The 243793-nt window shown below is 30.8% G+C and overlaps 9 protein-coding genes and 1 long non-coding RNA gene across 22 annotated transcripts in view; 4 read left to right on the top strand and 6 right to left on the bottom strand.

The window, feature by feature from the left end:
• Positions 1-524: 524 nt before the first annotated feature.
• LOC130450922 (chromatin-remodeling ATPase INO80) lies at positions 525-44707 on the bottom strand. The gene is made up of 20 exons (XM_056789641.1): positions 44539-44707; positions 44296-44484; positions 44078-44247; positions 43783-43947; positions 43114-43467; positions 42098-42429; positions 41168-41466; positions 40516-41010; positions 39515-39777; positions 37077-37348; positions 36213-36534; positions 33744-33854; positions 32321-32671; positions 31293-31460; positions 8689-8847; positions 8534-8636; positions 8409-8479; positions 5692-5854; positions 4060-4224; positions 525-988 (listed from the first exon to the last, which is right to left on the bottom strand). Exons 1-20 carry the CDS (start codon positions 44576-44578, stop codon positions 672-674), a joined length of 4509 nt encoding a protein of 1502 aa, XP_056645619.1. The 5' UTR covers positions 44579-44707; the 3' UTR covers positions 525-671.
• Positions 44708-45148: 441 nt separating this feature from the next.
• LOC130450611 (ubiquitin-like modifier-activating enzyme 5) lies at positions 45149-56993 on the top strand. The gene is made up of 4 exons (XM_056789094.1): positions 45149-45730; positions 45781-46113; positions 49128-49314; positions 49423-56993. The coding sequence occupies exons 1-4, from the start codon at positions 45603-45605 to the stop codon at positions 49927-49929; spliced, it is 1155 nt and encodes a 384-aa protein (XP_056645072.1). The 5' UTR covers positions 45149-45602; the 3' UTR covers positions 49930-56993.
• Positions 46949-49120, top strand: LOC130450610 (uncharacterized). The gene has a single exon (XM_056789093.1). It carries the CDS (start codon positions 47080-47082, stop codon positions 48697-48699), a length of 1620 nt encoding a protein of 539 aa, XP_056645071.1. The 5' UTR covers positions 46949-47079; the 3' UTR covers positions 48700-49120.
• A 4131-nt stretch (positions 56994-61124) lies between the features above and the next one.
• On the top strand, positions 61125-91348 carry LOC130450806 (dual oxidase 2-like). The gene is made up of 21 exons (XM_056789443.1): positions 61125-61229; positions 63382-63648; positions 66894-67055; positions 67165-67346; positions 70565-70808; positions 71477-72174; positions 72550-72725; positions 73598-73902; positions 73969-74103; positions 74917-75119; positions 76285-76790; positions 79000-79239; positions 80668-80915; positions 81446-81676; positions 83221-83314; positions 84556-84766; positions 86774-86894; positions 87232-87461; positions 88341-88496; positions 88691-88975; positions 91136-91348. Exons 1-21 carry the CDS (start codon positions 61178-61180, stop codon positions 91256-91258), a joined length of 4869 nt encoding a protein of 1622 aa, XP_056645421.1. The 5' UTR covers positions 61125-61177; the 3' UTR covers positions 91259-91348.
• Positions 91349-91866: 518 nt separating this feature from the next.
• LOC130450833 (voltage-dependent calcium channel subunit alpha-2/delta-4) lies at positions 91867-114585 on the bottom strand. Its single transcript, XM_056789484.1, has 20 exons — positions 114516-114585; positions 114216-114345; positions 114068-114149; positions 113900-114010; positions 112174-112414; positions 111670-111801; positions 111483-111614; positions 108442-108689; positions 105737-105953; positions 104996-105132; positions 104179-104358; positions 103188-103262; positions 102274-102656; positions 99567-99926; positions 98313-98571; positions 97416-97658; positions 95987-96119; positions 94390-94531; positions 93099-93327; positions 91867-91991 (listed from the first exon to the last, which is right to left on the bottom strand). The coding sequence occupies exons 2-20, from the start codon at positions 114302-114304 to the stop codon at positions 91902-91904; spliced, it is 3483 nt and encodes a 1160-aa protein (XP_056645462.1). The 5' UTR covers positions 114305-114345; positions 114516-114585; the 3' UTR covers positions 91867-91901.
• A 6505-nt stretch (positions 114586-121090) lies between these two features.
• Positions 121091-128126, bottom strand: LOC130451841 (ATP-dependent Clp protease proteolytic subunit, mitochondrial-like). Its single transcript, XM_056791152.1, has 4 exons — positions 127820-128126; positions 125449-125762; positions 124532-124649; positions 121091-121390 (listed from the first exon to the last, which is right to left on the bottom strand). The coding sequence occupies exons 1-4, from the start codon at positions 127844-127846 to the stop codon at positions 121163-121165; spliced, it is 687 nt and encodes a 228-aa protein (XP_056647130.1). The 5' UTR covers positions 127847-128126; the 3' UTR covers positions 121091-121162.
• Positions 128127-129262: 1136 nt separating this feature from the next.
• On the top strand, positions 129263-140263 carry LOC130451840 (14-3-3 protein zeta). 6 transcript variants are annotated; one of them, XM_056791145.1, is made up of 6 exons: positions 129263-129465; positions 131688-132009; positions 133572-133695; positions 136725-136888; positions 138364-138480; positions 139505-140263. In XM_056791145.1, exons 2-6 carry the CDS (start codon positions 131707-131709, stop codon positions 139541-139543), a joined length of 747 nt encoding a protein of 248 aa, XP_056647123.1. In that variant the 5' UTR covers positions 129263-129465; positions 131688-131706; the 3' UTR covers positions 139544-140263. The 6 variants fall into 6 exon arrangements, with proteins under 6 accessions (XP_056647123.1, XP_056647125.1, XP_056647127.1 ...); XM_056791147.1 differs by lacking the exon at positions 136725-136888 and adding an exon at positions 137010-137173 and having other exon boundaries at positions 129309-129465; XM_056791149.1 differs by lacking the exon at positions 136725-136888 and adding an exon at positions 137010-137173 and having other exon boundaries at positions 129449-129717.
• A 5667-nt stretch (positions 140264-145930) lies between these two features.
• Positions 145931-149316, bottom strand: LOC130451182 (uncharacterized). The gene is made up of 2 exons (XR_008910688.1): positions 146886-149316; positions 145931-146398 (listed from the first exon to the last, which is right to left on the bottom strand). It is a non-coding gene; the product is annotated as an uncharacterized LOC130451182 (long non-coding RNA).
• Positions 149317-156323: 7007 nt separating this feature from the next.
• Positions 156324-173421, bottom strand: LOC130451181 (CLK4-associating serine/arginine rich protein). 6 transcript variants are annotated; one of them, XM_056790023.1, is made up of 4 exons: positions 173170-173384; positions 172089-172173; positions 169730-171757; positions 156324-156973 (listed from the first exon to the last, which is right to left on the bottom strand). In XM_056790023.1, exons 3-4 carry the CDS (start codon positions 171744-171746, stop codon positions 156951-156953), a joined length of 2040 nt encoding a protein of 679 aa, XP_056646001.1. In that variant the 5' UTR covers positions 171747-171757; positions 172089-172173; positions 173170-173384; the 3' UTR covers positions 156324-156950. The 6 variants fall into 6 exon arrangements, with proteins under 6 accessions (XP_056646001.1, XP_056645997.1, XP_056645996.1 ...); XM_056790019.1 differs by lacking the exon at positions 156324-156973 and adding an exon at positions 160863-163507 and having other exon boundaries at positions 173170-173416; XM_056790018.1 differs by lacking the exons at positions 156324-156973; positions 172089-172173 and adding an exon at positions 160863-163507 and having other exon boundaries at positions 173170-173421.
• Positions 173422-196741: 23320 nt separating this feature from the next.
• The window catches only part of LOC130450679 (protein grainyhead-like), a 225445-nt gene continuing 178393 nt past the window's right edge, over positions 196742-243793 (bottom strand). The window contains exons 4-14 of one of the 3 annotated variants that reach the window (XM_056789202.1): positions 233076-233385; positions 231985-232674; positions 231594-231769; positions 230211-230373; positions 211186-211297; positions 203890-203984; positions 203673-203828; positions 202757-202936; positions 201697-202077; positions 199437-199501; positions 196742-197399 (exon numbers count right to left, since the gene is read on the bottom strand). In XM_056789202.1, the coding sequence (XP_056645180.1) occupies positions 197273-197399; positions 199437-199501; positions 201697-202077; positions 202757-202936; positions 203673-203828; positions 203890-203984; positions 211186-211297; positions 230211-230373; positions 231594-231769; positions 231985-232674; positions 233076-233385 (2455 nt within the window). In that variant the 3' untranslated portion in view covers positions 196742-197272. The remainder of the gene's footprint in view (positions 197400-199436; positions 199502-201696; positions 202078-202756; positions 202937-203672; positions 203829-203889; positions 203985-211185; positions 211298-230210; positions 230374-231593; positions 231770-231984; positions 232675-233075; positions 233386-243793) is intronic. The other 2 variants (XM_056789203.1, XM_056789206.1) reach the window with 2 other exon arrangements.

Raw genomic sequence — 243793 nt, 5'->3', positions numbered from 1 at the left:
AGGTTACAAGAGGGAGCCAAAAAAAACTTCATCATTCTATCTATTGATTTTTTCGAGAATTTTAAGAATCGTTAAACATGTTATAATATAAAAATCTTATAATTAGATCGTCCTATCATTGCACTTTGCAAAATTTTATGGAAGTTAAGAGACTAAGAATTGTAGCAACAAAAAACAAAACATTTTGAAATTTCTTTGCAAATCTAAATTTCATATGAAGTTTAAATCAAGTTGGTTTTGGTCCCAAAAACAGTTAATTTGTTTGACCTACCTTTTTGAAACTCCCTGCAATTTACTTGAAGTAACCATCAAATTTCTAGACAGACCTTTATAAGGGACCTCAATTTTTAACCAAAGTTACAGAAAATATTTTAATCAATTATAAAAATACGATATAGAGCGATTCTTTTTTCACGTAGACCAAATTTGTTGGATAAATTTCTTATACTAGATACTTGAAGCAGTCATTTGATAATATTGAATAAGTTGAATGACATTTATGAATAATATTTTATGTATAATTATTACTACTTCAATATTTAGCATCACACTTGCTTAGTGAAATCACTAAAATTACATCACATCACATCACATAATTTCTAAAGCTCTAGATGATGTAATAGATGCGGCTTGTAAAAGATGGAATTCAAAAAACAAGTAGGATAAATAACTTAATCATCAGGAAAATCATAAAAAGAATAACTGGAATACTGTGCATTACTATTTTCTTTTGAGTTTAAATTAGTACCATCTGAAGGTAAAGGTACTGGTAGAGGTCTTGCAGGTTTTCTGGGTCTATATGTACCCCTTGAACCAGCATTTGATGGACCACCCGGTTTTAGTCTGGGTCTGCCAGGACCTCTTCGGGTTGTTGTTGTTTGAGGACTCGAGTTAGGTCCACTAGAATTGACAGTAACGTCCACAAATGCACTGGACGGCGATGACTGTGATGAAGATATCGACGATGCTGAATCTGTTAGTATATTCTCTAGAAAAGATGGTAAATGTGCACATGGACGTCGACATTACGGTATCTACTCTTAAATTATTTTCATATTATAAATTAAATTTATTAAGTATTTGCATATAAAGTTTGTTTAGGACCCCAATAGGACACGGACCTTGGGCCAGCTTTTGCCGCAAATTTAAATATTTCAGAGATTTCTCTAATTTGATATCCGGAGTAAATAAGATAAATTGCCAAATGGGAAATTGGACGGAATTTCTCATAGATATTATTAGTATGTTGGTAGTAAAAACAACTCTTGGAAATTCTGTGAGGTATCCAATGGCCAATTTTCTATGTTATTATAGCTACTAGACCAATATATACTTATAAAGTTTCCTTTGACGTGAGTTAATTATCTATTTATTGTTTGGAAATACTTTAACAATACGGTACTTTTATAAAGAGTATTTATTTTTTTGTTTATTTCAGTTTTGATATGAGAGAATGTCATCAAAGTGAAATATTTAATTCAAAGTGAAAAAATAATATCTAAATATTTGATTGAAAATAGTAAAGAATTCAAATTTTGAACTACATAAGAAAACTATTCTCATTGGTTTTCAGTTGCGACGTCATAGGTTTAATAAAAGCATTGAACAGTTGCCTGCTTGATGATCACGAGGTTATCGTTGCCGGCAAGGTAGCGTGTGCTGTTATAATTGAAACGTTTTTCTATATATAAGAATAAAGTGAGTAAACCTTTTATAGGTTAAGTTCTTACATTATTACATAATCACGTTAAAAATTAAAAGCATAATAAACTTTTCAAATATTAAGTTAAATTTGAATCTCACTTACATTAAAATGATCCTGACAACAGAAATGATTACATCTCGCAGGATCGTCAAAGCAATCAACGCTTTTCAAACAATTTTTGTAGTATATTCGAATTTCTTGGCATCATAAAAAAACTTTATCAGGTGTTTTAGTCGTGGTATTTTTACATCTTGGCACAAAACACGATTTATATAACATTTTTCGGATTAATCAAAGTTTAGTAATAACGGTTATTTTAGAATAAACGAGGGAATAGCTGCCGTATTTACTTTGTATCATATGTTCAGTGTTTATTTTATAACTATGACGTCACGCTATATGTTATGGCCTTACTGAAATGTTTAAACTACTTACAAAATTTTTGAATTGAAACAAATTATAATAAAAGTTGTATATAAACTATTTTTTTCTCAAACCATGCAAGTACCCTATATAACATGTTATTAAAATATTTACATTTTACTATATTTAATTTTAAAAATTCAAGTTTAATCTCACGTAGTCAGTTGATTATATTTTTGCGGTTCTACTTAATTTTTTGATAATTAGACTAAGGCAACGGACAATAGATTTGAAAAATTAAATTTGAAAAGAGATGCGTATATACCTTTCAAAAGAAAAAATTAATTGGTTACCTAAATAGATAGGCAACGCTGTAAAGTAAATCCGGACGGGAGACCTCAAAACTCTACAAATAAACAAACTAGTTTGAAGCTCGAATAAAAAATGTTCATCGCCGGGTGTTACAGACATCGGATGATTTTTTTAAGATAATCTGATGACCAAATCCCCATTAACGGGGAGTCTTTAGCATGTTGTCTAATACAATGATATAATTTTGTTATTACGTCTCAATTTTGATGAGTTTTTTATTTATAAATATTTATTTACTCATTTTATTTGTTTTCTATGCTTTATCGTCTTTTTTGGAGTAAATTTAAAACAAACAAGATAAAAAATTTTGTTTTACGAATACTTTATTTTTAGGTAAATTTTACAATTTTAATAATTTCGAAAAGACGTGACATTCCTTCTTTTTAAAAATAGAAATTTGTATTCAAATCACTCACGGATTCAATGGAGTGAGAAAGTCGCACAAAACATAGGTTAGTTAGTCTATGTTTTGAATTAATCATTCTCCGTTGGACTATAATGGAATATTTCACTGCGGGATTTCCCAAAAAATAAAATTTTTAAAGACTTAATATACCACGTGAGTTTTAAGTATGAAATACCTGTCATCTCGGAAACGGTTTGAACAATTTTTATAAATTTTGATTTAAAAAAGTTTTGTAATATATATAAACACTGTTGTCAGATCTTTCATTTCTTTGAAAATTAAGCAACTTGTTATTTTAAATGGATTAGTCTGTCTTTTAGTTTTTAAATCCTTTAAAAATCCCTATATTCAAGTGCAACAATTTTAATAAGTAATAACTCTATCGACGTTCAAATAATATATTAAAATAGCTAAACTATTGACGTTAGTCGTTATGGAAGGTTACAATGATTCTATAAAAAATATTGTAATGATGTCATGAGGTGTGTAGAAGTCAACAAGGAACGACTAATACCATTAATATATTATATTCTAACCAAAATCCTATAAAAAGGTCTATTATAAGTACAATCTTGAAAGACAGGATGACCACAGAGAGGAAAAGAAGTAGTAAAGCAGTAAAGTATGTCACGAAATATAAACTTTTAAAAATCTAACAGCTTGTTGCATTGAAGTCAACTGCACATCTGCAGTACTCTCCTTTACTGTGTGTTATTTTAGTTCCTAATTTGCTTACAACCCGAATAATATCAAATATTTTTTTAGCATCACATAAACAATTAAAGGTTTATCTTCGGGTATTGCACTAGGTTCTGTTATGTGATTTCTGCTTAGATATAGATTAATCAAATTAAAAAATTAGACTATATAGTATATATCCAGTATTTCTCAAGTTTTTTTCCAAAAAAGCAGAATGATTTATTTTGAATACGAAATTTCATTACACAAAATTCGTGTAAGTTGTTCCCAAGATAATTTCGGAATTCCATACTTTTGAAAAGTTTTAAAAATTATTCCTTCACTTTATAATAATTGTATTAGCTTTATCATCATAACGCTATTTATTATGTTGACCCACAAATTGCAGTTCACTCCGCAGATTCGCTGATTAATACATAGTTCATGTGGAACAAAATGTATTTTTGTCAATTATTAAATGATATAAACATAAATTTATATGTTACGGCAATAACAGATAGAGAGTATAATTTACCTGATGAATACACTCCACTGGTCGAACCACCATTACTATTGGAAGTATGTCTATTAAGACCTATCGTACGACTTCTAGATCCTCTAGGCCGTCCTCTTCTAGATGAGCCGCGTCCAGGAGTCCTTGGTTTCACCGCTGATCCATAAACGTTATATACAGTGTATTCTGAAATAGAAACCATCTTTTCGACTCTATAATCTACTAGGTTCAACTATAAAAACGCGATACTGTTGATGGAAATTGAAAAACTATGTTTATGTACCTAGTGCGGTCCATGAATACTTGGCCTCGTATAGTAAATAAAGTGCGTTCGCAAAAATCTTTTTGCACGCGTCAATGACAAGTCTCAACCAGCTTTACACAAAATTTCAACTTGATGCTTCGATTAATTTTATTTGAGTAGAGCTCGAACGACCACTCAGTCAAGTTGTTATGAAATTGTCTCAAATTGAGTTTCGCACTTTCATAAAATTTTTGACTGAAAAAGGATTAATACCAACACAAATCAAATACACAATGAAGGCTGTTTAAGGTGACTTGTGTCCATCATTTTCGACAATTAAAAATTGGTCTAAGTTGTTTCGCTGGGAATCATTAGAACATGACCCATGTGCGGAAGGATCTGTGATGGTGATTACAACAGAAAACATTAAATTAGTGGAAAAAATTATTTTAAGTGACCGGCGCCTAAAAACAAAAGAAATTGCACCACAGACCAGCATTTCCAAATAAGTGTTCTGAAGATGCTTAGTGCAAGTTAGGTGCCTCGAATTCTCAGCGCAGTGTAAAAGCTGCGTCGAATAGAATGTTGTGAGTGATTTTTGGAGCTTTGCCGAGAGGACCAAGAATCTGATTTACTGATTCTGATAATATGATTAGACATCCAAAAGAGATTCCATGGAGTGGTATCGGAAAGGAAACCCGTTCTCAAAAAAAAGGTCACAAAAAGAACCAGAAAAATAATGACTATATTTTGGAACTGCGAGGGTATCCTTTTTATTGACTTTGAGGAATTAAATACAACCGTAAGTGTGGCATATTACTCTGAGTTACCAAGTCAGTTGCGTTAGAAAATTATGGAAAAAAGATGTGAGAAAATCAGCCGAGGTATGCGCTTAATTTATGACAATGCTCCAGTCCACACTACTTCGCTTTCCAAGGTTATTATATACGGCTGAGGCTTCACAGAGAATGAATACCCACCATATAGCCCCGATTTGGACACTTCCGACAGTTTTATGTTCGCAAACCTGAAGGTCTAGTTAAGGGGTAAAATATTTAACAGCGACCGTGATATTAAACATGCCATGAAATTTTGAAGCTCAAGTCTGACGTTCTTAAAAGTGTTTGGAAATAAAATGAGAATATATTGAAAACTAATCAGTTTTTTTCTTAATGGTCTTTCTTTCTGTGTTCGGCGAAGAAGCTAAGAGCTCATAGACCTAACTACGTACATTATATTTGAAAAAAATGGAAAGGTAATATAAGATTAATAATAAGAAAAAAAATAATTTTCCCACAATTTTCTAGCTTGTTTTACTCAAAAAACGTGTATTTGTTAAATTTCTAATTACAAATTTAAATTTAAATGACATAACAAAGTTAACTCGCAATTTAGAAAAATACTCATACTGTTCGTAACCGGCAAGTCGGCGTCATCATTATAAATGTCCACAGCATCATCTGCCAAAATGTCATTAGAATGGACACTTCGAGGGCTGTTAGGGGCACTTTCGATTTCCTCGACAGATGATTCTACCTTAATTCTTTTAACTTCCAAACCACTTGGTATTGTCTGAAAACGAAAATTTACCTGTTATGTTTATTTTACCCTAATTTGTAAGGTGCTAAAGAGGTTATTCCTAATAACAGGTTTGTAAGAATAAATGAGAGTCATTAATAATAGTAGTTAACCGTGAAACATTTTCTTAAAACCAAGAAAAGTCAACAAATCAGCGTTTCTTGGAATTTTTCAAACTGAATCATCAATAGAACTTGGTTGCAAGAGAACATGGATTTCTATAATGTTGTACAATTCAACAAAATTGTGAGTGAGGACAGTTCGTTGATCGATTTCTATAATAAAAACCATAGTCCTTTGTGCAGATAAATAAACCATAAGACGAGAGACTTTTCGAAGAAAACCAATTTATACAGTAAAACAACAAAATCTTTCCACTATACAGCAGAAATTAGCAAGTGAAAATAAAAGAAAAAATATTGAATAAAATAGGTAATCAAATAAGTAAATTCGATAGACATAGAAAATTTAATTATACAGAGAGTATTTTAGAGGTAATCTAGAACAATATTTTAGAACATCTTGATATTCTTTGAAGAGAATCACCAAACTAAAAAGCAATGATAGAAAAAAAGTAACAAAAAAAAACAATAAAAAATAGAAGCTTTTTTCGAAAACTGAATTGGGCATTGAAGCAAGGTTTAAGAAGAGATAAACAAAAGGAGTATGAATGTAATGAAAAATTGAAAATGAACGATTGGGAAACGCCCAACTGTCTGAACGGGACGATAGCCAGAGATTACCGGCAACTTGGAAACACCTTCTTTCTCCACTTGGCTCAAATTCCACTCTGGTCATAACATTTCCTCTAAAGCCAACCGAGAAGCCGATCTCCATACATTTATTTCCGTTCACGCTAATAATATACTTCCCACGAGCGCCAAATCCGCCAATAGATCCCCTATAATAACCAGGTCCAGGCGACTAGCACTGCATTTAGCTCAGTACCATTAGTGAGTGTGTCAGTGTCAACAGTGTTTTTGATGGTACTTTTTTAATCATTTTATATTTTTTTCAGCTTTTTATTTCCTGGGTGAAATTCCAAGGAGTAGTCAGATTGAGCCTTGGAATTAATCAAGAAAAGGGGTGATTCGTTGCGTGGAGTAGGCAGAGTGAACCCACGGAATCGGATCACTTCTTACCAATGAACGACTAACCACCCTATCCCTACCCCCACCCTTCTCTTGATAATGACTCCAAAGTGGAGCTGAAACGTCGAGAATATTCGACATTCCAGCGCGGTTCAACCCGTGAACCTAGTTTTGTTCATAATCCTGACCGCGGACCTTTTCGAACATCAGGACAAAACATCGAACAAAAGAACTAGGTTCACGGATTCAACCGAGTTGGAATTTTAAGAATTATTCTGCATTGACTTTTCCTATAAGTCATGTTTTAAATGTCAACAACAATAAATAAGAATTATGGAAACCATTTTCGAAGAATCAAGATACAATTGAAAAAAAATCTAAAATCGATTAAGGAGAAAATAAACTACAAACTCGTCCGTTCCCTTAATGTCGGTATTGCATATATTACGAAAGATTAAAATGTGAGTCATTATTAAATTTTTCTTGCGTACATATGTGTCATATCTAGTTCAAATATTAAATCAAACACTATGAAGCTTTGTTAAAAAAAGGTCGTTGTGGAAAGAATAATCGGATAAGGAAAAGTAGAATTCTATCATAAACATTTATTCCAATTATATTGCACACACTGTTTCCACCAATTTATTGTCTTCAGAAGCTGAAGAATAACTTGACTTACCTGTTTTATACTAAAGTTTCCCACCAATAAACCTTCTCCCGCGAAAATAAATTCCAGCAGGATAATCTCCTTGCGGAAATCTGCACGGTTATTTCTTGACTACTAAACTATAGAGTGGGCTGTAAGGAATTGGCTCTTTGTCCCTAAATGTAAGAGTATCTTAAATAGGAAGGTTTATTGGTGGGAAAATTTAATATGAAACAGGTAAGTCAAGTTATTAAGTTTTTTGTCTACCTTCAGTCTCTGAAGACGATAACTTGGTTATCGAAACGCGCGTCAGACAGTGTAATTGTGACTTTTGGTGTAGTGGTGGTATAAACAGTGTGTTCAGTATGAATATCACCAATTGTTCCAGAAATTCCAACTTAGTTAATCTATTCAAATTGTTGATTTGAATTTTAAAAAAATATTACGATCATGCGTGATGAAAAATGAATATTGTAGTTTACGAAAAAAAATAGTTCCACATGTTGTGGTTGAGTTTCATGATATGTACAATTTCCTCAATAGTTGCTTCTGAATTATACTGTACTTATCGATCACCCTGTAAGTATGCTAAGCCAATTACAAGACATCTGCTGAGCATTACTACAAAAATTATCGAATCAGCTTTCAAAAATCGGGTAACAAAAAAAACTAATCAAATGAATTAAGTTCTGATGAACGAGTAGAAAATTTGCATATATTGGGGATCATATGGATGCAACAACTTTGTTCTTTGGAGACAAGCCTAAGTGCAACTCCTTCGAAAAGGATATGAAATAAATGAGGTACTCACCTTATATTGAAGTTTTCGTTTTCGTTCTGCTTCCCGGCTTTCCTCTGAGGGGTTCTCAATTTTCAAATGATCTGAAATTACAAAATTGTAATAAAGAAAAAAAATAGAGGATTGAAATAGTATACATTTTTGGACTAATTCGTCATCATCAAGCAACAAAGATACGACTTCCTTCGGTTTGAGAGTATCTGGTTTAAAGTTCCCACCACTAATAACCAATTTTTGAATCTGAAAGAAAACTCAAGGGAATAATTCATTAATTTATCTTCCGAACACGTACCTCGCTTTTTTCTCTGGCCCTTTGTAATATACGTTCTTCAATAGAGCCTTTACAAATTAATCTGTAGACTGTCACCTGCTTTGTTTGACCCAATCGGTGGGCCCTGTCCATCGCCTGTTGGTCCACAGTTGGGTTCCAATCACTGTCATAAAATATTACCTGAAACAAAAGATAATTAATTAAAAACATTCATAGGACCCAAAATCATTTTCCATTCTAAATAATTAGTGATATTATATTATATAATATATATATTATATTATAAGAAAATATTCACATTCGCAAGTTTACTATGAACTCAATTTCGACCATAGTTTGTTATTGTTGCAACGTTTGACAGGGCATCACAATGGAAAATTTTTTGCAAATATAATAAAAAACCATATTGGAAAACAAATCTGAAGATATTGAATTTATTTATTTATTAGAATTTAATCATATTGGTTTTTTAAATTGTTTAAGCATTAAAGGATATTTTATTTGAAAAAAATAATCGGATTTACTGTTTTGCACACAAAGACTAGAATTAAAAATATGTGAATAAAAAATATGTATATTTTTCAGATCGTAATTCCATGAATTCTATGGAATCTGAATACACATCAGTTTCCAAATATGATAATCTGATTATCGAAACACACCACAAACAATATAAATATAGTAGTAAATGTAGTAAGTAGTGTGTAACATTTGAATATCAACAACGGTTCAAGAAATTGCAGTTTATAAAAACAACAATAAATGAAATATGCGAAGAAAAATATATTATGACAATATCTATCATAAATAATAAACTATGACATGAAATAAATTTTTAGGTTTTTATTTCTTAGACCCTATTATATGTATTGGGTTTTATAACAAGTAAAAAAGATAAATGATTATAAGTTTGCTGATAGAGCTATTTAACTATCAGATCCCGAATTTAGATGTTTAGCTATCCAAAAAGAAAAAAACTGCATTAAAAGAAAATAATTATCCTGAAAAAATGATAAATAACATATTCAAGAAAACAAAAATCAAACATCAAAACATAAAACATTACTTACCATATGTACAAGGACTTAAACTGCATTAAAAAAGCATGAAATATGAAAAAACAAATTATTTGAAATATAACATTTAAGGAACAAATTATTGATATATTGATTAATATAATGATGCAAGTTGTCAATGTCAAGTGTCTTATTTTGAGAAAGACCGAGATACGTCAATTGTTATGTTATAAAACCTAATTTCTATTCAAAAGTGACCTAAAATCAAAATCAATTTAGCAATAAACAAATTTTCTTCCAAATACTCATAAATATATTGAAATATGTTAAATGGTTATTTGTGTAACTCTGGACATACATAAGTTTAGCATCTATGATGGTATAATCTATACATACAAAATGGATATTAGCTACAATCAAATCATCCTGTGTTTTAACCGCAGGACTTATTTGAACAACGTTTTGGAACTTTTGATATTAAAACACTCTGGCTTTCAATTAAATTTCTACAGCAAAGCAGATACTATTTTAATATTTCCAGCAATTGCATTGTGAATAATAATGATATAATTTCTAAGTAGAACCTATATACAATGAAAACCGAATCGAATTTGTGGATTTCAGCAAATAATAAGCTTTCTAAAGTGATTGCACATTTGGTCACACGAACTCGTAACTTTTTGAATTGTTCTACACTCTAATTCAAATTACATAACTTTGTTGTCTGATTTTGTTTTGCTTTCGTTTAATCAAGATTCAGTGGTTCAAGCCATTCCCATGTTTTTAAATGTCAATTTTGTTTAAAAAGTACAACAATTGAACGAAGAATATTGAAAGATTATGGGCGTATATTAATTTAAAATTATTCAAAATTTGTGACACAAAGAACAGGAATTACTTGCAGGTTATTTACATACATTTTATAAAAATATGTAGGTCAATTACATTTCAAAATTTAATTTTCAATCTAGTTTACGCGAAACAATAATTTATTGTTTTTTTCGCCTACCTAAGGGGAACAAGGAGCATACAAATAATGTAAAAATTGATGATAATGATGAAGGTTTTGTCATTTTGACAACAATAAAAAAGATTATTTTTTTTATTAACCAACTTTAGCACCTGTTCCTAATAACCAAACAACGTTACTTTAATGTCCGCCCTAACGGACGATCTTCGGTCTCTCAATGTTACCATGTTAGTTTTTGTCGCAAATTTATCTGATAAAAAAACTCGGGACTGATGAAATTATAGTTAAAGTATAATATATAATCACTTAATTAATTGAAAACTGTGGTGTCTTGGAATTTGTTTTCTATTTTTAAAAATATTAAATTCATAGACACTAAAAATCAATATTTAAACTGACGCTTGACGTGAATATTAAGATAAATTAAGATTCTGTTTGCAATTCAAATCATTGTGAATTTTTATTGGTTAGATTATGAATGATATTAAATTTTTATATATAACAAAGTACACTTTTTGATAAAAAATAACTGGGAATTTTTTTTTATTCGAAACAATACGTGCCTCTACACGATCTAAGTTGATTTTTCGATATAATAATCTATTTTGGAAATTTTTATGAAAAAATACAATTTTATTCGAAATATAAAAAATTATAGAGCTCAAATCAATAAAAATAATTGATCGAAATAAAAATAAACAAACATCTAAATTCCAAAATTTTCCCAGTTGATCTAACCTATTGAATAAAAAAATGGAAGATACTCATATTGATATTTTCATTTCAAAATAATATTGGTACAAATGTTGACTTAATATTTAGATTTCTTCATTCAAAGCCTCAATTAAGCGTTCTTCCGTATTCTTAATGCCTTCTCTTCTATAATCATCTAAGATTTTAATGAAGAATTGTTTCTATCCTTCATCTTTTGTAAACAAATCATTAGTTTAACGCCTCGCTCTGCACCATCGTTCACTACTGACAAGTTTTTAACAGCAGCCAAAGAGTCTTGATAATTAGAATCTTCTAACCAGTTCTCACAATTTTCATACAACCAGCTTGTATATAGTTTATAAAAAAATTGATGGAAGTTACATTAAATTGTTCTAACGCCTTCTCAAATATTTTTGGAATATCTCGTCATAACCTAACCTAACCAGCGCATGCGAAATAGGAAATTTTTTAAGGAATTTTCATGATAATAACTATAACGTAACTGCTTATAGACGTATATAAAAAGCTCAAAAGATTAAAATTCATAATTTAAAATAATAACACTGAATGTGTTTCATTGTTAACTATATTCAATTCTTAAAAAAATAATTATTTCAGATTTAATAAGATACTTTCAGAGAAAAAATGATTATATCCAAAAATTAACTTGAATAGTGTAGAGGCACGTGTTGTTTTGAATAAAAAAAATTCCCAGTGTTTTTTCATCAAAAAGAAGCTTTTTAGGGGACGTCGAAAAAAATTTAATTTTTAACAACCACCCTATAATTATTAAACAAAATTCAATTTTGAAACAGAAGAGACCTAAAATCACATGTAGAAACATAAAAATATCAAAAGGTATAAGAAATAAGAAATTTAACTACATGGACGTGTTGATGAACAATAAAGAAGACATAAAACGAAGAAAAAGAAAAAATAATGGCACCAAAAGCAAAATATTCACTGAACAAAAAAAAATAAACATATACAGAGCAATTATAAGGCATATAAGAATGTACGCATTAGATATGGTCGGTATAACTAGAATGGAAGAGAAGTAAGGATAATAAAAATAATTGTTCAATAAAAATCGGCATCAAGAAATATTGGGTAGAATATAGTGCAAAAATAAAAGCTCAAAGAAGTCTGGCACATGTATGGAGACAATGACCAGAAATAATAACAAAGACAACCGAAAGGAAATAAGTATGAACGGCCCAGATAAAAAAATAGTAGTGGTAGGGAATGACTTAGGCATTGCAGGAGTTGTAAGATGGAAGACGAAAACAAGAGTTCGAAAGAAGTGGAGACAAATCAACAAGCACGAACAATGATGGGATTGATCCATCCCGTTAAATGAACCCAGAAAAAAATGTGCCACAATCAGCGTTAAGCCATATATGATTATTGTCTCCATTCGTATACTGAGTCTGTCCCTTTATCTTTCCCTCTATTTTAATGAACTTGATTGGTTGAGACCCAATTAAATAATATGAACAATAGCAAATCTATCTCTACATTGTAAAGCTGGCCTTCTGTTTCTTCATCACTTCGTACTACTTTGATTTTACAGTTGACGGATACTTTAGCATAAATTCTGGCTTCTTCAAGAATCACCAATTGAAAAACAAGTATGAAAAATTCATTAACGATAGCATTATTTCCAGATACGCAATTTTTTATGTAATTATTCGAAATAATAACTTTTAGTTTTAAATCAATTCAAATTTTATTAATTAATTCAATTTATGAGAAGTTAAGGTATTTAACCGGTTTTTGGTCGGTTCCGAATCACTTTGCAAATTTGCATTTTTGTATGTACTTTATGCAGGGTCTACTGAAGTGAAATACAACGTAGGATTTTGTTGAACAATTTGAGTCAGGCGATGAAATTTTTCGTCTCCTGGGCTAGACTAAGTCACATTTCTGAAATTTTTTTATAAATCTCGCTTTTGTTTTACTAACCGCTTTTTAATTTATATTTATTCGTTTTCGGTACGACAACATCTCGAAATTCTTCAACAGGTAGAGATGTTTGTTCAGTATGGCTGATACTCGTATACCTCTACTCAAATGTTTTCTTCTGAAAAGCCACATAATTATTGTCTGGATCCAAATCAATACGTTAAGATTATTAACAAATTAAATCATTTCTACTTTCAACATCTGGAAATTTATATATCTATTATACAATTAATTACAATCACTGATTTGAATTCATTCACTTATACAGAGTAAAAAATTTCTTCTGTAGTGATGTACAAATTGATTCAGTGAAAACTCCGAGAAGCAGACTAATACAAGGACGAGTTGACGGAAAATAAACTTCTCTGTAAAAGGGATTTATTTTTTAAATTCATTTCAACACATTTAGTGTAACGTGTTCCCAATGTTTTCAATTCATACAAAAAAATAATGTTTCGAATGTTTTTTTCTACCATCATCTCTTTATTTGTCTAAAATCGCTTTCCAATTTTTTGAGTTTGGGATCATAAAGTAAACGAAGGGAGCCAGATTAATTAAATATGGCGGATAAGGTAATGAAGTAAGGTAATTTGGCTTATTTTTTGCCACAATAAAAGATGAGTGGACAGGTGCATTGCCGTGGTGTAAAAAAACTGTTTTATTCAACAAATGTTAATTTCGATATACTACCAAGTTTACACAAGCTCTGTATGGCTTGTAATAAAAGCCCAAGGTTAAAGCAGAATCCAGTAAGATTCTTTTTAACGGGTGAAAATTGGGAATTCTATTTTTAGATATCGCTAGACGCCCTTAATTTTTTTCTCTACTCGCTTTAAAGGTAAAACAAAAAATTACATAAGGAACTATTAGAGCCTATCACAATAGATACATTTTGTGGTAGGGTTAGTGGTTGAAGACTGTGGGGCAATTTAGAGTATCCTTGACGTTATGCTTCAGAACAAATTGTTGGTATATGGTTGAGAGTATTGTATTTAGTGAGTTATAGCAGCATAACTATGATAAAAAGCAGAATGGCTTTCTGGAGACATAACTGTTTGGGGTCATTTGAAAAGTCTACTTCTAGGGATTGCCGGAATTTTTCTTGTTGCTAACATGTTGGTAAACGATAAACGTGACGCGTTCAGAACGAGAGCTAGGTCATATTTTCTCTCACAATATCCAGTATTTGGCAAAAAAATGAATTCTTAGCCTACTATAGAACCAAACAAAATTTCAATGTCAAAATATTTTATTACTCAACATATTCTACTCTCAATTGGATACATTTATTACAGCGAACCTGCAACGTCTCCAGACCTTTCAATAAAAGGTTTCTTCTTGCTCTGCAAACAAGTCCTCCATAGCTTTTATTACCTCCTCGTTGGAAGAAAATTTACGACACTTTAAACTTTTTTTCAGTTGAGGAAAGAGATGATAGTCGGACGGAGCCAAATCTGGTGAATAAGTGGGTTATTCTAGTAATTCAAATCCTAAATCACGAATTTTTTGCACGGCAACATGAGATTTGTGTGCAAATACAAAACACCTTTGGATAGCTTTCCGCGTATTTTCTCTTTAATTTTTTACCGTAGAGTGGTCAGTAATATCGAATAGCAATCTTCAGTTATTGTTCTACCCTAATCCAAAAAATCAATCATGATTACTCCATGGCAATCCCAAAAAACTGAAGCAAGAACTTTTCCAACAGATTTCAGTGCTTTTCAGTGCTTCAGATATCCGTTTTAGCCCAATTCGACTATCTCATAAATTCAAGTGAATTTTCAGATTCCACTGTTCCAGAGGAAATTAATAGTTTTGTTAAAAAAAAACGGGTTTCTGACTATAGCTGGAAGTAGTAAGAACAATCTAACACCTAGGGAAATGGTTATGTATCAAATTTATCTGAATACAATAGCGAAAATATCCAAATTGAAAAACAGTTTCAAGAATAACAAAGAGGAGTTGAAGACATTGAAGAAGATGTATGAAATTGGAACATGGAGAGTATAGAAGAATTCATTTATTCACAATTAAGAAATATACATAGACAAGGTACAGCAAAACCATGGACTATATAGTATAAAACTTTTGCTCTTTCTATATACAAAAGAAGTCTCTGCAACCTTTTATTTCAACTATGGTACATTGATATAAATTAGTAATTTTACTACTGAGTGCTGTGATATTTTATATATTCACTTGTATTCATAGCAATTTTTTTGTTAAACCCCAAAATGATCTATATCATTATAATGATGTGCAATCTGTTCAACTAAATTGCTATTTTGTTTCTGGTTAGTATTTATTTATACATTATACTTTTCACTTTGTTAGAAAAATCTGTGTTTTGTCAGTTTTCATTTTAAACGTGATTTTGTAATCATATCTACTAATTTTCCTTGGTTTAGTTGAAAATGTATGTAAATATTATTTTCTTAATTATCGTGTCCCAGTTCTAACAATTTTTTTATTGTGAGTGAACTCAAGAAACTACGAAATCAGAACTGGGTGGAAATGAATAATATAGAATACAGTAGATATTCCGTGTTGTAAGTTTAAATGAACCGCGAAAATAGATTAGTTCTGCCACGTACTGTATTGAGGGCACTGGCATAGAAAACCCGCCATGTTGGTTTGCATTTCTTCAGTCAGTATATGGCACATGATATGCTTAGGAGTATTGCTTTTCACTAACAGTTTAATACTCAATTTTTTACATTTTTTGAAATCTTAACAACAAATCGCATACGCAAAGTGTGGACATTATTAGGTTGAAGTCGGAAACTTTTCAGACAACTCTCGTAAAACATAAAACGTAACTGATGACGATTTTAAAAAGAATGTATGTTAGCTAATTAAGTATTATTTTTGGGTCTCTTACTATATTCAAGTTTTTTTCATCTTCTATATTTGATATACTTTAAAATAAGAAACTTCATTGCCTTAAAATATTTTTTGTTCTGATTCATATCTGTACTCTGTTATTGTTTATTTCCTAATATTTTTTCAAATAAGATAATCTTACCCCTTGAAATTTACCCTACTGAATAGTGTATACTCACCTAGAACGATAACCTCTTTACACAAAATGCATCCTATATCTCGTTTATAAAGCTAATATCTTCCGGTGGGTGGCTTTTGTGGGTTTATTTTAGACCAATCATTGAATAATCAAAATTAAATTTCGAAAACAAAAGAAAAACAAGTTTTTTGAAGAATTTAAGCAACATATTATATCATTATAATTACCATATGAAACAAAATATGATGCATTGAACAAGAAACAAATTAATAATGTTTTTCATATTGTCCCTAATTTCATAAAATATGACATGCATATCACTCGGTTGGCTCTAAATAAATATGATAGAAATACGTATGTGCCCCCATAAGGTTACTAGTATATATTATAGTTACTATAATACTACTTCAGTATTAAAAATATTTAATTGTGAAACTGACATAATTTTCAATTTCTGAGGTTTCACTTGGCCTAACTCGGAGTGTGGGAGAAATACTCAAATTTCTATAATTCAGAAGGGTTCGAGGTGCTTGAATAAGCTACTATGCTATGCTACTTCAGATTTTTGATACGTGCCCTCACACGTGCGCAAGGCAGGAAATGGCATAAAAGTACTTACGCTTTCCGGTGTATTATTTGAAGAACAATTTCGCTTTTCTTTTGAGAGACGGCTAGCAAAGCGGTTTCTGTTGTGTCACATGACACCACAGTACGGAACTGAATATATACTAAAGATGCATTATTTCGAAGTGTCGGTTTTGAGTTTATGAGATCATAAATTTTCTAAGGAATTTTAAAATTAGAAATGGTTATAATATCGGTTGGATAACTAGGTATTGACACCATGGGTATAACAGTAGAAAACTACGGGGGTATAAAAATAAAGGTTTAAATTTTCGCATGATATACGAGGTAGGATTAAAAAATAGGGTGAATCATTTTATTGCAAACAAAATAAAAATGTAGCATGAGATATGAATTGAATACTGCCATTATCTAACAATGCACTTATGCCAACGTTGAATCCACTATTGGAAGCAGCTAGCAGCTCTTGAATACTTCATTCGAAGTGACTTTTACCTATTCTATCCTCGTGGAACGTTTCCTTCTAATACAAGTTTTAAAATGGTGAAGAGCCAGGTGAGTAAGGGAAACTTAAACCATCAAAAACCTTCTTTAACTACCACAGATTACTTTTAAACCGTTCACACCGCTTTTAAAATTTCAAAGAAATGTTTCAAAAGCTTTATTCAATTATCTTTATTTTGTGGAAAATAGAGTGGGTGGCCAGATATTTTGCGTTTGAAGATTGGTTCCTAACCAATCCAAATGTGCACATTAGACATCTGAGTTTGTCCAGGTTTTAGCACTTAAAATGATTAATTCCGCCTATATTCCACCAAACACAAAGAAGCACCTTTTTGGAAAGTAAACCCAGCTTCGAAGTACTCGGTGATGATTCATTTGGGGAGAACCACTACCTTTTACGTATTTAATAATCATATAGGACCCGCTTTTAGTCTCCAGTGATCCAGTGACCAAAAATCGGTTCTGTTGAAGCAATACATTGCATGTCATAGATCGGTGTTTTAGTTCTCTTCGGATAGATTATGTGGAATATAAACATTTGCTATACTTATTTTTCCAATCTACTGCAAATGTTTTGGATGATCGACCAAGGTTGGTTCAGATTGTTAGAAATTGCCTTACATAAATTTGATTACACTTCTGTTCAATACACGTCGTTGTCTAATTTTGTTGGTTTTCTTGATCGATAGGAGTCAGAGAGATCAAAATTATTCAGATTATCAAAAGTATGTGGCAGCACATTTCACCACAAACGGTAAAAAAATTATTTAGGACTGATTCAGTCGCAATAACATTAAAATGTTGACACAACTTCGAAATGAGCTGACAAATCAAACATAGAAATGGGCAGAAACGACATTACTTTCCGGTCCCTGATCTTCGATCATGTAACTTTAGTTTTTGCAGCATTCTCTGTATCTAAGTTTATACATAGTTAATTTTTTAATATTTATTGTGAGCCATAATAATGATCTAAACGACTGTCGTTAATGTAAAATTTTATCAACTGCCATAAGATTGGATCCCCTATATATAACGCGGAAATGATGGCAGTTAGGCTTATAAATAAAATATTCACCATTTTGTAAAAATTTTAAAATTTACAAGGGGGTTGATTTGAAATAACAATTTCTAGAACGAGCTACAATATAAATATGACCATATTACAAAACCTTTTAGATTGCTATTGATAGTAATCTTGCAAACCGTTTCAGAGATTATGGGGGAATTCTTTAAAGCTCAGGTTGTATGTAGAGTTAAAAAGAGTTGTAGCTAAATGAATATGATTCTCGTGAATAGTTGTTTCATCGTGTTAATGTACCGACCCGCAATGAACTGGAACGATGTAAAAAATCAAGGATTTCCATCTCCTGGCGGGATCATAATGCACTTCAATATATTTGCAGGTCCCAACATGATGTTTCAAACAGAGATATTTAGATCTAATTATTAAATATTAAATCTCAAGCATTTGTTATCCAAAATACAAATAACTTAATAATAAAGATACTAATAGTTTAGTTTTTTTAAATTCACTTAATGAAAAATGTAATGCCTCTACGTTTTATTTTAAGGTAATACTATTCTTGGATAAAATCAATAAAATTGAAAATAGAAATCAAGAAGTATTTTTCAATGGAATCAAAACAAAGAAATTACAAATTAATCAACGCCGAATAATAAAAAATGTGACTAGTGACAACTCACGAAATACCAATGTTCGGATTAAGTTATTTATAGTACCAAAGATTTCACACAATGGTTATTTTCAACAATCAACAAAGTATCAATGAAACATCAAATATGATAGAAGACGGTCGAATCGTTTCCTTGATCAAACTAAAAAATTTTACCTGTTAATAGCAAGGCAGATAAACAATCTTGAGGATTGACTGAAAAAATAATAAGCTCATTATAGAGGTGACATACCAACAAGACTAGTGTTAAAACGTTACAAATATTTTCAATCGTCTTCTCAAGCTAATTTTGTAACAACAAGTCTACTGTCGGAAATTATTTTCAAAAGAACGCGTGTACTTTCCTTAAAGTCTTTCTTTTAAATGTTTTTTATTGGAAATTTTAGTTTTCCTGCGCCGATTCCACTAATTTCCTAAACACAATTTCAAAATTTTATTGGCAAATACGTACTTATAGATGTTACGATACAGCTATGTATGTATATACATAGTCCAAACCCTTTTCTTTACAGCTTATGGTCATAAAAGACCAATAAAAGGTAGAAAAATCAGGTACATTTATGAAAAATTTAGGAAATATTTAGATTATTCTGTTATAATATTTAAAATAACCATACTAAATTTTGGATTATTAAGTAGGCTTTATTACTCCCTTGTACTTAAATATAGACGTTTCAAATAATAAAATTTCCCATATAAAAAAAATCCTCTTATTATAAGTTTACAGATATAGAACGGAAACTATTGAGCAAATCTACATTATATTGAAGAGAAAGATTTTATGGAATAAAGTTGTTTATCCACGACTGTTGTTTAATGTACTCATTATAAGTCTGCTTGCTCGACCTTAATAATACCCATTAATCACGGCAGTGAGTAAAACTCTACTAGATATTTTCAATTTAAAAAATTTAAAGATGTAAGCTGGTGGTGGAGGACAATCCCACAGAACAAGTTATGCACTTCAGATATCTAGGCATAGACATATCAAGTACCCACGACCCAGTTAAAGACCTAAGAAACCAGATTAACAAAGCATCTGCACTATCAGGATGCCTACGAGATATAGTCTGGTCCAATCCGTACATGTGCAAAGATAGCAAAATTAGAATCTACAAGACTTGTATCAGACCCATCATGACGTACGACACGGAAGTCCGCGAGGACACCAACAAGACGAAACAAATGCTGAGTTTGGCCGAGATAAAAACACTGAGAACAATAGTGGGGAAAACAAGAACAGACAGAGTAAGAAATACAGATGTCAAAGAGCAATGCGGGATACAAGACCTTGTGAGATGGGGAAGACAACGTTAGAGGCAGTGGTACAACCAAGTAAGACGGATGGACGAGAACAGACTTCCGAGGATAGTCCTAGAAAACCACCCGTACGGCTCAAGGCCTCCCGGAGGACCACCTAAAAGGTGGAGAAATAGTTGGCAATCCACCTCTCAGGAAAAGATGCAGAGGCGGCTTCAGAATTAACAGATCGACAGATCTCCAAAAAGTAGAAGAAGAAGAAGAAAAAATTTACTTCTTAAATTTTCTTATACAAGACTCGAACCTGTGACCTGCAATGTAATGCACAGAGCATTAACACTGAGCAATTAGAGACATTGAATGTGTTTATCGTATATGTACTTTTTAACGTACGATGGTTTTTGAAACAATGTATAAATTGAAGTTCCCATTGAAACAATATAAATTTAACTGAAACCTGTCAACATTATTGTGTGTTCAGATTTCAGACAATGAAAGTGACTTTTCTTTAACACCACCAGAAATTAGAAGCTGCTGAAGTTGCCTCATTAAATTTTTTGCCGGAAAAGTCAACTAAAGTATATAATATGGCATATGAATTTTGAACTGACAAAGGGGATTATTAATAACTATAAATAAAAACCATCCTCTTGTAACATTAGATACCCAATATTTGTGAAATTAATACATAGATGTTTGTGTTGATATTATAAAGATATTATACGATTATTATAATGTTCCATATATATTTACTATGATTAAATGAACAATAATATATTGTATGAAATATTTCTTAGAATAAAATGATACTGTTTCTAACAATGTAACAAAATTTTCTAACAAAAAAATTAAATACTCGCGTATAATGCGTTATTATTGACTCGGTGATTTATGCCACTCGCTAGCACTAGTGACAGTGCTCTCCACCTCCTGAATAATAATATTCATTATACACTCGTGAATAATATACTGTTATACTCTTATTTTAGATAATTGTAAAATATCTGGAATCCGTCAACTTATAGGTTGAATTGGTTAGATGATAATTCTGTTAATAATATATTATATAAAACAGTTTGTGTCGGACGATAAGGGTCATGGAGACATCCGTTTGAAATTTAAATTTGTGTGAAGATTTAATTAAAATTAAGCAATCGCGGCATCCACCTTGGCAATAGCGTTTTCTTGTGTTATCTTCTATAATACACTAAATGATGCACAAAGTGGATTTTGCAAAGGTAGAAATGTACAAGATCGTAATATATTTACAATCAAAAAAATTATACATAAAGCTATCAGCCGAAATACAGATGCATTATTTGGATTTATTGATATGAGTGAAGCTCTAGACAGAGTACGTTTAGAAAGAATAAAAATATATGTTGCCTCACGAAATGCAATCATGGCTTATATAAAAAAAATGTGAACCATGTTATAAGTACAAAACTTTTCAAACCACAGAATGAGTAAGACAAGGTGGGGGATTGAGTCCATTACGATTCAACATATTTCTAGGTGATATAATAAACATCTGCTTATCCAATTCAAAGAAAATGTGCGTTGGATACAAAAACCCGCAAATATGATGATGACATAGTCCTTATTGCAGACAACAACCAAGATTCACCGAAGCACTTTGACATTTGGAACAACACACTGAAGCAGTTTGGTATGAGAATAAATGTAGAAAATACTGCGCAGTAATGGCACTCAAACAAAAATCGATAAACATAGAAATGATGGACAAAACATTTAAATATCTTGGAATGGAAATAGAAAACACAGGCAATGAAGACGCATATCACAGCATAAACAACTGCCTAATAAATAAAAAATAAGTCTGAAGAAATACAAAAATAAATGTTTATAAAGCAATTTACTGACCAATATTAATCTACGAAACATGGATTTTCATTAATAGAGAAAAAATTGCATTACAAGCAGCAGATATGAAATATTTAAGGTGTGTGAGAGGTGTAACGAAAATGTTAGGTTAACAAATGAACAAATACGAAAAGATCTGGAAATTGAGCAAAGACAGTTGAGCTGGTTGGATCATTTACAAAGAATGGAAAAGTCAAGACCAATGAAGGGAGCAATAGGTAATATACTATATACTAGGTAATATACTTGAAAAAAAAGGCGCAACATGGAGAGAAGCGAAAATAACAGCACTTAACAAAAAAGAATGTTTTTGTTTTTCGTATTTATATATCGATAGATCACCTTCGTCATGAATATCATAATAAGAATAATATTAAAATAGATCTTTGTTCTAATAAAAAATCAATTTTTTATTAGTCTTCACATCTCAAATATGTAGCAGTGGTCAATTAAATCAATTAAATTATTTGTAGTTTTGTTAGAATTCACAAAATGGAGCTATAAATTGAGCCGAACTGACTTCCCCATTTTATTGCTCTATACCTTTGTGAAATAGACTATAATTAATATTTGCGGCGGATTTAAATTTTTTTAAGTTTCAAAATCCAATAATAAAAATGACATTTGATAGGAATATTTCTATCGATAAATACAAATTATATATATATATATATATATATATATATATATATATATATATATATATATAAAATCCACAGAAAACATAAAAAATAAGGAAGAAACTAACCGTAGCTTAAGTGTTATCAACTTTCGAAAAGTGACTCTTCCTTCAAATCGCCCTCGTATAATATTGACGTAAATTGAAACTACTTTTTTAAAAATGGGTTATTTCCGTACATAAAGTAAACTTCTATAGCCGAAATCATGCTGAAGTTCTTATAACATATATTTCACCTTCAAATAATCCAAAATAAGAGGATATTGGCCAGGTACGTTGATAATAGCAATTTGTGAACATCCGTCGATACTGACCACAATTTATTCAATACCTACCATAATTACACGATGATTCTCCGAATGTATTGAATTATAATGAAATGCGTGAGCAACTATGTAGAATCCGTGTGAAAAATTTTACCTTCAGTAATAATTAGTGAATTAGTACGTACTGTACCGATACGTCAATGACTTACCGTTTACAATTTACATATTCGTCACTTTGACACGTCATATATAATAAGAAATTTTTCGAAGGTTTAATAAATGATGTATAAATTTTATATAGTGTTACGTTGTCATTATGTAAGATACCAACCCCTTATTTACCTCTATCAAAATTTCCCCGTATCCTATGAAGTCAGTTTTTTAAGCATATCGCATTCTACACTTATCATATTTCGATTATATTAATTATATTTATATTAATAACGGAAACATACAATAGTAAATGAAGCAAGAAACTTGAACGTTATTTTCGATTCATTTCTCTCTTTCGGTGTCATATAAAACATAAGCTAAAAATAGCTTATGCGCGATTAATAAGCATACATAATATTAAAAACAATTCAAAAACCAAGTATTTTTTTGTAACACTCGTTTTTCTACTTCTTGGTTACGAAGATATAGTTTACTATGAATCTATAACTGTTGCCGTTTCTAGCTCCAATCAAATATTGCAAAGCATTTGCATGCATTTTTCGTTTAATCTACCTTAACGAGAGCACATGGCCTCCACTAAATCACGAAGAATTGCAGGGAGCCACACATGTATGGTTAATTAGTTGTTTAATTTATTCTATACTCTCAACCGTCATCACAATACCAGAAGGATTAACCTTTATAGAGTACCTCAACATCGCAAGGCTAGCTTTCAAAAGTCGATTTTGTATATCTCGATTTTCAGATGTGGAATAGGTTAACTCTAACTTTAGACCTTTAACAACAGTAAGCAATTCTTTGTTGGGCCTTTTTTACGATCGCTGACAGACTTAAGTGCTAAAATTTGAGCTTTGTTACTACTACTATTTGGTACCTTAAGGAGTTACCGCGAGTGCTAGAATGCCTTCTATATAACGATTCCTGATTGTGGTGGAATGTTAGGTAAAAGCTGTTCATTAAACCACTTTTCAAATAATTCTGCTTCTGCATTAGGCACGAAACCGTCTTTGCTTCCAGTGTGTACTATTATAAGGCGTTTCCCTTTAGAACATGGCCCATTCAAACACCAATTTTTACTATTGTCAACCCAAAAGAAATTTACTACATCGTGACTCTCAAACCATCTTTCATCTAGATAAATTATCTGTCTATTAAAACTTCGGTAGTCTTTTATCGGACGCAAATAATCTTGTTGCCATCGAACGATCCTTGACGATTGAGCAACTTTGTCAACTGATTCGTGACTACTCGATAAATAGAAAATTTTTTTACTCTAGTTAATTCTTTATTTAAAGAAATTTATTAATTAAGCGACATTAATGTCTAACGAGAATATTTCGAAGAAATTATGTAAATACAGCTTCGGCCTATGGAAATGCATTTGTGTTTACGATTCGATGTTTTGATTGGTAAACGGTGGAGATGAGAGTCCACGTGGACTCCAGGTTTTTTTAGATATTACTGAATTTTATACGGAGAGTAAACATTATTTTTCATTTCTTATATTTGGTATGAGTGCCGTGCGTTTTTATAAAATATTGATTGATCCTCGCATAACTGTCTACTGCAATTGATATTGGAAGGTTATCCTACAGGAAAAATTAAGTCTGCTGGTTTTGCTCCCTTCACACATAAGAATTCTAGTTTTATTTGCTGTCTCTCTAACACTTTCCTCGCTTGTTGCTCTGGTGTTCTTATTGTATAGGTAAAACAGGTATCATCTCTGGGCTTTGCTGCAATTTTCTCACTTTCACCGCACATTTTTTCCCATAATCATTTTTATTTTTTAGCATATACACTCTTTCTAGCGATGTTCAAAATGTTTGAACCCTTCCAAATAATAGTTGCCGTCTTGCTTCTCAAAATAATGCATTATGTTAAACAAAAACGTGCAAGATTCATCATATACAATATTCTTGCACGAAACTATAAACAATTTATAACATGCTATCAATTGTCAATTGGCCTTCGATAAAATGGAACTGGAAGTTACAAATTAAATTATGGGTGCATGTAAATATTATTCCAGGAAGCACTAAAATAAAACTTATTGTGTCTTCACCTAATTGTTAACAGTAACATAGTCCCCTATAACATCCGTCTTTGTTTAAAGTTTGAGTAAGATATTCCGTCTTTAGGTTGCTATACTTTTTTTTGAAGTATGCAGGAATTTTGTTATTTATTTAACAGTATTTAGTTCAACTAAAAGCGTAATCTAGAATTGTCATTACTCCTCAACAGATGTAGGCCAATGAATTGTGTCACTTAAGATACTTGCCTCAACGTTAATCTTTTAAGGATACTGAGATGGATACTCATGCATTCAATGAAGATTTATAGTTTATCTGACAAAGATCAAAATAGTGATTGAAGTGATCGATTTTGATTCTATAAATTATGTTTTGTAAAATTTCTAGTTTAATTGCATATTTGCATCTTAAGTATGCTTACAAATTTATTCATTGGTATAACGTCGTGGAACAACACTGATGGCGCTGCCATTGTCATTTCCACGTTTATAAAATACCAATTTTCAAAAGACTACGTGTGAAATTTCATGACATTTCGATTAGTCAAAAAGAAGTGACAGGTATTCAATTGAAGCTACTTTTGTTATTCTCAAAACAATTTCGTGTGTTAATTTAGCATTACTTCTTGATGAAAAAATACTGTACAAGCTCAGAAATGGCTTCAAAAGTTTTATCCGGACTCTGCTACATCGAAAAGAACCATTTGTTATTGGTTTATTGAATTTAAAGATGGTCGTACAGACACCGATTATGGTGAACGATCATCATCTGAATGGACTGCAGCCGGTGAATCACGTCCGAAGCGTCAAAGGCACCACAGTCAACTCGGAAGGTTATGGCTTCAGTATTTTAGGAGGCGCATGGAATATATTGTTCATCGGCCATCTCCAAAAGGGAGGTACAATTAATAGAGAATACTACTAGAGTTGTTGAATCGTTTGACTACAAAAATCAAGGAAAAACGGCCTCATATTTCGAAGAAAAGAACACTGTTTCACTAAGACAAAGCACCGATTCTCAAATCGATGGCAACGAATGTTAGATAAAACGAACTACACTTTCAATGTCTTCCTCACCCACCTTATAATCTAGATCTGGTCCCTCTAGTGACTACTTGCTATTCGCTGATCCCAAAAAATTGCTCGCGGTTTAGAAATTCAGGTCAAATGAAATAGAAATTACTGAAACTGAAGCCTATTTTGAAACAAAAGAAAAATCCTTCTACAAGCACGGCATCGACAAGCGTTGGAATGATCGTATTGCTCTTGAACGAGATTACATTGATGAATAAAATCGATTTTGGGCAAAAAATGTGTTTTACCTAGTTAGTCACACTACTTATTGAGAGGTGAATTACACGAAGAAAAAATAATTAATTTAACCGGTAACAGAATGACAAAAACAAATTGTTTCAAAAAATGTATAAGTATGTTTATTATAATCATTCGTTTATATGAAGTCCTATATTTTTTATCCCCTCGTATAAGAAAGAAGTTAAATTAAAGTAAATTTATCTTCAATGATAATTCAAATCAGAGTATTTAAAAGAAATCATTAAATCATTCACGTTTTCTTCTCACATAATGGGTGAATGTATTCACAAGCCCAAAAATTATTTTCTGTATCGTGGGCGCTACTATCAAATTCATACACCGTTCCATTAAACTTTCCATTGTTAGCTCACTTTATATTCAGAATGCAATCTTAAGCACTATGTAATGCTATTATACATTTCTCTTATTATTATTACACGTAAATAATGAGAAAATGTCATCCGTGGTCACATTTTCACACGATATATTTGCTATGGTCATTATTTTATGCGGAAGCAAAAATTTTATACGGCTATTACGTTAAAAAAATTGCTCATCTCACTCGATTTCAAAATACGAGGTGAGGTGTAACCAACAATCAATTCAAACCCTAAATCACGAATTTTTTGAATGGCAACATGAGATTTGTGTGCAGGGACGATGTCCTGCAAAAACAAAACACTTTTGGATAGCTTTCCGCGTCTTTTCTCTTTATTTTTTTTCCCGTAGACTGGTCAGTAATGTCGAATAGTAATCTGCAGTTATTGTTCTACCCTTACCCAAAAAATCAAACATGATTACTCCATGGCAATTCCAAAAAACTGAAGCAAGAACTTTACCAGCAGATTTTTGGACACGAAACTTCCTAAGTCTAACCTAACCAAAGTGTCGCCATTCCATCGATTGTTGCTTTGTTTCTGGATCGTAGAAATATATCCAAGTCTCATCCATAGCAACAATTCGGTTTAAGAAGTCTACATCGTTTTCAAATCGAGCACAAATCGAACGCGATGCATCTACCCATGAAAGCTTTTGGTCAACATTCAAACATTTGGGGATCCATTTTGCAGAAATTTTTCTCATGTCCTAATTGACGTGAACTATATGATGAACGCGTTCGTATGAAATATTCAGTGCTTCAGATATCCGTTTTAGCCCAATTTGACGGTCTGATAAAATCATGTCATGAACTGCATCGATATTTTCGGGGACTGACACAGAAACTGGCCTTCCCGATCGGTCATCATCTTCAAAGGAAAATTCACCTCTTTTGAAGCTTGCAGTCCAATTTTTTACGGTCGCATACGAAGGACATTGATCACCAAGGGTATTAAGCATATCTTCGTAAATCTGTTTACCTCTTAACCATTTTAAATACATGTACTTGATGATGGCTAGATATTCCAATTTTTAGATTTTCACAAACATTTTGTTTCTTTTAATTAATTGCGTAACTCTGGTTTACTTTTTTGACGTAAAACTTTACACTGACTATTCTAATAAGTTATTGTTCGTTGCTATGGTAACGCAATATTTTGTTTATGCACGGAACTAGATATCAATACATCCTCGTTTATATATATACATATACAGGGCTATGTATTCTATTCGGAATTTTAGCCGCAAAAATTGAGCTCTTTTGGCCCTGTGGTCGTCCCAGATTTTATCCCTATCTAATTACAGCTTATCACATATTTTTGAAGCATCGACTATTGTTCTTCACTTCTTTCTGTCCTGCATCTGTTTGTTCCAGTCACGTACTCTCAGATTTTCCATATCTTGCACAATCTGATCTTTGCATCTATTTTTTGGTCTACCAGGCAACTTTTCTCGTTCGGTCTCCATTATGTAATTTCCCTGCCGTTTTTCCATTCTTTTAATGTGTCTGTATCCATTGTATTATTTTTACTGTAATTACTATATCCTTATTTTCTAATATTTTCTTAATTTCATAGTTCATAAGCCCTCTGTACTCATTATTTCCAACTTTCAATGGTCCATGAATTTTCCTAATTATTTTCCTCTCATAAATCCTTAGTTGTTCTTTGTCTATATTTGTTAGTCCCATAGTTTCAGCGGCGTATGTAACTGCTAGTTTTATCGCAGTCTTATAGATTACTAATTTGGTTGCTCGGCTTATTCTCTTGCTCTGAATTATAATTTTGGACTTTATTATATACCCTATTTCCCGCAAGAATTATTTGTCTTGTCCCATTTTTTGTGTCATCAGCATATGCTATTACTTGTATTGATTTATTAATGATACTTACATTCCCTTATTATGCCTTCAACTGCAATGTTAAACAATACGCCTTACCCCAGCGTTTATTTCAAATTTCTCAGATGGTCCGTTTTTGGTTATTACCCATGCCCTAGAATTTAGCGTGGTCATTTTCACCAATCTTATCACCTTTAGGAGTATTGGTACTTTTTCCATGTCCTTTATATTGTCCTCCTTTTTAGACTGTCGAATGTTTGTTTGAAGTCGGTGAAAAGCATTTGCATATTGTTATACTCATAGCTTTTTTGATCACTTGTTGTATAGTATGTATCTATCTATCTGTTGATTTTCCGTGCTGAATTATTGGTAATTAACAATTGTTGCTGTAGAAGAAACTAACTTGAAAAGTAACAAAAACAGGTCAGTTATACATGTAGAACACATGTTTCGCACAAAAATGTTAGGGAAGAATCATTGTTGTAAATCATAATAAAAAGGGGACCCAGTGGCAGTCAATCGATTAATTTATAATAGTATCTATGTTTCAAGAGAAGGTTCAGTTTTATTAATGAAATAATATATAATTAAAATAATACCTTGAAGAATAGAAGAAGAAAAATTTCTTAATGCTTTTAGTAATTTAACCAAACAAATTTGTTTTATTTAAAATGAATATACTTGGCCGACCCGATGGTTTTGGAGATTCCACGAAAATAAGCAAAATATTCAATTAATATTAATAATTGTTAATAAGTCTTATAGACACATTCAAGATTTACTCTTTTCAATTAACTGAAAAGTTAATATGAATTAATGGAAACTATACTTCTTTCAATTTTTTTATATGTATCAGAAACAAATAGTATTTGGCCACGATGCTTCTCGCAGCAATAGAAATATACCTAATTACTTTTACACAATACTACTAAGCATTATAATTAAGCATTTTGGCATGATACATTTAAATGTTTGTCAACAAACTTCAAAAAGTTCTATAAAATTCAACAATATCTTCATAATTGATCTGTACATTTTAATAAGGAATTTTAATAAAAATTTCCTATATTAGAATAGAGTGTTTTATACTTGTTGCATGCGTACATATTTGATAAGAGCATTAAAAAGTATAGAACGGGGAAACATGGTTAGCATTGATAAATTTTCCTCTTTGTTATGAACAGAGCTATAAACAGGGAATACATTAAGTTATACAGGTATGTACTCAGTGCATACAGTATTTTTTTCTACAAGCTTAAACATTTTCTGAAAAAGATTTTGCCTTTTTATAATGTTGCCATTCCATTTATAATCATATATTTTCTATGCTGTTTATAGTAGAAGATTACTCGCTGTCTCATTTATTTTTTTTAAGAGCTGGTAGATTTACTGCATTCCCATATCATTTTCACTGACATAAGTAATAGCCTTTGATTCATTTCAAAATTATTATCTGAAATTGACATCTAAATAAAGTATTGAATATTGGATAGTTACGTTAGTTTATGCTATTGGTTTTGTTCAGGAGTGACGACAACTTTGCAACTATGCCGCTTTTGTGAAATTTACTTGATTTTGGTTAGATGACATGGTTATCATTACAAAAATCACCCGGTGAGCCACTAACACGGTCTACGAGACTAAGGATGTGTGCTACGGGTATTACTTATCCCATGGGAAATTTGAGATAAACAGTATCAAATTTAACATCCATAAATTAGACAAGTTTAGTTAGGGACTAGTTTACTAAATATGGTATTACAACAGTCATTACAGAACGATATCGCAAATGGCGGTGTGGTTGGCTGCCTTAGTATTCTAAAAAACTTTTAAAAGGGACACATAAATAAAGATGAACAAGCTAGAGATGTAAAGGTGAGACAAAAAAAACAACATTAGATCCCAGTGAAATAATATGCATTAGCTTTAAAAAAGCTTAAAGGATTAAAAGCACTCCAGATTTTTGCAAAAGAGAAAAAACGGATTGAATCTAATATTAAATTTTATTTTCATATTAAAGGTTAAATACGTTTGGGTTAGATTTTAATTTGATAACAGTACAAATAAACCTGGGGACATATTCTATGTATAACTATTCGGTGTTAGTGTAGTAGTAAACAGTATGTTTGTTCAGTATATCAATAACTGTTCCAGAAATTAAAACTTCTACAACAATGGTTGTGAAAAACATATCCAAGTATACATCCATACAATTAAAACATGAATGAGAAAATAAATATGTACTACTATTAGTAAAACAATTTGAAATTTATTTTTGTTGATATATAAAAAAACAGTTTTAAACTTGCAATGTACGACAACGCTTACCGTATCTGCTGCTGTTAGATTGATACCAAGACCACCAGCTCTTGTAGACAACAAGAAAACGAAAATATCTGTTCTAGCTTGAAAATCGGCCACCATATCCCTCCGTTCGGAAATTTTCGAAGATCCATCTAAGCGCATATATTTGTGATGTCGATGCCACATATATTCCTAAAACAGTTATATGGCAGTTATTACCAAAAATTAATATAAAATACTTGATGTAGACAATAACCAAGTTTTATTAAAAACTCAATGGTACATTTTTGAAGAGAAATAATGATTTTCGATAATTACTGCTGAATTATAGGTATTCAATTACAAATAATAATTGTCTTTATCTTATTTCTTTTATAGAAGCTTCACCATTTACGTTTCTATACTTGTATTTGAAATATCTTTATTAATAATCTTTTTTACAATATGGTTCTATATTTCTAGAAAATATAATCTACACAGATCTCTTTAAAAAATTACTTTGTGCTGTACACAAGTATATTACCTTAAAGTTCCAAAAACAAGATATGTATAGTGGTATGACAATTTAAAGAAGTTTTGGGCGAATATATGCAGCAAAATATTTAAGGAACTTTTCAAAATATATATCAGTTTTATGTATGAAGAGAACTTTAATGTTTCTGACTACAACAAAATGAGTTGGAAATCACAAAGCTTCTTCAAATTACAAAATAGTTGCAGTTCACGAGTTTTTTTAGACAATAGAATTAAATATACGAAATAAACAAAATATATTGTTCAAACTATACAGGGTGTCCAGAAATACCCATACCAAACGTAAACTTCAGATATTAGATAGGCTGTGATTAGCAGGAAAGTTTTTGTAAGCACTTTATAATACAAACAAATAGCTTAAATTAAGAACTTACTTATTTTTAAATGTGTTTTTGTTATATGAATGTTTTAATAAAGGATTTAATTGCAATTTTAAATAGAACGATTCAAATTAACCTGTTTTGTAGTTAAACTATCGTAATAACTCATAGTAAGTTCCAGTTGAAATGTGTACTTACTTCTAAGAGATCGATCATTTTGGTCATTTGAGAATAAATTAAAACCCTATGTCCTTCTTCTTTAAGTCTTCGCAGTAGCCCATCAAGTACTGATAATTTTCCAGAATCAGTCACTAAACTCTCTTTATCTGGAATAACTATATTTGACCAGCCATTGGTTGGCCTAATAATATCTACACAACTAAATGGTTGCGGATATAAACTTTCAGCTGATTTATAGTTAAATTTATTATTTGTTGCTCTAGACCAATAATAATTTAAGGAATTAAAACTATAATCTGCTACATGACGCTTATAATCCCACGCTGCTCTACGAGAATAACAATATAGACTAATGGATGCCGAGGCTACCTAAAATAAAACATGATTAATAATAAAAATATTTCAAAATTAGTTTTTTAAATATAATTCAATAGATAAAAATTGACGTTTATATATATATATATATATATATATATATATATATATATATATATATATATATATATATATATATATATATATATATATATATATATATATATATATATATATATATATATCTGTATTCATAGAAGCAGACTCATGCTAATGGTATAAGGAGCACAGTTTCAGTGAAACAGTTATACTATTTTCAACTGTTTAGGAATCCTCACATTTTTAAATGGAACACCTAATTTTTATAGCATGCTCAGAATCAAAGATGAATTCCAAAATCACGGGATTTCAGGCATCATATAGCTAAAGGGTTCATATTTTTATTATTTCCTATTTTTTTTTTAATTTTGACAGATATTTCACACACAAAAATTTGAAACAAAGAGCGAAACTACAGAATTTTAATAAAACGTGAAATTTTCTTTGGAAATTTTTCAAAAACATTATATTAGGTGCTCAGAAGCTGACTTCGAATTAAAATAACCAGAAAAGTTGGTATCAACTTCCAGTATACCTGTAGACAACTGAACATGCTTTGACTGAAGACTGCTCTTACCATAATTCCTATATAATTTTCCAAATATGACGAGTAGTTTCCACTATACATATAGTCTCAGCTCAATTGGTATACCTTAACGAATATCAAAAAGGCATTCAATTATAAAAACGAAACGAAATCAAGAACAGAAGAATTTTTAGAAATGGTTCACATACATAGGAACGAGTAGGATCTTATTTCAAACGTAAAATTGTATTCTGCGTTTATAAGACTTATAGCTCTACTCAATTACAGCTAACTATACAATGGTGGAAAATAATTGTGAAAAGACCCAAGTTTGCAAAGATCGGTTAAGCAGAATTAGTCTACCTAAACGGAATTCAATCTCTCTCAAGTCTTCTTTGAGGAAATATGTTTGTGAAATCGATTATACACAGAATTTGTAGTTTATTGTTAATGGCATCTGATGAGAATAATTGTTTACTGAAAAATAATATCGATACTTACTCTGGGCATATTGTAGAACAAAAAGGCGGGAATTTCAGTCTTTGTACATTCAAAAATTTGTGTTTCTCTTTTTATATAAGGAAAATCTGTAGAGGAACTTTGTATTGGTTTCTGAAAGAACATATAATATAAATAATTACATTACAAATAGTGAAAGCTGTAAATTGCCAGAATATCAAAACATCTCTCATTCTATCGTTAATGAGCACATTTTATTACTACTACTAATATAAATTCTGTAAGCAACAGTTTTTTACAGATAGTTTTCGTTTTGAAAAAGTTTTAAAAATTAATGCACATAGTTTTGGATTGTCTTTATATATTTTTTATTACAATAGAGTTAGAAGATAAATTGAAAAGTTAAGAATGCAATGACAAAAATCATTTCATCAACTCATTATCTAGAAACAGCAAATAGTCCAAGATTTGGTACACGACGTTTGAATTCGTTAACCGCTAGATAAAAGTTAGTTCATCACCAAACGGTATTTCTGTCTAATCTTTCTGGTCGCAAATGAAAATTTTAGCAAAAAGTTCTATGTCATCTACTTCTGGAGTATATCACAGTCATTTGTTATCGTTAGACGCCCTATTAATTATTGCTGAAGGTATTGAGAGTAGGTGCAATGAAAAAAAAGCAAAACTGATATGGAAAATGAAGATTTGATTCAACAAACTAATGATATCAGTACTGTGTCTATTTATACTTTATACTTTAAAAGTGTCACAAAATTAACATGTGAAAATAAATTCAAACACATTTCTTATACTGAGTTATATATAATATTAACAAATAAAACATGTAGAAATAATATGATCAACTACCCGTGAAGAAGCCGTGTCAGATCGATGATTAGTTTTTCTCTTCGTAACAATATAATCATAGAGAAATATACCGGAAAAATTGATAAGGTACACGCATAAAAGTTTTTTTATACTACTGTAGGAGCCTCAACTTAGCCCGGTGCCTCAGTGACAGAAATGTATCTGGTTGGAAAACCCCAGCCCCCAACCGACAAGGTACACACGTAGAACTTTTTTCATATTTTTTGGGTACCTTAACTAAGAACGGTGCAGTACTGCCAGAAATCGGTCTGTTCAAAAAATCCTCGCCAGAAGCGATTGAAGGTTCGGAAAATTCATACTAAAAAAATTAATATGGAACGCTCTTGAACATTTTTTTATACGCTTTTAGGGACCTCAACTAAGAGCGGCGAAATAGTGCCAGAAATGTAGCAGGTCGAAAAATCTTTAAACAATGTCGATGTCAAATCAAAAGTATTCGAAATCTTCACATTCGAAAGCTTTTTTCCATGACTCCGTTCGAAATATCTCTTTTTGCTACCCCAAATTAAAAAAATCACCTTGATAATATGAAAAAATTCTGAGTATTTTCATTTTTGTACAGCGCGCCCGATTTCAAGCCGCATTCTCAGTTTTTAATTTTTAATTTCTGTTGGAGCAAGTGTATAAGTTATCGATTAAAATAATGCTATATAATAAACTATCATTATTACCTGCAATTTTCAGAAACATATTTTTCCTTTTTTTCAAACGACAACGTTGTAATTTCAATAGAGAAAGTCCGTTCTTGAATTCAAAAGGATAGCCAGTGCCTCTAATAAATTTTTTGTGAATTTTTGCTCTTTCCCAGGTAATGAATGACCTGTGATATAGGACTCATCCTACAAATTCCTATCTGAGCAGGTAACATTTTTCGGGATAGGCCTTATAATATAACCTTGGAAGGATGCGGATGCTGCTTCGCTCTGTCGGTCAGTAACTAACTGTCGTAGTAGAGGTATGTATATTTCATAGTTTTGTTATACTTCTAGCGCCATGTTTAATAGTAATTCCCCAAAGAAATTGAAGTGTTTTTTACTGAATGATTGAGAAATGAAAAACGTGAGAGACAAGAAACTTACATTATAAAATTTACAGTGTCTTTAGAAAAATGTTGTAAAGCACTACACGTTAGGAACGTGATACGCTAAAAATATGTAAGTTTAAATTTGACGTCGGCTCAAATGGAAACTTACAGTTACCACAGTGTATGCTGAAAAATGTGAAAAAGTGAAGCCATATCGCTAAGCGTATAAAAAAATTTTCACGCGTGTACCATATCATTTTTTTCGTATGAACTTTCAATCGCTTCTTACGAGGGTTTTCCCACCAACCCGATTTCTGGCATTACTGCACCGTTCTTAGTTAAGGTCCCCCAAAAAAATATAAAAAAAGTTTTACGCCTATACATTGTCGGTTTTTCGGTACAGATTTTCCGGAACTTTGAGTCGCTTCTGGCGGGGGTTTTCTAGGGATTTCTACAGTAGTATGAAAAAACTTTCAAACGTGTACCTTATCAGTTTTTCCAGTATATTTCTCGTCGTAAAAACAGGCTACCATTTTCATTTGCGGCCAGAACGAACAGCCAGAAATACCAATCCGTCTAAAAGGAAATTATTTACTTACGGGTCCATCTTCATTAACGACATCAATAATAGAATTATCTTCTGAATATATTACTTTAGTTTTTAAACGAATATTCTTGTGCTCTACAGTTTCAGGCATGGAATGATACAAATGATTGGTATGACTGTAAAAAACTCTATTTCCCCTATTATGTCTTGTAAAAATTAAATCGTAGAGAACAATGCTACTTTGTATATGCCACTTGTTAAGTCGCAAACAATGTCGTAGGCTCAACATAGGCATCTGACTAAATTTAGAATTCCATGAATATTTATGAAACAAAATTTCATCGGATCGTTCCAACTCAAAATGATTTCGCCACCTAAAAGAGGAAATTGTAAAATACAATTAGAAAGTCGGAAATACAAATTTGAATTGTTGAAAGAAATCTATAACTAGTAGACAAAATAGCCAGTATAAAACAAAAAACACTTCTTATTTCATAATGTTGATACTATGCAGTGGAAAAAACCACAATGAAGAAGAAAAAGCAGCTGATTTTAAATCACATTTCCACAAATCTCCACTATATGAAAAGCGTTTTTACCATACAACTGTGGGAACATTTTATTCTTATAAAAATTGGTGCATTTCAGAAGACAAGTATTTGAGTTGCCATAAGTAAAAATTTTCTAAGATGCACAAGAAAAGCAAATAAAAATTTTTTAATAAAATAGTTCAAAATTTCTACTTTCTGTTCTATCCTATCGACCATTTGAAAATTTAGAATCTTGAGAGCTTAATGCTAATTTCCTGCAAAGTGAAGTGGACATTTTAAAACTCAGTATATATTCAAATAAAGAGGTTCAAAGTTACTTTTAATATTAATCTTGCTCAATATTTACTGAAAAATTATTGTATTACCTGTCCAAAACATCTCCTTGAAAAATTTTATAAATATCTATAAAAGATAATTTTAAGCCCAAACAGAAATTGAAAATTGTGTTGCAAAAATCGTTTCCAATGGCTTTGGATATATATTCAGGCGTAAAAACAAAATATTTGTTAAGTTTCCACATTAAAACCTCTCTAACATTATAGTCGTATAAGAGATAAGGAATGTTGTACTGTAAAGAAGATATTCGTATAGGTGATTTTGCATCCCTTCTCTCAAAAAGTTCAGGGTGATTACAAACCTAAAAAAAAACAGAATTTATCAAATACAATAACTGGTATTGTTGGATAGCCAGATTCAGATCGTCTCGTGATATCTACTGTTTATTTCCAAAAATCTGCGGTTCTAACACTTGCCTTACTATATTGAATATAAACATTGATTACAGAAGGATAGTAAACCTTTACACCAAATATTAACATTATGTTCATTAGTTAATGTTTCCAGTGAAGATCAGACGGTAAGTGACTAGTAATGAAACTATTACTCCATTTTCTGTACTTAATTTGTGAGATGTGTTTTTTCTTCGTCTCCTATACATTAATTTTACACAAAATTGTGACTATCGCAATAATAAATTATTGTTTCGTTTTATTCTCAACATATTGTATAAATGATAACTATAAAAAAGGAAATAATATACATAAATGAATTAAAAAATATTATATGGAAATGTTTATACAAGGTGCCACACTACCAACGCTATAGAGGAAATTCCTTGGGTCAAATTCTGCCTATCAGGATAGGGAACTTATGTCTGCAAACGCATCCTTCTCAAGATACAGGGTGTTAAAATAAAATGATTTTTTTGTCGATAAATTTCAAATGGTGTGATCGATTGTTATTCAAAATTTTTGACAATTATTAGGTTGATAAACTACTTTTTCTAACATTAATAGATGATTTCTAGTTTTTTTCCAGAGGCGTGCAGCGGAGGACAAGAACCCTTTTTCCACTTTTTCCACTCCACCAATTGATAAAATATTATTTTTATTTCATTTTCGTATTCTACCATCATTCCTTAAATAAATAAATAGCATTTGACTACGTTACAATTAACCATTTTCGAAAAAAACATTTTGTGACCGCCCAAAAACAGTTTCTTCCGAATCAACTCACATCGATAGGTTAATGGTATCCTACAAAATAATATTTGCTCGTTAAACTACACGTTTTCTTTGAAAAAGTGTTTTCTCCTACTAGGCTAAAACGGTTTTCCAAAAATGCTTAATTAAAACTAATACCATTCAGATGATAATTTTACAAATAAATCAAGCAGAATATAAATGTAATATTTAATTGATACATCTTAAACACAAAATAGGTGAAACGCAATAAATTGAAGCAACTGTTCAAATTGTCTATCTCCTTCGTTTATACAAGCCCTGACTCTTCGCAGCATTGATAAACGCACATTTCAGGAAACATTACGTGTATTAGAAATTTCTTCTATTGCTGCTTCTATACGACCAACAAGATCTTCCTCATTTTCTACCGGACTCTGATCGACGAGAGACTTAAAATCGTTTTATTTTTAAAACTTCAATACCCTGTATGTAGGAAAGGATGTGTTTGCAGACATAAGTTCCCTATCCTGATAGGCATAATTTGACCCAAGGAATTTCCCCTAAAGCCTTAGCAGTCGAATTTAGGGACATTTCTATATCATGTTTTTTAATTTATTTTTAATGCCAGAATAACTACATGAGTTATAAGCAGTAAAAAGAAAATTGTAACGAAACGTGGATTGAACAGATCCAAATAGACAGTATTATAATATTAAAAATTATTATAGAGAGAGTTTACATTTTAAAAATCTTACTTTAACCGGATTAGATGTTATTATTGTCTTAATGTCAACACCAGTTATCATTGAGGGTTTTTTCATCAGAAAACAATAAATGTAGAGTAATTCTAGATTAGTATCTATTTTAGTTATAATGTTGTATAGTTCTACAGCTCCGTTCTTCCATCTTGCTCAAATAGAGTAATTGATTTGAGATTTATATCTATCTATAGGTTCCAACTTGCTCATAAAAATTCTATCATCTAATTTTGATATTTAAAAATTATGGATAGATTTGCGACGACAAATAAAAAATTTGTTGCAGAAAACTGTACATACTTTTAGAATTTGTTAAATTGCAAATGCTTTGCCTGTGTCTAAGCTACATTATTTTCAAATTTTGTAGTTGTAAGTCTTGTCCTCAATTCACATGGTTGCAGCTACTCCAGAATTTAACTTAGAAGTTAACATCAAAAGGTCACCTGAAATATCCCAGTTTCTCATGGATTTCACAATATAGCAAGCCCATACCGTGCCGACCACTAATTCAAAAAAACAGTTTTGCTCATTTGAAAAAGCTTCCTTAATGTCGATTTTGTAACAATATTAAAAACTACTTACTTTTCTAAATTGCATTACAAGATTCATTAAATTAGATGTAAAATTTTTATCCACTGTGTGGGAATCCCCACCCCCAACTGTATAGTGCAACAAATCTTCAATTTTAATTTTTTGTTTTAATGCCAAATATAATAAATTTTGTCTTGTTGTAAGTGGACAGTATACCATCACTTCAATTTTATCAGAGAGCTCATTTTCCACATCTTTCTTTATTCTTCGTAACATAAATGGTTTTAGTATCATATGTAATCTTGACAAATGTTCTGAAAAAAATCAATTTTTTGAAACTACTAATCTAATTAATAGTTTTGATTAATTTTGTCACTATTATTATTGTTTTTTTAAAAACTAGAAACTCCATTACTTCAATCACACTTGTACAGCTATATAGTAAATGAATATATCCTAAATTAAACTAACTCATGATGGGATATTTATCTTTTATAAATGGACAAAAAAGTCGGGGACGGCATATATTTATTTTTTAAGGTTAACTTACTAGAACCATCTTCAAAAAATGGTCACATACAATGCAGTAATTAGAAAGCTATTTAGATGGTTTATAATATTTTACACTAATGATAGGTCCTATTAATAAAAAACATGTAGGTATAATATGTACTGCTACCAGTGTGAAACCTGAGTGGGTTGCTACTAATGTTTAAATTGAATATTACATTTTTTATTCGCATTTAACACTGGATATAATCTTGTAATGCACAAAATATTTTAAATCAAGGTAATTTGTTTCAAGATACTTACTTCATAAAAACTAGGCAGTATGCTTTATGGCTAGTTTTTTATATATAAATAATTATTTATTTTGAATATCCTTTTTGAAACTTATTAAATTACAAGACAAAATGTTAAATATAGTTTCATTCATTTAGTAATAATATAAATAAAAAAGAATTAAAAATTTATTGTTTCATGAAATATTATTTCAACTACAATTTGTGTAAATAGAAATATTGGAAAGTATAAATGAAAATACTGCTCACTTTCATCTATTCCTGTTTTATTTTCTGCGTGGCTTTCAATGTCCTTTGAAAACCACTCATTAAATTCTTCATGCGAATCAAATAGTGTAGGCATAATAAAGTGTAGTAAAGCCCACAATTCTGCCATACTATTTTGTATCGGTGTTCCACTCAACAAAAGCCTATTTCTACAACTAAAACCTAAAAGAGTTTTCCATCTCATAGAGCTTGTACTTTTAATAGCTTGAGCTTCATCTAATATCATATACTGCCATTTAATTCTATTAAAGTATTTGATATCAGTTATTACAATTTGGTATGAAGTTACTACAATATGGAAGCTTGCATCTTTAGTATACATATCTTTTTGATCCCAAAACTGTCTTAGGATTTTTCTTTCATTTGGGTTACCCCAATAAGGAACTACTTTAAAATCGGGCACAAATTTGGCTAATTCTTGCTGCCAATTGTGAAGAGTTGAAGCAGGCGATATAATCAAGAAAGGACCCCAGACAGCTAAAACCAAATAACAAGTAATGTAGACATTGATGAGTTTAGACAAATTATTTCTAAACATTTTGTTCAAATGTTTGTTGATTTTATTAAAGGTTTCAGCAGGTAATTAAAGTGTAGCAGTTTTCACAAGTGAATTGTATAATTGCTGCATACTTACAATATTTCTCAGCTATATGGCACAAAAAAGCAATACTTTGTACAGTTTTTCCCAAGCCCATCTCATCCGCCAAGATCCCACTAATACCTTGAGAATATAAATTTGCCAGCCAATTCATTCCTCTTAATTGATAACCTTTTAATTTCCCTCTAAACATTTCAGGCTGTGGATGCTCCCCTTCAATATTGTCAAATTCACTTAGACATGAATTTGCTTGATCATCAAAGTGTCTTGTTCTTGCTTTTTCACTTTGGAAAGCATCCATTGCATTCTTCTTGGCCAATTCTTTCATTCCTTCACTAAAAACATAACAGTATGGTGAAGAAAATAGAAACAGACTAATTTTTAAAATATGAAACTGTGGCCACAATAGTTGTCATCAGACTTTTTGACATAACTACCCTTATCTCCTAATATATAAATGGGAATTTTTGAGAACTAACATGATATATTAGGATTAACTTAAAAAACATAGGAGATCAGATGTTGCTGGGTAAAAACAGGGGGCTGATACTCTTCTGTCTTATGTCCATACAGTTAACAGACATGTCACTGTATAATTAATTTAACCTGTTTTACTCCTAAATTCTTGAATGGTCTATTGTCTTAATGTTCTTGTTCAAAAAGCACATAGAAGGTTTGAAATCAGTCACCACCAGATAGGGGGATCAGTAGTGGTCATGAGGTTTTTTCTGTGATATGGTGATATACGAGATTATCCATATGTTTTTGGGAAAACTCAGCTACCCGTCATAGTTCAAACTTCTACATATGTGTAGAGATGGGATTTCAATTATACCTATCTCTACATGTTTCTATATAATCTCATCTCCTTTTAACCAACAGAATACTAATGGAATAAGATATACTTTTCAGTTTCATGTTGTAAAGAAATGCTCAGCTTTGCATTCAAGACAAAAAACTACACACCTATCATAGTTATCACAACTTAATTTTGTTGTACTTTCTTCATCTAATTGACTTAATATTCTCAATTGTTCTTCTGGAGATACTTGACCTAATTTTTTAGACATAAAATGAGCATACAATTCAGTTTGTGTAATGAGAAAATTAAGTTTTCTTTGTTGGCGTTTAGCTTCAACTAGTTCATGATCAATCTTTCTTTGTTCCTCAGCTTCTTTTTCTAATCTTTTTTTAACCTCTCTATCAAATCTCCTTGAGCGCTTCCAATATGCTATGTTTTCTCTCGCTAATCTTTTCATTCTCCATTGTTGTTCTTTTACTATTCTTGCACTTTGAAGCTGAAAAATAGAATATAAATCAAATTGAATATAATACAAATTACTCTGACAGAAACTTAATAAATGGTTTAGTTCTATTTAAAAAGCTCAAATCTGTCAAAATCATGTCCAGATACTCTCATTCTAACCAATGTTTAATGTTAGTATTATACACCAGAGGTGCTCAACTTAATGCCCATGGGCCATATATTTTTTATAAATTGTCCAAAGCAATGAATCACATTGATATTTCAAATAAAAAAATCATACATTTTTTATGTACATGGTGCACCATCTATGGTTAGTCAGCATATTGGGTTAGTAGCCAGATTAATGCAAAAAGTGCTGCAATCAAATGGATCACCACCATTGAATATACATTGCATCATTCATGTCATGTTGAATCTGGCCCGCAGACAAAAAAAGATTGGGCGCCACTGGTATACATGATTTCATTTGTTCCAAAAAATATTATGCTATGGAAATTAATTTTAAGATCCTATCCCAATGGACTAATTTAAAAAGTAGAGTAAGAAATTTCAAAATAATTGTAAATTAACATACATTATCTTTACAGTTAAATGGATATATATAAACCCAAATTTCACTAGAATTTCAGTTATAGACGAATTAACAAATTAAAATTGATATAAACCCAAATTAGGTGTGGGTAAGAATTTTAATTTTGTGAATTTAAATACATACTGCTTTCTGTCGTGCATATTTTACACAATGCGAAGCAACTCGTTTACATTGCAGCAACATTTCTTTATGTTTGTTAATTTTTGATCTGTGTTGCTTCCCAATTTCTTTTTTAACAATATTGGTAAAAAGCTTTTTTCTTTTAATAGTCATCATATCTTCCCATTTCCTTCGAGACTCTTCATCTCTAAACTTCTTTGCTTTTTTCTTTGGCATATTCATGTTCATTGGCACTACAGGTACTGACTGACTGGCAATATTAAGTCCATAATCAGTCGGTATATATTTATCTTCAATTTCTTCCATTGCTTGAAATTCCATGCCATTCTGAAGATTCAAATCTAAACACGGCTCATCCTAAAATACCAATATTTACAATTGTAGCTATTCATATACCATTAAATATACATGTGCAAAAGATTGAAGATATTACCAATACACTTATCAGCAGTTGAGCTAAAATCAACATTTCTAATGAAAGACTTTATTCAATAATGATACTTTAGTAATGAACTAAAACTTTACTTTGTCAAGAATTGAGGTCTTGTAGCTTTTAATAACTCTTATATTTTATTTTTTATTTAGAAGTATATACAACATTGAACATTATTGAGAATGTTATTTGTAGCAGATGTGGAATTATACATAGCTGGCCATGAAAAAGCTACTTACAGATATTTCATCTAAAATTTCAGGATGGTATAAAGGTGACTTAGAAGTTTCATCGGTTTTTATTTTGTGTTTTTTCATAGAAACAGGAAGATTCTTTTCTATTTCCGGGTATTGATCTACTGCACTTATTAACCCAGCCCCATAGTATCTATAGTTATCACAGTTCTAAAAAATGAGGCATGATCAATTAAACTGATGATGACATATATTCCACTGTTACTTAAAATCTTTGCTGTGTCATTGAAAAATATCAACTTAATTTGAATTTACTTTAATATAAGCTTTTAGGACATACATCTTTAGTTTTTCTCAAAAATTTCTGGTAAGAGTGCATCCCCATTACATATTTATATTGGACATCATCAGGGGTACTGTCATTGTTTTCAAGTAAAATATCAGCAAGCCATTTTCTTCTAGATGAAACACTTTTCAAATTGTAATATTCTTTAGAATTTGGTTCGGTATCTAAAAATATATGTTTCAACTATTACATAAAAGATAGTGTTAATATACCTCTTAGAATATTCTCTATATTAATGTCACTCATACTTCCTCCATCTTCATCAGAGTCATCAGAATCACTACTTATTTGTAATTGATCATTAACATTTTGAAAGAACATGTTTAAGTCTAACGCTTGTTCGATTCTTCGGATATGGATTGGTTTTGCTGTGAATGGCCTATTGTTGTATTTTGATTTATCTAGAATATAAATATTGATTATACACTACTGGTAATTTATAGGGATAAACTAACTGGGTAATATTTTATATGTTTTTTCGCCACTATTCCGCATACTGAACTATAGAATATTCCTGTAATGTTAACGTTAAAGCTCTAAAATTGTTAAGAATACATTATCATCCTATTTTTCAATTTGTTATACATAACCTGACAGAAAATTTTCAATTTGACATAAGAATTCAGACAAATGACAAGTGCGCTATGCATAGACTTGAATTATCCCATATTTTCAGAGAATAAGGGTACATTTCTATGCAATTCGCAAACAGAGTGGAAACACAACACACTTGCTTGGTATACGAGAAACAATGTTAGCATTTCTAATACAATTCAAAGTTAAAAACCTTGCTAAGACTATATATGTAATTATTACCTATATGGCTGATAGGGTCCCCAGAAGTTTCCAGCCATATATCTAATATTTCTATATGGAGAGTTTTAACGGGAAGGAATGTCCCACTATTAAGGTGCCGACAATATATTATTTTCTCTCTCTTTCGAGATACCTCGTACATGTTGCACATTCTTGAGAATGCGCAGAACTCAGCTGGAGCCTCGGAAGATAGCGAAATCATTATCATTCTGTCTTCCTTAGTCGGAACAGCTTCCATTTATAGAAACTTTATATTATATATATGCTGCAAGTTCCAAGTTGTGTATTTCGTAGCATGCATGACACATGCGCATTATGTGGATTGTCATATTTTGCATTTTGATTTCAAATAATTTGTATTGTTTTTCGAGAAGAAATTCATCGCAAAGTCGTTGGCAAAGTTCATTAGAAATGAGTCAGTTTTACATCGAAATCGTGCAACTTCGCTCACGAATTGCATTAGAAATGTACATTATAACTTTATATTTTTTATCGTGAGTATTTTTTAAGTATTATGTGTGTTACTCAGTTGCCATAGATAAACATTATCAGGTTTGTTTATTGTTGTCTCCAAATGATGTACCAGTGACGTTGACATTTCTAGAAGTAATAACAATATTTGTCTACTATTTGCTAGAATACCTGAGCATATGGTGTATATTATATTAGCATATGTTATTAGTAGTTTTCGCGAAAAATTAAAATGTCAACCGTAGAAGAATTACAAGCGAAAATCAAACAATTAGAAGCAAAGTTATCAGCTTCTCAAAAAAATGTACGAGAAAAAATTAAAGAAATGTCTTCAGAGGTAACAGATTCTAATCCATACAGGTAAAAACTCCTATTTTATAAAACATTGTCACAATAAAATTCTGTTCTAGTCGTTTAATGGCACTTAAACGTATGGGTATAGTGAACAATTATGAAAAAATCCGAGATTTTACAGTGGCAGTAGTAGGAGTCGGAGGTGTTGGAAGTGTAACTGCTGAAATGCTTACAAGATGTGGTATTGGAAGATTAATATTATTCGATTACGATAAAGTAGAACTTGCTAATATGAATAGATTATTTTTCCAACCTCATCAATCTGGGTTAAGTAAAGTAGAAGCTGCAGCTGAAACTCTCAGAAACATAAACCCCGATGTTGATATTCGAACTTATAACTATAATATTACTACTGTAGATAATTTTGATAACTTCACAGAAGTTTTAAGGTAATCATGATTTAATAAAGTCGACTTTCTATATTAAAAATTGAAACTGTAGATATCAAAATAACAAGCATTAATTAATTATAAGAGAAATATTAAAAACCCATTTATTTAGAATTACAGAAAAAAGTACACCATATGGGGTATAATTTTTCCATTATATTAAATTGACCAATTCATGTGTTTTGTAGATTATCTGCTTTCCCCATTAAACCATTTCCATAGTCCATATAAAATTGTACATGTGAGGAGTCCAGTTGCAAAAGTCGCTAATTTACTTTTTTTTAAATTTTGAGCTGGCAATGTCAATCGCCAGCCAATTCTACCTTCTATCGTTCTGTCTACTATATACGGCGCCAAAACCCGCTTATTTCCTACAAAATCAATCACAAAAGTGAAATTGGTTGCAAAAGTCATTAATTTATCACGGCGTTTGACTCCATAACTCATTTATTTTCCGAAAGAGGTTAGTTGTCAAAACTCGTTACTTTTCATATAAAATTTCATGTACCGTTGCATACGTCATTCATTTCTCATTTTTGAATCTGACAATATCATGTTTGACGTTTTACTGTATCAGTGATCGTCAACAATTCAGTCTTCGGCGTTTGTGCGGTTAGAGTGCCGGCTTTGTGAAAAGGTAAATATGAGTGCGTGAAAAATGTAATAATCGTATAGTTTTGTTAATCTAGCTGTGGTTTACAGAGATGGGTCGATGTGTCGGAGATTACGATCGTGGGAAAGGAAGAAAGAGAATTGCAAACAAAAGGGAATGGAAAAGGGAGAAGGCCAAAAGGATTCGGTATAAACTTTGTAATATTATTTACTATTCTTTTTATTCAATTATCTCTTTTTATACACAGGTATAGTGCTCATGCGCCTCCACAACTCCCTTCTTGTAACCACAAGGACACATCGTCATTTAAGTGTGCGAAACTCACGCAGCTTGACATTGAAAATTTCCACAAAATGTTGTATGCAAACAAATCAAAACAATCACAAGATTGTCTGTTGCTCAAGTACACCAATCAATCGCTGCCGAAAAAGCGAAGTGAAACTGTTGATGGCAAACGAAAAGTTGCTGTAACTACAACATACTTTGTCCCGAGAAAAACGGGAAACGTTAAGGTCTGTCAGAAAACATTTCTGAATGCTTTGCGGGTATCAAAGGACAGAGTGCGAATTTTGTGCCAACGCCACTTCCTCAAAGGAGAAACGTCAAAGGAGCGACGTGGCGGATATCGAGTTAACCAGGCATTCGCTGAAAAAAGACAAACCGTAAAAAATTTCATCGACCAGTTGCAGCCTATTGAATCGCATTACGGGAGAGATAAATCAACGCGTCTGTATTTACAATGTGATCTCAATATCAGGAAGCTTTGGAGGCTGTACAACAGTGCACAAGGAAGTTCCTGTTCACAAGTGAAATATGAGTTTTTTCGTGGTATTTTTACCAAAGATTACAATATAAGCTTTAAAACTCCAGCAACTGATGCCTGTTCAACATGTATAGAACTTCGGCTCAGTATTCAAAATTCAAATGGTGCCGAAAAAATTCATAACATGGCTATGTTACGAGTTCACCGCCTAAAAGCAAAGGCATTTTATGATGAGCTGCGGACTGAGAAAAGCGACACCTTGATGTTAGCGTTTGATTGCCAAAAGAACTTAGTATTGCCAAAAGTGCCAGATCAGTCCGCATATTTTAGTCGGCAACTGTACTTGTTTAATTTTACTGTATGTGCAGGCTCATCTAAAAGTGAACAAAATAAGGAAACTGTCACTATTTATCCTTGGTTGGAAAATGAGTATTATCGCAATGCAAATCAAATTGCTTCCGCAGTTTTTTACCAATTAAATACCACTGCTTTTGAGACAAACATTACAAATGTCCAACTTTTTGCTGACGGTTGCCCTGGGCAAAACAAAAATATGGTTCTAATGGGAATGCTAATGTACTGGCTGCAAATGAAGGCACCTAAACATGTTAAAATCATTGAAGTGGTATTTCCGGTAGTTGGACATTCATTTTTGCCGCCAGATCGTGTTTTCGGAAGAATTGAACGGAGCATTAAAAAAAGAGAATCTATTGTCAATCCCAATGAATATATTGAAATTTTTGAGGAATCCGGCACCGTCAGACAGTTCGGCAATAACAACTTATTGGTATACAACTGGAAATCAGCCCTTGGCAAAATTCTTAAACCCACAGCGCAGTGGCATTTTAAAATATCACTGTGTAAAAGAATTAAAATATTAACATCGTCACGTCAAGGAACGACGGTCGTTAAAGGCGAAATTTCCTATAAGAACGAAGTCTCATGTTTTCGTTCTCTTCTGAAAAGGGGTTGCAAACTCAGTGATTTAGATAAGCACCTAGAGATCGTTCCTCCTGGAGTACCATTAAAAAGTGCCAAAGTGAATGATATACATAAGTTACTAGAGAAGCACTTTGGTAAAGATTGGGCTGGTGACGACCATTTGGCTCTGTATAAGTCACTAGTTAATGATAATGCAGAAAGTGAGGCTCAAGAAGAGGTTGAAATGTATGAAATACAAGCAGAAGTTGGTGATATAATGCAAATTTAGAAAACTAAGTATTGACAATATGAATAGTATGATATTATTTACTTTTGTTTTGAATTTTTATTTTTTATTTCTTACGAACTCGATGTTATCTGATGTTTATTAAATTCAATAAACGATGTCCATTTGTTGACAAAACTCAGTTATTTTAATTCATTCCCGTAGCAAAATTCATTCATTTTTGTGCACAGTAGCAAAACTCAAAAACTCACTGATTTTTGATCAAAGGACACATAAATAACACATACACGACACTATTGTTTAACAACAATAAATATTTGCAAAAGTATTAGTAACAAAAGTTAAACGTTTTTCCTGATTTATGAAAAATAACAAAAAAGTATATTAGCGACTTTTGCAACTGGACGCCTCATGTATAGATGTTAATCATCTGGATCTTAATAATTTTTAATGGATTATATCATTTCTAGGACTAGTAATTTGAATGGAGGTCCAGTAGATTTAGTATTAAGTTGTGTAGATAACTTTGAAGCTAGATTTGCAATAAATACAGCTTGTAATGAATTCAATTTATCTTGGTTTGAATCTGGAGTGTCTGAAAATGCAGTATCAGGACACATCCAGTTCATTGTACCAGGAGAAACTGCATGTTTTGCTGTAAGTAAATATTGAATTTTATTGTAATTTTTATTTTATACTTATAAAGTGAATACTCGTCAATTTTATGTACAAATCTTGTGATTTTAATGTTTAAGCTTTTTTTAGTGTGCTCCTCCCTTGATTGTGGCATCAAACATTGATGAGAAGACTTTAAAGAGAGATGGGGTCTGTGCAGCTAGTCTTCCAACAACTATGGGTATAGTTGCAGGATTTTTGGTCCAAAATAGTTTGAAACATCTTCTTCAATTTGGGATTGTTAGTAATTATTTAGGATATAGTGCTTTGACTGATTTTTTCCCAACTATGACTCTAAAACCAAATCCAAATTGTGAAGATTCCAACTGTAGGTTGAGACAAAAAGAGTTTGCTTTAAAACCTAAACCAGAAATTGCAGTTGAAGCAAAAGAAGAAAAATCTGTCCATGAAGATAATGAATGGGGCATAAGTTTGATAGATGAAAGTGTAAATGTTACTGAACAAGTTACTGTAGCTGAAGGGATACAATTGGCATATACTTTACCAAACAATGACATTGTTGAAGAATGTGAAGAGGCTACTGCAGATAATGATATTAGTTTAGACGACTTGAGAGCTCAGCTAAATGATATGTAATTCCAAATAATATTGAAATCTTGAGATGTAATCATTAATCGAATTGAGGACTCCGCAGCAAGAATGACGCAGCTCCATAAAAGTCGATTTTGAGAAAATAAAAAAAAAAAATTTTAAATGCCATAGTTTATTAGATACCACTTTTACGTTTTAAACTGCCAAAAGCACGTACCTTAACAATTACAAATACCAAAAATCTTCTAAAAATATAATACACTGGATATCGTTTATAACGACCTTCAATGGACCAGGCACATTTGGTCGCTATAGCCGATCGTCGTTATAACCGATCATGACATCTACATTAAGCAAATGTGAAATAGGAATTTTGTTAAATCAATTACACATTGTCAACATAATAATAATAGAATTTTTTATTGATAATGATATAAAACTTAATTTTTTAAAATAATTAACATAAATAAAAGGAAAATCAATTTCGAGCTGAAAAGTAATCGGTAATAACTTTTTGTTTTTTACATTTTTTTAGATAAAACTCGCGCGAAATTTTTTTTTTCGATTTCATCAAGTCCAGATTTTATATTCTGAGTACAAAATTGATTGTCACACATCACAAATTTCTTCAAAAGTTGTGCCGCCCTCAATGCGTCGGTTAACGGTGGGATGTCAAGTTGTTCTTCTTCATCCTCTTCTCCATTGTCGGTTTCAATATCGGCGTCAAGTTCATTGATAAGGTCCTCATCACTAATATCGGAATTACGGAGTTTCTTTTTTTTTAATGAATCCCCTTTTTGAACAATGTCTTTTATCTCATCTCTTTTTTTTCCAAATGATATTGTAGAGTGACTCACCTCTAATTCTTTTGCTAGGCTGACGTTCGTTTCTCCATTCTCTAGATGGCAGCAAATGAGGTATTTCTCCTCCAACGTAAAAGTTTTTCTTTTAAACATGATGTTCACAAGTTAACACACAGAGTTGCACCTTTGAATGTTAAAGTTAAACTACATAAGCAAAGAGTGGTCAGAAAAGTCCCCACCACTTCAAAACCCGATCGAAAAAGGTTTCCTGGAAAAATTAGGGATTTTTGTACGCAATTTTCTCCTTATGAATTACTGGTAAACACCCAGAAAAGTCCTCACCAGTTTAAAACCTGATTTTCTATCAAAAGGGGTTTCCTAGAAAAATAAAGGCTTTTGTAGACAATGTCTCCTTATGAATTACAGGAACGGCGTCGCTAAAACCGATCTTTTAATTTGGTGGGTCTTACCAAAAAGAGTTATTATAACCGAGGTCGTTATTTCCGATCAAAAATGCGTTGCTAAGGCTTGTAGAATCACGGGTCCGGAAAATATGGTCACTATAACCGATACGTCGTTATAACCGAGGTTGTTATAAACGATATCCAGTGTATTTTAAAGCAAATAAAAAGTTGTTTTTTAATGGATCTACGTCATTCTTGCACCAAAACTTCAAAAAGTGTGCGTGTCTGCAATAATGAAAGAGCTAAAATTACATTTGAACGCAAAATTTGTATATATTTATTACATAAACTTTATTCAATGCTACTCATTAAACAAAAACAATAATAACAAGTCATAGAATCTAATACTATTCAATAGTTTCTTCGTCGTTGGTCATTTCGACGTCACTACATGTGTTCCCCTGAGCAAAAGTTAATTTTTCATAGTAAGATAGGTATTGATTTGCCAGCACCATCATGTTGTCATATTTTACTTTTTTCAATGGCAACGTTGAATATTGAATGTACTATAGATAGATTCCACTGTTTGCTTCATATAAAATCAGTTTGTATTTGCTTATCGCAAATTTCTGTCTAAGCTGGTTGATGACTGTTTTCTTAAAATGTGGCTTTAAATAATTTACAAAGTCAAAAATCATGTTTTGTTCTAGTGGGACCACTTCAAAGTTTCTGCTGCATTTGCCATAATGTGTCATATATTCTTGAGGAGTAAATATTCGTTCGATTTTTCTTAATGCTTTTTCTACAACCCCAAATGACCTGTCACATGGCAAGAAGGAGTGGCCAGGTTCAGGATATCGATGAAGAATCGACTGAAACTGTTTTGTTTGGGCCAAAGTGAATAGATGTTGTACTAGGCTTCCGTTCTTATTTTGAGCAGCGCAGTTGTCTGAGAAGATATATAATGTTTTCACATCCTTGGACATTATATTTTTGAAATAATGATCTAGGAAGCTAATGGTTTCATTGGGTGTCTTTTTGCCAGTGGTTTCATCATACATGTAAAAATGCGAAATTCCTGTTTTGGCTGAATAAATGCAGAAATTAAAAACCCATAACTGCCTAAGATAAAATGCATCTCCTGAGGGGACTTTAGGTAAAGGTGCATTCTGTTGATCAAAGCAGAGTACCTCTACCTCGGGATTATTTTTAACTTCTTCTGTTTTTTCTTTGAGTGCATCAAAGAATACTTGAGCACTGCTTACATGGAGCTGTTTAGAAGTTTTAATTTGGTTTAATTCTTCATCGGGTAAAGGTAGCTTAAGTTTATTCTCATATTCGTCGCAAGACTTGCAAGTGTCGGACCGTGGGCTGCCAAACGAAATATTAAAATTAGCCTTGAAATATCTAAAGTAGAAGTCGTAAGTCACTTTCGGACGGAAAAGATGTTTTTTATCTTTTAGGCCATATATATCAAACATATCTTTTTCATATTTTTCTAGATATAATTCATACAGCTTCTTGACATTTAATTCCGGTGAAAGATACATTTTATTATTATTTTGTTGTCGACTGTAATGAGACGATCTCTTGGGAAAACTGCGAATATGGCTATCTACTTGCTCAACGATTTCTGGGGGGATCATGTTGGGTCTAGTGTGATGCTTTCTGTTGTAATATTCGTTTCTTCTATAATATAAATAAAAGAAATTTATACAGGTTCTTCTATACTTTTATTATATTAGAAGTAAAACTACACAAAATGACTTGAATCTGAAAGTAACCATTTTTTTTTTGACATAATAATCATCCTTGCCAACTTAATTGCTGGGTTACGTTCAGGAATTTTTTACAACACTACCCCTTAAACCAGCAATTAATTTAGACCAATATTTTTAGTACAAAAAATATGCTTGGGATTATGCAGCCCTTTTGTTAAAAGATCTGCTACCATTTTTTCAGTAGGCATGTATTTAATTTCAACCAAATTTTTTTCAATTACTTCCCTTACAAAATGGTACTTAGTGTCTATATGTTTAGTTCTGTTATGGTAAACAGGGTTTTTTAACAATTTTTGTGCACTTTGGCTGTCATTGAAAAGAATTACGGGCTTAGTCTCACAAAACTCATTTAAAAAACCACTAACAAATATGGCTTCTTTACATGCTTCAGTAATGGCGATATACTCGGACTCAGTACTAGAAAGTGCAACACAAGATTGTTTCTTGGATTCCCAAGAGATTGGAGCATTACTCATTTTTAGAACGAATCCTGAATATGATTTCCTGTCATTTATATCATTTGAGAAATCTGCATCTACATAACCATACAAATTTTTGTCTGATTTACAAAAAATTAGGCTTTTGTCCAAGGTCCCTTTTAAGTATTTTAATACCCGTTTTGCATGTTTCCAGTGCTCAATACTGAAACTTGAATTAAATTGACTCAAATAACTAATACTAAATGATATATCTGGTCTTGTATGGACTGCCAAGTACATTAATGAACCAATTAAATTCTGATACGGTACATTTGGTTTTTCATTAGTGGTTGACTTCAATAGGAGTCAAAACAGTTTTAGCATCACCTAACTTGAAACGCTCTAATAATTGTAAAATATAGTCCCTCTGATTAACTTTAATCATATTGTTTTGTTTGTCAAAATCAATATTTAAACCTACAAAATATTTGATTGGCCCCAAGTCTTTAATTTTAAATTGTTTTGACAATTCCTGTTTGAGGTTGGTTTTAAAAACTGAGGAATTTGAACAAATTAAAAAATCAACATAAAGGGCCAATAGAATTATAAATTTGTCCTTGTTTTGGAAAAATATACATGGTTCAAAACTTGATTGCTGAAAACCTAAGTCTTTTAAGACATTTTTTACTTATTTATTATTATTTATTCCAAATTCTGGAGGATTGTTTTAACCCATATATAGCCTTTTTTAATAAACATACTTTATTTTCATTATTTTTTAGAATAAATCCCTCAGGTTGCACCATGTAAATTTCTTCATCCAAGTTTCCGTTTAAAAATGCAGTTCCTACGTCTAAGTGGTCAATATCTAAACTTAATTCTACAGATAAAGCAAACAATATTCTTATTGTAGAGTATCTAACTACAGGTGAAAAAGTTTCAAAATAATCTATACCAAAGGTTTGTGTGAAACCCTTTGCAACTAGCCGTGCCTTATATCGTATTTCATTATTTGAATTCCTTTTTAAACAAAACACCCACTTATTTTGCACAACATTTTTGTTTGATGGACGGTCTACTAAAATCCATGCCTCATTTTTCATTAATGATTCGTACTCTTGTTCCATTGCTTTTGCCCAATTTCTTCGGTCACTTCTTGACATCGCTTCATCTACGGTCTTTGGATCTTGCATTTCATTATAAGTTTCCTTATTCATCACATTGTATGAAATGTAACCTTCATAATATCTTTTCTTTGACACCCTTCCTGATCTGGTTACAATTTCTTGATCATTAATTTCCTCAAAGTTTTCACCTCCAGTTTCTTCTGGAATTTCATTTTCTTCTTCATTGATATTATTATTTGATCCTCCACCTTCTTCATTTATGTCACTATCATCCACTCCATGTTTAGTTTTTGTTTGTAGGTCAACAGTAATTGCTGAATCAGGATCTGAGTTGCTAGTTTCAGCCTTACAATTTATATTTTTAAAAGGTTGATTCAGAAATTCATTAAATTTTACATTACGACTTATAATAATTTTATCTGTATCTAGAATTCTATAAGCTTTACTATTTTCACTGTATCCCACCATAATACCTGTTTTTGCTCTTTTCTCTAGTTTAGATCTTTTTTCTTTTGGAATGTAAACAAAAGCCTGAGAACCAAATGTAATGAAATATGATAAATCAGGTTTCTTTCCGACCCATAACTCATAAGGTGTCTTTTCTTTACTTTTAGTATGTAGTCTATTAGAAATGTAGTTAGCAGTTGTTACTGCTTCCCCCCAATATTTATGGGGTAAATTAGCATCTAATAACATACACCTTTCCGATTCCATCAATGTTGTATTTTTCCTCTCCAACACACCATTTTGCTCTGGACAATATGGTGCAGTCGACTGAAAGCTTATACCAAAACTTTTGAGTAGCTTCTGCACAGCTACCCCTGTATATTCCCCTCCATTATCACTTCTAAATGTTTTTGGATAGACCCCAAAAATATTTTTGACTTCTAGAATGAATTCCTTTAGTTTAATATATACTTCATCTTTAGATTCTAATAAATAAAGTGTGGTATATCTTGAAAGTCAGTTAAAGTCAAAAAATATTTCTTTTTACCAACAGTAGGGGTTCTCATAGGTCCACATATATCACTATGGATTAAATCAAGAACTTTAAACGTCTTATTTTCTGATTTTTTAGGAAAAGATTTCCTCATTAATTTACCTTCAATACAAGTGAAACATTGTTTTTTCTGACCACAATCATTTATTTTTATGCCAATAGCTAAATCTTTACTTACTATCATTTTTATATCATCAGGGCTTCTGTGACCTAAACGTCTATGCCATGTATGTATACAATTATTCATTTCCTCACACGTTTTTACAATATTTACTTTTTCTTTGACTTGCATTTCCTGTCCATTTGCAACTATAATTTTATTTAACTTTGAATAGTCCAATTTAATAAATAATTCTGGATTATTTGACATGTGACTTGTAGCCCCTGAATCAATATACCATTCTAGATTATTTTTACTGTTACCGGAAACATTGAAACAAAAAACTGAGTCAGACAACTCATCACCTTCAACAGTTACTTTGGCATGTTGCTTTCCCTTATTTCTGTCTTTCTTCATGAAAAAACAATCTTTTTTATAGTGACCTTTTCTATGACAATAATAACATTCTATTTTTTCTTTCATCTCCTTCGAAAACTTTTTATTTGTGTTTAATGCCGTCTCTGTTGAACTGGTATCTTCTTTTCTTTTATACTCATCCATTAGTTTTCCCTTTACATATTCAAGAGTCAATTCATCATCTGGACTAGCATCTAATGTGGAATAACTTTCTGGCAATCCACCTAACAATAATGCAGCTACATGGAAATCCTTAATAGTCTCACCAATTCCTCGTAGTCTTTCAACTAATTCTAGTATTTCTTTAATGTATTCATGCATTGGTTTATTTTCAAGTCTAGACTGATACAGCTTCCTCAATAAATACAACTTGTTACTTAAATTATTTCTTTCATGTACCTTTTGCAGTTCATTCCACATTTCTTTCGCATTCTTGCATTTATAAATGTGTGCTATCTGATTGTCTTCGATACTTAATGAAATTGTAGCTTGTGCTTTTTCATCTCTACGTTTCCATTCAACAGATGGTTCATTTGGTATTGCCTCTTCTACAACAGACCAATTTCCTTCTCGTGTAAGCAACATTTTAATTCTAAATTTCCAATTTTGATAATTGTTGTTGTTTAATCTGGCGAAAGTAAACTTTACACTTTCAGATTCCATTTCTGCTTTTAATTTGCTTTACAAGCCAAGCCGGCACGCCTTATTTTTTAGGTTAGCTTTTATACTTTACTTTGAAATTCACTGAAGCTTATTAAATCTGGCCTGGGCCCATAACCTGTTGTAATATTCGTTTCTTCTATAATATAAATAAAAGAAATTTATACAGGTTCTTCTATACTTTTATTATATTAGAAGTAAAACTACACAAAATGACTTGAATTTAAAAGTAACCATTTTTTTTTGACATAATAATCATCCTTGCCAACTTAATTGCTGGGTTACGTTCAGGAATTTTTTACAACACTTTCCATGACCATCCTTAGGAGATGTGATAGCGTCGTTAGATTTTAAGAAAGCTGTCAAGCGATTAATTCTTTTAGATGATATACCATGAACCGCACTAAATGCCTTTTTGCATACTCGGTGGGATTTTGAACCAATACCAATCTGGAATTTAAAAAAATGGATTATTTCAGAAAATAAATTGAAAGGTGAGTAAGTACTTACCATGTATTTATGAGAAACGTTTCGTTGCCGACCATTTCCTGTCTTAGGACGTTTTCTGGTTACTTCTGACGTACTTATTAGGCCTACAAGGTAAGTATCCTGCATTACTTTCTCGCCAATTTAATTAAATTTATTTAAGATCTGCGTTCTCTCCTGTTCATTAAAGTTTTCGAAACATTTAAATTTGCATTTACAGTCTTCGCCAACCACTCTAGAACCGACCATTTTGTTCACACTATTAAGATGTCTTGCTCCAGTAGCCAAAAGTTTCTTTTTCTTATTTCGAACCCACTGCGATTCATTTACAGACTTCCTGTTTGTTTTTCTAACCTCCAAACTATCACTATCACTACTTGATGTGCTACTGTCGGCTGTATCTGCCACATATTCATCACTGGAACCACCACTAAAAGGTTCAGGTTCACTGTCCAATTCCTCTAACATATTACACTTGTTATAAACTCAAAAATAACAACTAAGAATATTATAGCAAAGGTAGAAAACTAACGCAAACAGTTAAACTACTAAAATATCTAATAAACGTCAAAACAAAATGCGATGCGCGTTTGGGGCAAGAGCGACGTAGCTCCGAAGCTACGTTTTTCTTGCTCCAAACACAGTATGACGGATCTCCATTATTACATGCTTTAGCATACCCAATCACCATAGCTGCGTCGATCTTGCACCAAACGATAGCTAATATTTTGATCATTGTAAACAGCGCATAACCCCGATTTTCGTTAAAACTGGAGCTGCGTCGTTCTTGCTGCAAAGTCCTCAATTGAAGACATTTATGAATATTTATATACAACAGCTTGAATTTTCATTACAGAAATAATGGTTGCATTGAGCAGATGTAGTGCATAATGCTACTGCTACATATTGGTAACAGTAATGATAAATGTGGTAAATGTGGAGGTCTAGTTCCTTTTCATATAATTATGGGGTATATTCATCACTCACCCACTTTTGTATGTATATAAAAATTGTCATTATAATTCAAAACAAAATTATAAAGAATAATCATCTACAAATAGACAATATGATTTGGGCACGTGTCATTCCTGTTTCTTCTTTAACCTAAAAAAAACTTTCTCTTGGTCGACGTTTACTGATGGAGCAAGAGATAGTTAAAGTAATTCAACAATTATTCGGGCATTGATTATTTTGAACATGAATAAAATCATTTTCCTAATGGACTTACTTTTCTTGTATCTCAGATCACCTTTCTAATTAGATGAAATGGCTTCAATAATGTATCCAAATATACAAAGTTATACATATTTCATGCTTTTTTGCTTCTTCAGTTATAGATAGAATTTCAACTGGTAATCCAAATAAACAGATTAATTAATATGACTATCTTTTCTTCCGAATTTGGATGTGTTTGTATTTTTTATCGATATCGTTTAAAACTGGTTATATGTTATATATCAAATAGAATTTTTCGTATTATAAGTAAAAAAACTAGATTATTTGACAATATAAAAAAACAGATTTTATACTTTGGGCCACTCAAAAGTAGTATTGGATCAAAATTCACAAAATATAGGAATTTTATTTGAACCAACTGTTTAGTGCATTTCCACTCCACTATATGAGTACCCCAGTTCCAATTCATTTCTCTTATTTTCATAAACGAATTCAATCATTTTTCTTTTATGAAAGGTTACAACCATAGACGTAGTTAACGTTTCATCACAGAACCCAGTCGATGTAACAAATTTCATTCCGCTACCTAGCACAAATTAAAAGCGCCCCGAAATATGGCGTCCGCTCTAGAACGTGTTGTTTGTAGCGTATGTGTCATTGAAGGATTACGCTAACTTTGTACAACAGCTACACAATGGTTTCATCCAATGAATGCGACCATTGTGTTATTTTATTTTAAAATTTGAAACATTTCTGCCTGTCAAAAACAAAATAGAAAACAATTTATTTGTCCTTAAAAATATTGAAAAAGATATTTAATTTTTTGCAGCTGTCAACATATTAATGTTTATTGTCCTAAGTTAATCCTTTGCATTTATTAATTGTATATTTGATTATTTATTAATTACAAAAATATGGCATGTGATTTCAATAAATTTTTATTTTATTAAAGTAATTATTTCTATCCTGTCCTAAATATCTTATTTCCTGGATGTGGCAAATGTGCCCTGCTAGCCTGTGACAGTTGTTGAACCAAAAGGGCGTTAAAAACTAATAAGGTTAATTGTAAGCCACAATAAATCAAACCCATCTAATTCGAGTCAATTAAAAGACACGTCCCGTTAGAAACGCGACGCTAATGTATAAAAAATCTTGTAACTATAACATTTGATTAAGTATTGTCAAAGTACATCATATTTTGCATATATATCTGAATCAGCCTAATGTGTGGACAGACAGTTGTTATTGTTAAGTATACGTGTACTACGGTCACCGTCATGCTGAGCCACAAAGCCTGCAAATATACTTAAGTTCATTCGAACTCTGTAACTAAAAGACAAGTTGTAAATAGGGACAAGAATAGATCTGATAAGGGGTACAATAGACCTTAAGGCTGAAGTGTAATGTCAATCCCAATTATATATCTAAGAAAACTGATATCTTGTACGTTAAAATACTGACGTTTAGATAACTATTTAAAGAATCGCTTTGACTAGTGCAGTCATGAAAGAGAAACATTTCTATATATTATTCATCGAATTCGAATTGAATATGCAATGCCTATTTTGTTTTATTTTGCACATCCAACTGCTTTCTGACAAAATTTTTGGCCAGTAATTAAATATTGTAATAAATCAACAACAATAGGGGGCAGGAGAAATATATAATATACTATTTTTCCTGAAAAATGTTCTGAACTATTGGCTTCAATATAAAAACGCTACAACTTCTCGTCGGTGTTACAGATTTTCTGCGGTTTCCGTGAAACTTGAAGAATTTGTTCACCAGCCATATGGCCGACGATAGGTAACATTGCAACTGCAATTAGATCTGACCTTCTGTGTACTCACCACATAGCTCATTCTCATAAAAATCGATCGATCGATCAATACGAAACTATACCGATGAAACCCACAAGCGAAACCACCCCATAAAAAACTTCTGGAACTCCGCAGAGGAATATATGCTTATCTGGGCCATCCCAAAAAAACATAATTTCACATATTCTTTATCTGCCAAAAAGCAGTTGTAGTCGCGGTGAGAACGTCACTCATGACGTAATGACTAACGTTCAAGACGACTCTTGCCAAGAGGTGGGTCGAAATCAGCATCGAAAGAATTAACGGAATTTTCAAAACTCAAGCAAAGCAGATTACAAACCTGAAAATTTATCTCATTATTTGATGCAGTTTGGGACATTATAAGTACTTTTGAAGCGTTCTTGTGACGCACCACCAAATATATTACTATCATTGCAAAAGATATTTTGATCCCACTTTAGTGTAAATCAGTTAAGCACTCCACTAAAAAATTCGATGAGTTACAAATTATAAAATAACCTCTTGGAGCTCAAAATGCCTCGAAGTACATTTTACTTGGGTTTAAGATTACGTCCGTGAACGTGATTGTCGGGAATGCTTAGTGGAATGCACTATAAGCAGTCAGTACAGTGGGAGGCATTGTATTTTTAAAATAAATATTGTAAGATTATTAATTGAGATTAAGACAATTAGTAATGAGCTAGGGTTGTTCTTTTTAAGAAGCTATGAGATTTAAAATTAAGTATTTTATTTAAATATTGAAATTATAAATACTTGTATGTAATTTTATTGATGAAACGTGTTCTTCTAAAACTTTTCTCTATTCATATTATTGAACGGTAAGAAAAATTGAGTAATCTGTCCGCTTTTAAAAGCAGTTGTTTGTGAAACAGTATAAGAATATTTTGTATAAATTATTAAATTAGTATATTAAAACGAAATTTAACGGGAATTCCCTCTTTATTCGCCGAGGTAGATAAATATTTATCTAATGATGTGGCTTCCTCTTTGTAATTTTAAGTATTCTGCCCAGTTTTATCACTTATCAGTTGGTTAAATTCAGTGGTGATGAGTTCTTCAACATATGAAATATTCCAATAATGATGTTATTAATATATTTATTGGGAATCTGCTGGATTTTATATCAACGAGGTTTGTTTTGAAATATTCAAATTAAATAATAAATAACATTTGTTGAAAATCTATTTTATATATCATTGAAACGTACCTATATTAGAATTTTGGAAAATTGGTAAATATATTCTATTCTCATTAACTTTAACCAAAAGTTTACAATATCCCCTTATAGGACTTAATTTGTCGAGGTCAGTTTCATTACTTATGTATAAAGTTCAGGGACACACTTCAATTTTCTTTCAAAAATTTGAGCCCGCCATTTGTCGACTCGATCGTACAAATAAACTATCAATGTTCAACTTCTCTAAATGTGGGTGTAAACTCATGTTGACGCTCGACGTTGGCTGAGAGCGTCGAATGAGCTTACGTGGTATAATTTCGATGGACCGTCATCTTAAATTAAAGCAACATCAAATATAAGAGCGTCAAGCTTCCAAATGATTAAAAATCACTAAAATATACCATTTCTATTAATAGATAATCTATTGAATAATTGCTTCATTAAATTTTCAGCTTAAATAGGTGAATTATTTTGAACGATGAATATTATATTCTTAAAGTTATTAAAATACTATAAAATATTTACCTCGTAGCTCATTGCATTTTTCAGAATACTAGTTAATAACTGACGATATAGGTTACTGTTTTTTGAAATAATGCCCGATTTAAAAGGCTAAATAATGTTTAGTTTGAGCTGAATAGTTTAAGGTAACGCTTCAGTCAAAATTGTACCACGTGACCTCAATTGACGCTCTAAGTCATCGTCGAGTATCAATATGAAATTGTACCTTGATTGTTTACATTTTGATCTAAGCACTCCCGAAAATCATGTTTTTGTTGAATGTCGACGCTCAAAGCTGGATACGAGCGTCAAATACGGCCACGTGGTACCAATAAGACTAGAGCATCAATTAAAATATACGTTTATCGTTGTCGCTATCGATTATTCAAAATGATTTACGTTGATGAATCCGGTGGTAACACGATATTTATTTTTGGTTCTAAATGCTATTTACTTTTAGCGCATTTATTTTACATGGTGCTCTAGACTATTTTTAAACGTGACTGCATTTTACGTTCGAATCGAGCGGTGGAATTTCTCTTTCAAGGTTTGTGAGGCCATTCTTCATAAATACAACTCTACTTCAGTTTTTTCTTCCTCTCCCACCTGCATCAATTCTACCATCATTTATATCCCAGCTTCTGGTTCAGCTCTCTTACTGGTCTCAACCATATTACTCTTGCTTTCTTATTATCTTTACCACATTGTCTTCCTCCAGAAGTTCTTCTATTTATTTATTTGTTATTCTCTGTATACGCTATTTGTTTTTCAGATCCCATAGTAGTACACATAATCTTTCTTTTTCTCAGCATCATTTGTCATACTCATTGCCTCTGTAGCAATTTTCCCACTTTTCCATTCAGTTTTCTTCTTTCGTTCCCAGTTTTCTTCTTTGTTCTTTATATTTTCTTTAAATTCCTTCATATCTACTCTTAGTTTTACAATATTCTCTTCTAAATTATTTGTTGTGTTTCTTCAGTTCGCTTCGTACAACTTATCTATTATTCAGTTCACAAGTTCCTCCATGTTCATCCACATCTCTCCTTCGTTCTCTTCTTTTTCTGACATTCTCTGAATTATTTCACTTCTTCTAAAAGCTCGTTGCATTTTTTCAAAGCTTTTAGCCTCAACTTTTCTGTTATCTCTGTCACTGCTCATTAGTTAAAACTATTTTCATCTGATGAGTTTATTAGTGACTAGCGACAGAAAAATTGAGGTTAACTCTACTATGCTTTCAATTTCTTTGTACTTTTCAAGCCTGTTTTTATCACTACACGTCTTTTATTATATTAAACTTTGCTTTTGATAGTTATTAATATTTGTTAACTAATTTTTATCATGTTGCGGCTTTCTTTCTGTACTCACGCTCCTTTGCTTTTTGTTCTGAAATCATATAGATACCGTTGTCAATCCTTATCAACCTCATCACGTTAAGAACTGATCAATTAACCAACTTTATCAGCATCAAATTTTAATACAATAATTTGATTTTATATAGTTTTATTCTTTAGCTTTAAATGTAATTTTTCGTACGGTATTATTGGTTGTAACTATGCTTTTCTTTATTATATATTTTTTTAAGCTGAAAAAACTTGTATTTTTAAGTTAATTCACAAACTCATGTTCCTGCTTTGAACATTCCTTCTATTATTCCAAAAACTCCACGATTTATAAACTATGCTGTAAAACCTATGGAAAATTGGCCCTCAAACTTCAATAATGGAACGAATAACAGACACATTTTTGCTGATTGGCTACTAAACGGTAATTGGAGTGAAAATGGGCGTCCGCAAAACTCCGATAAAAATACTGAATATCCTGGATATGATGGTTGGTACAATAACTTAGCTAGAGCCGATTCTGGTGCTATAGGTAAGTCAATAGATTAATATATTTTTACAACACACTTTTTACTGCTTTTCTGCGTAAAGCGTCCATTCCATTCCGAATGCTTCTTTTTTCTTGTAATATCTAGTTTTATTATTGTTTAACAAGACGTTTTTGAAATTAAATAAACAAAATAGTACCAATGACGTCGACAGAGGTCCGGCTCTAACAACTGTAACGCTAACAGTGAAAGTGTCAGTTTCTATAAAAACAACTCTTATTCGATAGTTATCACAGTTCTAAAAATCTATAAAACTATAGATAGAAACTTTGGGAAGTATTCTAAACTCAGCGACATATTAGTGTTGAAGTAGAATTTCATACATTCATACCAAAACAGTGAATTTGTTATAAACAGTTTTGCACCGGTTTGGGAGAAGAATTTGTAAAAACACCAGCTCTTATCAACTTGTCCGTATTCTCGGATCAAAGCGGAAATATTTCTAAAATTAATAATGTCAATTACAAATGTTGGGACTTCTGACTACAGAAGCTCTCATAATACAAACTCTACAAAAACATACTCATCTGCACTTAGTCAACCATAATTTCCTACAAAACATCAAGCAATCGTTTGTCCAGCTGTTGATAACCTGATATCACTTGGAGAACTAATCGGTCCAAAAAATATACTATTCACATCGATACTGTCAAACAATAGAATATGCATGTACCTCGCAAATGAAGATATTGTAGAACGCTACATGACATATCATGAAGAGCTGATAATTATTAACAGCACTCCGATCCAATCCTGTAAGTTTATAGCTCCTTCCGAATGAATAATTTTCTGAAATGTATGCCCCACCATACCACACTCAGCTTTAAATGATGAACTTAACAAAATAGGTCTCAATACACACTCACTGTCGTTCCTCAAAATTAACTTCACAATTCCGGATTATAACATCTACAGCTTCAGAAGACAAATCTCCATTTCACCATCCACAATCCAAATACCTGATTGTCTAATGGTCACACACGAGAACACCAGCTACAGAATTTATCTATCCCAAGACCGTCTACTATGTTTTACATTCAAAAAACCAGATCATAGAGCAGCAAACTGTAAGAACTCTCAATTACAAACTTATGGCGAACCCCAAATAACAGAACTACCACAAAACCCTACCCAACCTTCTCGGCAACCCCAAAATACCGAAGCCTAAGCTCCCTAACTCACTAAGCATATACCCATCAGAAACCCCTATAACATCTCACTCCCAGAATTTATCCCCCATAAACATAAAAGAAATTCCGCAAAACAGCACCAAACGCAACTACGAGCAAATAATTACGCCTACTCCTCAACCAGAAGGAAACGAACTAGAAAACCCTAAGAAACCTTCTTTCCCCAAAGACATTTCTGAACAGAATCCTCCTTTCATATTGGACCACAACCAGATATCTGACCTCTTTGAAAATGTCTACGGTTCATCTGAGCCAATAAGTATTATAAAGAACTACAAAATGATTTTACTGCTTTAATAGACATGCTAACAAAAATTTACCTTTTCTTTGAGTACAGATCTATCAAAAACAGATGCACTAAACTCATCTACAATTAAACATATTAGAAACAGACCTCTCAGAAACAGAAAGTGAATCATCTCAAACAAACATTAACTAAGTGAACCAATAATTTACTTTGACATTTGTTTTCTTTCTTCTATTTTGCTCCGCATTCTCATGGACCTTACATCTATTTTACAAAAGAATATCAATGGTTTTTATAACAACTTACCAATGTTGCAAACTATCCTATCCGAACAGAAATGCAAAGTTATTTGTCTTCAAAAAACCAATTTCAAATACAATAACAACGAACCGCTCAGGCAATTTAACATCTTCTACGAGAACCGAATAAATACTGAAATAGCTAGCGGAGGAGTAGCAATATTTGTGGAAGAATCTCAATTATTTTCAATATTATATGTACTTTTATTCGTTGAATGGCAGATGAACGGATGAAATTCTAGAAGTATTAAAAAAACAAGACTTCTCAAAGTGAACTTTAGGTGGAGCCCAATCAACTCTCCCTGTAACCTCAATTCATATATTTTTGAAATCGATTTTTTTTGGAAATTTTAAAAGCAAGTATTGAAAAATAGGAGACTTCTTTGAATGTTCATACATATATTGTCAGGTATTTTAGATTCTTAGGGTTTCTTTGACGCTGCCTACCTAGAACATAAAAATTGGAGAGTCTCACTTGTTTGTGTCTCAAAAAATATTTGATTAAGATATAAATAATTATAATTTTTATGGTATATTTGCAAGATATCCACCTGCTCTGCATTGGAAACATTTGTCAAATGTAGTTATCTTAACTTGAGAAAATTAAATTGAATCTCATACTGCAATTATCATTATAGTGATTCCTTTGAGCCCAACACAAGTTATTAAGCATTAATTTGAAGTAAATTGCATAAAATAATTGAAAGTTCCTTAATTCGAACGAGTACGCCTATACTATTCAGTTACTTTACCAAGCTTTGAATTTAAACATAAGATAATTGAGCAATTTCTTAATACCAAACAATTTTTAAGTTGAAAACTGATCTAAACGAACACTTGATCAAGATAATACTTCAGGCTTCTCTCTACAGTTCAAGTTCTTGTTCACTCCTTTCATACTTCCATGGTGTCAAACGACAATATTCCAGATTGCAGATGGCGATATCAACAGATGATTACAATTCATATTGCTAACTCTTAGTAAGATAATTCATTTTTGAATATTCGTTAAGATGATACAACTTGGTATTGTTAATACCTTCGAAAAAAAGATGTCCCTTGTTGAAACGACGTCATCCATTTAGATAATTTCATATGGTACCATCGTTTTCCAATTTTCATTTATGCATGGTTTGGGAACGAGGTTTGAGAGGCTTCATACAATCATGGTATAATTATAACTTCCAGAGAGATATTTACAGATTGTGGTTGAAGACATACGAGTATTTTGATAGGGCTTTTATAGAGTGAGCTCAACACATTTAAAAATTAACAAACTTTTTTGAAACGAATATTTTTCTCTGTTTTTTATTGTGAAAGAAAACTATCATATTCTGATTTAACAAGCAGATATTTTCTATCCAGATATTTATATTATTATAATTTCTCACAATTTATAGTAATCAGTAACTATTTAAACCTTCTCATGAGGATGTAGTTATTACGATAAAATAAAAAATAATCAAAGTTTCACACTTTTTTGTAAAAATTAGACACACCCTTATTGAGACGATGGCCAGCGGCTTACCAGGATGGTACTTATCTTCCGTCTGGTTATGATAGACCAAATCCATTGGACTTGAGTGAGCAGTTACTTAGTGGAGATATTGGACAAATTTCAAAGTATGGGACAAATGCTTTACTTGTATTTTTTGGTAAGGTTTTATCATTTTAAATACAGTAAGCAACAGGGTTATTAATTTATAATAAAATAATTTACCTCGCTGGTTATCAGTGATTATCTGGGTTTGCTCTATGTTGTAGGTCAGCAAGTGGTAGAGGAAATTTTAGATGCGCAAAGACCCGCGTGTCCACCTGAATATTTTAATATACCAATACCTGAGGGGCACAAATTTAGAACACATCCAAATCATTCCATGCTTCCCCTACTGAGAACCCGTTTTGATATGAATAGTGGTTATAACCCTAATAATCCACGTCAACAAGTAAGTGTTCCTATCTGGTTGAAAATTTGTCCTTGTACAGATTCGCACTTCAGCAAAGATGGTGATAATAACAGTTATTTTTTTCAAAATAAATTCTCCTTAATAAGATTTCATAAGTCGTCCAAACCAAAAAAAGTGCATGACAATCAACAAACCTTTTCAGTTATGGATTTCCTGTATAGGGTTATGAATTTTTCAGCATAGAATTTTTTTTTTCACCTAAGAGTCGTCTATAGATGGCGACATAAAATTAATTCTATTTCTCTTCCATTGCTTCGGCTTATTGTACGCTATAGATCAACGTCAAAACCCTATATCAATATATAGATATGGAAATAGCGTTTTATTTTTCAATAATTTGTAACATAAACTACCAATGGCAAAAAAATAACATCAACATTTAATAAAAGAACTGAAAAATTACATTAGCTTTAAACAAACGGAACGGTATTAACAACTAATCAAATTGATAACAACAATACACTTTATTTTAGACTTGGACGAATAAATAAAAAGAATGAAGGACATAGCATGTTTGAATATAATTGAAGCCAACTTAGATTTGACCTCAGTTTTGTCAAATTTCACAGTTAATATTCATTATCTGAATGCATTGTACGTTTCACAAATAATTATTTATACATCTTAATTTTATTAAAAATCATTTGGTGATTAAAATTAAATTATTATTAAATTAAAATTAATATAAAAAAGTTTGGTCAATGGGAAATATTTTCCACAATTGATCTTGACAAAATCACGGAATTAAATTGATTAAAGCTTATCTTAAAAAAGTACTTCAAAGTGAGAATTCATCACGAAACGAATAAGAAACTAGAAAAACTTCCACGAATTCGTCAACACCCAAACAAAACCAGTAACGTTTGCTTTTTAACTTTGTATTTCAATTTTGTTCATAGTTATTCCATATTACAATGGCCTACAAATATTTGTTACTTTTAATTTTAAATTAAACTATTGTCAGACATCCAATATTATCCATTTGTCATGAGAAAATAGATATTGTTAGTTTTATACACTTCTAGTTCAATCCTTTTGTCATTGCGTTAACGTTTGTTTGTAATTACATTCCTAAGTTATTGAGAGGTAATTTCTACATATGCCTTTCGAATTCTTATACAAAGTTCTTTTGTTTATTACCAAACAGACGTTACTATCTGTCTACTAGCGATAATTTTGTAACGATACTAGGTACTTCATTTGGAATGAACGGGACATCACAAATTTTAGATAATTTTTGTTTAAATAATCCCCGTGAGTTTATAAAAATTATTCCAAACCTTGTAATTTTCTCACAATATGTGTCTTCTTAAAACGTTTTTGTTTGCTTTGAGACATCGACAAATAGTTTTTCGATGAAGGTTCAAAGATATTCGGTTATTCATTACACTGGCATTAAGAATATTTCTAGAACAATTTTTAATATGTTGTTCACTTCTGTTTCATCGAATCTTTTCTACACTTTGTGCACCGGTCTACATGTCTTATAATAATAAAATATTCCAGTAGCCTGTCTGATACTTCTATCATTATATCAGGCACTGCCAATAAGTAATTTTTTTTTTTATAAATAAATCGCTATTTTCGTCTAATTATGAAATTCTGCTCAAAAATGAAAATAAACAATTAAATTAATTTTTTATTTGCCATCAAAAATTGGTTAAGATCGGTAAATAATTATAATTTTTAATTTAAATGAGTTACATCAGATATTGAGTTAATAAATTTAAACCAGTAACGCGTAAGTATCGGCAAAGAGTCCGAAATAATGAAGCGGCTTAGAATGTATCAAAAACGGTTGTTCACAACTTATTGACTGAATATTAAAAGTACCTAACAAAGCTTTAAGTTGAGGATTATCCATCCCGCATTGCTTTTGCGGATACATTACTCAACACTTTAATCAGAATCTTATTCATCTAGCTACTGTTCCTCTAAAATTCCTCAAGAATCACACCAAAGACCATTGCATTCTTCTAAAGTCACGATATAGACTTCAGTGAGCACCTCTGGGCCTTATTTTTTCTAAAATGATAACGGTATTGCGTTTAAATGATCAAAATACGAATTTTAATCGAATCAACAAGTTCGGAAACGTGAAAACGAAATAAAGGTACTAAAATTACGTAGTACGGTCCATGAGTAACATAGAAAGATCATAATTTAAAAAAGTAACTTGATTAGTTCTCAATATATTCCCTTATTTCCACATATTTATCGGAACGTTCGATCTAAGCTTCTATGCCACTATAAAAATATGATGCATCTTTACAGTCAAAATGTTCGTACATCGCCCGTTTCATTTCAACGTCGCTACCCCTTAACTCGGCCTCGGATGGAGCCAGATCAGGGCTGTATGGTGGATATTTAATCTTTGTACGTGTACAGTAGCCTTGGCAAGTAAAGCAGTCTGGACTGGACCATTGCTATGAAGCAAGAGTACATTTCAGCAAATTTTTCGTCGCGCGTTTGTCGCTTTCACGGTTGTATTTGATTCTATACTAAAATGGATGAAAGCAAATATATTAAAAACAAATTGAAAATGAGTTAGTTCTTAATTGAATATCACCAATAAAAGTATATATTTTAAAAAAGATTAAATTTCTCTATATGTTTATAACAATTTTTGAAACAAATGCTCTCAAAAAATATGTAACTAGTGTTAATTTATGCCATTGTTAAATGTGAAAACGGTAATGCCATGCTATTGATTCATAAATTCCATTTTTCAGTTGTTATAGAAAATCGTAATAAACAAAATGATAAATAATAGTCAATTTCTATCTCTTATTGATATCTCTTATTAAAAAAATTGTTTTATTCGATACACCTTCAATCTAAGATTATATACTCAATATACCCTCAATATCGTGGTCGCGGCCATGCGAACAGCCATGCGGAGCCCTATTTTTAGCTCTAAATTAAAATTATAAATAATTCAGATAGAGTTCCGGGAGTTGGGACTTTTTAAAGGAAATTTTCTCTTCTTTAAGGAATTTTTATTCTTGAATATTAATATTCTTGAGTTATCAACGAAAAACTGTTATTTTTTGTTTTTGTTATTAACAATTAAAACTTTTATCTACACTAAAATCCTCAAACTTAAACTTGCTCATAACTTTAGGACCTTTGTCTCTTACGTTTCTGAACTTGTTGACTATACTATTCTTTACTCAGTTAAATAATTTCCTTTTTAGTTAAATGAAATTACACCTTATATAGACGGGGGATTGTTCTATGGAATTTCTAAGCAGTGGTCTGATCAACTGAGAACATATTCCAATGGGACGAAGGATCCGAACGGACTGCTTGCATCTTCTCACGACGGTTTATTTCCAGAATATAATACAGACAGACTACCTATGGCTAATCCTCCTCCACCATTTTATCACGGGCACTATGTTAAAAATCACGAAACAGCAAAAGTTAGCAGATTTTTCAGTACGTACAAGTTTTAATAAACTAATTGGATATTATTTCATATAGATCAACAAACAGACTTGTAACTAAAAGAAAATGGTATCGCTATATAAACCATAGACGAATAATAAAAGATTTTTTATTTATTCGTCCAAGATATAACCCGTTACATAGTAGATACTTTCTCACCTCCAATGTCATTTGATTAACGAACTTTTGTCACGTTATCCATTGAAATGAAATTCCTTAAAAAGCAAATCATATTACCGAGGATCTCATAAAATTCCAGACATATTTGACATTCAATAGTATTATATCCGTTTATGAAAATTAATGTAAATCAGTGTAGTATTTTATCAATGGAAATTACTGACAGTCAACAATGCTAACGCATTCATTCCGTTAATACCAATTATAATGTTTTTATTTGAGAGAAAAAATTATAGATTTAATGTACTAGCTTGCATTTCACTTACAGATTACATCTAATTCTATGAAAAAAAATGTTCAATTAATAAAGTATCAATATAATTGATATTATTTGCACAATTTTTTTTCAACTCTTAGTCTCTCAGTCTCTTATTGCAGTACTTATTTTTTCAATTTTTGATTATTCGCCTGATAATTAAACTATTTTCCTTTTCAAATATTTTTATCAATATTGAATAATTTAATTTTTTAATTTCTAGAATTAGGCAATCCTCGTGGCAATGAAAATGCATTTCTTCTTACTTTTGGAGTGATGTGGTTCCGTTGGCACAACTATTTAGCCAAAAGAATACGTTTTCATCATCCAAATTGGTCATCTGACAAAATTTTTAACGAAGCGAGGAAATGGGTTATAGCAACACAACAGCGAATATATGTTTACGAATGGCTGCCTGTTTTTTTAAACAATAATATACTGTCTGAATATAAAGGATATGATATCAGCGTAAACCCACAAATAGATCAGTTTTTCCAGTCAGCTGCCTTCAGATTTGGACATACTTTAGTGGTTCCTGGGGTATATCTAAGAGATTATGTAAGAAATGGATGCAAAACAAAATTTAATAACTGGAAACAAAATGCAATTAGAACTTGTAATATATATTGGAGACCACAAGAACCCATACTTACTAAAGCTGACGATAATGAAACATTGATAGATATAGATAGAATTCTAATGGGTATGTCAGTACAGTTATCGGAACGAGACGATCATACAATTGTTGAAGATTTAAGAGGTAATGTTTTCGGACCTCTAGAATTCCCTAGAAGAGATTTGATGGCTATCAATATTCAAAGAGGACGGGATCATGGACTACCTGATTTTAATTCTGCTAGAAAAGCTTATGGATTGCGTCCTTACAAATCGTTTTCTGATTTCGCATTTATATCTGTAGATGTAAGTAGTATTTGAATTATAACTTCTTCATAAATACATAACTGTATTTTCAAAAAAATATTAAATAGTTTGGTTCTCACTTTCTCTAAATATTCATTATTCATAATTTACTGCAACTTTTGTTTATGTAATTGATTAGTTTCTAGTGTCCTTTAATTGGTTTCACCAATATGGCAACCAGAATTCAGGAACTATAAATAGCACTACTACCTTTTTGACTATATTATATAGATTTTGCTTACTTTTTAGGGTTCGACTAAAGTTGGTGGCATCTGTCAAGTTATTGTTATGATAACTAAATTCCAATACACATTTTCATGAAAAAATGTTCGTTATATTTAATTTTGACGGCCTTTATCTTTTTATATTTTTCAGACTAGGAATAAACTCAAAAAGCTATACAATAATGATATAAATAAAATAGATGTATGGATTGGGGGTATCTTAGAAACAGATATAGGACCAGGTCAACTATTCAAAACTATAATAAAGGATCAATTTGAAAGAATCAGAAATGGTGATAGATTTTGGTTTGAAAATAAAGAGAATGGGTAAAATATTTTTTATTAAAATTATATTATTAAAATTATCGAGGTATTAGTTTGCTTAATACCATATACAAAATACTAACAACATTAATAAATGATAGACTTGAAAACTACAAGTACCGCAAAAGTTGATACGATTGGTAATAATGACTATGCTAAATTGTAGGGCAAGGGTAATAACAAAAAATGGACCAGCCGAGGAATTTGAAATAAATACTGGGGTAAGGCAGGGTGACGGACTCTCAGCAGTATTGTTTTAATACAAGTATATACAATATATAATACAAATCTCAATTAATTATTTCCCAGACGATGAATACATAATTATTCGAAAGCTCGGAAAATATATTGAAGTTAGTCCACTTTGGTGTTTCCTTGCCACGTTTCCAATATAAAACTACTCATAATATAGCTGGCAAAGACGTATATATATACAGTGTGTCCACGAAAGTTGGCGGCATATGGGAATATTGAATTACATCTCCTCTGAAGAGCGTTATGTCAATGGACCTTTTTGTCGATATTAATATCTCCAATGGCTCGCAATTGCAAAGAGAGTTTTGTAACCACTGACTAGGTCTCATCAGAGTGGTATAACTAACTCTCATTCGGTAGAAATCTAGCATAGTGGCCGATAATATAATACCTTTTTTCCTATTAATATTTGTACATGAAAAAGTAAAAATTTCCATGTGTCGTAATATAACGCAGGGAATTAAATTTACAAGTTGTGTGTCTATATTTTTTCCAACTGATTTTTTGTATTTTATGTAGAATATTTTGAGCATTCTTGATATTTTGTGTGATATATTCAAACAAGACTCCCACAAAATTGTCTACTTTTTATGTTATATTTATCCCGAATGAATTTTTAGCTTATTTGCTGAAAATGAAATAGCAAGGATACGTAATGTGTCATTATATGATATAATTATGGCCGTTACAAAAATGGATGAACATGACATCCCGAAGCACCCGTTTAGAGCAGCAACGATGTCAGATGAAAAATTACGTAAAGGATGCCGTTTAAATTCTACGAATGAAAAATATTGGCATTTGTCTCCACTAAATGCTAAAGATTTAAATGAAAATTGCACACAACCCGATTCTTATGATTATTTTTTTAATAGTGAACTCAGTTATATTCTTAGTTTTGTGGGTATTTCAACGTTAATTGTTGGTAAGTTCAGATTACTTTTATTGTATTCTAAATTTAATATCTAGTATATGGAACTCAACATTTCAGGAATTGCTGGCTTTGCATATCTTCTGATTGTACTTGCTGAAAAAGAAAGGATGAGGACTACTGCTAAAGAGAATGAAAACAAAAGGAAAACTATTAAAAGTGACCAGTCCCAAGTAAACTGGCCATTATTTATAGGTACTTTTGTGATTATAATTATTTTAATTAATTAGAAAACTAGATCAAATCGTTAAATTTCTACATCAACCCTATGTCTATTGTTCAAAAAATAAACGTGGAACTTCTGGTCAGCTGAAAAAAAAGTTCATGGTAGCTTAACCTATGAATTATTTAAATAAATATGAAATTAGAATAAGTTACAAAGGGAGACATTATTGAAATATTACGACTGTCTAAAATCTGAAGCAGCAAAAAAACATACATTTATTTAATTATGAAATTTCAAAAATTGAAATAAAAAAGAGAATATCTAGATATGGTTTCATTATTACTAAGCAAGAAAAAATCTACCTGCTCTGTGTAACCGTCTCAAAACTGAGCCGTTTCATTATTTTCAATTTTGCATTCATAAATGTCGCAAAACATTTTTTAGAATTCCCTGTTACCCTTAAAAGGTAACTTTGGCCAGAATTGATTTGTGCCCATATAGGTAGCAAATTATCTCACCTACCCCACATTTTCGTATGTCCATCGATCCGTATATAGAACTAGGAAATTTATGAATCAGAAAAAATACCAATTAATATTTTCATTTTATAAATTTCAATTAAACTGTAAATAATTTGAATTGATAGTTACTACTTTTTCTCATAAAAGTTGTCACTGTCACAGACCGAAATTAATGAAAACGTCAAAAATCCTTTATATAAAATAACATGTTTTTTTATTGAATCAAACCATTTATTTAAAAATATATATAAAAAGGTCTAAAATATATTTTTAAACATAAATTCAAAATTCTGCGGGTGTATCAAGATTTTCAATTTTTAGTTACTGAATGGGTTGGACCTAAGCAACCACAGCGAGAAATAATCTTGTCTTTCAAAGTAAGTTTGAAAAAAATTTGTGTCACTTGCTTCAATGGAACAACGCTACGAGCTATAGATTTCTCAGATGGTGTGACAAATGTTGTAATTTATTATATTACTGACAAATATACTGTAGTTCTGAATACTAAACACAATTATGATTTGGTAAGTACGAAATTATATTACGTATTTAAATATTGTTATTCCTACACTAGAATAACTCAACTTATAAACTTATTTCAATAATTTGTAGAATAATAATTCCTCAATATACACATGAAAAACTTCTACAGCTGACGGTGCTTTCCCCTATTCCACCATATTGCTATTGTCCATTACCTCTCACTCTGATCACCCCATCAGCTACTTTTCCAAAAATTCTATCGAAATTTCCTTTTTTTGTACCTATGAAAATTATTTTAACTTTTCAGACCACTTCCATACCATATTCTAATAAAACTGAAGTATTTTTACGTCCATTCTTTCAATTATTTACCACAAAGATAGTATAATCTAAAGATAGCAAAAATGAATTTTTAAATCGATTTTTTAACAATAAAGTACTCTTTGCTTAAGTTTATAAAATTTACGGTTTAGATCGTTGTACATGCCAATGAAAATGGCCGCCATAAAGAGACATTCTGAAGAAAATTATTATAAATTGTAATTATTTATTGAAAATACTTACAGGGGGTATTAAAACACAATCAAACATTTCTAACTGAACTGCATTTTGTCGAACATCGTGTTACTCATATAAAGAAAAAATTGAAATATGGGAAAATTTATTTATCAGATAAGAACAAAAAAAAAATAATAAATATGGGTCAGCATGAACTGAAATCTAAAATTCTACATATCTCCTAAACAATGTATTTTATCCAATTAAACAAAAAGTAACTTTTTGTTAAACAATCGATTAACAAATTCATTCATTTTTGATATCTTTAGATGGTACAGGTTATTCCTTCGTAAAAGTTACGAATTGTTAACCATTGGGCATGAGCCGCCCTGGCCTTCAAACAGTAGTGTAAAATTATTTATTCCGTCAACACACTACATTGACATACGGAATCATCTATTCAAAATTCATAATGTTCGAATGTATAATTTGGAAAATATACTTAAATATAGGCTCGCAACTTTAAAAGCCTATAATTCAGAAACGAGGGGTCGTATGCGAAAATTTTTTGATGTCACAAACTTATTTTCACTTCATCTACTCACTCTCGAATTTTTTGCCTCAAATCCCGGAAAACTCTGAATAATTATTTTTCTTCTATATAATTCTTCATCAATTAAGCAGTCTAAATAAATAATTACATTGCAGGTCATAACTTTCGAATCAGGTTTTCTTAGGAACAATTTTCTGACAGAGTTTGATAACCATTTCGTACGAACTCAAATTGTGAAAAAAGAGATGGTGGAGTTAAGTTGGAATGCTGCATTAAAAGTTATCATAACTAAAAATAATCGTCAAGTCAGACTGGAAATGTTCTTCCGAGTAGTGTTTGCGCAAGCTTTCCATATAAATCATTCCCATGCTGAAATACTCAAAGTAGATGCTGATGTGGCGAAAGAAGTTGTAGATACTGAACTTACTATTACTGAATTTGCAGATTCTTTAAGTATGGTACCTACTAACGAATTTATTAGAAGAATGTTCACACTCATAGATAAAGATAAAAATGGTTTCATTTCCTTCAGAGAATTTGTTGATTTGTTAATAATTTTTGCAAATGGAACAGAGGAACAAAAAGCTAAATTACTTTTTGACATGTATGACATTAACGGTCTTGGGTATTTAAAGAAAAATGATTTCATTGCGATGATAAAGTGAGTATATATGTGTCTCATATAATCACATACAAAATTTAAAAAAACCAAGAAGATTCTTTAATAAGTAGAAAAACATACATTTTAGTAAAAACGGCAATCAAAGAAATCAGAAGTTTTGTAAAGTATTCAGATCAGATCATGCTAAATAAAGAAAATTGTCAATGATGTGGTTGATTACGAAGAATAAAAATTGAAAAGCGTGAAAGGTAGAATATTATGATTCATATAAGGAAATAATCTGAAAAGCGTGATTATTGGCCCACCTGATTTTTTAAAAATATTCAGCGTAATTAAAATTACAACTGTCATTATAAATAATCACAGCCTTGTGACAGTCAAATAAAAAAATATCTCGTGTAAATTGTCTTTTTTATTCACAAAAAAGGTCCAGTTCAGCCTAGAAAAAAATTATCTCAAACAGGCGATCATCATCTTGTTTGATAGCCACAGCAATTAGAACTCTAAGGTCCAATGTCATGAAATCTATCTGGTTTGGGAATGCCTGAACAAGCTAAATGAGCTAGGCAAGAGGAATAAAGATACCCTCCAATGGATTTCGGGAGACTCTGAAGTGGAGGGAAACGAAACAGATTCGATGTAATAGGGGTGTATGAACTCTTCATTGGAACTGAACTCTTTTATAGTATCATCGACAGAACAATAGAGAAAAAAACTGGAAAAAAGAGTAGATAGGGGTGAAACTAGTTACTGGAACAATCTATTGAATGTATCAACCTAGGTACGAGCAATGTACAGATTCTCTTACGTAGATAACAAAACCTCTAACCACATTCTCTCGAAGTGTGAGAGATTTCGGAATCCCAGAGCATTACACGTGGGAGCGTATGAAATAAAAGACGGAGATCTCTAAGAGGTGAAGCCATTCCACGTTCTGAACTTTCTAAGAGGAGTTGAAAAAATAGATCATATGTTAACACCGAGGATCGCAAGTACCACAGCAAGAAAAGGGGACACAATAACTACATACATTTATGTACTTACGTATAGCTACATAAAGGTAAAATTACAGTTTTTCACTCGTTGAAAAATTGCCCCAAGAAAAGATATATTGAATTATTAATAAATCCTGTTCAAAATTAAACAAGAACAAAGTTCAAATTTGATTTTATTCTTATTTTGATATTCATGATGTAGGTGATCTATTGATCAATATAAATACGCATATTGTCAGTGTCAATATCATATATCAATAAAGACTCAAAGAAAACTCGAAACGTCAAATTTTATCTTCCAAAAATTATTATAAACTAATTTCAAAGTATATATATATATATATATATATATATATACATATATATACATTGTAAAGAAGTATCTTTGCCAGTTATATTATTATTCCCTTATTGGGAACGTGGCAATGAAACACTAAAGTAGATTAACTTCAATATATTTTCCGAGCTTTCGAAAACTTATGGATTCATCGTCTGGGAAATAATTAATTAAGATTTTCGGTGGTTTTGAATTCTTGTAAAAAATTTTAAAATTCATAGGTTTCAAAATTCAATATTCAAATTGACGTTGATAGAATTATTCATTCTTGTTTTGTTCTGTCCTTTGCTTTTATTCTGATTTTTTTCTGTATTTCCCGGTCTTTGAGTGACACGTCATTCTACGTAAGTACACTTCTTCCTTTTTAAATCTCAGTTTTTGTTTCTTCATCATCACTTGTTTTTTATCCTCTTGATTGACTAATCTGTCTAGGCACGTATTGTCTCCTAACTTCACGAGCTTTCTACTGCGATCTCCACGTGTAGTTTCTTCCTAGGAAATTTGCCATTCTAATTGTTAGTTCTTCTGAGTTATCTGTTTATTTTCTTACTTCTTGGACGACAATATTATTCTTTCTTTCCTGATATTCCAAGTGATCCATTTTGAAAGAATTTCATGTATCCTAAAATTTTTAGATTTGTGTGAGGAATAATCTTTAGACACAGACTGACAATTACAATTTATATAATACCTGAAAATCAATATTCTATCTTCCATTGTTATAGAGCTATTATAAAAGCTATTGTCAAAAAAACGTTGATTTGCTCTACTGAATATTTAACATTTTGGACCTAACTCTTGGTATAAAAAATTATTATTTCTCCATACATTGAGTAATTAAAGTTTTATTATAACTTTTACCCAGTTTGATAATTGCATTTTATTGATATTCTAAATCATTTATATATGATTTTAGATCATTCCTGGAAACCTGTGGAGGGTCGATAGAAGATAAAGATTTACAAAAAACTGTTTCATCTATGCTGAAGAACGCTGGAGTAGAGAGTAAAAAAAAATTAAGCTTTGAGGATTTCAAGAGAATTATTGGAGACGACATTAAAAATTTGAATACAGCAAAATTGGGTTTCAAAGGCATTGAAAATTCTAAGCCAACATACTTATCAAGAGCCAAAAACACAATTGAAAGTATTTACGGGTAATCCCACGAGTTTATTATATACAAGGATATATTGAAAAATTTTTAGATAATTCTTGGATATATTTATTACAGCGAATCTGCAACGACTCTAGACCTTTAAAAAAAAATGTTTCTTCTTGCTCTGCAAACCAGACCTCCACACAAAATTTTCGACCTTTTAAGCTTTTTTTCAGTTGAGGAAAGAGATGATAGTCGGACGGAGCCAAATCTGATGGATAAGGGGGGTGTTCTAGTAATTCAAACCCCAAATCACGAATTTTTTGCATGGCAACATGAGATTTGTGTGCAGGGGCGTTGTCCTGCAAAAACAAAACACCCTTGGATAGCTTTCCGCGTCTTTTCTCTTTATTTTTTTCCCGTAGACTGGTCAGTAATGTCGAATAGTAATCTCCAGTTATTGTTCTACCCTTATCCAAAAAATCAATCATGATTACTATATGGCAAACCTAAAAAACTGAAGCAAGAACTTTTCCAGCAGATTGTTGCTTTGTTTCTGGATCGTAGAAATGTACCCAAGTCTCATCCATAGTAACAATTCGGCTTAAGAAGTCTACATCGTTTTAAAATCCAGCACAGATCGAACGCGATGCTTCTACTTTTGCACGCTTTTGGTCAACATTCAAACATGCTGCAACAATTTTTCTCATGTCTGAATTGACGTGAACTATATAGTGAACGCGTTTGTATGAAATATTCAGTGCTTCAGATATCCGTTTTAGCCCAATTCGACGATCTCATAAAATCATGTCATGAACTGCATGGGTATTTTCGGGGACTAACACAGAAACTGGCCTTCCTGATAAGTCATCATCTTCAATGGAAAATTTAGCTCTTTTGAAGCTTGCAGTCCAATTTTTCACGGACGCATACCAAGGACATTGATCACCAAGGGTATTAAGCATATCTTCGTAAATCTGCTTACCCCTTTTAAATACTTGATGATGGCTCGATACTCCAATTTTTCGATTTTCACAATTTCAGTGGACATCTTTTTTCTTTTAATTTATCGCGTAACTCTGATTTACTTTATTGACGTCCAACTTTACACTGACACTTCTAATAAGTTATTGTTCGTTGCTATGGTAACGCAATATTTTGTTTATGCATGGAACTAGTCTAGGCTAACTAGATATCAATACATCCTCGTAATTCGACAAATAACTAACCATTTACAGTTGTCACTATAATTTTCTCCCTTGCAATAATTAAATAGTTATTTAACTTTTCTAAATAATATTGATTTTATTAGAAAATTAACATGTTAGGACACAAAAAAGTCACAATTTCGTGAATCATAAGAAGTCTGCTCGTTTTCTCATAATAATTTCTTCACGAAACAATAAAGGTTCCGTGTCAATGTCTTCCACGTTTACGCCGGTCGTTTTATTTTATTGAAGGAATGTTATATATTATGGATCATTTCAGGAGTCCGCAAGAAATTGAAACAAGATTCAAAGGCCAACATATGAGAAATGAGCCAGAAACAAGAAATGATGCTAAAATAATAGACGAAAATCAGGCAGAAATAATTAGAGCACATCCAAAGGCAACACCTGTAATAAGTAATAAGTTATCAATTGCATTGAAATTTATGGAATTAAAATCTAAAGAAATTTTTTGGATGACACTGTACACGTTAGTTCTATTAGCTATATTCGCAGAAAGAGCTTATTGTAAGTAAAACACTTAAATTTAGTTTTTTACTTGATGGGGGTGTAACTAATGAATCAAATTTGAGTTTAGAGAATTATCAGCAGAACGTACTGCAAGTGCTAGGGAGACCTAAGCGATAACTTTATAGATAGTAAAACCACGAAAAAGTTACCTATATACTTACGAGTATATTTCTACCTTCAAGATAAGAATAAGTAATTTATATTCAACCTTTCTTTTATATATTAAAATTATACCCTACTACCCGTAAATTCGAAAAACATATTGGGTACAAATGCAGATTAAGTGTTCTTGATTTTATTTTATTGGTAACAAATGCGTCCAAGGTAGAATCAATTCACGTGTTTCAGCATTACTGATTGACAAGTAATTTTATTCCAGACGCGCTGTATAATATTGCTTTTTTCTGTTTGAAAAATTTTTTGATGTTTTTTATGAAATCTTATTTTTAAAAGAAAATTCTGTACGCTTACACTAAATAGAGCAATGTAATTGTTGAAAGTACTAATAAATTCAGTTATTTTCACAGACTATTCAGTAGAACGAGAACATAGTGGTTTGAGGCAAATAGCAGGTTATGGTGTAACAATTACAAGAGGAGCAGCATCTGCCATGATGTTTGCGTATTCATCTTTATTGGTAACCATGTGCAGGAACACTATCACCTATTTGAGAGACACTGTTGCTAGCAAATATTTTCCTTTCGATGCTTCACTAGATTTTCATAAATATATTGCATATTGGGCATTTATATTTACAGGTAATGCTAACAGTCTATAAAATTGATACAGGCTAGATACATGATATAATCTTGAGGTTATTTGATTTTTACTGACCACAAACTTAATACTTCTATATTACTAGTAGGGGGAAAGACTCTATCGGTGTAAATATACAAGAAGTTAAGTTAAAAATTCAATATTTCTGACAAAATAGAAAGTTCTAAAATATGCGAAGCCACATCAGTTTTTTTTTAATTAAATTACATCAAACTTCTAGTGGAGCAAGGCACGACTGTTTTAGGTGTCAAAAAACGTTGTGATATTATTACAATTAATTGAAATGCCCAGGTTTAGCATTCTTGTGCATATGTACTGGAATTAGTTGGTAAGTTTGGTGATTGATTCACAACAACTCGAAATTTTATCTACCTTTACTTCAGCAATCTGACTGAGTTTAATGTAGCAACGATCCAGAATAGAATAAAGGTCGCTGACCTGACTGTGTTTTACCGATACTACTACGACAGGTGCTCTTAGGAGCTATTCAGCATAATCCTACTTAGAGCAGTATTTGTAAGACCTACTTGACAGACAGACGGATCTCATGAACATCGAGTTCACTTGCAGACGCCAAGAAGGTCGAGACTCCTTTCTATGTGAGAAGTGCAAGCCTGTGGAAACAGCTATCAAGGCACGTCTTTCCCGAACACTACAATCTACAGAAGTTCAAAATAAATCCCCACATGGCAGACAACACCAACGAGCCATTCGAATGTAATGGGGTTTACCTTCTTGTGCTTACTGTTTACTTGAAAAAAATCTCGTTTTGCAAGATCAACTATTAGACAAATAGTTGATCTTCTATACCCTGTGGTACATATTTGAACATGAAAAAGTTGTTCACAAGATGCTTTTAACGTATAAATAAAGCAAAGAAAATGTTCTTGCAAAATTAGAACAAAGAATGAGTCATAGATCCATCACTATCGTATAAAGACCAAATCAAAGTAGTAAGAATACTTGCATGGTAAACGATTTTCTTCGGATAATGAAGTCATACTTCATTGTCCTTAATTGAGGTTATATTGAAAAGTAAGAATGATTTCTTTACCAAATGCTACCCATTCGAAAATTTCTTGAATTTCTTAGAGTAATAGAAGCTCCATGTATTCAATATTTCTTTATTTTTTATTAGAAGTTTACTTTTTATATTTGTAATTCCGTTTATCTCCTTTTTTCCTCCCAATGCTTTTATGCTATGCCAGAATTTTCTGTTGTTATTATCTTATTTTTAGTACAGCTCTTCTCCGAATTTTTCCCAACATTTCTGTTTCGCTTCTCTTAATTTTTTCTTCACCTCCTTACTTTGTTTTATGTACTCTTCTCTGTCTTGATCTACCACCATTTAGTCCTCTTGTGTTGTTTTCCTACTACTTATGTTGTCTCATATAATATATATTTGCATTTTTCCACCTGTCTTCTAAATTCCAGTTTCTGGTTTCTTCTTTTAAATCTCTAAATTTTTTATTTTTTACTCTCTGATATTCTATATATGATAATATATAAAATTTATTTGTTTCAGTTCTGCATATCGTCGGCCATGCTTTCAATTTTTATCACATTTCAACACAACCAGCAGATGATCTTACATGCTTATTTAGAAACTATTTCCATTCGTGAGTATACTAACTATAAAAATCTAGATTTTCTGAATGTATATGAGTACATGTTGCTTAGATAAAAATGGCAGTGAATAAAACTGCTACAGTATACTAAGGCACAAAATGCTCCGTCTGTTTTAAGCCTAATGGAGAAGCAAATCACAATCACAATAGAAACCTGTTTCACTTAATAACCTAACCTAACCTAACCTAACCTTTCACTAATTTTTGTCGATAAAACGGCATCGAAAAGCGTTAGAATGATTATATTACTTTTGAACGAGATTACATTGATGAATAAAATCGATTTTGGGCAAAAAAGTTAGTTAGTCACACGACTTATTAAGTGGTAAATTACACGAAGAAAAAATAATTAATTTAACCGGTAACAGAATGACAAAAACAAATTGTTTTAAAAACCGTATAATTATGTTTATTATAATCATTCGTTTGTATGAATTCCTATATTTGTATCCCCTCGTATGAGAAATAAGTTAAATTAAAGTATATTTATCTTCAATGATAATTCAAATCAGAATATTTAAAAGAAATCATTAAATCATTCACGTTTTCTTCTCACATAGTGGGTGAATGTATTCACAAGCCCAAAAATTATTTTCTGTATCGTGGGCGCTACTATCAAATTCATACACCGTTCCATTAAACTTTCCATTGTCATCTCACTATATTCAGAATGCAGTCTTAAGCACTGTGTAATGCTATTATACATTTCTCTTAATATTATTTCACGTAAATAATGAGAAAATGTCATCCGTGGTCACATTTTCACACGATATATTTGCTATGGTCATTATTTTATGCGGATGCAAAAATTTTATACGACGATTACGTTAGCTCATCTCATCTCATCTCACTCGATTTCAAAATACGAGGTGAGGTGTAACCAACAATTAATAATTGTAATTTTTCTAAACTCAGTATTAGAATAGAAGCTCAGTACATTTGACTAATTTAGTGTCATGTTTCTCGCAAGCGTAAAGCTTGGTAATGCGTGCATCGAGCGCACGTGAGTCGAACTCACGGTGGTTCCAGCGCACAGATTATATAGGAGGGTGCATCGAGCGCACATTTGCAGGTATAAAGACGGTATCTTCAATCCCTGTATTTAGCTTCAAATTCTAACCTAACCAAAATTATTTTTGGTCAGAGTATTGAGGTATAAAACTAACATAATAACACAATTTTATTTTTTTTTAATTAAATTCATTAGACTTTCTATGTTAACCAATTTTCAGAACACATGAGCTTCCTAAATTTCATTATTGGTGTTGGTACACTATGACGGGCTTTACTGGAGTGGTAGTAACAATCATTTGGGCTATTATGTACTGTTTTGCATTACCCATTATTAGAAGAAAGATATATAATTGGTTTTGGTACACTCACAGTTTGTATCCTCTATTTTTCATATTTCTAATCCTACACGGTTCCGGTAGATTGATTCAGGTAATTTACAGTTATTAATATTAATATGAAAGTCAAATTTATACATTTTATATATATATATATATATATATATATATATATATATATATATATATATATATATTGCACAGAAATATTATTTCGTATTCACACGATTCCCTTTTAATGTACCTCATTAAAAACTAAGGCGACTTATGCGATGATTATGACATATAACTTCAATCACTGTCAATATAATAATCAATGTTGGTAGAATTCAGGTTAATTATCATTTTATATGGAAAATGATGGTGACTTGAGCATAGAATAAACAACTACTGTTAGAAAACGTGGTATAACAAGCAATCGGGATCGGAAAAGCGCTATGTACTTTCTTGACAGATTAAGAACGCTTTATTGTGATCGTTTAATCCGACTATTGTTTGTTTTTGTTTTTTTTTGTGATTAGCAGCGATATAAATAAATGATAGTATACAAGGCATAGCTATTAAATAACGTGACGGCAGCATGCGAATCTTCCATTCTCCGAAACAGTGCAGGAAGTCTTTTTCTGTCAGGACTTGCACCGCTTCTTCTTTCAAAACTTCAACAGACTCAAATCTTGTTCCTTTTAATGCAGAGAGATGCAAAGAGGTAGATATAGCACGGTGTAAAATTCGGCGATAAGGTGGGTGTTCTAACTCTGGGAAGTTGTACTCGCGAGCTTCTTGTTATTCAAATGTGAGGATTTAGGCACCAATTTTGCACACACTTTTCGCATACGTTAAAATTTACCGTTCTCATTCTTTGTCAATTCCTATATATTCAACAATCGCACGAATACTCAGCCGACGCGACGGTTAGATCGAATAAGATTACCGAGTTTTTCAATATTTTCATCCGCTGTGGACGTAGAAGGACGACCCGAACGTGAATAATCTTCAACATCTTCTAGGACATCTTGATAACGCTTAAACCAATTAAAAAATACGTGAATGCGACAAATACTCATCGCCATATACTTCTTTCAATAAATTATAAGTTTTAGTTGCAAGTTTCATGTGAAAATTCAAAGTACTCCGTTGCTCTACTTTTACTTCCATGATTTTTATGGCAAAACAAAAAAAACCCTCAATACAAACGAAGGCCAGAACTATACTAGTTTGTCTACAGTTACTGTAGATATCGTATTCGAAAGAATAGGCTGATGGTGGCAAGCCTTTGGCACATGTGTACTTTTTTTGCAGCTAATCTCGTTACTTAATAGCCACACCTCATACATATCATATTTTAATATTCAACTTTTGATGTTAATTATTTTCAACCAAATGTAATATGTAAAATTGAAAAATCTAGAAATAGTTCTGTTCACTCCTTATTTTCCTCAGCTTTTTAAATTTTTCAAAGTATTTTGTATACTTTAGACCAAAAAAAGTCAAAAAAGTCCTGAAGTTTCAATATAAATTACTGTAAAGTGTCCCATATAGAATTTTATGGACTAATACACCAGGTAGGACTGAAAAAAATTAATGTGTTTTTATTGTGAATTTTGGAAAAACCGTAAAAAGTAAGAAAGAATGAAAAAAACTTCAAATCAAATTAGTATTTTTTTAAATTTCACAAAATGGCACTCAGAAGTTTCTCGCTATTTCTGGTAATAAGTTGAGCTGGAGCTTAAGGGATGATAATTATACCTTTAAAAAATCATACCTTTTCCAAAAAATGGATTTTAATTCCATAGAATTTTGTTTACTTGTTGATAACAAATTGAAACTCCATTTTTAAGCACTTAAGCTCAATGGAAAAAATTACCAGTTTCTAAATTATTAAATAAAATGCTTATGAGCATTTAAAAAAATTACTCCAATGAGTAAAATTCTCGAAAATGAAATTATAATTTTAAGAAATTCTCTGAAATTAGAATTAAAAATTTTTTAGACATTTTCTATTTTTTATACTATTTTAATAAAAGCAAAAATTACTCCGTCAAATATTTTTCTATCAAAAATGTGTTAAAACTGAATATAATTCATGAAACTTTTCTTTTAGGCTCCGTTTTTCTCTTATTTCTTACTTGGACCTGTCATACTCTTCACGATTGATACTGTTATTAGCATGAGCAGAAAAAAGATAGAAATACCAGTCATACGAGCTTGTATTCTTCCCTCAAGTAAGTTACATTTATTATAGAGAAGAATAAAGTTTCTAACAATCAAAAATGATTATTTAAATATTGTTTTCGTTATATTAATTTTTCGCAATTTTCTCTAATTCTAACAAAGATTCAAAAAAAAACTTTCAAATCGTGCTCTAATATGGAACAATTTCTATAAAGTGTACTATAATTTTTATATCTCAATCAGTATTAAGCAATTTTTCATTCCTCAAGTGAAATATAATTTCCATACTAATTTTTCCTCGCAGCTTTTTCCATTCATCATCGATTCCCTCTATTTTCTTTATGGAGTTATGGAAATAAATGAAACATATTAATTTGATATTTTTAGATGTTACAATGCTCGAGTTTCACAAACCAGAAAATTTTGAATACAAAGCAGGACAATGGGTTAGGTTGGCATGTATTGGTCTCAATAAGAATGAGTATCATCCATTCACGTTGTCTTCTGCTCCAGACGAGGATTATTTAACAGTTCATATTCGAGCAGTGGGACCTTGGACTAAACTTATAAGAACCATATATGATAATTCTTTAACTACCAATAATAAACTACCCAAAGTAAGTAACTTTTTAATACCATATAGTAAAATTATAAACATTATTCAGAGAAAGTTCAGAATGAATTCCATAACCAGTAACATATAACGCAAAACGTAATTTTTGTCTTTAAATTCTTTGCTTCGACCCTGTTCAACTTTTTTATCAAATACATATGAAACATCTCATGAAAATTGAAACTTGCCATAACTTCTTTCTTATGGTTATTGATAAATGAGGATAATAGTTTTTAATAACTAAAAGCTCACCAATACTTTTTTAATACTATATAGAGATGAATTAACAGATGTTGAAAATGTCTTTTACTCAATACATGGCAGGTACCAGGCAATTGTAAAATCTAATTCTAAATAGGTAAACGTAAAAGCTTATCCAATTATGGGAGAGAATGATGAAGCGATGTGACGATCCTCTTTCCAATTGGAGCTGTATTTTATTCAAATGAAGTAGTTAAGTGAATGTATGGAAATATGTCATCAACAGAATATTAGTCCAATACATAAAACAGTGGGGCGAATTTAATGGTCACCAAGATCCTTAGACACCATCAGATTACTTTTTTTCAAGATATCTGAAAGACAAGGTTTATTAAATATGTAAGCTTATATTGGAAACCTAAAAACAAAAATAGAGTGGATTCAAATAGCCTACCAACTCAGGCTATTCTGAATTTTATAGACGGGTTCTACCATTGCCTGGAAGCCTGACAAGGAGAGGGTGAAGCATATTGTTAACATCTATCTTAAAAACGGTTTGATGTATAAAAAACATTCCACACAAAAATGGTAGATATAGGCTTTCCAAAAAAGTCATTCTTGCGACCGCACTTTAAGTATCTCAAGATAAATATAGATTTTATCAATGACTTTTCAATTTTAGCTATATTTGGATGGACCATATGGAGAAGGACATCAGAATTGGAATACGTACGATGTAGCAATTTTAATTGGTGGTGGTATTGGTGTGACACCATTTGCAAGTATTCTGAAAGATATTGCTTATAGATCCAATAAAACAAGAACGCATTGTCAGAAGGTAATTCAATCCAGTTTTATACAAATGAAAATTTTATCTTGAACGACAATAATAAGTAGGTACTTATGAATCCAGTTTCTGTAGCGCTCTAGCAGCTGTAAGAAAATGAATGAATCTATTTTTCCTTAATGTTGACACTGTAGTTATAACTAAAATGTTAAATATGTGCCACGTGAAAACATCCACATTTTTAGGTATACTTTATTTGGGTTTCAAGAACTCAGAAACAATTTGAATGGTTAGTAGATATAATAAGAGAAGTTGAAGAGAAAGATGTGAAACAACTGTTGAGTATTCACATTTTCATTACGCAGTTCTATGAGAAATTTGATTTACGAACAATCCTTTTATATATCTGTGAACGCCATTATCAAAGAGTATGTAATAAATCGTTATTTACCAATTTGAGAGCTGTCACCCATTTTGGAAGACCTTCTTTTATCCAATTCTTTAAAACTGTGCAGTATATACACACGGCGGTAAGTTAACCCTATTTAAATACCTTATTTATTCTTCTAAGAAAATCTATATTAAAACGTGTGAAATAAAATAAAATATGTTTTCAATGCTAGCTAATTTCACAGATATCCTATATCTTATCTTTATTGGCCAAAATAGATATCAATGGAATTTTTAAATAGGGGAGGTTTGAATAATACCGTGCGGTAGATAATACCGCGCCCCTGTGTAACTACATAACTATCTATAAAAGCTATGACTGTGTATGCATCACATGATGGCCCTTGCGACCAAGTAAGTATAAAAATATTAAACACATTTTTCGACAGAGAAGAATCCAACCAAGTCTCAAGATTGGAGGGCCTATTGGAGCAGAATATGAGAGCTCAAAGTCTGGGTGGATCACCGAAGAACTTTTTGAGAAATGGCTTCGTAACTTTTCCAAATATATTACTGCAACAGCTGAAAACCCCACTCTACTAATTCTTGATAATCATGCTAGTCACTTGTCACTGAAGGCTTATCAATTTTGCCGGGAAAACGGGATCCATATGCTATCTTTGCCCCCGCACACTTCCCATAGGATGCAGCCGCTGGGTGTCTACGGTCCATTGAATATAGCTTATCATAAAGTGTGTGACTTATATATGAAAAGCCATCCATATGAAAAAATTACTTATGATGTTTTGACTTCAATATTTAACAAAGCTTATTTGAGAGTAGCTTCGATGGGCAAGGCAGTAGAAGGTTTTGAAGTGACTGGCATTCATCCCATAAAACTTAACGTGTTTGATGATGATGATTTTATATCAGACCCAATTGTTAGCAACGGAAGCACTCTCTACACATGTTGCAAATGAAACCGAACCTGTTGCCAGTAATTCGCGTAGTAACATTTTAGATTCAGAAAATTAAAAGACGTTCAAAGATACAACACTCTCAAATTTTGACCACCACGCCACTGAAAGGACAGCCAGAAGATAAGGAGAGAAAGAGAAGATTAAAAGAAGAATAAAAAGGTAGAGGAAAATATGTTGAAGAAAAAGCTTTAGCAAAAGGAAAATTTGTGAAAAGAAGAGTGTTAATTTCTATCAGTGAAGAAAGCAGCGAGAATATTCCCCTTGCACAATTATGTAATGACGACGATGAAGATGAGATAAGCTCAGACAAAGAAAATGAGAATATTAATGACATATGTAAATTATGTGTTTAATTCGGACGTAATAATGAAGTCTGGTTTCGTTGCTGCTCTTGTTCAACCTGAATCCACAAAGAATGCAGTGGAAAAGAAACGACACAAAATTATATTTGACACTTCTCTCAAGATTCTAAGATAAGCACTATACCTAGTTCTGTACAATGGCTGTAAATTATGCCTGAATAAATGTTGATTGACCTATCTATCGCCTATTATTTTGAATGCACGGTATTATCAAGCCGGGGCACGCTATTCTCAAACCAGTTTGATCATGCCGCGCTCTCAAAAATTTAATTTTTTTCCTTTATTCCTATATAGGTGTTGAACAAAATAAATATTGTATTTAAAATTGATTGCTAGGTAACCTTTTATAATAAAATTTTAGCTTGAGTTGATCTGATATGCACTAGTCGAAAATTATAGCCATATGCTCTTAAGGGCGCGATATTATCCAACCCTCCCCTACCAAAAATATGAATTTGTTATTTTTGTAACTATTTAGAAATATTGTAGAAGAGCTTATCGTTTTTAAAAAAAAAAATAATTTCCTTAATTACGTGTTCCTGGTTAATGATATGGACTAGCGTAAAATAACATTTATATGCCGGGCTATTAATAAAATTTAACTTTCCCAGTATTTTATGAGAGATCAAATCAATTTGGTGAGAATATATATCCTTTTTCTGAACCATCTAAATATAGGTGATGTTAACTGAAACATTCTGACAAGGACCAGGGCTCAAGTTTTGTAGTTATCTATGTAATATACGTTTTATTAATCTATTATATATTTTAGTTCATATGAATTCACAACTGTCTACTCTATGGTCTTTTTACCTTCCGATAGGTTAGCAAAATCATTATAGCTAATACCAAATAATCTTTACAGCAAGCGGTTACGTTGAACGATTTCTATAAACAAATTAGTTGCTGAGCTTTTAAAATAAACTTAAATAATAACCAATATTTTTTTTCTTCATAGGCTCAACGCATTGGTGTATTTAGCTGTGGACCACCATCTATGACATCAGCTGTAGATTCCGCTTGTGGCAGAATAAATCTACAGAGTGAACAAAAGTTCGAACACTTCTACAATAATTTTTAATACTAATGAATATTATTGAAAATTATTGATAGCATTTATCAAATAAAAATATCAAATGTAAGCAAAAATTAAAATATATGTTCTATGCAATTTTCTTCTTCTTCTTCCAAAATCCCTTTCTCTCCACTCTAATTACTTAATTAGAGTCATAAGCTATACCTTTTGGACAGCGTTTCTCAGTATATTCTCCGTTATATTAATTGGAGAAGTTGAGGGTTGATTCATATACGGTGGCATTATCTGTTTCCATTTCAATATAGAGTTCGACCACAAACTACTTTAAACATTAAAAAAACTTGTAGGTATTTAAAGATGACCGTAGCCTATACAGCCCATATAAATGTATACGGTGTGGGCAAAAAGCCGAGAGAAATGATATTTCTCACAGGATGAGCAATATATGGTTGTGAAATCGTTATGCTATGAGAAAGACGTCACTTTTCATAACAGTTGTAGAAAAAAATATCTTAATAGTTTTTTTTGGTGTAAGGGTGCACTCTTTGTACAACTTGCCTAAAGAATTTGTAAACACTTTCATTCAACTCTATTTTTTAGTAAACCTACCAAAACTTTCCAATTAATTACCATAATGAACAAAAAGTCGCACATTTTAAAATTTAATATTTATTTATTACAATTGAATTTACAGGATTCGAAGAAAAATACTTGACAATAAGGAAATAGCTGATACTTTCATTATTACTCCTCTTCCACAGTCTACTATTTCTTTTTCCTAAAAAATAACGAACAAATAAAATTGGTACAGCTCTTTTTCGACTTCCATATAAATATCCATCGTCACAGAAAACGTGTTTTATAGTACCTTATTACCTCAAAACCTACAATAAATTCGCTAAGCTTTGGTTTTCATTAAATGCCATTACGGAAAGTTCCGATGAAGTAGCACACATTTTTTCAGTGATGGATGCTGGTAATCAGAAATCAATTGCTTCGAGATTTAGAGAACGGTCAGCAACAGCAGCTCGAACACTGTCACCCTGTCACTGTTGAACCTCATATTGCCTAAAAAGAAGCTTGATTCTGTAGTGTTTGACATCGAACTTGAAAATTAATGTGAGTAGCTAGTTTCACCTACAGGTCCACATTCATGTGTTTGAAAATTTACATTGTTCAGCTAATGGAAGTATTTCCAACTACAAAGGAAGTTCAAATATAACAGTTTATTCCACTCAATAATTTAATATGGGGAAGCACCGTGTGACTTACAATTAATTTAGATTCTCTGCTCAGGAGAACTGTTGCACCTACGGGGAAAGCCTTCCAACAATATCAGTGGTACATTGTTACCTCATTGAATGTATAAATAATTCCATGTCATCTTGTTCAACACTATATAGGTAACGTAATAGATATTTTTTCAGTTTTAAACACAGTTTTTCTTATGGTGATATTGGCATAAGAGTTTTTTAATTTTAATTTTGCTCAATACCTCGTTAAATAAAATAAGGTGTTAAGCGAAAGAATTCTTCAAATTAAATATCATTGTTGACCAGTGTTATAATATAATATCTGGTAGGTACATTCTTCTTCTTTTCTTAAAAAAATTCTAGCTGTATGAAGAAATAATCCTCCTCATGCAACAATACAACCCCCTTTGCATCCAATCACTATACTCGATTTTGGTTTTGAAAAGATTTTTCGTATCAAAATTAAGTTGGCTAACTCGTCATCGACAAAATTCTTGCTACCCCATCGGAATTTTCTGTAACGAAACTTAATAAAAAATAAAGCTGTAGTCTCTACACTAACCCACTGATTGGCACTGGCAACCGCAATAATTATTTTTAGCTTAAATATTAATATTTTAATAAAACATTACCAAAGGGTGGTTGTTATAGCATCCAGTTAATCTTCTTCTAGACAGATTGTTGAGGTTCAATTTTTGACATGGAAGTAACGTCGTATTAATGAAATCGTATTCAAAATTGGCTTCTTCTGTTATGCGCCTAGGTTTCGTAGAGTACGATTCCCCTTCACTTTTTGGTATACTAGTATTTATTGCCACAAAAATTAAATTACTTTTTGGTATTCTTTTCACATAATAATTTCTGAAATATTGTTAAGAAATACCTTATAGAAACTAGGAAGATTTTATAAAATCTGATCTGATATACGAGGTCTGATAAAAACAATGTCTGTCGTTAAGCATGGATCTTGTAAACTGCATTAGGTTTTGTTTCAAGTTAAAGCAATATTCTGTCTATGGTTGCTTTAAAAACTGTTTCCAAACAGTATGAACGATTTAAAGGATGAAATGAGTCAGTTAATGACGTCCTTTAGCATTGAAAACAGATGAAAAAGTGGCGTTTAACTATTCGATAGCTTTAAATCTTGAATTGATTCGGACTAAGCATTTTAACGTTGCTTTAACTTTCTTCAATTGGGAGAGCATAATAGGATTAGATTTTCTATCGGCAAATGTGAGCCACATTTAACAAAAGGGAATTAGAACGTAATGGTGTGCAAAGAAAGAGGCCTAATAATAGGCTAACGTATTCATACGTGATACGTCGTATCACAAGTTGTAATTTTTAAATCCTGGAAATCATCCAATCAATCTACGACCACCTTACTCGCCAGATTTAGTACAACAACCGTGCACATAGTAGATATTCCGAATTGGTTCTAGTCACAGATTCGACGTTGGAATAAGTGTATTTCTAGCAAAAGTAGTAGCAGTATTCTTTAAAGGAGCTAGACGCAAATTTTATGTTACCTTCTAACTTTATTCTAAACATAGCAAACGTATTTTTATCATACCTCGTAAAGTGTACAATCAAAATTTTTTGTCATCTGTACAATGCTATTTTGCCACGAGATAAACACAGTACATTACTTACATCAGATACAAATTTAAACATTTTTCTGATGTTTGCCTTCCTTAAATTAATTGTGTTTTATAAAATCTAAAGATTCTCTTTCCAAATTAGTAGGAGTACATTCATTTCAATTGAATTTTGACTGATTGAATATTGAATGACAAAATTACACAACTGATACAATACTTGAAAGTAGCAGAAAACGGTAAAAGTTCTTTGTACTTGTTCGAGGTTTTTATAAAATACCATAAATTATTACAATTATTACTATTGTAATACTACCATATGTACCTTCCTCCTTCGTTGCTAATTTCACCATGAAAATTGCTCAAAAAAATTTCTTGTTGCAATATAACTAAATTCAATTCAGTTTCGCATGCAAAATAACGATCTGCGGTATTATCGAACTGTGGATTCTCGTAGTCTTGAATTTCTACGGAAATAAATGAAGGAAAACAAGGTTATTTAATGTGTTCTTATAAAAAGAAAAAAATATATAGGAAAATGAGCATAAAATAATGTTTATTTATGATGAATTTGAATACTGCTAGACTTGAATCTCTAAAAATCAACAATGTGATTTAGTATAAATATTGCCATTTAATTTTATTGAAAAATTGAAAATATGATCCAAGTTACTAAACGAAAAGACCACTATGACAATCATGGACTACTCAGAAAGTAAGGAAACCAAATTCCTCGTTTCTTTATAATCATCAAATATATTGAGACTTATTATGGCATTATGACATGATTTGAATTATAAGATACTGTCGACTGTGATCTCAGACACTCAACGACGCGCACCAATGGCAAAGTGGTACGTTATTAACCAGTCCTTCATTCTTGAAGAAATCACTGGTGCAAAATGGAGATTACAGACGAGGAAAATCTTATTTTAAGTTATTGATTGCGGTGTTCCGTGTGAGATCGGAAATTGTGATATAAAAGAAAAAAATGTTCACCCTACCGCTCAGACTTTATAGTGGCACCACCTTCAAGAAATACAATCATAATATCAGAGGAGGTGACAAGGTTTGCAAACATTTTCTTGTTTTGTGAGGAATATATGTGCATTTACTCCAAGGACTGTAGAACTGGGATTTGCCAAAACTACTTTTGTAAGGTTCGTTAAAAATATAAGAGTTGAAATATAAAAATGATATTTTTGGGTATAATTCTGAATAGTACAATATTAACTGTGCATCCGTTTAATATTATTTGTGACCCTAGTACGAGTGAATAGCCAACCAAAGCATTTATTATCGCTAATATAATAAAAGGTATTTATTACACAATAAACAAAAGTATTAAGGCGAAGAGAATGACATGTATAATTATATATACACTATTTATCTGTGAAGCTAAAACGGCGTTTGATTATCGAAATAAAAAATTATAGCTTCGGAATGTGAAAAAGTCATATTTAATGAACTTGTGAACAGAACTAAAATGTCAAATGTTTTTCCTGTCAAGAAACGAATATAGAAATTTTCATGATTTCACATATGATAAAAGAAAGCATTAAGATTGAGAATTTATTTCAAATAATGCTGCAGAGACAATAAAGCGTGAAGTTCGCTTGACTTGAAGCTAGAGAACGTATATGCAATTTCTTGTAAAGTCAAAATATTGCATATGATAACTCCATCACATCGTTTGACATTATACCAAGCACTTGCCATTGTATTAATGCTTCCGTTAACCAAAACCATTATCTGCTTTATGTTGCTTCAACTTTTTAGAATTTGAAGTCAACTAAATAAATAACGACACAACAAGAAGTTTAGATTTACTGAGAAATTCGAAAAAGTGCTTTGATGAATGACTAATCTGAATGACATTTGGTTGATTTTTAAAACGAAAGTAATTTATGGGTGAAACATACCATCAGTGTCGTTGGTAGTCAAATCATCAGCATAAACTAATACTTTCTGAAGATCACTGAAATTTATAGCCATTATAGCATATAAAACTTCCCATAAAAACCAATTAAAAATTGATTGAATGTATCCCAAGGGCTGAAATATAATTATGGTTAATTTATAATTCAAGTAGTTCACATCAAATAGCATCAAATACATTTCTAAATTAAATTCACAGTGTCACAGGTTTAAAGGAAAACATTTTTTTATTATAGCAAAATTTGATTGTAAACATAGTAAGAATGAAGCTTGTTGAGGATAAAAATATACCCCAAACCCGTCTGGTCACTTTCTCCTTCTCCCTTGGAAATTAAAAATTAAGCTGACTGTCTCAATAATAGGAATTCTTCGGACCAGAAAAATAGTGGACAGCAATCTTGGTTATATTCGTGACGTCATTGCGTGTCCTAATCACTTCGTTTACATATTGATCTCAAATAGGTATGGATATGTAAAAATAACTTTTAAAATTGTATTTTTCCTTTTTTACGATCAATTTATAATGTTAAATAAGAGAATGATAAGATTAAATAATTTTAAATCATTAAAAATTATTTTTTTATATTCGAGTAGACGATTACACAGATCTCGGTATTTTCGTTAGTATATTATTAAAAAAATCAGCTATCTATTTAATCTCTATGGGAATAATTGCTTATCGGTTGCTTTTTATATTTTTAAATTCCTCTTCGATTAATAATGAAGTTTTTTTATAAACATAATTGTACTCATAAAGCAATGAAACGAAAAAGTTGTATAAAAAGACAGTAACTTGCTTTGATTTCAATTCAAACAATACAAATAGCACTGTAAGAAACACAAGAAACATCAACATAATAAAAAAGTGTGAACTGAAACTGTAAGTAAGCAATATAATTATGACATGTAATGACGTAAAACCCATAACCTCTAAATATGAAACTATGTATAGGTACATCTGAATCAGATAATTCTCATTGGCGGACAGATTAAAAATGATGCGATGTGGAAAAGAACGATCTACGATTACATAGGGCAAAATAAAGATATTGAAAATAGTTCCAAACACTTAAATAACAACCAATTAAATGCTTAATGAAGATTTTTCATAGGAATTATAACTGTGACTCGAATTAAAGAACATCATAAATACATTGGCAACTTAAATTTTAGATAAAGACTTCAATGTAGCCCACTCAACAAACAGTCTATGTCTTTAAAACACTGAAAAAAAGTATGTCATGTTGGGTTCTTCATAAACTCTCTAACAACCGCAATCAGCCAATCGTGTTTAAATATTTAATGCAAAACACTATTCCTCTTGCCATTAGAAATAAAACAATTGTTTCAAGTGGAATAACTATAATTAACATTAACAATGGCTATTCTGGTCCAAAGCAGGTTAATACTTACTGTGATATTATTGGCGGCAGCTGAAGCTGGTTTGTCAGGTTTCTTGCAAAGTGCTTGATAATCGTACATAGCAGCTTCTTTAAATATTCCAACCCTAATCATGGATCCCATAATATCACTTTCACGTTCTCCAAAATATGATCCTGTGAACTCATCATTCTCTGCAACTATAATGTAACCAGAACTGTCCACTATGTAACAGTCTAAGGTATCATTACATCTGCTGCAATGCCAACATTGGTTCTGAAAAAATATCAAACTATATTGTGAGCATATATGCACGATTAAATGTAAATCTTTATTAAATTAGCGAGCTAATCTACTGTTTCTTAATCTTAAAAGATTTCAGTACTAGCAATAATTTAACTTCACTCACACTGACACTATTTAATGCGAGTGAAGCTACACTGATCAGTAGTTTCAGATTAAGTTTGCCTGTTTGCATTCAAGCTCAATAAATTCAAAATACTACCGGTAAAATTACAAAATAAGAGAATCTCAAAACGAGACCTAGAGATAGGATCACCTTTTTTTGAAACATCCTGTATAGGACAAAATATCGATAGGTTAGGCTGGGAAAATTTTTTTCGCCCAATTTTCTTGCGTGACGTCAAAAATACTTTTAATTTACAATCATCTAGTGAGTGATACAGAAACTGGTAAGAATTTGAAGCCAATTTGTGGGTTCCCGAACTTCAGCCCGATAATTTTTTCTTGATAGTAATGTTAAAAATACCATTGTATGGAATGTTCCCATTTTTTGATGTACGACTAATTATATGCATATATTCGAGATAGGTAGATAACAATCTGCATCTATTTTATAAAATATGTTTTGTATATCTATTAATTATAAAATGAACGAGGGAAGGTCAAATGATTTCAGTTAAAACTCACCGATAATTTGCTAGATACTTCATTGAATTTTACTTTCAGCTTCCGTTGGGAAAATTGAAAGCCAACTACTGATCCTGGAGTTTCATGACCATTCTCGGATGGAAATATTGCGAAACTTGCTGTTATTAATACATTCGCATCTTTGGGATCGACATCAAAAGGCACTGAATAAACGAATGAATCGTCATACTGACGCTGAATCACTGCATTTTTGTACCATTTTTCATTTATCGCCAAAGGATGCAGATCTCCAAATGATCTAAAATGAACAAAGTTAAACGAAAGTTGCAACAAGCGCGATTTATTTACTCAAATGTCGTTTTCTAGTTTCTAAAAAATTCTTTTTATAAATATTCGGATTCAAAGCTTTCTGTTATCCTGTCATTATTTTTTGGCAATCTTTCCTCCTCTATCCTCTGTACATACCCATACCAAATCAACTTCTTTTTCTAGATATGTTCTACAACTTTTTATAGGATTTATTTGCTCTTTGAACGTGTCGTTTCTGACCAGATCTAACCTTGACGTTCTATTGGGTTTTCATAAGGCGTACATTTCCGAAGATTATATTTTTTTCTTTAGTTGTTGTTTTATTCTCCACATACTCCTAAGCATTGCATTGTACATGCTCAGGTTTCAGTGTTTTCCTATTTCAGTATTCCATTAACTGATTGTTCTTACTTTGTTTATTTCTATATTATCTGTCCCTTCTTTTATAAAAATAACTCCTAGATAATTATAATTTTCACATCTAGTTACAATTTTCCGTATTCTTCGTATTCCCCTCCGTATATTAAGAGGATTGATATAGGAACGGGTACTGCTGTTTCTGCAGTTCCCTATCATCAGCCATTTGTTTAATGGATGAGTTTACCAGGCTATAGAGAAACTGGTAGAATATCTGCAACACTGACAAGAGGTTAGGTGAGGTTTGAAGGGACAGGGGAACCATCAAGAAGGCAAATTAGTTGTCGAGAGTTCTTGGTATGCCGATACTAGTAGCAAGAGTGTTGCCAATTTTTACGAATTGTATATTGACATAAACGTTGTTGCTGGTGCAAAAGACTTGTCTTGGTTGCTCGCAATACAAGATACTTTTTAGTTGTTGGGTAGGGTGCAGCGGACGTTTCAATATATACACTTATAATAAGCTACAAGCAACATAGCCTCTTTTTAAAAAAAAACTAATTATTATTTGAAGTTAAGATATACCAATATGAACTACACCTTAAAAAATCTTTATATTTTACTTACTTATTTGCTGGTTTAAAATTTTTATCTTCCACTTCATCGAAAATATCATCCCACCTAGTTAAACCACTTTGAGTAGCAACAAATCTGAGTGAAGCATTATACTTTTGAAATAAAGGAAGTTCTCTTGGCTGCAATGTCAGCTTTTCACCAAAACTTTCATGAGTTATTCTTGCATCGAATATCAATCTCTGCACTAAATGCATATCACAATAGTAGGAGTCTCGCTCAAGCTTCGATTCTTCATCTTCATATTGACTTTTCCATTCAAAATCTCCATACATTTTATTTAAAAAGTGCAGTAATTCTTCCTCTGGTGATGAAAATTCGTGACCTTCTAAATAATGGTATTTACAGTATACCCTACAATGAATAGCAATTTCTAATAAAAAGTTCATATTTCAATACTTGTATTCAGTACTCCTTAAAACATCGGTTAACTACGCACTGCGTGTATTGTATTCAGGAAACCACTAGATAAACTATAGAGCTTTTTAGAAACTATGATTGAGTTAACTCGATCATGATGTAAATATTCGGATAGTAATCAGATATTGTTTTCTGAACTTCACAAGTTATTTAGTCTCCTTATGTTGTTATCTATGACCAATAATAGTTATCAAACTAATTAATGAACACAAAAAAACTATACTAAAGTAAAGAAAATGAACAATTTTTGTAGTTTGAATTAAAAATTTTAAACCACAGAAAATAGAACGTGAAGTTAAGAAATCCGTTCTGGGTTATTATCCGAAATCATCTGAGAGATGATCTATCTGATCCGGGATCAGTCGAGCACATCTAACATAAGTGACGCTATATATTTGGAGATGCAAGAATATTACCAGTCCTTTTAGGAAAATTATTTTATTTATTTCATCGTGAAACGTCCACCACTTAAATGTTTTTTTTTAGTTTAAAGGATAAACATAAAACGCACATAGTCTAATCGAGGGAATAGGTTGGTCGTTGAATAACTGTTACATATTTTCGCGTGAAAATCCAACAATCTGTCTTCACTTCACAAAATGTATTTTATTTTCAAAAAAAAAACATCATGAAAATTACGTTAGATCTATCCCACAAATAGGTTTGTACAACGTTGTTATATCTTAAATAGCTGCTTTCTGCATAGGAGGTAATTCCATTGTTAAACTGACGCAGAAAATACTTAGTACAAACCAAATTTGATTCCAAGAATGCTGATTCTTTTCTTAATTGAATTTTGGTGCAAATGATCATCTGACAGATGATCTATCTGATCCGGGATCAGTCAAGCACATCTAACATAAGTGACGCTATATATTTGGAGATGCAAGAATATTACCAGTCCTTTTAGGAAAATTATTTTATTTATTCCATCGTGAAACGTCCACCACTTAAATGTTTTTTTTTTAGTTTAAAGAATAAACATAAAACGCACATAGTCTAATCGAGGGAATATGTTGGTCGTTGAATAACTGTTACATATTTTCGCGTGAAAATCCAACTGTCTACTAGGAGGTTTGCGATAATACATTATCGTGATGCAACTTAACCCGCGAATATTAAATGACACAAATACTGTAGGTAAATTTCTGTGGTGTAACAGTTTGCTGTAACTGTACGACGCTTAACTATTTCAGTAATCCTGTCTTACATGAAAACACTGCGTTTATAGCTTTTTTGACAGACTTTTGCTTCTGTGCCACTGTTGGTGTTACTGATCACACACAACTTGCCTATTATTTAACCTCTATAATGTTTCCGCGTAATTCTTATTCGCTCTGTCTTTTGGAAAAACGTTAAGCGTATGTGATACCTTACAAGTAACAATTTTTTCTAAATAAAGATGATCAGGTAAAATTTTATTTACTGTCGCGAATCCAACACCAAGAGTTACCTTAATCCCTTAATGGATCTTCTTCTATCATACGTTTCGTTCTCTCAATGTTTCCAAGATTAACTAAAGAACAGAGTCTACCAGAAACTGCCTCATTGCCGAGCGATATTCCTCCATTTTAAACTTCGCTATACCAACGAAACATATATGCTCGTAAAAGACTTCCATCACCAAATGCTCACAGCAACCTTTCAAGACCTTGTAGTTCATTTAAACCCTCCTTGAAATTATAGGAGATCAAAGCACATAAATGTTTTCTTGAGAAATTATATAGAGTAATCCTCGTAAACATTGTGCTGATTAAAATTTCCATATTCCGATAAATTGTTCAGAAACAATTGTACCAATGTTTTTATAGAATTTTTTTGCAATTGGAACATCTTAGGCGCTGTATTTTATTTGCACCAAGTTTAAGGAGCATTTTAGAATGTATTTAACTAAATTCTTGTGATTGTGTAAACCTATCCAGCCTTTAAACTATATTTTAAGTGTACAAATAGCACACCTTTCTTTCTTCCAACCATGACCACAAGAATCTCAATCAACAATCTGTCTTCACTTCACAAAATGTATTTTATTTTCAAAAAAAAACATCATGAAAATTACGTTAGATCTATCCCACAAATAGGTTTGTACAACGTTGTTATATCTTAAATAGCTGCTTTCTGCATAGGAGGTAATTCCAATGTTAAACTGACGCAGAAAATACTTAGTACAAACCAAATTTGATTCCAAGAATGCTGATTCTTTTCTTAATTGAATTTTGGTGCAAATGACAATAAATGTAAAAAACCGTTAAAAAAATTTTTGAGATAAATATGTACTCACCATTTTCGATTCACTTTCCATTTACCAGTGAAAAATGAAGTTAAATTTTCGCCAGTATGTTTATTCCTCATAATTTGATCTCCCACATCTAGAGAATACATTCCATATCCATGAGGCAATGCTATGCCTAAAGTGAATGGTGTTTTTTCTATAGGACTGAAATAGTAGTCATATTTTGCTTGAAAGACTCTCCTCATATTATCATAATGATACCTCAACGTTATATTGGATATACTACCATTTTTACCGTCAACCAAATACTGTCTCAATTGTAGAACGCTATCTGTAATTTTTCTAGGTGGGGGGTGTTCATTATCATCCACATGGTGTTCTACTTGCGTTAAGTCTACACTATTGTAGTTGAATTTCAATATCCCTGCATACTTTTAATATTATGATTTTATAAAACAGTGCAACTAATACTACTATATATACAAAATACGGTTTATATATATATATATATATATATATATATATATATATATATATATATATATATATATATATATATATATATATATATATAATAAAATAGTTAACCAACAAACTAATCACTAAGTGTAAAGAACGAAATCACGAAATCTCCACAAAAAAACATTCTCGGAGAGTCAAATAAACTTTTTTATTTCTGCCTTGATCAAAATTTTACGTGATAATGTGAAAAATTAGAAACTTTATAAAACCCAAGATTTAATTTTTTAGTAATTTTATCGCAAATAATAGAATCATTTTTTCAATGGATCGAGATCATCTCTAATGTCTGATTAGCTTGCAAGGTTGTATTTAGAATACTGTTTACTCGATAGATTCAACAAAACGTTTAATACTAGCTAACAAAATATAGCTAATAATATAAATAAGATAAGGACTGGGTAATATAATAAATAACTAAGAGTACTATTGATTCATCTTACCATAGGTCTTAAATCAGGATGCATAAGAAGGTAACCATTATTGCTCACAATAAAGGCATATCCATTGACCCCTATCTGTCAAAAATTAGGAAATATGTTAAAACATTTTTAAATCTTCAACTTAATAAAGAAATTTATTAAAAAGCTCACTTTCCAATGTCGTCAACTATTGTGTACATGCACAAATGGTAACAAAGAAAAATTAGAGACTAGAGGAAAGCCGCTCGAACTTGGTGTCGCTTTTGGTAAATTGTTAAATTTGCGTTGGTAACACGCGGCATAAGTGCTGTCAATGATAAGACCTACCGCAAACAATACATAACGCTCCTCTCCGACATTCGAGCAGCTATAAAAGCGATTTTTCACAAATCATTAAGTCTAAGTTGATCATGGAGTGTCTAGAAGGACTAAATGAAATAGACAAGGAAAATAATGTTATCCCAATCTGAGTACACCTAGAGGTATACACGGAAACGAAAAAAAAATAATCTATTAAAAAGAAAGACCAAATACCTTCATAGGACCAGAACCAGGAAGAAACCACTTAAATTCAAAACTGACGAATACAGAAAACCGTATCCGAGCACTTAAATCAACAGTAGAGTAGATGGTGAAATATCGGAAAACATCATCGCACTGTTTCAAATAATAGCACTCATCAATGCTCTGGAACATGTCCACCATGTTTCTAGCAAAGGAGGATACAGTAAATTTTTTAGAAACAGAAACCCGTTATATCTCAATCAGACAGTCTATGTCAACGACTGAATTCAAATACACATAATCAGATAGAGTTGTTGTGATCTTAGACTAGTGATTATTCCTTAATATTTGGCAAAGAAAGAACTAGATATAGTAGGTAGGATTAACTGACGATACGAGTATAACCTGAATGAATAGTGATCGACTTGTGAAACGCTAAATCACAAACATACATCGGTACGACACTCAATTTTGTTTATTAATTGAATAACAACAATCTAAACCTTACCTTATAAGGTACCGTGATTCTCTCAAACTCATCAATTGGTACATCTGTAGCTGCTACACCTAATAGATATGCTGTTGTGGTATCGTTCATTTTATTAATTCTTGTATCGTAGCATGGTATCGCTACTGATGTTAATAGCCTATAAGGTTCTTCCACAGTGTTGTCTTTTTTATCGTCATACTAAAACAATTATTTCCCGCTTATATAATACAGTGCTACCAAAAATTGAAAATGAAAGGTTGAATATTAAAAGAAACTGAATATAAGCGGTTGTAAATTTCAAGAACAATTTTTGATGAAACAGGACAAGAGACACTCCTTTTAAATAGTCACTACACAATGGAAAATCATTGTTTAACTAATACGAGCTTAATTTACTTCATAACAATAAAACCTCCTTTTGAAAAAATGTTCGTATTTTTTTAAATATTTCTAAGGTAATAGTCCTATATTGTATTACAATGTGTTTTTAAAAACCATTTCTAATTAATTCTAATTAAAATTATTTTCGCTTATAACACAGAAAAATTACAAATGTGTAGGGCCACATCATCAAGTTGGACATGTTGCAAAATAACGCGAATGAATTCGTAGTGTACCACCATGTATCATTAATAAAACGCAGAAGAGGTTTCCTCTTATTCTGGAATAGCAGTTATGTTTCCAGAGTATTTTAAGGCAGCATTATAAATTCAATTAAAATTACCATCATAAATTCAAAATCCAATAATATTTGGATTGTAGAGATTACTAAAAGTGTCCACAGCCAGTCAATCATCTCATGAAAACTTATTGATAATTACTTTTTTCTACTTACAGTTACATCTGCATATGCATGTGTCCAAGACACAGGGTGATCTTCTGCTTGTAACACCATTGGTCTGGCAATAACACTAACATATTGTAGAACAGAAACAGTCACTTGTTCTAAGCTACGAACTGGTGTATAATAACCTTAAAAATAAGACTCATTTCAATTTGCAATACACGACAGCAAGTAAGAGCAGAATCAGTTGAATAATTGTTCATCCAAAACGTTAGTACAGTTAGTAGGATTCTAATACAGTTTAATGGCCTGTAGTTCAATGAATGGATAGTTATCCAAATGGAGAAGTAGTAGCAGAATATCTTAAAATTTGGGCTCATAAGAATATTTACAATAAAAAGTGGTGGAAGAGGATGTAGAAAAACAGAAAAAATTTAGATTGGTAATATAAATTAGATAATTGGAAATACGAAGGCGTAAAAAGAAAAGAATATGACAACCCAAAAAATATGAGGAGGATTTACACATGAAGAATTCAATAGTTTGTTGATAATACAATATTTCCAAAGTATCATTGGTACCTTACTGTCTAAATAAACCTCAAGAGAAGACTAGTTCTTTGGTAAGCTACTGGTAAATTTGATCAAATTGCTAATTCAACTCAGAATATATAATTTTTTTTTAAATAACTCCTCCTGTAATTTTTTATATAATAAAATATTATTCAAATATAGTACTTTTGACCATATTTTTACATAATTCAATCACATTATCAGATATCATTGTTCTCACCTCTATTTTCACAGCACGTGTCTTTCATTTCTTGAGGATTTGTTACTTCCATTCCAACTAGATAACCAAAAATTCTTACCGGTATATTTGAACCATTGTTTAAATGATTGTATTTTGTCACTATATCAGTAATGTCTTCATTTATTCCATCAGTTATAATCATGATTGCTTGATTACAATTACTGTTTTCATCAACGCAATTTCTTTTTTCGCGATACTGAAAAAGAAAGATATAATGTATTATATCAAGAGTGCTTATATTAAGCTCAAAACATAAAATCTTTAATAATTGTATTAGTTTGGGGACTATTAATTTTAAGACAAACAATAGAAGATCAATTGAGCTCAATATACTTTTGCATGCGTTTGAACCAATTGTCGAAGCATTGTTTCCATTTCGATTGAGGTACCTCAAAAACATGTGGTTTGAAAGCATCAACCGCTTCTTCAGGTTCAGAGAAACGTATACCTCACAATTTATTTCTGATCTTCGGGAATAAGAAGACATCAATGTGTTCCAAACAATGCGGACCACCCATCAATTCGATATTTTAACTGTTCAAAAACGTTTTTGTTTGAACTGATGTGTTAGAGCTCGCATTGTCGTGGTGAAGAATGATTCGTCTTCAGCGAGTGGTTTTCCTGATTTTTTCGAGCACTTCTGGGAAGCAAATGCTGGTGAACCATACAGAAATCAGAAAAAACCATTATTAGAAAAAATAGGCAAACATTTACTTCCAAGTGCTGCATGCGCGAACAACTTTTGTTTGATTTGGCTCGTCTTAAAGACCCATACAGTCGATTTTTGTTTAGTTTTCTGATTCAAATGCATAGATCCGTGATTCGCCGCCTGACACGATCTTATAGACGTCTTTGAAGCACCGCGATTGAATTTTTTCATCATTTCTTTGCCCCAATAGACACGAGCTTTTTTTAAGCGGTATACAACTCTAACAAATATTTTTGACAGCCAAATGTTTAGTGAATATTAAATATACGCGAGTGAAAATAATGCCCAAATATGCCTCAATTTCGCGATATGTCACCTGACGATCTTAAAATATCAGTTTACGCACAGCGTCGATGTTTTCTAGCACAATAACTGATTTTGGACGACCTACACGAAATTCATCCTGAAGCGAAATGCGACCACAATTGAATTCGGCACAACTGAAACCAGCACTCGAGATGGTGCTTCATCACCGAAAGTCGAAGTGAGTTGGTCGGCACACTGCTCTTGGTTTAATCTACGTCAAAAGTAATAAAAGTTATAGAAATCATCACATGAAAATGTTCCATTTTTTGACTAAGATGAATGTATCAAGTATCTGTAAACATCTCAAATGCCACTCGTATGACAACACGTTCCAAGTATGTTCACAATTAAAAATGTTAAACTTTATGATGGCAATGTCAGATTTGATATATTCCCATCAGTGTTGCCATATCTCAAAACTTAAGTAGCAACCCTTGTACTTAAATCATTAGTTGGATCAATTTGAAATAATTTGGTAATTTACAATGTAACAAAGAAATTTTATCAATCAGCACATCGTAGCTAGACTAAAGAATATCCAATGATATCGTAAATAACAAGGCTGAATTAGCAAATGGATGCGCGTTATCTCAAATTTTTAATTTCGATCCAAACCATCTACTTCACTACATATCCTTTTAGTTCGAACAATAATTTTTTTAAATACAAGTATTTTAACCAAAGTTCCGTTATCAACCATTTTTTTTGCTATGAGATATCGAGAAATTGTGAAGTGTGACTATCAGACAAATAGTTGAAGATAGTCTATTTGCAGTCATAACCCAATATAATTAAGATAAAAAAATTGTTCCAAAGATTAGTATTAATGGATCCATCGCTGTGGTGTAGAGACCAAAATGCAGAGTAAGGAGTGAGCATCGAGATTCATCACCGCCGAAGCAATGGAAGATGCAACCTCCAGCAATGAAGGTATAATGTTATCGTATTTTGGGATGCTTAAGGTGTAATTTTAGTAGATATGTGATAACATCAAGATAACGCATCTAATCACAGTTATTGCAACAACCGTAATTTCTCAGACTGACTCTAAATTACTTAAGTATCCTTCATATCCGCCATATTTGGTTCGCTCCCTTTCCAAAACTTTCATGGTAAACAATTTGATTCGTATTATGAAGTAATATGTGCGGTAAATCAGTGGTTCCCAGACGTTGAACAAATATTTCTTCCAAGAAATTAGAAATGCTATAACATCTTGAAAAATAACATTGATAGGATATATCACAAAGTTTATTGTAATAAGTTAAAATAAATCTTGCTATCACAATTGCGAAGTAAATTAGAGTTATTCTTGAAAAACAAGTTTGACACAAAATGGTCCACATTGCTTGTATATTGCAAAACAAATTTGCCCAGGTGACTGAGCAGAGGCAATGACGTGAAGAAAAACAGGTAATGATGCCTATACACAGCAGGAAGAAGAAGAAGAAATTTTTTATTTAGATGCAATACATTATTATGTAAATATATTTAATCACACAAACTGTAATTTCTAACAACCACACATACGAGTAAATGCTATATCTGACCTTAACTCGTTAAACTCCACAAAATCAATAAATAATGGCACATATCCCAAGATCATTGAAATAACTTGATTTAAATTACACATTTTCAAATTGTTTTCAGAAATAATAAACAAACTTACTAATGCCAGTAACTGAAAAGCAGCTTCTAAAGCTTGAGTAACTTGAGTCTTTCCTTCAGGTTGTAGTTTCTCCACAGCTGATTTAAATACACGTATATTTTCTTCTGTAGCTTGAACTAACATGTTCTCAAAACAGGGAATCGTATAATTTGTTGTTAGAGTATAATTCAATATATTGACATAGTCATTGTTTGACAGCGTATCCAAAATAGTGAATGCTGTTAAGGAACCGATGTGGTGAGGCATACCTTAAATAAATATTATATTTCTAATTATTATGAAACAGTTGATTCATATCGATTTATTGGTAAAGGGTGTTATCTTAACGATTAGGTGCAAAAGATTCTAATCTTTTGATGTGATGTATTTTAATATTTGGTTGAAATAAAGTGCAGCAATCTCACGATCAATGCACCTCATAAATGAATAATCTAATTTGAATGTGGTAAGTAACTCACAATTTGAAAAAAGAAATACGATGGAATATATTTTTATATAGAATGAGTTACTGCCATAGGCACTCTTTGAAGGTGAAAAGCTAGATCTGTCACCATGTACAATAACTATTAGGGAGGCATCCTCAAGTGTAGAGAAGGGGAGTATCAAAGTGTGACATGGGATATGTGGGATCGTCCGCTTTGTAGTTCACGTAAAAGTCTAAATTATTACACTCGAGTAGTTCGAGGTGCCTGCCGTGTGGAGATGCCTGTGGATATTGATCTTGAACTTCTGTAAGGAGTAGTGTTCGGGAAAGACGTGCCTTGATAGCTGATTCCATAGCTTTGCACTTCTCCAAACGAAGGAGTTGCGATAAATTGAAGTTCTGACTGTCTGCAGCTGAACACTGTATTCATAAGCCACGTCTACCTGGTGAGTAAGTTTTGCAAAAACTGCTCTAGGTGAGATTATGTTGGACAACTTGAAAGAGCATCTGCCGTGGTAGTATCGGTAAAACAGAGGCAGGTCAGCAACCCTTCTTCGATACTCTAAACTGTAAGTTTCTGACTAGCTCTGGTTCACCTACTTATAAATCGAATTGCTCACTTCTGTTTTAAGCTGAGCATCCTCAGGGTATGCTTGGGAGTCGAGCTCCAGATGTGGGAGCAATACTCCAAAGATGGACGAATCTGAGCTTTATAAATTAGAAGCAATTGCTGGGTATATAGCTTTTTGGTTTTAAATATGGTTCCAATTTTTTGTGAAGCTGCCTAGCTAATTCTGCTACATTAAGATTGTTTCCAATTTAGAATTTAGAATTTTATTAGATGGATTGATGGTGGTGATTTGTTGTTACCTACGAATTTGGGTGATACGCAAGTTATTTGGGGAGGCTGATTTAAATAACAATAGTGTACTATCGTCAGCGAAGCTATAGAGCAGGTTTATAATTTTATGGAGTAGATCGTTGATGTATAGAAAAAAGAGAGTAGGTGACAAAATGCATATCTGGAGAATACCAGCGGTGACCTCAAACTTTTCTGCGGTGTGTTCATCAATAGCGACCTGGATAGATCGGTCTTTGAGAAAGCTGTTGAGCCAGCTGATAAGTGAAGACGACAAACCATATGATTTATTTAGAAGGTTGGCATGCCAGACCCTGTCAAAAGCTTTCGATATATCCAGTGCGATTGCTCTGGATTCCCCATATTTCTCTATAGCTTCAGTCCATACGTTGGTGACATAAGCCAGAAGATCCCCGGTCTATGTTTACGAAAACCCGTATTGATGATCGCTGATGATGTTAGCAGTCCCAAAATATCTGATTATTTGTTGGTTAACGACAACATTATCTTGGCAATGGTTGGAACTGAAGCAATCAGATGGAGGTTTCTGAGAACCGCCTTTTTTACCTATTTTCGGTATGGGGTGAACTCAAGCAAGATTCCAATTTATAAGAAGGAGATCTCTTTTATTTGAAAGAGAAAACAGATTGCAAGGCGGTATTGCATTTGGGCCAGTGGCTTTATTGATGTCCAAGTCCTTGATCCTTTTAATGCAGTTTTTATCAAACCATGAATTATTGTCTGCGAAGCCCTTGAAGGAGAAACGAATATAGACTTCCATACCTACCAAGATAACTTCCGAAATCACGGAAACATGAAGAGAAAATCCTTCAGAAGCTCCCATTTGGCCGATTTATAATGCCAAACTTTACTTGGTATAGGTAGATCCTGAGTTGGGATTCTAGTTCACACTTTGCTATAATTAATTTATAATCTGATGTTCCGACTGGTGGGTATACGGTCGCGTTGTAGAGATCAGGGTCTGTTCTTAGAAACAGGTCTAAGAGGCTAGCAAAGTCACCGTCTCAATCGGAGACTCTCCTTGATACATAGATAAGTGGGGTCAGTCCGTGACTGTTGGCAAAATCTTTAGCTTGGCGCCCCTCATCGTCAGTGCTGTTAGAACATTCAACCAGCTGACGTGGTGAACATTAAAGACCCCAGCGATAACAATATCTGCGTTTGAATGGTTTGACAGCGGGTAATGGATTTTATAGGCAAGGTTTGAAAATAACTGCCTGTCGCGATTATCATTAGAAGGAGGTCTGTATAGGAAGCAAAAATTTTTTTATTCTTTAAGTCGTTGTTTTAAACCACATAACATCAAAATCTGATGATTCTCTTCACGGTGGCAATATATGTCGTCCCTAACGAGAGCGGCGAGTCCAAAGTTATGGAGTTATCCATCCCACTTTGATTTACGATAATAACACTCTGAACTAAATGGAATGGTAAAGATCGTGTTTAGTCGTGCTTCTTTTTTATTGTGTCAAAGTATGCAATTAGGACTGACAATTCTCGGAATCAAATCTTAGATTTACATGATCAGATAATAACTTTATCTTGTGATCCCTCAAAAGAGCACTAATAAAAATTATGTATTCAGTACTATGCATAATATTTATGAACCTAAGATATGAAGTACAAAGACTAAAAATATTAAATATTAAATAAAAGTTTATTATGACTGGTACTAGATCTAAAATGTACTTGAAACTAATTTTAATAATAATAAGTTATTAATGATATTTTACATACCTCTCATTGATCCTGAGTTATCTATTAAAATAACAATATCTTTTGTACATGTGGCGGCCTCTATAAACCATGTTCGAATTCTACAGTCAAACGTCAGTATTTCCTTACTTTTATTATCTTCCCATTTTTGTGCTAAAATGAAGTTGAATTAAGCATCGATACAAAAAAAAAGAAATATTTAATTCACCTGGATAGTGCCTCATAATTCCCATCATGCTTCCAAAATATTGCCATGACAATGCAGGATCGATGAAGTAGTTGTTTCTGAAAACTACGTCCAATTTTTCTGACCACTGTATAGTGTATGATACATTTGGATCTGGAAAAATAATAAGATTAATAGACCAATTATTGGCATATTAAATAAAATATGTCTGATTCAAATAACTATGTGGATATTTCAACTTTTGTTTCGCATTTAGGTAGAAGATGGCGAGCCTCAATTGTTTCAATTTAGTGCTGATTGTACGCCACGGGTGATACAATAGCGATGGATGCTCTGGACATCCAGGAAACCTACATTTTTTAAAGTATGCAGAAATTTAGTTTCTCAAAACATGGAGGATAATTTATAAGCCTTCTGTCAAGTCATATTTATTTTTACTCCACAGGGACATCCTCATTAGTTTCACTATTTACATCGACGACATTCCAACTTCCGAGCAAAATTTAATGAGGTTTGATATCTTACCTCTATCATACACATACATTGGAACATGGACTGAGCTGTAATCCGTATTTACGGGAACATTGTAAAAGTGAGTATCGTTGTCTAGTGTCATGGATTTATACAAATACTTGTTTTTTAAGAAAATTGGAAATTGGGCCTTAAATGATTCGTTCCTTATTGGAGAATATCTTGAGCTATAATAGGTAAAATTTTCTTTTGGCTCAAACGATTCTGCAGTTTTCTCGGCCATTTCTTGAATTTTCTGAAATGAAATAAAATTTATTTCAAATAAAAAAAATGTTGGGAGTTACGTGAAAGAAAATTCCGGAACCTTCTAAAAATTAAAAACGCATAAGAATCACATTACATAAACAAATTTCAGCATTTATTTTATTATAAATAGGATTGTGGTAAATAATAAATTAATGAAATATAGTTAATTCTGTTCTTTCAACTTTGTAAAAATATTTTAATTTTGAGTTTAATAAGTTTTTAAAAATAAATTTTCGGGCATCGAAAACATAACTTGGGTAAGAGTATAATAAGCCACCCCACGACAATCATCATGAAACTCTATACTTAGACTATTGATGATACGAGAAATCGATTTATCATATCTATTTTACGCGGAAACATTTACTTCTGGAGATACCGGAAGTGGAAATTATCTCAGAAAGGTTAACAGATATCGAACCATGGATAACTTTGTTCGATAGATCTTATCAAGATCTATCTGTGTGTGAAAAGTCATAATGATTGACGCATGCGCAGAAGAGTTTCTATGAAAAAAGTAAGTAAATGCATCATTATTATCGAAAAGCCTAACCTAACCTTACAGAAATTACAAAAATTTCATTTTATCGATTGATGTTTCATAAAAATAATGCATTTGCATAATTTGAAAGAAATATCTATGGAAAAAATAAGTTTGATTTAAATTTATTTATATAAGTCCTCTGGAGTGTTCTACTCTCTGTGAACATGGAAATTGAAGATAGGAAAGCCTAAAATTTTTTAGTAAACCTAAAGTGACATGAATGCACTCTAATGTCACATTTAAAAACTAATTTCTTCCAATGAGATATCTGCTAATGCGGCATAATCCGACATTGAGTCGCGCAATGCTATCGTAATTGGAAAATTACTTATGCTTAGCTCATCGATTCATGCAATATAATATAACTTTATGGGCTCCCACCATTTTTATTGTAACCAAGTTACACTTCTAGTTAGATATCCAATTATCCTGATATCGGACAAATCAACTGATTGATTGGAACAAATTTCTAAATCTAAATTATTCATATTCTGCGGTAAATATAATCTTCTTGTTGGTTAATCATCTTCATTTATTTACTATATTATTAATGTCGGAGAATCGATACTTTGATAGCAACATAAAAGAGTTAGTTTTGCATAGTGGCAACCATGATGCAATGACATGAGCCTTCCATAATGTCAAACAACGTGCAAGATTTATTCATTTGGCATATTCTGACATTGACGAGGAATTGAATTGCTTTATGTGAATCGACCTAATAGATATACGCTTCAAATACAGACATGACAATGTTTATTAGCTATGATTACCAGTTTTTTTATTATTTTGTACTATACTTTTACTGGACGGCAACATTAAATATCAACATGAAAGTTTGTTGCTTTTTGAAAAAATCATAAAAAATATAAAACTTCGATGCATTCGAGTACAACAATACAGAAATTTAACAACCAACACATCACCTACCTTTATGGCTCGTATTTTTCTATTGATCATAATTGACATATTGGCGTTTATTTCAGACATCAATGCAACCGGATCTTTCTTTTGTACTTTAGCATTTAAAAATGTATATTTCTGCAATAAAATAGTTTTGGTTGAATTTTTTAAAAATGTTCAGTTGATAACACTTACTTTCTCAATTTCAGAATATCGTGTTATTGCACGTCCTAAGTTCCACAAATCTCTACCAATCGCATTAGCCCATTGATATACCCTACAAAAATAAGAAACAGTACTTACTACTTACTATTAACTGACAATAACCATTGTTTAAACTTACTCTTCTCCTTGCAATGATCCAGTAATGACATTTTGACCAATAAATATCGATAAAACAGTTAATAAAGGGAACACAATTTTGTAAAACATAATTATTGTTCGAAAGTTTCCGTCATTTCTTTCTGGCAATGCTAAAAGTATTTTTGGTTCTTATAACACATTAAAAATACCAAAGTTATTTTTGGAAACAGAACAGTTCACTAACCAAAGTTTATTTAGAGTAAATTATTACAGATTGTGTGTAAAAAATTAATTTTCCCGATAATTAGTTATAACAAAATGTTCAGAAATGCATACATACATCATATTAAACATTGAAAATGTTTATAAAATAATCTTGGCGTGTGTGATATACCCCTATGATGTTAGCAACCGAACATACAAATTAAAAATAGAGCAGTTACTTATTTCGTTTTAAACAGGTGTGACCCAATGAGGGTAAATTATTAAACAACTGCACTTGATTCTCAATATCTCGACATCATGTACATAATAAATATCGATTTTAAGATAAAATATTTTTAGTCGACCAATGTATATTCAATCAATATGGCCAGCTTGTAAATAGACCATTTTCCGAATAATTGATTCAATTCTATACAGAGTGGAAAAGTTCTATAATGTTATAAATAAGGGTTTGGCTCAAAATGTCTGAAAAATGTCAAATTTTATATAGAAAAGTTATTATATGAACAAGTTTTCTATTTTTTTACTTTATAGTCGATTTTTATGCATGAGAAAGTAATAAAACCTACTTTTACTAATTATATATTATAAATATATTATATAAAATATAAAAAAAAGTACGATTATTTTAAATATTGTTGCAGAAGAATCTTAAAATTTTCTAAAATTTACATAAAGACTAATATAACCATAACCTTTTATAACCATAACCAGTACAGAACAATAGAAAAAGGTTTGGTGTGGTCAAAAGCCCTGTGTATTGGAGATTACATGGCCCTATCATAATATCTCCAAGTATCTATTTGCCAACAAAAACTAGAAATTTTGTTTTATTTTAATTCCAAGAAACTCTACCCGATAAATTTCACAGAAAATACTATTTTAGGTTTTTCTGTATAAGGTCCAAGTTGTGTATCATTATCAGTTGCAGCAAGAGCAGTGTGCAAATTATTGTAAGTTCTAATGTGGTTATAGAAAATTTGGAAGGACCGCATAAACAGGTGAAGAAAAAAACATTTATATTTAATTGTTTCAAATCATTTACAAACATTTATGTAAAAGTGTTAATCATACAATGGAATTAGTTAGTTTAGTAATATGTTTGGTGTTATGAAATCTACAATTTACATAGTTATTAACGAAGAGAAATGTGACGAGTTTCAAACAGCACCTGAAGCTCTAGGAAAACAAAAGGTATAAATTGCCAGCTTATTTCCACCAAAATTAAATTCCACTACTGAGTGTTGTCCCAGAATATCATGACCTATAGTAAGATCGGCACATAAATCTTCTAGGACGTAGAGTTTAGTGTTTTCATAAGTATAGTCAGATATCTTTAAATCAACTAAACAGAATTCACTGACGGGTGACTTATATACAGAAGCTACCATACTAACATTAAGTTTAGTGGGAAGTGTTTTTATTTGGTTGGTAACAAAGGATGCTGATATCTAACTGTCAACTAGTCCTTCAGTAAAATTATGGTTAACATGTACGCTGAATCGGTATGTAAGTCGTATCCAGGATGTTGTTGAGTTCACCTTTGTTTCTGCTAGATTGTGAAGTTTTTTCGACTGCAGATGTTGATGTTATCTCAACGTTCAAAACGCTTCATAATCCAACCCACTTTGTTTACGATAATAACTAAATGAAATGGGAAAGATCGTGTTTAGTCGTGCTTCTATTTTTATTGTGTCAAAGTATGCAATTAGGACTGACAATTCTCGGAATCAAATCTTAGATTTACATGATCAGATAATAACTTTATCTTGTGATCCCTCAAAAGAGCACTAATAAAAATCATGTATTCAGTACTATGCATAATATTTATGAACCTAAGATATGAAGTACAAAGACTAAAAATATTAAATATTAAATAAAAGTTTATTATGACTGGTACTAGATCTAAAATTGAAACTTGAAACTAATTTTAATAATAATAAGTTATTAATGATATTTTACATACCTCTCATTGATCCTGAGTTATCTATTAAGCTACCAGAAGCTACCATACTAACATTAAGTTTAGAGGGAAGTGTTTTTATTTGATTGGTAACAAAGGATGCTGATATCTAACTGTCAACTAGTCCTTCAGTAAAGATATGGTTAACATGTACGCTAGTTACAGCTTTCGAAAGGCAAACAGAAGAAGCAGCAGAAATCATGCCAGTTAAAGCTGTTGACATTTTTTTTTGTAGACATACTTGTTTAAAGTGTCTCTTTTTTTCGCAATAAGAGCAAAATGAAATATTTGCAGGGCACTGAAAACGAGGATGTTTTGATTTTCCGCAGTAAAAAAATTTAGAATTGTTTGGGTAAGAAACAGCATCATTGATTTGCAAACTAGGTGTTATGATATGCTTCAAAATGTTGCTGCGCCATTTCTAGCGACCTAGCAGAATCAATAGCTTTTGACAGACTCAAAGTGTTCCAAGTGATCCAAAAGACTGCTTTATGCATGATGAATTTACTCTGCTATAAAAGAATCTCTTATAAAATCATCTGTTTAAAAAATCTGTACATATTGACCTATCGACTCACCTAGTATGTTCTGTTATAGAAGATAAGGAATGTCTGATAAATATTTCATTTCTAGGCTTGATATCCAGATTCTTCAAAATCTAAATAGCATCTTCATAGCTTTAACATTCATTGATATGAATATCAAGTTTGTTTTAAGAACTTTTCAGTTCGGCAGCCTCCAAGAAATTTTCGAAAATTCGTGTCCAGTGGACCCAAAAGCTAGTAGCAGTTTCATGTTAATCTGTTTATTAACTGGTAATAAACAACCTCGGAAATAAAGACTTTAATAAACTGGAAACTAAACTACTGACATAATAAATGTACCTGACAGTGACATACTCGTAAAATAAAATAATTTGAGGTAACTACAAATAAATGTAAGATCGAAAATGAGTTTCCTTTCTATCAAAAGAGTCCTAAAATAAAGTATTAAAAAATTGTTCATAGTTCTCTACTTTTAACTGAACCTCGTACTACAAGGTTTTGTGTAGTTAATACCAAGAATCCCTCGTACAGATTCTATTCAGTAGATTATAATTACGAATGACAATACTTGCGTTTTTTATTTATTCATGTTTTTCTGCACATTCTTCCGGTACGTACATTTCGTGACGTTCTTAAAGCGTACATTTTCAAGTTATCTGTGCCTTAATAAACGAAAATAGGAATAAAATTTAATTTTGCTCTATACTATTTAAATTGTTAGAATTATACAAAGAAATCCACAGAGATCTCTACATTCCTCGATGCAAATATTTGATTGGAGTTTCAAATGTGTTTTTGGTATCAATTTACAGCTTCTCTATCAATGAAGGACCAATTTATTTTTTTAAACTGATTATAATCACATTGCCTTATTCTAATTATCAGAAATTGTGTGGAATCAACTGAACAAATAATAACTGCACTACGTGATATTTGATAGATTTTTAAATTTAATATCAAAAATAATAAAATATTGATATTTTAAAAATATGTTGCTTGTACCTTCAAAGTAATTATAAAACGATGATTTTACCTGATAACTCGTATTCAAGACACTTTAAAAACTTTATAATTACATATTGACTTACACTTACAGTAGAAATCTCATTTTTGAATAGAAATTTGTCAATAGCCATTCTTATTTGACGTCTTCTTTCTGTATGCCGAATATACAGTTGGGCATTTTTGTACAATACGTCGACAAAAGTCATTGTTATTGGTCGCCTTGATGAGAACTTTTAAGGATAGTAATTTTTAATGATTGTAAATTAATTTAAATAGTTATTTGTATATTAGAAACTCACAAAACTTTAGATATGGCGAATTTCGTATCGATACGCTGAATGTTAGAGAAAATTGAAAAAATAGTAAATTTGCGATAGAAACCTAAACAAGTCTTGCATAAGAACACAGAGGTGATGTGTGCACTCAATCAATGATGATGGTAGTTCTCCAGTCGAGATGATGCCCGTCATAGAATTTCCATTAATTAACGATCAAAATAGACACCTGTTGGAAAGGAGGAGAACTATAGGATTACAAGAGCTAATGTCCAGTTTCATTCATCAATAAAAGACAAAAAGTTTTTTCTTTTTCAATGAATTACCTTACCAGGCGGCACTACAGCCCTGTGTGAGCCTTGATTTCCTCATTAATGGACCTTCAATTATAGCAACATGCTGTGATTCTTATAGATCCGAAAACATCCATGACATTGTCCAACGATCTAATTATTGGCCTCTCTGTTTCTCGTATTATACACTTTAAAATTCAAAACTTTTTTTGACATTTGGGATTCCATACGTTGAATAGGATTCTTGGAGCTTTGATGCAAGGAACAATGTCTTGGTTTTGTAGGATGTCGTTTATTTTGGGTTATACCTTTATTCATTCTACTTTCACGCCTCCACATATTTTCCTGGTGACTTTTCATTCCAATCTTCTTGATCTTTCTTTGTCGTACTCTGTAGCGTCCATGTTTCACAACCGTAAGAGACTACTGAGCGAATAAGAGTTTTATATATCTGATTTAGGCAATGTGGTTTAGAAGTTTGTTCTTCAGAGTAGCACAGTAAGCCCTTTATATGGCTTGTATTCCTTAGCGATTTTTTAAATTGTAGTATTTCACAAGAAAGTAACGAAACAGATATGACATTTGGATATAAAAGTATATCATTTTAAATTAATGCTAGTTATAATTTGATTGGTAGTGCAATACTCACAAAATTCAGTAACACCCAGATTGACAAAAATTGACTTCATTATCCGATAGCTTTGAAGCTTTTTTATTTCGAAATTTTATATATAATAATTTTATATAAGTAATAAAAAGGTAGTACTTAATTACTTTCAGATGGTTTGAAAAGTCACTCTCAAAAAAACAGCGCTTTTACTACTTAGGGTGCATTCCACTTAGCACTGTGGACAATTATGTTTCCAAACACGATCTTTCCCGTTCCACTTAGTCAAGAGCGTTATAATTGTAAACCCAAGTGGAATGGCTTACGAAGCGTTTTGAGCGTTATGATAAATATAACAAATAGCGAAACAATTTTTTAGTAGAGTGCTTAACTGATTTATATGCTTCAAAAGTACTTATAATGTCCCAAACCTCATCAAATAATGAGATAGATTCTCATGGTTGCAATCTACGTTTATTGAGTTTTTGAAATTCCGCTAATTCTTTCAACGATCACTTAGACTCACCTCTTGCCGAGGGTCTTCGTAAACGTTAATCATGACGTCATGGTCTCACCACGACCACAACGATACAAGTCGCTACCAAAAGAGTAAATATAGACTAAAACAATATATCCCAGTTCTTAGAACCAACCAACTGGTTCTATGGAATGTAATTACTTGTAATTTACTGCTATTAATAAACATTTAATTTTTAGATATTCATATTAATTGAACTTTGGAAACAAAACCAAATATCCAATTGGATATAATTTCTAAGTAACTTTGTTAAAAGCTAATGTATGTATGTAAATATTGAGGTATTACATACACTGCGTCCCAAACCATCTATTGTGTCCCCCTTTCTTGCTATGATACTGGGGAACCTAGTGTTTACAGCTGATCTGTTAATCCCGCTCCTATTAGAATGTGAAATGGCTGTAGCTGCCTTAGACCTTCGTCTTCTATTTCATACGCTACCAGGTGTAGTGCTCTGGATGTCCGTAGTGTTTAACACTTCGAGAGAATGTGGATAGAGGTTTGTTCTGTGCAACAGAATCTGTACGTCACATTATCTGCTGTCTAGCCTTCAGATGTCCATTAAGGCGACAACGCCTTGATGGAACTCCTGTTAGTATTCACAAGTTGTTCTCATTTAGGTTGATACATTCAGCAGATCTTCTCTGGTTATAGTTTCCCAGGAGAGACTTTGCCTGTCTCAGCTCCTGTAGGTTGTCCCAATAATTGGTTTTTCTCCTATCTACCTTCTTCTCCAATGCTTTTTCTATTGTTCTGTAGCTGATACAAGAGAAGGATTCGGGTCCCATGAAGGGCTTGCCTGCCCCCGCTTTAAAGAGGTTATCAGCTATTATATTTCCTTTCACTTAGGTGTCACGGAATCCATTGTAGGGTAACTTTATTCTTTTTGTCGAGCTTGTTTAATTTTTCCAAGTAACCCCAAACGAGTTTGGGTTTTATAGTATTGGAGCTTAAAGCTCTAATAACTGCTTGGCTTACGGATAGGATGATGATAATTCCTCTCTAGATTGAACTGGACACATTTTTCAATTGCATAAATTTCTGCTTGAAAAATGTTTTGTGTGTTGCATAGGCGTACAAAGTATTTGATTCTGGGCCCGTATACTCCGATTCAAGTTCTGCCTGCTGATTTAGATTAGTCCACATACCATTTAATATCAGTTCTGTTCATTTCTTGTATGGTGTTTTGATCCCATTTAGGTCTACAGCTTAGTATTGAGGTACATTTTTTCTCAAAGTTAAATTTTTTTATTGCATTATTCTGAGGCATATCCCAGGTTTGTTCATTATTTAGGGACGATTTTGAACTTAACATTCTAAGTGATGTTTTCTGCCACGCTTTCCAGTACTATTTGGAGAGGTGGGAGATTTAGAGTCACCTTCGTGAGATTGTTCTTCTTCGTGGTATTCAAATTAGTTCTAGCAAATAATATTTAAAATTAGAAACTAGAAGAGAAGCAAGAATTAATTTACAAAATTTTATTAAACGAAACATTAAGAATATGATTCATTATAGAATAACAATTTGTTAACAAATCAAGTTGAGTTTTCAGTTGTATCTGTCTCATCGTTCAATGGTTTTGATAGCACTTTATCTATCAATCCAAATTTTTTAGCTTCTTCAGGACTCATAAATTTGTCTCTTTCCATGCTTCTTTCTATGACTGCTAATTCTTGTTTAGTATGTCTAACATACAAATGGTTTATTTGCTTTTTAAGTTTTATAATTTCATCTGCTTGAATCTGAATATCAGTCGCTTGTCCCTGTAGAACAAATAATTTTAGTACACGAATTCAGTATTCTGAATTTATTTCCTACATAGTAAATGTTCAAAAGTATGTAAGAAATCACCAAGTTCAAGAAAGTATACTAACATAATTGTTAATGTTGAGAAAAAAGGGATATTATTAATTGAATCACTAGATAAGACCATTCAAGAGTGATAAGACATTAGAATTATTGAATTAAGTTATCTCCTACCATAATTCGACAGTAAAATAAAATTATTTTATGGTGTTTTTCTAATTTTCAATTATTTAAAGGGATTTTTTTCAAATTTTTACTTAGATTGTTCTATACAGAAAAGTTCTCCTGTAATAATTCATTAGTTTCCACTGTTTTCCATTTATGCAAAAACAAAAGTATACCTACATGTATTGTAGTGTAAGTTAAAATGTGATACAGTAACAGTCATATTCCAAAACTAACCTGTATTTTTACAGGGATGAGATCGCCTTCTATAAATAATGTGTTCAAAAAAAAAGGTGACAGCTCATTCGTCTTGTAAGATATGTATCAATATCTATTGTATCCCTCTTCAAAGTAAACGCTCAAGAAATTTTCTCAATTCTTTTCAATCGCGGGAAAATTTGGTTGAGTTGGTAAGTTCAGACAAAATCTTGATTACAGCTTTATTGTTTGCCAAAAAAATTAAGGAAAAAAAGTTTAAGCTTGTGCTTTATTGTAATACAAAAGTGATATAATTTTGACAATTATTCTTAGCTTCGTCACAATTGCTACATAAAAAATTGACTTAGTTTATCCCAAATTCCAGCAGAAATAGCGAATCAAGCTATTGATAAATTCTTAAAATTGTTTTCTTTCTTCAATGATCAGTGTGATATAAGATCTTTTACAAAGTTGAGAAAAAAAGTTGGCAAAAGCGGAAATTTTAGGTTTTCGTCAACGCATAAGAGCCAAAACAGTGAGATCTGTAGCTCGTAGCTTGTACTTAATCTACTTAATAACACTTGTTCAATATTGAAATGAATGACAACTAAACACAATCAAGAACCTACCATTAGATATAATAAAACAGAATAAATTCACAAAAGAATAATTACTGTATTTATAAAATAATCTATTCATGTTGTATGGAATTTGAAAAGAAACTCTAGTATGGCTCACTTCCATTACAAAGTTTAAAACAAGACGAAAAGGATCGATACTTTATACTATAAATATAAATGTAATAAAAATTTAACTACAATTTACAATGTAACATATTTAACACTCTTTTAAAATGTATACCTAAAATTTTAAAGACATTAGCCTTGTTTTCTTGTGGTGTTGGCATATGATGCCAACACATCTTAGGATTTTCTGGAAAAGAATTCTTTAAGATTTGTGAGGAAACCCATAAGGAAAATTGTGAGCACTGGAAAGCCTTATTCTCTCCATCGTCTTATAAAAAATCAAGTACTTTATAAGCACTTACTTAGTCCTAGTTCATTTTACAACATAAAACCATCGGAAGTCATTGTTTTTGGTCATTGCTAATCCAACTAAAAATTTGGAATGACGTGATACATTAAATTTTGAAAACTCAACACATTACTTATAACTTGATGTTTACTTTCCACTAACACTAAGAGCACTGTCAGTATCATACACATAGTCTCAAACAAATAAGAATGAAAATATTGTAAACTGAATTTTAAAAATGCTTTATATGCGCCAACCCTTCCTATGGTACTAGACACAAAACATATCCAATATTCTACAACATAAATTTAGTTCTGCCACTTACCAATCATGGCGCTAGTGTAATAAAAATGTGCCATTACTGTGAATATCAATTGGCAAGAACAAACATTTTTTTCAATTTCCCAAACGCTTTTCTAATGTATGTTCTAAATAGGAAGAATTTTGTAAAATTCAATACTCAATATCAAATTATCGCCTAAAATCATTTCCTAGAAAACATTGGCAGTATAAAGTTATGCCATCTACTCTCATCTGCTTTCATTGGCTACTTCCATTTATGAAGATTACGCCCAAGTTAATGACTATATAGTAACCCAATATCATTTTCAAATGAATTTTCACATTCCATTTTTACAGAGGAAATTAGTAGTTTTGACAAACAAAAATCAGTTTTTTTATTATACCTGGAACTAGTAAGAACAATCTAACACCAAGGGAAATGGTAATGTATCAAGTTCATCGGAATACAATAGCCAAAATATCTAAATTAAAAAACGTTTGAAGAATAACAAAAATAAGTTAAAGACATTGAAGAAGATGTGTGAAATTGGAACATTTTAGTGTATAGAAGAAAGTTTAAATAATGTAATGAAAGAATTCATTAATACACAGTTGAGAAATATTCATAGACAAGGTACACTAAAAAAATGCACAGGATAAAACTTTTGCTCTTTCTATGTACAAAATAAGTCTCACAACCTATTATTCCAACAGTGATAAATTGATATAGTTTAGTCATTTCACTATTAAAGTGTTGTGATATTTGTAAATTTGTGTTGTAAATATTTTGTAAATAAACGTATCCCAATTCTAAGATGTTTTTTATCATGAATGAATTCAGGAAACTGAGAAATCAGGACTGGATGGAAAAGAATAATTAGAATACAGTAGATATTCTGTGTTGTAAATTTAAATGACCTACGAAAATAGATTAATTCTGCCACATAACTAAAGCCATCATGTTGTTTCCACTAAATAACAACTAAGTTTGCATTTCTTCTTTAGGTATGTTCTGTGGTACTGTTGTATATACTGTCCGTTAATATAGAGCAGATACTGCAATCTTGTTTAGAAATATATCAATACTGCTGTTTACTAAACACCATACATAAGCTAAAAAACCGTAAGTAACCCTACCTTAGTAACTTCCTAAGCAGGACTTTCACATGTTATGTCTGCTAAGTAAAAAAGCCATATGTGTTGTTACTGCTCCTTAGCTTAGTATGCAATACTCAGGGCTGTTTGTTAATTAGATCTCAAATTCAGCATACATATGATTAATACTACCGTTATATCTTGAAAATGACTGCAGATTTGGCATTTTCATTAGTATACTACTACATATGAAAACATATCTAACCCCAAATGTTGAATTTTGAATTTACCGCCCTTTTCCTGCTATAGATAGTTTTACTTACTTGTACACCCCCAGAAGGTTGATGAATCATAATTCTAGCATTTGGTAGGGAATGTCGCATGCCTGGAGTACCAGCAGCCAACAATAGTGAAGCCATGCTACATGCCTGTCCAACACACCTAACAAAAATAAGTATACAATATGAATTCAAAAACTTTTATTAATTTCACTTGAACCACTTGCCAGAAAAATTAGGTGTTCAATACTTAGGATCAATATTCAACAATTAGTGGGACCATCATAAAATTTTAATTTAAATCTAATTGAACACTTGAATTTTTGATAATTTGCACTTATACTAGTTTGCTCATAATTATATTTTCATTTTTATTCATTATAACAGTTTCAGAGCATTAGAAACAAGTAATCATTTTTTTAAAGATTTGCAAAAAAATTTTGTACACTTCAAAGTCGTTCCACTCCGAATAATATTAAGAATAAAAACTTGAACAAATTTCACCAAATCATTTAGTTTTGCCAATATATACGTGGTTTCCCTAATACAAGCTATTAAATAGTAATAGCAGGCAAGTTAGTAACATATTCATTTCAAAAATGCTGACCAATCATTCATTAAATGTAATGAACAAATAAATAAATATCTTAAATTATGAATACTATTAAATAGATAAGTTTGAAACATGTTCACCTTATCTGTTGAAATGTTTTATTAACTTTTTCCCTGAAAAAATATAAAGTTGTGTAAATTATCTGATTAAACTTTCAATGTAATTGGAAATACACATTCTCTCACTAGCAGTGTATTTTTTTAATGGTAGGAATCTAAGGACAGACTTTTGATATGATATACCCATTAGTTATTACTGTAGATCTCTTCATACATTGAATACAATTTACCTTACTATGTTACATTTTCAATAAATTAATTTTAAATAATATATATAATTAAATACTAACCAAGTAGCAATTGGGGGCAGTATGTATTGCATAGTATCGTAAATTCCTAATCCAGCAGTGACACTACCTCCAGGAGAATTGATGTATAAATGAATAGGTTTTGTGGAAGACTCAGATTGTAAAAACAATAATTGGGCAACTATTAAGGAACTCATTGCATCATGAACAGGTCCCATGAGACATATTATTCTCTCTTTAAGTAGCCTTGAATAAATATCGTAAGAACGCTCACCTCTTCCTGTCTGTTCTACTACTATTGGAACAAGGCCTATATTTCGAATAATAATGTTGTTCTGCAAGGAACCATATTTTCTCTTAAAACAAAAAAATTAAATTAGTAAAATCATGTGATTGATTTTTAAATAATATAAACAGTTTTGTATTGCATCAGAGACACCTCTACTTTGTGTATATCTTGTTCAAATGGAATGTTTTAAAGAGCATAATATTAAATATAAGATAAATACTGTTTCCTGCAATATTATTATTAACTCAAAAACGAATTTGTATAACAAGTGAATAAGGTGTTTGATAGTTTTACAAGGAAAGTGTATAAACGAGTATTAATTGAAAATCCCTTATAAATCTCATATCATCATTTTTCACTTGGTTATTTTAATTCCTTTTTCTGTTTTGTTTCAAATTTTTCATTTAAATATGGAGTCTTATTCCTTATTTTTTTATATATTAATTTTGTTCAGCATTTCTTTTTTCAGGTACAACCTCCTGAAATTTGAATAACTTCAGGAAAACATCAGTTATATAATACACTCAGAAAGGAGATATATTAATTAATGTTACTCCTCCAAAGTATTCTTGGTATTAACAAAGAGCAACTAGATATCAATACAGAGATTATAGTATTCTATTTAACTTTCAACTAAGTACGACTGCAAATATGAATCAGTTTATTATAAAAGTAAAAAATAAATATTCTATAAATTGTCCAAAGTTTCTTTGTTAAATAAATGACAGATGTTAGATAAACGCAGAATGGACACAACAACAAGATCAATTCAAGAATAATCTATAATTCTATCATTCAACTTAGTGAGATTATATTCCTTTCCTCATACTAATAGCAGCATTGTTTTTTTTTCAATGAAGACTTCAATAACACATGAATTGATTGCATAAATTTGCAATGACTAATGACTTGTACTCAGTGGGGAGATATATTTCTGTGCTATTTCAAAAAACCGAAACTTTGATATCTTTATTTTTAAAAATAATTATTTCTAGTTGCATACGTGACGAAAATAAATCAAAGAATATAAATAGCAAATTTTATTTTCTTTCACTCAGCATTTATGTGACAAAAGAATTGAAGTTAGTAATATATGTATATGCAAAATTTAGAAAAAAATTATATTAGAAATTGCAAATGACATATTTCTGTTATAGTTTGAAATTTCTCATTTTGCTCAGGAGTTTATTCCAAATAGCTCTTTAATACCAAATTTCGAGTCACTTATAACAAATTTGGATACTTTTGCATAATTTAGTTTTAATTTTGTTATTGATTGACTGTAGTGGATTTTTTACTTAAATATACTTATATTCCATTGTGCCTAACGTGTGAACCTCTAAATAAAGCATTAATAATTTATAATATACATAATATTAATTTATAATGTATAATTGAATTTTTCTGTCTTTTTTCACTATGTAGCTGATTGCATTGATTTTATAGTTGTTACCTTTATTCATTTGTATGTACTCTATTGGATTGTATCAAATAATTTAGGAACATTCTCTGATATTTTTTATTATTTTATACATTTTTCTATTCAAGTTTATGTTTATTCTATTTAAAGGAAAATGTAGCCTGATCCTTGATCTGTATTTCTTCTCTGTCTAATTTAAAATTGATGTTTATTATGCTAAGTACATTTTAAAACTAAACCACCTTGACTCACTGCATCAATTTATTTATAGTATAGAAAAATATGGAATTAGCTCACATTTCAGATCATGCATTCAAACCCTTAAGTGAAAATATTAATGCACCAGATGCTTATTAAATAAAATTTCAAACAAAACTTGGGACCAATCTTAATAAACAGTACATATTATAGACAGGAGCAGAACTAAGACAACTTAATATCAATTATTTGAATTAATATATTTCTTCTCAAAAAAGAAATCACCAATTGAAATAATTTCAATCATATCAAATATGGACTCAAGCACTGGGCTTATAAACCTTAGTCATTAAACCTGAATTAAACAATTCGGATTGTTTAATTTATTCAATAAAAAAATGATATCATTAATTAAAGTATATTATTCAGTGCTATAAAGTACAGGTGTTATTTAATAGAAATAAATAATGCAAATGCGCCAGACAACTATAAACAGCAATACTTACAAAAATATTGAAACTACGTCCTAACATTTTAAACAAAATTGATTTTAAAGTGACTATTTACAAAAATGTTAGCATAACTTAAATATTTTAAATAACTATTATTACTATATAGAAAAGTGAAACCTACAATTTCATGGAAATGTAAGGTTATTGTTTTGACTTTTACAGTCATGCCAAACTAGTTTATTCTAATCCAAATCTATTAAAAAGTTAAGAGCTTTAGTTTTGAACCAAACAACATCTGGTTCAAAGTTAAGATAAGAGATTTTGAAGATTAGCATCAGCTGCACGTGGAATTATTTAAAGGCACTTATCGTTAATCTTGTATCTTTTTGTTTTAATGAATCCTGCAAAATAAGTTGGTGAGATTGTGTAGCGGCAAATTTAAAATCAAAATATCTGGGCCTAATTAGTTGCTAATAGGGAATTCAATATAAAAAATATATCTAAAAAATGTATCAACTCTAATACACATATTTGAATTTTGTTTAGGTAGCTTCTAGTCTAATTCACATATCTGAAAGGATTTTGTTGCATATACGCAACTGGGCCATGAAATAAGTTATTCATTATACCTTGTAATAACCCTTATAAATAGAAATGAGCAACATTTATGTAACGTGACATGTAGTTTATGGTATAATACTTAATTCCAACTTATTATATCTATCAAAAATATGAATTGGGAGAATGTAAGCATTATTGTCCACAGAATACCTAATAACAGATTTATAAAAAACAGCTCGTTATTTGATAAGTAAACCAAAATATCTCTAGCAGATTGGAAAATTTAGATATCTACTATTCAGCTACGTCAATTAATATAAAATTTAGATAGATAGCAGCATTGTTCATTGCCAAACTTGTATCTAACGCAGTCATAAAATGTTGGCTACCGTTATGTTATAAGTCCATTTTTGTTACATAGTTGCCTATGGAAAATTTTATATGAGTACGATTCATATACCACACCAAATTATCGTATAATTTTTTATGCATATCCTTATAATTTCTATATTCACCAATTTCATAATATCTTGGACTGTAATCAGAATGAACTAGCGATTGAGTATAGCCACATTATTCCAAGTAGTTCCAACTCTTGGAACTTGCAATTGGCCTTTACATTTGAACATGGCTTTTTTTTATAATAGAAACCCTTGCTGATCAAAATATTATTATTAAAAAATTTCAGAACTAAGTCAGAAACATTAAACAAATTCTGTTACTTTGTATAGCAATGGAAGAACCAAAAGCAAAGTTTTAATAAATATGTGAGATTTTTTAATTAAAACCAAGTAACAAGTACTTAATATAACATTATTTTCTCTTTTTCGCATCAATAAGACAAATGTTAATTTCTGAAAACATATGTAAATTTAATTATATCTTTGATTTCCAAAAACATTACAGATTTCATCGTACTCACAAGAAATTTATTATATTCTTGGCAACGCTACCCAAAGTTCCATCCTCTGGGGAATTTTATTACTTTACGTTGGTTGCACTGGGTCATCTTTCAGTCTTCTGTCTTAGGATCGTTCAGGTTCTTTCATCTGTCTCAGTTTTTGTTGCCGGATTGCTGTAATCACCACTGGCATTAAAAGGATATTTCTGTAAAAGTGATAAAAATTTGGGCAAAAAGTGTAAGTAGATATTGTTATATGTATTTAGATGCATGCAATTCTGTAGTTTTAATATATTTATTGAAATATTATAAAACGCCGTAAAACACGTTAATTTTTTGTAACCGCCATGATTAGAATTTGAGCACGACGGTTTCATCGATCGTCGCGGCCGTCGAAGTCGTGATCACTGATCTAGTCCTTACTCCTTGTTCATAGTAGTGTGTACAGCGTCGGCTGTTACAAAATTTAAGTAATTTATTGAAGCAAACTGTAAGTAACGCTTAATTTTTTGTGTGAGCAATTATTTAATGAGAAAATGATAAATTGTGAACGTGATTTCGGAATATTCTTTGAATTTATTGTATTTTAATCAGTCATCGTGTGTGCCAGTATTGACCTTCATCATTCAACATCCTTTGTGGAATTTTTAAGTGATAAAATTCTTTCTGGCGACACTTAAGTTCTATAATGTACTATGCTGGTTTATTATATTTTATGGTGTAAAGTCCGTGACGTTGAACATTACATGATTACAAATTCTTTTCAAATGTATCACTGCTACGTAGTTGTATTGATGAGGTCATTGTGTCGTGATACGGCTGTTTGAAAATTATTGCAATATATCTGTTTTACGCCAATAATTTTGTTTTGTGGGTAAATAAGGGCGCACGTTTTCGAAATCCGTTTTAACTACGCATTACAGTAAAAGGTGTGGCTGACGCCATATTGTCATTCGCTTGCCGGTGCCTTGATGGAGTAGCGCAGTAGTTGAAAGTTGGGCTTTTATCTTTGTCGTTGCCAGTTCATTGCCGGTCTTCCCACTTTGTGAACGAGGGGTGGAAATACCTTACTTTTTTGGATATACTCTGGTAAATGTACAATTTCTATTATTAGAATAAGCAAATTTTCCTCTTACTCAAATTATAGATTGTAATTGGTATTTTTTTATTAGCGTCAATTAGTCATAATTCAAATTTTAGAATACAATCAACTTCAATGTACATTTACTGCATTCTTGAATAAGATTTTTGTATCGTGATGTACTTTTTACAATTTATCGATTATTTATAACCTTGCTTTATGTAAATTCCTTTAAAACCTAAATTCTAGATGAAGCACCTATATTGTTCATTGATTGAATTTCAATTAAAATGGTTTTAGTAAATGATTGTAAATCAATTAATAGGGCGAGCCCAAATTCAAATTGATTTTATTATTTATAAGATCTAGAAAAATCACTACAATAAAAAGTTAATATGTGCAACTGTAAAGATCTTGCAATTTTAAGTAACATAGAACACATTTGGAAACTTAGGAATTGTATAAATTATTGTATATTTAAAATTATCAAGTGCGACTTGTTAATATGAAATACTTTGGTATTGTCATGTGAAATAAGTTAGAATGTGACATTATTTTGAATAATTTAAAATTGTTTGAATTTATTATTAACTTTAGTTAGTACCTTTTCAAAACTTGTTTTAACATTTACCTCATATTATTTTCTATTTTCACATCATTACTAGAACGAAAATATATTTGATTCTTTTATCTTAGAGATTATTTACAGAAGTTAATGTTTTCTCATTCTCTTTGAATAGAATGGTTCCAGTCTTGTACATTCTTCTATATTTATGGATCAGACATGTTTGGGGGGATTAGTTGTTTTTATGTATATCAGAACAAATTAAGTTCCAGAATATTTTTTATAAATCACTAAATTGTGCAATAAGAAAATATTTCTCCAAGTCTTACATTAATCAGAAATTCTTGTATTATCCATGAACAAAACTTCAATAATCCTTTGTTCTTCTTAATCGGGGTAAGTCAAGCAGCAGTACAAATGTAGGTCTTCTATTGGCCAACAGTAATCTTTCAATCTTCTGATGTTTTGAGCCAAAAATTTGGCTTTTGACATTTTCCTCATCCCCATATTTTTAATCGCGCAACCAAAGATGAATAATAATTTTGCCCCTTAATGTATATTTTCCTTTTCTACCAAATTTCCCACTCCAATATACTATTCATCTTTTTTACATAACTATTATTGATCACCGTTTTAATGACGTTTATAATTGGCTGGATTAACAATGGTCGGGATTATTCAATTGAATGAAAAATCGACAGGTATTTGAATTTTATGAATTTCTGGGTGTTGTCCCAAAGAGTGAAGTTTGATTAACATTATTATAACTAATAATGATGGATTCTTACTACTTCACATAATTTTTTTATTCCAGATTTAGAATTAGATAAAAAATGTCCGCTCCCGACAAAGATGAATTAGTTCAAAGAGCCAAACTTGCCGAACAAGCAGAACGCTATGATGATATGGCTTCGGCAATGAAATCTGTTACCGAGACGGGAGTAGAGTTAAGTAATGAAGAAAGAAACCTCCTCTCAGTGGCATACAAAAATGTTGTAGGTGCGAGGCGGTCGTCGTGGAGAGTAATTTCTTCAATTGAGCAAAAGACTGAGGGTTCTGAAAGAAAACAACAAATGGCCAAAGAGTACAGAGAGAAGGTTGAAAAAGAATTGAGAGAGATCTGCGATGATGTCCTTGTAAGTTTTATTCTGTTCTTATGAATATAATTTAGTAAGTTACAGATATTTTTATGAACAAATTTGAAATTGGTTCTAAACATTTCTTTGGCTTTCGTATTTTATTATTTATTCACTTTAAACTTTCTATTACTAGTTGTTTTTTTATAAATATTTGTTGTAAGTGAATCTTGTAATATAGTTCGCACACAAGATATGGTAATATGTATTTATATATATTTATCAGTGTTCTGTCAGGGCATAAATGCATAATGTTATTATTCATTCAAAAAATTGTTTCTCAGAATTGTGAACAATTTTATTTATTTAGAAAAACTTAGTATTTCTTTTTTGTGATACAACACTAGTTCACAATTTCAGATGGAACTGCAACTATTGATTTAAATATTAAATTGGTGATATTGTTTAACAGTGAAGGTTCATTATTTATCATTAGTACTTTACTAAGCAAATAATTTTGTAATTAGTCATCATTCAGCATTGCACAAAGAATCATAAAATTTACTTGCAACTTCTATCAAGAATACAAAACTTGTTATGAACAAAAACAAGCCATTTATAAATATTTTTTTAAGTACTTCAATATCACATGGTTACACATTGTTATGTACAGCATGCGATTTTTAATATCTATTGTTTGTAAAGTATTTATCTATTTTTCTTTGTTATGGCGATCCATTATCACATAAAAAATTATAGCAATATTTATGTGACTGACTAGATCAGCACTTATATATGAGATATCCCAGAAAGCATTCCATAATGTTGCAATATATGAGTGTATATAATATAGATATATAGTGTAAATAGGGTAGTAGAGATCTAAATTTTTAGTTCATTGCTTTTTATACTTTTTATGACTCATTTCTGATGAAAAAATTATTTCATTTATATGTAGGACTAATTTAAAAGTACTCTTAACTAGATTGAATGAGGTCATTTACATTATCTGTTGAAATACTTATTTGTACAAATGAGTGCTATTTGTCACAATCTAATAATACAAATAGTGGTTGGAATAAAAAAACGTATTTGAACAATTCAGTCTTTTAAAACTATGAATAAACTTTTGAATTGGTGGAGTTCATGCTTATTTAAGATATTTTATCTATACTACAAATTCTGACCATTCACTTTCTAGGCTACTCTCATAATCCATGTGCATTGTTTTTCTTGGAATATGGTAGCAATAAGGTTCTATAATTCTTTTTTCAAGTGTACAATCGTCATTTTGTTGAAACAATTGGACATCATTGATTTTTTTACATATTTTGTTAAATTAAGCTTATGCACACAATATCACCTAACAGTCTGAGTTTTTGTTTTAAGAGTAGTGCAGTTGTGCAGAAATATGTGCTTCCATTTCAGTATAGTGTAAATTGAGATTTGAATGATTCATTTCAATAATTTAAATAAGTCGATTCTATATGATGCAAAATAATTATCAAATAACTTTCGTTCTTCTGAACAAGTTGATGTATCTTGAATTACTGATAACATTTAAGTAAAGAAAAATTTAGTTGTTTTTCTTTTGGTAAATTATATAGCAGTATTAATTGTAGGGACTCCTCGACAAATACCTTATTCCCAAAGCTAGCAATGCAGAATCAAAAGTATTCTACCTTAAGATGAAAGGAGATTATTACAGGTATCTCGCAGAAGTAGCCACCGGAGATACAAGGAACAGTAAGTTGCTTGATTTGCTATTGATGTTATAACTAATCGATTTATTTTTTTGCAAAATCCTGTTTTATTTACTCTTAACATCGGTAAAAATTGAGAGTTATTGATTTTTTTTTAATTTCAATTTATTGATTCCACGCCTTTATAAATAGAACTGACATCTTCAATATCAAACCCAACATTACATAATTTATTGTTACTTGTAAGTCCAAGGTAAAATATCTTTGATTTTTTATTTTTACTATTAATGGAAATATATTGATTTTTCAATTGCTCCAATTTATTAAAACGTGAATTTATTTGGTACATGAGTCCAAATGTAATTTAGAATTTGCAAATCAGTGTGTCAAATTAACCTTCCAAAAAACTTTTTTCTATGCTGTTTGTGAAGAACAAATCACAATAAACTATTTATGAAGAAGGTATATAAATACTTGGGTAGTAATAGTACTTGAGTCAATCTTTAAAACAAATGCTTATCTAAAATCATTTCAGCTTACACTAAATTTGTTTATTGGATTTAATGGAAATATCTTTTATTTCATATAAAAATAAACAAGTGGCAGATGTTTTAGGATAAGTAGGGAATCGAAATAAATTAGAATAAAGGAATCATTTTTAGTTATTTTATTATTTTAAGGAGGCATTTGGAAATTTAAAAAAAACTGACAATAAATTTTTAGATATTTTCTTTTCTGAAGGTTTAGTCAGTATGTAGTGTTCACTCATGCGTCCTGTTTTCAAAATATATTACACAGTTATATAAGATAAAACTAATTATTAGCAGGAAAAGTAAATATTGAATGTCTTGAGTTTATCAACTCTTTTGTTTGATTTGATTTTAATATATCAGTTTAATATTTATCCATGGTGTCCAGTTCTTAGTCGAATATATGTTGATTGTTCAATTCTCAGAAAATAAACTATGTGAAACTTTAATCTATTCAAAGGAAATTGTCTCTGATCAAATATATTGTTATCATTAACAGGTTTTTGGATCTGATATGTAGCAACAGCTAGTTTAAAATATATATTCAAATCAACTATACTGTAATTATCCAAGGACACTGTTTCAGTTTTTTAGTAACTGGCTTATGGTATTGACAATATTCTTAAAATATTCCAATATCAGGCAAATTCTTTTATCCAATTACCCGCGCCTGTAATAAAGATAAAAAATTTAATATTGTATTGTGTACATAATTTGTCACATACACAAAGATGTTTTTTTATTAAACAATTTGCTTATTTTAATTTGTCGGCATTTTGTTTTAGTGTTCAATATTTTCTCCTTTACTATAGATATCCAATTGTCGCCCATCAAATAACGACTTTTAGGTCGATTGAAATTTATTACCTAACTAATTACTGTGAACTGTTCTTATGTATAATTTGTAACGAATACTATTTTTGTAGTCCTGATGTGTTGCAAATTTAATAAAATTATATAATACGGCGATAAATCAGTGAACCAGACTATTTTTAGAATATATTTGCCACCTACTTTTGTAAATCTGCAATAAAATTGTCATATGAATTGATTGTAACTTTAAAACATTCCAAGAGTTATTTATAATAATGTTGAATAAAAGAATTCTTTGTAAAGATTTGATTACTTGATTTGCAAATATCTCTAAAAGAAAACTACTTGGATTCATAACATAGAAGCTATTCCATGTGGTGACACGGATATTGACGAAAATATAGAATCTCTACTTCTTTGAGAATCATATAAAAAATATTTCACTTGATGGTCCCACGGATAAAAAAAAATGATTTAGTTGTATTTATTTTAGAGAATTTTCATGTCGATATTGGTCATCATAGCCGACATGTATTTATAATAAAATTTATTTGTTAACTTGATACATTGCCAAATTTTAAATTCGTCTTGATCCAGGTTTTTAAGTCAGTAGATTAATATCGTCCTATCAATTCCATACTGTTGCACACTTGAAACTCTAAACATTTCTCACAATATGGTAAAGGGCGCGACTATCTTCGGCAATATGATACTCACCACCAAAGAGTGTGCTGCAGCTATTGCATTGATTGTAGAAGGTTCCTCATAAGTACATGATTCAAAATTCCATATGGCACAGTAATCGATTTCTGGAAATGTAAAAGGCTTTCAGGAGACTATAAAGAAATAAAATGGAATCTAGTTGAGTCATTGGGCGTATAACTGATCTTTGTAATTTGAAACCCTAATACAAGGGTTTTTACATGAATATTTTGCTTCGTCGATATTTCTTGCCGCTTTTCATCAAGAAACAAACAATACATCCTATTTTTGGCTCTGTTTGTAGAAAAAAAGTTTTCTATTTTCCTGCATAACTGCATATCACAAGATTCGTCCAGAATTATCTTGAAAATACCGAAATCCTAGCAATAGTATAGTCAGCTATTAGCTTCGACCTTGAAGAAATAGAGTTTAGAGTTTCTCTAATGTTGTTAGTCCCCTATGAGTTTTATTATATCCAATTACATATGCTATCTCTTGAATGAATTAAAATATGTAATGTTCTTCAGTAAACTGGAATCAACAATGAGATTTAATGCATGCCCGGATGGAAAATTTCATGCTGAAACTTTTGCTTGAAAAGGAAATGTGTGTTATTAAAATATGCCCGTAGTTTTGATTTTATTTTGTACATTTTTGGTTGAATAAATTTCCTACACTAGTGGTTGAAATTTAAAAGATACATAAGTTTTAAGTTTCAGTACCACCTCTATAATTTTTTACTTGGATTCATTGCAATATTTTTTAAAATTGAAAAATACAAATCATCCGTTAATATTATAGGAGGGTGTAGTTTTAAATCGTATCCAATGCTTGATAAAGCATTCAACTTTCGAAATCCCCAGTTTTCAGCTGCTTCAGGTTTCCTTTTTTGAATGTTTTAAAAATTTATTCTTTATTGGGTCATAACATGGAGTAGCAACCAATAGTTCTGTTTTTTTACTTTTAACTTGTTTGAACTTACAGATTTCATTTTCTTGCATAAACTTTGCTTAATTCTAACTTCCAGCTGTCGTCGACTACTCACAAAAAGCATACCAAGATGCTTTTGAAATTTCTAAGGCAAAGATGACGCCAACACATCCAATCAGGTTGGGATTGGCACTCAATTTCTCAGTTTTTTATTATGAGATATTAAATTCGCCAGATAAAGCATGCCAACTAGCGAAACAGGTTAATACATTTTTATTTACAGCAGGGGCAGAATTACATGGAAGGCAATAGTTTTCATGTACTCTTGATATCTAGTTATCAAATGTTTTTGTTTTCAAATAATTCATTTTTTCTTGTGTAGAAGTGGTTGAAGACTCACAAAAGGCATATCAGGAAGCATTTGATATAGCAAAGTCCAAAATGCAGTCTACCCACCCTATTAGGCTAGGTCTTGCCTTAAATTTCTCAGTGTTTTATTATGAAATTATAAATTCACCTGCAAGAGCGTGTCACTTAGCTAAACAGGTTATTATAGTTTTATTTTTTTTTGTTAGTTTGTGTGATTTTTTTTTAAATATGCGACTGTTATTAACATTGCCAATTTGTGATGTAATTCTGCCTGAATACTAACTTTAGTTGCTTGTAAAAACCCACACAATTACATTGAAATTTGTTATATTTGTGCTTTTGGGTTTGCTCTATACCTTGTCTTGCACAGTATTTATATTTATTATCAAAAGATAAATCTGATTTAAATCCTAAACATTCACCTGAAGCGAAGTTCTATTATTATATATTAAAACTTCAACAAGTAAAATTTTTATGCCGGCCAGGCACTGTAAGCACACAGGTGCTTACAATGCGTATTTTATACAAACCTAAATTTTTTTCAAGCAAATTACGTGAGAAAACTGTGACGATATTTTTAATAATGAAATTTTAATATGTGCTGTTCTATGTTGAATCTGTGGTTGATTGGAAGCTTTAGTGTTGCTGCAATTACTCATTTGAGAAGACTGGTGTATTATATTATGTAAAAATAATTACATATGCTTCAAAAACACTTTAGCACGTTTTGGATGAATGCTATAAATAGAAATAGTATTTTGACATCAAAATAATAATAAAATGAAAAGAATACTAAACGAGCACAAATAGAAAATAGGAGACAACATAGGAAAACACACTGGTTTCAGGAGACTGGAAACCTTAGCCGGATTTCTTTTTCTGAAATATTTTTGTGAAATCAGTTGAAGCCAGATCAGTTTGATATGATTTTTTGCCATATTACGGAATAATTATCTGTTTGGTGTAGTTATCCAATCAATCAAATGTAGTAATCCCCTGGTTGATTAGAAGAAAGTCTTGGAATAAAATTTAGTCTGCATTACTGACCTTGCTTACTGATTTGTCTCCAAACGCTTTGTCTGGTTTTAAACCTGCCATTTTCACTCTGAACGCTTGTTTCATACATTGTTATGTATTGATGCAAAACCCTCCTCATTAGACCTTAATAGCTCTAGAGATAATTCTAAATAATCATTTCCTTGCTTTTCTTGTTTGGCCTTTTCAATCGCGCAATTTTTTTGGACCAAAATTTTTCATTTATAAACATCTCTATTTTGGTTTAGGAAGACAGATTTAAGAGTAAATGTAATACTGTGAGAGATAAGCGGTTAAATTATAGTTTTAATCTTAAATTAATGGTTTCATAGGCCTTTGATGATGCAATAGCTGAGTTGGACACATTAAATGAAGACTCGTATAAGGACAGTACCCTTATCATGCAGCTGCTCCGAGACAACCTCACACTTTGGACAAGTGACACACAGGTATGCTTCTTATAGTTAGATTAACTATTTATATTTAAAAGAAGTAGTGGACTGTCTTCAAAACCCCAGAAAATAATTTTATAACTTGTATAGTCTTCAAACACCCTTATAAAATTAGTGAATATCTAGCAAATTGTGTGAAATGTGATTTGAAATTAAGGGAATTTAACAGATATTATTTTTAAGAGTAATTCGATTTACTACACTCACTTTAGTTTCTTCAGATGTAGATAAACAATTTATTGCTTCTAGACTGTTGAAATTAGTTTTAATATTGATAAATAAATATAATTTTATGGGCTACCTACGAAAGCCCACTACATAATGTCATTTAATTTTACGTGGTAAAATTTATTATTTCTATATTACAGATTTTAATCTAAATTTTTGTTAATGAAGATTCGTTTTTCATTAAAGTAGTAGTGTTTGAGAATGAGAATACTCTAAAGTTGATATATAATAATTTAATATTTCTAGTAAATGAACAAATATACCAGAAGCTATTATCTGGTCTTTAGATTTGGAATTATATAGATTATAACATAATAACTAAACTAATAAAATTACCAAATATTTAAAGTAAATTAAACTACTGGTATATATGTACAAGGTGTCCAACATAGGTGACCTATATACTTTTCCCCAAACCTGTAAGAGTTACCAAAAAACTTTAATAACAAAAGTTCTTTGTATTTAAAGGAATTTTTAGATTATTGAATCATTGATTATACAGGGTGTCCCAATTCTTCAGTATCGACATCAACTTTGGAAATTTGAATTCCTATATTTTATTGCGTTTTTTGATTTAGTGGTAAAAACAAAGGTAACTTTCATAAAATCGACCTATTTATAGGTCAATAGTCAATAATCTGAAAATTCCTTTAAATTACAGAACTTTTGTAATTAAAGTTTTGTGATAACTCTTATAGGTTTTGAGAAAAATCACCTTATGTTTGACAAATTTTTTGTAACAAAATTATGAATTTGACTGAAAGCTGTACTTCATCCACTTTATTTTTTACAGGGGGAAGCGGATGAGCCTCAAGAATCTGGTGATAATTGAAGTGTGGCGTGTCCGTTTTTAACTATTCGTTACAAAAATGAAATTTCATGTAAGTTAACGTATTCGTGGAACTTGGTTGTGAAGTTTCATTGACAGTTTTTGAGTTTCACTTTGATGAAACTTTTGATATTTAAAATGTTTTTAGGAGATATGTAAATCGTTAAATTATGTTACATTGTCACACAACCAGCATATAATTTTTCGCAACAAGTAATTTAAGCCATAAACAAACAGTCAAAAGATATGCAGTTATATGCTTTACTGGTTTAAAGTATGTGATTGTATATTTTAGTTGCTGAATGTTGTGTGATTTAATGTCAATTCTTCTGCAACAAATTTTGTTTTTTTATAATTGATTATTTTACTTTTTTTTATATAAATTAATGTCTCCTCCGATGTGACAATTTATTTGAAATTTCAACTTTTTTTAAGGTCTAACTCGTTAACTATTAAAATTATTATTTAATAACATTGTTTTAGTTTTATCTTTTTTATTTTGTATTTTTCCATTGTTGAACTCTCCATGAATTATTACCTCTTTATTTCGAGTCATTTCAATCATTACATTACCTTTAGTCCACCTAATTAATTTTGCACACCACTGCATGGGCCAATACCTGCCCTTTCCCCAAAAAACCCTATGTTTACCGTAAAACACTCACTTTGGATGTGCTATATATAAATGTATGAATATGTATTAAAATAAACTGCTATCAAGCTCTATTTGTTTTCTGTTGTATCTGCCAAGTATATTTGTCAGATTTCAATAAATTTTTCAAAACTCGTTCAGTTTATTTTTACCCTCAGATATTCAGTAATTTTCACAGAACAAATTGATTACTCACTTGATAAGTCGAGAATCATGTTGATTACCTGTTCACCAAAATAGTAATAATTTTATAGTCCTTTGATGTAATGTAACTAAAACTTTATCTTAGTAGTTTTATCAAAGTTTGAAAGAATACATAGGGTGTTATGCTAATAAAACTATAAAAAATCGTGTGAAGGGTATTATTTATTTGTTAAAATTATCTTCCGTATTTCCTATAATCATTTGTGGATAGAGATAATTTCAATTTACTGAGAAAAGGTTCAATTGTTTACAAATCCGCATCGAATTATTCAATAAGCTATTTAAATAGACTCCTTTATATCTATTTAAAAATAAATTCGAGTTGTTCGGACATTATTAATGGGTTCATTGGTAGGCAGTTTACCGACGCCTATTACCTACAAGACTTTAGCAGTGTATATTGTGGTTTTAAAGTATTACCAAAATAAAAGTTTAGGAAATACAAGCAAAGCTTATAACGTAATTTTGTAATCCACATTATCCCTTATTGTAGATGAAGCATAATTGAATTTTTATTAAGAAAATTTGGTCCGTTTATATGATCATCTTGAGTGAGCACTTATCGACATGTTAATCTTGAAGTGTCATACGAAATGATCTTCACATAACTGTTTGACTAGTTTTATTTTGAAATATTGAGTAGTTGGTACTATACTTGGAAAACACTGCTGAGAAGAACAGTAAAAGTACTGGATATTTGTGATATTGATCTTTTATTATCATAAAAGGGCAACATCCATAGCCTCGTTGATAACCAGCCACTAAGGTTGACTTTTTTTACTGATAACTGATCCTCAAAAGTGATTTCTCTGGTTAGTCTTTTCATTACACAAAAGGATAGAGTAATGAAAAATTGCATTATTTCTTATATAATGGTTTTGGATTCCATTCATCATAGATTAAGCTTAATTTTAGAATTTCTATGAAATTTGTTACGTTGTTTTTCAACACCTAACCACGAACGCCATTTTCTTGAACAAAAACTGGTGTTACGTACTAATATTCTTAATACTGGAACCTTGACAGATATTGGCTTTTGCAAATTTGGTCACACTCACATTGAAGTATACCTACACAGTTATGACTGTTTAGGCGGACCTCTGATGCGTACTTTAAAACGAGTAGTCTCGTAATGTTAGGCTTTATGGTATTTTTAATCTACCCCTCAGCTGTGTCACATTTAATCCAGTATTTTGCCTGTTTCAGGTCTGTCTTACATTGTTTACTATTAAAAGATTCGCGATACTAATAGAAATGTATATATAAATATTCATTTTAATTTGCAAATATTTGTTCTATAGAGGTTTTGTTAATATGAGACCTGTTAGTTATAAGTTATAATCACATGTTTGTGATACATCAAGAAAATTTGTAGAACAGGTGGATTCCACATTGGAATGAATCTTATCGTCTCTGTTTATTGGTTAACAATATAATATGTGCAAATTCTATATACGTATAAAATATATTGAATATAATGATAGACAGGATAAAAAAATTGTCAACCTACAAGAGGACATCCCTGCCACGGTAACTCATCGAGGAATATATTGGTGGGGGGCAGCCATGAAAAAACGAAGGACCGCTCGGATAAAAGGTCAAAAGGTTTTATCCGAGGCTGCACACTTCGTCCGGGGGTAATCGCTCAATGGATCAAGCTTTCCCACGTGTTTGTGTCAGTTGAAATTATAAAAATAATGTTCATTAGTTATAATAATTTTTTTTAAGTAGGCATAACTTGGGCCCTGGACAATATACATACATACAATTAAAGCACTTTTGGTAGATTACCTATAACTGATTGTGGAACTTGAACTAGAAAGAAATTTATATCACAGTTACCGAACTTTGCGTTCAATTTTCGGTGGAAATTTCAAATCTAAAACACGATCTACAAGAACTTATGATTTTTATGACCCTTTGTGCGTTATTTCTTCAAGATATTTATTTAGTTGTATAATAGATTCTATATGATTAATAATTGTTATTGAATGTGCAGTGACGATTTGTTATTATAATAAGTTATTTTTATGTATAAACGCTGAATAGGATAGAACCGCAAATCTCAGTATCCTATAATGACGAAGCTCATGAGAATCAATAGTATAAATCCATTTAAGGGGAATAAATAATTTTTAAAGTTCAAGAAACCAAAGGCATATGGAACAACCCGCATTTACCTACAAGTCTACACAGAACATACCATATAATTAATATTGCAGCCTGGAAATTTACATCTATACTTTACTCTGTCAGCTACCTTCTAGTCCATCCTGAAATATTCAATGTGAAATTACAGAAAAGAATACATACTTAGCTGTAAATTTTTCAGTTATTTCTAATATGATCCTTTGTTATCTAGGGCTATGCACCCTACCTGGATCTATAACAAATTCTCAAAAATAAAATTACAATCTGACTGGATGCTTAGAAATATATATTCTCCATGGAAACCGATTTCAACAAGAGATAATTATAAATTACATTTCTGATGATGTCACCTACCTGTGTACCGAAATCTGAAGGAAATGTGGCGGGAATTCAGAAATTTATAACCTATTGACATTGACAGTAATGACACATTTTTATTACATAGTGTCATGATTGGTTGGTGACAACTAAATTTGTGTTGCCGAGTATATACAAGTTGACCTTTTTGGTATGTTCTGTGCTAGTTTACTAGGGATAATATCATATGACCACGACCCGATTAACTCGATCAGTTTCTGAACGTGATCTGGGTTAACCCGTTTCTAGTTTCTGAAACGTCCTTATTGGATATAATATATTTATATAAAACTCATTAAAATCTAAATAATGTTTATCCTTTGCCATTCTACGAGACGTAATTGTACATATTTTTCTTGTCATCTGTTACTAATCTCAATGTGTTGTCATATGTTCAACAATGCGTCACGAGTTTATAGTTAGATTTTTGAAGTTCAAGAACGACACGACATTGTTTTATATATTTGAAGATTAAAATACACATATTACAATTTTAGTGAATATATTTACCAAATATGTTGTATAGTTCTTCCAATATCAATCGCAGATTATAAAAACCCTTGCCGACAATTTTGTTTGATCTATCATAAGCGTAGATACCTCATTTTATAAATTTATTATTTTTATAAATACTTTTAAAAATATGTATATCTCCTGCGAGAAAGTATTATACCTTGTTAACTTGCTACAACTGAATATTAAATTATAAAATGTAGATAGACGAGTAAAATGTATCTCTCTGTAAAGGCGTTTGCTTCAAACAGGGTACCAGACGCGAACTAAGCCCGATAAATTCTTTGCAAATAAAACAAAAGAAAAAAAATATTTCAATTCCAAAGTATCTTTATAATCATGATGGTCAGAATCGTATGAACTAATCATCATTTGATTGAATTATGATTGGTTGTAAAGAGGGTGATACCATGTTCAACACAGTTTTTCCAATGCTCTTGGCGGTCTGCTGCTAGAACTTTCTTTACGAGTTCTACAACCTCTTTACTCAGTTCTAGGAGACTTTTTACAATTTCGTAATTCTGATTTTACGTTTGCCCATATTAACTAAGGTTAAATATGCAATAGTAAGGAGGTCTGAGGAAAGTATGATCCTGTTCTTTGCACAGCTTGTCAATATAATAAATTTTCTCTAAGTTTAGACCTTTAATTACAGTAAGCAATTCTTTCTTTGTTGGGCCTTTTTTACGATGGCTGACAGGAATAGGAATATTTTCTTCAGAGATAAATGCTAAAATTTGAGCTTTGTTACTACTATTATTTGGTATCTTAAGGAGAATGTATAAGATAAAAGCTGTTCATTAAACCACTTTTCAAATAATTCTGCCGTCATATCTTCATGATAATCAGCTGCACAGTTTTTGTTTTTCTTAGCAAATATTAATAAATCATTAGGCACGAAACCGTCTTTGCTTCCAGTGTGTACTATTATAAGGCGTTTCACTTTAAAACATGGCCCATTCAAACAGCAATTTTTACTATTGTCAACCCAAAAGAAATTTACTACGTCGTGACTGTCAAACTATTTTTCATCTAGATAAATTATGTGTATTAGAACTTCGGTAGTATTTTATCGGACGCAAATAATCTTGTCGCCATCGAACAATCCTTGACGATTTGGTTATTGCCATCCGTTTATTCCTGACGTAATGTTTCTAAATTGGTATAATTGTATTCTGGATAATCTGCTACCTTTTGCTGTATTATTGTCCTACGTATAAAATCTTGAGAAGCTTTGACAAGTCAATTCAGTTTTTCTTTACATGTTTTTCGGTTCTGTGAATTATCCACATCAACTCCTTTCGTGACTACTCGACAAATGGAAAATTTATTTATTCTAGTTAATTCAGCAATTCTTATTATGATTGCATTATCAAATTGCTGAATATTTTCCTCTTTTAAACATTCGATTATATTTAAAATAACTTGCTGTGTTTGTATATCTAAATTTATATGTAGCTATAGTAACAAGTGGAAGAATTTTAAAAAAGCGCCACAAACTACTAGAGTAGGATAGTAAATTAATTTCTTTTTTGAAAGTCATAACTATTTCAAAGAAACTATTAATATACAAATTCATTCGAAAATTGTACATAAAATATATAACTGCTAAATTCATATCATTTCCACTTAGTACACTAGCGCTACTTTGGCGAGTCTTCGTATTATAATAGTCTAACATCCCGATATAAAACGACCTTCACCGAGCTGGTTAATGGATCAAACATAATTTTTATGTAATTTAATATATAAAAAAATATATTGCATATTGGTTGTCTTGCAAATTTCAGTCCAGTATATTTTTAATTAATTTTTAAAAAGTTTTTTTTTTTATATATTTCACCGGTTTGGTCAACAGATAAATTCTATGCCAATCGACAGTATGCAACTTATAGTATATGCAAAAGTAAAGTTACCCATATTTTTCCTGTCACAACTCCTGGGTTGCCAGGTATGACCAGGTAAATCGATACTAGTAATTTGCACTGGTTAATGAATGAAACTTAAATAGAAATAAAGTTTATTTTATTACGAACACACATGATATAGGGTTGCCTGCGAAAAATCAGTCCTGAATACCGTTTGCCGAATTTTAAAAGATTAAACTTTGCTCCGAGTAAATATGTGCCACTGAGAGGTCCCTACCAACCATCTCATGCGATAGAAGATGACACAACATAACAGCTGTTTGTAGCCCGGCCTTTTACAGAGAGAGAGTGCGCATGCTCTCTACTCATGAAAACAAAAAGGATAGCGATAGACGCGTACATGCTGAGCATCATTTTTGAGTAGTTTCATATTAAAATAAATAGGATTAGTTTTTAACCAATTAATTAAATATGTGTATAATATATTTTGTTACATTGAAGTGTATATATATATATATATATATATATATATATATATATATATATATATATATCTTTAGTAAATAAGAAGGTTATAGCAATACATATATAATTCTATCTTAAATTTTATTCCTATTTTTAGCAGACAAAATTAAAAACAACAATTGAAAAAAAATATTTTGTTTATTGTAATAAATAATAAATTTTTAAATGCTATTGAGATTCCGAGTCATCAGACAGATAACTGTGATCACCAACTTCTCAACCTTCTTCATCGTTTTCTATTTCAGTGGTGTCGACAATGTCTTCAATTCTTGGAGGTGCATGATCTCCAATGAATTCTATTGGCTTTAAATATTTATCTAAGAACCAACCGCAGTTGTTTTATACATATTGGATCCGTTGCATTAATGGAATTAACGAGTCAATGATATCCACCATGGTGGTATGGAGTTGGAGTCGAAGCCTTTTATTTTTTTAAAAACTGCTCGCTGTTTTCTTTAGCAGAGTAATTTTTCATAAAAATGCGAAATTTCGCATCATTCACGTTGGTGCAGTTCTTGATGTCATACATACTAGCAGTATATTCTTGAACGATCTTCATTTTTTCGTTAATGAAAATATCAGCAGGATCTGTTAATGATGCAAAAACTGTTTGGTATTTTTTATTTTTTGAATGTAGCTATATTATAAAATGCTGCCGTGTAAACGCGAGAAGACTTTGGCATAATTTGATTCCTAACTTCACGCTGAATCGGTGCAATTAATGCAATTTAGAAGTTGATTATATTAGTCTTTTTTGTTGCTGAAGTGACTAGCCAAATTTCTGATTCAATAATTTTGTGCATATTGTTTTATTTATAAATTTTATAAACTTTTGGATTTGAATAGATGAATGGGAAAATCGTCATTTAATTATGTTACAAAAAAAAAACGGAAATCAGATTATTTTCCTGTTCATTTTATAAACAACAGTTTTTTGAGTTAATTAAAAAAATATGTGTGTCGAAAATTTACAAAATCGTAGGTAAATTTAACTAACAATTATTTAAACACGAATAAAAAAATAGAAGCGGCACTAGCTAAGATAATTTTTAAGATTCAATTGTTATGTACTTACTGTATTTTCAGCACAAAAATTATAAAATTCTTCGTTAAATTTATTTTTCAAAACGGTCACTTTTTTGTAACATGTGGTATGATAACTAGGTACTTTCTGAGACTGTAGTGAGAAGGTCTAGCATATATTTACAAATATTCTAGTTTGAATTAGAACTTGCAGTACTAATGTTCCGAAGGAGGTAATTGAATCTTGGAAGAGTTGTTCCTTCTGAAAATCTTACTTGTAAATGAAAGGTTTCGAACCATGAAAAGGCTTTTGCATTCCTTTTCTGGTTAATCCTTACTTACCCGTTTTCCTTAATTATCCGAAGACCCGAAACCCAAATAAAAAATATCTTGTTCTTACCTAGGGCATCGAGTTTCCTACAGTCCCAAATAAACTTCTAATCGATGACTTGATAGCTCGATGTGTTGATAGCAGCTTTACGGTCTGAATTGATTGCTATGTCCCATTTCTAATGGCTCATTTTATCAATACCCAAATGTTCGTGTAAACTTTATGCATACTGAATTTGTCTATTTAACGGTATCTTGTATGACGAATCTTCGGTTAATTTTTAGTAGGGACAATCTTTTCTACTTAAACGATTATAAATCACTTTATAGCATTAAAATTATTTTTTAATGTTTTAACATACTTTCATTTACATACTTGAGAAGAAAATTCTTCTTGATACATCAAATTATTTTGGACTATTATGGGTAAACCTATTTCCGTTTCCTTAAGTTATTCATAATATCCCAAAATAATTTCCTTTTGTGTCATAAATGTAGAAATTAAGTCAAGGATTCTCTAACAAGAAATTCTTTGTGTAAGAACCCTTGCCATTGAATTTCCTTTTCATCGCACTTTATTTCGCATTCTTAGTTCGTTAGAACGAATTTTCTAATCAAATTTCGCATACTTTCTTTTTGATGATAATTTCCTGTAAAATAAATCTAAAATATAAGAGATTCGATAGCTTAATGATGAGTGAACCAGGCTTGCAATTGTATGGTTGATGATCGAATCTCATTAGGAGGAGTGAGTAAAAAATAAAGTTTCTTAAAATAATAAATTTTCATTTTGAAACTCTTCTTAGTCTATAATACTGAAAAAATTAAGAAACCACACTTCAATTAAAACTGCAATAAAAAATAAAATTTTTGGCATTAACTTTGGTACAATTGGTCTATAAGAATGATTTAAATAATAAATGCTGATAATGACAAATTTGGTAATTAAGAACTATTACTTCCTGATAATTAGCTGTAAAATCCGTTTTTGAGTAAAGTTAATATTCAGTGTCATGTCATGGAAACTATAGTACAATTTGAGGTTAATAAAAAAATGGTTGTAATATGAGAACATATATACTTGTTAATTGGTAAATGAACATATTACCATAAATAGTATGGTTAAATTTGTATCATTCGAAGCATCAAATATTATTTGTTAATAAACTAAAAAATGAAAATGAGCCCCTGTCTTCAAAATTAATTAATAAGAAATATCGGTCGGTGAATGAAATTGTGTCAATTTTCGATGAGATTTAGACATTCGTTTCAGTAGATCAAGGTTTAGGTCGTCTTTCTTGTGTTTTCAAAAGAACAGATAAAAGTGGGAAAAAATTTAAAACTGAGAGTGAGGAGAAGTTTCTGTGAAGTCAATTTGGTTACGATCTAAATGAGTGAAGGAATTGACTGAAATACTGCAATATAGAGATTTAACTGAAGCGTAGACTAGATTCGGCGGATTTATAGAGATATACAAGAAAGAGGTATTGTTTTTTTTATTATCCAGATAAGTTACCAGTAAAGAAATATTCTCATTCCAGTAAATTGTAGTTAGGAGATGAAACAATAGTCTTGGGAGGTGCGCCATCTCTGTTTTTGACGTCATCGATAATTCTATTGAAACTTAAGCCATACTCGCGCAGGTGCGACTTTTATCGGAAGACATCGTTACCTTCCAAGAAGTACTCGTTTAAATAATTACACAGGAAGTAGTTGTGTTTGCAAGCGATTTTTTCTGCATCCGTATATATTTTTGATTTAAAATTAGATATAAGAAAAATAATACAAATATTAAAAACATTATTTGTTATTGTTATTATATAGTTATAAAATGTCAAAAACAAAATAAAAATTATAATAATCATCCTGTATTTCAATATTCCATCTACCTATATTTTATATAAACCATTTAATTGTGAAATTTAAATGGTCGGACCTGGTAGTCACATAAATTGTAAGTGAAACCAAAATATTTTACAAAATACTTCATTTAACCAGCATTTTAATTTCGGGTATTCATATTTTCTTGTAAACAACAATATTTGAATTTGAAATGTTAGTAAAATGAAAGTATTTTGCATAATACTTTTGTTTCATTCACAATTTGATGAGACAACTAGCTTTGAGCATTTGAGTTATTTTCAAATTTCCCGCGAAATTAGAATGGATATGAACCTTAGATCAAATCTTTGATTATAGAAATCTTTTTTCTTGGCACGGTGCCAGTCGGATAGGTGTCGCTAGGATCGAACTTTGCCGTCAAATTTTTATACAGAGCGGCATATGAAGTGTAGAGAAGGAGTAACGTCTCTGGGTTAAAAAATGTGAGCTGATTTTTGATGGGTAAATAGGTGGCGCTGATTATAGAGGGTATTCGCTTGAATTTTACGCGCTGATTTGAAAATAACTATAGTAATGCTTTAAATAATGCACCGTGATAATGAAATTAGTAGTATTAAAATAATGAAACGATTAACAAAACAGAATCTCGTTAAATTAACTTTATTATTTAGCTATTTATTTGGTTCAGATAATACATATATTCTAATATGAAAAAAAAGTAGAATCATGTAACAATAATGAAATAGTATAAAAAAACATTTTGGTTGATTAAAATAAAATATTGAATTATATCCGTAACTAATATAATAATTATAGCGATATAATTAGATCAATAAAAATAATAGAATAATAAAAAAAATATTTCGGTTCATAAAAATAAAATATTGAACTTCATTAGCAACTAATATAATAGTTATGGTCATATAAAAATATCAATAAGAATAATAAAATAATTGAAAATAAAACATTTTGGTTCATAGAAATAAAATATTGAACTCTATCCGCAACAAATATAATAATTATAGTTTTGTTAAAATATCATTGGTAATTAGCTTATGCAAGCAGGTACAGAAATATATCAAGTTCTTAATAAAAAATAAAAATGTAATAAGATATTAAGGATTGCACAGCTTTTCACATGAATATAATCAAACGTCAGTCACAACTTTGATAATTTCTTATACAGTAAGTGTTTAACTTCAGATCTCAATCCCATAGTACAATCAGCGCCACGTATTATCCCTACAGAATTCAGACCATATTTTAAACGTACCGTCCATAAGAGATGTTACTCCTTCTCTACACTCCATAGAGCGGCAGATCTATCGAGTATTTAATCTTTGGGGTTAAATTTCAAGATTGCATTGACATATTTTACCTGCAACACCAATGTTGCCAGTTTCAGTATATAAGTACTGCAAGTGACCCTCGTAGATTAGGGCGTGTTACTTTAAAGCCATTCACATATCAATCTCAATATGTACGTACTTCAGTCTTTATAAATAACTATTATTATGCCCTTTTGCTAATAACTACGAATGAAATGGTTATTACTGTCAATCACTATATACTTGGAGAGTCATTTCAATAGACGAAAAGTTGAAGTTATACTTAAATAAACATTTTTCAAACATTCTCATTTATCTGTGGTCATAAATATTACATACTCAGTATGGAAATTGTTAATATTTATCAAGCTTTATATCCGATATTTGTGATTAATAAATTAACTGGATTCAATTGTTTCAGTATAAAACAAGATCTTATTTTATCTAATAAATACTTTTACCCAATCTGCTGTGCCGGGTTAATTTGTTTAACATGTTTCTATGAGATTTTCACTATACATAATAATGATAAGGATACTTTATACGTTGCAATAGAGACAATGCTTTATCTAGAAAGTCTTTTTAACACAGTGTTTCTTTATGTCATGAGAATTTTGAAATCTAAGAGGGTAAGTATAAAAAATTTTAAATTTAAAAGTTTTCGTAATCGATGTACAACAAAACTTGTTTTAATATTATACAAAGAGAAATTTCGTATTCTCTCATGTCAATATTTGATTATTATTTGACAGCTCATTGAGTATTTCGAAGTCGCATCCAAGACTTTTCGGAAACTACGATCGGATTAACCCCATCATGATCTGAATGTTTGGTAGCTAACCCGAATTACGTTCACTGTTATTGGGAAACTGATAAGAGTTGATCGGTTCGTAGTCGTATGATATGATCCTTTCTATCCTGATAGACATTGGAATGACCCTGGCAGAAAATTACTGATTTCATAGAAAAATCGTTCATGGTTAGCTTTTTTTTTGTTTGTACTACTGAAAAATTTTATTATATAATTTGTACCTCAAAAAAGGCGACGAAAAAAGAAAAAACCGTACTCTTCGAAAAACTACTAAAAAATTAAAGCTTTTGATTAAATCAAGGAGTAAATAGCTTTGTACTTACGTACTTACTTGTACAACCAAATTATTACAAAAACTAAGAAAAAAAATTATTGTTCAAGTACGGATCAGTATCAGTTTATCCATCTATTTTTTTTTCTGTGAAGATTATAATTTTTAGGACATTCGTTTTCTGCACTTTACCTGAGGATGCAAATTCGTTAATAATTTATTGGTACTACAAATGATAACAAAACGAATCATGCGTGATTTTTGTTTAAATTGAATCAATTTTCTGCTATCAGAATTTTCTACCGCGCAGAAGGTAGGACCATCAAAACAGCTGATACGCCCCTGCAGAATCATTTTTTTCTCGATTTTTCGAGGGGTGCAATTAGAATATTTGACATATTTAGATAGTACAACTTTAAATGAAGCTATTTACTTCTTGATTTAATTATAAGCTTCCATTTTTCTGCCAGAAGTATGCGTTTTCCGAGAGGACTTATTTTCATCACATGTAGTAAATAAAAACGAAGCTAACCATTTTGCCTGTTTAAAAATAAAAATCGACAGGATTTTTCATCACCAGTTTACGAAATAATTAATTTATTTCTTCCTATTTGCGAAAAATTCCGCAATTCATTCCGTATTATCTCCATCATGTCTTCTCTCATTGTTGGAGGTTTTTTTACGCTTCATTCTTTATATGAAAAGAGAAAATAGTTCATTTTATTGAAATCTCGTGACCTAGGTGGCCACTGTACTGGACCTTTTTACCGATCCATCTTCCAGGAAATATTTCATTCAGTTCACCATTAATTTATTGATTAACGTAGGCAGGCGCACCATCATGCAAAAACCACATCCTTCGTGTACAAAGTGAGACACCTTTCAATAAAAAAGCAATTGGTTTACTAGAAAATCGAAATATATATCACCATTTTTATTAAGCGTCTTCTCTTCGTAAAACCCACCTACAAAATGCTAGTCTTTTTTCAGAATCAACTTAAGTTAATTTCTGTGGCAAGTAAATGTGGTGAGGGTGCATTTTGTTTTTGTCAAGGATTCTATGCATAATGTAGTAGCTCAGTTCTTGTTCGCTGGAAATACTCCTTACACTTGTGTGTGGGTTTTCAGTAACTGTCAACAAAATATTAATTTCATTTTTTCTGTCACAGAAGTTTTTAATCATTCATGTTTTCACAATTAACCGAGCCCGTGCGATTGAACCGTTCCATCAATCTCTCCAAGCTTGCTTATGTAGGTTGCCACCTTCCAGGAAAACGTTCATGGTATTACCTTGTTGATAGTAAGACGTTTTTATTGCATTCTCTCAATATCCAAATCATATCAATGATTTTATCACCACTGGAATTTTTTTATACCCTAATTTAAATTATTCGAAAGACCAAAAAATGTACCAAACCACCAAATCGAAAAACAGTAACGTTTCTATTGTCATGTTATGCCATTGCCAAAAGTCATATTTTAAGCCATAATTTGTATTTTGCTCTCAAATAGAGCATCCCACACCGAATGCAGTTACCCCGCTTTGAGTAGAAAAACAAATGGTCATGTTAGGAATGGCTTTAACTGCAAAGGATGGTCATTTTCTCAGGTATAATATTCTACAGTTCTGTACTCTCCCATACTTCGAAAGAATGTGGATAGAAGTTTCATAATTTACATAGCAGAATATTCACGTTGCAGCCTCAGCTTAACCTAGCGTATTGAGGTGGCAATGCCTAACTTAGGTTAATACATTCAGTAAATCTTTTTTGCTTAGAGGTTCTCAAGAGTATCTTTGCCGGTCTCCATCCCTATAGATTATTCCAGTAACTAATTTTGGTCCTATCTAACTCTTTTTCTAGTGTTTTCTCTACTGTTCCACATGCGAAACGCGAAGAAATTACCGAAGAAAATATCATGCAATTTACCTTCTCTATTCAAAAGTGATAAGAAGGAACAAAGAGCATAAAAAAATTAAAGCTTAGCATGCTAGCCTGTATATACCGTGTGCGTTCGTCACTTTTATTCAATATTTAATTAATATTTATCTATTATTTTGAAGCACTTTCACGCTTACAATTTACGTGATGTTATTACTGTCAATCACATTGTTTAACGAGTTTTTATATGTTGAGTGAATGAGAAAGCCTTGTTTAACTTATAATTTGTGAAACATTTTGATAATTCTTTGTATCAAATCAAAATTGAAGGCGTTGTACAAATATGAAATTTATTAACATCCACCAAGCTATACATCCGGTATTGGTGGTTTTGAAAATAACTGGAATGAATTGTTTAACTTTAGAACCTAAATTTATTTATGCAATTGAGTTTGATGGGTACATTTATCCAATATATTGTTTATTGCTTCTAACTTCATCAGGGATATTCGAGATATACAATAAAAAAATTAGAGGTAATGATAAATTATATGCCGTAACAGATACTACGCTCACAGTTGTAAGCATTATAAACACAGTTATGGTTTATGTTATAAAAATCTCGCAAGCTAAAAGGGTAAGTTTACAAACAGTCAAATTTCCTATAAGGTTGTTTAAAATATACGAGGTGCTTACTTTTTCACACATTCTTTATTATAACAGATGTCAATGTTACTAAATCTAGTATCAAAAGATACTTTCATCTCGCGTTTTTAAGATAGAGGAGACAGCCGCTGGTCCATTTTTAAGTATTTTTCTTCGCATACGTTCCAGTTCCCCAATCTTTTTTTTGGATGAACTATTTGCACCTTTTTAAGATCGAAGGACATCCTACTGTTTCTCAACTCATTCATTTCCTTTTTTCTAATCGCTCATAACACTTACAACATTCTCACTATAGATATATTTGTCGCAGCTTGTCTCAACAACACATTAAGATAACACATCACTCAAGTCATGGAACTAAAAAAAACACATCAGTGAATAGCCAGTAGTAACCGAGGGCCAGATCTGGACTAAACGGTGGAAGAGAAAGCAATTCGAAGTGGAAGTTGTTCAATTTAACCATCGTTGCTATCGACTTGTGAATCGGTGCATTGCCTTGGTGAAACAGTGATTTTTGTATTTGAACGATCCAACAACTTTATGTAGTTTTCGCTATATATTTTCTCTCCCTTTTGGAGATAGTCAATGAACAATATTCCATGCGCATCCCAAAATACTGAATCCATAACCTTCCCAGTTGACTGTGGTGCCTTTGGACGCTTAGAACGTGGTTAGGTTGCAGTCCACTCATATGATGATTGTTTTGATTCCGGAGTGAAGTGATGGATCCATGTTTTATCCATTGTCACATATCGACGCAAAAAATCAGATTTATCATGTGTAAACATGGCCAAAACCTGCTCTGAACCATCAACACGTTGTTGTTTTTGTTCGACTGTGGATAAACACGGCACCCACTTAGAAAAAACCTATCTCATGGTCAAATGTTCATGCATAATTGTAAACACAATGCCTTTTGATATCTTCACGGCCTCAGCTATGTCACGCAATTTCAATTTACGATTAGATTTAACTGATTTGTGGACTTTCTTGATGTTTTCTGGAGTAACCACCTCAATTGGACGACCATCATCGGTGTCTGTACGACCACGTTTAAATTCCGCAAACTAATAACAAATGGTTCTTTTCGATGGAGTAGAGTCGGGATAACAATTTTGAAGCCAATGGTAAACTTGTACGCTATTCTTTTCTATCAAAAAACAATGATAAACTAACACACGAAATTGTTTTGAAAATAACAAAAGTAGCCTCACTTCAATGGGTGTCACTTTTTTCTGACTAATCAAATGTCACGAAATTTGATACATTGTTTTTTGAGAGTTGGTACTTCATGAATTTGACAATGGCAGCGCCATCTATGTGTCAGTCACACGACTCATTGAGTGATGTAGTATGAGCATAAATAACTACGGTTATTAAATATATATACCGTTCCATTTTTATTAGAAGAAATAGTCAATTAATTCTCCAATTTCGATTCCCTCACACATTCTTTCAAATTACAAGGTGTTCACAAAGCAACGAGAATAAAATAATGATAAAGAAAAACCTTCATCTAAGTAGTCCGTTGTAATAGAGACATGCAGTGTAGAAATGGTGGATTAAATCCAATTTATTGGGGAAATAATAATAAATAAGAGTAATAATAAAGAAAGAGTGAGAAATGAACTGAACGTGAAAGTCTATGAGTTTGCTGGAATGCTGCCACAAAATCTTGGCTAAAAAATATAAGAAGAGTAGATATAAGCCTACTGAAAAATAGGATCAGTGGTAATTTATGTTAATAAAGTACGGATATAAGAAATGGAGAAACGGAGATAAGAAAATGTGAAAAATGGATTATAGTGAATTAACATTAAACATAACATTTCGCATAAGACTCAGCCTCAAAAAATTTACTACAAATAATAATAATTTATAATAATACATTTTATAGTACTTATCCAAAAAAAAAAATTCTTCACAGTCGCCTTGTAATACCTTGGTACAAAACTCTGTAAAACCGAGCTGTTGAATAATCGACCTACCGTATTTAACAGCATTAGTTCGCTATATTCAGTCCAACGCAACGCATAATACGGTGGGTAGATGCCAAGTAAGTAACTTTTTTTGCGAATGTCTAATCTGTCTAGTTCATTAGTGCTCAGACACTAAAACTTCAAAAGCCATATTCATAATTGCATAGGGTATGCGTTATTAGGATCAACCAATATTATGTCTCAATTAGATTTTTCTTATTGGTTAAATATACAGAGGCAAAATGAGATGTGTTGAATAATAGGTATATATTGTCATATGAAATGTATTAAATTTTTTGAGGAATTTGAATTGGCTCTCTACAGACTCGAATGAATTAGATACAACTATGATGACGTCCCGAACAATCTCCCAACATGGTTTAGTGTTAAATTTGTTTGTTCAGGACATCTTTAAGAATTAAAATATTGTTATAAATTTCCTTTAAAGACAGTAAAAGTGAAGTAGAGACCTATTCAATACGTAGTACGTGGCGACACAATATTTTCTAATGTCGCAACTGTTCCAACAATCTATTATTTCAACACAGAAAGCGATCAAATCAATGGAAGTTTGACAAATAGTTTTTTTGTCAAAAAGGCCGAATACATAATTTTTTTTACTGCAAGCCGCTACTGTTGCATATATGTACAGGCAGGATTGCAGCAAGAGTAAGAAAAATACCAATGAAGAGAGAATAGTTAGCAGAAGCAGTCAAGAATGATAAACGGAAGCAAAAGTGAGAAGGATGGTCTTGAAGTTATGGTCCTTATAGAAGTATAATAATAAACGAGAATTCTAATTACTCACCGAAAGCTGTTGATAATTGCTCCATGAATTTTTATACCATTAATAATGTAGAATACAACGATGGCGTTCCGATTAGGTTAAGTGTTTTTTGAACAAATATGCTCTTGGCTCTGTATATTTCATGTAAAATTATATTCTACGGTCTGGGAAGCTTGTATCTTGGTTTTCCTCATCATTTTTGTTTAAAAATGTTCAACGGAATTCATTTCAATATTCTTAGTAAAACTAAAAAGCCGAAATTCCAATTATTGCATTGATTGTTTATTTTTATTTTTATATAAATATTTGTGTTTGGAACTAGAAATAGTATTTTTCCTGTAGAATGTTAACAAATCATTATTTAAATTCTATATAAGATTACTCAAGTATTTTTAACGTTTATATTTCTTCCAGCTGGCCAAATGGTTAAATGATATAACGAAATTCGATAAAGAAATACAAAGCTCGAATTTTAAAATAAATTTCAACGAAGAATTTTTCAAAACATTTTTAATAGTATTAATTGGATGCATTGTAAACGTAGCTGCAACACTATTCATCATTATAGTTGATGTACTTTGCTTTATTCCATCTTCTTTTCAATCACTGAACAGTAATATAACTTACTGTTCACCAATAATGGCTGTTAATTTTCTCTTTTTGAGTATTGATATATTTCTATTGTTACTGAAACAAAGATTTAAGTGGATAAACTGTGGAATACGAACACTAAAAATACAAGTCGATGGGAAGAATTCTACAGATATTCACACCATTACAACATTTAATACCTCTTTTAAATCTGTGTAAGTTGATGTCTGAATATTTATATAGGTATTAGGTTAATTCATTTTAAGCGTTAAAATAACATACGACGGTGTCGATAGATTCTCACTAAACTTTCAGCCATTTTGGGTGCTTAGTTTCTGTTTGACAATCGTATATGTGAGTCGTTGTGAAGATTTTTCTAAAAATAGAAAAAATTGAGTATCTAGTTGTCATTAAATATTTGTTTTCGAAAAGCAATATGCCTACGCAAATGAAAGAGAAGTTAGACACAGTGTACACATTATTCGCGAGCGTAAAATTTTGGGCAACTGAATTCAAACATGTTCGTATCAGCTTGGCTAACGATGAGCGATCGGAACGGAAAAATTGCGACAACCAGTAATATAATCGGAAAAGTTCACCAAATTGTACTGGATGACCGGGGAATTTAGGTTAGAGAGATTACATGTCTAATTTATCTATGCGTTGGGTACCACGTTTGCTCACTTTGGACCTAAAGCGCATTCGAACCAATACCTCCCTCTTCTCATTGATGTGGTCTAGCAAAGAGAGTCGAATTTTATGTATCGATTCGTAACTGCAGGTGAAACTTGTATCCACCTCTACAGTCCTGAAATGAGAAAAAAGCCAAGACAATGGTTGCAAAGGGCGAAATTGCTCCAAAAAAACGCAAAGACCGTTTTATCGGCTGGAAAAGTGATGGCAACTGTTTTTTTTTCGGATAGTCATGGGATTGTGTTCATCGATAACATTCAAGAATTTGAAGTAAAAGAAATTGTTTTTCCACCACCCCTTCTCTCACTTTGGTGATCGCCTTGGCTGAAATTCACGAATTGCACTTCGTATTGGTTGACCACCCACCAGTTTTTAGAACATATCTGAAATGTTAATTCGAAATTTAGAAGAATATTTCAAAATTATATTTAAATGGTTCACACATACTAATATTTGGTATATTTTTAGATATTTGCAAGATTGGGTAATACATACATTAGAAGATTTACGTTCGAAACATTGGAAAATGCACAGCCTTGTTGAAGAGCTGAATAGCATATTTTCCTTTCCTTTACTGTTCAGTTTTTTGCAAATATTTTTGGCTTTTCAGAATTATACTTTGTATTTTATAAAATTACCTTCGACGGTGTACACCCAAAAAACTACAAAGTTGTATCAATTTTTTGGTAAAGGAATTATAGCAATTTACGCCTTTCAGTTGGTTGTTATGTCATTCATTTGTTCTTCGTTGAGTTCTGAGGTAAGATTTTGAATCATTTTTCAGTAAAGATAACAATTTCATAATAACTATAAAAAATATCTAATTAACTAAGAACAGGTAATCAGGCGAACCATTAATGTTTCAATTCTGGAATGTTTCTGTGTAAAAATTGGAGTACTGTTGCTTAAATTTGAAAAAATTCACAAATTCCTCGAAATTTTGTTTCAAATACTTGATGCCATCTATCTAAGGCTCTGAACTTTTGGTCATCTGTGTAAACATCTATAAAATAGGTGGTTTGAGAATGGCATAGCTTTGGTTTAATTGTTTTAATAGTGTAGATTTGATGCTTGGAGGTCGTCCACTTGTGTGGGATTCTGAGGTTACAAGGAGAGCAGTAAAAGCCAACCTGGTACCCTCACTCGCCGATTATCGAACTCCTTCTAAAGATACCATACATCGTCATTCTAAATCATTAGGTAAGATTTATAAGTTGTAGAATAGTGCCACACGAATTAACGGAGATTTAAATGAAACGTCGTACCCCGCCAAAAATGATCATTTTATTCATTGTTAGTTGATACAGAAAATGGATTTATCTGAACAACCCGGAAATGGAAAATCAGTGGTTAGACAAAGGACAATTACCAGAACTCGTCGCAAAACGAGAGGTTGTATCAATCAGAAAGTCTTGTTGTATGTCTGGTCCATCTATCAATGGCGAGGTATATAGTGAACAGCCGGATACGAATCTATGAGGTTTTATCAGAGAAATATCCAGGTCTATTTATCCGAAAGTAGGTTATTTCACAAGACAATACTAAACCACAATCTGCGAAAGTTACGCGGAATAAGATCGAAGAACTTGGTGGTATTGAGCTCCTACCACATCCAACATTACTAGTCTACTCAGATCCACGGCGGAATTTTTGCGTGAAAAATGATTCAGAAAATGCGATGTTTTAATTTTACATAGGTTTCAATGAGCTTGATTCCTGTGTCGTTAAAACTATTGAATACGTTGAGCTATAATTCGAATATAGGTTTTTTTTGTACGATCATCTAATAAACAATAAACCGAACCAATATTATTTATGAGGCGCCCTCTATATAATGTAGGCTCCGACAAAGAGCAATTAGAAAATTACTAGTTGATTCTACATTAATACTAGTTTCAAATAATTGCAAATCTGAATTATCCAACTTCATTTGAGATATTTTTAGGTACAACAAACTGGAATAATATTACATAGTTTTAAAAGTATTTCAGATGACGTAGATGAGCATGTAAGTTAACTATTGTATTCTAGTAACTTTCCACGAGTATTATTTATGATAATATTATGTACAAAAATACAAAATCGAGAAAGAGTAACAGAGCACCAGTACCCAGTAGTTAATATAAATGTAGGCCAATGTACAAGGAAACTGGACGTCTAGTTCTTCGTAACACTGTTACACCACCACTCACGATTACACTGTATGGCGCGATTTCGATAGCCATAGATTGAAGGTAAACTAAAATCTAATGACTTGATTTACCTGTTTTATACCAAATTTTCTCACCAATAAACCCTCTCTCGCGAAAATTGACTGCTATAGAGTGGGCTGTAAGGAATTGGCCCTTTGTCCCTATTCAAACTACTCTTATATCTAGCAATTTCAATGCTTTCAAATGCATACAACAATTTATTATTGGATACATTTTATTTTCTGTTCCGTTCATATTTTAAATGAGATATGTGCTCTTTAAATCGGATAATAACGGATCTTTTAGTCTGCCCAATATACTTTCCGTCACAATCACTACAGCTAATTTCATATATACCACTTTTCCCGCTGAAATTCATTTTCACGGAAGAAGGTTTATTGGTTGGAAAAATTAGTATAAAACAGGTAAGTCGTCATTAGATTTTAGTTTACCTTCAGTTTATGAAAACGATAACTTGGTTGTCGAAACGCGGGTCAGACAGTGTTGGTGTAGTGGTGGTGTAAACAGTTGAATGTCGCCAATGGTTTCAGAAATTTCAACTTAATTATACTTTTTGACATTAAAAGTTATTTCAACAACTGATACACTGGTAAAACCAAAGTAACAGAATATTTCCTAAACATATAAAAAAAAAACAATTTTCCAATTTTCAAAGTTTATTTTGTATCTACATAAAATATATTATTAAAAAGAAATATATAAGTGGGTGGTTTGACGGACAAATTACTAGAATTTGACAATGGTGATTATATAGTTAGTGTCCGCCATGTTTCTGATGTCATCGGTTAAAATTTTAGTGTAAATAGATCAGCAGAATGAAAAACTATTTCCGTTGTTGGGTTGATATAAAAAAAAACAATTTCAGTGTTAATTAAACTTTACAATGAAATACAATTAAAGAAATCGAGGAAAATTACAAATATTATTTTGACAGCGCTCCGTCCCTTGAAATGATTTGTAAGTGGTTGTCTGAGTTTAAAAATGGCCATATAAACATGGATGATGCTGAACATCCCGTATCGACAAAATTATTGATACGGGGTTTATGGGAATCCATGTTGGAGAAGGGAAGGCCACACTCAACGCCTAGAAAAAGTTAATCTGTGTGCAGAGATAGTAAAAATCAAGTTAATGGACCAATATTCAACGATGAAACTCTCAATGTAATGAGACATTTGGAAAACTTGCAAGAACAGTTAGGGCGTGTAATTAAAATTATTTCATGTAAAACAACAATTCAATAAAAAAGAGTAAAAGTTATGTTAATATTATACTGGAAGCTCTTCGTCCCATGGAATGATTTGTCGTAAAATAAAAGTATGTGAGATAACTAATGAGTGAATATTTCAACCAAACAAGTATGCAATATTTTAAACATATTAAATCCTATCTGCAAGGTGGGTGTAACGATTGCTTAATGCTGACAAAAAGTTTGCATTGAAAATTTAAACGAATATCTGAGATATCTTCAAACGCAAACTTGGGTACATCATTATACCTCATAAACGAAAAGTACCCTTCAAACAATGGACTTCTTTGGAAAAACGCGCTTGCAAGAAATCACAACCGTTTTTCTATCCGTAAGGTCATGGTCACAGTAATTCCGAAAATGTAATCTTACTGACTATCTAGAAAAAGAGAAGATGAAAACACTCTAGCCATAATTAGACCAGTTCAAACGCAAGCGGAAAGAAAAATAAAGATATGAGGAGCAGTATTTTGAGTAGATGGTTTTAACTCATTCTCATAGATCGTTTCTAAGTATAGTAAGAATTTTCCACTTCAAGAGACGGTAAAAAACATACATACAATAAAGCAGAAGATAATGTACGTGACATTTTTCCTGAAGAAACAGAGATGATAACTTGGCACTTCCAAAGACACAATTGTATATGTTATTTGTTTCATTTTTTTAAGCACTGTTCTAGTTATTTGTACTTGGAAAGTTAAATCTCCAACAATGGGGTAGAAAATCCTATTGTACTGTGGTATAGATATTTTTTACGAAATTATTCAAAAAACGACATCAATAGAATTATAATAAATAAACCGTTTTCTGATCAATAATAACGAAATAAAAATTAGAACAACCCAATAAATTAATATAATCTCCCTTATAGTGCCACTAAAAAAATAAAGTTAAATTAATAATCAATAAAAAAGGAATTGTTACAAAGTAATTACTTAAAGTCAATATATTTTCTAATAGAGGAGAACTTTAAGTATCATTAATTGGGTTCTCGTTTTGAAAAAGTTCACTATTTATTACTTAAAACGATCTTTTGTTATCCACGGTTGTAAATATTGATAATGTTACATGGAGTAAAGCAACTAAAAAATTAATTAGACGAGCCCTTTTCTTTCAGAGATAATATTGATTTTGTCTTTATTTTCTTGTCATCTGTGACATTACACATATATAGGGCCCTATAATTACGGATATGACATGTAAAGATATACTTCACTGTCAAATATTAAATTTTTCATTCCTTACCAAACAATTTGTTTACTATAACATTTTTGGAAAAACCTGCAATTTGAATATTAAACAAAAATAGTATTGCGTTTTTTAATTAGTAAACAAATGTTTTTAAGTTTAAAAATATTAATTATTAGTTAAGTCAGTTCTTTTGGAGAAATCATTTAATATGATTTATTGAACCGAAAAGCACAATATTATTTACAAATAATTGGATTTAGAGATAAAGCAAGAACACAAATTTTTGGACAAAAGAAACCCAATCTGCCAGTCATAAAGCAAAGTATTGTAAATGAAATGTGATGATAAATGAGTGAGAATAGACAATTGAGGATAACAAGTACTAACAAGATATTAATGTAATATTGGTCAATATTATCCTAACTCTATATCTCTACTAGACAAATATCTAATGATATTGAAATTAGTGAGCCGTCAGTTGAATGAATTTTCGTGGAACGTAAATTGCATCTTAATGATCTTAATTGAAGTTTTGTGAACAAATTATGGGTCACCTAAATATAAACAACATTCCAGTAAATATTGTTGAGGTAAATGGACAAAATTGTCAATACTGAGGTTATGAGAATGCATACCAGGAAGGCCACGCTCAATGTTCAGGAAATTGATTTATAGGGAAATATTTTTTGACAAAAGATATTTGGAACTTTTGCACGTAGATTTGTGCTGCATTTGGCTAATTTTTTTCCTATGCAGGCAAATTAATAGGCAGAACAGGTCATTGAATTATCACCAAAATGTCCAAATCTTAATCCTTCGGATTTCTTTTTATGGGGGTACTGACTAGAAAAAAAAAAAGATCAAACATGAATAAGAAATGAGCGTAGATTCAATTCGTAATAATAATATTCAAAATTGTCAATGGACAAGTAAGACTTGTTTTATACGGAAAATGTATATTTTAGGCATTTCAAGTTATTTGCATATTTCACTTTATACTATTGTTCAAATTTGACGGCATTTTTTGTCAAATTTTGCTAGTTTTTATACATATTTGCTTTAAGTAATGATACTTCTCAGTTTACATTTGTTATCCTTATCAATCAGTAGTTGGAACCTTTTGGTTTTTCTAAAACATTGAAAAGTATTCAATAAAACTTAAATAATATCAATGATTCATAAAGCACAAGGAGCTGATGTCCAATCAATTTTAAAAAATTAAAGTACGAGCTAAAACGAAGGCTTTACTATATTAACAAAAATAATTTGGAGAATTCGTACTTATTGAGAGAAGACAATTTAAAATAATAAATTTAGAAAAAAACATGTAATTGTATGAGTTTTAACGAAATTGTATTTAATAGTACCTAATAAAGAAATATTTGTAAATAGGTATAAATATTTTGTACATAAATAAAAACGACTAATTTATTTTTTTGTTTCATTTACGTTGCATAGTTTGTATATATTGTTGCATATTATTCTAATAATTCATGCATATGTAAAGTAATTTCTATGTATATAAATCCGAATCTTAATTACAAGTATTTGGCGATTCAAAATAATGAAATAAATTTCGTTATTTGTTACTTTTCATTATTCTGCAGTTAGTAAGGAATGAAAATTTTATCTTGGTACAACTATAGTATAAGTTTACACACACTATTCAAATAATCATTAAAACAGTGTCGCCGTTTAAAAAAATCGACTATCAGATCATATCTCTAAATTGAGGCACACTATGTACATCATTATGTGTCGCGAATGGGTCCAAGCACTTTTTTTTAATATAAATTATAATTATTTTTATTTATTAAAAGTTTCAGACTCTCTCCGTATATATATATATATATATATATATATATATATATATATATATATAAATATATATATATTTCTTAGAATACCTTTTAATATGTTTATGTTTCTAAATATTTTTGATTATAGGTCTCTTCTGTTTTAAAATATGTTTTTTAAATAATTTTGAAAAGATAGATGAAATTTGACAAAATATTTGAATGAAGACTTAAACGTAAAATTTTCTCTATCTTTTAAAAATTATTAAAAAAACTAATTTTGAAGAGACCTGAAATCAAGAACATTTAGAAACATAAACATATTAAAAGATCTAAAAAAAAAGAAATTTTATATATATATATATATATATATATATATATATATATATATATATATATATAAATTATAATCTTAATTAAATTACATTTTTTTATAACACAATTGTAGCAAAATGTAAAAACAATTTTAATAAAGTTCTTCATATAAATAAAATATATATATATATATATATATATATATATATATATATATATATATATATTATATCTTAGACACTTAGATATTATATCTTAGACACTTAGATATTATTTCTTAGACCTTTTGATATGTTTATGTTTCTAAATTTTCTTGATTTTGGGTCTCTTCTGTTTTAAAATATATTTTTTAATAATTTTTAAAAGATAGATGAAATTTGAAAAAATATTTTAATGAAGACTTAAACGTCAAATTTTCATCTATCTTTTAAAAATTATAAAATTATTAAAAAAAAACTAAATTTGAAACAGAAGAGACCTAAAATCAAGAACATTTAGAAACATAAACATATTAAAAGTTCTAAGAAAAGAAATTATATATATATATATATATATATATATATATATATATATATATATATATATATATATATATAGAAAATCATTCCAAATTTAGTATCTTTCAGCTTTCGCTGAAATCATGTGTATTGTATGTATGAGTCACTAACTATTTTTGCTCTTAAAATAGCAAATAATCTTAATTAAATTACATTTTTTTATTTACTTATAGATATATGAACCTAATTTTTGGTCCAATTTTATAAGAGATTTATTTTTTATAACACAATTGTAGCAAAATGTAAAAACAATTTTAATAAAGTTTTTCATATATATATATATATATATATATATATATATATATATATATATATATATATATATATATATATATATATATATATATATATATATATGTATATATATATATTCTTATTTTATTTTAAAATGACTAAAAATCAAGATAATTTATACAAGAAAATATATATACCAGGTGATCAACTTATACTCCTAACTCCATACAAAAGCACTTGTACAAAAAAGTTGAAGAGGTAATTTGAAATATCCCAGCAGAGCAGTTCAATATACTGTAAAATGAATAATTTGTATTTTTGGGATTCATAAATGCAACTGACTTTATCTTGTTATTTTTGTTAAAGTAAGATCAATCATTATGTAGCAAATTAATAACACTAAGAGAAGTACTTCAGTCACCTTACAATAAAAATGTCAGACAATTAAAACAAATGAGATTTGTTGGCAATTTACTTGTATACGATGTTGCATTCTGAGAAATTATAGAGGCCAAATTTTCAAAATGATTAATTTCTTTGCAACTTTTTAACTTGAAAATACTAAATTTGGAACACTGTCTGAGACTGTTAAGAGCATTAAGTAATAGTAAGTAGAAAACAATCGAACCTTTCTGAGGGGTTAATTAGGGGTAACCTAATCTTAAAATTTCACAAAAGGTTTTTATCTATCGATTAATTTGAAAAATTCTATTTACTTTCATCTGTAATGCGCTTCCCCAATACTTCTCGGAAATCAAGTGCAGAAGAATAAACATATTCTTTTAACAGCATCCAAAGAAAGTAGTCACATTTATTGAGGTGCAGTAAACGGGAAGGCCAATCTTGAGGACAATCCTTTCCTCGTCTAAACCACTTATTTGGATATTGCGGTTTCAAGTCTCCTACAATAACACTAAAATGAGGTGATTCTTCATCATGCATAAACCAATGTTCCAATCTCAATCGTAATGAGAAATCGTTGAATAATACCAGAAAAGTATTTTGGAGAAACTATCAAGTTTCGCCATTTATCTGGTTTGGTAAAATATCCGGCCCACTCCAACAATTTTCGCTAAGACCGTCTCAACTATTAATCTCTTAATTTCAAGAACTTATTACATCAGAGTTTCCATCTGAATATCAAAATTGTATTTATACATATTTGTTATACCCCAACGAGTGAAGTGAGCCTAATCGGTAAAAACAATTAAAGTAACGTAAAATGAATCGATATAAATTCTTTCGCTGAACCAAGTCTTGTAGTAACAACTCTTGCACCTTTTGGGTATGATATGGATGGAGTAAATTACGTCTTATAGTTTGGTGTATAGATGATCTTGATATACCACTTTGTCTAGAACAGCATCATATAGTGTACTAAATTTGGTATTTATAAGTTAAAGGGTTGCAAAAAATGTAATATTGCAAACATTAAAAAAACACTTGATTTTTATGTTTCAGATCAATAGCTACGATGAAAAGTTGGTGGTCTGAATATTCCTCTTACGCTTATAGCATATTATTGTTTTTCTAATTATCGCTTTATCGACCCATTTTTTTCCTAGTGTTTTCCATTATTTTGAGGGACGCCCTGTATATATATATATATATATATATATATATATATATATATGCTATATATAAATTTTCTTACTTTTAAGACCTTTTTATATTATTTTCGTGATGATTTGTCTTGATTTTGGATCTCTTTTCTATGAAAACTTAGTTTAAAATAACATGTAAAAATTCATCATCACAAATATATATAAATATTTAGGTTTCTAAATCTTCTTGATTTTAGGTCTCTTCCGTTTCAAAATTAGTTTTTTCAAGGCAGATTAAAATCAATTTGACGTTTCGACCTATATATATATATATATATATATATATATATATATATATATATATATATATATATATAAATTGTATTATGAGCGTTATCTTATTGGGAACGTGGCAATGAAACACCAATGTGGACTAACTTCAATATATTTTCCGAGCTTTCGAATACTTATGTATTCATCGTCTGGGAAATAATTAATTGAGATTTGTGATGGTTTTAAATTGTATAAATTCTTGTAAAAATTTTAAATTCATAGGATTGAAAATTCAATATTCAAAGTGACGATAGAAATATTTCTATTAACGTTTCTTTAAACACCATCAAATTATCAGCAATCAGCGAGTGACACCATCGGGAATTAATTAAATGTTGCGTGTTGAAATTTATTATCTACACCAAACTATCAAATTTATAAGCTTTAAAAATCAAATATTAGAATCAGAGTTTTTTGCAATTATCAATTGTGTTTCTATTGAATATATTAAATCGAGCAGTTGACATGATTCCAATATCCATAGAATCGGTATCATTATAATCAAGTAAATGACGTATAAGACTTGTATTAAATAAAAAATATTCCTTATTTTTGTTGATATCTATTACATTCAGTAATAGCACCGTCATCATCGATGTTAAAGAATAATGGTTGAAGGTTCTTCAACAAACCCTCATAAAGTGCTTACAAAGTCAAAAAGCAGTCGATGTTAATTAAAGTCAGGGCTGTTAGCTGGCCAAACTATTGTTTGAATTTTGGTCTCTTCGAGGTAATTTTGGATAATTTCGCAATATGCCGTTAAAGCATTGTCTCACATGAAGAGACTTGTGGTTCTAATATGTCAACAATATATATGTGAGTATTAAAACAACCTCTTTCAATGATTACCCACCCTCCATATTGATATCATCATATACTATCACTGATATGCCACCATAAATGGACTTGCGAACATTACATTTGATTAATGTGGTTTTCAATCTAAATAATCTTAGTAAATAGTTATTTTGTTTAAATTAGTATGTATTAAACGTTGGACAGCTAAAAGAAAAAAAAAACGAATTAAAAAAGGTCGTTGAATAACTAGGCAGGAAAAATACGTAATAGTTCCTTGTACATGGAGTTTCAGAATTACTTATCTAATGAAAAATATGGTCCAGATGGTAGTGATGGTGTTATCCGAAATACAGCTACAGAATTATCTCCTAGAATATTGCCAAGCACCACTCACAAATAATGTATCAAAGTTGTAAAACTTTCTAGCTTATCAGCATAAAATATAAACCCTTGCAGATTCGTTCGGCGGCTCATTAGCTACCAATTTAACACGTTCTGCAGCGTATGTCTCGTTTTGGAGTGCTTTTAATTTATGCTAAGTAACGATAGTGGAAGTGAAATTTGTTCTACAATGAAAATTCAAGTTGTGGCCTTTCTTAAAAGAAAAATGATTGAATTCGTTTATGAAGATAAGGAAAATGAAATAGACTCGCATGAATTACTCTGTATAATTTCGTTTCAAATTAAATATTAAATACATTGATTCTAATAGTATCTTTTTAATAATGTTTTTGAGATATCTACTATATGTTTTTTACTATTCCAGAGATATTTGAGACATCATATATTAATTATTTTTTTGAAAATGCTCCCAAGGAAGGAGCGAAACGTTAAGTTATACATATCTAACATAAAAATGTGATATTTCATCAAAGTTTGATTATTTTATCCAAACAATCTAGGAACCCAATAAATTAGAGAGAGAAAAAAATAAATTTATACTCAAATGATGAAGAAATTTAGTATATATATATATATATATATATATATATATATATATATATATATATATATATATATATATAAATATATATATATATATATATATATATATATATATGCATTTAAATGGTCTTGTAGTGTATATATATAATTATGTGTCTAAATGGTCTCTTCTGTTTTAAAATTATTTTTTCCCAGGCGGTGAATACATAACTATTAAGAGGTTTGGAATATATACTAGTGTTAAGCACACTTGTGTCTAATTTTGCCACACACGAAAACACTTATAATCTTATTGGGAACGTGGCAATGAAACACAAGTGGACTAACTATACATATACATATATGTATATATATATATATATATATATATATATATATATATATATATATATATATAGCCGTATTTTATTGTGCCAGTCTTGGTATTTCCTACCAATAATTTACTATAAATACTCAAGGTACAGAATAATGCAAAAAATTGTGTATTTTGTTTGTACCAAATTTCATTCAACTATTAATAATTAACTAATCTAGTATGTTTACCTTTATCACCGTTGTCTCTACTCCTATCTCTAGATCCCTTATTAGATGAAGATGTCCATGATCTTTGATCTTCATTACCTACGTCTTTACTTCCTCTTTTTCTTTCTATACTAATGCTACGCCTACCAGTACTACTTCTATAATCTTTCTTTTCTACATCTTCACGTCTATAATGATACTTTCTAGTATCATGTCTTCGTGAGTGGTCTCTCTCCTGTTCTGTACTACTACCACGAGATTTTCTTCTATTAATTGAATTATCACTTCTACTACTGTCAGAATCAGAAGAGCTTAAGCTGTCATTTGCATGACGTTTTTCTCTTTGTCTTTTTCTAAGTTTAATAGCCATTTCCCGTAATTCATCTTCTCTTGTTTGCTGTTCTAATCTTTCTCTTTCCGTTTTCATTTGTGCTGCTATTTTATCTGCTTTATATTGCCTATTTAATAGAGCCTGTCTTTTTCTTTTAAGACGTTCAGTGATTTTCAAATTCACAGATTGTTTCTTGTTAGATGTGGCCAAATTGCTGTTGTTAGTTTGACACTGTGAATTATCACCTGGTTTATTCATTTCCTCTTCTTCATCTGTAAGCTCAGAAGAACTTTTATCATTTTTATTTCTACCATAGTATCTTGGTACCATTTTTGTTGGAGGATCTATAGAATTTTCACTACTAAGTAAATTTTTATCTGGAGAGCTTTTACTTGAATTATAAAGAGTATCAGTACTACTAGAGGTGGTACTGGTATCACTTGAAGAGCTAGATGATGAAGATCGGTGCCTGCGAAAGCTTTTAAATTTTTCTATGGAATTACTTTTACTTTTTCTAGATCTTGAACGACTTCTGGATTTGCTCCGACTAGAAGAACTTCGTCTCCTTTTATATGATCTACTCCTTGACCTCGATTGGGATAATGATCTCCTTCTTGATCTATTTCTATAAAATCTAGTTACTCTATTACTGTATTTATCTTTACTTCTACTTCTAGACCTTCGTTTACTTGGAGACAATTCTGTGGATTCTGCTTTAGATTTAGGTTTTCCAAGTTTCACTTTACTAGAATAAGTAGCTTTACTACTTGAAGGTGTTTCCTCATCTTCTCCAAAAAATGTTATATATGTTATTTTTCCTGAGTTGTCAGGTGATGGAGATCTGGTGCGGGACTTGGATTTACTTTCACGCAAATTGAGCAAAGTTGGAGAAGTTTTGGCAGCATAACTAGGCGGACTTATAGTTCTATTAGCTAGTCTTTTTTCTCTATGATATCGCCTTTCTCTTCTAGATTTTCTGCCAGAAAACAAAGCCTTTTCTTGTTCTTCTTCTCTTGCCAATTTGACTGCTTCAGCTTCTTCTAAATCATTGATCAAAAATGAATAGAAGTCATTTGAGCTCATACCGTAACTACGACCATGCTTATTCATCTCATTAGCTTGAACAGTATCCATTTTAGAAACATTTATGGCTAGATCTACATCTAAATCACTATCTGAATTTTCGTGATCAGATCCTTCAATATTCTGAGTAGGCACTACGGTGCCATCCTCATAATTATATCCAATAGTTGCTCCAGTTCTAACATCTTTTTTATATTTAACTTCTGTGTATCCAAATTGTTCTTCTAAATGAAGCTGTTTTAAGAATTTTTCTTCTGTTGCTCCTAGAAATGAATTTTGAGCAATTATTCGATAGCGTTCATAATTAAGATGTCTTTCCTCTTGGGTCAGTTTCTCTTCTTCATCCCTACTAATTTGTGGAATATGATCTAAATGAGCTCTAACATCAAACCTGTCTATGAGATTATCAGCTTGTCCTTGCCAAGGCATCATTACAGCATTGTCAGCAGCTGCTGCTATGTTTGGGTCTATATGTATTTTACATTGTCGTCCATGTATCTGCAAAAATTGTGTTGGGTCTGCCTTTATTTTTTCATAAAAATCTCGTCTGCGTTCTGCCCTTCGTCGATAATCAACAAGCATACCACGAATTTTTCTTTCTTGACGTCTAGCTTCATGCCACATTTTGAGAATATCTGAAAAATGTTAAGCCTATTAATAAATTATTTCAATTTATTACACACATACACCACAACCTTTTCTTCCTAAATGTATTGGGTAATGAGAATTTTTATAGAATAAAATTGTCTTTCAACATTCTGTTAAAAATCATTACTAGACTAGAAAATATGCATCCCTATATCTCAATACCAGTAAATTCACAATTTGAAATAAAAAAACTTAAATCTTTTGATTGCTAAATATTAAGCTGCTACTGTATTTTAACTTTGCACATAGTTATTTTCTAGTCTACATGAAAATAATTGCTGGTTGAATTTGACGAATATATAAGAACTTTTTATTTACCATAATTATATTGAAGTTCAACTACATTAAAGGTTTTCTGCTTCCCCGAAGTTAGTTCATTATCTTCTTTATCCAGGCTTTAAAACTTGAATAGTGTAAAAAGTTGTGGTGTTTAAAAATGGGAAGATTAAAATATATTTATTATTTCAAAAATAAATGAATAAATATTCTCAATTTTATAAAGAGTATAAGTTGATGGAAATAATTTTACTAAATTAATCAATTTCTAATCAAGCAGCAAGTTATAATGAGTAGTATGAATTGTATTGAAATTTTAGTTAAATAGTTTTTAAACTCTTCTAACAATTTTAGCTAAATAAAAAAATGCACTAATATATATATTCTTTATTTTAAAATTATAATTTTATGTCAAAATAAAAATTTAATAAGTTGTTTACAATGTTGCATTGTTCTGAAATAATGTGTCCTGCCATCTGAATTCTAATTATAAAATAATTATAAAAAATAATCTAAAATTGAGAATATTGAGACAAAATGTGTGTTCCTGCCTTTACATGAATTACTTAAACAAATTTCAAAGTATATACAAGATGACTTTACATTTAATAATTATATTAAAAATCTTGAGCTAATGCCCTTCTACTGAAAGTACGATTTTCTTCAAGCATTTAAAGTGAAAGAAACAGGTTAATTCAATTGCGTTAAACTATTTTATCTGAATAGAGTGAACTAGTCAACAATTATAAGGAAAGTAATTTGATCACATATAAAATTAATGTAAGACAATAGTGATAGTATAAAAAGAATTCTTGGTAACATTTGTTCTTGGAAATATTTATGTGGAAGTCGAATTTAAAATCAATGTATTCAAACATACACGTAAGTATAGGGGTGTTGATGTAAACAATTAAGGAAAACTTTAATCACTCTACATATTTCACATTTTGTAGCAACGATATAGTTAAATATACTTGCATGCTAAATCGATAAAAGATAATTATTATGTATTTTCTGTAGAGGGACATTCATAAAGTTAAATAAAATAAATTGGATAGGCTTCTAATTAAGGAAACACTCTTGTGATTCATCACCCTGACCCTACAGATATAAATGGACCTACATTAATGTACCACAACCACCTGAAATAATCACAACCCCCACAAAAGCTTGTAAGGTTCCTTGGCGTTGATTTTTCTTCACTATTAATAAACTGATAGTATAATGGAAATATAATTATTTTGTTACATGCGCAATTTTCTCCATCGGAACTTGTATTTTGTTAGAGATTTAAACATACTATTTTGATATAATTAAATTTCAACCACCTAACCTTACTTGATTGTAATTACCGAAATTTGACATTTGACAAATCAGATTCAGGCGCGAACATTATAATAAGTATCAGTCATGCGATGTCTATTCAATAAAATTTATCCAAAATTGTTTTTGACGAGATTTGATAAAATGTTTCGAAATAAGTTTTTTCATACTAATAAATGAATTCGTGAACTTTCGAGTCGAATATTTGAAAATGCGTTTTTATTATATACTTTAGAGCTTTGCTGAAACTATGATCTGAGATCAGATAGATCACCTAGCAGCTAATTGCGGATCTTAATCCAGAACATTTTTTAAGTGTTTTTGAACGTCGCGTTCCGGTTTTGGTGGAAATTTCAAAGATAAATTTAACCTACCAAAACCTTAATTAAGTTGTGTGATAGATTTTAGGTGTTTTATCCATCACTTCAAAATTTGAAATAATCATAAAATATTTTAATTATAAACCAGAGAATTGTGTATTAATATAAACCATGCCGCTAAAAAATATTTCAATTCTTCAATACACTTAAGTCGCGCATTTAGATTCGTAGCTTAAAGTGTCATATTAGTTTATTGTGCGATAAATCAAAAATGAGTAACTAAATTAATGTACATGTTGCTATCTACGAAGATTATTTGTATCTTTTACATTAATCCCATAAAATTGATATTTTTTTTCTAGATAAGTTATTTTTTGAGTCAGTTATTCCATACAGAAGTAGATATAACAGCATGTAAGATCTTTTCTATTAGAACATCTTTAGTATTTCAGGTAAAATATTCGATTTACATATTCTTAATCTTTATTTCATTTATTAATTGGTCTACTGCATTATGCATCTTTTGAATTTATGGCGTGTGTTGATTCTACTGTCCCTCAGAAAAGTATAATAATACTTAATAAGGGAATTTCAAAATCAACAATTGATACACATGCACAGTAGATATTAAAATTTTATTTATCTTTTATGTCAAATAGTGTATAGAAATTTTTAGTTTTTATTACAAAGTTATGTGTTTTATATGTAAAATTTTGACTCATGAAAAGCATGTGAATTTGATTAGCTTTTCCAAAGAGAGAAACATAATTACACAAATACAATTTAACGTGTGGACAACATCAAGAACCATAGTTTGAACATTTTTAAAAGTTGAATGAATATAAAATTGGATTACTTAATAAAGACTAATGTCAGATGAGATAAACAAGAAATTTATTTCTTTATCAAAGAAGCATGAACATTTGGTATTTTAGATTGTTGTACTAGATATTTATTTTTCATTTCCAAATCTTCAACAATAGACCATGTAACAGGGAAGACTTTTCAATTTGAACATAGTATTTAGAAGTTTTTATTCAAGTATAGTTACATTAAGTACTTTGAGAAAACGAATATTAATTAATATGACTTGGTAATTATCGTTTAGACCAGCGTCGGATTTAGGGAGGGTCTAGGGGGAATGCAGCTACAGGTCCCGAGCAGGTAGGGACCTTGCAAAATTACTAATTTGATCATTTATTTTAATAGCAATATTGGATCTGTAGTAAATTTTCCATAAAATGTTTGAAAACTTAAATGAAATGTGGAGTATTTAATTTATTTTTACTTATAATTTATATTAAATTAAAAACTAATATTAAAACAGGACGAGCTGATTTTCATTTCCGCAAGTAGGCCCGGGTTAAAGGGTTAAATCAAAAGTATGGTTATGGAATAATTGTTTGGATTACCACATCACAGACACATTAATATGCAAGGAATCAATTTTTTAACATGTGCCATCCTTATTTTGATCTAACTATTCTCAAAAGTCTTAATTATCTAAACTTTCTTTCAAATAATGTCTTTTATATAGATGTAACCGTCCTCGACCAAAATTGTCCAATTGTATAATAATAATCCAAGATAAATATTAAAACTTCTTGTGATATCCAGAATCTTTTAAATATTTTAACGACATTAATATATTAATACAAATAAAACCATTTATAATTCCTGCTGCTGATTATCCCAGTGATAGATGCGACCTGCTTGCAAAATAAAAAACAGATAATAATGTAGTTGAATTTACACACACATATTAGGCTATACTGTTGGTACTCATTTCAGTTAAAATACTCGAAATTTATAAATTTTTTTTAAATTAATGTCTTATGTGATACGTCGAATGGTTTATCTATTTTTAGTAAGATTTGATCGTTCACTAACAATTGAATAAAAGTGCGACAACTTTATCGTATATCTCGTTTACATTGGTTATTTATTGAGTTTGAAAATCATTTATTGCATTAAAAAATATTATATGCAAATAATTAATACGAATCCTTAAATTGATTTACTAAAGTCGGTCCTGGAATTACTATGTTTAGCTAATACCAGTCGCATGCTTGGTAGTAGTGTACTTCTTCATGAAAAACACTATAGCCAATTGAAATTAAGGGTCAATTTCACAAATAACCCTGTAAATCAATAAAAAAGAGGAGTTGACACCTTTTAGTAGCCTAATGATATCCTCCCTGAAGGCACTACATATGGTAGAGGTTCTTCAAAACTCATTTTGTATAAAAAGCGAAGTTAGAAAGATATTATAAAAATTTACCGGTGATTATAAAGCTGCTGAATGTAAATAGAGGACGTTTTAGAAGCGACATTGGGGTTTTATTGAATTCTCTGCACAAAGTGGGAGGTGGATAACAAATTAATTTCTTTAAAAACGTTAGAATATATAAATTAGAAGTCACAGTACGTGAACAAAGGAATAATCAAAATATTTGACGAAAAACGTTACGAGCCGAATAACATGTTACAAACAAAGCATTATAATAAAAAAGTTTTGTATAAGTTCTGCATATCACAGTTCAGTTTTTTCTGATATGTTTTAAAACATTATTTCATAGTATCTATCAAATTTTTAAATCTGCAGCACTTAAGTAATCATAAATACCCAAAAGCATGCGAACAATATCCAAATAAAACATCAAAAGACTAAATGTAGATTCATAAATTTGACGTCTTGTTTGTTGTCCACCTCAAGGGTGGGCGTTCACCGTTCGTGAAATACCTATTTTAACTTTCTTAAACTTGTCCTTGTACGTTGTACCGCTCGGCATCTAAATAAATAGAATCCAAAATTTTCTGTTCAGTTTCTGTATCAATATTTACTTATTGATTTTTGTATTCTAAAATGAATGAGGTAACTTGATGAAAAATACAAAAAACACTTAGCCCCATATATTCCAAAGGGTGCATTTCACTAATCACTCACGACAATCATGTTAATTGATTTACATTAAAGAAAATCAAAATATCTTCTTTGGCGATGGTAAAATATTTGGTGGTGAACGCTTAGTGGAATGCACCGAAAGAGGTCAGTAAAAGAATTTATGTAGGATTAGTATCATGCGGAGAAAAATTGGATTTGTTCCTCTTATTTGCTACGAAAACGGTAGAATGGCCAACGGCACAAGAAAAAATCAGTTAAAAAGTAAGAGTAAGACGTGTCTATTTAGGTAAAAACTTTTCAAGGTTCAAAGGAAAAAGAAAAAAATGACAGAATCTTACACAAATGCTTTTTTGTCAAAATTTTTAATATTGATTTTATGAATAATTCTTTGTTTTTGTAGGTTGTGAGTGCAATTACTTCATACGTAATATTATGTATTCAGCTCCATATTTAAAACATCTTCACGACAAACAGTAGTAATTTAATTAAAAATTTCTTCTATACAATAAAGATTGTTTGAATATTATTGCAAATAAAAATATATATTAAGCAGTCGTTGATTATTTCTCTTTGAACCATAAATAATTGCGGAGGAGAAACTTCAAAAAATGAAATACGCTTCAAAAGGTACACATTTTACCATAATATTGTATGTGTAATTCTTAATCCACAGTTCCATTTCTTACTGCTAGCTTTTCAAAGAAGAATGATATAAGACAGTGCCACAGTTTGGTGTAAAAAGCCGAGCGTTTTCCTTTGTTTTGCCCAAGGATCTTCATCATAATTTACTTTTAATGCAGAAAAGAGAGATTTCCTATCTTCGTAGCGTAGGAGTTAGATCAAAAATATAATATTACAAGAGCGCCCACAATTGTACAATTTAATAAATTAATACTACTGAACAAAACGTAGGTAAGACATTGATATTGAAGATTTTCTGTATATAGGTAGGTGTTGACTCTCACTCGAACTCGTATTAATAGGTACGGAATATTTTACTAAAATACAATACAAGGCTTCCTAAACGTAAAAATCACAAGTGGTTTCATTCAGTGTAACGACATCTACGAGCTTTTCTCCTCCTCCAATTCATTTGAAACCTACATGATGAATATTGCAGTTACAGGTTATCTTTGATTCACAGTAGTAGGTGAACAGCTGCTTAGTATTATCATAATAATAACTAATGACAAAAATTATTTTTTTTTTAATTATGTGCCTATTAGTAGGCATTTGTTCAATAATGTAAACAGTGCAGCTTTGCTAAGTCTCCAGCACCGTTTATAGGTTATCAGATGGAGATCGGAGCCGCATGCTGTGTGGTGGCCAACTTCATACTTCCAATCTCATACCAATTTTTCAAAAATATTATACAATGTTGTTAATTTAATAAACCACACTCTTCGTTTATATATGGTCCAATGTTAAAATATCACCAAATATATACCCGTACACCGTTGAGCAGGTACTGATTTATTCCATGACATATTTACTAATGGGTTCACATATTTTAAAATGAAATATAGTAAATTTAAGTAGTTAAACAAAACACAAATTTATTGAGGCTTTAGCGAAAAATAAAGTAGCATTCTCTCGCAATTGTCAATTGTAGATGATTTGATCGCATAACTTAATTCAAAATATCCATCTAAAAAAATTACTTATAGAGTGGGAAATATAATTTTCAGATATTTTGGAACTTAAAGATAGATAAGAATTTGATGTATTTAAAAAAATACTGCTACCTGCAGTTATATCCTTATTGATTGTTTCCATTATATTCAACATAAAATGGCTCCATTTGCTAACATTATTTTTTAGAGAGCAAACCTTTATTTCAATTAACGAGAGTATTTATTACCTACTATATAATTTTTCATTTGGATTTTAATCGAACACAAATTAATTTGTAATTTTAGAGAAAATAATAATAAAAGAAGAAAATGTCGAGTTGTGTACGTACATTACACATGAAAAACATTTATAAACTACATTTTACTTGTACTGATCTTCACAATGTTGATTTTTAGAGTTCACTACTTAATTCTAAGCTTTCCGTCGAAACTAAATAATTTTTGAATTGTCACCAATACAGTGTGCAATAATCGAACATAATAATGCTACGAACTCGGCCGTGAAGCCGGTCCTTTTCGGTTATAACGGAAGTCTAAAATTCAACTAATACGCCGGTTCGTTCGATGTTTGTTTTTAGACATATTTTTATCATAGTGGTTTCTTTCATATGTTTTTTTATAAACAACAGAGATATGTTTATATTATTATTTTAGGACTAATTTTAGGAGGGTCTTTTCATTACTTTCTGATATATATGCGAGCTTGTTTAGCAAAGAAAGTTAGTTTATAATTAAAAGTCATAATGAATGGAACGAATTAGAAAAGTAATCTCTGAAGAGCGTGATGTCAAATAACCTTTTTGTCCCTCTAAACATCCCCAATTGCTCGCAGTTGCAAGGAGAGGTTTGTAACCACTGACTAGTTCCGACGTTATTACGTCTTATCGGAGTGATATAACAAATTCTAGTTCGGGCTGGAGACCCGAACTAAAGACAACGTTAAATAGCATCGTTAGTGGACTAAATGCTCCTTCAATCATGGAAACAGGCATTCTGAGCTGTACGGGAGGTGACTCCACATTTTCTACTTGAATCTACAATTCCTGTTTGCAGTTTTTTCCTTCTTTAAAAATTTTACTGCAAACGACTGACTAATATTTGATACTTTGATACTGTCACTTCTTCCTGGTCTTTCAGATTTTGGGACATCATTCACGTTTGCCGTTTTATTAAATTGTGCAACAATTCTGCTCACTCTGTTCTCAGCAATTGGAAGTCTTTTAAAATATGTTTCGTTAAATAAACCACACGATTTTTTACGACTTCGAAGTCTATAAGCGCAAACCACCATCATTCGAAATTCTATTCTTTTTTTATTTAAAGGAGCCATAATAATGAAATTGGTATGACGATAATTGTGAGTCTGATAATGACAAACATTGGTTTTATTAAAACAATTCAATTGATAGAAACAGATGTTGTCAGGTAACCCTGAGTTTTAATTTTTTTCATAAATTGAAAAGTTGATTTTGGTTTTTATAAATTCTCTCAGCTTTTTTATCAAAAAATGAAGTTGAATACAGATACGTTTAAATTGTGTTCGGTATTAAAAAGATGATTAATTTTCTTTATTCAAAGAATAATTTTTGAGGACACATGTGTTGATCTACCACGAAAACATAGAATTTACATTTTTAACATTTGAATTATGGCGGCTGCGCTTCGCCTTCGCCATATTTAGATTGAGCTTTAGTTAATTGCACAAAAAGATTCAAATTTTGATTTAATAAATGGGATTTATAAACAGACCAGAATGAATAATGACAAAAAAAGATGAGCAGTCAACAATAAAATGTTGAATTTAATTGTATAGTTTTTTTACCTATAATTTCCCCAATAGATAAAGTACTTTCACTAAATATGAAAATGTAGGACAAACCAATTCATTAAAAAAAGTTGTGAAGATTTTATATCTCCAAGCTTTATTATTCGAAAAACCGAGTAGTAAAATCAATAAAAAAAATTATTGTTAACGATTCTGCTATCCTCCAATAGAGATTTCCATGCCAATAATACCTACACTATCTATGTTTATTAACTACCTTATTAATCGACAGAATTTTATCAGACATAACAGTTGAAGCGATAAAAATGACCTTCATAAGCTTTTATGAAATAGTTAGTGAATTAGAAAACAAATAGTTTGAAGGTTTGGTATTATCAGACTTTATATAATAGAAATTTATTTGGATTATCAATGACATATTTAAAATAGAAGAAATCGATGAAGAACGTGACAAGATAATAAATTCAAGTTAACAAAGGAAATAATTTCAATACCCTATTCAGTCCAAAAGTTTTTTATTATTTGGTCTTGAAGCAAATTTAATTTGTTATCGTGAAAATTATTTCTAAGAAAAATACCTGAAGATTCTTTTGAATACTTTGAACTAATTATAGTACAATTTGGAAGCTCTTATTCGTAATTGCATTCATTATCACATTGAAAAAGAAACAGAAAGAGAAAGAGAAAGAGATATCAGAAACTATCTAAATAAGATTCTCAAAATGTTATTCACTTCTGAAACGGCTGACCTTGAGTTAATTTCTCAGAACAACGTTTACCTTTCGTACCCATGATTGTAGTTTATGAAGAATTATCCAAAGTACTGCTCCCTTTATTCCGTAGAATATATAAAATTCCGATTGATTTTATGAGATATTGGTGAAAATTTTTACAATCAAGATACTAGTGGTTGCCCGATTTTATAACATCTTGTATATTTCATTTTATTGCAGAAATTTCAAAAATATGCCAACAGGCAAGAAAACAGTTTTAACGTGATTTATTGATAGTTTTTTTTTATAATTTGACATATTATATATCTGAGACAGATAGACAACTATGTTTATGATTATAAATAAGAGTTTTTTTATACTGTACATTGTTATAAAAATTATATCCATCCACTTATGAGAACACTTTGGCAATACTATATATTAACAAATGATTTATAATTCATTTACCCGAAGTACCCGAAGCGTCAGAAAACTATAAGCCTTTGTGGTCATTATTTTGATTGTCTTTTTACTCTGTTTCTATCCTATTTTCTTTAAAAATTCATAAACATTTGATAATTATGTAGAATATTATTTATATATTTTTAAGTGAATAATTGAGTAATTATTATTACTATTAACTATGTGCACGATCATGAGAATTGAGTCTAAATGGAGTTTAATTGTAAGGATGAGTAAAATATATATTTCAAAATGAATATTTTTTATTCGACTCTACCATTTTTACATATATAGAAACCGTTTTACACAATTTATGTTCTCAAAACTTTTGCATCACATATGCTACTGGCCAAATCTAATCAACGTGGTTGGTCAACACAATATACATATTGAGTAACATTAATAACCATAAAATGAGTAAAATGTGGGTCAAAACAATGAACAGAAAGGTGTCAATCATATTGAGAATTCTTTTATTTCTATTATTGTTCACCTCTGAAAGAAATGAAGATCATTTATTAGATATTGATATTTATGAACTTTACGGTACTGGTCCCAAAAGTACCCAACCTAACAGAAATTTTGGAATAAATATTCATTTTTTTATTATAATCTCCTTTCAGCTCTCTACAAATTTCCTAGTAATTTTCAATAGTTATGTACCCTTTTTCGGTTATCGGCCCTGGGACATTTTAAATTGAATGGAGTTCGCTTTATACTGGTTTTTCTTTTTTTTAAATAGTCAATATTCCCGGCACATCTCTAAAAACTGGCGCCATGATCTTGCCTATACATGAAACGGTATGGCAATTTTTGGACTCTTTTGAATCCTGCCGCTAACTCTATGACAAGTCAGGTATTCATGAGACCAGTGAATAAAATATTTTTATGATCTTTAAGAAAATCTTGTATATATATATATATATATATATATATATATATATATATATAAATGCATCTCTTATCACTCAAAGAAAAGTCGAAACCTCAAAATTTATCTTTCTTTTAAAAACTATAAAAAAACTAATTTTGAAACAGAAGAGACCTCTAAAATCAAGAACATTTAGATGCATTGATATATCAAAAGGTCTAAGAAATAAGAAATTGAAGAAATTTATATATATATATATATATATATATATATATATATATATATATATATATATATATAGAAAATCATTCCAAATTTAGTATCTTTCAGCTTTCGCTGAATTCATGTGTATTGTATGTATGAGTCACTAACTATTTTTGCCCTTAAAATAGCGATTTTCACACCTGGCACTACAGAACAGAATTTTTTATTTTCTTTTAACGCAATACTTCTAAAAATTAACTACATTATATTCAAAATTGTTGAAATACTCAAATAAATCATAAAGTAATCTGATATTCGAAAGTTATTTTGCTTATATCTGATTTAATAAATTTTATAAAATTTTAAACTTTACTTACCCATCCTACTTTATGAAACACACAGATAAATAATTGAGAAATGTAGAGCGCAAGAAACTTAAGTGTAGTGAATCTCATATAACAATTAAAGTACAAAAAAAGGGGATAGCACATGATATACGGCAACCAATGAAATGAATTGGCATTTTAATAACTTAAAATCACTAATCTACAAACCGTTCTAAACGTCACAACTCCAATTTGTACATATGTAATCAATATTAGAATAGTAAAATCAAAATAATCTCACTCTAAACTCAATATACAGTGTGGAAGAAATTCCTATTACACTTTTTCAGTAACAAGATACGTTGAATTTTCTAGAATATAGAGCCCTTTCTAAATAGAAAATATCTTCCCATAACAAAAGTTTAATACAAAAAAGATAGATGCTTTTAGTGTGGATGTATGAACAAAACAGCTGTGGATTTTATGGAAAGATAAAGCTTCCCTAATAAAAGACATACGATTTTTCTTCATCCCTACTATAACTAAAACAAGGGCTGTTTGTAATTTGACTATTGTTTCATTTCCTATGTCCGACTACTCATTAATAGGATATTTCTGGTCTAACATAATTCGAATACAATCATCTGAACGAAATAAACACAGTTTGCAAGAAAGGGTATAGTCATAACTGTTCTTCATCTCCATTCACAACATATCCAGAACCAAGTAGCTTGTGGAAACTTAATGCCAACGATTGAGAGTCTGACCAAGTAATTTTAAAAAAGACAATTGTACATAATTTTTTTAACCATTATGAAATACCTTGGGAGGACAGCGTAAAATATATTTATCTATCTTTGTACGAATGCTTAACATGGCAGAAATTTATATAAGAAAAAATAGCCAAGTTTAGTGGTTGATCCGTAGGAAATCTCATTCATCACTTTAAAATGGATTGATAATTTATAAAATTTTAAAATCTGTATGAACCAATGGAATACAACTGTGTGGAACAACAAGTAGTCACATTTAAAAATTCTTTTAAGGCACCAAAAGCTGCTTGCTGTGTGCCAAACTTTAGAAAGGAACCCAAGAGTGGCGACAATGAAGAATGAAATGAAACGGTATAGTGTCATTTAGGACGATACATATCCAATTTCTTCGACAGAGCACACACACATATATTATTTAAGTGGATAAAATTTTTAGGAGCTGTATCATTTATAATTTGCTATTTGTTTTTGCTATTCATTCAAATCTCAAGTTAAATAAAATGTGAATAGTTTGAGAGTTCAATAAAAAAATAAGACATTTGTTTTAATGCAACTTGCTAGTTTAACGTGGATTCACTGTATAGAATCTGTAAAGGTTTGTGAAAATTTGACTCTATCCTACCCGTCATGTATAACTAATGTTCAATGGGATTTAAATTTGGTCATAACATAAATAATAATAGCTTTTTAAGAAACTGCATAGCTCGATGTGGACTTGCGTTGTGTTTTTAAAGGCCGGTTGACATGGTGCAAGAAATTGCATGCAATTTCTTGCAAGGTCAAAATATTGCATAAATGAATATTGCACGTCGCCTCTCTCTTGCCATTGTATCATGGCTGCCACTAATAAAAATTCAATAAGTGAATTAAACAAATACCTTACCTAAACTGATTCATTATTTTGTGACCGGTTTAACAATGATGATAACTAAGTAAGTAAGTAACGAAGTGGAAAAGTGGTCAGTGGATCACTGTCAATAATTATATCTACAGCTGGTTTTTTTTTGGAGCCTTTTGTTAAGCCAAAAGTAACTAGATTTCTCCCTAGAATTGCAGCTTGCATGTAATAGAAATGGCACCGAACCGATGATGTTGCAAGTGCGAGATCTTGCATGAAACAATCAGCTGAAATTCATGTGCGCATGCTTTATATCAAGAAATATTGCAACTTGCATTGCATTGCACGTTGTATTGCATCATATAAAGCGGCCTTAAGACATCATAAACATAATGACCATTAATCCTGTGTATGTGCCTCCCAGCTTCAAATCCATTAATTATGACATCGCTTTTCTACGACCGATGGGCGAAATCAGAATCGCGCTTTGTAGCCGAATACGATAGGTGAGGAAGCACTAATAGTGAACGGTTGGAAAGTAGAATACTATTACGTCGTCCCTCTTATCACTGCGAGCTCAGACCAATAGAGCTTATTTGGGCAGATGTAAATAACTATGTTATCAAAAAAAATACTACTTTTAACTTTGGTAATCTTAAAAATAGTTTTTGTGATGCTGTTTTGTTTATTATCGCTGAAAATGGAATTAGGGCGTAGCGCATTTAAAACATAAAGTAGAAGTGAAAATATTAAAATTAGATCATCTAATATAATGCATGAATTAGTTGATAGAAAACTGGTGATAATAAATCTTAATAATGATTCTTCAAGTAACAGCTCTTCAGTACAGTAACCGAACTAATAAAACAAGAAGGATCTATTATTATATTATGCGAAAGACTTATGCACTACTTAGCTTAGAGCCGGTATTATTTACCTAACCCGGATACAAAGTGTCAAAAGGATTAGGCTCGGTTTACATAATAAACATGCGCACTGTGTGTGTATTCAATATTACAGCCTTCTGGATGTCGGCGAAGGTGTTTTTTGGTAATCCCAGTTTGGCGATGCTATCGTGCAGGGTCTTAGACACGACGCCAGTTGGTGACAATAACTGGGACGATTTCTACATTTTCGCTGTGCCACATCTGTTTAATCTCAATTGCGAGATCCGCATATTTGGCCAGTTTCTCCTGGTGTTTGTTGAGAACGTTATGAGTGTTCGGTATAGCTACATCGACAAGAAGGACGAATTGACTCTTCTATCAACCACCACGATATTATTATTATTATTATTATTATTATTATTATTATTATTACTATTATTATTATTATTATTATTATTATTATTATTATTATTATTATTATTATTATTATTAATATTACTATTATTATTATTATTATTATTATTATTATTATTATTATTATTATTATTATTATTATTATTCATAACTGAAAGTAAATAAATATCATTTTGAAATTCAAAACTGTTTGCTTGTTTGTTCTGCTGAAATGAAATGTGTCCATTCTTCTGTAGCTCATATAATGTTAAATGCAAATGGTTTTTCTTTTTTCTTTTTCATTAGTTAAATATTGAGTAATTTTTCTATACCTAGTTGCATATTGCATTATTTCATAATATTTAATAATTTTTTTTGGAGTACTCCGTTTATTTTATGTATAGAGTAGAGAGTAACCTACTTCAGGAATGACTTACATACCAGGGGCCGTAGATTGTCCAACGACGAGCATTCGGGACGGCCAAAAATTGCGACAACTGACGATATTATCAAAAAAAGGTTACCAAATAGTACTGGACGAACTTTGGATTAATGTGAGAGAGGTAGAAGAGGCTATATAGATATCAAAAGAACGCATTTGCAATATACTGATCGAATAATTGTGCATACGTAAACTATCCTCGTGTTGGGTGCTGCATTTGCTAACTTTGAACCAAAAGTCTTCTAAATTTAGTCAGATTTTTTGCATCAATTCATAATTGTAGATGATGCCTGGATCCAACACTATACATCTGAAACGGAAAAATGAATCTGCTCTGTAAAATCAGAGACGGTTTTATCGGCCCGAAAAGTGACGGCCACTGTTTTTTGGGATAGTCATGGTATTATGTGTTTTTCCTTCAGGACAATACACGCTCGTACTTTGGTGATCGCCATGACTAAAATTGATGAATTGCACTTCCAGTTGGTTGACTACCCACCGTATTCACGCAATTTGGCCTCCAGCGACTTTTTCTTGTTTCCTAATCTTAAAATTTCACTTGCAGGATAGATATTTTTATTAGACAAGAATTTTATTGCATCCGTAAACGTTTATTTTGAGAAGAAAGTCGGCAACTATTATTTGGAAGGCTTCCAGCATCGCCGGAATGCTTAGAGACTTGAAATGTGACTATGTTGAAACATAAAAATTATTATAGAAAAAAAATTTCTTGTTACTTTGTTAGGTTGAAAAATTTTAAGACAACATTTAGGATGATGAGTGTAAAATAATAACAGTTCAGTTTAAACATTTTTATTAATTCTGAAAACAAACATTATGAATAAAAAATAACATAAAGTAAGAGATATATTAACATTGAAAATAAGAGGTGCATATTTTGAAAAATTGTTTTAATATAACTTATACATGAGAAGAAATAATAAACCCGTCCAGGAAATTGAAAGCTGTATAAACAAAATTAATTTAATCTAGTATAATTTACTGAAAGTCATTATTTACGATAAAAACAAGTCATTAATTGAAATCATCTAAAATATATTGGGTACAAAGATAGGTTCAACAGCATTTGCTCTATGCATGGATTAACGAAATTGACCTCCGTGTTGAAGTCAAGCGTCGCTTATCAGTTCTTTCAAAATAATCCAAGGGATTTGTTTAGTGGTTTGTTTTTCCAACCAAAAAATAGTTTAATATTTAGTTCAACGCGTTTAAACAAGTGAATTGTTATTAAAACGTCTTCATATTGGACAAATGAGTTAGTATGGGAATTCATGCCCAGACTTGTAGATGCATGAAGTATTGAAATTGGCGTCATGTTGATACAAAAATTAGCTGCAAAATCGGCCCCAATGTGTGGAGCCAGCGTAACGGTGATGATAGCTGCAAAAGAAGATTCAACGAAACAAAACAAGTCTTCGACATACAGAAAAAAATGTGCAGAATGCACAGTAAAGTAAGATTTTGGGTAAGAAATAATTCATAGATAATTATGATTGTTTCAACTGAAAATATAATTAGCAGTTTCTAGTATAGGTTTGTATAATAGTAATAAAACCTCATTGAAAAGACAATGTAAATATTAATTCGACGTTTTGTAACGTAGAATAGCACAGTAGAAATAAAATCAATGATGGTTAAAACAACGACGGGCGGCTTCTTCCAATATGAAGACCAGTGATGTATCTATATTGCAGCATATCAATGGAGGGAACAAATTTCTTCTCGTACGTTTGTATTAAAACTTGCCGTAAACACCTATTTTATATTTTATTATATATATCTTCCTATAGCTCCCATTTGTCCCAACTTGTGATATTATCTAGAATCAATAAATAAATATAAATAACTTTGAAGTGAAATTTTGAATATACTAACTCTTCTTTAAAAATTATTATACAGAGGAAACAGCAACAATAAAAAGAACTAATGCCAGAACTCTAAGATATGTCATAAATATTCAACAAGAATATATTTGTGGTATGCTCAATATCAAGCTATAAGCATCGTGATTTATAATTTTTTGTTGAATTAAACTCATTAAATTACCAACAGCTGCAATTAAAAATTAGTAATAAAGCAATATAACTTTATAAAGGGGGTGTTCTGTACAGTTCCAAAAAACTCTCAACGACAGTTGTAGTAAATTCTCAATATAAGTCAATGTTAGGGTTTGTATTTGAAATGGTTTCATTTCAAATACAAATATCATATTACAACTGTACACAACATTTACCTGGCGCTAGATAGTTGGGAACGGAAAATACCGATTTTCCTCCCATGGAGAAAAAAAGGAATGAACGATGGAAAAGACGTACAACTAATGAAATATACTCGAGATATAATAAGCCAACAATAACGAACGTAGGCAAATAAAAAACTACAATATTTAGGATTTTTTGGAAAGAGGGTGTTGAGAACAAAGCGTGGAAAATACCAAAAGGGAAAAATAGAGGTAGAAAGGATGAGATGGAAGGAATTTGCATTACATTGCCAAAACTTATTTTGAAACAGAAGAGACCTAAAATCAAGAACATCTAGAAACATAAACAATATCAAAAGGTCTAAGAAATTAAAGAAATTTATAGGTTGAATTTTATGTAGTTTTACTCTTATTCTCCTCAATAACTTTTTTGAAATACAAGACAGCTATCTACGGATATTCGAAGTTAATTCAATATATATGTGTACCTGAATATTATATGAATAGAAAACATTATTCTTACCCAGTTTTGTAATTTTCACATCAGCTTCATTAGATATGATATCGAGATAGAGTTTGCGTACTTTTTCAGCTGCATACGTTATCAATGAAAGCGTTAGCACATTGAAGATGCGGAACAATAATATTACAAATACAAGTAGTGATGAGTACTTTGCTACGTTCAACATGTTACGCGCGTTGTTCTCCATATGTACTGCTTGTCTTGTCTGCAATAAGAGACGTGTTAGTTAAAATATTTTATATGTTGTAGAAACTAGCTATTTGAGGAAGAATTCCAGAATGGATCTAGAATCTAAAAAAATCGAAATTTCAGTAAACGTAAATTCAATGTTTCAATTATTTTTGAAATATTAATATAGGATTCTAAATATTTTGAAATAGATTTGGCTCTGGTATATGAAAATGAAAAGTTTCAATCACACATTTAGCGTTGACTTCTTTGTTTCATACACTGAGATTATTTCTGTTTCAATTCAATCCAATTGTACTGTATAACCAATTAAAACAGTCAGTATTGGAATAGAGTTAATCTCAAGATTCTTTGTTTTTGTAGATCATACTCATTTAAAAAAGTCTTCTTAATATACTACGTGTCATTAGAAGTGCTAAGCCCATAAACTATCAACCATGATTTTTTCCCAACATCATACCATATTTATGACAGGCTATGATTACCACATAAACATTTCTTCTTCAATATATTCACAAAGACAAATTAATTAGTAAAATTTTTTTCTGATAAAAAATGGTTATGAAAGCTGATTAGTAGAGTTATTGTTAGTTACTGCGAGTATCGGTTAATGATGGTCATTCATGTGTATCATATGTAAGCAGAAAAAGGTAGAGAAGTACGAAGAAAACTGCTGATTGACCGAGGCATACGACTGAGTGTCGAGATAGGAGCTGCAGGCAACTAGCTCTGCAAGACCCTTTTGCTACTACACGTACAAATGGGATGGAGACGAAGATAGATCCTTTAATATGGTCTCTTTTCCTACCGTCCCCAATTAGTGCTTTCTGTGATTGCTGACACTATTATCACTGTTTGAGCTGGTGCGAAGAACGGTAACTTTGGGAGGGAGAATGGCATTATATTGTAGTCGGAAACGATTGGCGATTCTATTGAGGCGCGCATGAAGATCGTTTAAGGTAAAAATTTCCTGTGGAGAGCAGCGTGATATAGAGTTTGCTGCTGAAAAGTATGTGCATAGGATTGTTAAAATAATGGTTTTCTTATGGTAGCTAATGACATCGTTTTTCAAGGCTGTATAACAGCTAATCGAAATGTTGATTATGTCCTAGGAACCATCTCCATATCCACAAGTACCCTTTATTGTACATTGAACTATGGAATCTCTCCAAGAAGTTTGCATTAATGCTTTGCCATTGCTACTTATGTCACAAGCTTTTGTGGGGGATATGAATAGGAGAAGGCTGTCGAATTTGCAACATATTCTCAGACTCTGGAGTCGTTAATACAATAAAATGGAGTTACCCCCGTTTGTATCGTTGCCTAGATACTAAAATAGTGTCTTCTTAATATCGAAGAGTGAATTATTATTTCTAATGTCACTGAGTATACGTGTGCGTGATTCGAGTATAACGAGGTGAATTGTATACTATTTTTTCACTGTTATAATTTTTATTATGTTTGAATATTTCTGTATTTGTGAAATGTTCAATCAATAACTTATATAACTCTGGTAGTAATAATTTTACGTTTACTGTTTGAATATTATTATTGTCCTTGAAAATTCCAAGATCTTATTTCCTCCCAAAATTCTCCCATTTGTGTAGAATGTTTTATCAATGAAATAAATTATCCCCTGCTTCATGTAGCAGTTTCCAATTCCACTAACGGTCATAATAATAATAGTTTATGTTTCTTGATTTTAGGTCTCTTCTGTTATGAAATTAGTTTTTACTATAATTTTTGAAAGACAGATAAAAATTTATTATACAAAAATTGTTAAAAAATCTAATTTTATAACTGAAGAGAACTAAAATCAAGACTATTTAGAAACATATACATATATGAAAGGTCTAAGAAATAAGAAATTGAAGAAAAATGATAATAGTTTACTAAACCGTTTATGGAAATGGATTAAAGACCAAAAGCATAGACTATATATTTCGATTAGTTTGTTTATCTGTAAATGTTTTTTGTTTTGAATTCCAGCCATGCCATTGTCATACCACATTATTAATGTGGTATGATTATAAAGAATAATATTCATCAACTGTTATTGATAAACTCTATTTAATTTCACTTTAAAATATTTATTGCCAGTGATATTAGACTGTTAAAGAGCATATATATATATATATATATATATATATATAAATGAAACTGTAAAATCGATAACCGGTATCATAACAATGTCTAGGAAAAACGCAATATATTTTTTTCTGTGAAATAATACTATGTGTATAAGTTCTAAAGCCGCCGTCAAGCATATGGAGCTCTGCAAACCACATTTGAGAGAACGATGTTTAATATTATTCATCATTATAATTAACCTGAAGAGGAAAGAAATAATTTGTGAAAATAGAATCAAATATATGAATTTACCACCTAGAACGTGGAATCGCGTCCATCGTCTCGACTGCTTTTGAACTCTGATTGGGTCGATACGCCGCCGTGAGATTTTCGTGATATTTTCAATGTTTCCGAAATACTAATTTGAATATGCAGTTTGAACAAACTCGCTTTTCGATATTCTTATCCACAAAACACTCGAGATGCATCAACCTAAGGAGACTAATATAATCTGAAACGTTTTTGGGAAGGAAAGAACTAATGTGATTTTTAGATAAAAAATAATGAGTATAGTATAAAAAATACTGACAAGCTTCTATTACCATACCGAGAAAGAACCTAGAATTCGACCTACTAGAAGAGTCATGCTGCAAAACCAGTGCCACCAAGAGGAACCGACATGGCCTTCCTATATCTACTTAATGATAATAGATGAAAAGATACTTTCAAGTTTTCTCAGGTCTCTTTCTGCTTATTATGAAGAATCTTGAAACATTTCCAATACTAACTAAAACTCTTGTACTTCCCCGTGGAATCGCCGTTGGACATTTATCGGGGAAGGATCTAGTTCTTGCTTTTTCTTGTTAACAACTGTGGTAACTGCTTATTCTAACTGTTATAACTTTCGTCCTTTCTGTGAAACAGAGATTTTTGGAAACTTTCATCGCGTTTCAGATGTTTTTTCCTAATGTCTCTGGTTGATTTGTATCCAGAAACTTCGACAGGACGGGTACTGTGGGGAATCATCGTGTGTGTGTGTGTGTGTGTGTGTGTGTGTGTGTGTGTGTGTGTGTGTGCTCAGATTAAAAGTTCAGTTATCCATGAAAGAAATTGATAAGTTCATAAAAGACAAATATTTTTCTCTTTACTATAAAATATATTATGAAACTCTTCATTCTTGAATTGTCCTATACAATGGTAATTTAAATTTTGAATTTTCATGTCTAAAGAATGCTAGAGTGCCGATAAATTTCTGGGATACAGAATCAATTTAAAAATAGAATCACAACTTGATGAATTGGAAAAAGTTCGTTCCTATTTTTCGTTGAATAAAAAATGACTTACCTTCGAACACTATAGTAACGCACTACCCAGTATTTCAGTAGAGTGAAGACTTCAGTGGTGCCTCTCTTCAAACAGGTATTACTACAACCATTCCGTACCTCTAGTCCAATGAAATCTATTGTATATTCATGCGGGAAAACAAAGTTTAAAATAGCCAATGATTATCGATTATACTCGTAAGTACTATTGAATACATTGTTTACACCACCACTAACCAACACTCATAATTGACACTGACATCTTGCATAATTATATCAATTATAACACCTACAGCATGCGTATCAAAAATATTTTTCTCAGAAGTTATTTTTAAAAAATATGTATCAATTAAATTATTCGTAGTTGCATTAAAATATATGAAATAGAAGTAAAAATCATTGAAATTTCTCGTTCCTATGTATGTGAACTTTTTCTAAAGATTCTCTTTTTTATTTATTTGATTCCAAATTTCGTCAAGCAACATTTTGCAAACGTTTTCCAGGGCGTAGGATTGGTTGTGGAGGTCTCATTACCACTAGGTTTTTGTTCATGGGGCTGGATGAGAAATGAAGTCTACAAAATAAAAGTGGACACACGGGATGCACTAATTGGACGAATAGAGAATACTGCAGCCCATATTAAAGAAGAAAGAAATGAATCAATTGGGAGAGCAACAAACGCTCTTCGTAGACGAAGCAGAAAATGTTTAGAAGTCAATAGCGGTATTTTTGAACATTTATTGAAAGAACGCTATGATTATGAAATATACAATACAATATACAAAATGAATTGTATGTATGGAAAGCGTTAGATTTCGATTATGAAGTTTCCTTAGATAAGAATTGATTTTTTGATGTATATTCTTAATTTTATTTTTTGATAAAGTAGTAATGCAGTTATCCACATAACGGAAAAAGGAAGGAATATTTATGCTAAGTTTCCTCAAGATCTTCGATTACTAATTGTGCTATAACACTTGAGATGGATTCTTCCATAACACAACCATCAATTTTTACACATATTTTATTTTCAAAGTTTGTTGTTACTATTACTATGTTGACAAAATCGTTTTGAGGTGGGTTTGTGTACTTTCATTTTGTCTGAAATACATCACACCTTTGGTACAAGTATTTCAGGTTTATGTAGTTTTCGTATACCATATGATGGCAAAATAAAAAGTTGTTCTTCCGAAGATAAATATATCAATTTTTTGTTTTCGATAAGAATTCGTAGGGTCTAAGGTTTATTTTTTTTATAAGTTGTCTCATCACTTACTAATTTCATCATTTTATTATTATAATCTTCTAATTTCATAATAACAGTTTTATTAGAATTGCTTGCTTTAAACTTTTTAAGATGTTTGTCAAATAGCAAAAACTGCAATAGAAGAAAATAATTATTCTGAAAAAATAATATATCAAAGTAAAGTAAAAGATCAACAGATACTGTAATCAATTAAGGAACACAACAGAAAATAAATAAATAAAAATTTTAATAAATATGATGCTAGTATAATTCATAGAATACATAATACATTATCCTTGGAATAATTTGTGACGCTGTCCATATAGGACAGACATCTGTCTTCCCATTCTCATACCAAGAATGTAGATTCAGGCAATTTTTGTATTTTTTTCTACAAATATCTTAGGATAAGTAATACATTGGATTCTGCGTGCTATGTATTTAATACTAGTAAATAGTACACGTTTATGTGTTTATCGGCATTCTCTTCACAGCATTTTCCAGCGACAATACATCTTACATGGTGATAAATTTCAATTATTTATTCTTGATACAAGGGTTGTGGTAATGAACGGAAAAATAAATACATATATAATTTTATTTATAAAATCAAGACATACATTTATAAAAAAAAGAACCTTAAGTAATATTGCGAATATAATTTTCATTGAACCACATTTTTATCTCATGTAGAATGGTGGTCAATGCAAATAAGTCGTCGATTATAATATTTTTATAATCTCTTTCTAAATAAAGATACAGAGAGCTATCTAATGAATCTATAACTACTCTAATATCATAATAAAACTGTGTTTAAAGATTTTACACATTTTTATAATAAATTATTCGAAAAGTAAGGACATATTTATATAATCAGATCAGTACCATGTAGAATTTTCTAAATTCAAGGAAAATTCATTAAAATATCTTGAAGAATTGTATCTCAAAAGTTTTTCAGATTTTACTTTAAATGACCATTTGTGAACATGAAAATAAAAAAGCGTTAGTCAGGTACGTTCTACATTTTTGTGAGTCCATTTTCAAAACTCACATCACATCGGTATGTACTATTTCTGGGAAATAATAGATATTTTTTTTTGGAGTAATTAAACGATAAATTAATATGATTCTATATTTACGATATAACAAAAATAACCACTGAAAATGCATTCAGACAATTCCTTTGTATAAACTATAGAAATAAAACTGCATATGGTATCTCGAAAAAGTAATTTTTGTAAATTAATATTAATGGATTTGAAATGGCGAATCTTACTACCATTTGTTAATAATATCGTCGATATTGATAGCAATAAATTGTTAATTACATGTATTAAAACTAAATTTTGAATTATTGCACATTTTGGAATAAAATGAAAATTTGAAAAATTACTGAGCTTTTGTGTTACATTCTTCAACATAAGAGGTTTTGAATAGTTCTTATCACAACACTTAAGATGCGTATATATCTAAGTCATGGCTGGTCAGTATTTACATTTCTAAAGCTATTTACAAAAAAAATCCCCTTTTCCGTATCCCTAGATACAAGAATTAGTGTTTCTGTACATGACGTGTTCCGATCATTTACAAATTTCAATTTTGAGATCAATGGCGACCAAGTTATCAATGTGATCCATAAAACACGACATTTTCCATTTGCAATTCTCTTGCTTAGTTTTACAAATCATACGTTAATTATACACAAAAGTTGAAGTCGGCCAATGTGATATTTCTCAAAACTATATTTTTTCTATGACTCCTAAGATTTTAACTTGACACTTGTTTAAAAAAGGTCTATTTAACATAAAAGTAAATTTTTTTGGACTGTTTTTTGAAAAAATTGTTCCTATATTCAACCTTGAGTATTTTACAAATATTATTGAATCAAATATCGGCAATTAATGACCTTCATTTAAATTTTCAAAATAATAACACAAGTGAAGACCAGAAAAAAAATTGTAAGGCAGCAATAATGTAAGTTGGATTTTCCAAAATGTCGAAGGACTAATCAAAAAAATAATGTATTCAAACAATATCGAAGATAACAGTATTGGATATCATCATACGCTTCAAAAAAGAAATGAAAGGTGTAATACAAATTTAAAGCGAGAATTGCTTGGTTAATATTTTAGTATATCAAATTAGACAACATCATACGAAATGCAGAGATTCATTTGGTGGCAATGTGTATACAATATTTGCCAAAATGAGTTTAGAAATCGAGAGAAAACATAAGGGATTATAGTATAGAACTTCCCATTGAGTTTTAATATTGTTTGAGTTGATTATATACAAGTTTTCACTTCTATAGATATTCCTTTAACTTCTAAATTGGACATTCTGCAACTGATTTGATTGAAATTTTTGAACATAATCGATTATATGAGTAAACAATTAAAAATCTAAAAATAAAGTTATTGTATTCTTGTCTTTGTATTCGATAAAAATTGAAATGATAATCTTGTGATCCAAACTATACAATTATTATATAACGGACGTTTTTTTGTAAAACCGTAGGTAGTGCAAATACTCGTGCACAAATTATTGTTAGAGATTACATTACATTTGGAATATCCACTCTGTTTTTTGGAGAAATTTAATTTTTAGCAATTCTCCTTTATTGAAATAACTACAATGGAGCTTGAGTTTAGATTAACAAAGTAAATATCAGGCCTTCTACAGCTGCATAAATTTCGAATTATTGTATGGAATGTGAAGTTGGAATATCACATATTCTAAGAAAACCTCAGATTCGATTTGAAATATATTTAATTTTCTTGTTACGATGGTAATTTCAATTGTTAAATGTAATAAATTAACAACGTAGCATAGCATATTAGTTTTAATTAAGAAAACTTGTATTTTTACTGAAAGTATGACATATGGGATGAGTCATTTATGATAATTACCTTTTTAAATGCATCGATTACTAATTGCAGTTGAAATTAGTATTTTCAACTACTCAAGTTTCATTTGAAATATAAAACGTCTTTACATAATTCGTATAGAAAACAACAACATTTTCTTTTTAATAAGCAAATCATTATCTTTGGCACTAAATGATTTTTATCGGAATTAAACTGGCACCAATTAATGTATATTAAAAAAAAAAGAAATATATGAATAATTGTTCTTCCATCCCACATAAGTTTATACATATTTGATGTCTACTTTAGATATTGTAAGACAATTGAAACAGTCAATTCATCTAAATGTTTAGGAATTCACAGCAATTAAAATTCTCTAATTAGTTTGGAATTTTATTTATTACAATATATGATATAATTACTGCACTACAACAATGGCTCATCCTATATTTAGGTTTGTAAAACATGTTGAGAGAATACTGCAAAATAATTTTGTGACGTGGTGTTTCGAGGAGCACCATCAAGTTAATATATAAAATTATATATAAATCGATGTAAACCCTACATTCTTAATTTCTAATAAAAGTATTTAAATTCTCAGAAACAAAAACATTGCCACCATGTAAATAAAAATTGATAACATTAAAGTTACATTGAATGTTAATGATCACATTAATATTTTACAAATATAAACGTAATCATGTCCTTAATAAACATAAAAACAAAAAAACTAACAATAACTTAGTTTGATTATAAATTGAATTGAAAAATCCTTGTAAAATCAACATTCTAGACACTATAAACAAATAATAAAGTTCTGATAAACATCGCTCTTAAAAATTACATTGTTAAAAACAAATCACAACAAAAACTGATAATTCATAAGTACGAGTACGTAATATCAATGGCGGTTAGTGGTTCATCAGTTCCACAAGAGTAATGTCGAAAATATCTTCGTCCACTGCTTTCAAATCTATCAAGAAGAAATCTTCATTGCAGTAGTACGCAACCATATCATCATCAATCTTGGCTATAATGCTGAAACAGAAGTTTAGTTGTATGACATATGTCGAAGTGAATGTAACATTAAATAATTTTCAATACCCGTGGTTAGTTTTATATATACGAGGTTTGACGGAAGAGTCACTTTTTAGGGTCCGAACATACTACTTCCAGCTACGGCGATTATATTATTACTTTTATTATTATTATTATTATTATTATTATTATTATTATTACTATTTGGTAATTAGTTTTAAAACTCATATAAGTAAAACTGCTTCCATTGTTGGGTAAAGATGGATAAAAAAGAATTTCGAATTTTACATGAATCTATTAGAAGTTTTAATAATCATACAAAGAAAACCGTTATCGTTCTTGGGTAAATATGGAGAGAAAACATCATTTTATGAGAAAAAAAGAAGAAATCGAGGAAAAGTTACATAATTATTATCATGAAAGGGATCCGTCCCATGAATTGATTTGTGAGTTTCTTCTTTTAAAAGTGGCCACATAAATATGATGATGCTAAAGTCCGACAATGTCATTTACTCGAAAACTATTCCCAAAAATGGTTAATAAAATTTGTACTTAGCGATTGTCAAATAAAAGTATGTGAGATAGCTAATGAACTAAATATTTACTTGGAAGGTTACATGTGGAAAAGCTATCTTTAAGGTGGGTATAACGATTGCTTAATGTTGATCAAAAGTTCGTTTGCATTGAAAATTTAAACGAATATTTTAACAATAAAATCTAAGTGAGTTTTTTCGTCGATATGTTAACAGTGTATGAAACTTGGATACACCATCACGCCCCAGGAACAAACAAACAGTAATAATGGAATAAAGAAAAAACCGAGCATTTTTGTTGAAGAAAAGAATGTTGTTTAGAGAAATTAGCAGAACTGTGTATTATCTACCGTATTAAGTTGACTTGGCCTTTTCGATTACTTTCTGTTCACAAACAAAAAAATTGCTTGGGGGAATGCGATTTAGACAAAAGAAGAAGTCATGTCAGAGGGAAACGCATATTTTAGCGGAAAGATTATTTTTTAGATGGTTTGAAAAAACTGGAAACGTTACTTAGTCTGTAAAGGTGAAAAGAGGTTATCAGTTTTTTTCATGGTGAAGTAAGTTTCTGATTGAAAATTCATCATTCCGTCAAACCGCCCTCTTATGATTCCATCAGATAATATAGTGAACTATTTGGCTTGGAATTTAACTTAGAATTAAAGACTTTTTTAGAGCTATTTTACATGAGTAATTTGGAAGATATTATATGTACAAAAATTAATTTAGAAATCCCTATATATATTTTTTATTTAAAATATACAAGTGTATCATACAAATCACAATTTAAATCAACGTAAATGATTTTCAAATATATAAAATTACTAATAAAGCATCTACTCGCAAATATTATTTGATGGAAAAGTCAGGAAGATCTTCTGTAGCCGTTATGCTACTCTCTTGATAAGTAAACAAGCATGTCATTCAACATCAGAATGAGAGTTTCTTGACAAAAAAGTAAGGAGGAGTAAGGAGATCAGAAAAAATATAATGAGAGATCTACCGTAAGGAGGTAACGAGATCGGAGAAAACATAATGAGAGATCTGACTCCACTAGACTACTATTTTCAAGGTAGTAGTTTATTACGCTAAGGTCGGTTATATTCAACTTTCATTATTAAATTCGAACATCCATTTAACTTTGTAACTTTCAGGGCATTCGCTATGGCAGGTTTTTGACAAGTTCATGCCTGCGCTTAATTTAAGAAACAAAAGAAACCACGCGAAAGAAGATAACAACACCCTAATATCAGTAGGCATTGTCTCAAATTGTTGGAAACTATTTCTAATATAGATACTAGGAAAGGGTTTTGGTATGATGTTTTGGCATAATTTTTTTTGAATTAATGTTTAGTCATGCATTTAAATAAATTTATTATATATTTGTGAGTTTTGAGTCTTGTAAGTAGTTAGTAAAATGCGAACTGAAAAAAAATTCAACCAGTTAGTGTCCAGTTCACTATTCACAACTACTCCAAACATTTGTCAAAAAATCTTAACTTACCCTTTTCTGTTTTTGCGATACAAGTTATTTATACTTGAAGTGCTAATTTTGTACTTATTCTCAATCTGCAAAATAAGGAAAACAGAATTAATTTTTTTGTTTAGAAGGAATTATGGATTTCTGTCTTTCTTAATTTTAGCATAGATTTAGAAGAAGTACTGAGCTTTTCTCTAGAAATTAAAATGACAAGTACGTGGAGCTGCAAATGTGAACTGTTCCCACGTTGGTGTTTAAAATGATGTTAATCCAACATGCCAATTTTAGTTTTTAGTGTTATTAAAAACGGAATGAGATGTGTAAAAGCCCAGTACGTCCAGGTCCATGCACATTAGGCCTAGGGCTTCCAGCACAAAATATGTAAGTAAAAGTCAAACATTTTTCAAACACATCCTCATTTTTCTAAATTCTCCCATGAATATACTTATATAACTATAAATTTTTAATATAGAAATATTGATCTATACATACGAGGGCGGTTTAACGGAACGGTGATATTTTAATGAAAAATTCACTTAAATGTGAAAAAATATTCAACACAATTTGCCCAGCGAGTTTCCAATCTATTCAAACCATCTAAAAAATAATCTTTCTGTTCTGCAAAATACCGGTCGTGATGGTAGACCTTCTCATTTGTCTGGAATTTCCACGAGCACGCCAAGTTTGGCAACAAAAGGTAGGTAGAATGAAGGAGACAGATAAGGTGAATATAGCGAATGATGCAATGAATTATATACGTTGCTTGGCTATTTTTCTGTAATAGAACCGGACGAAAGTGCGACGCGTTGTCAAGATAACATGTTTGGCATGTTCGTCATCAAATAAACAATGAAGATTACATATTTGGAATTCCAAAACATGAGTTCCCGGGCAAAAAGCGGTTTTATTTTCTTCGGAGCACGTTTGGTTTGGATAAAGTCCATTGTTTCGTATTTGTATTTTTGTTTCTATGGTGTAATGGTGTACCCATTACCCCCAAAATAACAAGTAACAGTATAATAACTGCGATTAAAGTGTTTGTCAATCTCCTCAGTCAAATTGCCCTTGTATAAGAAACAAAGTTAGTTTTAATAATATAGGGTACTTTGTATATTATAAACGAAGTAGGTCAGCAAATCAGCAACATATCGATTCCTGAATATTATTTTGCACACTCAACAAAACTTAGAAGTTTTGAGCGTAGACATTGTTTATGTAGTTTGACCATTTTGTACACCCACAAAAGAAACCTAAAACAATCCCTTGGTATAAATGAAATATTTCGAAGACTGAATAATAGAAAATTATCTAGCCACAGAGTTGAGAGTGTATAGTCAGGTTTCGTAAAAGGGCGAAATTTTGTTTTAAAAATAAAATAATTGGGTCACGCAATATTATTGATGATATAAATATTCTAATTCGTTGGAGTACATCAAGATAAAAACAGAATGAGAATTTGGAAGAAGGAAATACTGAGAGACCGAAGTAGAACTTTTGTAAAATAGACATATACAAAAGCCACAATAAAGACAATGGATTGAAATTTATTCGAGATAAAAACTTACTTTCTCTTACGTGAGAATATTATTTACATTTGATTGAAGATGTTGTGAGAGGAAATAATTTTCAAAACATTCGTTATATTTTGAAGTAGGATTTAACTGTATTTTCACAAAGTCTGTGATGATTGTACCAAAGAGCTTTTCATGAAATATAGCAAAGAAAGATTATTCGATTATCCTAATTACCAAAACGTCGAATAATTTGTAGAATTATTTGTTTGATCCAATTTCATTTTAAAAATACTTAAGAGGTAGAAATAAAAAATGTACAGAAGGCAACTTAATTTCTGATACTACAAAAGTAATGATTTGCAATATTTCGAATCCTAATTTATTTAGATAGTTATAAGATATTGAATTTGATGTGTGTGTGTGTGTGTGTGTGTGTTTATGTGTGTGCGTGTGTCATGAACCTTTCAAGGTGCTTTGATAGTTTTTAACCTCTTTGAATATATTTTTTAAGTGATATTAAACGGTTGAATGGTTAATTTTGGAAAACTGTATGACGACTTAATGATTTTATGCTGAAAACCCATGAAGCAAATAAAGCTAAGCGTTATAATATTATGTGAATAGTTGAAAAACCTGAAGCAGTCTACTTGTAATTAAAATAGATAAATACTCATATTCATGTTCAGAATAAGTAAATAGAATTGATTAAAATTCATGAAACTGTTTCTGCCTAGGTTTTTCATGCCTTAGTTCAATATTCTTTAACTTACTGCATTTAGAAGTCCAGCCGTAGTAGGAGGAACAACATGTAATGGAGTATATACATCTTCATTCTCTTGACGTACATACAACATCACCCTCTCACTCAATGGTGGAGGCCCTGCTCCACCTGGACCTCCCATCAATTTAGTCCTTTTAATTGGCGGAGAAAAGACATTTCCATCCGAGGATAAACTACTGTCTAATATACTGTTATCCTTTTTGTCTGCTTCCGGGGGAAAGTGGTTGTGGAATTTGAGGGTTGGTGTGGTGGGAGGTTTCGAAGCTGTATGCAGAAGAAAAGGAGAACCTGATGTTTTCACGTGATCTACTGGACCACTGAGAGAACCATCTTCTTGTGAATAAAAACCTTGCAGTTCCATCGAAGTCAGCTGGAAATATGAAATATATTTAAGTAATTGGCTTAAAAAATGTCCGTGTGAGTATTCGTGATTACTAAAGCTAGTAGTTCCCCCTAACATTTTAGAATCGGAAAAGAAAAAAATACAAAAAAGACGAAATATTCTATACAAATCACATTATTGGTCTCCGAAAAACATCTTTATATCATTATTTGTACAAAATCCTGTAGCACAACGTTCATTTTTGAAAAAAATGCAAAAACACGTCAAAGTAATACAAAACTGAGAGAATTAATGAATAGTAGAATAAGTTGATTGATAAATTTAGAAAAAACAATCACATAAATAGAAGAATTAAAAAAAAAGTTATTCAGTCAGAAAATCTCTTTTCTCCCAATTTTTTACAGATCAATTTTATTATTATGGGTCCTTTAACTGGAAGAGAAAGGATAGAAATTCAGATAATGGTAGGTTAGACTTCTGAGTAGTTTGTAGTACAGTTATCAAAGAAAGAAAAGCTGCACCTATACAAAAATTTAACTTTTCCAACGAAGACTCAGGAGTCAGTCAGAATTTTGTGAAATTTTCAAGAGGCTTGGTGATAAAAATACAAATTTCCTTAATAGTGGTACTGAATTTTGTTCATTGGTTTATCATAAGCCTATATATGTATTAAAAGAGGGTTTCAATCATATATTCAAAAACTCACTTTGTCGATATCTTCTGCTGGTGAAAATAGTACAGGAGGCTTTGTGAGATCACTCATTGTATAGAATTCTGATCTTTCGCACATGGGATGGTATAACTCGTCCAATTTTTTTCTCCCAGTAGCTGTCATTTTACGTTTGGCTGCTCGCCTTTCTTCGTCTCTTGTCTTTCGCTCTGCGCCCTAAAAATTTAAACAATTAATGGGAAATTATTTTTATCTCCCAGATTAGTTGAGTTGTAAATTATTTAGCAATATATATGATCAATTATGCTAGAATGTATTCAATTATACATATCGAGCCGCAATTTTTGATAAATTAAGGTATTTTTTTACTTCAAACATGGTACATTCTAGTGAAGAACGAATTCTCATTATATTCACATTTTTGAGAACTGGAAGTATGCAAAAATAAAGCTCTTAGAGAGCCTCATAAGGACAAGCAACTTAATATCACGCACCGATATTAGAGCTATAAGAAAGTTTCAGCCAACAAATAAATAAGATGCTGAGTTTCTTCGATTTTTGATTTTTATTTGAATGTTACTTTGTGGGGAATATTAAATCGATCTAATTGTCTTTTCTTAGCTAACGAAACTCTTGGGATATTCTACGAAATACTATACCAACATCCTCTAAAATTAAAAGTGCGAGCAGGAATTAATTATCTACTATATACCAATTTAACGAATACCACCAAATATCGAGGTGAACTTTTTTCTGTGGCCTACTCTCTAGATTATTTAAAATGCTTCATAGTATATTTAATTAATTAAAAGTATAAAAATAGTAAATTTTCATACTTCTTCAATTCTTCAATATTTAAACTAAAGTATTAATTATTGTTCAGCTTGATTTTATAATAGCTAGACATATTTGGATGATCATTGTATAACGTGATAAAATAATTATTCCTTACCTTATCACAGAAAACCTTTATTTGGCAGTAACCCCTGTGGAAAATTTGTGAATCCCTGGGATCTTCGTAAGTGTCTATTTGTAAATGAAGAGGTAGTCCCTTTACTCCTTTTTGACTACTAAAATCTGTGCTTAAGCACTGGACGGCAATGTTTATCTAACAAAAAAGAAATAAACTCTATCATATCCACATAGTATAAATGTAAGTGATTAAATACCTTTGCTGGGCTTTCTAGGGGATTCCAGTATACTGCTATCGCATTATGAGCTACTTCTTCGATACAACCTACTAAACCTACACTGTTTTTCGTATCTGAAAAATTAACAAACATAAACATCAGTATTCTGTAAATTGAACGTTATATTATAGAAAACGGAAACAAAAGTATTAGTATATGTGAGTTGTCCGCAGTGGCGGACCAACAGGGGGGCGGAAGGCTTTAAAAATATGCTTAGTACCATCAAAGTTTTAAAATAAATGGAGAGCCTCAAAAGAAGTGCACTTTTGAAGATGATCAATTCTCACTCCTTCTCAGGACGTAAGATGAACTACACGTCTTCAGTGGTAGTGCAATAAAAAGAAACCAAAATCATGCCTTCGTATATATTAGTTGTTAAATCTCTAGAGAAATTATATTCGTTCTTTTCGTCTTCTACACTGAGATGGCAATTAGTGAAAGAGAAGACTGGAAAAAATTTAAAACGTTTATGGGATACTCGCTGGAGTGCTCATTACGAGTCAGTAAAAGTTGTAGAAGAAAACATAGAGACAATTGTGAGTAGTTTGGAATATTTTCAAGATCCAATAAAAGCACATCTAGACACAAGATCAGGAGCAGATCTGTTCCTACCGGCTAATTGTGATTTTATCTTTCTATCCTATATACAATTCTGGCTTGCTATACTGGAGGAAGTAAATTTAGTTCAACAATATTCGCAGTCTCCAAAAATGACTCTGGATACAGGAATTACCAAACTAAACTCCTTGAATGAGTATTTAGTGACCGAATGAACCACGATTGTAGACAATGCTGTAACTTTTGGCATAAAAAATGCAATTACATGGACATTAACTTCGAGAAACGAGGAAGAAATAAGGTCAAAAGAACGATGCCGGGTGAATCAGGTCATGATACTCTCTTATGTCGATCAATGTATGAATGTATACAAGAATTGTCGTCACGATACGGGGCCATGAGACAAATCAATAATATTTTCCAAATTATTGAAACAAAGTTTATGCTAGAAGCTTCAGATGACGCTCTGGCTGTAGCAGTTGACAATATGATACAAATTTATGGTGAATTTGACAAGGAGCCACCGATACGAGTATGGACGTTGCTGCCAAATGGAGAGCCCAAAAGAACCTTTAATTTATAATAAAATGGGATTTCAGTGAATCGTTACCCTGTATATCGCTTATACTTCAATACTTTTTCACTATTTGCATCTGGGTGACATCATGCAACAGGAGTTTTTCGAAACTTAAGCTGATTAAAAATTATCTTCGATCTACAATGGGTCAAGAATGAATAGCTAATCTAGCCGTGCTTTCAATAGAAAGAAAAATTTCAAAAGAAATTGATTCCACAGAAGTTATTGAGGAGTTCAGTAGATTAAAAGCACATAAAACACACGCACAAAAAACATAAAACACGCAACAAAAAATACAAAAAACTATCTTTGATTTATTTTATCTAATTTTTTTTAGTCGATCGATTCGTATTTTATATACATTAAATAGTTTTTCGAAAAATGTCCACTTTTACATTGGCACTTATGCTGTTAATAAACGCGTAGGAAATCAATTTTCGACTGTTTCATCTTCAACATTTTTTTCGATTATTTTCAACCGCCAACATTGCCGGACATTATCATCCACTGAAATTAAAACGCAAAAATTGAAAAAATTATAGTAGCGAACAAATTTTTTTTGGAAATTGCTATTTGTGTGCCGTTAGTTCTATTTATTATGTGAGACTTGTAGGCCCGTGAAACTTTTTCTATCTTCTACGTGATTTTTTCCAACGATATTAACTAGTCGATTATAATAAAAAATATGGTTAATAACAAGTGAAATAGTAGTGACATAGGACTCAAAACATCATCATCTCCACATGCAGTAAGCAAATTGCAAATAACAAAATTGAAAAAGTAAAACAAAATGCATTGCATTCTAATAGCTGTGAATATAAGCAGTGATAAATATTTCAAATATCGAAAATAATCTGCAAGTTCACAGTAAGCTCTTCAGCCACGGGTTTTTTAATTGTATTTTCAAAAAATACTACGTAAATAATTTTTATGAGAGATTCATAACAACAAAAATATGGTTCGGTATTTTGTAGTATCAATAGTACAAGTAGCAAAGTACAGTGTGATCTAATGACTAATTAATAGCTTGTGCAACCACCAAAATCAATTGCGGTATACAGATAGATTCACATTGGAGGGATGTCACCACAGATTGACAAAGTATTCTCAGTCAGGGTGCCGTCATGGAATGTCACCGTTAATGTGTCTAATGAGTGTCAGTTCGTTTCTGCGCATTTTGATAATTCGAATGCTAAATAGCAAAATACCAGCTCAATTTGTTATCAAAATTTTATGTTCTTTCCAGAATACAGCATTTTTTTTATTCATTTGTTTCCAACATCAAAACTTGAATGATGAATTGTGTAGAACTAAGTGAGTATGTGAGGTGGTACATAATGTACGATATGTTCTATAAAAAACATAGTGTAGTAGCTAGTCTGCTATTCTTCATCCAAATTTAATCATCGCTAAGAAGTTACGTTTATTAAAATGTAGAGAATTTGAAAAAGTGCTTTATATTTGTCGGGATTTCCTAGTTCCTTCATCCAATATTCGAAAATTTACACTAATTGATTATATGTTTTGTTCTTGTTTACAATAAATAATTATTCGATTTATGTTCAGACCTCTTTTTGTTATTTTCATTATTCAACTGCATATACTCATTTTTTTTAATAAACTAATACACAAATATGGCCAGAGAAGACTTAATAATAAATTATTTATATTTCGCATATTGAGTTAATTCAAATCCTTAATGACTAACTGACATTCTTCATCGCTCTGACGAAACTACTGAAACTACAGTCATAAAATTTAGACAGTAGGTTCCTTTTACAACGCCTAGTTTAGAATTTAAAAAAAATAAAAAACTGCCATATCGGAAATTTCGTTAATATTACCCAAGGGTAGGAAAGGGGAAAAAGTCCTGCAAATTCAATTTAAAAATAATCTAATTTATCAATTGAGATCATGATTGATACTTTTTCATTCGACTTTATCCTTTACAGGGTGTGCAGAGTATCCACGGCTTATTAAACTCAGCTACTCAGCTAGAAACTTGAGAAAGTAGCATAAAATATGAACAAATGTCTTTGTTGACGAAAGTGCGCCCTAAGAAAGAATTTTGGAAAATTCAACCACTAAGGACGTAAAACGAGGGTAATAAGTTTATACGAATTTTCATGTTATTGTCTCTGAACAGAACTGCGAGAGCAAAGTTGCGGGTAGTACCTATTAAAAATACAAGTATAGCACGAGTATAGAAATATTTTGTGTATTTCTAATTTATTATTCAGACTATTTGGTCTTATTCTGAAATTTGATTCTAACCAAAATTTCCGTTTTATTTTGTAAGTTGATTTTGACCAAAATAATCTTCAACGTCACTTGAAAAATAATGAAATATTCTTAATAGTTTGATCATATCTTATTAAATTATTGTTTCTCATAATATAAACACGTCTTGAAATTATATGGATGGTTATAGTCTGGTAAATTAATCACTTATACCTTCAAGCATTTAGTTATTTGATTTATGTAAAACATTTTTTGCAGACTGATACGACTTGAAGACAATATAATATTTAAACACTGTTGGCGTTACTTTAAAAATTATTATTTTTGAAATAGTTATAATTTATTGTATCCAGTGACAATTACATAAGCGAATATGATTTATAAATTTGTTCCACGTAATTATTGATACGTTTCACGTCTGCTATTCAACAAATTAGAGCTTCAGCACGAAATTCATGAAATGCTATCAAAACTTTTGCTTAGAAACTATGTTTAACGACATGCAACACAAAAATATCTTTAGAAATTATTAACAAAAAAGTGCAATGCGATTTCAAGCAAAATATACATCAAACTTACCACTTTACGTTTGGGGTATAACGAGGAGCATGAAAAGTAAAATATATGTTCAATTTAATAAATAAATCTATTCATCACACAAACAAACTTGCTTAATAATTTTAATATTGTGGTATAAAGGTATAACAAGTAACTATTGTTTGTTTAATTAGTTATCATACGATTGGTGCCGAGTCAATTATCAATATTATTGGGTTAAGTAAACACAGTTATGTTCACTTAGTAATGAAAAGAATTTCAAGAAACTTTTTAAATGACTAATTACCAGCGGTTTTTACCTGTATTTGATGGTATTTGGAAATAATTATATAACCCTCATTATAATTTTTTAATCAACAAAAATGTATACATTTTTCTTCTGATTTGAATTTTGGAGTACTTAAATACCTGAAATCATTCCTTTTCAAATTGGAAATACTCCACTAAAAGAGATTATTTTTTTTTTCTAATATTTTATTATTAATCTATGATTAAAAAACCTCAGTTTAACTATACTAACTAGATCAAAAGGCATATAATTTCCACGTGAAAATGAATATTTTTTGTACAACTATATATTTTTGTGGCTTGATATTATACTTAGGTACCCTTCTTTTTAATTAAATTTAATTAATTTTCTTTTCATTACGACGAAACGAAGCAGATTGATAATTTTTATATAAAATGCGCAATTAAGTAATTACATACTTATAACCTGATATTTTAGTTTGGATAGGAAATTAATACCTTGATCAGTAATTCTATTTGTAGTATGGAGAGAATTATTTTGTTCAATAATAATAATCAATACATTATCTTTAAATGTAAAAGGAGAATTTGTCTTATTTAACTGACATATTGAAAGAAAATAATATTTAAAAATTCATATTTATACGTTGTTATTCAACTCAGAGCCTCCACTAATCAACGTTAATCATTAGATTAATATATTAAACCGAATAGAATATTTTATATCGATATCTAGATGTAACAAACATACTAAAAAACATATGTCCTATAGATTCATGTTGTAATAGGATATTATTTCGAAATTTATCAAGATTGTACAACCTTAACATTTTTTCATGACAGGTTCAAGGTAGCATTTTTGAATACAGAAACATTGCAATGATTTGTTAAATAACCGGTTTCTTAATAAATAAAAAATGTCAAGGCTATGAAATAAATAATCTTTTAAAATTTTGATTTTCCCAGTCCTGAAAAATAGTGTAGATTTATAAAACTGTTACGTTGTGTACATGTTACGGTTATTAAATATTTAATTAATATTAATTGGAATAGCCTTCAGGTTGTATAATTATTAACAATTTTAGTTTTGATTATATAAAAACGTTTGTGACTTTTCTAACGCTAGGAAACGGAATTTTTAATTAATACTTTGCGACGATCGCCAAGTATATGAAAATATGACTTTTATTTAAGAACGGATTTTGATACTTCAAAATATGTGACATCAAGTGGAATGATGAAATATATTCATTAAAATCTTGGTACAAAATAACGAATATAGTTTTGAATTTTTCAATTTTCAGATATTCAAAAGTATTTTTTTATTCAAAATGTTCCGAACACAGTCAAAATATGTGACAGAATAGAGCGCATATTTTTCGAAAGTTGGTTTTTTCTCACCTTTTTGGTGACCGTCATGTACTTTATTCATCAATATAAAAATTCCTTATCTCTGAGATCTTAAAGCGCTGATTTGGATTTTTCAGGAATTAGAACATTATCGGTTGAAATTTAAAACAATCTCGTATATTTAATTGCAGATTTGAGTATACATAATATACATATAAATTTTTGTTGAATGTCATTATATATAACTCCTACATAGCTGAAGAACAAAATAATAGAATCGATACTACCCACTTAAAACCTACGCTTCGAATATGCTTCTCTGAAAATGTTAAAAGTACCCACATTTATGTTACATTTCTTTATTGCTCCATATTACCAATCCTACTACAATAATAATTACATGAAATGATTCTAAATCAAGTGGAACATGTGTTAGAGGCTTACGAATTTATTTGAAAAATTGGAGAAAATGTAGGAAATATGATTAATATGAGGGTTGATGGCGATACTGCTTGATTCAGAGTATCACTGATATTTTCGGTGTGAATTTACATTGTTGAAAATAACTTCAATTACTTACAATATTTTGTCATTTGATTGCGTTCAGCGTTTGCAGTTAATTGATAAGTACAGTTTCCAGTAAAAAATGAATTAAATTCCTAGTACGATTATGTTTCATAACATTCGATGTGGATTATCAGAAGAGTGCATTAATGAACCTAATACCATTATATAACGATGAATTCTTATCACATTCAATGAATTCAATCGTGGCGATTTTCACTCCAGAACCAAATGCGTTGTACCTGATATCATTAATGCTGTCCATGAATTGATTAAACAGATCGGCACGTGATATACCGTAATATTTAAGGATCTATATGTTAATAATAAGATACTACATGATGATTTAACTATAAAAAATCGATCATCGACTGCAGAGGTGACAAATTACGGATAGATGCATACTATCCAGAAGCCAACCACATAACTACGGAGCTTTTCAAGAAGTGTTAAATTAGATAAAAGTTATTCGCGCTCGGATCAGATCCAAGCATATTTCTCTGTAATTACCTGTCAATTGGTTATATAAGACTGTCAATTCCGAATGGTAGACAACCATTTGTTTGCCAGAAGTCATTGGAGAAATTTGAAAAACGTCAAAAAAGTAGCGAATCATTTTTAGTTAAGGCAACGGAGCTAAATGAATTTTTAACCAGTCCGAGTTGATCAGATATTCACTATATGAACTTCATTTGAAATCCAATGATTTATTTCTGATCAAACAGATCAAAATATAAGAGCGAGGCCAACAATTTTTAACAACATAAGAAGTCGTTTTTGCATTTAAAACGCATATTCTGTAGCTACTTCAGTCAGAGTACCTCGAAAAGCAAGCAGCAGCCCTCATATTAATATGAAATTTAAAAAAATGTATATAGCCGTTGTCAAATATAAAGCACGAAAAGAGAAATAATAAAACAACAGAAATGAAATTATTGTAGAGGATTTATCATGAAAGATTAGAAACTTTTCAAATGAGTAGGTAGGAAAATATTCGGGACTGCACTTGAATAATAAAAAATAAAGATATTTTTTCATTTTTGATCTTCGAAATGTAATGTGTAATTTTACGTGTATATATCCTTGCAAATTATCCATAATCATTAGAAATCTGGTATGTTTTACATCATGTTTGGCGTTTCAATACTACATAAGAAATATATGATAAATATACTAACCTGCATCCAATATTCGTTGTTTTACAGAATGCTGTCGACCGTGCCAGAACTGCCAGGCTTTAATTTCATCTTCAGGACTCTTTTCTTCTCGAAACATTAGCATAACGATGCTCTGAAATCAAACTGGATCATTAAAAATAATTCGCAAATCTATGATAAATAAGTAAACTGATCCTTACAAATCCTGCTATTCAAACTGCTACATCGATATATATTTTACGGATTGGTTTACAGTTCCTTTTATTTTATTATTATTATTATTATTATTATTATTATTATTATTATTATTATTATTATTATTATTATTATTATTATTCATAAAATATATCCTAGATAAATAAAATATTTGATGAACTTGTTTTTCATTTTTTAGGAGGCCTATTATTTAAATAAAAATATTTAATTCTGTTTTTCCTTGCTATGTTTGTCAAATGTTGTAGTTGATGTTTAAAAGTTAGATTATTAGTTTATTTTTCATTTTTTGTACACCTTTGACTTAAAGTTACTTTAATGATGTTATACATTGCTTTAGTTAAAAATGATAGTTTTTATAAAAAATTACAGAATCGATTCCCATTCATCGCCACTTTATAATAACTAATTATTTTTAACTTCGAACTAGAACATGTTTGCTCATGATAACAACATAAATGATGATATACGTATTTAATAAACATCGGATCATTAAAAAGTCAATAGAAATAAATACAAAACTAATTGGAATCAATTAATGTAATTGTTTTATCATGAATGTACAATTAAAAGCAATATAATGGTTTCTTTGCGTAAATATTGTAAATTATTCAATTACAATTTACCTTGAAAATAGAATTGAGTGACCCCTTTGATATATGGTCGTTCACACTAGCACAAACTACTTAACATTGCAATTAACATTTATCTATTTCCATCATAATATCCATATGAAATCTGATTATCTAAAGCAATACACTATTTGAGGAGCATATATTTTTCCTAATACTCTATATACAACAATTGTTACTATAGTTGTTCCCTAATTAATTTTATTAATGAACATTGTCACTTTCAAGAGTGATATATGTATTCCAATGCTCTTTTAACGTTTAGAAATCTTTTGAAATTGAATAAAAAGAATTTTATTCAACTTCAAAATATACTTCAATCTCGGCAATTGCTCTTTCATTCGAGCCACATTTCTCTTACCTGAGCATACTTTTGAGGTACACAAAGAGACAATAATCACTGAACATGTAGAGTACTCTGTATGGTCAAGCAATTCGTTCACTTTGACCACGATTTTAATCGATTTTTGACACGCGGTATATCATCTTGTTGAAACAAAATATTTTTCTTTTGGATTTGAGGACTTTTTATACTTTTGCTCTCAATTCATTCAATACTGCAGGGTAATATTTACTAATGTGACCTTTGTCAACATAGTTGATGAACGAAATATCAAAATACGGATGTTACATCCCTACCAGTTGAGTTTTTGACCACTTTGGTTGACTTTTCCCGGGTAATGTTTATTATGCTGATGTTCCTTTTGACTAAAGTACAGTGATGAATCCATGCTCATTCATTGTACCATATTATCGCAAATTATCTAGTTAAATCAGTTTCAAACAACGCTTTGTCATCATCAATGTACATATTTCTAGCAAAACTTTCCTATGTTGAAATGTAAAAAATACACTGCTTTCTCATATCTCGCCGCCTCTATCAAGTAGCTTACATCGTAGGTGCATCATTGTTTTGCTTGCGCATTATCTTTTCTCATAAAAAACTACTCAATTCATACACTTACCTCTTTTTAAACAAAAAATAAAGCGGCACTTAAACACTGATATGTGATACAACATCAGTTAAGCAAGTTAACAACGTAGTATAGCATATGCAGTGCCATCTGTTGGCCAGACTAGGGGTTTATTGAGTAATGACGTACGTTATTAAAAATTAAAAAGATCCAAAAACCGTTCGACAAATAATCATTCGCATACTACCATCCCTATCTTTACTTTTACTATCAAAATAATTTGATGTATCACATTTACAAGTACAAGATTTTTATCAACAATTAATGTTTAACAACAATTTTCTTTCTTAGAAAAATTAGGCAGTTGATCGGTTTCAAAACGATCATTTTCTAGTACCTAAGCTGTGATCACATATTATGACGAATACCTCACCCATTTGTCATCCATATAAGGATTAGTGTCGTTCAAAGAAAAGTAAGAAAGGTATGTCAGCGAGACTAAATTTACTGTGTTGAATCTAAAAGCATATACAAGATACAAGGTGAGACAACATAAATATTTAAGTTATAGAAGTGAATGTTTATCGATTGTTATGATTACAGAGTTTTTCATATTTATTAAATATTAAAATGTTTTTATTCAAATTTTGAATTCTGGAATGAATGTTTTTATTTTGAGACTATCGTAAGTTTTTAAACTGAAGCTCATAGGCTAGGAATAAAGTCTCTTTTGATGATACACAAACATAGCACATATATTTGTAAGGGCGTCCGATGAAAAGGCGAAATTAATGAAAAATTAAAATCCCATTAATCAAATTAGGGGTGAAATTATAAGTGGTTTCCTCTTCTACATATAATTAGTGCAGCAATATAAAAGTTATTCATAATTTCTTGAACAATTTTCCTCCATTTTTTAATAATTGCATTCCCAGCTTTTGGGACTCGTTGATCCTATACAGAAGGAAAAAAATTTAGCATTTATATATATCTATACCTTCCCGGAATATCTATCTACAACAGCATATTATAGTCTGTGTTTACATCTTATCTCTCTAAAATTTCTCTAACCTAACAAAGTCTTGTCTTATCTTTTAAAAGCACATTTGGGCTTATTAACAAATTTTCTTGATACAACGCACTGTAGCCGACTTGTTCGATACAGTACGATAGTGAATATTGAAATTCTCAGAGGGCTTCTTGATCCAAATTATTTTTCTGGAATTCTCTCTGGAAATAAATCCTCTAATATTATCGGCGCCAGAAAAGTTATGAATCAATTTCTACGCGATAATTGGATTTTGTCTCCATGTAGTAACATGAGGATAGCCACACTTGTTCTACTGACTATACCTCGTATCATATTTAACCGAATATCAATCCAGTGACATGTAAGTGCTTCTTCCCACAAAAAAATTATTCTGCCCTCATTGAAACAAAATTCTATAATTTAATGTGAATGTGATTTATTGATACATACTGATAATGATATTGATAATGATGACATTTCAATGGGGTATTTCAAAATCTAAAAACAAATGCCCATGAAACAACTAGATAACCATAATGTAAGTCTCACGGTATTATAGTTGAAAAAATTTTTCTTAATTAAAATCTTCTCAATCTGATTTTGATATTGTGGTTTAACAAAGAAATAAATTCATAGACAAGGAATGTATTTTAGTTTTACACCCAAGCAGGTTTCTTTTCAGAGCGAAGTAATCTGTGAAAAACACCACAATTGGTTATACTTGATAGAACTATCAATCAACTAACAATAGAAACATCGGAAAAAAGTAGATTTGTTGAGGAAGGATTTACGTTTTTTTTTTTCATTTAAATCAGATCTACAGACCTATCTGGACCTGGGATTCGAGTTCTTTCACCATTCTCTTCATTTTTTTCTATTTTTTAACTCATTTTACCAGTTCTTCACTCCACCGTTCACAAAACTCTTTCAACTCCGTCCAATCATTTTTTCCTTGGTCTTTGGGTGTTTATACGAGTGTGTTTGTTCTTCTTCTGTTTACTCCATCTCTTCACCGTAAATCTTTCTGAGCATTTTCCGTTCCGTTGTTCTTTTTTGTTCATTATACACTTTTTGCTTGTAACATTTTTTATCACTCCTGCTACTTTACTACTTTTGCTTTTCTTGTTTCTATTTCCTTCTCATCTTTTTTAAGTACGAAGTAATACCCTTAACCAGTTGCATTAGCATTAATATATGAAGAAACTGTATTTAGGAAAAATATAAACCGACTGATCCCTCTGTACATACAGGAGAAGATGTGGCAGACGATATTCTTTTAAATTGTATCCACGTTTCAGAAGAAATGTAGGTAGGTACCGTTTTATCGACTAAGTAGTCTATATAGCTTCAGTTCATTTCAATGACGTACAAAATCTATTTCAAAAGGATTAGAATTATTTAGTTAATCAATTTCCAGAAATTTTTCTTTCTAATTTGAAAAAACAATGCATGAAAAACTCAGAAACAGTGCTGTTTTACGAGGAAGGGTCTAAATAGTATCTTATAATAGTATCTACTATTAACAAATTTTATTAATATATCCACCATAGGATATAGAACATCCCATAATTGAATTAAATGGTCCATCTTACAAGAAATTCTCAAAAACTAAGAATATTCGATACGTGTAAAGGATATGAAGTACAATGAACTCGAATAAATTAGTATTTTACACCATCAGTAACAAAACATGATAAATAGCTAAAAACATTATATGATAACAGTGGCAAACTTTAATAGAAAATATTTGTTAAACCGTTACTATAATAGTAACGCTTAATGGTATGAAACTATTTTCCGGTTGGAATCTTCATCTGAACCACGACATAGTTGACATATTCATGATCCGTTATAAAAAGCTATTGAAATGTTGGTTATTATGATTTTTAGAAGTGAATTACTTTATGAGAATCAGTAAGATATTGGCATTTGAACAATTTAGGTATATCTACATATTTTTTCGTTCTATTCAAGGATTTTTTGTGAAAAAATAAAAAAAGGAATGTACATAACGGAGGATGAATTGTTTGGTACAATTGGCATTGGTATTTCATTACTCGATTTCTGATTAATTTCTTAAGGTTGATGGAATGTTCATGCCCGCATCAAGTCGAACATGTAATCCTTACCTATAAGGTAGTACCAGGGGTTATTTACCTCCAGGAATACAATGCAATAAAAACATTTTGCAGAGTTTCGATTTTTTTTTGTCTTTGTCTCAGATAGGATAGTTGGATATTTTTTAGAAAATTATTAAGAATCAGTTGATATTGAAAATTCTATATGAGCAGAGCCAATTACCGGACGGTTATGACTAAAAAACCAGCTTAGTGACATTTGTTGCCTCTTATGGTGTAAATATTACTATAGTTGAAAAACAATCCAGTGGCGTCAGAGTGACAAGGTAGTATCTAAAATATTCTGTAATTTCAAACATCCATTTGAACTAACTTTTCTCAAAAATTAAAATAAAATTGTGACATTTTTAAAAAATTATGAATATCCCTGAAAGTTTAGTATATATAAATACTCAACTCTCTTTATATCAGTTTTTCAGAACATGAAATATGACATGTTTTTTCCATTTTAAGTTCTCGAGACTGATGAGTCATTTATTTTGTCATGGACACATCTAAAGTAATTGTTGTAAAACATCGCTAATATTTCAAATAACTGATTATAAAATAAATGATACGAGGTCTGGCTATTAAATAACGAGACAAGTTACGAAAAAGGATTTTATTACAAAAATTATTCTACATTCGAATGCTCCCCTTCAATATACTCCCCTCCCCTCGCCTTTCCATACGTTTTTCCATTGATCGAAGCACTGCTGGAATTCTTTGGTGAGTGTCTTTAGGAACTCTGCCGTTTTTTGCTAGTCTGGTTGACAGTCTGATCCTCTGGAACCCATTCAGTCATCCCATTACCGTTAATATTGAAAACAACGATCAACATTGTCCTGAATTTTGATATGGACATCCTTTTTTGACGCGCACGAGATAGATATTTGTCTCCATAGGCAACAATTTATAGCACTCAGTCGGAGTTTTTTGAATTTAACGAGAAATTTGAGATTGATTCGTCACACATAGTTTTCGGAACGGAAAAAAAACACATTCGTTTCAGACCACTACTGCACAAATAGTATTTTAGTGACGGAATGTGTTTTGGGAAGTACATAGACAAGATATTTAGATACCCAACGCACTACTTTTTTTTACCCCACCCGTCAAGGGCGCCCTCTAGGCGTGCAGTCTCATTATTTAATAGCCAGACCTCGTATATCATATATGACGAAATATACATGGTGCTATAGTATCGGCAAAAAAAATTCTGAAAACGTTTTTATTTAAAAAATTTCAAGCAGTTAATTTAATTCAAAGTTGAACTAAGTATTATGTTCTAAAATTTAAAGTAACTGTTTTATGTGTTTTCGAAATTATTGCTCACAATTAAGGAATTGACAAACTATTAATTTTAACTTAACATTAACCTTGGTTATAATCTATAAACACCAGTTTTATGTATTTTTACGACTTTTTAACTTGAGAAACGAAAACAAATTTTAAAATATGCGCTGTTCCCAAGGTACGTGTTTGCTTATTTGTATTACATGGTTACAAAATTTTCATGAATTAGCAATTTCCAAGAGTCCCTTCATGCCGATAATTTTAAATGGGAGTTAAAAACCGGACCTCTGCCTCAAGTTATCTATTAATAAAATCTAGTAATGATTTGTGTCTCCGGATAAAATAAATGTGAACATTTATAAAGCAGGATAATATTTAAAAAAAAGGGGGCTAAAAGCAAGGATACGTATTAGTATCGGGCTTTTCAAATACTATAACCCGGGTTCAGGTAGATAACCTATCAATTGATCACGGATCCTAATCCAGAACAAGACTTATATCAAAGTTTCCGAACGTCGCGTTCAATTTTCAGTGAAAATTCCAAATTTCAATTATGATTTATAATAAATTTTTATTTTCATCACTATTTTGTGGGTTAATTCTTCCATAATATTTATTTAATTGTACAATAGTTTATTCGAGATAATAATTATTATTAAGCAGTTATCAACGGGTTACCCCCTCATACTGATTTTACACTAAAGCTTAATACCAATAAGCTATTTTTATGCCGAAATGCGCTGCGCATGTGAATTAATAGTAGACAACCTATAAGGGGAATAAATAATTTTGAATGTTTAAAAAACGTAGAGGAAATAAGACAACTCATCAGCTAATCGCATTTACCCATTGGTCTACCAGGGTAGAAGGAATTTTATCAGTTTCCGAAACGCGTTAGTTTCTGAACATTCAGATCATAATGGGGTTAACCCGAAAAGTCCTTATTACATACCTAAAGAGGTTCAAATGATAAAGTTTTTTTATTTTGTCGACTTGAAAGATTGCAGAATAGGTAGATAATAAAAATAGAAGCAAACGTACATAGTTAATTTGTGTAAAAGAATTTGAAGATTAACAAGATGTAAAGAAACGAAATATAAATATTGCAAATGTTAACGAACACATGCTTCAGATAATATCAACAGAACCGGTTTTTAAGAGCAGAAAAGTCATAAGACATTATTATTGAATAACGATAATAATTTAGTGCAGCAAAACTCCGATTTCAAAATAAAAGATTCAAGAGTCATAAATGAGCAACATACATTGAATGTGCTAATTTTCAATTAAATATAAAAATAATTAAAAAGAAATTAGTCAGCTGGAATACATGAAAACATTCGACTGTAAACTAGAACGGGGAAGGAATCACCACCATTAATGTGTGTTAGAAACTACGAGAGATGAGACAGTACCGATTTGTTTCCAGTTTATTGGTATTTCTTTATTTTTGTATTTTCATTGAGTTTTTTGTTTTGATATTGAAAATGATGAAAATAATTATATTTCGACGTTTAGAAAAGAGTAAAAAAATATTTCAACTCGGTTTTTGTTGCAATCAAAGACAATTATAGAATTTCCAACATCGGTCGTATGCAAACACTTGCACAAACTTTACTCCACATTTAGACGATGAAGTAGCAATAACACCATTCTACAAAATTGCAATTTTACAGGATATAAAAAAAAACGTTTAAAAATTCACACTCTGTACTATAAGACGAGTATATATCTCATCTTATTTAAGGAAACAAATATTTTTTTGGATAAATCAGCCTCTGCTTAATTATATATTTATTGAACTTCACAAAATTACAGTAGGATTAAAAAAAAATTTCTAAAAATTTGAGGAGTTACTTAAATTCTTATAAATAAATAAATGATATTAACGGGTAATACTAGTTTCAATTCTTGTAAATGTTTTACTTTTGAAGATGATTATGGGAGTTTATCGGGAAGAAGTTTGTTGTAGACTTTAGGCTTGGGTCCTTGTGGAAGTACTCTTCGTTTTTCGTCGAAGTTTGTTTTGAAATTTTAACAGTAGAATTTCGACTATGCAATATTGCTGGCAGGTTAACAACCGATGCGTCAAAAGTTCGTCGACCTGGACTATTGCTTTTTCTCAAGAATCTGTATTTCGCTTATATAATATGGTAGGGATTCCTTCCTATTTTTCATTCGAATGCACTGTAAACTCACACCCCATCTGGGTGTGATTTGGTTCTAGATATTTCTGAGTTATGGTGGTTCCAAATTTTTTGAATATATAAGAAGAATGTTATTTCTTTCTTCACTGTAAAGTGGCAGAATTCACATGAAAAATGGAAAACGATCATTAAAGCCAGAGGAAAATCTGTTCGGCATAACTGTGGTTTAAGTGCATTACAAGTACGTCTATTATTGTAATCGATAATTCCAAAACAGTCGTAAAAGCTGGTATGCAGGAATTGGATATAGCAATTACAGCAGAGGTAATGAGACTAGTCCAACTATATGGAACTGAGTACATTGATGCGCTATTTCACTACTGTATCATTGCGAGCATTATTCTATAGCACAAAAATAATAGCATGGAAGAACACTATAAAACCTGTTCAAAAAGAGGCAAACCAATAGTTATATTGAGAAATCATTAATCCACAATTAACTCTGCCAGTATGGCCGATGGGCGGATTGAGTAGCTCAACGACCATGCTGCCGGTCCCAAGCCCGGATAAAAGAGGAGGGTTATAAGGTAAGGCTAGCTACCTACCTCATGTAAAACAGCCATTTGCTCAGAGAACGAAGAAAGTAGCCTCGGATAGGACTGATAAAACTTATAACGACCCGGCAAAGTTAAGGAAAAAACGATTTTGGAAGCGACAACAATTGCGAATAGCCACCTGGAATGTTACATCAATTGCTAACAAAGACCAAGAAACCATAATAGAGCTTAAGAAACATAAAATAGACATATGTGCCTTGTCTGAGACGAAAAAGAAAGGAGCTGGCAACTTTAGAATCGCGTATACATTGATATATAATGAGAAACCAAAAGATGAAAGAGCAGCATCGGGAGTAGGCCTATTAGTGCACGAGAAATACGACAAAAACATAATAGACATAAAGTATATAAGCGATAGACTGCTACAAACCACGATTAAATTTACAGAAACAACTAAAACCCATATATTAAGCGTGTATGCTCCTGATACGAGTAAAAGTCAAGAAGAAACAGACTCATTCTATGATGAACTGCAGATCACCATGGATAAGATACCGAAACAAGACGAAATTATGATACTGGGGGATTTTAATGGAAGGATTGGTAACGAGGTTATTAGTGGAATTAAGAATCGGTTTAACGAAGAAACACTCAACAGCAATGGAGAACAACTCATACAATTCTGTGCACATAATGAACTACGCATTAACAATACGTTTTATCCCCATAAACAACAGCACAAGTATACGTTCGAGAACACAAGAGGACATAAATCGATTATAGACTACATTATTACAAACAGAAATATTCATCCCTCAAAAATATTACATGTCAGAACATTAACCTCAGTAAACACAGGGACTAACCACCATATGGTGCTAGCCATAATGCGGAACTGCGTACAAAGGAAAACCCAGAACAAACCGAAAGTGACAGAAAAGCTGAACATAGAAAGCCTTAGCGATGATACCACAAAATACCTCTACCAGCAAAGACTAAGGAAGGCAATAAATGAAAACAAGATCTTGAAAGATGATACCGTAGAACTAGCATGGAAAAGATTAAGTACTAATATAAGGACAGCTGCAGAAGAGGCATTAGGCAAACGAAAGGTGAACCTAAACGGAAAGCCCAACACGAAACCATGGTTCACACACGAAATCAAATCACTTGCGGAAGAAAAAAGAAAAGCCTATCTTCAATATAGAAGTCAAACAATTACATATGCTGATTACAAAGTCGTGAGGAATAGGACAAATATGGAAATACAAACGATTAAGAGACAATTCACACAACAGAAACAAGAAAATATATCTGAGGAAGGAAAAGACATCCAACAACAATTAATATCAAAAGACAAAATTGAAGCAACAATGCGCAAGATGAAAAATAGGAAATCACCAGGGCTGGATAACATTAATAACGAGCTTCTTAAATATGGTGGCAATGAATTAATAGACTAAATGCATGTCATGTTCAACAAGATATACGACCAGAGAAAAGTACTAGAGGAATGGAAAGTAAGCATAACGATCCCCGTCTTTAAAAAAGGGGAAAAGAAAGATCCAAATAATTATAGAGGGATCAGCCTCCTAAGCACGACTTCAAAATTACAAACAAAAATTATTGCAGAAGAAATCTCAAGTAGCGGCATGAGCGAAGAACAACAGGGATTTAGAAAAAATAGATCAACCATAGACGCTATATTCATCTTAAGACAGATTGCCGAAAAGGCCATAGAGTACAATAAAACCGCGTTTATGTGCTTCATAGACTTAACAAAAGCATTTGACAGAGTGAGATTACATGACGTCATTGAGCCACTAAAAAAACGAGGCGTAAACCAAAGGACAATAGACATCATTCGGGACATGAACAACGGAAATAGCACATATGTAAGAGAAAACAACGAACTCTCCAGTAAAATGCCAGTATCAACAGGGATCAGACAAGGAGATAGTCTCAGCCCAATACTCTTCAACATTATAATGGACGAAATCATAAAAGAAGTCAAAACAGCAGGCAGAGGATACAGAACGGGAAAACATGAGTTTAAGATAGTTTGCTACGCTGATGACACGGTTGTGATATCTGAAGATGAGGATAATCTGCAAAAACTGCTACACAGATTTGAAACAGTTGCAGGAGAATTCAATATGATCATATCGAAACAAAAGACACAATCCTTGACAATAGCGAGAGAACCAAGAAGATGCAAACTGGCAATTTATAATAAAAGTGTAGAACAGGTTATGTCTTTTAAATATTTAGGGGTTAACATCATGAGCAATAGGAACTTGAAACAAGACGTCAAAACGCAAACAACAGCAGCATCTAGGATATCAGGATTCCTTCGAACCGTGATATGGAGGAATAAATTTTTAAGTATCAAAAGCAAAACACGGATATATAAAACTTGTGTCAGACCAGTAATGACATACGCCATAGAAACGAGGGCGGAGACTGCAACTACTAAGCGGATTCTTAGAACAACCGAGATGAAGACATTACGCTCAATCACGGGGAAAACACTAAGAGACAGAATAAGGAGCAATGAAATCAGAAGAATGTGTGACGTTCCGGATATAGTGAGATGGGCCAGAACTAGAAGAAGAGCATGGAGAGATCATGTCAATAGAATGAACAACGATCGACTGGCGAAAATCGCAAAGGAAGAGAGACCCAATACAAGTAGACCGCCTGGAAGACCACCAAGCGCTGGTATGAGAGCTGGTCCTCGCAGTCACAACTTAGGCTGCCTCTTTGAAAACACAAGACACAGTCTTCAAATAAGAAGAAGAAGAAGAAGAAGAAGAAGATATTTCAAATCTGTCAAATATCTAACAATCCACAGGACGATGATAGATAACAATGTTGTATTGCTTTCAAGATAGTTGTTTGTGGAACTGTAAACTTGAAATATTTATACACGCAGAAAGCAGATAATATCAAAATGTCAGATCCAAAAACATTGTGGCTTATTAATTGCAAGTTTAGTGTTAACCATTAACTATAATGACAAAAAGAAATTAATAACAGAACCGATTTACGTTAATGTTAATTTGATGATCAAAAATGAATAATACAATCATTATCATTATGCTTATATATATATTTGTTTTCTCATTTTAAGTGAAATATTTAGTACTTGTAACCTTCTTCTATAAAAAATCGAAATAACCGATTTATTTGAACTTCTATTGATATTGAATGAATATTACTATTATAGATATATTTTTCCATTTTACTCTCCGAATAACATAAATTGGTTTTTCCAAATATTAATCTGAATAATGCCGTTTTTAACTCCAAAACGGTGTTTTATGTATCCGCATTAAAACAAATTGTAGATGAAATATATTGGTTGGTTGAAGTTTTAAGTCTGATTTAAAGAGTTAATTATATTTAACAATTTTTCAAGGTAAGAAACTTCAATTACTGAGCTTAATGAAAATTTATGTATTCAATAAATTGTATTCAATTACTTCAATTAAATGTATAAAATTGTGTTTAATGACAATTACGCCGGTGGCATCAAAGATGAAAATATATTCAAGTTTGAATAAAATAATCTTTAATTTATACTGAAAATCTACCGTTAGTTCAACAATTCAGTATTCAGTACATCCGCAATTGAGTTGCAAAATTTATTGGAAATTGGACAACTTGTCACTATGGACACTAATATACAGGGATAATCGACGACATTAAATTCCAGTGAAAGTACAGTGCTTAGATTGTTAGCCAAAAAGAAAGAAGGAATATTTATTTTCTCAATATATAACCTGCAAGTAAGGTTGCTGAAATATTATTGGCGAGTAAATTATGTTTTTGAATCAATGTAAATGATCTTACTAAGAGAGAAAATTCAATGAAGGGATAAAATTGTAAAAAAAATAGTGAATAAAGCCAGATTGTATGTTATATGTTTAATAATAAGATCAGAATATAACCATTGACTTTATAATTTTTTGAAACGTATTACAAGTTCAATCACTTTTCATTAATCATCAAAAACTGAAATGCCCGCATTTTTCTTACGAGTGATATAATACTGATAAAGATTCCCAAAAAAAATTGATTGAAATTTTTTTAAATAGAAATGCCAATACCAATATATAGTCAATAAGCAAGATAATAGCTAATACACTGTCTAAATTTGTACGAACGTACAAATAAATCCCACATCCTCTATTAGGAATTAAAATTTGAAAACTTGCTTTTCATAATTACCCTCATAGGACAGGCTAGGCTGCAGCTTCTTTCTGGAAGCTAGTTGACTACATTTTTGCATAGTGTTCATAACCATATATAGAGATACACATAAATATTATTGCTAATGTGCCTGTAAATATTTTGTATATCTGCAACAAGTGAGGTATTAAAGAGCCAACACTGTAGCTAGATTCTATATCTGTATTATTTCTTATGTAATTAACCAACTAATCACCATTCTCATTATTTGTATCGAAGGCATCAACAGATCAGAAATCTCGTTTAAAGCTGATGAGGATGTTGCATTTCTTGTTTTTATTATTGCAATGCACAATATAAGGAAATCTAATTAATTTCAAACAAAAAGGGGATGTTTATGTTTAAATTATATTAGTTAGGAGGTAAATATTCATGTTTCCAGTTTATAATTCAATGCGGAATATTTCGAATCATAAAGTGATGTATGTGATTGATATAACCATGTAGCCTAATATAACTGAATGACCGCCAGAAAGTTTTATAGGATGGTGAAGGTGCCGGTTAACGATGGCGTTTAGTTCTGAATAAACAAATTTGTTTATTAGAGTCTAATTATTGAATAAATTCTGATGTAACAAATCGTACTTATACATTATCCTGAAAAGTATAAAATCTTGGAAAATTGGTTATAAGTACGTTGCTGCTAAATTTTACATGAAAATGGTTGGACGATAAAAAATATTTGTTGTAAAAATTACTCATGAAAGTAATAGCAATAATTTACACATACAACTTAGCAGAGGAAGTCATTAATTAATTCTTCTTGTAGATATTGCTGGTGTTATTATTTTAGATATTATAATCCGTAATCATTTGTTTCAAGCTTATGACAGGTACTTATCAGATAGTACGTGTCATTGTTTCAATTCGGCATGCAGGTTATGAACTTGGTTTGCGTATCTGCATATATCTCGCTATTGCTTTTCTGGTATTACTTTCTGTCTTTTCTAACGGAATAGAGAAAGTGTGATATGGCACTCAAGCATGTCAATTTGAAAAAGGAATCTTTACTGCCATGTACTATTCCTAATCACAATTATTGTAAAAATCTATCATTATGTGATTTAGAAATTCCAGATCCACAATGGAATCTATAGTAAAAACGTTTCTATCATAATTTTGATCAGAATAATATTAAGAGCCATTCTAATAGAATATGAATAGAAAAAAAAACCAACTGTTGCTTACTATTTGGCTCACGCAGTTTTGTATAATTCTCAGACAATAATTTGAAACTTGCTAATAGGTATTTGTATATCTAGTTTATATATTTATAGTTTAGAAAAAAATGGGTGTCTTATAATGTTTGGTAAATACTAAAGACTGAAAAATATGGAATCTAATTGCATCCCATTTAAAGTATATTTTTGAGAAATTAGTAACTACATTTTCTATTAATATAGTTAGAAATCAATAACTGTGAGATGAAATAGCAGCCCGACTTATTAGAAAAATCTCTATTAGTGCGCGCTTAGGTCATTCAAGGAACATTTTAGCAAAAATCAAGTTTTTTGCAGAACTTATTGAAGTGAGAAAGTACTGATAAAAATGGCGGAAGCCTACATATCTTTTAGGTCGCATCGTAGGAAGTGAAATTTCTGATATAAGTAGTTATTAGTCTTCAATTTGTATCCTAAATACCAAATTGGAAAACCCCCATCATCCTTTGAGTGTTGAATTTTCTGAAACGTTGAAATACGTAGCAAGTAAATTGATTCTAGCCCTAATATTGATGGCCTTCCATACAAAATTCCATTCTCTTTTTAATCCACCTAGAAGTGGAAAATTAAAAAAATCCTGTCTTAGTTGCGTTGCTATCAAAATTTCATGATTGTAGTTTTACTGTAGTTTCGGCTAAGAGATGATAAACCAATTAGCCAGAACATGATCTTTATATGAAAATCCCGATCTTTTCTACTCATTTCAAATAACTTCCTTAAAAGGTACCTATTACATAATTATTGGTAGATCATTGATCAAAAAATAAATAATTTTGGTTGGGCCTAAAAAAGTCATCGAGAAAAATAGAGAGGACAATCTTCGATACCAATGAGTTGTTCAGAGAAACCCAAGACTGCAATGTTTTCTAGGAGTAGAGTAGAAAAAATCCTATAATATGACTGTAATCCAATTACTTCGTTGAGTTTCCGAACACAGTGACCGGGGTCCACAATACATTCCGATTAAGCAGGATAACTCGATCATTGTTTCTGAAAACGCCTTATCTATCTCACAAATGTACCATTCCAGATCATTATTTTGTCATGCTTCAATATTTTTCACAGAAACTTTCTCTACCCGGAAGAAATTATACAAATACAGGTATATACGCTATTTTGAAGTTATTAGAAATCACGCCTTATTTTTTGTTATTTTGAATAAAATTAATAACAGGAGCTATGGGAAAGGTAATAATAACCGTTTATAACTAATGAGTTGCATATTATGATTTACAATTATAATTAATTTACAGGATCTATTGTATGTTGATTTGATTTCGATTAAGGACTCGCCTTTTTCATTAATCATTCAGATAAAACGTGTTTTGTTTGCTCTAATTGTTCTAATTTGCGTGGGATAGAATCAAATGATATAAATATATAAATATATATATATATATATATATATATATATATATATATATAATACCATCTTTTTTTTATTGCATGAAATAAATACAAAAAGGAAGACTTGATATTAAATAAAATGCAAAGAACAAAATGTCATGTTTCTAGATTCTATATGAAACATTTTCAAAATGTATTGTAATGAGAATTTTTTTTTGAAAAATTATGTAGTCCCGCAATTTAATTTTTCTCTTAGGGCAATTCCGCACATTTGCCAATATATGTGAAACCAACAACCTGTAGAATTAGTTTGTGGTATCTGACTACGTTACAAATATAAGATAAATATAAATTAATAAATATATTCTTAGTATTTTTTAATAAGTAATAAGTTTATTGTTGATATTATTTTTGGTGTTTCAATCTAATTTCTTATGTGAAAATGGGAACCTACTTTGATATTTGATTTAATGGATAAACCTATTACATAAATATCGAATTACAATCCGATTAAAAAATTCAAAATTCAAATTTTAAAATACGACAACGAAGCAATTAATTCTATAGTTGAAATTTATAAAAAAGAATTTTAAATTTTATTTAAATTGCTATTATTGATAGGAATCTCGATTTGATGTATTTTAACGATTCCAAATGATTGTCTCTTTATGTAATCAAGCCTGTTCCAACGATTTTAAATTTTTATCATTAAATGTATGTTTCTTTATTACAGAAATTTTTTATATCAATCTATTTTCCATATATCAAAATGTTTGTCCTGTGCAAACAGCAGCACAATAACCATAAGAAACCTCCTTTATGTCGTTCATGACTTCTAGTTCTAATTACATATTAACGTAATTTAACTGCTAAGAAAGTCCTTGTACATAGGATGGGTGTTTTACATTTTGATGTTTAGGAATAACTATCTTTCCTTTTGAATATGATATTCATTTTTTCCAAAAAAGTTTTCACATAATGGAGTTCATGCTTTTTCAGTGGCCCCACTTCTAAATTTAGAAATTGAATGTTGGTTAGCTATCTCAGACTAACAAATTCATTATGGCTTTTTTAAGATATAGGATTATAAGAAATCACGAGTTCAAAAATCTTGGGGTCAAGTTCTTTTGTATACTTTTGTATGACATTAAGAACAGTCATTGATAACAGGAGGGATGTCTGCGATGCCTTTTTTGTTACTTACTCCCTTGATGAACGCTAAGTCCAACTTTAGTCAATCGATGTATTACCTGGTTCTCAATGGTTTTTAAAGTCAGAGGGATATCAGTTAATCTATAGGTGTACACGAGTGTACAGATGCCGTTTTAAAATACTGCTTATAAAAACTGAGAAACACTCTTTTAGTTAGTTAGTTTTAGTTATACTAAATTGTAAAAAATAATTCATAGTTTAAAATGACACTTTTAGTAATAATGAATAGAAAATAAATCTTGGTATAAGAATAAAATTACTGATTAGAAGATTGATGTACTAGTATATACTGGTAAAACTGTGGAATGCTTTGTATGACATTTCATACAAAGCACTCTTTTTTATTGACATCAATTTTCTGATCAGTAATTTAATTCTTATTTGATTATTGCTGTGTTGTTTAGTGTGTTTGGTAGTTTTTATAAACTATAGTTATTCAATATTTAGCTCAAATTTTTAATTTTTTATACAGCAGTAAAGCAATTATCAACCTTGCCGGAAAATAATGGTATATTGATGTCCTCATAGCACAACCAAACCATTAATCATGTTTATCGTGATATTTTATTGGTACAGTAGGTATGTTCAATACAATATTTTTATAAATTAACTTATTACTGGATAATTTTGAATTTTGATCAGAGCTATTTATAAATATATCGTTCTGTTAAATAATCAGAAGCGTACTTCTATTTCTAGCATTTGTTAATATTGAATTATAAAAATATAAGGATAAATACTTCACGCATATATTCTAACCATTACTTTGTTTTCAATAGAAACATACATTTGAATTAAAATAATTTTTTTGATCTAGTTAAAAAATCAAACATAGCAATTGTTAGTCTATCGGTCAAATCGAGATATAGATACGGCCCTGTTATTATTAGCATTACAATAAAACATTTACAACTTTCACTGATATGCCCGTCAATGCAGGTCAAAATGAAATATTTCCAAACAGTTACAATTAGCTAACAGCGTATAATCTGATCCCCTAGCGTGTGATAAATCTCGCTGTCAAATATTTCCTTGTTGAATATTTGGATTATAGACACGCATGGATAGAGAATTTAACGTGTAGGTACTTAATACTACTAGTAAATGAGCATAATTTTTTTGAAAACATCAAAACAACTTGAAACTGATTAAATTGAATAATAAAACTACATCAAGTTAGGACAATATAACGTGTTCCAAAATTTGTTGAAATCACATAGTAAAATGTTATAACACAAGATATCGAATTCCTACGAATGACAACGTATTTGTATATTTTCCAAACGAGTGAATTGTTGTTGTTATTAATCGATAAATGTATTCATATACAAGGTGTTATCAAAAAATACGTTGAATTAATTTTGACAGCAACAAATGGTCTAGATTTTATTGAGACAATCATGAGTTTTATTGAGGTCGTTTTGCAGTAGAACGGATCTTCAAATATGCGTTAACATTTATATCAAGATTTAAAAAGTTGCCGAAGAGGCTCATAAAACGTTGAAAATCTATAAAGGCTGATTCTTTTAGATGAATGATTTGAAAGTGGAAATGAGACAGAATGAGGAACATTTGGGATGAACTTCGCCCTCAAAAATAAATGAAACGGTGGAAAAGTGGATAAAAGTAATAAGTTCATTATAAGGGGATAACTATAACAGAGGTACTAGGACGTGTACAGAAGTACATCTGAGAAATGGGATAACAACTTTCTTCTTAGTCGCGATGATTTTTTAGCCACTAAAAGTCTCCCGCCTCACACAACAGATTTAACATTGCACTCTCTTCAAAAATGAAAAATGTACCAAAACGGAGAGCCACTTGGAAAGAAGTCTTCCAGAAACGCTTCTAATCATGGGTTGAGTACCTTTCTAATTAAGGGTATTATTTTTTTATCACGCCTTGTTCAATTATATTTAAATTGAGATATATTGAGATAAAATGTACTCCTAAACAATCAATCTGTTCATATATTGACAAATATGAATCGTGAAGTCGATGTATGTAATGTACTTACTGATAGATGAAAATTGGTAATAGAGAAAAGGCAATTAATATCCATATAATTTGTTTAAGAATAAATGGAATTATTATTATATCAACTTACCTTTACAGTCTGTGATTTGAGTTGTTTATCTGGATCTGGTAAATATTCTAAAGTAATTCCATAAAACTGTCCTTTATTTATATACGTAATTCTATCATCTTCTCTTCTCTGCGATGTTGATATGGGAGTCTCTAGGTGATACTTGAAACCGACGGGAGAAAAACTGTAACAATTTTGAATTTAAAAAAAAATCTAGATTACATCGTATGTTTCTCAAAACTTTCAAAACGATATTTTTGAAGATACGTTGTTGGTGTATAAAATGGTCAGGTAGTTATTGCTGACCCCGTGACCTAAGAAAATAAAATTATAAAAAGGTAATTGTACATGACACGTAACGAAATTTAGTGTGTGGAAAAAGCAACCTGGAGTATTATACGTGCAGTTGTGAATCACCTAAACTTGTTTAACAGGCTTTTACAACTACAACTGTTTCACGCCGCCGAATGACATAAGGTACTTGTATCTAGTGTCAGTGGTCATATCGACCGTTTGTCCGGTTTAAGATATTTTTCAGCCTGTTCAAGTTTCAAAGTAACAAGCAATTGACAATCCGTTTATTTTCCTGTTCTATGCGCATAAAACCAGTATCAAGAGTTTAGGCTACTTCCGAGAAATATTTGATGGGCTCTCACGCCACATAACGTTTACATTTAATATACGGGGTATTTCTAAATCCATGTAAAAAGTTCAGATAGTTAACAAAATACCCTCAGCTCACAATTTTTCGAAATTGTATATCACAAGCTCACTTAAAAACGAGGAGAGCTGTATCAGTCATTTACAAGTTGAACAAGTTTGAAGATTTTTTTCAGATAGCTATGTGTAACAAGTGGAATAATTTATTGATTCCTATTGTTACAAGTTATGCATTATAAAATATGAAAATGATGTTTCTTTTATATATTTTTTTGTTTTCATTTCCAATTAGCGAGTGTAAAGATATATACGTTTTTACAAGTGATTTAATTTGTTAATTTTAAGCGGATCACGCTTGAAAATTATTATTCATCTTTGGAGATGCAAATATAGTTCGTTATGGAGAATGAATTGAAAAATATTTTAGATATTAAGGTCGGGGATACTAATGCTAATCCGTTATAAGGTAACAGAAATATATTTATATGTACTTTGCGAGTCCATGCTAATAACAAAATTCTATATTTACTTGAATTCAACGGAAAAAATTAACTCTTATTTCTACTCACTCTTCTAGGGATGATATCTTTGGAAAGAGTGACTTTTTTATGAAGAATGCATTTTATTCATTTCCTGATTTTATTAGCACGTCTAACGATTTTACAATGTAAAGTTACTACACAGTTTTCCAACTGCAAAAATGAATACATACGCAAAATCGGAAATAGGTAGGTAGGTACTCACATTTTTGGAATTTGAATTTTATCGGAATCGTTCTGACGCCCGAAATCGTGCCAAGGTCGGCTTCTACTAGTTGGTTGATTCCCCGGAGATTGGGAGCTGCTGTTACTTCGTTGAGACAACGATAATGGATCCAATAACGTAGGATTGGTCTGACACAGTTCTGCATAGTCGAATGACTGAAACAATAATGATGGATTGAAATTTAGAAACTTATGGAACAATGCAGTGATGCGAATGACACGAATGATGAGCTTGGGAGAAATTGATAAGTAGTGATTAAAAAAGAATGTTTTATGAGCGATAAAAGCAATCACTTAATCGTGCTGTTCGCAGTTCCTGCATTGATACTTTCCATAGAAGAGATTTTAATTGAAGTAGGTCTAGGGCTCACCTGCTGCAGCGTATTCTGGTCGCGAGGCGTGATAGCATCGGCGCCTATACCACTATCCGGACTTGGGAGATCAACGGTAAGACCTGCAGCAGCTATAACACCTTTTCCATGATATGTCGACTGACGAACGTATCTTTCGACAAAACTTGCTGTTGTTCCACTGCTTGCCGCTTCATCTGCGTACGTTAGCTGATTTTGTCTTAATTGTGTGGAATAAACAGGTTCCGGAGTTCCACCTCCAGACGCTACTGTTGTGAAATATTCGCGATAATAAGGATCAGCTACCGAAAAAGTTGTTGAGCTACTTGGTCTACCGGTGGAAGAGTAAATGGTAGAATTACCACTGACACTTCCACCGGCCATCGAACTTTGTGTACTATATTGGATATGATCAGTATATGGTATTGGTGAAGGAGTACCGCTACCACCACTATGAGGTGCGTTGTTCATGGAGGTGAATATCTGCGTTGTATACATCGCTGGTTTGAGGCCATTCGCAGAGATAAACTCAATAGGCCCCGTGCTTGAACCGTCTGCCAGAAGACTGCTATGTGTTGAGGTTGGAGTCCCGTTTATAGATCTAGAACCGTGTTGAGGAGATGTAAGTCCGTGATGACTCTCGTCTTTGATTGAGTTCACATCAACAACCAGATCTCCAGTGTGGCCACCAGCTGAAGACACCAGTACGACCTATAACCACGAAGGGATGTTAGCGCCATGCCTGCTGCCCTAGGTGGGCCCTAGATCTAACCTACTTTTAGCTAATCAAATTCTACTTTTCATATCATGCACTAATTACTAGTAGGTATTAATCGAAAGAAAATATGATTAGATTTAGAATAGAAATAAAAAATGATTCATATATTCACGTTTCAATTTCAACCCTACTTTGGAATGTCCAAAGAATAGTATCATTCCTAAGTAGGAGTACTGTATTAGGTACAAATACCTAATCGCGACCACATACACTTCAATCGCACCTTTCACACTAAAAATGAAGCACGAATCACTAAATAAACGAAACTATTTTTCCAAAGAAAACACCACTAGCTACGTTTGAAAAAATGGCACTGTTGACACTAATTATTCACCTTAGCTCTAGATTGCTTGGGGATGATTATTGAACCATCGAGACTACCCGAACTCGGTGAACTACAGTCCAGTTTACGATGATGACTTAAGTCCTCGGGTTCCCGTTTCACGATCTGCAAATTCTGTCCGCCAGCCACAGGCTGTGTATACCCAACGTGTGGATTAATAAATAAGCCTTGGAACTCTTGAGAATTAAGCTGACCGGCAGCACTAAGAGGCGGAGTCGTCAATTCTATGCCCGCCCCGCTCACCAAACCATTGGTTGCCTTCAGTTGCGACGTTAGAATGCCTCCGGCCTGGGAACCTGCCCTGCAACAAATATGTTACGTCATATGTGGATGTAGTGATAATAGTGGGGTCTTATAACATCAATTCGACTACTTTGAGAACCGTCGTGCTATTAATTTGGTCGTTAAAACGTTTGATAAATTAACAAATAATCGAACGTGATTGCGGTGATTTCACGACTTTGTTATTAAAATTTTATTAAACAAGACCCTTACCGTATTTTTTATTTTTTTTGTTATATAACGAGTAATAGTAGGTATTGCAGAAAACGGTGTGTTTGAGGTTATCGGTTTCGGTAAAATTTTATCCAAATATATTAAGCTGTGGTAATAAACTTCAATTATTGCGATTTGGATTTGGTAGTATATTGTGAGTTGGAAAATAGATATATCGGATTAAAACATCAAAGATGGGTGAATTGATTATCTATAACAAATTTTTCAATATTTAAAAAAAATCTTACGACAAATTTCAAACTATATCAAAAAGTTTTATTGAACAAAATCCATTGAAACGTTTTCTTATCTGGTGGTTAAATATACCTACTATTACTACGAGTTGTTGCTGTAAGAATAGTTCGCATTTGTTGAAAAAACAAACTATGACAGCTGATTCAAATTAATTAAGTGTTACTGAGTCGCGCCGGTCAAGTATTAAAAAAATCTGTTAATAGTATGGTAACTTATTGTGCAGTTATAAGTTTCGACTATCACAAATTTATTTTATCAAAAAGATATTATATTAGTAATTTTGATTAAATGATTCATTAGATTGAACATTAATTAGATGAGAAAGTTTTATATAATTTATTTTTGATTTACTGAAGCTATTTTGAAGATTTTTCGTTGGAACTGCAGAAATATTCTAATTAACAAGTTAATTTGACACTTGATAGGAATTTAATGACTATGGACTTTCACTAATGTGCTCTTCTAATAGTAATATAATATTTGAAACAACTTTTCTCAATAAATATTTTTAAAATTTTATGTATTTTTAGGAATATGATAAGTTATTGATATTTATTCATCTAGTTTTCTATTTAATAGAGAATAAAAAGTATACTTTTATCCTTAATTAATATATTTGCTTAGTTTTCTAAACAAGAGGTGCGTTATTGACAGAAATTCCAATTAATTTCGCTTTCTTGTTAACATCAACATTAATATTATGAAAATATTTCATAAATTAGCATCCTGCCACTATTTCATAAAAATAATGATGATAGTTTTGATGAAAATTATGATTAAACAGAGTGTAACTCTAATTTGGAATAAAAGCAATACCGTCTTTTATTATATCTAGTGGCGATTTTTTACAAATAATAATAATGTTTTCGGGGTGATCCCATCATAGTTAATTTTGTTAAAAGGAAAACCTGTCATTTTTATGACTATTTTTATAGGGTTTCTAAAGCTGTACATAACTACTACATATCTATTAAATTTTTATTCCTTACAATTACAAGATAATAAAAAAAAAACATTTTAAAAAACCACTAATTGAATTATTTTATTTGAGCACATGTTCATAATGTCAGATACCCATTGACTATTTGACAATAAAACAATAGGAGTTTCTCTTTATATATTGGGGCGAAGTTAATATATAATCATGTATGAATTTGTCGATTTATTTCGCCATTCAACTGAAAGTAGATTAGAAAACAGAATGTGTATAATTTATACATTATTTGTTCTTAAAACTACAGTCTTCCATCAGGATAATCTCCCACTAATTCCTGGAGAATTTTGGGTTTGTAAGGATGTGTTAATGTGTTATAATACTATCACAATAAGTTTGATACCTTCACTCAAGCATTTTGTTGACTACAACAATAACATTTCTTTGTTTAATATCTCATATTGCTTTTTAATGAAATGATAATGTATAAGAGTTGTCAAAGTTTCAAAACATGACGTTTTCTAATTTTCTGAATAAAGATACCCTCTATACATGATTATTGTGTACCTATACAATATTTCGAGTGGAAATACTGAAAGATAGATTCCAGCATTAAAAAAAATGGTATTGGAGCTATTGAATTTATTTCAAATTGGAGGCTATGTTGTGTATGAGCATTTAAGACCGATGCCTTTAAACTTTTTAATAGCTTATAACTTCTCCATTCTTTTCTGTCGGCAACGGTTTGCCATATTTCGTAAGCTTAAATATACTTTATTCTGAATCTACTTCTTCTACTGTCTATAAAATATTTGGGCCCATCTTTAGTCTGGTATTATTTTAAGGTTCCTCAACCATCGCAGATTAGTGGCATCAATCAAACGGCCAATTTTTTGTTTTCTATATAATCACTTTTTCCTTTCCCGTCAAAGATTTTCTTAATCATCTTTCATTTCCATCTGTCGATTTCCTCTTTTCACTTTCTATTTAGCATTCTCAACCTTCTCTACGTTGATCGGTTTCGATTTCTTAGGTTCCATATTGCATCCGCAATCCACTTTTTAATTCATTTCAAATGCAGACATTTGATTAAGTTTTATAAACGTGATAATTTAATAAACTATATTGTCTCTAGAAAAGTTAATATTTTATAAAAATGTAGATTACAACTGTATTGGATTAGTTCAAACAACAAAATATTTTTGCGCCTTACTCCTAAGACAATAATTGGTAATATTATCGCTAATCAAACATAATTATACAATATATATTAATTGTATCAAAAACTCGAATAAACTAAGGGAAATTGGTTGGCAACAATTATTGTAATGTAAATAGATAACTTTGCATAGGCTTTTATGCCTCAAGAAATTCATTCATTTATTGTTTTTTAAATACATTATTCATTCCCTTTATTAATTTAAACGACAATTTTCAATGCATTGTAAAAGTAAGCTCCTGTACTACTAGGCCTAGTACCTAGTAAGTACTCACGTGTTCGTGTAGATTGGCGCGTGCACTGGCGGCATTGTGAAGGTGACCTGGTACAGGTCGCTATAATCACGATTAGCGCCAAGCGGCCAACCAGTCTCTGAAAGATCTAACGCCAGATAAAAACTCAGAACCAGCTTTTATCACTTTGTACGTTTTGCTGTCTGTTTACTGTAAAATCGGGAAGACAAATTAAGACAAAATGGCAAATTACATTTTGGGAACAACTAAAGATAGAAGTAAGAGCTGATCAGTGTAAAATTTTTTGCAAATCTAATACGAAAAGCAAAATATAACCAGATTCATTTAAAAGAAATATATTTAATTGAAAAATTTTCATAAAACCACGTTATCCGCTTCAAAATAGTCTCCAGTACAACAAATACATTTATTTCATCTGTAGAAATGGCTGTCAGGTCCTTCTTTATTTGTATCTTGGATTCTTCATTGTTGTGGAATAGGAGCAAGACAATTTTATTTAACGTTTTCATCGATTTGGGCAGTTGATTAGCGTCCAGAACATAGTTAACAGAACAGTTAATAAGATATAGAGAACGAAGTAAGGGGGCTTGTTCAAGTGGGCCCGACCTGCTGATGGAGAGAAAAAGAACATCTTCACTCTATTCTGATTGCAACACTATTCCGGTTATTTTTTGGTTCCCATAATGTGGGTACGTGGAGCAGCAGTTTATATATCCTGATCTTAACATCAATTACTCTTTAATTAACAATTTCAAATTTTCTAAAAAATGATACTATATATTCGTAAACTTGAGTTAACTTACGTCGATGAAGATTACGATTTAGTCATAGCTTAATTTTTAAACTTTGTCAACAAACATTGTATTGGATGTAGTTGGTAGCTGGTAGTTGAGAATTTTAGCTATAAATTGGTAATTTCATTAGTTTTCAAAAGGTTGTAAAATTAGTGTTGTTTATAATTTCGACTCTACTCAGTACAATTTTGTTTATATTTATTGTTATTGCCTAAACAAGGGGTTCTCGCCTTACACTTATCGAAGAGTGACTCTACAGACTACAACTACTCCAGCAATCAAAATTATACTGACTATCGAGGCTTCTAAAACTCTAAAATAATGATATTATACAATATGAGAGAAAAAATGCCCCGACACGGTGATCGGCTAAGATTCCTACAACATGTAAACGGAATCTTTGGAATTTGACAGTATGTTGTACCCTAACGGTGCGGAAAAAATAGGTTAAATCTCCCTATCTTAGCTCCGTACATTCTGTATACAAATGGGAACTTCCGGTATAAACCAAAGTGAATTAGAGATGTTAAAAAATGTTTTTGGTGAACTAGAAGATAACATTTTCGTACAAAAAATGTACGACTTGAGCTCAATTGTTTGCAATGATGAGTACAATTCAATTATGAACTAATATATACAGGTTACCAACATTTTGATACCATTGCCGACGATATGTATGATGTATCTGAATAAACCTTCATTGTTCTAAAATTAGGATTATTAGTGCACAGTTTTTTTAAAGAAAAATCTTTTATATGCTACCTATTAGGTCGGTATATATAGAAATATATGTTTTCACAGTTGATATTCGATAACTTGACGTGAGAAATGAGACGAGACAAGAGATTAATCTCATCTCGTCTTACCGCAACACTATTTATATTATTAATAAAAAAACTGTTTATTAAAAACAAACTGGATGTAAATGTTCACGATAAGTGTGTACAATTATACAAAAAGAGTTAAATAGTAACTGCAAAGAACTCGTTCCTCCTCGATACGAGATATAGAAAATTTTCAATAAAATAAAAAAATAGATTAAAAGCTTCAGTTAAAATTAGACGAAATATGTCCATTTTCATGAAATATTTGATAAAATAATTAATTTAGAATGAGTAGAACTATCTTAATGACTCGAACTATGTATTTTTATGTTTTGAATCAGTTTGATATTTTCCATATTTTTTAAAATTCTCATAAATGTTTTCTCATCTGGAATGGATTCAAGGAGGTTTTATATCAACAGCAATAGACAATTTAATTCAAATTAATAATGAACAACAATTAAGCTAAGTAAACTACTACAAGCTCCTGCTACTTATCAACAGCTACTCACTTTTAGTATTTACTTGTAATGCTGATTTTTGTAATGGCAAATTTTCTTTTCCACGGTTACTTATTTTTCTGTTATTTTCAAATATTAAAACATTTCACTAAAAACTTCAAACTCGATAGCAGTCCACCAAAACTTATTTTTTTTCTTGGTAATTGTTACTATCAATTTTAAATAAACACAACATAACCAACCATTCTTTCGTATTTTCTCAATATCAACTACTCTCAAATGTGATCTCACAGTCGCTCTATACTGTACGAACATTAGAATAGAATATTCAGGTGTCAACTGGAAAATTTTAAACTATATTTATTTTTAACCAGATAGGAATACAAATGAAAACACAATTATCAATAATATTATTTTCAATCTATATTTCAGAAGATTTGAGAATCTGCTGTAATTTCAATGACTTTTCTATGGATTTCAAAAATTCATTATAGTACATTATAGAGAGAAAATATTCAAAGGACATTTGGAAGTCTCAAAAATACTATAGTTTCAAATATAATATTTGCAAATTATTATAAATAAATTACACATATAAAGGTTCCATACTTTTTAATAACAGCACAATTACCTCAGAGCCGTTACCTATATTAATTATGCGAAGACCTTAAAATAGTTTGTATTTTTTTCACCTTGTAAATTAACTTAGCCATATCGAGACTACCACTTGTTCATTATTGCATATTTTTAATGCTATTCTCTTATTTTAGGTTAGCACTGTATCTGAAATGAAACGATTTAAACGCAATCAAAAATACAGGCAAAGTATGTTTGAGTATTGCATATATATTTTTTATTCAATTTATTCAAGTCCTAATTTCTTATAATATTAATCAAAACTTACATTAATGAATCCAGTTCAGTTACGTTGAAACTAGTCTTAACAATCATTTAAACGTGGTTAGAATAAAAATAGATACAAAACAATACTATCCTGTTAGACATTCGAATAAAAAACTGGTACAAAAAAACAAATTTATTCATAGGCGTTCATTTTATTTTTGATATACATTTAATATTGAGTTTCATACTCATTGTCGTGCAGTTATTTAATATATAATTTTTATATATAAATACAATACTCAAACATTATAAGTATATTTTTAATCGTGAAACAATTGGAATAGAAAAGTGTAAAATAAGTTTTGAATTGACTGTAATGTATATACTACAAATATATTATCTACCTATGAACAGAAACTTAAATTTTTACTGATAATTGGCAAGACAATATTTTATTATATCAATTAGTTATTTGTTTCTTAAAACAAATTAAATCAATTATGTAGGATCAAGTAACGTCATGTATATTTTAGAAAAAAGTATAAATAGTTGCATGAAGAAAAATCCAGCTTATTCTAAAAATTAATATGCAAAAAGATCATATTTTGTAAACATGTGTCAGCATTTCTTTTAATGTAAAAATAGGATTGTTGTGAACACTTTCAAAGAATATTAGTTAATTCAATAGTGAAATTATTTAACTTAACTTCACTTATTGTAAATTGGGTTTTTTAGTAACAATAATTTTTTTAAAAATAAAGTTTATAAAGTTAAATATATAACTGGCGCAGTCGGAGTAGGATTCGTGCGGTCACGAGTTTTATGCATACTGCTGTGAAAGACTCGACTAAGTATTTTGATACAGAAGCGCTGAAGATTTTTGAGAAATCAGAAAATTGAAGAAAAGAAGAAAGAAGGATGTGAATAGGATAAAGAGAAGCCACAGAACAGGATCTGAGTGGGGATGCAGTAGTCACATGAAGAAAAATCTAGATTATTCTAAAAATTAATACGCAAAATATCATATTTTGTAAACATGTGTCATCATTTATTTTAATATGAAAATAGGATTGTTGTAAACACTTTTAATGAATATTAGTTAATTCAATAGCGAAATTAATTAACTTCATTCGCTTATTGAAATTAGATTTTTTTGTAATGATAAAGTTTTTAAAAATAAAGTTAAATTTATAATTAAATAGAAATTCAATATATATTTATCTCATCTATTAGAAGTAAATTTCTTTATGCTTTTAAATAATTAATGAAATGAAATTTGATTTTTCTAATGACATCATTTTAATTAACAGTGCCAACATTGTTTAAACAATATTGAAATAAGCATTTCCTCCAATTTTCACAAAACTCCTAAAGTTCGTATCGTACCTATAGAGATTAATTTCAAATTGAATTTTCAAAATATTTGAATGTTCAGTGTTGATAACTACGGGTAAATTTTATGTCAGAATATTCTTTCTTATTTTTTCATCGTTACGCTTTGTAAAGATTTGAATAAACTTTGAACAGATGGCGATTGTCTACGCACTTTTGACAGTGTCATCACTCATCTCGTATTATTCTACTTGTGCCGGGCAACCCTTTCGATTTCTTATACAAATTCAAATCCATTGTGCTTTTTGCCATTCTTATTCATAATCAAAGTGGGTCCTTAATGCGTACTGAACATATAATGTGTAGTTAGTATTGGGGAACACTTCCTTCTGAAATTAGACGCTGAAAATATTGTGTGAATTCTTTACATTAGCTATTAGTTTATATTCTAACAGAGATTTCACAATACTTTGCTTCGTTTGGAAGTGAATCTGCAAAGTTAGATTCGAATTTTGAGCTAATGAGCGAGTCAGATCCTATTCAAACTTGAAGTTCTTACTTAAAATGGGTGTGTTTTTCGTTCCTTATATTGTATTTAGATTTTCTTAGAGTAGTTTATTCGGTAGGTAATAGTAGTTGTATGACTTGGAAAATGAATCTAGATAAAACGTGATTTTGATATTCGGTTTTTCAGTTTTGCAATTTTGTGGAGGATATTTTCGAAATTTTTCAGATTCTGTTTGGTTTCAGTTCCATATGTAAATTCAACGTTACGGTAGGTAGGCATTATTTCATCCATGCCGGTTTAAATTTCTTCAATTTCTCATTTCTTAGATGCATTAATATATCAAGAGGTCTAAGAAATTGAATAAATTTATATATATATATATATATATATATATATATATATATATATATATATATATGTATCATTTACGTTTATAATCTTTTATATATCAATTCTAGACAGTTTGTGGACTACAAAAGAAATATATTTTGTAGTTGAAAATAACGACATTCTGTACGTGGAATGTACTATTTCCGACAAACTTTTTACTCGATGTATACTGTTTGAATATGAATATAGACACATATTTTGAAATAATCCATAATCATTAAAATATAGCATTCATTGATTATGGATATAACAATCCCAGTGTATGTTCATAGATTCTACCAGCACCAATAAATATTTATTAAGTAACGGTAAAGTCTATGAACGCTATAAGTAATTTATGTTAAATCTTACGACAAATAGGCGTGACTCCACCCAGTATTTAGTAAATATTTCAATTCCCTCCTTCACTGATCCATTTTTGTTAATTTGTTATTTAGGAATTTACTGACAAATGAAATGGTAATTAAATAACTGCTAAATTGCCGACTTCAGTCTGGCATCCCAATTTATTAAAAAAAAATAAGTGCTTACAGAAGAACTAGTTTGCTCACAATTTCTCAAGTTAATAGATCGTATTTCTTCTGTTTCACGCCTCTTGTCTATTATTAAGAGTAATAAAAGTAACGCGTTTACTATTTGATATTGATAAATGGATCGGAAAACAAAATTAAGCCTAAAATAGAATAAGGATGTTTATACAAACTTTATAACATTTATTTTAAATAAATTACGTGATCTATGCTTGGGTTACCAATTAAAATAAATTTCAATATCAAACCAACACTAAATCCATCTTCTGACGTTTTGATTTACTCCACTATAATTATGGACGGAAAATAACTGATATATTAAAGTACGAACATTCTGTGTCATTTCTTGCCTTAATAATGTTGAAAATAACAAGGTAATGTGTCTGGTGAATTTAGTAGGGTATGCTAGACTTATCATATCAATTGATATGAAACTTCATCATCATTTAGCAAAATTTCAAACACCGGAATACGAAGAAAAAAAGAGTGTCTGATATCTTGAATAAAATAGCAAATCTTGGGTAGCAATATGGTTGCACATATGGATAAAAAACGATAAGAAGATACTGAAAAAGATATTGTCTCTGCTTATAATAGAGAAGTATGTAAATTTGAAAAATGTCTATATCGAATTCTGGATGATAGAGAACTATTCAATTATATTTGAAGTGAACATAATATTATTGTTAACACTATTTCACTAACATTATTAATGATAATTCATTTGTAAATGTTTACTATTTTCGCAATTAATTTAGTATACCTACATTATTCTAAATATAGTGAGCATGTTTTTTATGGAAGCAATATCGAGGTACTGTAAACTTGAAGAGAGAATTGAGGGAATTATTAAAATATAAAGTGAAAACGTTGTTTTCATGTTGTTTCAATGATCTAGATGTTACTTGGCGATCCTGCCTTGGAATGGAAGAATTCTATGGGAAGTGCGTCACAGTGTAATAGGGAAAACATGGGAAATTTTAAATCACAAGAGCTAAGAGTACTCAACAGTAATTTGATAGTGTAGCAAGGAGTTCACGTCTCTAAAGACATAAATGTGTTGTTTTACACTATAGTGATTATTTTGTTCCCGATATTCCCGCTAAATTGTTTTGAACTGTACTGGAGAAATTTGAAAAGTGTTAGCAAAGAAACCTCGCCACTTCCAGAATCAGCGTTGCAACCGTCTGGTGATAGTCTATAGAGATTTATTTTTCTCCGAAACTGCTGTGTGTACCAACAATTAAGGTGATAAACAATTTTCATTTTGTTTTAGTGAATATTTTCAATTACTTTGGTGATTATATATCAATTATATACCAAGCTATATGCTTATAAATTCATTACTAGCTATATAAATAATTTTATTTAAAGGAGCTGAATAGGTTTCATAAGAATAAGGTAATGTATAATATATCTAATTTTGCATTTTTTGTGTTAAAGATTAAAGTCAAAATATGTAAATAAAGAGTTGGCTTTATTAAAAAAATAAACCGTTGGTAGTTTGTTTTGGTAACGGTACGTAATCCTTAGCTACTGTGTACCCAATAAAAAAACTACGAAGGTACTTTATCCTAGATAAATCAAAATGATTCAAAAGAGCATGATGGTAAAATTTAATTCTATGTTTATATCTTACCTACTTCTCATAAGGGGCGTACGTTACCTTAGGCAGATCTCTGGGTTACCAACAATATCCTACATATGTAATTTTAATCCCTTTTATTAAAAATGTTATCTCGGATCTGCATAGTAACGTGATACTGATAGTATCAGGTTGAAGACCCTAAGTTCGAACAAATTATATTTTAAAAAAGATCTTTGTGACCCCCTACGTGAGATTTATACGTTTGTTATTTTAAACCTTAAA

This window comes from Diorhabda sublineata, chromosome X (assembly GCF_026230105.1).
Source record: "Diorhabda sublineata isolate icDioSubl1.1 chromosome X, icDioSubl1.1, whole genome shotgun sequence".
Classification (NCBI taxonomy): Eukaryota; Metazoa; Arthropoda; class Insecta; order Coleoptera; family Chrysomelidae; genus Diorhabda; species Diorhabda sublineata.
The sequence above is the reverse complement of the archived record's forward strand: the minus strand, read 5'-3'. Positions and strand labels throughout refer to the sequence as shown.

What these genes read in the sequence shown, in the direction of transcription:
- LOC130450922 (XM_056789641.1), bottom strand. Translation starts at nt 44,578, where the DNA reads ATGCGGAATAGTGGCGAAAAAACATATAAAATATTACCCA. An exon ending in AAATTTTAGATGAAATATCT is followed by an intron (nt 43,468 to 43,782) that starts GTAAGTAGCTTT and finishes TTGGTATTTTAG; the next exon opens with GATGAGCCGTGTTTAGATTT. An exon ending in TCGTTAATGAAGATGGACCC is followed by an intron (nt 33,855 to 36,212) that starts GTAAGTAAATAA and finishes ATGTTCTTTCAG; the next exon opens with AAACCAATACAAAGTTCCTC.
- LOC130451181 (XM_056790018.1), bottom strand. Translation starts at nt 171,746, where the DNA reads ATGTGGCATGAAGCTAGACGTCAAGAAAGAAAAATTCGTGGTATGCTT. An exon ending in TAGAGACAACGGTGATAAAG is followed by an intron (nt 163,508 to 169,729) that starts GTAAACATACTA and finishes TTTTTTTTCTAG; the next exon opens with TCAGTACCCCCATAAAAAGA.
- LOC130450833 (XM_056789484.1), bottom strand. Translation starts at nt 114,304, where the DNA reads ATGTTTTACAAAATTGTGTTCCCTTTATTAACTGTTTTATCGATATTT. An exon ending in AATGTATGTGTATGATAGAG is followed by an intron (nt 111,802 to 112,173) that starts GTAAGATATCAA and finishes TTATTTTTCCAG; the next exon opens with ATCCAAATGTATCATACACT. An exon ending in AAGTATCTAGCAAATTATCG is followed by an intron (nt 97,659 to 98,312) that starts GTGAGTTTTAAC and finishes ATATTTTTTCAG; the next exon opens with AACCAATGTTGGCATTGCAG.
- LOC130451841 (XM_056791152.1), bottom strand. Translation starts at nt 127,846, where the DNA reads ATGTTAGGACGTAGTTTCAATATTTTT. An exon ending in CTGCCCCCAATTGCTACTTG is followed by an intron (nt 124,650 to 125,448) that starts GTTAGTATTTAA and finishes TATTTTTGTTAG; the next exon opens with GTGTGTTGGACAGGCATGTA. An exon ending in AACCTTCTGGGGGTGTACAA is followed by an intron (nt 121,391 to 124,531) that starts GTAAGTAAAACT and finishes TTTGTTCTACAG; the next exon opens with GGACAAGCGACTGATATTCA.
- LOC130450611 (XM_056789094.1), top strand. Translation starts at nt 45,603, where the DNA reads ATGTCAACCGTAGAAGAATTACAAGCGAAAATCAAACAATTAGAAGCA. An exon ending in AACTTCACAGAAGTTTTAAG is followed by an intron (nt 46,114 to 49,127) that starts GTAATCATGATT and finishes TATCATTTCTAG; the next exon opens with GACTAGTAATTTGAATGGAG. An exon ending in GAGAAACTGCATGTTTTGCT is followed by an intron (nt 49,315 to 49,422) that starts GTAAGTAAATAT and finishes AGCTTTTTTTAG; the next exon opens with TGTGCTCCTCCCTTGATTGT.
- LOC130450806 (XM_056789443.1), top strand. Translation starts at nt 61,178, where the DNA reads ATGATGTTATTAATATATTTATTGGGAATCTGCTGGATTTTATATCAA. An exon ending in TGCTTTACTTGTATTTTTTG is followed by an intron (nt 67,056 to 67,164) that starts GTAAGGTTTTAT and finishes TCTATGTTGTAG; the next exon opens with GTCAGCAAGTGGTAGAGGAA. An exon ending in TGCAGTATATACACACGGCG is followed by an intron (nt 88,976 to 91,135) that starts GTAAGTTAACCC and finishes TTTTCTTCATAG; the next exon opens with GCTCAACGCATTGGTGTATT.
- LOC130451840 (XM_056791145.1), top strand. Translation starts at nt 131,707, where the DNA reads ATGTCCGCTCCCGACAAAGATGAATTAGTTCAAAGAGCCAAACTTGCC. An exon ending in AGATCTGCGATGATGTCCTT is followed by an intron (nt 132,010 to 133,571) that starts GTAAGTTTTATT and finishes TATTAATTGTAG; the next exon opens with GGACTCCTCGACAAATACCT. An exon ending in CACCGGAGATACAAGGAACA is followed by an intron (nt 133,696 to 136,724) that starts GTAAGTTGCTTG and finishes TCTAACTTCCAG; the next exon opens with CTGTCGTCGACTACTCACAA.
- LOC130450610 (XM_056789093.1), top strand. Translation starts at nt 47,080, where the DNA reads ATGTTGTATGCAAACAAATCAAAACAATCACAAGATTGTCTGTTGCTC.